This window comes from Equus quagga, chromosome 19, assembly GCF_021613505.1.
Source record: "Equus quagga isolate Etosha38 chromosome 19, UCLA_HA_Equagga_1.0, whole genome shotgun sequence".
Lineage (NCBI taxonomy): Eukaryota > Metazoa > Chordata > Mammalia > Perissodactyla > Equidae > Equus > Equus quagga.
Genome location: NC_060285.1, coordinates 42,677,930 through 42,965,961, shown reverse-complemented (window position 1 = coordinate 42,965,961; position 288,032 = coordinate 42,677,930). Strand labels below are relative to the sequence as shown.

The following is a 288,032-nucleotide window of genomic DNA, read 5'->3' as shown; positions in this document are numbered from 1 at the left end:
TCTTCTTCTTCTTCTTCTTCTTCTTCTTCTTCTTCTTCTTCTTCTTCCCCTTCTCTTTCGCCTTCTCCTTCTCCTCTCCCCAAAGCCCTCCAGTACATACTTGTTTATTTTAGTTGTAGGTCCTTCTGGTTGTGCTATGTGGGACACTGCTTCAGCATGGCTTGATGAGTGTTGCCATGTCTGGTCTCAGGATCCAAACTGGCAAAACCCTGGGTCACCAAGGAAGAGCGTGCGAACTTAACCACTCGGCCACAGGGCCAGCCCCAATCCTGAAACATTTTATGTCAAAACAATAGCATGAGCTTAGGTCTGATCTGCTTGAAAATAAAGAACCTTCCAAAGAGAAACACTTCCATAACACTTCACCTTTTTTCATCTAACCACATAAAGACACTAATATGGGAAAAAAAATTTAAATAAAACAAGGGTCTTGCAATTCTGGTCATGATGGGAGAACTGTGCTCTCACTATTAACAACTAGAAATTAGACAAAACATATGAAACAACTCTTTTCAGACACTGGACAGCATGCAATTCAGGACTCTAATTTTTGAGATAAAAGAAACAAGTGAGCTGACCATCATGATCTTCATGTCTTTCTGCCTAGAGCCACATTCCAAACCACAATGAAGCCAGACAGAAACCAAGCAGAGCATAGTTGTATCACTGAATTTAGGAGATAGAGAACAAGTTTAGGGAAGCTGAGTTAGCTTTTATGTGAGGCAAAGTAATGGAGAAGAGGGAAATGCACAAAGAGCTCCAGAAATTTGAATAGGGGCTGCCTAGAATGTTTGGGCAAACACTGAGCTGTGTGTGCCAAAGGTTAAATGCATCCAGGCCCAGCAAAGAAGTACCATGGAGCTGTAAACTGAACAATTCCTGAAGTTCTCACAGGATGGAGAAATACTCAAATTCCAACCAGAGTAGAAGATCTTTATTGAGTATCCAAGCATTCATTACAGACCCAAGAAGGCCATGCTTTAGTAAGAGGGCTAAAGTGTTTTAGGAGTTAACAACTATTCTATATGCATCCTAACAAAGATGAAAATTCTTGAAAAGGCAAGTTGATCCACAAATAATAGCTTATTGTAAAACAAAACAAAGTGCCCAAAATCTTTAAAGAAAGACAACCAAATCCAAACATTAGAGGACATGATGTTTACAATATCCAGCATCCAATAAAACCTTACAGACATGCCAAAAAGCAGAAAAATGTGGTCAATAACCAGGACAATAACCAATCAATAGAAATGGACTCAGAAGTGACAAAGATGGTAGAAGTAATAGAACAGGACTTTAAAAAAATATTATAAACATGCTTAAGGACTTAAAAAATATGAATATAATGAGAAGTGAAATATATTAAAAAGAACCAAATGGAACTTTGAGAGATGAAAAATGCAACATCTGAAAAAAACTCTACTGGATGGGTTTAATATCAGATTAGACACTGTAGAAAAAAATAAAAGAGTATTCAAACTTAAAACATAGAGAAAAAAGTCTTAAAAATGAACAGAACTTGTGCCATATCAAAAAATATCAAGTAGTCTAAAATACATATGGTTGAAATTACAGAAGGAGAAGAGAGAGAGAGAGGGTAAAAATATTTGAAGGAATAATGAAAATTTTACATTCAGAGAAAGAGGGATTAGAATACTATTGACTTCTTTTCAGAAACAATGCAAACCACAAGAAAATAGAATATACTTATAATGTTGAAAGAAAACAACCTGATAAATTAACGTTTAATATCCAGCAAAAATATTTCTAAAAAATGAAGGTGATATAAAGAAATTTTCAGAAAAACAAAGGGTGAGAGAATTCATTGCTAGCAGACTTGCACTACAACATATGCTAAAAGAAGTCTTCTGGCTGAAGGAAAATAATTCCATGTAGAAAATCAGATCTACACAAAAGAATTAAGAGTGTCAAAAATGGTAAGTATGTAGGTAAGTTAAAAATAAGGCTTTTGTTTCTTGTTTTGAAACTTATTTAAACAATAATAAAACATTGTTATTTTGCACATTCATCACAAAAGTTTACCATTAAGTGGAAATTTGAAATAGAGTATTTAGCTTGGAATATGCAAGTGTCAGTGTTAGAAGAGCCAAATGAAATCCGACTTCATGGACAAAGTTAAGGGCATTTTAATTAGAGGAAAAGTAAAAGAAAAATTAAGACATAGGAATTAATTTGCAAGTTTTTAAAAGTGAAATTCAAGACTTTCCACAACATGACCTCAAACTAACTTTCTAGAGTTATTCCTCACTATTTCCCCACAGGTTATAGAGGGTTCAGGGACAGTGGACGGCCTTCTGTATTATTTTTTACTGATTGTGTGTCTCAGAACTTGTTGATGCTGTCACTACCTAGAGTGAAAATTTCAGTAACTCATCATCCATTAACTGTCTCTGCTTAGCTCAAGCTAAGCTAACCATGATTTGAGGTCTATCACCTATCCTCCTCTATGGACCTGTTTTAGTTCTCCTTGACAAAAATTGTCCCTTTCTTTGAACCCCATGATACACTGCATGAACCTCTCTTTATACATATGATCTGTGTTTATATTAGTTATGTCCTTAGCCACCTTCAGTGGTTACCTATAAGCAAAGACTCCCCCTTGCTTCCTGTGGTGTCATCTATCTCATGCAAGATAAAGGCAGGGAGTAGCATTTACTGAGTACCTACTATGAATCCTTATGGAGGTAACCATTTGAAAAATATTAGTCTTAACCACAACCCAAAGAAACAGGTATTATTATTCCCGTTTTACACATGATGAAGTAAAACTTGTGTAACTTGTTCAAAATCACATAAATACTAACAGCAAAGCCAGAAGAATAACTCATGATTCTATGACAACGAAGCATACATTTGTTTCGCTAAATATTGTATATAATTGGCAAAAATAAACATAAACTAAATGGTTTACACCAGTAAGTTGTTAAAATATTAAGTAAAACAAATAAAGAAAGAAAGAGAAAGACAAAGGGAAGAGGGAAATAGGAAAGAAGGAAAGAACTGTGGTAGAAGTGGAAGAAGATGCTAACAAGTATTTGAGGCAGAAATTCCAAGCATTTTGGTGTAGAACATTTCATACAGAACACCCAAGGGAGTAAAAAAGAATAAAGTAAAGTAGCTTTCAGCTCAATACAAATACAGCTATCAGTTAGGGAAAAAAGAACAGCTACAACTAAAAATGATTGTCTTAAAGGGATGAAATTACTATTGACTTGGATTTCTTAGAGTTAGAGGAAGCAGCTTGAATGAACCAAAGCTGGAATTGCTGCCAGCAACTCCAAAAGCAGCCTTATGAATGCCTGAACAAGGAAATATATTTCTTTCAAGCAGATCAAGTTTCTTCAATATATGTTGTGTATGTAAATAATTAAAGAGATCTATATCCTGGAAATTAGGATGATGATGATGACACAGCTTTTATTTTCTATATCAAAGTCAAGAAACACATTAATTAATGACCTATTTACTCCAAAAGTGTCAGAAACACTTTTGTGCTATGAAGTCTCAAAGAATAGTGGGTAGTCTTGCTCAATGACAGCGATTTTTAATATAAAAAAAGACTATGACCTCCACCTGTTTCTTTAAATATATGGTTTGCAGCAAGTGTCTCATAAGTTGTTAAAATATACAGAAGTATCATCTGTTTGTATATATCTCTATATCTGTATATGTGTATACATGTATATATATATATACAGATACATATATATATATAAATGTAGGGTAAACCTAATTACAAATATGCTTGGATCTTGTGACAAAACAATATGAAAATATTGGAGATTGTACCTACATACATATTATTCTGATGGATATACGTCATGACCAAATAAAAATAGATACATAATTTATTAACATATTTCAAAAAGTATAATGGGCAGGTATTACTAACTTCAATTTTGTTTACCTTAAGCCACAAATGTGCAATGTGACCACCACCAATGCTTTGCCAATGCAATGTGATAAGTGTTGAAGCATATGAAGTTACTATCCAAACAATGTATATATCTTATGAAAATACACATTTAAATCTTTCCCTGAAAGACATTAACAGAGTTTTTCCAATACGCAATTTTAGGATATTGGACTATTTTTTTAATGTATTTACTAAGGCTTTCTGCTTAACATACATTTCAAAGTGGTTCATAATAACAATAATTAAAATTTAAAATAATGACGATCTTCAATAGTAGGAAGCAATTATTGTGGTAATAATCTGTGGAAGATAACTTCAAGCAGCTAATAGCAAAGGAAAAATTATAGGGACTGAATAATGGTGGTAATCAAATGAGCAATTTCCCTACTAAAAATGCCTATTTCACGGCAACCTGGTTAATTAATATTGTTGGTTGCAAATCAATTGTTTTTAAAGTATCTTTGCTAAAATGAGTAAACAGAACACCTTTCAAAATAATTGAGAAAAATATTCCTAAGCATCACAAAAGACCCAACCAATAAATATTTGCAGAAACATACCTCAGTCAAGTAGAGAAATAAAAGACATTGATGCAGTGTTGAATTATGAATCATAATGCTGATTGATATAGTTTGCATCATGTCACAAATATTACCTACTGTTTAAACTCCATTAGATCAGTGACTTTATCTGTGTACCACCACATCCACAGATCTAGCACGTACACTTTGCAGGTGTTAAATAATTATGTGTTGAATAAGCGAATTGGAAGATGAAGCATCTCCTCTGAGAACGTCCTTTGCAGTGGCAGGTTCCACAGTCACTCCTTCTCCAAGGATGAACGCACTCACGCTCTGCCTGTTCTCTGTGGTCTTCCTGAATCCATGGGTTACAAGGACATTTTCCAAGGTAATAGGACAAAAAGATTCCTAAATTGCTAATAAGTGTCTGGCAGATTACGGTTTTTTTGCTTCATTTCACTGAACAATATGTGACCCAGAGGGAACTGGAAAGTTTAATATGTGGGTTAAAGTATTCCTTGTGATGTTTCACTGTGGCACTGCATGGTAAAGTTTTGTGGGTTCCAGAAAAACAAATGAACACAGTAATTCAGACTTGGGTCTAGCTATCTCTATAGCCTTAATTTTTGTTCTCGCTTGTGCCATAGCCATCTTGGGAATTCTTATTACAAACTTTAAATTCCTGAATCAACAGAGCAATTCAAACAGCAAAGCTGCTCAACCCATCAAAGAGATTTGTGTTGCAGAAGGCGGCAGAAGGGCAGGACCATCTTCCAATTCATTCTCACAGTCTTAGGAACTAACACACTCTATCTGGTATCATAAATTCCTTGCCATTAGAGCCCATGAGTTCTTATAGTAAAATGAGTCTTATAAGTCCCTAGCTCCAGCCTGAGTCTGCATGCTCAAGATTTCATGAGAAATTAGTTGTCAATGCTACCAGCTCCTTGAACATGATAAATAGGCAAGAGACAAACACTGTCAATGATTATGGGATTAAAAGACGTCTCTAAAAATAGTATAAACAAGGTTTTAGAAAGGAGGATCTGGTCCTAAAAAAAAAAAAAAAGAGATAGACTCAAGATAAGTGGGTGAAGACACTTAGTTATTAAGGATGAGAAGGTAATTGGCGGATGCCATTAAGTGATGATTGCAGATGCAGGAGGAGAGGATGGAGTAGATCAACTACAAAGGTAAATTTTTGATTTAGTATCTTGTAACTAGCTAGTTCACATGTGTGAAAACAACATGGGAAAGCCCAGCATAAATGTGGTGAGTTTTATGGAGCTTGGTTCTGGAGCTTCAAAATTCTTCAGTATTTTTTAATAGTCAATAACATGTGAAGTGCTACAAGTGGTACAGTAGGAGTCAGGATTGAATGAATAAATTAACATTGAAAATATTATCCAGGACATACATAAAACTTCTTGAGATTCCTTTTTTTTTTCATCAATAATCCAGGTCGTGTGAAATAAAATTACTGGGATAGACTCCAGTTGGCAGTCTGGTTTTCTATTCCTGGATTGGAAATGTCGGAGATGAGCTGTGTGTTGAATCTTGTCTGCCTCTCCCTATGAATAAGAGAACAGTATAGAGAATACAGCTTTGAAGTTTAACAAGAAGGAGCATGATCAACGAAAGCAACCCAGGAGGGAACAGCCCAGGTTCCTCAGATCTAGCCAGGGAACCATAAACAACTAAGGTGTCACCATCTCCTTTACAGGAAACACGGCCTATTGCCAAAGGTTCCAAGGATGATTCAGATCCTCTGGGTGACTTAAGTCTTTGCATAAAGAAAATATAACCTTGCCATCAGTCAGATAGTTTCCTTCTCCATCCTTTGAGTTAGTATTTGATACATACAATCCTAGCTATTGAGACATAGTTAGACCAGCCACATAATCCTGGATTTTCTGAGTAAGAGCCAAATAAAATTTTCTGTCCTGCTGTTGATGCACGTCCCCTAGATTTGGACTCAGGAAATAATATCCCCTAAACTTGACATCACTGGGCATTAAACATCCCTACCTTAACTCAGTCAGGGCTGGAAAAGGAAGAGTGGGGTTTTTTAGAGTTTCTAAGTTCCATATCAATTTTCAGTTTCTTAAAAGAAAGGATTCAGGCTTTGAAATATCAAAGAGATCAGGATAGTGAAGAGGTTAGTAGAAAATGTGGATTATTTTAAGATAAATGATATCTGAAGACCATAGATTAAGCTTAGACACATCTGTTGAATTTCTGGAGTGAGAAGGGTGTAGCTACCCATCTAAATTACTAGAGAATGTTATTTATCATTATTGGAGTGGTTAGAAAAGCCCCTAAAATGACCATAGGAATTGAGGCTAGACATAATAAAGGTCCACCTGCTCTCACCTCTTCCATTCACTTGTTATATTGTGTGCGTGTGTGTGCGTGTGTGTGTTTTCTCAATGTCTCCCCCACTATATTGTGAGCTTCTTTAGGGTAGGGATATATTGTTTAATATCTTTGTGTTTTAGATCCTGACATAGAATAGGCACTTAAAATAAATGCATGTTTGCTGCATCAACGCATGCATACTTGAATGAATGAATGCTATGCCCAAGAGAGGAAAAGTAAATAAAACAACAGTAACATTAGTTTTTGCTAATGTGCTTAAATACTTTGATGAAGGAGATAAAATCTTGGCTTTTAAAGTGGAATATAATTCATTTCTCTAGCTTGTATGTAAGAAGCAGTAGGGGCAAAGATTTAGGATGGTTGCATAGCAACAGTCTATTACTAATAGGGAAAGGTCTTGGAGACAGACCTGAAGAAAGGATCCTAAACCACTGTAGCACAGAGTTTCTCTTCTAGCTTAGGTACAGTTAGTTATTGATTATTTAATTCACTTTCATGATATGGCTTATGACTAGTTATGGACTACTGGGCTTGCCTCCTAGGGTCATAGAGCAAACAGCATTCTCCATTTGCCTTTTTCAGTCGAGCCTTTTCATTCCTTTCTGCCACACTCAATGACGAAGAAATAAACCTGAGTCAGCTTTCTAAAGAAACAGGTGAACAGAAAGGCATATGGAAAACATGGAGGCAGAGAACCTGCTTGTCTGAAATCAGGTCAAGCCATGGGGAAAAGCCACGCGGAGCAAAAATGGCTCTTGATGATGCTGGGAGCTAGTTGTACCCAATATAACTAATTGTTTCATTCATTTCTCAACTTAAATCTGGAGAAGCTTTCATTGTATATGAACTCATGGCCTTCAGACTGGATATATCTTACAGACAGGTGTTCTTAGGTCTAGTTATTATTGGCCCCCATAGTGTTTTAAAAATTGATTTATCAACAATTAGTATTTGGGATACATCATAAACAAAACGTGTAATTCTACACTTCTTGAAAAATTGGAAGTTCTGGCAACACTAAGTGATTACAGTTGGGGCTTCGTAGTAGCCACTTCATTTAGACGAAGGAGATATCCTCCAATCTACCACAATTCCCACCACTTCTAAATGATCAAACAACTGGCATGTCATGACTCTTTCCAGGGACAAAAGATAGCAGTAGGATTGAGGCACTGGAGTGCTGGAGCCACCTGGCTCAAGAGAAACGGTGGGCGCATCTCTTCAGAATTTCAAGTTCTGTGGCATCATGCTGGTGGCTTGAATTTGGCCATGGTGGGAATATTTACACGACAGAAATATACAAATATTATAGTCAGATTCTCCACCAAACCTCAGAGACCAGTTGTTAAGCATTTATCAGTGTACCACTGGATTAAGGTGAAATGAGGAGCAGTTGCAATTCACAAAGACACTTCAGTTACATCTGTTACCTGCTTTATAGAATAAAATCACAATCCACAATAAAAATATACTGAATCTATCATGATTGACCCTTACATCTATTTTTTAAAAATAATAGCAAATAGTCCATTTCAGCCTTACTAAACTATTTGCCATTCTAAGATGGGTCACTTTTTCTCTTTGTTTCTTTGTAAATATTGTTCCCTTTTTCTGTAATAACCTTTCCATCTTGTCCATCTGACTGATGCCTGCCTGTCCTCTAAGGTTCAACTCAGGTACCTTCTGCTGAGTTATGTCTTTAACTGGCTTCAAGGTGTATTTCTGTGCCCCACCTCTGTGCTTATGAACATGCAGCACATTCCTCTAAGAGTTGCCCAATGTTTGGCAATTGCCTATTTGTCTATTTCCCCTACTGGACTTTGTGCTACTTGAGAATATAGCTTTTCTTTTCTTTTCTTTTTAATATCCTTCCAGAATGATACATTGCTTATTACCCAGTAGGCATTCAATAAAAGTTTCTTAATTTTAATAAATATTTAGCATCCAGGAACAGAAGTTCTTAATATTTTGAGGCATTTTATACCTGCTTCTTATAGTCATGAGTACTTTCTATCTCTTGATATAAAAGTGCATCCCAAGCCTCAAACATCAAAAGTATGGTGAGGGGGAAGAAGAAAGGAGAAGAGATACAGCATCACTCACCAAGACCGCAAGGCTCTCAGTAACTGACTGAATCAGGACTCTAGTCCAGGGTTCCTAACAACAAAGCCAAGCATCTCTCCACAGGGTTCCAGCTGATTCCCTTATTCTTTAATCCTTTTGTTCCAACTTTAACTCCCTACTGCTACAAATTCCAGCTCAGGTATTAAAGGCGCAGAGATTCAGTCAATATCTTAGATATCCAGTTTTGTTATTTAGCACCTTAAATCTCTACCTACAATATGAGTCCATTTCTGCCTTTCCTGGAGTTCATCAGAGGCATCCCCTATCATCTTATCGTTGAGATTTATTGGTATCATTTCATTTACCAACTGTCTTTTTTTTTTTTGAGGAAGATTAGCCCTGAGCTAACATCTGTCGCCAATCCTCCTCTTTTTGCTGAGAAAGATTGGCCCTGAGCTAACATTCATGCCCATCTTCCTCTATTTTATATGTGGGACGCCTGCCACAGCGTGGCTTGACAAGCAGTGCATAGGTCCGCACCCGGGATCTGAACGAGAGAACCCCAGGCCACCATAGCAGAATGTGCAAACTTAGTCGCTGTGCTACCGGGCGGCCCCTGCCAACTGCCCTTTTTGTTTTATATCAGCGGCAGATATTCAATGTGGCATCTTCCCCAGCTATAATCAATATACAGAATGCCACTGCTCCTTGATTGGTTTCAAAACATTTTCCTGCCTACAAACAGGAAGATAGGTTGAGGTTTCTGATGGCACGTTCCAAGTGATGCTGCTTTATTCATTGGCAGTTCTCAATGTTGTGGTTGTTTCATATTGGTCTTTGAAAACAGACTCCCTGGTGTTGCAAGCTGAGAAGTGGTCCTAAAGAAAAGGAGTTTAAAACCTTGATGGTGCAATATAGATACCAGACATCTTACTGCACTGTGAGTATTAATATGCATACGTTGAAAACTTAGATGTGTTGGCCATAAGACCAACCCCTGCAAGGTGGCAAAGTTATTTACTGTGATTGCTGTTGCCTTCCTAATCAGTGTTTTGTTAACTGCTCTTAACTAGAAAAAAAGTAATTTTCTTGGTAGTACTTTCATACAATTTTCATGATGTATAAGAAAAATTGTTGCTTAAAGAAGAATGTTTTCACAGTAATTGTCACTTGAATTCTCTTATACTAAATTAATACAAGTCGCTCCAAATAAATTTAATGGAATAAATATTATTTATGCAGAGTCTTTACCAACTTCTAAAATAGTGTTTTTATATGCTTATACTCATAAAAAAATATGTAATCTGTCTTCATTGGAAATACTTTCCTTAATTTTGTTTCTATAAGATTGCTTTTATTGTTGTCATTTTATTGTTTATTTAGTATCCGTCAATCAAGTACATACAAGAAAGCCAGGGCTTTTGCCATTCTCCACTGAATTTGGCTCTGCTCTGACTATTCTTGCCTCCCCAACTTATGAGACAATCAAACCAAGACCACCTGAAACTTTAGCTGGAGTTGATGAATTCTGAAACTAAGGTGACTTTTAAAGGACGTTTCTCACAAAAACCATAACTGAAAACACAAGTAATTTTTTAAAAATCTCTCTAGCTTCTAGAGTTGTGTTCATTTTTCTCCCTTGTTATAAATTATTTTTTAGGTATATTAAAACGACCTTGTATTTGAAAAATCTAGTACACTGGCCCTACATAGGTTTATACTATTCTATTTAAGGATACTTTAAAGAATTTTTAGCAGTGTCTGTACCACAGGGTGTCCAGGATATATCAGGAAGGTGGAATGAGGTGTTTCTCAAAGTGACAGTTATAAGTGAGTAAGACATAGGGAGATGAATCACTTGGTCACCATATTGTTCTGAATTCTTGGAGGACATAGATCATATATTTGAAGGAGAATGGCAATGCTTTTCCGCAAATGGGTAGTGCTTAAGCCCCTAAAATGTTCCTTAAAATAATTGGGACCCAAAAGAGGTTGCTTTACCCTAAAATAATCGCAGCTCCAGCCTTGGGAGATTTCCAAACTCTTGGGACTCCTTGGCTATCCTCTTAGGTCAGTGTATCTTTAAGGGGCTAAGCAATGGGGTAGTCACTGCATGTAGAATCAGAGGATTCAGGTTTGAAAACAAGCTTTGCCTCTTACCAACTTACTGACCTTAAGCAAGTCACTTAGCCTCACTAAGTATTAATTGTCTTCTCTGTGAAATAGACTTTGTTGAAGAAAAATGTACACAGATCTTAAAAATCATGTGGTGCACAACAATGCTATGCAGCTTCAAAGCAGAAGCCGTTCCATTTTCTCCACAGAGCTCTGTTTCAAGGGCTAGTGGAAAATATTCCAGTAAAACATCTAGTAATTCCTGAACCTTCTGGTCCTGTATATTACATTATGTTGTATAATAAAGCACTAAACGCCTAGGTTAGCTTTCACTAAAATTCACAACTGTTTATTGCCAAAAGAAATTGGCAAGCACATATATAAGTTTATAAATTTTCAATTTCATCTTCGCTATTTAAGATTTTCATGTTAGCTAAATAAACTTGGTCATCTCAGTTAACTCCCCTGAGTTTCATTTTTTTCTTCTATAAAATGGGAAGAATAATCCCAACTCTGATTATATCACAAGGTTATGAAAAAGTAAATTAAATAGTATAAAACATAGCTGTTATATTACCTAGGGATGACCTGTGTATATGAGTAGAAGCCAAGAGTCTCTTGTAAACTTTCACAAGAGAATTGATTTACTGCCATGTCCAGAAGAAGGGGTGATCATTAGGTGAGGTTCATTCATTCATTCAACACACACTGATATTGTACCAAGGTGGAAGATACTGAGGTGGAAGATACTGAGATACATAAAACACAACCCCTAATTTCAGGATGTGCATGGTCCAGAAAGGGTTGTAGTCTCAGCTCATGGTGGGCCAAAGATATATCTCATTTTCTAGCATAGTTTATTTAAAACTTGAATTGGAAGGTCTTTTAATATACTCTCCAGTTAACCACACGTTCAACCCCTCCCTCTCTTCTTACATTAACCCACTTTAGTCTAACATGATATGTATATGTGTCTCCCAAAGGCCATGTGATACAGGTTCCCCTTCCCTCAGCCAAATGACTACCCCGGTATATATGCCTTGTTGATGTTGGAGTTTGACTCTACGGCTACTTTTAAGACTGTGTGTTCCCATGCCAGCTGTTAGAATAACTTTCAGATGATCCCTTCTTATTTATATATTTGTCCCAAATACTTCAAAAATTTTTTTTTTTCTTCTGGACCGTGAATATCTCTACATATTTCTTGGATTTGCTGTATTTCATTACAAAATATAGCCCTGCCCTAGAGGATACACTTGTCTTTCATCCTTCTGAGGCCTGTACTTATCTCAAACCCAACAGAGTAACTGAGCTCTTTACGACTAAGTCTCTTCCACTCTTCACTAATTGCTGTCTTTCCTGAATTCCTGTTGCATTCCTAATGCTTATACCACTCATTTGGGAATGCAGTGACATATGGAAACACTTCTTTAGCTTGTTTAAATCTTTCTAAAATTGCATTATTTATTTTCTGAGATCAAGAATTGGGTCTTAAATTCTCTTATACATTCCAGACCTTCTCCCAGTGAAACCTTGGTGAAGTAAATTGACAAATAAGCAGTGAAGGACAACACAGCTCAATATGTGGCCTCCAATACATAGGTCTAAGTATATATATGGTATGGCTATACAAAACATAAAATTACATATTTTATATATAGTAAAAATTGCTCTTAATTCACAGAATCAAGGCTAAAAGTCACTTATCTGTCTACTTTCTTGATCCTTAAGCACAAACAACTCAAAAACAAAACAAACAAAAACAAACCCCAAACTCTCATTCTGTAGTGATCAATTCAGTGACTTGCAATAGCAATTAGAGTAATATTACCTGTGGTGCTACATTATACTTTAGTTTTCATAGAAGGTTATCCTTATCTTCTACTGAACATGATAGCCTCCTGATTTTATGTATGAACTTATTTTCCTGAGACTGAGTGTCTCTGCTTTAGAGGATTGCCTTTTAAATATCTCTGGAAGTGAAGACTATTGCGAGAAATTGTGTGCAAACCTAGAGAGTATTATCTTAATAGTTTCACCTAATACATAGCTATGTAGTCTGCCACTCCCTGAGTCCCCGTGAAATTCCTAGTAGACTACAGTCCATTACTTTGATGTGCATGATTTTAAGACCACATTTAACCATGCTTGGGCAGGTCACTTGTCCTTTGTGGCTTTATACTGTGTAAGACTGATTTTTTCATGTGCACATTCGTTTTCTTTTCATTTTCTTTGGTAGCTCACTGCATGCTGGTCATCCTCAAAATTGCTTCCAAGTAGAAAAACATAGATTTGGGGATTCTTTTTAATAAATGCCCCCCCACACACACAATGGAATGATCTTTTTATGTGTAAATTGCAAGGAGTTTGCAGAAAGCGAATATTATTATTGAAGGAGCATTGGGCTTCAAATCAGAAGATCAAAATTTGGCTTCACGTTTTATCATTTAATAATGATATGACATTGATTGAGTCTAGTAACTTTTCTGAGCTTGATTTTCCCATCCAAGTAGTATGATATTAATATTGCTACCACTCTCTAAAGGTAATTGGGAGGGTTAAATGAAATAATTTAAGTGAAGAGCTTTGTAAATTTTTAAAGATTATACAAATTTCCACAGTATAACTGCTAAGCATGGATAATGATGGCTAAAGCCTTATATTTGGTATCATTTATTCTTGTATATCCATTGGACAATGGATTGACCCGTAGGATTATTCAGAGTCCAAATACAGATTTGAATACACAAGGATGAGGCGAGAGTTAGATTTTGAATTATGAATATACAAAACCAAAGTAAGTTTAAAAATAAGTTCAAAACTAGGAAATTCCATGTGGAGAAAGCAACAAGGTAATTTGTGAACAAATACATAACACAATGGTAGTTATGATTCTAACCTAAATATGGAATCAGTGTCTCAAATTTGGGAAGTCTATCTAAATAGAAATGGAGCAAGTAATCAGCAAAGAAGTAAGAGCTATGTAGTTGGTAGCAGTCAAAGAGAGCAGATGGGGAGCCAGCATTCATGGGCCCTCACAGTAATATTCAATCTAGTCATGATAACATTAGGGTGGATTGAAAAAATTCCAATTATTAGAATGATTGGTTAATCAATGAGAAAGAAAATAGGAAAGAAGTATTTTTGTTTTATTTTGTTTTTTAAAATAAATATAATGCAGTGGTTAAAGAATATAAGCAAATGCTCTATTGGACAAACCACAAGGCAGATTTGATATTTGGTCATGCAGCAATGGCCAAAGAATCTTTTTACTCCTTATCATCCATGCTCTCCAAATTTAGGCTGGTATTTGCAGGTATTTCAGGATGAGACCAAAGATGGCATTAATGGGCTAGTATTAGAGGAGTTTCATTCAACTCCGTGGTATTTATTGTCTTTAATAAGCTTACCATGTATTAAGCGATTAACTAATCTAAGAAGCATACAAGGCTACAAAATTGAAACTATGAAAAGTGCTATGTGAAAGAGCTGGTGATACTATTAAACTTCTAAAATGAGCATTTACTTATTTGTATATGCCAGGGAAATTTCCCTGAGAAAGTAATAACTGAACTGGAATATGAGAAATAAAGAAATGATGTGGTAGGGAAGATAAACTAAAGAGGGAGCATTCAGGCAGACGAACAGTATTGCCCTCAAAGGAAAGAACAGCTGGGGAACTGAGGGCAAGGGGGAGAATGGAGAAAAATGGAACTGCGAGGCAAGTAAGGTCAGGTCTGGAGGCCTTGTTCGTGGGCCCTGCCAAACATTCTGGCCCTATAAGTAATGAGACTACATTTCATAGAACATTGTGGCTTCGGTGTGCTGAGTGGATTCACTGGTGCAACATTGGATATGGGGAAAATAGTTGAGACTATTGCAGTAGGAAGGAGTAAATACCGTATGGACTAGGGAAATGGCAGTGGAAATGGAGAGAAGATTCATCAGAGAAATATTTAAGATATAAAATCAATTCGCAGTACTAACTCCATGTTAGAAGAAAGGAGAGGGCAATGAATGTTAATGCTGGAAACAATGGAAGAGATCCAAATTAGGGGAACAATAATGAGTTCACAGATGTTCACTTGTAGGTGACTTTGAGACATCCAAACAGGGATATTAGAACCCTAGTTGGAAATATATTTCTGGAATCCAGAAATTTCATGACTGTAAATATAAATTTGTGAGTAATTTGTACATGTTAGGTATTAGAATTGTTGAAGAGCATTCAGACGTATTTTGATTTGGAAATCACTATGCTGTATCATGGGAATTTTCTCAATAGCATGTTTTTGGTCATTCGCATTCACTGAGAGAGCAAGTGGATGGATTTGTTCACAGGTGAGACTTTGCTGGAAGGATGTGAGAAAATAGCAAAAGACCCAAAGGAATTGAGAGTGTATGGAAATATGGATAGTAGACTCTAATGAAATTGGAGATGCTTGAAGGCAGGAAAGAAGGAAAGGTGGTCAACGGACTTGAGATGCTCATTGAAGTCAAAGATAAACGCAACTGGAATAGAAGAAGTTTGAGATTAGAATGTGATGTACTTTACTAATTGAAGATGGAATAGCTACAGGTGGAGCAAGATATTTTATCAGAATGAATGGGGCAGTGGAGTAGAAAAGAAACTCACTGGCAGTGAGGTCAAGGAGCTGAGGAGCCACATGTTGAGCAGTCCACACCCTAAAGCAATGATGAAGAGGAAGATTGAACGGCTACAAAAACACAGACTATTGGTGCTTCCTTACTTAAAAATATGAAAGAAATGAGAGCATATGCTGTTTCAGGGACCTTAAATAAATTATCTCAATGAACCCTTTGGGGTCTCTCAGTTTTGGATTTCCGTGTCAAATACTTGTACATGAGCTGTGTACAAATACTTGTACATGAACTAGTGCTTTTGATATTTCACTCCAGGTGATGTTACACCCATGTCTCCCATTATCACACACACACCAGAAAAACCCAAAACATATATAACACAGAAAAATATCTATTTTGACAGTTTTGATCATTAGGAAGCAGTGAAGACAGTCACAAGATATTTCCTCGTAGGCTCTGGACAGAGAAAGGAAATGTAATTAAGATGTTGAATAATTTAATGACGTACACTCTCCAGAGGATATCTACTTTTACTGCTGTTGCTATTTCCAGATCCTATTTTCCAGCCAGCGACTTTTTTATGAGTTTGATATTCACTTGAAACCTTAATCATTCTTAGTGATCCAGCTCTAAATGGAAACTAGGGCTTTTCCCTCCACCTGAAATTCGCTTGAAAGAACTAGAGCTGCTGTGTCAACTGCTTTCAAGAACTGTGGAGGGCAAGCAGAGGGAAATGCTTCAGAAGAATGTAAGAGAGATTTTTAAGGCACTGGTTACCCAGACTTTCCCTGTGGAAACTTCAGTGCTGAATTTTCAGGTCCCAGGTTAAAATGCTGGTTAGATGTGAAACATGATCCAGATAAGAATCTATACTAAAGACTATGTCATCATAAAATAAGCTATTGGCAGCATCTGAAATAATATACTTACAAAGTAAGTGAGAAGCAAATTTTTCATACACAAAATTCTAATTTGAAGAGTTCTATTTAACTTTTAATTTGCCTTGAATGTTATTTCAATGAATTTATTTGCCAAATTCTATCATTTTTACCTAAGACTATGTACTCACTTTTACCTTTGTCCCTGGCTTTAAAACATAATTCTCATTCCATCCCAGATTATTTGTGCCCCTAGCTTTGTCTCTATTGGTCTCCTGGCTCTATCAGTGTCCCTGTGCAGTCTTATCTCATGATATTCTCCAAAAAGCCTCCTCAATTTTGCAAGTGTTTGCCTTCCCCAAAGTGAAGTAAGATACAATGCATGATCTCATCCCATCATTGATTTCCAAGCTGTGGCAGGAATGGCAGGGTCACGACCCCTCAAAGATATCTATGTGATAATCCAGAAATCCATGGATATGTTATGTTACATGGCAAAGAGGAATTAAAGTTGCAAAATGAGTAACCTTCAATGTTTGCGTGCTTAGAGATTCTTCCAGGGTATGAGAAAACAGCTTGTTCTCCTAAAAAAACTTAAATATCCTAGAATGTCACTCAATTTCCTCATCATTTTTGTTTCTTTCCTAAAAAGTAGAAAATTAAGCCCAGAGACGATAATTTTTAAGTTAATGAGCAACCAATTGATTGGGTTATTATTTATGAAACTGATATACGTGGTACATATTTCACCTATTTGTCCACATGTATCGTTTTTTACGGGGCTGTGGCATCTACAAGCAGAACCCCAGCATTATGGAACATGGGTAAGGGTTTGATAGATGCATCCTTTTCAAATTAGCAATGATAATGATTTTAGTTATAAATTTTTTGAATTCACAAGCCCTAAATTCTCAGGCAGAAGGTTTTAGTTAAATAATAGAGATATAATAAATAGATTATCTTGAAGGGCTCAAAGAATAATTTCATAATCTATTTGAAAGAATTAGTAGATTGATGATTCAGTTAGGAAACAGATATTTTTGGAATATCCTTTCTATGAAAAATGCTATAATGTACAGGAAATATGAGGAATGGAGAAACTAATACCAAAATGACAATAATTAATTAATTAATTTGTGCCACCAAGGATGACATATATTTCTTAGATTGATGTTGAACCAAAAAAGATTTTAAACAAAAGGTCTTCCAGAGAAACACAGTATCACAATATTTTAAGGGATATTTTCTTCCAGGGCTGGTAGCCTTTGAAAGAATTGAACCTGCTGGCAAATCAGGATGAAATAAACTCAGATAAAGTCAGAAAACAACAAAACCTAACAAAAGTATTCCGAATCTTATTTTCTTAACCTTCTGGAAAGTTCAAGCAAAGAATCTCAGCTTTATTCTGTTTGTGGAAAACAGCTATCCACTTAGAATAGTTAGACATTTAAAAATCTTGAAAAATAAAATGACATGATTTTAATTATTTTAAGTAAATGTTGTACTGTTTTATTAATAGCCTTAGCACTATGGCCAAACATGAGAGAGAGAGGGAGAAACACATGTGGACACTGTGGCTGAATCAAAACGGGCTGTGGCAGTTTGACTATTTAAATAAAAATGCCCAAAAGTCAGGCTTTTTAACCTATATCCAGATATTCCCATGCTGCCTAAATAAACTTTTCAACAGGAATATTTGATGCCCAGTTACCTCATCTGAACTGCCACATAAAACAATATCCTTTATAATCTGTTCATAAAAATGGAGCTCATGTCAGGCTCACAATTTTGCCATCCTCAGCTGTTAAACAATCTATATCACTTGAGATAAAGAGTTTTTAGAAAACAAGCATATTATCTGTCTTTATGTCATATTATTTCAATGGTCAACTTTCTTTAATTTTTCTCATGAAGCTTCACGTGTGCCACACACGTACGCAATGTTCCATTATTATCCGAAGTTTCCTACTGCAATTGGATTGTAGAAATAAAACTATTCTTATCTACCTTAAAGACAAATGCAACTTCTTGCATTTTCATTTATAGAACTGAATGGCCCCCAAATCCTTTAAAGTTTAATCAACTTTAACAGCTAGAATATGAATTTAATTTTTGCAAACTCATGCCCTTGAAGAAAAAGGCTACTAGCGCCAAATGTGGTATATTGCTTCCAGGATTGTAAAACAACGCGCTTCTGCATTACATATTCAACCACCAGTTTGGGGAAACTGCCTTTTTGACTGCTACTACACATTTCCATACTCTCTAAATCAGAGAAGGATTTAGGGAAAAAGAGGAAAAACAAAAGTAATTTGGGTGTAAACATGTCATCACTAAATCATGGAATCAAAGAGATCTGACTTTTACTCAATTATGCCCCAACAGTATAAACCTACTTAAAGTGGAAAAGGCCTGGAGTATGACCTAGCATTCGCTCTATGTTATATTCTTTTCCTGAATGGGTTAGAACATTAGCTGTTATTTCAGTTGTTTTGTCAATTAATTGTGATACAAAAATCAGTATTTTGGGAGAAGATCTAGGTTGTTAGTGTCATCAGTGGATTCCAACTCCTAGTGCCCTGTGGACCGCAGAACAGAGCGCTGCCTGGTCTTTTTGCGCCATCTTCTCACCTTCCAGTGCCACCTCAGACAATGGCTGCTATTCAGAGGGCTTTCATGGCCAATTTTTTTGGAAGTGGATGTCAGGTCCTTCTTCCTAGTCTTTTTTAGTCTGGAAGCTCCACTGAAACCTGTCCGCCGTGGGTGACCCTGCTGGTATGTGAAATACTGGTGGCAGAGCTTTCAACATCGCGGCAACACAGAGCTGCCACAGTATGACAACTGACAGATGGGTGATGTGGCTCCCTGACCAGGAAACGAACCCGGGGTGTGGCAGTGAGAGCAAAGAATCTTAACCACTAGACCACCAGGGCTGGCTGAAGATCAAGGAGTTGTTGATTTTTTAAAAGCCAATTGGAGAATTTTTAAATTCATTTTAAAATTATATTAGTTTTATTTAAATTTTATTGAATTTTTTAAGCAGTTAAGTAATGTAGAGCATCAGCTTCAAGAAGGAAATAGTCTTTGTCTGCTTTAAATAGTCTTTTTCTGATATAACCAAAGCACTTAGAAGAGTTCCTGAAAAATAGTAAGTAATTAGTAAATAGTTCACCACACTCTGAACTAGAGCCGCTACATACTCACAAAATCCACAGAAAATAGTCACTCATCTCTTTGATCTTTGGACATCAGTGTACCAATGGCTATTCATTATATTCAAATTTTATAAATAAAATGTATTTTATTTAATAAAAATATAATAGACATTTTGGAATAATTATTTTTGAATTTTTTCTAACTTTTTTCTTTTTGATGTGATGTATCAGAGATCCAAAATAAAATGTTACATTATGCTTTCAATATTACATTCGAATTACTTCTCAATTCTATTTTGTTCAAATTCCAGATACGTGTCTTAAAGAGCAATAGATTTGCAATTATCTCAGCTGGTCACATCAAGAGAATTTCCTAAAGTTGAAATTTTGAAAGATAAAGGTCTTTAGATTTTACCTTTGAGAGTGCTTCCATTTAAAAAACTACATACTTGAACTTTTTATTTAGCGCACTGAATATAGGAGAGATTTTGCTTCTGGCTGAGGCTTACACTTGCCATTTTTCCCCTAACGTCAGGAAAATAAGAGCTCTGATCCTTTAGTGAATATTGCTTTCCCAAAGAAAATGACACTTCATCTAAGGCATCAGGTTCCTTCCTGTTTTGTTCTGTTTTAGAATAAAGTTTTTAATAGTTTAAGAGTTTTAATAGTTTAATAGTTTAAAAGTTTGGAATAGTTTTTTTAATAGTTTTTATATGTGAATACGTGGGAAAAAATGTATTTCATGAAGGTTTATTTAGTCATAAATGTAAACTTTCGCTTATCTAATATGTGGTTTCTCTGTAGGACTATGGTCACTGTGCACATCTGTTAAACTGGTAGTATTCAAAAATGAAAAGTCTATACCTCAGACAGCAATATGATATTTTTTAAGCCATATGATATTTTGTGCCAACTATTTTGACATGGGCTTTATATTTTTTATTCTGCTCTCTTGAAAAATTATTATTTACTGTCTTGACAAAGTTATTTAAACTGAGACAATTTCAAAGAAGCCATTTTGATGCAGGTTTTTGATTGGCTATACTTTGAAACTGTTGGAAAAGAATCTCTCCCTTCCCTTCTTTTGGCCTCATCCCTAGTTCTCACTCCATTCCTGCCAGTCTCTGGGCCTACTTCAAATGGTTAAACCACCAGTAAATTTCTAAGTAGTATACCCAGATAAGAAGTTATCAGACAATATTCTTGCACAACTGCAACTGATTTTAATTTGTATACCGGTTGATCTTTAAACAAATAAATGCAGTCCTGATAATTCTATCACCTCAAATTTTATCAGTTTATTTCTCCTGAAAAAGGCTAATTTGGGTAATTATTTTGAAAATAAGTATTATCTAAATTCATTTTTTCCCTTTGGTCCTCTGATGAAAAGAATTGTTAGTCACTCTCAGCAGTTCTCTTTGTATTTAATTTAATTTTATTTTGTCTATTTATCAGCATCTACACTCAGTCTCCCACATAAACAATCATTGTCAGATATTTAATTTGTGACCTGAAAAATATTACGTACATAGAAAGCACATGACATTGTCTTGTGTGCATTTGTTTTAAGTTGTGTTGTACACCTCGTTCTTTCTTCTGTTTTTCCCTTGACATTGTGTTTTTAAGATCTATTCGTGTTGCTATATGGTATCATGTACGCTGCTTCAGCTGCTTCATAGTGACCTATGTTTGACTTTTCCATTACACTAGAAATACACATCTAAGTGACTTCCAGTTTTCTACCACCAAAATTAGTTACAGTGAAAATCTTCATACTTGTCCTCTGAAGTACCTGTGTGAGATTTTCTTTGGGATCTATAACAGGGTGTGATTGCCAAGTACATGCACACTTACTGTCACTAAGTAGGGCAAAATTATTCTGCAGAACAGCTGTGTCCATTTGCACACCTGCTAGAAATTCAGGCTTTCCACACTTCCCCACCAGTCCTTGGAAATAATCCAGCTTGTTAAATTTACCAACCGATCAGAATAAAGTGGTATTGCATTGTGATTTTAATCTGTACTTTTCCGATAAGATTAGGAGCATCTCTTCATATGCTCATTAGTCATTTGCTTTTCTCTTTCTATGAATTACCTCTTTTGCCCGTTTTTCAATAGAAGTTCCTGGTGTGTGTATGTGAGTGTGTATTTGCATACTTCCTTGAAAACCAAATTTTAGAATTTAAAAGTGACACTTCGAGCAGTGATCCATTTGTTAGATTTGGATGAAGTGTCATTTCTTGAACTGAAATTTTTAATTTCAATGTAGTAAAATCCATCATATGTTTGCATGATGATTGTCAACTACATTTTTCTTTCATTAGCTCAGAATTATCCCTTTCAAACCATGTTTTAAGTTCAGTTGGAATTCAACAGTAGTCCAACTATTTTCGCCATCTAAGTGGTCAGTTTTTGCAATACTGTGTCCTACCAAACAGTCCATCTTTCCTGTACACACGGATCTGTTTCTGATTCCTTTATCCCATTCCTTTGGTCTGTATGTCTGTTTTTTGTAAGTACTGTGCTGTATCTTTGGACTATATTTTAATTTTTGCATAGTGAGTCCCCATCTTTGCTCGTCTTTTTCAAAATTGATATAGTTGTTCAAGGACTTTTTGTATAAATTTTATATAAATTTTTATATAAATTTTATATAAATTTTAACATATAGTCATTAAATTCTTCACAACTTCTGTTGGGATCAAATTTCAATTATAAACTAGTTTGTTGAGCATTCAGATGTTTTAATGAGTTATTTCATCCTTGATGAGACTTTGTAAGTGTGGAGAGATCTGTCATTAGATCTTGTAGGGAGGTATTGCGGGTATTGTTTTATGTCTTTTAATGGAGTTTAATTTTTTTCCATAAAGTTTTTCTACATTTTTTCTTGCATTATTCCCAAATCATTTTAACTTTTTGTTATTTGTGAATGATGCATTTTTTCTATCACAATATCTAGTTGGTTATTTGTGGTATAAGAGGACATTATTGATTTTTATGAGTTAATTATGCCAAATTAATTTTTATCCGGAAGCTTTACAAACCATTCTATTAGTTCCATAGTGTTTTCAGTGATTCTGTAGGGTTGATCAAGTAGTCTGCAAAAAATGACAGTATTTTTCTCCCTTCTAATTCTTATACTTTTTGTTGCTTTCTCCTTTCTTGTAAAATTGGTCAGGACACTTAGTAAGACATTATAGACTGACAGTGCTAAGGTTTATCTCTGGTCATGTTGATCTTGGAAAGCAAATGTTTCTCTGAATTTCCTGCAGGCGTTTGGTATGACAGCCTTCTGTAAGCCATGGAAGATTCTCTCTATCTGTAGCTTGCTGACAGATTTTTTTTTTTTTTTGAGGAAGATTAGCCCTGAGCTAACTACTGCCAGTCCTCCTCTTTTTGCTGAGGAAGCCTGGCTCTGAGCTAACATCCGTGCCCATCTTCCCCTAGTTTACACGTGGGACGCCTACCACAGCATGGCTGCCAAGCAGTGCCATGTCCGCACCCGGGATCCGAACCAGCGAACCCCGGGCCGCCGAGAAGCGGAACGTGCGAACTTAACCGCTGCGCCACCGGGCCGGCCCCTGACAGATTTTTTTTTAATCATAACTATTAATTTTATCAACTTCATGTTCTGATTCTATTGAGATAATTGTTTTCCTTCAATTAATGTGGTAAGTTAATAAATTTTCTCATGTGGAATAGCCCTTGCCTTCTTGGACAAAACTAATCAATCATTATGAAATTTTTTTTGACTTTTGCCTCTATCATAACTTAAATGAGTCTATCATTCTTTTTTTTCTTGTTCTTTCATTTTCTGGTTTAGAATCAAAGTTACATTAACTTCACAAAACCAAGTGGAAAACTTCCTTTCTATTTCCATATTCTGCAATAATATATGTAAGGATAACCTATTCCTTGAATGTTTAGAAGAACTCACCAATAAAACTCATTTGGTCTATGACTGCTTATTCAGGAGGTGGGATGGGCTGTAATCATCATTCGACTTTCTTTAGTAGGTAGCGATCTACTCAAGTTTTCTACTTTGTCCTGTAACCAATTTTCACATTTTATGTATTTTCCAAAAGTTTGAACATTTCTGTTCAACTTTCAAAATGTATCATATAATTGTTTATATTAGTCCTTCTCTATCTTGCAATCACTATTGTATCTGTAGTTGGACATTTCTTTTTCATTCTGGATTTTATCTCTATCTAAATTGCTTCCATTTTTCCTGATCAGTTACCTGATTGTCTACTTATCAATAGTTTCAAAGAACTAGGTTTTGTTTGATTAAACTTCCTTTATTTTGTTTGATTGTTTTCTGTTTCAATGATCTCTTCTTTACCTTTTTCTTTGTCTGGATTTGTTTCTCTATCGTGTCAGTCTTTTACTAACTTCTTAAAGTGAATACTTTTTCAATTTGTTCTTTTTATTCTTTCTTGCTCTGTGATAAATGTACTCAAAGCTATAAACCTTTCTCTACGGAGAATTTTGCTGTGTTACATAAGTTTTGGCAGAATTTTCATTGTCATGTGGCTCTAAGTATTTTCTAATTTGTCTTGAGATCCTCTTTCACACAAGAATATTTAGTAGCATACTTTTTGTTTTCAGATATATTGGATTTTAAGCTATTCTCTTGTTATCAATTTCATTTTGTTGTATTATGATCAAAGAAGATCATTTTTGAGATGTTGGTTCCTTGAATTAGCCATTGATTCTTTATTATTGATTCTTTGAAATTTCCTTTGACGCCTAAAACAGTTGATTTCTGTGAGTGGCTTGTGAGTGGGCTCGAAAACAGCATTTAAAGTTATATATTCATTCTAGCTCGCGTGTTCTACATCCATTGTTCCCTTTACAAGAACAGAACATTTCTATTTGTCTGGTATGAAGTTTTTTAAATCACCTTAAATCCTTTTGTCTGTTATTAAAATTGCTAATCCAGCTTCCTTTTGGTTAAGATTTGCTTAAAATATCTTTTTTTCTATATATGTATATTCAAACTTCTGTTATTCTTTTCTTTTGTTTCACGTGAGTCTTGGACTTTTGAGTGATGTATAAAGAATTTTGTTTTATGTTGATTATTGTTATATCAGGACTTATTTCTGTCATTTTATTTTATATTTTTTATCTATCACCCTTTTTAGTTCGTTTATCTTCCTTTATGCCTGCCATTAGACACATAATGTCCTTCTGATCTGAAAGTTAAACATGCTAATTTTATTTATCTAGTGTTTACTCTTAACTTTCTACTACTACTCAGGCTTGTATATATACTTTTTCCTATAAATTTCTTCAGCTTAGCAATATCCATATCTTCCTCCAGAACAAAGAGATGCTTTAGCACATTTTTAATTCCCTCTGGTCTCCCTTCAGCCCCCAGTACCCAACTCTCTCATCATATTGTCATCTATAAATCTAGTCCTGGATTGTTTTATATAGAAAATCAGGTATATATATAGGTAGATAAATAGATAGATATAGATAGATCAATATAGAGCTATATAGGTAATTGTATTTAATCATTATGTTTTTGGACAAAAATAATCTTTTTTAAATTTTTTTAAATTCAAATTTTTTATTGAGGTATAATTGACATATAACATTACATCGGTTTCAAATATACAACATAATGCTTTGATATTTGTACATGTTGTGAAATGATCACCACAATAAGTCTAGTTAATATCAGTCACAATATATAGCTACAAAGTTTTTTTCTTATGATGGGAATTTTTAAGGCCTACTCTCTTAGCAACTGTCCAATATACAGCACAGTATTGTTAACTATAGTCACCATGGTGTACAGTAGATCCCTATGGTTTATTTATTTTATAACTGGAAGTTTTCGTCTTTTGACACCTTTCACTTGCTTCACCTACCTCACACCCCCCACCACTCTGGTAACCACCAATTTCTTCTCTATATCTATGGTATCAATTTTTTTTTTTAGATCTCACCTATGAGTGAGATCTTACAGTATTTCTCTGTCTGACCTATTTTGTTAGCATGATGCCCTCAAGGTCCATCCATGTTGTCACAAAGGCAAATGGCAAGATTTCATTCTTTTTTATGGCTGAATAATATTCAATTGTGTATGTATACCATGTTTTCTTTATCCATTCATCCATCGTTAGACACTTCTCAGTTTACAGAGAATGAAACTGAGGCTCAATTATGTGAAATTAACTTGCCAAAAATTTATAGTAACTAAATGGTGGAGCCAGCCTTTAAGTTCAGATTTGTGTATGACTTCAAAGCCTGTACTATTTTTTTTCTTTCTTTTTTTGAGGAAGATTAGCCCTGAGCTAACTTCTGCCACCAATCCTCCTCTTTTTGCTGAAGAAGATTGGCCCTGAGCTAACATCTGTGCCCATCTTCCTCTACTTTATATGTAGGATGCCTGCCATGGTGTGGCTTGGTAAGTGGTGTCTAGGTCCATACTTGGGATCTGAACTGGCGAACCACCCCCAGGCCACCGAAGCCAAGCGTGAATTTAACTGCTGTACCACTGGGCCGTTCCCTGTACTTATTTTTTGTGTAATAACTGTACTATTAATGATCAAATTCTAAGCTTTTTACAATAGTCACACGTAATTCTGAGTTTGTTCACTCATCTATTCAAATGATTTGACACTTCCTAATATCTTTAATATTAAGTTCTCATATACCCAGAGTTAAAACACCTAGAAACCTTAATTTATGCTTTACCTACACACATACCTTCCTTATTTTTGAGAATGAGATAAATGGCAAATAGGATTGCTCAGGACGACTCTTCTGTTTGGAGCCTTCAGGGAAGGAGTAGTTTTGGATAGTTGAAAGTTTTTGGTCTTTTTTTAGTTGTAATTTTTATAGCAGTGACATTGGATTGTAACCTTATATAACTTTCAGATTAACATCATAATATATTTCAAATTTTGTGTAGATTACCCCATGTTCACCACCCAAAGACTAATTATAATCCATCACCACACACATGTACCTAATGACCCCTTTCTCCCTCCCTTCCCCCTTCCCCTCTAGTAACCACCAATCCAATCTCCAATGCTATGTGTTTGTTTGTCATTGCTTTTATCTTCTATTTATGAGTGAGATTATATGATATTTGACTTTCTCCCTCTGACTTATTTCACTCAGCATAGTACCCTCAAGGTCTATCCATGTTGTCACAAATGGCCGGATTTCATCATTTCTTAGGGCTGAGTAGTATTCCATTGTGTATATATACCACCTCTTCTTTATTTATTCCTCCCTTGATGGGCACCAAGGTTGCTTCCAAGTTTTGGCTATTGTGAATAATGCTGTGGTGAACACAGGGGTTGATGTATCTTTATGCATTCACGTTTTCATGTTCTTTGGATAAATATCCAGCAGAGGAATAGCTGGATCATATGGTAGATCTATTCTTAATTTTTATTCGTTTAGTCATTGACACTTTCAATGTCACATGCAACATCTCTGAATTCATTTTCTGGTGTTCGTTTGTTTGTTTGTGTACTTCCTCTGAGAATAATATAAAAGAGGGTCTTTGGACGACAAACTCTTGGAGGTCTTACACCTAAGACTATTTGTAATTTCACCCTCACATTTAAATGATAAGTTACCCAGGTAAGTAACATTGGTTCAAAATTCCTTTCCTTCAAAACATTAAAAATACGACTCGATTATTTTCTTGCATTGAAACGTGTTAATGAGAGATGCAATGTCATTCTAATTAGTCTTCATATGTAGATGATCTGCTCTTCCTCTCTGGAAGTTTTTGTGGGCTTTTCCCCTATCTTTTAGTTTGGAATTCTCTAGGCCACTCCAGTATGCTCTGTTTAATTTATCTTGATTTCTCAGACATCCTAGTCATTAGTTATACAAATATTTCCATCTCTCAATATTTTTCTCCCAGGGGGACTCCAACAAATCTCGCAAATTCTACTTTTATTCTTGAAATCTATTTTTCATTTATACATTCAATTTCCTTATCATTTTTGATACCATCTAGGAAAATTACCAAACTTTTTCTTCTAGCACATTACTTTTTGGTGTCTTCCATTTTGCTATATGAAAATATTTTGACTCTCCATTCTGCCTTTTACACTTTTCCTGTGTAGTTTCTCACAGAGAGGGGTGTGTTTGAGACACAACGGAGAGGCAGAACCACTAGCTTTGCAGTAGAGTTTGGGCACGTCCTTGGATTTGGGCTTGACTTGGAATCATTCTGTACTTACACTGCAGGTTCTGCTCTTTTCAGGAGCGTTCTCCCTTGGGTCACCATGGGAGAATCACCTAGATCTCAAGTGTACATGGAAAAGGTTGGAGGAAAGAGAACATTCAGGGGCTGGTGGGTATTCTTCCATTTTCTTTTATACTTTTGCCATCTGGCAAAGCTTGATCTCTACCTTGCAGTGGTCCCTGGCCACAGGCCAGTGATAACTGGCACTGCTGGTGTCTGCCTCTCAGTTGCAATGGGGCAGCAGGGATCATCCCAGGGGAGGAAAAAGACCACCCAGTAAAAGCTTTCTTTCCAACAGACCTTCCATCCATGGCCTACTTGGTTGTTAATTTCTCCTCACACCAAAACCCTAGTAGCTTCTGCCTCTACAGGAGTTTCAAATTGTCAATAACAAGAACAAGACCTAATCATTCTCCTTTTGCTTATGTGGTATCTCTGGGGTTGGATTTGGGAAAAGGAAGTAACAGACTGTTTTTCACCATCTCCTCAGAAGCCAGAGCTGGACTTAACTTCACTGAGTCTCTCTTTCTCTTAATTCACTTTTATCAGTTCTACTTAGAGGGAGTGAAAGAGGTTTACAGACTTCTAACTTTATTTTTAAATAGTTGCTTTTTCTCTAAACTTTTCAGAGAAATAGCATCACAGCATGAGCTGATGATCAGGCAAGTGTTTAACATCAGAAGAAATGTTGCATATATCACTTAGTAATTGTTTAGTATTTAAAAATGTTGATGAGTACCCTGAAGTGAGGATGGTAAAGATCAGGCCTAGGATGATGCCTGGAGAGAGTAATTTTCAGGGATAGTTTTTGCATACAAAACATAAAATTTTCTCTTTTTGTTTACATTACTGCTTTTATGAGTCAAATTTGCTGCATTAAAATGCCCTTATTCTAACTAAGCAAGTCCTATATATTGATGTGTCTCCTATTTACTTATTATCTACTACAAGTCAAGCACTGCAACATACTTCTGCTTATCGCTTAGGAAAGAAAGTGTTTTCATATACATTGTCCTGTATGATTCTTCAGCCTCACAAAAGGTGAATAACTTACCCAAGGACCCAGGCCTTCTGCTTCCAGAGTCTCAGTACTTTCCTCTAGACCATAGCAAAGTGAGCTGAGCTAACTAACTCTGAGCTTAATTAGTAATATTAGTTCATCACTTTCCCTTTTACTTCTGATGCTCTCATTTGACTCCCAGACACCCAGGGATCCCTTTTGATTACAGCCTCCATGGACATGCCAGGTTCACAAACTTTGACGCTCAGTTTCATGATATCTCACTTCTGTCCCATTCCCACAGTCTCCTACTAGGTGACTGCACAGATTATTGGATTTGAGGGGGTTTTTTAATAGATAATGGATTAATTTGACTCCCTCTTGAAGAGTATTTAGATAATTACCAACAGCCTCCAGTGCCTTCACTCAAGGGGATGAATAATGTGGTAATTTCCAGCCCTGTGGCAGGGCTAGTGGGAGAAATGTTTTTGAATCATGGGGTGTAGGAGTAGCAAGAATCGGACTTGACATGAGCTGAATCACCCTGTGTTGGGGGCTCTACCCACACAACCCACACAACAGGTTAGCACTCTCTCTGAGGAGTCAACCTAAAGTTACAGGTACATAGAGTCTCAAGACTCAGCTTCAAACAATGAAAAAGGTCAACACTGTTAGAAACATTGAAAATCATGTTACATTTACACAGGTATTGTTTATGTATATATGTTATTTACAGAGCATATTACTGTGGAATTTGGTTTTATCCAAGGAGATGGTAACAGTGTGTTTGTGTGGTTTGCTCTATACTGTGTACTCACATCACATGAAAAGAATTAGGTCAACTAATCAGATCAGCTAAAGTCATGATTTTGAGGAATTTTTTGGTTTTATTTTTTCAATGAAGTTCTTGCCATGGCCTAAAAGCCCCTATGTGATCTATACGGAGGCTCAGCTCCCACCTTGCTTCCTCATGCTTGCTCAGCTGCAGACACATGGGTTCCTTGCTGCTCCTCAGTCACACCCATCATGCTTCTGCAATTCTGTTCTCTCAGCCTGAAACATTCTTTCCCAGATTTCTTCCAGGGCCTGGCCTTTCCTGACTACTCCACATGCATGACACCCATTCCACCCACTCCCTATCTCCACATCCCTATTTACTTTATACCCCTCACCACCATCTGGCATACGGTAGACGGCATTTATTTCTGTAAATCCTGTGAGAGCAAAGACTTGGTCTGATTTGTTAAATCACTGTGCTTGGGAAAATGATAGGGGATTCAATGATTATTTTTTAATAATAAATAAACCAAAAGAGAATTTAAGTACCATGTGTGCTACAACAGAAATCATAATTCTGAAGTAATGCCATGATAATGGCATAATGTTTCTGCAAATGCCTTAAAGTGCATAATGTTTTATATAAATAAGAAACATTATTAAAAATGTTTCTGGCTTCTGACACTTTGTATAATTCCTAATTATTGCTTTTAACTGTCAAAACTTGTGGAGGACTGAATTTTTAGTTTAATTGAAAATATTGGAGATAAAAGCATGTCAATAAAATAAACAAAGATCTAAGTACCTAAAAAGGTTTTAGATTTTTCTTTACTTCTATACTATCGATTGAAAGATAGTAATTGATTATGTTTTGTGAGTGAGCTTTCAGGTTATCAGAGGCATTATTAGAACCACATCGTAAATCAGAGCATTAGATGTGGTTTTAATTCCACCACATAAATCAGGTGCAAGAAGCATCACAAGACTATATTTTGGCAATCAGATTAAACCTATTTCTTTGCCTTTCTTTGCCACTGCGGCAAGGAATTCAACTTGAGTCATTATTGAGGTATTCCTTCCTCTTTGTCTCTCAGATTCTGTGACGATCCCAGGATCCTATGCAGTCCAGAAAATGAAGGGTCCCTGGCCTTCTGTTCTCACCGATCACTAAAGACATGCCTATATTTCAAGTCAACATTTTCCCTTGGGAGGTGGGGAGGGTAACACGTCAAGTGCAGCAAAGGCACAGGCTGCCTGACTCATCCTACACTTCCAACCTATTCTCTTTTGCCTTCTTCAAGCATAAGAAACTATAACGGTAAAGACTCAATTTACCAGGCTGTACGGTAGCTTGGGTTAGCCGTGTGAACCGTCTGAGCAATGAGTTGAAAGCAGAAGCTCACTGATATTGCTTTTCACCACAGCTACTCCCTCAGTCTGCTTCCTGAACAGCAAAGTGAGTCTGGAAGTACAGATGCCATATGAAAAGCAGAGGATAAAAGCCAACATGCTGAGATTGGCAGAGTGGGGAGACAGCAAGAGCCTGTGTCCTTAAGGACGGTGCTCACGGCTGAGACAATGCCAAGAATTCACTCCCTGTGGACTGGATTTCATGTGTGAAAAATAAGCACCTGTTTGTTTAAGACATTTTAATTGGGAAACTTTTTTACAGATTTTATTTTTTCCTTTTTCTCCCCAAAGCCCCCAGTACATAGTTGTATATTCTTCGTTGTGGGTCCTTCTAGTTGTGGCATGTAGGACGCTGCCTGAACGTGGTTTGATGAGCAGTGCCATGTCCGCGCCCAGGATTTGAACCAACGAAACTCTGGGCTGCCTGCAGCAGAGCACGAGAACTTAACCACCTGGCCACGGGGCCAGCCCCCGTTTAAGACATTTTAAAACTCTCGGTGTCATAGTTAAACACATCTCTAACTGAAACACCCACCTTAGTGAGGGGATCTTTGTATAGCACAGTGCCTGCTGCCTGGCTCCCACCTCTACAGGGATAGCACATTGTCACTTTCCAGAGTCAGTGCTGTCTTGCCGGGTTATTGTGATAAAATGGGTACAGTTATCTGTTATTCCTAGTAACCCTCCAAAAGCCTGCCTTCTTCCCAGTCTTGGGGAATTTCACCCTTCTCAGAGGTGAGCAGTTCCAGCCTTTACCCTCCAAGCACTTTGTTTATTCTCTTCCCTTTTGAAAAGATCAAACATTCACTGCAAATAAGGCGTTAGACCCCTAAATTGGATCTCTCCTTAAGGGTGGAACAGAGGAAGGAATGGAGTAGGAAAGCAGATGCTGACACTAGATACTTTTTTCATATTAATTTGCCCAGTTACACTATTATAACCTATCCTCTCTGGCGTAAGTATTTAATTTAGCCATCCGAAAGATCAATTTTAAATTCCAGGGTCTGTCTTAGCTAGCAGTCAATCAAACAAATGATAGACCCACCCAATACATTGTTGGTTAAGATACCAAAGGACAAATTCCCGTATTTCAAGCCTTAAACTTTGTTATAAAGACAAACACAGATACAACTGAAGTTTAAGTTGAAAACAGATTTTATAACAAGGGATAAAAGGAAATAAAAGTGCCATTTCGGTTCTATGTTAGCCACTTGAAATCACCTTCATTCCAGAACCCATGTGTTATGTTCATGTTAAGTACATTTTTAAAACATTTCTCTTTGTCTAGAAATAAGAAGAATGTGTTTGTAAAATATTTAAAAATATTGCCTCACTTTTTGTGGCTAAAGAGAAATATGCTGTCATTTCTTCCATCTTAAAAAAAAAAAATCACTCAATTCCGCTATTCCCATCCGCAATTGCCCAGTTTCTCTGTTCCCCTTTGCCTCAAATCTCCTCAAAAGAGTTCCTATATGTGTTGTCTCCAGGTCTCCTCATTCGTTCATTCCCTTAAACCTATTCTAATCAGGCTTTCACCTCCACACCACCACGAAGCTGATCTTGTCAAGGTTGCCAACGGCCTCCTCATTGCTAAATCCAATGGCCAGTTCTCACAATTGACTATTCCTTCCTCCTTAATTTTACTAATGTTACTTCCAGCTTTTCAGGTCCTCTTAGTTTTCCTCCTACCTCGTTATTTGCTCATTCTCAATCTCACTTGTTGGTCTTGACAATCTCCCCTTACCTGTCGATGTGGAAGTGCCCCAGGAATCAGTCCTTAGATCTCTTCACTTTCCTATCTACACATACCCCCTTGGTGATCTCACCCATTATGATGGCTTTAAATGCCACCTTTGTGCCAACAACTCCCAAATATACAGCTTCAGCCCAGACCTCGTATCTAATCTTCCTCTTTCCTAATCACCAGGCTCATATATCCACTTGCCTACTTGAAATAGCTACTTGGGTATTCAAAGGAAATCTCATGTTTACTCTGTGTGTGTATATATATGCGTATGTGTACGAGTGTGTATATATATATATATATATATATAGCTAAAGGAATTAAAAATTCATTTTCCTAAGAATCAAAAATAAAGAATTCATCAATTTGTTTTCTAAGGAAGAAATCTACAAATACATAAATATAATATCTCCTCTTTTTTATATCTTCTTTTTGTGCTTAGCCAGTTTCTTCAATAATTGAATCTTTCACAGATTAATTGCAGATTTTAGAGACAATGCTATAGATTTTCTAAAACATAATTTTTAAATTAGTAAACAATATGTTTCAGAAGCATTAAAGTTTTTCTTCTCCCATTTCTACTCTATTCTCCTCAATTTAAAGAAAAATATGCCAAGTTACATTCTTAAAAGAAGACTTATCTTATCTTTTTTCATTTTTATCTCGGAAAAGAATAATCCCAAAGTTTTGTGTTAACATGGTTAGCAACATTGGCCCCTGCTTCCTCCCTTTCCATGCTAATTGAGGGCTTGTTTTCCATTTTTATGGGATTATGAGAAATAACTAAGCAAATAACCATGTGACCATAACCATTACCTTAACCAGTTCAGAATAGAAGCTCCCCTCATGTGGAAGAACCAGACAAAGCACTTTTGTGGATTTGGTAATATTCTAAAGAAACCTAATAGACTAGGGATGTACCAACACCACACCAAAGATTCTGTCTAATTTGGGGTGATCTCAGTGTGACCTTGGGGTAATCTTGGAATCTCTTCAGCCTCCTCTTCAAAACAGAATAGAAATTATGTAATTTTTATCTTCTTCAGGAAATGTGCTAAGACTTTCCAATCATATAGAACCTTTAAAATATGAAAGAGATTCTGTTAATTTCTATTTATTTTTATAAAATGTAAATAGCTTGATTTCTGGAGATTTAGTCTGTACACAATAAGAAAATCCTTTGAAATATGTTCATATTGATGCTAGAATGAATTTGAAAGGAAGATTTCATTACCTTTAAAGGCAATTGGAATTGGGTTTGAAACTGTTGCCAAAATTTTGTTCAATAGTATCTACCATAGAGAAAATCGATACTAGAGAAAAAATTACAAGTTGCTAAACTATAAAAATTCTTTGTAAAAAATCCATGATAACTGGGGCTGGCCCCATGGCCGAGTGGTTAAGTTTGCGCGCTCCGCTGCAGGCGGCCCAGTGTTTCGTTGGTTCGAATCCTGGGCGCGGACATGGCACTGCTCATCAAACCACGCTGAGGCAGCGTCCCACATGCCACAACTAGAAGGACCCACAACGAAGAACATACAACTATGTACCGGAGGGGCTTTGGGGAGAAAAAGGAAAAAATAAAATCTTTAAAAAAACAAAAAATCCATGATAACATAATAATAATTATAGTTATAATAGCAGTTCACATTTATTGAGCAGAATCTCGACACAGTATCATGCTAAGTATATTACACGCATCTTCTCATTCAAAACTCATGACAACATTATGATGTAGGTATTACTAATAATGTAGGTAAAACAGTTTACAAGTTTCTATAAAACTTAGAGTTTAAATTAGTTGCCAGAAGTCATATAGCTAGTAAAGGATGAGAACAAAATTCCAACTCAAATTTACTTTGACTTTAAAACCCTTTTTTTTTTTTACTATAGGTTAAGTAGGCTTATTTACAAAGCAAAATAGAATCTAATTACTTGTGCCAACTAGAGGAAGGGGACACCAAGGGAGACCTGTAAAGTGAATTTCTGGTCCTGGGAACTAACTCTGGCATTGCCGTTGAAAAAGATTAAAGAACTCTATAAGAGGTTTAAAATATAGTTACATAGAGTCTGTAGCAAATTGGAGTTGAGTCTAGACTGGCATTAGCGTCTGTGAAGGTCCAGTCCAATGGGGAGGCAGTGAGCAAGGGATCCAGGATGGGGATAAATACCATGTCTACTATACCCCAGACACTTTGTGAGGCCCTGGAGACACCAAACAAAGGAACAAAATAAAAGAATGAATAGTTGACCCTAGACAGGTAAGAAGGAGCCAAATGATAAAATGTCTTGAATGGTAAACTTAAAATTTTGTGTTTTAATCTGATGTTTATAGATGAACAACTGGGGAAGAACAAGTTATGATATGAATTTCAGAAAAATTAGTCTAAGTAAGAGTTCAATTAACAAATACATGTTAAGATTCTTCTGTGAGCCTGGTAGTGTGTCAGGCAGTGGAGATGGAGTGATGAATGCCTGCTGGCAGACAGTGCTCAGAACAAGAGCATGCCTATCTAAATCATTTATCAAGTTTCTAGGCAGTAATGAGAAGAGATGAATGACAGCAACTTATCAGTTTACTTACAGCTCCCTGTCACTTTAGTTACCTGAGAAAGAGGAAACTTAACTGTTTCAAAAAAGGAAAGCAAGCAATTGATATTACTGATTTTCAAATAATATATATGATATTAGTAAAATTTTCTAAAGATCTATTTCAAAATTAAATTAACCTATGGAGTTGTTGGGATTCTTCCCCACCCTACCCAACCCCTGTAAGTCCTCAAAGTTGTTTTTTTGTGATTTGCCACAATTTATAATGTCTATCGAGGAACACCTATCAAAAACAAACTGCATCAGACCAAACAGTCAAGGAAGACTTTACTCAAGATTATTACAACAGGAGCCAAAACTATTGCAATAGGGGAGAGACTGAGCTCGACTCTGCTGAAACAAAAGCAGGAGAGTTTTTAAGTGCTGGCTGGGCTAGTGGGAAAGTACCAGAGGACGTTAGAGGAGAGGTTGGTCAGTGTGATGAACCCATCTGTGTTTGCTAATTGGCACTTTTGGAAGTTAGGCTTCTACCCTTCCACAGACATGGGCGCTATCTTTCATGATTATTCCATTTCAAACAGATGGCTCCCAGGCCTTTAGAAAGACATTCTTGCTTTGCAAAACTGACAAGAGTCAAAAGAAGACTTATGTTTCCAAGGAGCAGAGAGAGAATTTACAATAGCAAGTTTTCTAAAGTAATTGCTCTAAGAAGAGAGGTCACGGATCTTTGGTTAGGAGGAAACACGTCTAAAGTTTAGTCAAGCTGAGTGGAATGTTAAGCCATCTTGGTCATAACTACCATTTGGCAATTCGATGTTTTTTAAGGTAATATTTAATCTCATATTTAACATGAGAAATAGTCCCATATTTAACCTGGTATGATTAGTTAAAGGATTATTTGATGGTGTGAGGCTGCACAGATTTCTGCCTGTGGCTCTCTAGTGGCCCACGTAGGTCAGACACTGTCTTCTAAGTATTAGTTCTGTGTGTCCTTTCTCCATGTGTCCAACAAGCAATGTGTCAATACATGGACATTTGGTGCCAAGAAAAGCTGTTAAAGGCAAATGGTCTTCCTCCACCTTAATCTTTTGACACTCAGTGTTATGGTTATTATGCATAGAATTAACAGTTCTAAAAACATAAGTAAATAGATCTAAACTGTAAAAAACTTAATTTTGGAAAATAAACCTTGTAATGATGTTTGTCCTAGGAATCTCATTTGTGACATGAAGGAGTTTCACGTTACAAGGCCCTGTGTTCTCAGCAGTAGCTTCTCATTACATTGTGCTCTTATAATAAATAAGAAACCAAAGATTTCTGCAAATACATTTTACACAGGTCAAAACAAAATAAAGCCAGCAACATTTCATATTTTGGCAGTCATTGGTTGATTCTGAAAGCATTTAACCTTAATATGAATGTAAATGTAATGAACGGATATTTCTTTGTCAAAAGTAAAAGAAGAAAGTAAAAACAGGGCCTCTAAGATAAAGTAGTCTAAATTCATTTTTTGTTAGGGAATGTAAAAATTGGTGGTCTCTTCTCTGGCCTCCCTATGATGCGATGCAAGCCTTTCAAGGTCTCCATCGAGAAGAGTATCTGGTCATTTTGTGTGGAATTTATCTAATGTGGTTTATGAAGCAGAATTACAGAATTCTTTCTTTACCCTTGACTTATCTTTTTGTTTATTTCACACTAAACAATCTTGCTTCAGGCAATATTCAGCATTTGCTGCTTCATCTTCTGTCTTTTCTTCTTTCTCTGTATCTCCAGCTGTGTGTATGTGTGTTTCTTAATCATTATTATCTTAGATTCTGGAGCCCTCTACCAACCATCCAACTAGAATTCCTGTAATTTTTATAAGCTTCCTGCCAGCAACCAGCAATAAGGAGCAGCTCCTGCAAAAGGAGAGAATGTCATGCAGAGCATATAAACCACTATCTTTTGTTCCCAGAGAGACGAAGTGACTGGTAAAATGTGAGCTCTCAAGGAAAAGAAAAGAAAAAGGAATATACCATCAGTCCTGAGGTACTGACTTCATGCTTAATCCTTTGCAATAAAGTTACGGCTTTGGTTTGTTTTGTTTTCTTTTGTTATGTTTTTGATCAGCAAATTAAGCATATCTTTAGGTAACATAGCATCTCTTGGCCATTAAGAAAGGCTTTGTTTTAAATAACATTTTAGATCATTGCTAAAGGATGTCAAAAGGAAATTTTAAAAAACCACTGAGACTATTGATTAAAGAAAGGTTTAACCAAATTTTTCAGGAACTACCACATTCAAATTATATTGAGTCCTTCTCATGCAGTAGCTGTTCTGTCACTATTCACTACTCCTAGATAAATGTGAAATGTTCTCTAACGCCAGAGTATTTTATTCATTTTGTTGTGATGCTAACTCTTCCTGGCTCATAGGAAAAATTCTAAGTGTTTACCAAATTTAACAAAGATTCAAAAAAAATTATTTTCCCTCAAAAATAAGTTATTTGAATTTGAGTTACATGGATGTCCTTATCTCATTTTTTTATTATAAGAAACATGCTGAAGGATGAAAATATAAAGTCTGTGGATTTATAATACCTACACAATATTTTACAAACAATGATGAGTCAAATTTGGAAGCACATTTGATGACTGAAAAGAAGAATTTCTTAAAAAATCTACTCACCTGATCTGCAAGTAAAAGACTACCTAACCTATACAGTAAGTAAAGGTATCATTTTCTAAAATCTATAATAGTTCAATTCATGCTAGTTTTTATATTTTGAACTTAATCAAAGAGTATTAATAATTAACCATTGCCAAAATACATGACATTGGTATCTTTAATCATATGCATAAAATTACTCCAAGCAAAAGAAACTTTTTTCAAATTATAATGCAGCTAAGAAAGTTGTTCTGATAAAATTAATTTCATTTATTACTGATGAAATGCAACATTATATGACTATTGAACAGTAGTTTTTAAAGTATAGCTATAAAATTGTTCATACTCTTTAAGCCAATAATTCCATTCTTAAAATAATTTTCAGCAAAAACCCTCCTTGAGAAAAAATAAAATAAAAATGGATATGCACAAAATGGCCAATGCTTTTGAATTTATAATAGCTTTCTATTATAACAGAAATCATGAATGGCTTAGGGGAATGGGTATGTTTGGAATATCAACCTAAAAGCAAATCATGCATCTTTTTTACACTTTAATTGCTAAGACAATGTGAAAAAAATGTTTAGGAAAGAATTTATAGGCCACGCTAGATGAGAGAAACACTTGTGGAGGACTGTTTGTTCCTTGTTTCGTTTGTTAATAATACATATACTAAGACTTTCCTTTTAAATAATATACGTCTAAGGCTTGTCTCAGAAATAACTTCAAAAAATTTACGAGTGGAACACAGGGATTTGTTACTTTAAAGGGCATCAGCAATTTTTCTGATGCAGAGCCAAGATTAGAGATCAACGCAGTAGATGGAGTTCTTCAATGGCAGAGATGGTGTCTTACTCATCAGTGCTGCCCTGGGGTGCCTCCATGAGCATGCACATAGTCAGAACAGTTCATGAGCAAGAATGAACTGAGGCTAGAAAGATAGTAGGCCAAATTGGAGCTTGACTTGAATGATAGGTTAAATACACACTCTCACACATATGCATACATGTTAATATTATAAAATGAGAATAACAAAGGGGAAAAAAGTAAATTGATGAAATAAAAAGAATTGGTTTGTAGAGTTGAAAATTATGGAATTATAGTTAACTTTTTTCTTTCTATTGATTTCTCTAAGAGCTTTTACTATCTTTTGTAAAAAAAAAAATAAATCAACTTTATTTTTAAAGAGAACGAATCTGCTGGTGGATAATCAACCAATATATTTGCAACTGGAAGTGCAGTGACAGGTTTATAAGCAACACATGTTTGGTGCACATGATTGGCATTGAGAAGATGAATTAGGAGAAGTGTAGTTTCACTAACTATGTCAGAGGACCAAATAAAAAATGTGTAAACTAAACGTACTCTTATCATAGGATCCAGCAATTGCACTCATTGTTATTTACCCAAACAAATTGAAATCTTTTGTTTACACAAAAACCTGCACAGGAATGTTTCTAATAGCTTTATTCATAATTACCAAAACTTAGAAGCAAATAAGATGTCCTTCAGGAGGTGACTGGGTAAACTATGGTACAATCCAAAAGTGAAATATTATCCAGCACTAACAAGAAATAAGCGATCAGGCCATGAAAAGACATGGAGAAACCTTAAATGCATATTACTAAGTGAAAGAAGCCAGTCTGGGAAGAATACACGCTCTATGATTCCAACTATATGAAATTCTGGAAAAGGCAAAATTAGGGAAACAGTGAAAAGATCAGTGGCTGCCAAGGGTTAAGGGGAAGGGAGGGATGAACAGGCAGAGCACAGAGGACTTTCAGGGCAGTGAAACTACTCTGTATGATACTACGATAATGGATACATGTCATCATACATTTGTCAAATTCCATGGAATGTGCAACACCAAGAATGGACTCTAACTTAAACTACGGACTTTGGATAAGGATGTGTCAGTGTAGGGTCATCGATTATAACAAATATACGACTGAGGTGAGATACAGATCGGGGGGAAGTTGTGCACTGCGGGGGCAGGGAGGGTCGATGGGAACTCTGTACTTTTCACTTAATTTTGCTGTGAACCTAAAACTGCTTTAAAATATAGTCTATTTAAAAAAAAAAATTGAGTGTTAATTGACCTGGATTGTCAATGGAGGTCGCCGCAATCTTTGAAGATCTTAGTGTTCAAAATGCATATTCAGTGGTCTGTCACTTTGACATGACAGTGTGATAATTGAAAAAAGAAATTGGATAATACTAATTCAATTAAATTATTTAATTTTTAGACAGTAATGAAAAATACCATATCCTCAAAACAGTTATTTTAGGGGAGAACAGAAAATTACAAAATTCAAGGCCAAAATTAATGATACTGAACCCATATTACAGAGAATTAATATAAATCTATAGTTTAATAATGTTCAAGCATTTAAGCAATTAAGTGAATTTTGGCAGAGGAAATTGGAAGGAAGGGAGACAGTGTTTTTCAGTAAGGAAAAATTTTAAGCCACGTATTTTAATCATCATACACTGCTAAGGATTTCAATATTTTAACAGATTCATTTAGCTCTAAATGTCTTCAAGCACGCTATAAATCCTCCAGAGTCCCTGCTCTGGAATACAGCCTTTTAACATATTCATTGTCTCTTTCCAAGATAATTTCACTATGGCTATTCCATTAGTCTGTCTTGTGATTTATTTCAAAGATAAAATGAGTATCGTCACTTTTCTTTCATGACTAGGCAATCTTGATTTTTTTAATCAAAGTTTGATGGCAATTATCTTCTATTAAAGTGCATTCTTTCCCCTTTACACATATTTTTCCTTTTTATAGTAAACCCTACATCCTGACACCATTGTTTAAAAAACATTTTAAAAGTAATCATGTTCAGACAGATTCCCTTTTCTGAACTCAGTTTCTTAATACTCTCTTAATAATCAACACTGAGCACTTTCAGACATAGAAAAGGTTCTGTTTCTACACGATGCAAAAGTGTTGGATTCACTACCCTTATTTCTCATTTTCATTTTACCTTTCCCCTAATCCTGAGAATTTCACAGAATTTTACAGGGTAAATTTATATATAACCCCACAGCGTAAATAGAATGCCAGCTACATGTGATGTGCTGCTGAAACAGAGGTGCGTCATCCAGAGCGAGCCGGAAGCCATCTTTAGAAGATAAGGCGTTTACAACAAGAGGCTTGGCAAATATTCAAGCCGTAAGGAACTACAGCAGGGAAGACTGTCGGTGGCAAAAGTATAAGAGAACAGTTCTGCCTCTGTAATCCTTAACTTCACCACCAAGAAAACAAAAACGTATTTACCTCCAGAAATGCTGTGATGATTAAGTTGGAAAGTGTAAGTGAACATTCAGTATTAGTCATAAAACACCATATGAATATCAGATACCATAATAATAATTTTGCCATCTCAGAATTATAACAGAAATTTAGGCAAGTAAAGCACTTAGAAGAGGAAAACACTGGGTATGTGCCTAAGACTTGAATGAAAATGTGAGCCATGAATGTTTAAATCCTTTTTCAACCTAAATTCTTTCTTATGTATGAGTGTCTAGTTTGGTACCATGAAGCATAAAAATAGTAAAGCCCGTTGAAAACTCCAAAACAAAGAGAAGAGCCAAGAAAGAATGTGAATAATTTAATCAGATAGGATTCAAGTTTATCCTTAGCTTATTTGCCTTTTATTCTTCATTTCAGTTAGTTACATTTCCATCAGTTGTCACCAAGGTTGTGCATGCACCTTGAAATGTTCACAAAAGATCCACGATACAGGGGCTCATAATCAGATTATATGTAACATTCAGAATCCCAGGGCAACTAAGAGATTCTGCAAACACTGATTAAGCAAGACGAAGAATTCTTATACAATTTTAACTACAACAGTTTTAAAGACAAGTACAGGCTTCATTTGCCATAAAACTCACAAAAAAGTAATCAATTGAAGAATATCTCTTTTATGCAAAATATACATTTTAGGATATAATTTGATTAATATTCTACTATATACTGACATTGCTCCTTGATCATTTAATAAAAAAATACTCTCATTGACAGAATTTATTTTTTTGTAATATTTATATTTGAGGTAACAATGACAAAAGACTTAAACTATGAATAATGGTGAGTTTTTTTTTGTCATAACAATTTTTAAGAACTAAACAAATATGTGACTAAGGATAGGTCAGTTTTGATAAATAGGCACTGAATATTTCACAACATAATATGACAAGCTGATAACATGAGTGGTTTATAAGAAAATGGTAGTCAATTTCATAGATTCAACCAACAAACAAGAAGTAAGGGAAATTAAGATCTACACTACACCAGTATCACTGCCTTGTATGAGTCACAGCACAATCTACTGCAGGCCCACGATGGGTGACTCACAGAGGTACGGGCCTTGCTTGACGCTTCGAGATGTTGATCATGAATTTGGCTTCCTTTGATGTGAAATGGCCAAAGCTGTTGACCCGTGCGCACATGTTGATATTTACAATTACTTCATGGACACCAGCCAGTCCACAAACGGATCACTCATATGGGGAGCACCCAATGAGTTCCAGCCACGGTTCTTTCATAAGCTTTAAGTGCCTCATGAAGACGCGGGGCCTCTTTCGAGTGCAACCTGGTCACATCAGGGCACATTCAGCAGTAGAAGTCTGTTTCCAGTACAGTCCTTGGTGTGGCTAAGTTCCACTGTCCCTTTTTCAGCAGTCAAAAATCCATGATAAATTCTGTACAACACTGCAGTCAATAACAGCAGCACCAGACAGTATATTAATTCCTTCACCATAAAGCTGTGGGTAGTTATAGCTATGTGTGGTTTTATCAAAAGGATCACTTAATCTCTAAATATCAGATGTATACGTCTGGGTAAATACATTGCTGTACAAGATCTCTGACATGCAGGTCATGCTCTAGGACTTGAGGATAGAGTAATACATGTTACATGGCCAATAAAAAAAGTGACAATTTTCTTTCTAACAAAAAATAAACATGAGAATTAGGAATTAACAATCTCAAAGCTCCTGAATGCCTTAGAAATATTGTTTAATTCTCAATTTATAAGTATGGCATTTTTCTTCCCTTACATGCCCAACACACCGGAAACACTATTGCTTGTGCATTCATAGGGCTGTGTAAACAGAATTTCTTCCAGTTGGACTGAATAAGACTCCCTAGGGGTTTCGCTGGAGTGTAGTGACGAGTGCTGGTTGCTAGGTAGTAGAAACGGACACGGCAGCAGGCAACCAAACGCAATGCTGCTGCTGCTGCTTAAATCCTGCTTATCCAACAGGGTCACAGTACTGCTTAACATAGGTAGTTTAAGGGCATCATTAATATACACACAAAGCAGAGAGGCTGTTCCAAGTAGCAAAGAAGACAGGGGGCGGGGGAGAAAACCCAGCACTAAAATCATGAACTTCTGATCAAGGCATTTCTGTGCTTCATGGAGACAGATGGCATATACAGTTAAGACAGACAGACAGAACAACATCCAGGACAAAGCACCTGATTAAACACTGCTTGAAAGTCTGATTAATTCTGTGTGTCAGAAATTTAAGGCTGGTCAAGAAAGCTTCCTGTGAACAACAATGCTCTTTGATATTTGGACAAAACTTTAAAATAAAAGAACGGGGTAAAAAAACCACATAAGAGCTTTGGGTGATATTTGGCACTCTGTCTCTGAAAATGATGACAAATCCTGATGAAAAAAAAGTGACTCTAGTACCAAGCAGCAGTTCCTGGCTAAACAATACAAGCCTGGCTGGCAGTTACCTTTCTCTCAGGTTTTGTGCCTTCCCCAAGCCATTAAGTAAAAGATCTGGCCTCAGCTTGCATGTAACCAGTAATGACAAGCTCTTGGCAGTTATCTGTGTGCAAACAACCAGAGACATTCAGAACTCCAATACAGCATTTTTGAAGACAACTAAATCAATCAAAAAGGTAAACTATTTAAAATAAATATTTCTTTCAAAAAATAAGGGGAAAAAATGTCACGGAGAAACACACCCCCCCATGCCCCATAATTCAACATGCAGACCAGTCACCAGTGCTTTCATATCAGCAGGATGGTTCGAGGCAAGTACACACATCCTGAGCCATCCACAGTTCCCGAACGCTGCGACATTGTTTCAGGTGATAGAGACAAGGTGGTCCATGCAAATGAGGTGACCAGAGTCATGTTGGGTATAACCAAGATAGGATCCCAGACATCTTCAGAGTGGTTTACAGAGTCACAAGACATGAAGGTCCAATGAAGTGGTCAGCATTTGGAAGCACACTGTTTTAAATGTATCTCCCTGAAGATATGTTTATGTATTAGTGAACCAGCCAATCTCTGATACTATCTGCCATTTTATTGCAAAAGGAGATCAGGACAATTTATACAGAGAAGTAGTAGCACTACTTTAGATAACCTTGAAAGCCAGGATAAGATGTGTTAGCTACCCAAAATGGCATTCTGACTTCAAATAGTAGTATCATGCAAGATTTATACTGTATTAAAGGAGGCTGGGGTAACTCTACATTTAATTATTTCCATCATGGGGTAAACAGTAGTTGAATTAACACAATTTAGCTGGCAGATACAGTTTGGTTTACAAGATGGATGGAATGGGAGATCGAGAGCGCCTCAGAGGACAAGGAGAGTTGTAGGGTGATGTTACTGGAGAGAGCCTCAGAGCATTGCCTGCCAAGCCCGCTATGTTGTTTAAGCTTCGGGATTTTTCATATCCTTTCATGAGAAAATGCACAGACATCAGTTGAATTCAACCAGAAAATAGACACAGACAAACAATACCATGCAGGGTAATCAAAAGTGTTATTTTTGAGCTCCAGGAAGAATTTGTTTACAAAGAATTCAGTATTGAGACAATTTATAACTCAAAAAATATGAAGCTCTCTGTAACTGTCATTCCCAAAAGATTAAACCAGTCATCACAAATTACAGTTGCAATACTTCAAAATCTATTCTTTGCTAGATTATAGTTTGTATTGATGCAATTTTCACATACACAATACCAGAAATCTTTTAAGAATTAGGCAAAGAAACTTAAGTAAGATACAAACTTGGCTAACATTTTTAAATTTCAGAATAGGTTCCTGAAAAAAAAAATGAGCTACTTTTTCTCTTCTCATTTTGTTTTTATTTACTAAACTAGTAAAGCATGCTTAACTTTAGGTGGACAAGTCTTTTTCCAGCATATTTAATCTTCCAGCTTTATAGGGTCAAAAGGATGATTCTTAAATAATGGCATTTCATGCCATTACCTAGATGATGTGGAATGAATGCCCATTTCTAATTCCTTGGATAAAAAAGTAAAAAAAAAAAAAAAGAAGATGAGTGAAATATAAATTGAATCATAATTTCAGTGAATTAAAGTCTGAACTTGATTACATGATTTTCAGTTTTCAGCTGACTCCCCCTCTGCCAGGAATTGAAAACAATTTGATCCTAATTCACCTTTTCTTTCTGTTATCTTGCATTCTAATCTTTTGTTCATGATAGTCATGACATTACAGAATAAAAGATCCTTCTCACAAACTTTAAACCAATGGCTTGTCTTAGCTACTCAAGCCATACCCCATCAAGGTCACCTTTGGAAAGATTCACATATTGTAGTGTTTTTTAAAGAAAATATCAGAGGCAGTTAAATGAAGTGGGGAGCACATAGTGTAAAGTTAGAAGTGAACAGCCTAAAAAAGCGGGGAACTATTGAGTGAAAAGCAGTCCTATTATACAGCTTAGGAAATAAATGTTCTGACGGCTCCATTGACAAAGTGTTGCAGAGCAGGAAAATGAAATTCTGTTGGGCAGCCAAAGCTGAGTAATTAGATGGAATTCCAGTGAACTTCTTGTCTCCCTTAGACTTATGGCACACTCCTTGGGCCCTGATTAGCCCTCGGTGTGCTTGACGACCGTCTAAGAAAGAAAATGGGCCTTTCGTGTTTCCTCGTGTTCCTCCCCAGCTACTTCTTTCCGTAACTTTATATTTTCATGGAACTTCTGGGGAGGAAGCCATTGCTATCTCTCTTTCTTTTACTGGAAGTGGAGAAGTGATTTAAGTGATTTAGTGATTATTTGATTTTTGAGTGCCCAGGACATATATGGGCATGGATTGCAATAATAGCTCTATGACGAGGTAAGGCTGGACTAATAGGAACCCCTCCCCATGTACACACATACAAACTGTCAGCAGACTAGATGTTTTCTTCGAGGTTTTGTAGATGGAAATTTATGCCATCTGTTAACTACGGCAAAGTTCTGTAGGACATAATTTCTGGTAATGTGAGATTTATCTGCCAAGGTGTTTTGTTAGTATTCTGAGCTATAAAACATGGAAAGTGGTATATATTTCATTCTATTTGGGTGGATGATGAAATAGTTAATGGGAAGATGTCTTAAATAATTTAAAAAGACTTGCAGATCATTTATCCTTACACTGGGACCTTCCCATGCCTGGAGGGCTAGTTATTACTGCTCTTCTGTAATGCAATTGGAAATCTAACTTTGAGAACTGTAGAAAGAATAATTTATCCAAGTTGACTGTGTAACCTAAAAACGTAAACTGGACTATTAAACATTGATTGGTTTTGATTAAAAGCAAACTGGTGAATATGCATGAGCCAAAGAGGTTGTTAATACCTATAACTCATCCTTACAAAAATTTACATCTTTTCCCCTACAATCTCCAAGCTTTCTACAGGACCTCCAAAAAGGTAAAAATATGTTTGACAGTCTTATATTAATCATGCTAGTTATATGTAAATCTTGGTTGCCATTCTAAATGTTCAGTTATTTATGTGAATTATACTTTTTAGCATAAATATTATCCATTCTTTATAGGTCCTCTATTTTTAATAACTATAATTTGTGTCCATTTGAAAAAGTTTCCCTTCTAATTTAGTAACAAGTACTTAATTAGCAAAATTATAAGTTATTCACAGAAATATAGTTTTGTTCATTCTGCAGGTTCATTTCTAATTAGAAAATTTGATAAATTTTGTCTAATCAAAATTTTACTGAATGGAATAGCTGAAAACATAATTCATGAGAATAAACAATATTGAACCTAGCTTCAATTAACATCAAAATACATGGTGTACGTTTTATACAGTTTTTAAGAGCATATACTTATTTCAGGCAATATTGAAACTGCCTTCCATATACTATCAATGGGAATGTTTTTGTTTATGTAATATGATTTCCTAAAAACTATTGCATAAATAAAAACACGAGTTGTAAGGATTGAGAGTTCACTCTTTCAGGAAATCTATAAGATTTCTTAACGTATGCCCATCTATATTTATATTTGTTGATTGAAAAAGAATTCAATTGGAATCCAGTCGTTTCTTTTCATCTATATAGAGGAGAATTTTCATAACTCCAAAATCAAATCAGTAGAGAGACCAACTTGAAAGGTAGAAGAAGGGATCACATGGGAAATAAACATCTGAGTAGAAGTAATAGGAGACATCTACAACCTACATAAAAGGAAGCAGAAGAAGAAATGAATGAACTTCTGATAGACAGGACAAGATAACACACTAAGAAGAGCAAGTGAAGCTAGCCAGAATTGTTGCCAGACCTAGGAGAAAAAACACAAAGCTGCAAAGGAATTAAGCAAGAATGACAAAGAAGTTGATTATGGTGAGAAATGATGAAAAATAAAAAGGTATTAATTAAGTCTCAAAGACATTCTCATTGATAAAGAGAATTTATATTTGTGAACTAAAATTGCATGTATAACTTTTCCACACAAACTAAATATCTTATTAATTGCTTTGCTCATGAAACTTTGCCATTTTACAGAAAAACTCTATATTAACACAGTATTTTAAACTTGCAGTGTCTTTTTCATATGTGTCTCATTTGACAGTTTAAAATTCAAAATATTGTCTAACATGGAAGAAGAAAATTCTAGCTAAGTTATTAAACACATAACCTTAGTTTAGATGTTGCATGTGATACTTTATTGAATGATACTCATAACATATGTAAATTGAACCGCATATTACATATAAATACATATATATACATATATACACATATATGCGTATATACATGTATAGTGAGTTAAGGTATGCAATGCACTTAAATATTATGTTCTATGTAAGGTATTATTATCATTATTTAATATATGAACACATATTTTGCTCAAGTATTGATACTTGATAGTATGATAGGATATAAACTATCTTCATAAAATATTTAAAATTGTTCTAATACATAATATTTAAATGTAAAAAAGGAAACAATGAAACAAACCTATTCAGATAATTGAAGCACATTTTGATGCAAGCAACAGATGCACAGAATGGAAATAAATGGAATGAAGTATTTAAAATATCACACACTGAATAAACAAAAGAAGAGTCCTTTGTCATCCCTTTTGATACTCAAAAGCAGGGAGACAGAAAGGACAATATAAAGTGTTCAGAAGGAATGAAAGAGAAGTACAACATGTGTAAAGAGATATTTCAAAGACAGACAGAAGCACAAAACGAATATTTGAGGCTCAACATGGTAAAGTATTCAATAGGGAGAAACTGCAGTGAATAGCAAATAAGCACAATATTTTTAAAATGCACTTGCACTAATGTGAAAGTTTTGGAGTGGCTTTTCATTCAAATTCATTCAAGTGCATAAGAAATTATTAGAGTTCTTTCTCTATTCTGTCAATAAACAGGGGGAAAACAGCCATAGCAATAAAGCAATTGGAATTATCAAAGCAGGAGGGAAGCAAAGAGCAGGCCAACATTGTGACAAAGGTAGGTTAGAAGTGTCTCCTATTTCTTAAGGAGGAGGAAAAAGAGCCAATTGTCCTGATCTGCAAAATTTACTCAAAGAAAAAATCAAAAGCAGAAACAATAAACAGCACCTGAGAAATAGTCATAGATGGTGGCACAACCTAGGAAGACGGGACCACGTGAAGGAGGGGAGCTTCAGTGTTCTGTTATTTTCCTTAACCAAGATGCCTACTCAGTAACATTTATTCATTCAACAAATATTTTTGATTATCTTCTATGTGCCAGGCACTGTTTAGTGTAGATTGAAAAATAGTGATCAACTTAAAATTATTATTATTGCCTGGAAGGGAAATTCCGTAAGTACGTTTTGTAAGCACATAAGTGGCCTTTCAGTGATTGGATATACCATTCTTTACAGTGGAGGATCTTGGACCCTTGTAAACCTTCTGACATTCAGATAAACCACTGGGGGAAATTGCCCAAATACTGGATAAGAGACTTAAATAGAGTATGTTCAATGCTTTACTTTGAAAAAGGCTTATTATTGTTTTATAATCATCAATTGCTTATCAAATATACACATAGAGTCAATAGTGAGTTTTACTCTTTGTAGGAAAAAAGATAACTTTTAAAGAAGGCTGAATACATTACATTAAAATAATTAGAAGAGTGACCTAATTTTTAAATACTCCATTACAGTCCTGCCCATAGACAAATGGGAAACCAAAAAACTAAAAAAAGAGAGAAGAGTGAAATGCCTTTCCGACAATCAAGTAGGCTGTTATGATATGTATTTTTAAATGTTTATAATGAGAGAAGATGTGATGAGGAGAGAGGAGCCCTACGTGCAGTCTTTCTTAGAAATTGATGGAAGAGTATTTTACATCACTCCATGTACTTGCAACACTTAATTTGAGCTAAGTCACCTGTTAGGATCTGATTAAATGCATGCCTACCTTGCCTGATCCCTCCATCAGAAGCACACGTGTAATCACCTGTCGCCAGTAGGAAACATGTTTCCCCTCTTCTGTTTTTGTCTCTGGTACTAGAGCGTCTCATGGGGAGCCTTTCTGGGGGTGATAACGGCGGCTCACTTCCTGTACTGTCGTCACCTGATAACACTGGTCACAGCACCATGCCCATTGACAGACAGTGATGGACGAGGAAATGAGACAGGACAGAGAGTTTACACCGAATGTCCATAGTACAGTCACTCCATATACAAAACACAATAATCACGTCATGAGAAGAAGAAGAATTTTCATCACTCATTACAGAAATTTACATGGAGCAAAATGGAAATGTATTAAAAAGGGGAGAAATGTTCTTTAGGAAATTTTAATTCCATTTTGGATTCTATCTAATAGGAAATTGACTTTCACAAAACCAATATGAATTCAAAATAAGCATGATAATGAAGTAGCACACAAATTAGTGTCTTACAATTTTTGACATGCTATTTAGTTGCTGTGAATAGGAATCTTTAAAAGTGGAGCCTATTTAAGGAGAAACTCCTAAGTAAATACTTGTCATTGTAGTTCTTTAAAAGACATGCTTTTATTGTTTTCTGAAAGTAATTATTCCCAAATTAATAAAACAAATTTTATTAAAATAAAATTTATAAATTAATAGGATAATTAATAAAATAATCCCAAAGCTCACAAACTTTGTGTCCTCCTTCTCCATTTTGAAGTGACAAAAATATTTTTGAGCATAACAATGGAAAAAGATCAACTTCTCCAAATGCCCTTGAAACAACTGGTTACTTTACACTTGCCACAGACGTCCACATCCTACCCGCCTCGATACTAGCTTATTTTCACAATCTTTGCCTAGGCTGAGAGTGTGTCCTCCTTTTCTGTGCCCTTCATATGGGCTCTGCACAGGTACTCTGAGAACGGCCTGAAGAGTCCAGCAACACCAGCTAAACACATTTCATAAAGACATTCTTGGCATAAAGGGTTTCAGACATACATTGACAGAATTTGCAGAACAACCTACTAACTGAACATAAGGATTGTGAATAAAATCTTTAAAAAGCAGTTCATGTCCAGCCACAAATTTTTTTCCACTCACTCTGTAAAATATTATGGAATTTAAGGAGGAAACCTATGAAAATATCTTTCGTGTTTGTTTGTTTGCTTGTTTTGTTTACTTGGTGTTATTTCTAAATTATGCAAAATTATTTACATGGGATTATCATAAATCACTTTTCTACAAGAAAAAGATCAAATATATCTAAATTACAGGGAATGCATATATCCTAAATTTTCATGGTGGGCTAGAAGCTAATTGTTTAATCTACAAAATATTTCATGTGTACCAGGCATAACAGACTAGAGATGACACTACTGACTATCACTTCAGCAAAGTGAATATCAATTTATAGTCAATCTACTCTAGGTTATCTACAGCAACGAACAGGAGCAGGGATTCAGCTAGTCTCAAGCAGTAAGTCACCCAAATTTCACTTCTGGGAGGGAAGAGAGCCCCACGCATAGTGCATAAAATGGAAATCTACAGAGAAATTCAACCTTGCTATTGATTAGCCAAAGCATATCATCTATCCCCAGAATGATGGTGAGTTGATTATATTACATAGCACCTTGCCCAATCCAAAAGAATTATATTGAATACCCTACCTAATTTAAGAATAATGAAAATTTAATCAATCCTCCAGAATATTACTAGGGAAGATTTTTGTTATCAAAAGGGCTATTTTCCACATCACCTCTTTGGTGTTTAGGCCTTTGAAACATAAACATCCATTCTTCTTAAATAACTGCTTCTTGAGACTTAGGTTGAGACACACTGCCCCATGTGGCAGAGATAAAACTGAGACAAACACACCAAGCCAAATGATATGAAGATCAACATTTTGAGGATGAAGAACGAAAAATGTCCAATATCATACCATCACATCATGCAGGGAAACAAAGAAACATTGGCACAAAAGCAACAAATAGGCAAAAGAAAATATTGGCACCATCAGCAAAGGGCATTCCCACTAAAGCAGGAAAACTCTATAGACCAGCTATGTAGACTTCTACTTGGAATTCATTTAGAAAAACTACAGTCTAGCTGTCTACAAGCCTGACACAAACATATTCTGTGAGGGGGGAGAACTGAAAACTCATGAACTTTTGAAGAAAATGAAAACGGTTGCCTTCTACCTAAGGGACATACTGGTCTATAAAGAATTTAACAGCATGCAATGAAGTTGTGCCTTACCTGATCTGTTATGTTCCAGAAGCTGATTGTCTTTGCCCAGACACATGTCACCCTGTGTGCTATTGCAGGCCATGTTTACTTCTGTCTTGCAAAAAGTAGGTGAGCTTGCCTGAGGGACAGGAGGAATGTGCTTCTTTCTTTTTCTTGGAAGTTTCTGCTTTGCCATTGCCAAGGAGTAGTACATTCCAAAATTGTTGACAATGACAGGCACCGGCATGGCTATTGTCAACACTCCAGCCAGAGCACACAGGGCTCCCACCAGCATCCCTGACCATGTCTGGGGGTACATGTCCCCATAGCCCAAGGTGGTCATGGTCACCACAGCCCACCAGAACCCAATAGGAATGTTTTTGAACTGCGTGTGCTCACTAGCTGAAGGGTCGTTGGGTTGAGCTCCTACCCTCTCGGCATAGTAGATCATAGTAGCAAATATCAAAACTCCCAGAGCCAGGAAGATTATCAGCAGCAAAAATTCATTAGTACTAGCTCGAAGAGTATGTCCAAGCACCCTCAGACCTACAAAATGGCGGGTGAGCTTGAAGATTCTCAGGATCCTCACAAACCTTACCACCCTGAGGAAGCCAAGTACGTCTTTAGCAGCTTTGGATGAGAGCCCACTGAGTCCCACCTCCAAGTAGAAAGGTAGGATGGCCACAAAGTCAATGATATTCAAGAGATTTTTGATGAATTCAAGTTTATTGGGGGAAAAAACAATACGGACTAAAAATTCAAAAGTAAACCATACCACACACACTCCTTCTACATATGTCAAGGCAGGATCCGTTTCGATTTCATACTGTAGAACAACACTTGTGCCGTTGATGACTGGTTCTGTCTTGTTTTTAACAATATTGAAAGCTTCATGTGTCTCCAGGCAAAAGGTTGTGATTGAAACCAGGATGAAGAATAAGGAAGCAAAAGCAATAAACTGTAGGAAAAAAATAAAAAAAGAAACAGAGAGAGTGATCTGAACCACAGTATACTTTGATCCAAATCTACAAGCATCAATCCCTGTGGATGAAAAAGAATAAAACCATATTTAAAGATTTCACTTAGGATATCACTCGAGTGAAAGACGAGATGTGTAGGTAGCATTAATTAGAGTTGCACATGTAATGTGTTTCAAGTTTAGTTTTCATCTTATATAGAAAACAAGTTTTGCTTTACATTGGAAAATAATTTCTTGACTCTTTGTAAGAAAATATACCTGTGAAGAGAGCAGAAAAATCACTCCAAAAGAATGTTAAAGGGCAAAAGACTGAAAAAAATAATAAAATTTAAACAATGGCTGCAGATACTGTTACAATCCTAGAAATCTTCATGTATTAGATCAAGTTTTACACCCATATATATAAGGCGCAGTCCACACTGGCTAGAAATTCAGAAGCCACTCAAATTTAACTGTAGGTTTCCATTTATAAATATAATGTTCAGGTTGTCATGAGGTATGAATACAAAAGAAAAAATCTTTGAGACATGTTTCCATTTAAATTGTATCAACTTAAGGGGGCGTCTTGTCCAAAAGAGCAAATCTAAAGAGGTAGAGAGGCAACAAGACTGAAGACAGAGAAACACGGAACAAATTAAAAGACAATTTCTTCCTCTCCTGAAAAAGAACTCCAAACACCAGAAATAACATGTTATAAAGTTGTAGGGGTTTTTTTTAATTCAACTCTTTTTCATTTCTTCAGTCAATAATATATGAATACATACACCTACTAATACTGAATAATAAAAACTCTCAATTACATATAGTTCTTACTAGCACCAAACACTCTTAAAGGCAATTAACATAATTAACTCAGAGTGATCGTCATAACCACACTACTACTACCCCACTTTACCGTTCCAGATTATTAGGCAGAGAGAGTGTAAGTCACTTTTCCAAAGTCATAGATTCAAAACGATGGACCAGAGACACTAACCAGACAAGTTTAGCCCCAGACTCTGTTCCCTTAACTACCAGACTCTCAAATGTAAAATGCAAATACGTTGAAAACATTTCTTTATGTTGAGTTCACATACTTCTTAATATTGAACGTCTGAAAACTTGAAACCCAACTGTTTGAGTGAATGGCACTGTCATAGCCAGTTCTAGAGGCATTCAAAGAAGTTGGCAGATTCCCACTGCCCTCTGATAATGCTGTCGGATTTAGCATGCTTATTGAGCACCAATAGACTGTTCTTTGAATGTCTAAACAAATGAATTATTCAGGAGTAGAATGTCATCAGTCAAGTGGAGTGAGGCCCTTATTCAGAAATAATAGGGTATGACAAAACTCAAAGCTGTCCTCCATTTTCTATTCCTCAGCCAAGCCATTGAGAAGATCTAGGTTTCAAGAAAAGATTGAGACCACCTCCTTTTTAAGTTAGTTGAGTTTCAACCCACCAATTTATAAGGGATATACAAGAGGACTAAAAAAATCTTAGAACTGTGACCATCTGCCTTAAAGAACCACCCCAAACTATGGAACTGTTTCTATGCAGTGGGCCAGTTAGTACATTATTCATATAGAATTAGAAGGCATCTCATTCTCAGGGCTTTGACTTACTTACTCATGCACATCTTGCAATTTCCCTTTGTTTTCGTATTGTAAGTAGACCATTAGTTTTCTCAGACATGTTGAAAGATATTAGGATGTTTTTTCACTCAGCTTTCCATTCATACAAATAAATATACAATTCTTTTTAAAGCAACTAGTTGTTGTAACAGTATCACTAAGACCATATAGACCCTTTAATAGGCAACATCTTTTGGAGGAAGAATCAGTTATTTTTAATTTATACATTACTTCTTAATCTAATCATAATTTTATCTGTAGACTTAAGAGTCACATTTGTTTCTGATTTCCCCTGAAATCTTCCTTTGTTGTTAAAGCCCTGCCAGTGTGTACTTATTAACTCCCCTCAACCACTCCCCACACTCTCTACCATCCCCACCTAGTCTCCAGAATTTGAGGCTGTCAAGAGTTTTAGCGCACAAATTCTATCTACCAGGCAGTTAGAGAACATAAGGCAGTTAAACTGCAGTTTCATCTTATGCTTCTAGTATTCCTTAGCCAACATATTTTCAGCTACCTTGTCAGTCTTGAAGTCTCCATCTACATTCATGTAGTGAATTGAGTGGAACTTCTCAACATGGCTCTTTCAAAACTAGCCCTAGCTTGCCTGACCACCTCCATGCAACAAAGACAGTTTTCTAGTGTACTTTGATGCTTGATAATAAAACACACTGGGACCTATTCCAATCAGACATTTTCCAACCCTTCCTTCCGTCATTCAACAAATGTGTATACTTGCCTTTCTATGCCAGGCCACAGAGCTGGGGTCTTAATTTAACAGCAGTTAACAAAACACAACTCCTGACTTTGAGAAAGGAACCCACATTCTACCAGGGATACAGACATTAAATAATTAACTGCAGGAAAATTATGTAATTATAACTGTGATAAATTCAATGAAGGAAAAAAAAGATGCTTTGAAAGGATCAAAAAAGGGATTTATTTAAACTCATGGGTCACAGAAACCTCTGATAAAATGTCAATAGACTATAGTTCAGGGTGTGAGGGAAGGTTACCCTGACGGAAAGGGGAGGCTGGTGCCTCACACAGCAGGACGCGGTGACCATGTCTGGGCTTTTCAGTCTCACTTCCTCGAGGATGCCTTGACTGTAGCACCACAGGAACAGTAGGTTTTCCAAATCTTTTTCACAAACTGTGATGAATAAATCCCAACCTAGCACAGAGACCCTGGCTTTTTAAAGGTTAACCTCTTTCTCTGAAGAACCATAAGTTAATCAAAAATATTACCTGGGTTTTAAAATGAGGCTGTAACGTGACGTCAGAGCAGTTTGATTGCTGGTGGCACTCCTTCGGACTTGTTGACCAGTTGGGAGACCTATAGAATTTACTCATCTTAAATTATTGTACCAGCCCCACTGTTTGAGGTGAAGTGAAAATAAAAGATACATATTAAAGTGGTTTTTGATTTAAAGCACTGTGCAAATATTAGAAATCATTATTATATTTATTTAAGTATACTTCTTAAAAATATAATTATTACCTCCATAGGAACTTTAGAACCTGATGTTTATGTTCATTAAACGAGCTGTTATGTTATCAGCAAAGGTCAACAGAGTCCTAAGATACCACACTTAGTGGTTGGAATTTAAGTAACGTGAATCTTCTTGTACTTGGAAACCATTTAAATTACCCACCTATATTCCTAGAAAAGGAGTGTGGTCTAAAGATCACATTTATTAGACTGTACTTGGGGAGCCTATACAAATGGGAATTGCTTTCCCCATATCAGACATCAGACACAGATTCTCTTGTGTAGGGAGAGGAATCTGCACTTCTTATCTTCCTGGGTGGTTGCTGTGCACGCTAAAGTTTGAAAAGCACTACTCCAGTGCAAGGTTGACAATTCAACAGTAAATGAATTGAAGCAGTTTTTAAATTACAAGCATTTGTAGATTCTTAAAAGAATCTTCTTCAACATTAATAAGAATATTTCACTACCTCCCAAGTAATGGAGTATTTGTGCTTTTGTCTGTGTCTGTTGTGACATAATTCTGGCATCTACACAAATGCCTGTGAGCAAACAAAGCAACTGAGCAGCCTCTAAATATGTACAATTCTAAGACACAAAGTTTAGAAACCAAAAGTTGTCTGCCTGTTTTTATAAGTCATTTGGAGCTTGTATTTATCAATATTTTTATCAACATTATTTAAAGAAACACATCACAATTTTGTATTTGTATTATTCTTCATCGTAATTTGTATAACTTAGTATATCTTTAGCTCTTAAGTACTTTGTAAATCTGCTGGAGTGTGATAATAACATAATATAAAAAATAAAAATAGTGTTAAAAAAGGAAACAAACTTTGGCATCCTGGAGACAACATTCATCTCAGAAGTAGGTGATTATTTGCTTAAAAAAAACCCCAGCTAAATAGGCAATTTTTTATTTGTAAAAGCTAAGGACACCAGGTAGGGCCTAGAATGAGAGGACTGTAAGAGAGAATCAAGGTCTCCTTCATAAAACATGGTAGGCACTTGGAAGTTGGCCTCTGTCAGCTTGAGAGTTAGTAAGCTGGAAGGAAGTTGAATTCTGAAGAGAAGGAAATGGGAAAGGTTTCTAAGGAGAAGGAGTAAAGGCCCATTATGTGAGGACAGACAAGCAAGAAATCCCTCCAGAGGTGCAGCAGCAGAACTTTGGGAAACCAGTGGAGAATATGAAGTTTTAAGACGATGCTTGCTCTGTTATGCTTTCAGCAAAAGGCTGTGTATAAAGCAGTTTGGTGTTGATGGTGCTTTGAGTAGTGAGGTACCAGGCCATGGAGGGACAAGGGAGGAGCAGTCAACCACGGGAGGCAAGACACACAGGGAGTTTCAAAAACATAGGAGAGTAATGCATAAAAGTAAAAGGTAATCAGGAGAAATTTAGCCCCGATGGAAGTCCTTGGAGATGTTGAGAGAGACAGCGCTTCCCATGGAATGAAGAATAGGAACTCAGTGTATTAGGAGCTTAGTTGGAGTATCTAATGAAAGAGTGACCCCAGAAGGCTCGAAGACCTGGAATTATCCAGAGGCAACAGCTGCACTACACTAGCAAGGAATTTGTGTACTTCTCTGAACTTAATTCTAAGAGCTTTGGATATAGAAAGTGTCTTCCTTTGTTTCTGACTCACTGAGTTGAGCTGAAATGGATAAATATAAGGATAGATGGAATAATATTTAAGAAAAAGAAATTTAAAAGGAAAGTAAGGAGGAAAAAGGAAGGTTTTACTTATTTGTCTTTCCCCTTCACTGAACTGGGAACTCTTTAAGGACTAGAATGATGTCATTTTCCTTTTTGTGTCTTCTGCTTCTGGCACAGTAGTTAGCATTTAGTATGCCTGGGTGGATAAACAGATGGAAAAATTTAAAAAAGAATGAATAAATGAACAAAATAATAAGGTAGACCACATTGAAGTGGGAATAAAGATGATGTGAAAAACAAGGAAACAATAGAAATGAAATAATAAATTATGAATATTGAAGCAAAAAAGCCCAATTTACAGCAGAAGCAAATTGAACCGGTCCATTGGTCCAAACGTTGCCAATAGTAGCTTCATTCATTCTGTTAATGGAGTTTGTGTCTTAGAAGGGAGCTGGGGAAGAGAATCACATAGCTAGCTCCCTCTTCCTTTTCCCCTGTGATAAGACCAAAATGTCCCACAGACATTAAATGAAAATAAAGTGTCATTTTAAATAATTAAAATGTTAGAACTCTTTCCAGACAAGGTGTGTCATGTTGGCTGAATCCAAAGAACTGATGTATCATTCCAGGCATTTTCAAATGGAAAAATCCTCCTAAAATATTGGCTTGTAGGTCCAATGAGTAGCCACCTCTTCTCCATGAGCCCAGTATCCATGCTTAGCTGTATAGAGTGGCAATATATTTTTTTTTCTTGAACTAGCAACCATGGGAAGGAAGTCCTCAGAGTCCAGGTTCTGCAATGGAAGGTATTATGTCAATCTACCTCAATATAAACATTCAAGTAGATATCCAGGTATGTATAATAGGCAGAGAGAAAGGGGAGGGAATGTGGTATATTTCTATGTTTCCTCATTTTGTCCTTCCTGTTAGCATTAAAATAAATATAACTGAACTCGATAACTAACGCAAAAGTGACAGAACTTTCAAAACACAATGAGGAACAGACTAAGTGACACTTCTCTGCGCTCCCCTAGCTCAGGATCACTGATACTGTAGCAGTTTTCACACAGTTTTGTTACTAATGCCACATGTCCACAAATTGTTCAAAGAGAGGGACTTTAACTAATCTATCTGGGGGTAGACTTATCTACCCCCAGATATTAAAGAACAGGGACTGACCGAAAGCAAGAAGTATGTGCGCAGTACTTGTGAAATTAGTAAAGGAACAAATTTTAAAAGTATGTTTATTTGCTATGTAAAAATTCTATTGGCCCCAAAATAGAATATTTTAAAGGATCTCGGCCTATATTGCAAACCTTAAAGGGGGAAGAACTTCAAGAAAAACTAAACTCACCTCTATTTTTTTAATTAAAGTTAATGAGATAATTTAATACTTAGAAATTAACATCAAGGGAGATTTTAAGACAAGCTACCTAAAATATATGCTAAGGAATTTCAGCTTTTACAATGCCACATGAAATACATCTATTTTTAGTTTGTATTCCAAGGACATTATATGTTTTCCAAATGGGAATGCTTCATTCCTATTATGCCTATTCTGCTTTTCTCTCTTAAACAATGAAATAAAGACATGAGAAGAGCAGGGACTCCCAATATTGAAATATCAGAGCTCATAGGGCCTCCTGGCCCAAAATTTCCAGTTTTAGAAATTTATTCTGGTAAAATATTTATACAAAAACCAAGGATAGATTCAGAAGAACATTCACCGCAGCATTCTTTATACAAAAAAAGAAAATAGAAAAATGTGAATGTTCATGAGTTGCTGGTATGTCCATAATATAGCATTACAGAGAATGAAGTGTCTCACTACGGACTGATATGGAACGATCTCCAATGAAACATTCAAGTTGGCTGTGGCACAATAATATGCAGAGTCTGTGCAGAACTGTGGACTCTAGAGAGAGAAAAAGTCTCTTTCAGTAGTAAGTCTGTCCTCAAGGGCCAGCCAAGCAGGGACAGCTAGAGCCCAGAGTCTGCTGGTTCCACGCAGAGTTAAGAATTACTTCAGTGCCTTCTGAGGCTGGGAAAATCAACTTTTCTTCATCCAAGTTTTACCATTCAAAAGCAGTTCCACAAACTTTACTGCATTTACAGTACTGAATTAGATTGACGAGAGCTGAACTTTCCTCAGTACCATATACGTACATGATTACTGAATTCAGAAGTCAGGGAAGAAAGTGAAGCAGATTAAACTACAGGTAACTGTCTATAATCATGTGTATGTTTATAACATATGCTATATGTTTTATATCTATAATCACATATGAAATGTGTTTATATGTATGGATAGATATGTATTACATATGTATAGATTATACATAGGCATGAGTATATTATAAAGATGGGTATAGGAATAGATATAAAGCAGTATAAGATTTAGATTCCTCAAATTAAGCAAATATACCCAAATGTTACTTTTGGCCACTAAGGCTTATGTGGCCCCTGATAAATATCTTTCACCAAATATTTTGATACTTTTATCCAATATAAATATACACTATTTTCTCTACATTTTTTGTCCTCTGTCACAGACTGATTTCACTGAAATTTTAGTTTGTTTCCAGTCACGGACTATTCACTCACACACAAGTGTAATTTTCCAGGATACAGGCAAGGGAGCCCTATAAGTAATATTAGCATTAACACAGTGAATTATGGTGTTCAAAGTTAGGCAACTAGAATTAAAAGTCATCAAGTATGAATACACAGTATCATTTTACTTCTCTAAGTCACTGGGTGAAATTTAAAGTGCTTGTGTAATTAACTTATTTCATGAAAATAATTTCTATAGTTGTTGCATTAGACTGAAGAAAAATTCTATACTTTTCAGTCATAAGAATGATAATAGGTTATAAATAGTCATTTCACAAAATAAACATGAATTGTAATATTTAAATTCCAATTATTGAAAACCTTCTTCCCAAAATTTCCATCTTTAACATATATTAACTTGTTTTAAATGTATTTTTTAAATGATTTAATTTGTTTTAGAATGATATAACCTACACCACCATGATCTAAGATTACCTAGGGGTCGCATTTTTAAGCCCATATACCATGAGTCCCAGGATATCTTTCTTGAGGCTAACAATCACTTTCCAAAATGAATTATCCAAGAATCCTTGGTTTTACTTAGTTGAAAGTGAGGGAGATGAAGAGAAGTGACTAGCTTACAAACACCTGCCAAAGATCCACTAACTCTGGTAAATCTGTTTCTTTCTTCAACACTATGGCACTGTGGTTAAAATACACTCTGCATAGGGCCGTGCCTGCCTCTCTACCCCGCAGGCCACCTCTGCTGCCCCAGATCCCTGTATACCACACGGTGTCCCAAGCTTCAATCTCAAATATTATTGTCTCTTTCCATATCTGCTTGCTCAGTAATCCTTCTAAAAACATGACCATATTCGTGGTAGCCAAGTCCTGAGAGTCTTCCAGGCCCGGGCATAACTCCAATGGAGCTGGCCCTTCCCCAGCACGTTTTAAATTAGGGCTTTGCATTTCCTCTTCCTCAAGATCATTTTGTTCAGTGGATATTACCCCAGAAGGTATGTGGATAAAGGATGTTAGAGTCTCAGTTCCTCTGTTGCTTGAAGGTCTTGGACTCTCTTGAAAATAGTTGCAAATTCTTCCCAGAGGGCAGAGGCAAATTTTCTACTATCCATAAAGCAAAAGGCCCTGTGTAACTTGTAGTTTCATTACAAGACAAAGAAAAGCCATATTTAAAATCAGGAGGGGTTGATTTGCTATGTAATTGGAAATCCAGTAGGGTCGACCTTAATGTTGCTTGGCTTAGCAATTTAACTAGATCCACAGCTATCAAAGCGTGACCTGGAGACTCATAGTAGTCCTGAGACCTTTTCTTGGGCCTATAAAATCAAAATTAGTTTTGTAACAATATTAAACTATTTTTTGCCTTTTTCATTCTTGTTGTCTCACCAGTTCACAGGGGAGTTTTCCAGAGGATACATAATATGTGGTATCACAACAAATTGATGCACAAGAAGATAGGAGAATCTAGCCATCTTCTATTAAGCCAAACATAAAAGAGATTTGCAAAAATGGAAAACAACGCCACTCTTCTCACTTTATTTTTTCTCTTTTAGAAATTTTATTCTTTTTAAAAAGTTATTTTTCAAGTTATATCCTAATCCAGGAAAATAGCTGTCTCCTAGCCCTTCTACGTATAACTAGTAGGTAGGACCCACCAGTGACTCTATAGAAGATTACAAGATCTCCAAGGCAATCTTCAGTACAACTAGTTGCTTTGCTAGATTACAATATAAATAAAAGTGTGCATTTATTATGTTAATAATTTCAAAACTATCATGATTAGAAGTGAGCTCTAACCTAGGGAATTCTCAGTATTCTTAGAAATCTGGAATAATCAGAAATATCTGCATCTACTGCTTAAATATTGGAACCTCTTAAAATCTTATCACTTCATCTGCTTCCATGATTCCAGCTGCTTTCAGTGTATCAACGATAACTCAAATGTTAATCTTCAGCTTATACCTTTTCTTTGTGAGTCATAATCATAATTCCCCAAATCCACAAAGTTCTTTAGTCTCAATTAAATAACAAATAACATGAAGACAATCAGAATAATGACTCTATTAGTCCAGGTTCTCCAGAGATACAGACCCAATAGGATATAAACAGGCATATAGAAAGACCCCCTCACACGATTATGGAGATTGAGAAGTACCATCATCTGCCCTCTGCCAGGTGGAGGCTTAGGAAAGCCAGAGGTGTTGTCCCAGTCCAAGCTTGAAGGCCTAAGAACCAGAGAAGCCAATGGTATAAATCTCAGTCTGAGTCTGATAGCCCATAGCCAGGAGCAACAATGTTCGAGGGCAGAAGATGGATGTCCCAGCTCAAGCAGAGAGAGTGAAATCACTCTTCCCAGACCGTTTTGTTCTATTTGGGCCCTCAACAGATTGGATGATGCCCACCCACACTTGTGATGGGATCTTCTTTATTCAGTCTACCAACTCAAATGCTAATCTCTTCCAGAAACACTCTCACAGATACATCCAGAAATAGTGTTTTACCAGCTATCTGGACATCCCTTAGCCCAGTTAAGCTGACACATAAAATTAACCTTCACAGTGACTATTGTACATTTTATTATTAAAGGTTTAAAAGGAACTTCCAATTCTCCTTACCCAATTTGTCATTCAAATCTGATCTTCCTATTCCATTATATATTTCTGTTATTTTGAACCATCACATACCAATTAATAGGCTTGGTACCTAGACTACTTTACTACTTTTTGTCATCCCCAAAATCTTCATCTGTTGTATCACTGAACCCTGTAGTATTTTTCTCCCCTCTCTCCATTCCCAGTGCCAGTGGCTTAGCTTTTTTTTTTTTTTAGGATTTTATTTTTTCCTTTTTCTCCCCAAAGCCCCCCAGTACATAGTTGTATATTCTTCGTTGTGGGTCCTTCTAGTTGTGGCATGTGGGACGCTGCCTCAGCGTGGTTTGATGAGCAGTGCCATGACTGTGCCCAAGATTCAAACCAATGAAATACTGGACCGCCTGCAGCGGAACGCGTGAACTTAACCACTCGGCCACGGGGCCAGCCCCAGTGGCTTAGCTTTTAATTTGCCTTTAATTAGCTTTTCTTGGATTACTAGGAATAAGTACCCCTTTAAGGGAACAAATGTAATTACATCATTCATCTGCTTAAAATAGTTTAATGGCTCCCAATTACAGGATAACATACAACGTTCTTAATATGTCATTCAAGAAATTTCTTTATGTGGACCTTGCATACCTTTCTACTGTGAGTATCACTAGCTGCAATGATGTCTCAGGCGCTCTAGTCTTCGTGGCTTTGTACATGCAGTTTTTCTGTCTGAAGTACACCTCTTTTCTTTGTATGACTGGCAACTACTTAGTATTCAAGACTCAACTCAGAAATCATTTGGTGTTTGAAAAAACTCTGAAATTGGAGGCAAAATTAATTAAGCACTTTCTTGTTAGTTTCCTATTCATATCTCTGATATAACACTTACCTCATTTCTGTAATATTTTATTTCCTGTTCCTTTGGTAGAACACAATCTTGTGACAGTGGGAATTTTTATTCATATTTTCTGTCAATGGTGCTGAGTTGGTGTTTAGTAAATATTAACAGGAAGTAATAACGGAGGCTAAGGCCACACCAAACATAAGGTTTAACTCAGTTTTGGTTTAAACATATATTTATACCCAACCACTTCCTCCAAATGGATTTTTAAGAAGGCTTATGCAGACAGCAAATATAATAGACCAGGAAGAAAAGTATAAACTAAGAGCAATAAGGGAACAGGTTGTCAGTCTGAGTGACAAGAGCAGAGCAATGTCAGAGATGAAAAGGAAAGAGAATGTTTAAAGGAGGAGAGATTAACAAGGTCGGGTTCTGCAGAGTTCAAAGAAAAGAAAAGTGGGGGGAGGCCTATTGGATGGGATAATTAGGTCATTGACTGATGAAGCAGTTTTAGTAAAGAAATGAGACAATCCACATTTCAAGGGATTAACAAACCAGTGGATGCTGAGAAGTAAGAACGACAAGTAAACACACACACAAATTACTGCATTCACAAGAGTTTAAGTTGGTTTTGTCCACAGAGATCATTGCAAATTTTAAATTGGGGGGGTGGGAAGGGAAGGGGCCTCCGCTATAAGGATAAACAAAATGGGCTAATTCTAGAAAACATAAAAAGCTATTCAGTTAATACAGCACCAGACCGTGTTTTTGAAAATGTGAAGATAAGAGCTTAGTGATGAAAGCTGATACCAAATATTCCTGATTACTATTACCAAAATTTTCTAATCATAGACTTTTTCTATTCATAACCAATCAGCAAGCAATGGCAGCTGTATGATTGTTTTGTATCTTTTTTAACTAATTCTTCCAAAATCTAACCTTGTATCTGGTGTCCTAAAGGGTATCATGAAAATAAGAGATTCAGAGCCAAGCACTGCTAGCAGTTCTGTAGGGTTAATAAGTGACAACAGAAAAACTAGCAATAGCTTTAAGATGCCAGGAGCCATGCTCCTTTTGCTGTTCAAAAGGTGGCAACCGTAACAAATAAAATATACATTTCTCTTCTCAAAATAATAACTATAGTAATAAAAATGGGTAAATTCAGTGAGCATATCTATCCTAAAAAATAATTTTCATCTCATTTAATCCTGCAAACATATTGCACAGTAGATTTTATTATCTCATTTTTACAGAGAAGCAAACTGACACTTAGAGACTAGGGTCAAAGCCCTCTGTAGCATATATTGTTTCTCTAAATGCATCTTTTTTGATTTTTACAAGAATCTTCAACTCTACCAAACACAAAAATTTTAAAATAAATAAAATACTCCTATAAATAGCATCTCGTACACAAATATGCTCGCAAACAAGCACACACTCTAAAGTTTGGTCATCAACAATGCAAAAGCATTAAAGTCAGAAATATGAAATTCCTAAGCTTTCTTCCTGATTTGTCTCATGGATTTTTATAAATAATACTTTTTAAGGCCCTTATAGAATAAATGGCATAATAACCAAATGCTGATTCTACATAAGCAAAGATAACTAAGCAAAAGGGTATCAGGCTAAGTAGCAATTTTGTTCATTATTTGGACAAAGTCAAATATACACTTTGGGCCTCAAGTATCTAAAAACTTCTGAAATTTGCACAAATGACCAAGAATGTGCTGGGTTCTTCCTCCTCCTCCTCTATATACTTCTTTTTAAGTCTCTCCTCTCCAGCTAGAGAAAGAAGTGGTAGTTGTTATAGATTATTTAGCTCATTTCAGAGCTTCAGAGCAAGGTTTCCAGGAGTTGACCTTGACATAGAGACAGCAGAAAGAAATCTTTTGAATATTTAACAGAGCTAGAAAATACTACATATAACATTCTCTTGAGCTGGCACAGTGCTGACTTAGAAGGAAACCTCCTGTGTCTCTTTTCCACACGCAGAACCTAAACAACGCAGTCTAAAGTCTCTAAAATGACACCAACAACGTGAATGGGTACATTCTTAAGGGTGAATATGTGCCGCAAGCTCTTGGTTAATGGGAAAAAGATAACTGAACTGTGTTTTAGGGATTTTGTTCATGGTCTATTTTTTGTCAACTTATTTCTTCTTTTTAAAACTTCAACAATTTAGCAACATTCAGAATTTTATCTAGGCTTTGTTTTATTTTGCTCTGCTTTGTCATTTTTGTTTCATTTTGTTTGTGTAAGGGATGAACTTTAGGGATACTGGGCAAATCAGCCACCTAGGGACTTTAATAGTCATTGCACATCCAACACGCTTTGTCAATTGATTTAAACAGGGTAAGCTTTCAAAAGAATGAGGACAAGTGAAGGAACCCTCATACTTAAAAGTTCTTCTCAAATGGTTATAATCCTTCACAGGACTTTTAAAAAATCCTCTACCGTTTTGTTTCTTCTCTTTTCTGCAACTTCTTTAGAGGTTGTGCAAGAGTCTGTAATTCAACTCAATAAATATTTCTTGTTAAACTATTATGTTGAAGGCTGTCCGCTGGGAGAGTCTGGAGAAAGCAAGACAAGTTCCCATGCACGGGGAGCTTGTAATCTATTTGAGGGGAACAATATAAAGAAATAAATGCCTCAAATAGAAGTAAAATATAGTACATTCAATGTGAAAGAGAGAAAGTGCTTAAAACTCAGCCATCATCCCCCTTCAGTCTGCCTTCCATTCATATTTCTCCAGTCAGAGCAGCTAGCTCTTGGAGAGGCCATCAGTCGCAAGCCGGTTGCCAATTCCAGTGGATATTTTTATGTTCACACTCTCAGAAGCAGGAAACTCTAAAGGTCCCCTCCTTTCAGACACTCTCACTGAACGACTTCCAGGAGACCACGTTCTTCTGATTTCCTTCCCACTTATCTGGTCAATACTTCTCAGTTTTCTTTGTTGGAGGTCCTCTCCTCCACCTGATCTCCAAACATTGGAGTGACACAGGAGTTGGCTCCAGATTCTTTTCTTTGTCTAGGTGAACTGATATAGTCCAATTATTAAAACCTACATCTATCTGCTTGTGATTCCAAATTTATACCTCCAGCCTGACTTCCCTGAGCTCTAGACTCTTTCTTACCCAAGTGCTTTCTTGTCATTGTCACAGGATTTAATGTCAAATGCATTTACTAGATTTTTTCTTTCCTCCCAAATCTGTTCTTCCCCACATCCTCTGTATCTCAGTAAATGGAACACTGTTACTCAAGTCAAAGCTGAGAGGTCATCTTGGTGCCTCCTCCCTTTTCCTCCTCACTTCAGTGTCTAATTCACTAACTCCCTGGAATCCAGGTGACAATCATCCTTTGAGCAATTGCCATAGTCTGCTAATTAATCTCCTTGCTCCCATTCTTTTAGACATTCATTTGGACATCTTATCTATTGCTGTGTAAATATTACCCCAAAATTTAGCAACTTAGAACAACAAATATAAATTATCCCAGTTTCACATTGGTCAGGGTGGGTCTGAGTGGATCTGGCTCAGGGCCCCTCATGAGGCTGCAGTCAAAATTGTAGTCAGCAGCTGTGGTCATCGGAAGATTCAACAGGGGCTGGCCCATCTGCCTCCAAGGTAACATGCTCACAGGCTGTTGGCAGAAGACCTCAATTCCTGTCTTTCGGGAGAAAGCCTCAGTTTCTTGCCATGTTGACCTCTTCATAGGGCTCCTTCAGCATCTCCACAACATCATAACATGTCAGCAGCCCTCTCCAGAGTGAGGAATCCAAGAGAGAGAGAATGAGGAAGAAAATGTGGTACCTTTTATGAACTAGTCTCAGAAATTACTTTATACACCATCACTTTCTCCATATTCTATTTATTAGAAACAAATCACTAAGTCCAGCCCACATTCAAAAGGGGGGAGTTAAACTCCACCTCTTTAAGGGAGGAATGTCAAGAATTAGAGAAATATTTTAAAGCCACCACAGTCTTCCTTTGCCAAGAGTTTTGGACAACTACAAGAACACTGTGACATGTGGTAGAGTGAAAGGAAAGGGTTAAGCAAATGGGTAAATTCAAGAATTGTGAGTTAGTGTGGATGTTGATGGAGAGAATAGCATCCAAAAGAAGTCCAGGTGAAAAAGTCTCATGTTAGCAAAAAAGATTGGGGGAGATCAGAAATTCTGCAGGTAATTTCAATGAGAAGGAGAGGTGTAAATGCATAAACTACAGACACAAACTTTACTTCAAAGGAGGAAAGCTTCAGAACACTGATATGAACTTGTCAGCAGGGAGGAAAGTAAAAGTACTTCTGCTCAAGGAATGCAAAAGGAGGTATTGCTAACTGAAAGTATTCTCAGAAGTGAGGTTTCACTTAGGCAAAGAGGTGGACGAATGACAGTGAAGTGAGCTGTAATCTGGATGGATGAGCCTGCTCTAGCCGCCATAACAGAATACCACAAGCCAGGTGACTTGAGGAAAACTGCATAAATTTATTTTCCCACAGCTCTGGAAGCTGGAAGTCCAAGACCAATGTGCTGGCAGGGTTGGTTCTGGTGGCACCTCTCTTCCTGGCTTGCAGATGCTATCTTATCCCTGTGTCCTCGCATGGCCTTTCTTCTGTGTGTGCTCATGCTTGGTGTCTCTTCCTCTTCTTATAAGGACACCAGTCCTGTTGGATTAGGGCCCCACCATTATGGCCTTGTTAACCTTCATTACCTCCTTAAAGGGTATATCTCCAAACACAGTCTCTTGGCAGTTAGGTTTTTAACATGTGAATTTGGGGGGCGGGGGAGACATGATTCAGTCCATAGCACTGAATTAGTTAATTTACAGTAAAAGTGGATTGTGGGTTTCATGAAGCAGGTGAAAGAAGAGAAGAGCATGATGGCCCAGGTTGTGGTAAGCACAGGAAGGAGTTAGAATAAATGTGAAGAGGGTGGGAATGTAGAGTGGGGAAGAAGATCTGAAAGGGAAGACACAGAGTCAATTTCAGGAATGGAGTAGCTGAGGAATAGTGGGCTGTTGGTAGACAATCAGGAAAAAATTGCAAGCTGTGCAATGAGAGGGAGAAACTCCATGTTGATAGACTATTATGAGAAGCCATTAAATTAGAAGTCATTAAATGTTCAATTCATGTATTAAAAAACTTGGTTTGGGGGCCAGCCCGGTGGTGTAGTGGTTAAGTTTGTGAGCTCTGCTTCAGCGGCCCGGGGTTCACCGGTTCTAATCCCAGCTGTGGACCTACACACCATTTATCAAGCCATGCTGTAGCAGGTGTCCCACATTTAAACTAGAGGAAGATGGACACAGATGTTAGCTCAGGGTCAATCTTCCTCAGCAAAAAAGAGAATTGACAGCAGATGTTAGCTCGGGGCTAATCTTCCTCAAAAAAAAAAAAAAAGAAAGAGAGAAACTTAGTTTGAATTGGTGCCAAATTATTAACCTTCCAAGAGTCTTCACGTGCCTTGTTTGGCCCCAGAAGGGCAATTACTCTGTGTACAATGATGACTTACAACACCAAGAATGAGAGAAGGACAGTGATAGGTGTGTGTTAACGACAGGCTGAGGAGGGAGTGGGAGCAGAGCTGAACAGGCAGTAGGTGTAATTTCATGAAGTAACCCCTGCAAATACTTCACTCTAAACAATCATTGACAATGTTGGTGGTAAATAAAATGTTTGAGATCCTCAAGTCTCTTATTATACATTTTGGAAGCAGACTATGCATATGGACTAGAGATGGGGTAAATCTTTTCACAATTTATGATGAACATGTTTAGGCAAGTGAGAAACAGATGAGAAAAATAAGATGCAAAGGCAAGACTGGTCAAGTATGCCTTAACTTCCATAGCATGCCAATGTGGTAATTTTCACAACCAATTATTATTTTTCCCAGCAAATGATTCATGACCATTTGGATGAATTTTGATACTTTACAACAAAAAATTAGGTAATTTTCACTTTCTTGGCATTACAAAAATGATTTCTTAACTATATGCACTTAAAATGGGAATACAATAAAAAAGTTCCCATCATGTTCTAAACTTTTATTGTTTCAAAAACTAGACTGATTCTCAGATAGATAAATACTGAGAAGTAGAAATTGATATGTATGTTGCTTAATCTCTATTAAATTTTATTTTGAAATACCTTTCATTAGCTCTTTTACTCTTTTACTCCATTACTACACTACTCTAAGGTGCCATACAATGCAGTCTCTCTTATTAGATTCTAAAAGATTGTAAAGCCAAAAAAAGCCGCCTTGTCTATTGTCTATTGGATAGACAATCTCACTTCCCCAGAACACCTTCTATCTTCCATGATGCAGCTCCATGTTATGGATGTGAGTGTTTTAATAAGGTGTCCCAATTTTTCTTGAAATAATTATAACTTTTCTCTTCCTGGGGAATAAATCTTTAGAACACTAAGCTCTGCTGATCAAGAAGTTTATTAACTGTTTTGTATAATTGTAGTAGGAAGACTGAATAAATATTTCTCTAAATTATATGGATTATAGAGACAAAACAGAAATGACATTTCTGGTTTTTTGTTATTGTTGTTATTAAAAGACAGGTTTAAATTTCTTCCCATAGAATTTCCTCTATGCTATTATCAGCAGTGGCAATTGTTTTCAACAAGATGGATGCTTTAAAAAGCGGACTTTGAAATGACAATAGAAATTATGCTCAAAAATGTCATTTCCAAGTTTATTTCTTGTGACAGGTATATCACCTTTTAACGTTGAATTTGACTGATGAGAAAATGTCCCCATTTTTTATGTTGAGTTTCAGGCTTGAATTTTGAGGACTTAACTTTCCATTAAAGTACACCATTTACAACTTTTACTCCATGCAGAATTTTTTAGTATGCATTATTTAGATTGTGAGTGTACACATTCCACTACTTATGCATGTGTGTGTGGTGCAGCACCAACAAATACTACATAAAGATGATATAAAGCTTGCGAAGCTGTGAGGATATTTCCCCAAACAACATAGGCAACTAGACAGGTGGAAAAGAGAAACTAATATCAGTGAATTTCTTTATTATTTGAGCATCTAATAATTTTTATTCACTAATTTGATTGTCTTATAAGCTAGCATTTACATTACACAAGCAGAAATACAAAATTAAATATAGTTATCAGTCCTTGAAAAATTATTTCAGTGTTAACAAAAGACTGAAGCACAAGGGTTCAGTGATTGCCTAGCAGGGATTCTAACAGTGACAGTCAACAATTTTTAGCTGAGTTCATTCAAAAGCCCCAACAGCAGCGAGAATGCAGTATTCAGTGCATTGAGGTGCTTCAGGAGACGTCCTAGTTTGATCTAATTTTAACAACACTTTCAAATTGATGAACATGTGATTTTTACTTAGAGTTAAATATTTATAGTTTTTATAAATATTGTAACTATAATATGATATATATTTATGATTTTACCAGTTGTAGTTTTCTCTAAAATTTTAGTTTTGTAAATGTTCAAAGACAGCATTTAATACGATCAGTCTTCCCTTGACTTTCTTAAGTAAAAAGTACATTCATGTTTTCAATTTGCTGCACATTTCATTTGTACCAATTTAAAAAATGTGAAATGTATTATCAAAACCCTGTCTTGAAACACTAAGTAGCAAGTACCTATCTATTAAAGTAAGACATTATTCTTCTTTTATGGAAAAATAAGAATAGTTTGAGAAGACCTAACTTTATGATAGTAATATTTTCTTTTCAGCCTTATTTATCATTTTCCGATTTCTTCACCACTTATTTGGCACTATTTTTTATGGTTAGCCAAGGTTTAAAGTATCACAATGAAATCTCTTTATCATTAAGTTCTGCTACAAATTTTGTTGTTATATCACTTCTAACATAGTCATACTTAATATTTCCCTACAAAGACAAAGATATATAAAGACTATACTGTGCTCTTCACATCACTGGAAGTAATAGTAAGTTTTTTTCAAGAGAGCAAGATCATTTATAAATTGGTATTACATGGATGTCACAACCTATGACTGAATTAACATCTCCTAGGTAATTTAAGCCTTTGGGCTATAATTGCTGCTCAGTTGAAATAATTTATTTGCATATAAAAATGAAAGACTTGGACAATAACCAAAGCAAATAACTCACTTAACGTCAATTAATTTTACTGAAATGAATAGCACTTTCTTACTCCTGGAATGATGTAGTTATGTTACCTCGACCTGACTTTAAACCATCTGTTCTTTCTCCTTGACCAATCATTCATCGTTTAAGAATGAAATTAAAATATTAAACAGATCCAATATATTTGGACCTCAGATTGATCTATGTATTCTTGTTCTTACTAGTTAATTGCAAATAAATAAACATTTTCAAATTTAAGTGGATGAAGTTTAAAAGTGATATTGTCACTTCAAATATATCAAATAAATATATTACAATTGTTTTTTATCTATTATAAGTTAATAGAAAAAAATTTTTAGACCTGTAAAGAACTTTAAAATCATCTAATCTAATCTCTTCAATTTATGGATGACAAAAAAAGCCTAAGTTAGATCTTATGTCTAGAATCAACTAGATAATTTGTGGCAAAGTCTCTAATCCACTGTAGTATTTACATGCAGTTCTACTTAAAATTTTACAAACAAGAAAGCAGATAAATTACAAAATGTCATAGTATATTAAGTCCTATACAACAAATTCATTATACGTGCATTCAGCCAACACTTATGGCACACCTACAATACATAAGACTCATGAAAGCCAGCAAACGTGATAGATATGAACAAAATCCTATGGGATGGGAGAGATAAAAAAGATGAATTCTTCCTGGGGGAGTGTGGAAAGGCTTCACTGTGGAGGAGATATTGGGGTCCACCTACACCTTTAAAAAGCCTCCTTTGACTCTTCTGCATGGCTAGTTGTGTTAGAAGAAGGATCATATCCCAAGTCTACAAGGCATCACTGAAAATAGTTTCCCACCTTTAATTACCTGCTCTAAGTATATAAATATCCAAAGAATCATCAATATGGAGAACATGTTTCAAGAGCAGTAGCTACTCTGTAACTTCCTATGTCAATGAATAGCCCCATAATATCCTTCCAATTTGTCAGTGGCTCTCACATCCTCCCTGCTCACACTCCCTACAGACTATGAACTCTTTGGGAGCAGAGAAATCATGTATTCTTTATGTTCTCAGTCTCATGCACATAGAAGGCCACCCATAAAACTTCCGTTGAACTAAGGTAAACTAGATCTAATGGAATGATCATGGAGTTTACCTCGTAAGCAAAGAAGCTGGGAAAATGACTTCCCAGGGAAGGAAAAAAAAATGTAAAAGGTACAGAGTTTTAAAAGACTCTAGTGAGTCTTGGGTAGAGTTTAGCGAAGTGCACTCCCCTGGAGGGGCAAACCACGGTGTGGAAAGCGGGGACGTGTTGCCTGTGAAGTGAATGATGGGTGATGATTTAGATCTAACCTGGGAATGGCCTTAGACGCCATAATAAACACAGCATGGTTTTCTGTTCACCGCAGGTATTCCATGGATGTTTTAAGCATGGTAGTGACATAATCAGCCTTTATCTTTTTATGAATTTTAATCAATGAGAAGGAAGGACTTTGAGGAGGAAAGGCTAAAGAGGGATATCCCCCAATCAACTAAGCAAGAGAAGATGAAGGCATAGGTCAAAGCCATGGCAGAGCCATTAGGATGGGGACAGGAAACCAGCTCAGGATACATTTCTGGGGTAAACCAGACAAAATTTGTGGATATATTTTATTAATAATTATTTAATGAGGTTAACAATTTGTAAAAAGCAAGAGTTAGAAATGACAAGAGGTAAAGCTGTGTATACAAATTAATATGCTTTATTCCCATGGGAATTGTCTACTGACAAAAAGATTATATTTGCAGTGAAAAATTTTATTTCCAAAAAGCCAAAGGAGGAAAGAGATTTGAGGACTAGAGTGTGATTGACAGTTACAAATATCAGGGAGAAATCAAAGAGAATTTAAAATGGGTCCTTGGAATCAGATAATGGGAAGTAATCAATGACCCCAAGGAGAATCCTTTCATGGAGTGTTGAGCCCAGAAGTAAACTGTAATAGGTTCAGGAAGGACTGGGCAGACGAAAGAAGGGCTAACCATTCTTCACAAAACTCACTGTAACATGAAGGAGAAATCCAAGGCCAATTCCTGAAGGGGAGGAGCAGTTGAAGGAAGGTCTCTCTGTCTTTGCTTGGTTTTTGCTCTTCTTTTAGGAGAAGATATTTTGATATGTTCATAGACAGAAGGAAAGAAATCAGTGGGAAGGAAGAACTTGAATAGAATGAAGTAAGCTCACTTTGTGAGAATATCTTAATAGAGAATGAAAATTAAAGAACCATTGAAACATATCAAAATATCTAATATCTAAAAATCAAAACAATTTTCCTCTCAGGCTTAGTGTATTCTTTCCACTGAACGATTCCAATGGGCTAAGATTTCACTATACAATATGGCTGTTGCACAGTGACTCCTGTGGACAAATTCCAGTGGTTTACAGAGACCTTATTTCAGTTCTTCCTATCTAAGGGTAATGGGGCTCAGTTAACCATTCTTCATTACCCAACACTTAAAAGGAGGAAAGGAAGTCCCTTTACTGGGTATATCAAGAAAAGGAAAGAATGCCCTCCCACACTGTCAGCCTCTGGGCAGAAGCTTCTTGCAGATCTAAGTGCACAAACCTTTGGGGTAAATGAAGCTTCAAGCTGATAAGGACTTAATATCTACTCTATGCCTCACTTACACTCTCTTGAATCTTTTCTACTCGAGAGAGACCCAGGGAAGTAAGGTTGGGTCTCAGAGGGTCAATTTTTTATTTTTTTTATTTTTTATTTTTTTTGCGAAGGAAGATTCTCCCTGAGCTAACATCTGTTGTCAATCTTCCTCTTTTTTTCCTTTTTCATGTGGGCTGCCGCCAGAGTATGGCAGCTAACAGACAGTGACGTAGGCCCATGCCTGGGAACTGAACCCAGGCCGCTGAAGCAGAGCACGTCGAACTTAACCATTAGGCCACCAGGGCTGATGCACAGAAGGAAAATTTTTGAGGCTGCAAAGTCAACTTCAGTAGCCCCATCTATACATCAAGGAAACAATAAACCTGATCTAATCCACCACTCTGTAACAAATTTCATGAAAGTAGAAGATTTCTCTCTCTGGCTCCTTTACTCTGCATAGACATGTGGCTGTTAACAATCATTAGCTAAGGTATATGAGCTAACTGAAGAAAATGCACTTAATCAATAAAAATATTAATAAATGGGAATATTCTTCTGGCTATTACAAAAATATTTTTATGATACATTTTTAGGCAAAACATAGTTACTCTTTTACTTGCATAATATTAAGAATTGCAAAGGCAAATTCTTTCAAGGAGAATTAAATATTTTCAGAGGAAAATTCCAACAGATTCTGATACCTACATTGCCATTTAATCTCCATCTTCAAGTTGAGATATTCATGAATGGGACTTTTAGAAAATTCTTTACATATTCTTAAATACAGTACTGTAAACAATATATAAATGTGTAAATGTGTTCATAATGCATTTAATTTATATGCACCTTTTATAAGATTTATATGTACTAATGTAGTTTAAAATAAAATTACTTTATAAATTATAAATGTTGATTAAAACAGCATTTGTGGGAAATAAATGCAGAGTACAAATATTTCGAAAAACTTATTTTTCAGACTAAGCTGTTAAAATATACCCATAGGACATATTCATGCAGAAGCAGAAAATTACATTTTAAAAATACATGCTTTAAAATTAATACTCCATTTTCTTAGGAAAAAACATATTTTTACATTAATTCTTGTATTTATTTTTTCCAGCTCTTTATTTTCATCCTTCTCATAGTTTTCCTGTACCTGATTACATTTTCATGATATAGTAGAAAGTAAATTTTATAGGATTGGAGTTGAATCATATCGTCACCATTATCTGTGTAACTCTGGGCAATTTACTTAGGCTATTTGTGTCTCACTTTAAGAATAGAGATAATAAAACTCTTCGTATAGTTAGCATTGATGCTCAAAACGATCTTGTCTATGCAAAGGCATTGCATAATGCCAGGGTCTCTTCTAGCATAAAAGATCTCTTGGAAGCAATTTAATAAACATTTGCTCTGGGTAGACTAATTTGCAAAGATGTTCCCATATCTCACAAGATCTCACAGTTTAAGAAGATGAGAGAGGATTTCAGATCCCCCCTTACAACCCATGATAGGAGCTGTTGCACAGGGCACAAACTGAAAATTCTACATCACAGCCCTGAACATTTATTGAGGAGGTACTCGATAAATATTATGTTTCATCTCCCTTTCTTCTTAGACATACTAGGCTTATGAATAAGAGTATCCTAAAAATTGGTACATATGTTTTTCATAAATTTATTTTTTTCATATAAACAATTCAGAAGGAAATCCAACACGCTCTTTGTTAACTTCAATGGTTCAGTTCATATTTTATTCTTATTGAGAATGATCTTATGTACTTTATGCACATTAGTTTTCAAAGAGTTAGAAAACAATGAACTATGCTTCCTGTAAAACTGTACCCCATCCAATAAACCTCTTCTGCGATTCAGCAGAGACTTCAGAATAATTCCTCAGGACTGTCATCATGAAGAACAATTGACCCTCCATCCCAGCGAAAGCCAGCTGAAGTGTTGGATAATAGAACCCCAGATACAGGGGTCCTGTTAATATAAAGCTCTTATGAAAGTTCCAATTGGGGTATTCTTCAATATGATGTTAATTTGATGCATGTAACTTTGCCGATATAGAATTAATATGTCATAGAGCTAGCTGTGAAGTTACATACAGCTCTCTGTTTCTGTTGATGCCTCTGTTGCCCAGCTGTTTGTAGGTGTTACTAAGCATCATGTAATCAAAAGAGAGAAGAATTAAAGTGACCTTGACATTTGTGAGCACTGTGGCAAGACAAATGTGATATCTAATTTGATTCAATTAAAAAGGTTTTAAATTACACTAATCACTGGTAAGTAGATCCAACATAGGTGATTCAAACTGATATTTAAGGAGATAAGATACAGCAGTAAAAGGAAAGAAATTTATTCTTCTGTAATTATAAAAAAATGATACCTCAAAAATATGTCTGAGATCCTTCAGGAAGTCCTGTTATGTAAGCATGTGCGTTACAGCTGCTTAATCTCTCTACATAGCTGAAATCTTAAAAATAGATAACATCCAGGAAACCCAAAGATACGAAATGTTAGAATATTTAAAAGAGAAAACCAATAGAAAAATCAAGACAGTCCTATATACAAAGGGTCATTTTATGATTAACTTTTCAGGAACTCTTCTATAGAACTCAAAAATTTCTCTGGAAACTGATGATTGGATAAAGAAGATGTGGTATATATACACAATGGAATACTACTCAGCCATAAAAAAAGACGAAATTGGCCCATTCACAACAATGTGGATGGACCTCGAGGGCATTATGTTAAGTGAAATAAGTCAGTCAGAGAAAGACGAACTCTATATGACTCCACTCATAGGTGGAAATTAGTATATTGAGAAGGAGATCCGATCGGGGGTTACCAGGGAAAAGGGGGGGGTGGGGGGAGGGTACGGAGGGGGAAGAGGTGTACCCACAACATGACTAACAAAAATGTACAACTGAAATTTCACAAGCTTGTAATCCATCATAACATTAATAAAAAAAAAAAAAAAAAAATTTCTCTGGAATTTGCTGAGTACCTGGGAATGACAACCTTAACTTGCCAATTTTTTTCTTTCGTCAGTTTAAATCAGAACTTTAATGCTATTTCAGTGAAAGTTTTTGAACTAAAGATCTTGAAATGGCTTTGATCTGACATGATTTTAAGACACAAATTTGTAAAAATTGCTAAATAAATATAACTTGGAGACTATTGTGGGCTTTAGATCTCTCTGCAAGACAGTTTCCACTGAAGTGGGCAGAACAGTGCCGTTCAAAGGGATAGAAACATGCCCCCATTACAAAATGTCTATTTATGTCAAAGAAGCGCAAGTGTTATCTAAACTGCAGCAACTGAACTGAGAACTGTCAGACTCATTCCCTGGCTTCATAACTCTGCACAGGTTGTTTATCTGTTGAGACCTGACATTCCATCACCATAAAAGAGCTACTGCCATTTCTTTAATTATTCAGTCTAAGTATATTATGTCTATACGACTCTCTAAGCTTCTCTGAAACAAATGTTACCATACAGTAATAATAATAATAATATTGTTATTTTTAAAATAAACATAATTCTAAAACAAGTTCTTGGCCGGCTAAATTCTGCTGAAAAGAACTTTTGATTGTAAGCAGGGAATATAAAAAAAGCTTTCAAAATCAAAGCAATATTTCTATACCAATTTCTGAAACCCGTTCTGTTTGTAATTTTGTATATCTTCTCATTTCTTTAGACTGCTAAAATTTTCATAAAATTAAACTCAAACTCTGTCTCTATAGTTGCAATATGACATTAATTTCAGATAGATAGAGATGATCTTATTCTGAATATTTTGTTTGTTTCTTTGTTTAAAATATTCTGCACAATTAGAAAGGCTGCACCTAAATTTAGGAGACTGTGAATTATTCATGTAAAACCACGTGCAGTGAAGATATTTGTTTAGAGGAGGAGGAATATAAAATTCCAAAAAATACAGAGACAGATACTTTTTGAATACCATTATTGAATAAACCATAGAAATTATTTAGAGTTCCAGAAAGCGTATAAATTTATGGGCTATCTAGATCTAGGTAGTAATTATCTTTAAGATATTGCTAAGTCTCTCAATTTATAACCTTTTATTCATTGAATTCAAACAAAACTAGATCTATTTAACCTAATTAAAATCGCTGCTGTGTATTGAGGTTCTTCCTAAATATTCTGGACAAGTGACATTTCCCTATGTCAATTTCACATATAATATCACCTGATCATCCATTCTGTTTCATGGATCTTCAAGTTGTCTGCCTACTGAAATTGTAAGCATTTTGAAAGGTAAGATGATGTCATAAAAAAGAATCATCAACAAAAAAATAGATTTAGAGTTTAAAATGGTGGTTTGGTTTTAGGATTGTCATAAAAATCCATTTAGAAGATCTGTTACAGTATTAGTCATAAGAGAAATTAAGTAGAAAATCAGCAAGCTGGGAAAGAGAGTCTAAGGCTGGCTCACAGAATTTTTTTGCCATTTGGGTAAAGTTGCTGTTGAAATTCTGCAGAACTCATCAGTGGCCTGTTTCTACGGTAGAAAGTATAGAGGAGTCAGCCAGATTTGAGGCCAAGACAGGGAGGAGGGAAGGCAGGGTCATAGTATGGAATCTCTCTCTAGGATGCTCACTCTGATACCCAAATCTTTACGAAGTTTCTGCTACTTGATTAGTTCTACTTTCCTTGCCCTCCTGAAAATTTAGCATAAAATTAACTTGCTTCAAGGAAATAACTGCATTAACTCCAATAGTTTCAGCTTTATTTAGAATTTTGTCTTGTTCTGTCACTGAAGTCCTGGCCTCTTGGGTCCTGTGAGTAATTCAGGATTTGAATATGATCTTGGAGACCACTTTCAAGTTTAAAAGTATCACCCTGGCCTAAAAACTGAGCTTTGCTCAGCTCTTACTCATTTCATAAACATTAATTATACATGGATCATGTTCCAAACATTAGACATGAGATAGTGACACCACAAAGATGTATATGCCATATTCCCTGCCTCAAAGACACTGAAGTGCTAAACAAGCGAGTCAGGTAAATTAATACTTAGGACAATGGTGTGGTAAGTGTTGTGTTAGAGAAACACAGAAAGCAGCATATCTAACTCAGGAGGACAGGCAAGGCTCACCTGAATCAAAGTCCAAATTACTGAAGGTGGGAAAGATGTTCCTGGATGAAGAAAGAGAAGGGATAGAAATGTTAAATACGAAGATGTGTTGTATTCTTGGATGAAAGTTTCATGTGGAAGAGTGAAAGAATGGGAATCTAGAAAGATTAGACAAAAAGAAATTATTTAGGAATCTGATTGTTAATCCACAGACTTTGAAATTTAATCCCTATGTAACATTGAAGGTCCATGCAAGAGAATGATAGAATCAGATATATACTTTAGAACTCTAGTAAAAAGTAAAGTAGTCATACACCATGTTTGTTTTTGGATTTGTTTTATCCATTTCTCCCAATCTCCACCCCACCAGGCCAATTTTGGTGCTTAAACTTTGCTCCAGTTAAAAGATGCTATGATTCCTCATCTCCTTATCCCTTCAGAAGAAAACACCCCTTCAGGATCTGAATAATCTCTTTAATTTTCTTAGGAGAAAGTTGAACATCTTCAAACATTAAATCCAGTTCTCAGGAGAGCAAAGTGCAAAGTGCCTCAGCAAGTAAACCTTCTCATCTAAAGACTGAAAGGGAATTAGCAGAAGCTTCTTTAGAAAGAAAACACATAGCCAGTCTTGAATCTGTTAGGGCTGGGTGGAGGCAAATGACAGCTGTGATTGTATTACTAATTTCTAAAATGTTAGGGTCTTTGGCCTAAATGTTGAAATTTCTGACTTTATAGCTTTAGGAAACACACTTATAGCTGTACTCGTGCTCCAAACAAAAGAAGCCATATACCGTTACTCACATTTGCTCCTCAATAAGTATACCTGAGAAGGAGCAAAGTATATGGTCTTTTTTCAGTACCCTTTTACAGCTTCCTTTAGAATGGAGCTGAATAAATTAATTCCTATCTAAGTCTGTCTTAGCAAAGATAACCTTTCTATTTAACATTTGCAAATGACATACTCTAACTATAAACACAATGGCAAAATTTTCTAGCCATCAAACTGCTGGTTCAAAGAGCTTTTAGATGGAGATGCTCTATGAAGGGCTAACATGCATTTAAACATTTTGGCTCTCACTTACCCAGAACAGACTTAAGAATATCCAAATGTATAGCCAATGCTGGACTTGGTACAGAAGTCTAGAACAGTGCCAGAGCCTCTTTATATGCGCAGAGTTTTCAATCAACTTATCTTTCTGTATAATAAATGGTAGCACTGTTATTAGGTTTTGTCACTAAGATTTTTTTATATTATGATTAACCTCCAGAATGTGAGACCCTTGATACCTACTCATTTCTATATCCCCAGTGCACAGGACTGTAGTTTCAGCAGGGAAGTTCTTGACTTACTATTTATCTTAATATCTTATTTTCCAGTTAAATGTATCTATTTCTCTCTATATATACAAAAATATTGTAAGCATCATTGAGTTTTAATAAAGCTTAAGAGTAAGATTCTCTCATGATTTGAAATATTTCCAAATTTAATCTAGTCAATGGAAGAAACAAGTCAATTTATAAAAATTTTGGTTTTACCAATTTTTAATAATAGATTTATTTCATCAGTAACACACTTTGTTATTGCTAGTACTAGTTTCTTTAGTCTTTGCTGAGAAAAGAAATCATTTTTGGCATCATTATTTAAATAAAAATGCAACCATATGGGGCTGGCCCCGTGGCCGAGTGGTTAAGTGGCCGAGTGGTTAAGTTCGCGCGCTCCGCTGCAGGAGGCCCAGTGTTTCGTTAGTTCGAATCCTGGGCGCGGACATGGCACTGCTCATCAGACCACGCTGAGGCAGCGTCCCACATGCCACAACTAGAAGAACCCACAACGAAGAATACACAACTATGTACCGGGGGGCTTTGGGGAGAAAAAGGAAAAAATGAAATCTTTAAAAAAAAAATAAAATAAAAAATAAAAATGCAACCATTTTGGGGGCCGGCCCAGTGGCGCAGCAGTTAAGTTTGCACGTTCCACTTCTCAGCGGCCCGGAGTTTACCAGTTCAGATCCCGGGTGCGGACATGGCACCGCTTGGCACGCCATGCTGTGGTAGGTGTCCCACATATAAAGTAGAGGAAGATGGGCACAATGTTAGCTCGGGGCCAGGCTTCCTCAGCAAAAAGAGGAGGACTGGCAGTAGTTAGCTCAGGGCTAATCTTCCTCAAAAAAAAAAAAAATGCAACCATTTCTACATGATAAACACCATTAAAATCAGTCTATTTTCTAAGACTTAATAAATTTCTGTTTTTATGAATCTGAATGACTCATACAATAATTACTTTCCACACACGGTCATTTTGGTAATATCTCATCACATGCTATCTGAGCAAATTTAAGTTTGTTTCCTAATGGGATATTCCATGGCTCTAGTAACTATAATTAAGAAAACAAGGTAAGGTCAACTTCTTGGCATCACTCATTGTTCTTTTATTGTTTAGTCCATGATAACTTTGAAGGACAAAAATTTCTTCTCCTCCAAAGGAGTCCAAGATACACCTTAATTTGTGACTATTGGACCTGTTGGCTATCTTAAAATAAACATGGTAACCATTAGAATCTTAGAAGGGAAGCTAGGTAATTTAGATAATGTCCTTTGTTAGACTATCTTAAGTAATGATAGGATAAGACCTCCAAAATATATTATACAAAGATACAAGTAAAGGGCCAATTGAGTTGAACTCTCGCTTCCTCTCGCAATTCTGACAGGAAAGGAGTTGGGAGAGTAGAAAATTTAGGAGTAGAAATACATGGTGTGCAGGCATCCCAATAGCAGACCAGTGCTGGAAAAAGACTACCCCATGGTCAGTTACTCTCTGAGTTGTAAGAGGAGATCCCTAATTGTTATTATTATTACATTCCTCTTTCTACTTCAGGACTCAAGCTCTAGCTGCATTGATTTTGTCACTTGTTTTCATGCTCTGTGTTGTCATTCTTATACTTCTATCTTTGTGTGAATATGTTTAATTAAAGATGGTATATTTAGTCCATCTTAGGTACCTTGTATATAATATTCATTAGGGAGATTGGTCAAGAGTAAGAAACAAGATACTATGATTAAGTGCTAGAAGGAAGTAATCTGAATGAAGACTGAAGAATGCTGTGTGTTCTTTCAAGGGGACCAGAGGCCAGACTCATACTGGGAGACCAACCCTGGCAGGAGGGCACTGTACTATAACTTAGGTTTTCAGGATGCATCAGTATAAAGTATTTTAATTCCCACCTTTGCTCAAACTTATGTATTTGAACATTCAGTTCAATATTTTCACATAAACTTATTTTCTATAACTGTAATGACTTTCAAGAAAATGTGATACTAGAGTTGAGAATATAGAAAGAGTTGTTGAAGGGTAACAGCAACTTCCTTCAGAATGGTCAGCCTTCACTGTCATAACAGTCAACACTTCTTGAGAACCCTTACTACGAAACCAGCACTGTTCGGGGTTCTGTAGACATCTCAATTCCTACCATCCTCAGGGAAACCCTATTGGGGCACATATACTTTTTTATTCACTTTATAAATGAAAAAAGTGACGCACACAGGCAGTAACTTGTACAAGTTCGCATAGATAGCAAGTGGTAGGGCTGGGATTCCAGTCTGGTTAGTAAGATTCTGTATTGAACAGGCGAGTAAACCTGGTAAGCAAAAGGAATGACTTGAAGGTATAGTGAGGACATTTTTAACATAATTTACATTCCTGCTATATTAAAGTTTCAATGTTCTTCACTTAAAACGATCTTTGAATGCCGTAAGTTAATTAACTTGGGTTTGGCTAGAGAATACGTGAGTAATGGTAGGATAAATTACTCTAGATTCTCTCTCTACCTGAGTTTAATGTAAGGGCATAGGGAATTTTATTAAACTGTTTCCCTCTTCACTGAGATAAACACAAAAACATCATACTTTACCATGAGAAGTTGAAATTAAGCTAGGAGATCAGAGAAAATAGAATTATTTGTTTTAACATAGATCCTATATGATAAGGCCAAATGGTGTTTGCAACTTAGAGAAAATTTTGTGGTGTTGTGAATCAGAGAACATGGGAATATATTAAACCATATTTATGGTCTGGGCCTCTTTCACCAAGGAGATCTGTTAAACATGAAGAAGGATAAAACTTCTGACCTTTCATATGAACACATTTCCAAACACCCTAGAGCTATAATTTCTCCAGCTTCTCCAGAAATTGTGCAGTGACCTACCTAGCAAATGAAATTCTCTCCACCCCTGAATGGAAAGACTGTATGTAAAATTTCTATTTCTAAAGAAAAAAAGTGCACCTGTGAAAAAAATCTAAGGTCTCAAAATTTTAAAAATATTATTTTTATTGTAATTAGCACATAGCACACATTAAGAAATACTTGGTTGACTGAATGATCGAATAAATAAATGTATATTGAACCCCTTTGCCAGTATATTTGTGAGTTTAAAATGTATATATGCTTATGTGTGTATATATGCTTATGTACTGTTTGATCACCATAACTACTTGCAGGTTAAATCTTATCATACGTCATAAAAGCAAGCAATCTCTACACAAGGCTAGGATTCTAACCAGAAATAAAACAACAGCTCTGTTACGGGATACCAAAACCTTGGAAATATCTGGGCATCCAAATGGCTACAGCTCTTAATCAGAGTTTCTCAGTATAAAATAACCAAATAAACAAAAGTTAAGATAATTCTCTAAGACATATTTCTCAGCATTTTAGAGATAGAGAGGGAAAAAAAATGTAGCAGCTCTCTTGGTATTAGGCATTTGCTTCAAGAATGCAACTCTTTTTAGGGAGGACATGTGTTTTCCTGTTCTTGTCATGAGGCTTTTCCCCATCTCATCAGCAGTAAGAAGAGAGAAGAGTAAATGAGATGCTACCTTTGGCAGTGACTGCAGGAGAAAGACCCTGGGTCTATGACTGCACAGGTCCTTCAGTGAAGACTTTCCTCCACCCAGTTTAATTTTACAGAAAATTTTTTCTTTTTCTTTTTTAACTTCAAAATGTATTCTCTTTGTTCTATTTTCTTGTTCAATCTCATGATCAATTCTGTCGACAATGAATAATTGTCAACTTAATAACTTGTCGACAAATAAGAATTTCCTTAAAAATAATTTTTAAAATCACAAATGTAGAAAAAGTAATCAAATAACATGTTAAGACAGAAGAAGACACACTGCACAAATAATCCTTCCTTTGGGTGAGGATTAGAAACTGTTTTATTTGGAATCTGTGAGAGAGAGAATGTGTGTATTCATGATCATGCATAAGCCCCTGCTGGAGTGGTAATATAAAAGAAACAAAATAAACTCTGGGAAACTTCTGAAGTTGTCTTTTGATATAAACCAACTAGCTACATATAAGGTTCAGTTTTACACTTGCGATTTAGCTTTACAACAATAACAAGGCTTTATTGAATATGTGTAATATCTCTAAAATGGGAATGTACTAAGCTAGAAGGTACCAAATGGTACATAATAGATCCATTTTCAAGATCTGATTATCCTTCAAGGATTAATTCAAGGACCAGGTCTACACCAAAGCCTTCCCTGGCCCCTCTAGCACTTTTGCAATCTCTCTCTCACTCTCTCTCACTCACTCTCTTTCTCTCTCTCTCTCTCTCTCACACACACACACACACAGAGCACTGTGATATGTCTATGCTAGCATTTCATTCTCAGATAGTTGCTGAGTTTGTATTTGATTACCCTATGACAGCATGACCGTCAGCATGTAGTGCAGGGATGACCACAGACCAGAAGTCACATATAGTAACTGACAGAGATTCATGGATCTAATTATGATTTCTTAATCTTCTCATGACAAATTCCTTCTAGAAATACTATATGCCAGCATAGGGAAAAACTGGTGATTTTTCAGAATGCCTTCCTATTTCTTGCAATTATATTCTACAGTCTCCTTGTAACTCTGCACACTAACTATATTCTCAGTATCCATCGTATTAGAAGTGAGAGTATCATTAACAAATTTTTCCCACTAATTTTCAAACTTTCTGGAACAGCATTCAAACTGAACCAAATCCCATCCTAGAGATTTTTTCTCACATCAGAGCTCTGGCATAGCAACATATTTTAATAATTAATGTATTTTGCCACATTCAATTCCTGGGCAATTTATATTTTGTTTATATCAATATGTTCCTATTGTAATAAAGTAGAAGCACAATCTAACACTGCCTATTCCTTTTTCTTTTGCCAGACTGTTACTTTTTCAACATTCGTTTAGACCTCAGAAGCCTCTTAGCTGAAGATTAGCTTAATGGAGACAATAACATATAATAACAAGATCTGAGACTGACTTGACCAACCTCAAAATACCTTTGTTCTACAGATTTACAGCTCTTTTTTAACACAATAACTTGGTTGCTGGGAATAATTTGCTAAATATTTTATCTACAGACTAATTCATTTCTTGCAATAAATTTTCTCAGCTACTCTGAAAAATACTAGCAATAAAAATTTCCATTGCAGATAATGGAGTCATGTCTGTATACCAGTTTGAAAATATAAGAATAATAGTATAAGAGCTATTTATACCTCAGAAACGAGAAACATAGATGCTTCAATGGAAACACACAGAAATGGAAAACAATGATGTACATCTGCTAAGTTTAAAAAACAAACATAACCCATATTAGTAGACATCTTCTGCCACAACTAATTGGTACCTAGGAGCCTGTGCGGGACCCTAAGCCAATCCTGAATGTACCTTTCTACTGGTTTCTGCTCATGCAAGTATCTTCAAAATGATTATGTTTATAAAACTAAAAGATGATTCCAGTTTTCTAGATGTATGCATTTTCATATAATCTCTTGAGAACCACTTAATTGCTATTTAAACTTGAACAAATTACCTTTCTACTAAGTATTTTCAGAAAGTGTAAAAGAGGCACAATAATACTTATTTTTTATTATTACCTCACAAGGATGGTGTGAAGACCAATTAAGCACTGTGTGTTGACGACTTTGAAAAGTGCTATATAAACACAAGGTATCGCAATTTTGAGGAATAAAAGTTATCTCAGGGAAGTTTTGAATCCTTGAAATTAAAGATGCATCATAAAGCACTGGACTCATCTATAAAATCTATTGGGTAAGAACAGTGATGATTAATCATAATAATACTAATTTTACTTGAAATTATGGAATGACAACGGAAGCGAGATTTCTACACCTGCCCCTGCGACCACCACCAACAACTTTTGTAGTAAAAAGCAAATCTTCCATAGATAACAACCACTAGAAACATACAACAATTAATAGTACTCTTGACATGAATATGAGGAAAGGACAGACAACATTATTTATTAAGCATTACATTACATGCCACATCCTTTGCCAGTTGGTTTAACACAATGATCTCATTTGAGTCTTACAACAATCCTTAAAATGGGTATAGTTTTAGTTATTTCAGAGATGATGAAATAGTCTCAGGTATGTTCAATAATGTGCTCAAATCAAACAGCTGTTAACTATTAGCACCAGAATTTCCATCCGGGCCTTCTATGCTTTGCACTTCAACATATCATGAGTATTTATTTTTAACAGTCATTGATCAAAATATAATCAAGATCTCTCTAATTTAATGTAAATTTATATTTCCTAAAATAAAAGTGATTGCTGTATATAAGAGTAGATACTTCCTCATGTGGAAGTGGATATCACCTGGTATGGAGGTAGATACAGCTCTATGTGTAGGTACATAATTAAAATTTGGTTGTGACTGTCACTGTGCAGAAGGACAATTCAGACTCTTAACATCACAAGTAAAATGAAAATATAAAAAACAGTCTTGGAATAAAATGACATTTGCAACATACGTGACCTGGATTAGTATCCTTAATATGTAAATTATAAACAGTATTTTTAACAAAAATTAATTATATGACTTTTTTAAAGGTGAGAGATGAGTCAAAGAACACAAGTAGTGAATTCACAGAGAAGAAATAGAAGTGTGCACTATGTGGTGTTTAATGTTTAGCTTCCCCAGTAACAAAAAAATGCAATTAAAAACAATAAGATATTTGCCATTAATCAAATGAATATTTGAACCACTGTTGCCAAAATTCAGGGATGTTTATTCTTCTGGTTTGAGTGTAAATTGGTACAACATTTCAGATTAATTTAGTAATATGAAACCAAAATCTTGAAAATTTAAATTCTATATGATCCAGAAATTCTTCCAGAAAATCACCTGAAAGAATTAAACATTGATGTGTCAATTAACTTAGCTATGAGAATGAATGCTCATTGCAGTGCTGCTTTTCATGAAAAAAATATGAAAATAACCTCAATACCCATGTAATAAAGAAAAATTGAGGTAAATTTCAATGCATTCATATATTGAACTACTTTGTAACCAATTAAAACGATCTTCTGAAAGATATTTAATGATATGGAAGATGTTCACAAATTAACTGAAAAAAGATTCAGGTTACAAAAGAATTCTGAGGATGATTCTATTTGTGTTTCAAGACAGCATACATTTCAGTTTTGCATCCAGAGCTAGAGAGACCTATACAGAGAGGTGATGTGGATCTGTACAGATGGAGATGGACGTAGAGATATACTTAGAGAGACAGAGCGAGACATGTCCACAGAGAAAGACTTGGAGACAAAGACAGAGATAGAGAGACCTATGCAGAGTAATAGAAATGTATCTATAGAGACAGAATGACAGACTCAGATACATACAGATATATTGTGCGTATATACTATACAGTGTATACAGATACATATATATGTGTATATATGTATATGCAGCACATAAAAAACAGCAAAAATTTAGAAGTGGTTACCTATAGATAGGATTAGAACTTTTTTCTTTTGTTTATCTGTCTTATTTTGTTTAGAAATTTTTAACAATTTAGACATTTTCTAAAATAAATACATAGTGCTTTGTAAAAAAAAAAAGTAATTTGTAAAGACAAAAGCTTATGAACAAAGGCCAGCATCATCTTATAAGAACAGTATCACTACTGTTTTCAGTTAGCTATTTAAACTCATAGCAAGAAGAAAGAATCAAGAGTCTTTTAGTCTTCTCCAATCACAATTTAAATTTCTGCTTATTAATTGTAATGTTAATTAATTGGCATCATATTTGGAATTTCCCAGGTTTAAAATAAAAGTCCTTAGAGACAACCAACATAGATGCATTCATCTGGTCAATGTATGGAGAATGTAGTTATTTAGTAGTTAATTTGATAAAAAATCAGTGAGGGTATATATTAAAGCTGAAAGAGAATAATAAATTAGAAATCATGAAAATAAATAATCATGAAAATAGCTCCAATCCTAGGTCTGCTATTTACTAGGTATGATGCCTTGAAATGCTTCCTAAAAATTTCCCTGCCTCATTTTCTTCATTTATAAAATTGAACTAAAAATAGCTGCCCTCCTACCTTAGCAGAGATACGTGAATACTGACTCTGATAATGTGCATAAAATCTATGAAGGTTTATATAACCATTACAATCAGTGATTGTTATTACTTAGAAATAAATCAGGGAATTAACAATTGAGTTATCATGTCTGTAAATCAGCATAAAATATATTTATTTATTTGTATTTTTATTGAGTTCATAATAGTTTACATCGTTGTGACATTTCAGTTGTACGTATTTCTTGTCTGTCACCACACAAGTGCTTATTTAAATCTAATATTCTCAGGTCTTTAGTAAGATATTTTACTATAATAAATACATGATTTTCTAATATTTTCTTACTCTTCTTTTTTATAGACTAGAAACACACTGTGCTATAATTAGTAAAAATTCAGAAATATCAAGATATATAAAATAAAATGACATTTAGTTAAATTCAAAATATAAATATATTCATTTTTATTCCCTCCATACTATAGTCTTGAACCAAGTGGTATATCTAAGCACTGATATCCTAAATTAGATGCATCCTTTTAATTAGAATCCTCTGTTTAATTTTTGACTTGAGAGCCCCATGCTTCTCTTGAATTATTCCGGAATTAAACCACTTCAAGTGTGATCACAAAGAAAGTTGAAACATGTGGATGTCAAAGAAAGGAATTCACTCAAAAGTGTCTAAGGAGCATCTCCTCGAACTATTACAATATAAAATGAGAACCTTGCTCTCCAGGGGCTTATAATCTAGTTGATTATATATATATATCATTATATATATGATTATATATATATATATCATACGCTTACCACATACACACAGATTAACATATTTATAACATAAAATACATAGATTTATATACACACACACACACATATATATACACCAGTTAGAAATGCAAAACAGTAAAGGATTAAAAAACACCAAAATGCCATAGGAATTCACAAAAGTAAGACATCGTCCTAGTCTATTTTTTTTCTCGATGTACATCGCAATATATTTTTTAAATGACTAAGTACCATTCTTTGGCTCTTACAATTAGGAAGTGGCAGAGCCAGGATTCAGATCTTTGTGATTTGAATTCAGTGCCTATGCTCTTAACCACTACAGAGGGGCTGACATATTTGAACACTCCATCAACTCTCTTAGGTCACATATATCTTAAAGTGCTCAAGTAGTCCTTTCTGAAACGGTATGTGTCTTCAGGGAGTTTATTGGCCTGATAAAAGGTCTTTATTACTAATCTCTTGCGATAGTATTCCCAAAGCTACTTATCTAGTAACTTTCTAAATAAAGACTCATATCTCAAAATATAAAGAATAAGAAAATTAGACAAAGATGACTTTAGAGTTGTGTCATTAATGCAATGATTCTGATGGAAAAATAGTACACTAAGGTTAAAAGAATCTGATTTCCCACCTTCTAAACATTTATTGGTGAAATTTCTTTTCTGCTGAACGTAGGAGCTTGACTTATGCCCACAACAATTCTAAAATTTATAATTTTAATATAATTCAGCTTTTATAGATCAATATATTTTGCCTCTTCCGTATGTCCTTTTATATTCCAGGAAAGATTTAGGATGGAGGAAACATCAATAGTGACTCTAAATTTTCTCTACCCCAAAATTCAAGAAGCCACAATTCGGCTCTAAAACCACTAGAAGGGCTTTCATTAGCCTTTGTTGGGCGGGCTTGGGGGAAGAGAGGAGGGGGCAGGGGTGAGAAATGGGGTCATTAGAAGAGAAGACCTTGTGCCATGTGTTCAGCCAAAATGGTTCACAGCTGCTGAGCCATCTGCAGTCCCTGTCATCTGTCAGTTGTGCAGTCCAGGTGAGTTGGAAAAACACACGTAACAAAAGAATAATGAAAAGAATTTAGCTGAGATGAGACATAAGATGCATTTTTCTACCTCAGTTTGGTATATTTTTACCTCCTTGGTACTCTCCTCTTGAAATACTAAAATGCCTATGAATAAGTCAGATCTCTCTACTCGGTTCTCAACCTGCATTGGGTCATGGAGTAGACAAGCTCACTGAGTCAGCACCAGACTTCAGGGCTAAGAGGTATTTTTAGTTCACCTCCAAACAAGTAGAATAAAGTCCCTAAAAAACCCTATTCCTTTAGCAAAAAAGTACAATTTAAGATAAATGATAAAGACAAAGTTCAATAAATGAAGGAAAAATGAACATTTGAAATTTCCCACATTAGGCAGGACATTAATATATAAATCTTTCACATTACATTCTAAGTGAAGTGAGTTTGTTTAGTAATTGGCTCAACTAGTTAATTGGAGTTGCATGGCTATAAAATATATCTTTACAATGCTTTTTAATGTTTAAAAGCACTTTTAGACTCATTTCATTTCATTCATGTAGTCATTCAAAGAAAAATTATCAAAATACTTTCTACGTACCAAGTTCTTTGCTACATACTGGGGATACAAAGATGAATAACGCTTTGCTAGCCCTGTGCTTACAGAACGTGGAGTTTGAGAAGGAAGACCTAAGTGTATGCAAGTAATTATAACTCTGTGTGAAAAATGCCATAATGAAAGAATGGTCAAAGTGTTGAACCACTTTATCTCCACACTGGTCCTCTGAGCTAAGTGGGGTTATTACTTACCATCCCCGTAGTAAAGGTAGCATTGGGGTTTGGAGATGTAGCATTATTTTTCTAAGGCCTGAGCTAACTGAAAGCAGAATTAGGATGAGGCTTCTTACCTCTAATCTTTTACCTTAGCATTAGTACATGCCACCTCTTCCAATTAGTCAAGACAATATTCTTGAGGTTTAGATTTATAAACCCTTTGGCTATTATTTTAGATGAGCAGAGTAATATCTGTTGGTGGTCTTAGCACCATCTTATAAGAAATTATTCCTATGATTGGTCATTTCAGTAATGTTTAAACCTCTAATGAGACACGATACTTTTTTTTTTTATTAATCTTCCCTACTGTTTTCATTATTTTGAGATTCATGTCTTTTAACACTCTAGGAAATTACCACTTGGTTTTTCTTTTCGATGCTCATGACCTTAGTTCCATTTGTCCACAGTAAACTTGTTCAAACTAAATCTTGGGGAAGCCCAGGCCAACACTGCTAGTTAATTTGCAGCTCCCTATAGGTGAGCACATGTTGCTGTGGTGTCTGAAAAGCAAAGTCTGAACACAGACTGGGAAAGGGCCAGCATGAGAAGACGAGTACAGACTGGAGGCAAGCTGCCTCCTCCCTCAATGATCTGGAGCCCAACTCAAAGTACCTTTCCAAAAAGCATGTTCAGGGAGAAAGATATCCCTGGGACATAGCCTAATGTACTTCAAATGAAATCCTTTGTCCCAATACCATCCCCTTTCTTTCCCCTTGATTACCCCAAGTGACAGAATCATAAATTTCCTGATAACAGAAATCAGTTCTGGAAATAAATATGCTGAATAATCGAGGGATAGAATTTTATCTGGGAGATCTGGGTTAGTATCCAGTCTATGACATTAATTGACATATAGCATTGGGCAACATATTTAGCCCTCATTTGTGAACTGGGGATTAAAAATACTATCCATCCAATATGGTAATTATAATGAGTAAATGAGGCAAAGAAGATAAGTATTTAGCACAGGGTCTGGCAGACAGTGAAATCAATGGGTTTACCAAATTGTACAAAGATGAAGTTCTAAGTTTCAGTTTCCACATCTGTGAAATGGAAATAAAAATCTATCCTACAAGCTTTGAGAACTTAATGAGGTAATGCATGTAAGTATTTAGAATGGTGTCAGGCGTATAATATGAGCTCAATAAATGTGACCTCTAGTGTGTTGAACAAGCATAAAGTTACAGTGGAAGCTCTCTTAATCACTAATTAATTGATTGCTTAGATTAACCAAAAATTCTATTCTTTGTGTAAAACACATGAACTGATGTCCAGAGTATCTGAACACCACAGTTAGCAACACATCCTCTAGCTGGGGCAACCAGAGGCCTCAGTTTGTCCGGGCCAATCACAGCTTATGTCCTCTTTTACCCTCAAAGCATGTAGGCTCGGCTGATGAATTATATGCTCACCCTATGAGGACACCCACAGCCTCCATCCCTGCCAGAAGATGTGTATGCTTACCAAGTACCCTCTCTATTAGTTCTCAGCGCTGTTTCTGAAAATTTTATTATTGTTTTTGCAAATTTTACTTATTATTGTAACTTCATAATTCAATTAAAATTCACACAAACATGAAAAATGGTATGGAATTAGATATAATCTAATTAAAAAATCTACATAAACTAATAAAAATTCTATAGCATTGGACATGAGAGAGCAAACTTTAAAAGATCAGGAGATGGGACTAGAGAGATTTTTAAAATGTATAAGGTTCTGCACTCATTACTTCCCAAGTTTCTTTAAATTCTTGCTCTAATTCATAGAAACTCAAAGTAAAAATTATAGAGAATGCAAAAAAGAAAATGTGAAATTTGTCAATGGATGCATGCTCACATACATACATTACGGATAAACCTCAAAATAACCTTGCAAGGAAATAATGCTTCCAAGTCCACTCACTTAATAAACAACATGCTGAATCACAAACCCCAACATGTCAGAAATGGAAGTCCTTGCTTTTAGTGGCTAAACAACACCGCCCGCCCTCTGCCCCCATCATGAAGAGACAGTAGGTAAAGGCCAGAGCAAGCAAGAAATATATAATATCACCTTTACAATTTAAGCCCTTTTGGGTTTGATTTGTTACTTCTGGAAGACTGACTACAAATTTTTATAACAAAAGAGCATCACTAATTAAGGATAAATCGTTCTCCTCTATGTCAGCATTCCATTGATTTATATAGTATAGATCTTAATTAATAAAGAAAAAGTGAATAGAGACCAGGTACGTCCTGTTGATTTATTTTCCACTAATATTCTACTGGAAATTAAGTGGCTACATAATTCTGTGGTAATACACTAAAGAAATATATTTAATCTACAGTCAATCAATGTATAACTTTTATGTTAAATAAGAAACTGTCATTCTATCCTCAGCATTCACTGAGTAATGCTCCTAAATTGATACCTTCTATTAGAACATTGTGTAATATGACTGGAAAATAGACTCCAGTTCCATCAGTAATTGAGTTGGGCTCTGCTTTGAAAGGTGATCTTAATTATAGTGAAAGCAGGAAAATAAAAATGCAACCTAGCTAGATTTAAAATATGATTTATGAATTTTTAAATATTGAACATTCTTTTACCTACGTGTTTCATTAACATCAATAGGAGATGCGCAGCTAAAAGAACATGCAACACTTAACAATTTTACACTTAATTGAACACTTTTTTCTATTTTCTTTGTCAGTGATGAATTTGGTAGAATTATTACAAATGGAGTAGTGATTTCCCAATTGCTAATAATGTGTTGTTTTTCAGGTTAAAATATATAGGCCTGTGCTATACATCTTGATAGCCACTAGCCATATCTATTTTATTTTAAAGCAATCAAAATTTAAATTTAAATTCAGTTCCTGAGTTTCACTAGCCACATTTCAATTGTTTAATAAACACATGTGGCTAGTGGCTGCCAAATTTGGCAGTGCAGATATGGAACAGCTCCACCATCCCAGAAAATGTTATCAGATAGTCCTGAACTAGGCTTTAGCAGCAACTATTTTCAGCTTTGATTTTTTCCATGTATAACTGTACAGTTTAAGACTTTTTAATAAGCAGGAATGGGACGTTTTTTAAACAATATATTGTTATTATTAATAAACCAGTTGAGTTTGGCATGCTACCTTGTAAGGAGTTCTAAATCCTCATTTCAACAGTCTAAGTGACATCTCTACCAGAAATTTGTATATACCCTCAAACTCATTACTTCCAGAAACTCTACTCATCTTCCATACACTGTTCTCAAAAGCTTCTGTTTCCCTGCTTCTCTTGTCCCACATAGCACAACCAGAGGCACTCACAAGAACATACAACTATGTACTGGGGGGCTTTGGGGAGAAGAAGAAGAAAAAAAGAAAAAGATTGGGAACAGATGTTAGCTCAGGTGCCAATCTTAAAAATGTATACATATACATATATATATATACATATTGCATATAGAAAACAGAATGCCACAAGACTGGAGACAAATATAAAAGTGTCCTTTGAGGTATATATGCAAATATCACCCATTTTTGTTGCAAGCAAGAACTTGGAAGATCTCAATTATTTTATCATTTATGGCAAATGTTTAACAACTCAGTTGTGGTTACTAGTTGATTGAAGGGAATAATATACATGTTGCACTTCAATATGATTTCCCTCAAACACCATCATCATTCCATTATATCCACGTGTCTCAAAATGTGCTCCCTGGATCAACAGTATCAGATCCACCTGAGATGCTTATTTGAAATGCAGATTCCTGAAAGAATCTGAGTTTTGGGGGTGGGACTTGATCTACACTTTAACAATGTCCCCCAGACAACTCCTACGTATTTAATACATTGCATTATATTATTTAAAATGAAAACAATTAAATGACAAAGCCAAAGGCAGATGGAAGGCTGTGCAGAACTTCTCCAGCTCTCTCCACCAAAATCACGCTGATTACAGCGTTTACTTTAGATACAGGGTGCAGTCAGCTTATATAAGTACCCTCTAGCATAAGAGATCTCGTTTTCAAATTTTCCTGTGAAAGTTTCGATAGTTTAAATAGTAAAATAGACTAATATTTATATAGCCAACATAAATTTACTTGTAAAAGTATCTTAATCAGTGTAACACTTCTCTGGGGAAATAAAGCTTATTTTTCATTGCCTTGAAAATATATTCAAATATATTTTATTCAAGTTTGCATTAAAATTCACTGATGACAACTCGTGTAAACATCTTTAAGGCAAATTGAACAAAGACATCTATTCCGAAAGAATGAGACTCTCCTTTGGGTAAGTGATGATTGTGATAATCAATTGCACAAAATGCCAAACAACAATGATTAAAAAATAATTAAAATTCTATGGTTAAGGAAAATAAATGAATAATTGTCCATCTTTCCTTCCCCAACCTCTTCATATTTCTGTTGCAATTTCTAAAGGAAACACATATCAAGTGTTAGATTTTAGTCCTGAAGACAACATTGTTTGAATAAAACAAGTTAATAGCTTTGCCCCAAATGGAATCTAATATGTGGATAAGCTTATCATATTCCAGTAGAAATCATTCTTGCATATACTGTTCCATCAGTTCATCATAAATCTTTATGACAAGAATGACTATGACTTTAAGAGGTCATGAATCCAGTATGTGATTGTAATTTGACCTTCAGATTTTTTTAATTGGTTAAATAGCTATCTGTTCCTTCCCCTATATTTAACACCTCTGAAAGAAATGAGAGTGGAGAGTAGAAAGAAACAAAGGCAGGAATTGAAATTGTTCCTTTGTATCATTTCATGAATTCATAGAACCAAAATATTCTGGCAACCATAAACATAAAAAAATGTGCATATTCAAATGGAATGGTAGCAGTTCATAGATTAAATGAAATTCAGGAAAGTCTTCTTTTAAAATCTGTCCTCTTTTTTCACAATACCAATGGTCTCAGTAGTGTCAACTCTCCTTATGTTACAAGATCAGTTTTTGACCATAAAAAGAAAAAATTATGTAACAACACATTCCTTCCCTCATGTGATTGTGGAAAATCAACGTCTGGTGCTAACGGCCCAGCAAGCCTGATGTCTTCAGATGCAACATCCTTGTTGAAGTCAGACCTATTCACCACTGGTGGGTCACCCATGGATCAGTAGTATGTTGAAAGATTCGGAGCCCTTTCTAGTTTACTCAGAGATAGAAGCACTAATTTCATCTAGAAGTATAAACAACAATGTACTGAAAACTAAACTACTCTAAACTGAAGGGTTAAAGACATTGACAAAGATGCTTACTTCCAGACATTTGTGACAACATAGATGGACCTTGAGGGTATTATGCTGAGTGAAATAAGTCAGAGGGAGAAAGTCAAATACCGTATGATCTCACTCATAAGTAGAAGATAAAAAAAAAAAACACACATAGCATTGGAGATTGGACTGGTGGTTACCATTGGGGAAGGGGGGAGGGGGGAGGGCAGAAGGGGTGATTAGGGTCACACGTGAGGGGATGCACTATAATTAGTGTTCGGGTGGTGAACATGATGTAATATATCCAGAATTTGAAATATGATGTGCATCTGAAAAAAATAAAAATTAAAAAAAAAAAGATGCTTACTTTATTGGGAGGGCCTGTACTTAGGGATGGAGATCCCAGCACAACTGGACGGACTAGAGTTTATGGCACTCATTTTGCTTCAATTTAAATGGCCAACGGCAACTAAGACCTATAGTCACCCACAAATAGTCCAGCATTTCAGAAAAATTAAGTTTAGAATTCTTATTATTTCCAATTAGTAAACACATATCTACTGACAACAAGAAAACGGAGGTAATATGAGAGCACTTTCCTAGCAGGTTCCACATAAAGAACTCAGGTTACTAGATCTGGAATTTCTTACAGTGCTCAGTGTGGTGCTTTACTAGGTCTTCCTTTTAAAACTTTGGTTATTTTCCAGCTAATGGAAAAGCTCTCTTGCCTCCCTTTGGGGTTGAGGTTCAGAACATCAGTGCTGCACATCTAGTTATTGGTTCAAGGTTTGGGTGGGTACAACCTTCTGCTTGTTAAAAGTAAAGTTAAATATGATTTCTTGTTTAAAGTTGTCTTTCAATTTTTCAATAAAATAAAATTTAGATGAACACAATTACGTATTAAAAATAACAAGTTATCTATTCCTCCTACACTAACATCAAATATTCCATCAACTAATATTTTATAAATGAACCACCATAAAGCATCGCTCTACTAAGATAATACATAGCTGAATGAGCTGCCATTCTCAAGTTGAGCAAATAGCTTGATTTGTTAAAGGTGATATAGCAAGATAGTAAAATTATTCTGCTCTTGTATGTTTGTAAATAAATACACCTATTATCATATCCTCCTAACTTATAAGCTGAACCTGAATAGCAAAATTCTCCTCCACACCCTCAAAATTGTATCCACAATATTTTGCCTTCTCATTTAAATCGATTGTTAAATAATAACCTCTCCCACACCCAGGGAATCTCTGACTGTTATAAAGTCCTTGTTTCTATTTAACAACCACTGTCACCTTTTTAACAGCAAGGCTTCCATAAAGACCATTCAAGCAGAAGTTTCCGGGAATTTTTTAATTGAGTCAAAACTAATAAGGATTAATTAGCTACATCTGTCCTTATGACAGTTCTGATGTGGGAACAATAATGAGATGAAAGCTCTGTCAACAGAAATTGGCAGTGATAAAGACTTACTGCATCTCTCTCTCTGAAACACAAATCTCCAATTGCAAAGATATTATAGAGGGGTTGGCCCAGTAGCACAGTGGTTAAGTGCCCACGTTCCGCTTCGGTGGCCCGGGGTTCGCCAGTTCAGATCCCAGGTGCGGACATGGCACCACTTGGCAAGCCATGCTGTGGTAGGCATACCACATATAAAGTAGAGGAAGATGAGCATGGATGTTAGCTCAGGGCCAGTCTTCCTCAGCAAAAACAGGAGGATTGGCAGTAGTTAGCTCAGGGCTAATCTTCCTCAAAAAAAAAAATGAAAGACATTGCAGAAAATGATGTTAGAATGAGACGGAGGATGCATGGCCCACATGCTTGGAAACAGATCAATCTACTCTAGGAAGATCCAGCTCTTTTTAAAGTAACAATGGGTAAAACTAGAAATTAATAACCCCTAATATCCATTTGATAGAAAAAAGGCTTAAAGGCATCATACTTCACATAGAGTGGACTATACATTGTCAGCACACTGAAACACGAAGAAAGATGACCTGTGTTTACTCATCTCTGTTTTGCAGATAACAGAAGAAGTTTAAGGATAGAGATGTATAAGGATGGAGAATGGTTTATAACTGATTATTAATAAAGAAAATCACACAGCCATATTGACTGCTCTCATTTCCAATTTATGATCTTCATTCTCAAGTGGTCCCTTGGTGCTGGCAGGCAATTCCACTGTATCCTCTTAGTCAGATTAAGATGCATGAGTGTAGTCACAACGGGCCCACACTTAGAAGGGCTTGGTTTAATGCTCAGCTATCACTGCAATGAATTTTTAATAATTTATCAACAAAACTCTCACATTTTGCATTTTTCCCCAGGATCTGCAAATTAGGTTGCCGATGCTATTCCTAGTCAAATCACTCTTACATCTTCCACTCTCTCAAATGACTATTTCACACATTGTTTTTTTATATTCCTCCAGCGTCTTCTCCCTCTTTCTTGCTCTCAGTTTGATGATTTGCGTATATTACTTTACTACAGAGAAAATGGAGACAATCAAAAGAGAATTTCGGGGCTGGCCCCGTGGCCGAGTGGTTAAGTTCGCGCGCTCCGCTGCAGGCGGCCCAGTGTTTCGTTAGTTCGAATCCTGGGCGCGGACATGGCACTGCTCATCAGACCACGCTGAGGCAGCGTCCCACATGCCACAACTAGAAGAACCCACAACGAAGAATACACAACTATGTACCGGGGGGCTTTGGGGAGAAAAAGGAAAAAATAAAAAAAAAAAATCTTTAAAAAAAAAAAAAAAAAAGAGAATTTCTACCTCCTCCTACAAGCATATTCAACAACCTACCTACACCTTTACCCATATAAAGGTGAGTCTCCTCCTGTTAACTGGGTGAATGTTTCTTCCTTTTATCTAAAGCCACCTAACCCACAGAGAACATGAATTCTACTCAATGCCTGGTCTACTCAATCCCATGACAGGCCAATAAATCTGCCAAATTCTGGAATACAGTATTAGAAAAACCATTTTGCCCTTGCAGCTGAGCCACATTCCCCATTTCTACTTTTACTAGTAATAGCGGAAATATTTTTAGGTCTCCATATGTTCATTCTTTGTCTTATTTTTCAGAAAAATACATGTTATTTATAGAAGTCCCTCAAAGGCCTCAACAGTAATCACTGAATAAATATTTATTGAAGAATTAATGAATGAGGCTAATCATGCTCTTAAATATTCGTTTACTTAATCTAGCAAGTAACCTTACATTTTTTAAATTTGACTTCCCTACCATAATTATGATATTTTATTATTATTCCCTTAATAATGGATGGGTACTTTGTGATTTCACCAACTATAGGAAGCTATTTTGAGTAAGATGGTGTTAGTCAAAGATTCAATTCACTTGAGAAAGTAATTTACAATGGCTTTGGGAAAATGGTGAAGCTAGGTATGACTATATAGAATTCAGATTTCCCCCTTTTCCCTACCACAGGCCATCAACAGCTTGGTTGAAGTCCTTAATTTTCTCTATATATCACAATGGACAAATCTGACAATTAGTACCTTCATTACACCACCTCCAACCAAGTCAACTGCAAACAGCTCAGCTCAGTCTCATGTCCTTTTCAAAATAAAGATATGCTTCAATTTCCCCATGCTTATAGGAGATTCAGTTTACACAAGAAAACTGAGAGGAATAAACTAGATGAATGCTTACTAAACATGTTAGTTTCGTGAAAATATTTTAGGAAAAGTTTTAGGAAAATGGAGAAAATAGGAAGGCATCTCAGTGGATTCCCTGCTTTTTACCAGAGCAAATCTGCATTTATTTTCCTTATTCATTGAGTTTTCTCACAACATTTGTTTAAAATATTCTTCTGCTAAAATTTGTGTATGTTCCCTTACAGTTCTAAATGCTTAAATAAAATATTTCTGTTAAGTAGAGGAAAAATCAGATGGTCAATTTGTGACTCAAAGGTTCTATATCAAAGAAAGAAATGGTATGTTTCCTCAGAAGAAAGACTGAGTGACAGTAAGGCAAGCGATTAATTAGGCAATTACAGAAGAAAAGGGATGAGTAATATATGACAGAAGAATAAGAAAAATTGCAAAAAGCACATTCTCGCCCCATATCGTTATCTTACTACCCTAAATCACTTAAAAAATAAGCTTCCCAAGATTTAAGAATTTGAAAAACTCCTACAAGTCATAGATTAAGAGAGGAGAATTTAAAATCAAATATAATTCATAATGCTTTTGCATAAATAATATCCTCAGTATTTTCAGGCCCTTTAAGGAATTTCCACTTTAAAATCATGAGGAATAATTTAATTTATATAAATATAATTTTTTAAAAAAGAATGAGATGTGTCCATGCAAAACCCACCTGTACCTGAATGTTTATATCAGCTTTCGTTCTATTGCCAAAACTTGGAAGCCACCAAGAAATTCTTCAGTAAGTGAATGGATAAACTGTGCTACATCCATACAATGGAATATTATTCCGCAATAAAAAACAATGAGCTATCAAACCATAAAAAGACAGGAAGAAGCTTAAATGTACATCGCTAAAAGGCAAAACCGTGGAGAGAGTGAAAAAGATCAGTGGTTAGCAGGAGCTTGGGAGACTGAGAAAAGGATGGACAGGTGGGGTATAGCGGATTTTTAGCACAGTGAAATCATTCTGTATGATACTATAATGGTGGACACACGGCGTCATACATTTGTTAAAATGAAGAATGCACAACATAAAGTGCAAACCCTAATGTGAACTAAGGACTTTAATTCATAATAATGGATCAATATTGGCCAATTAATTGGAACAAATGTACCACAGGGATGAAAAGTGTGGTGACAATAGAAAAAACGGAAGGAGGAGAGTGAGAGCATATTTGGGAACTCTGTACTTTCTGCTCAATTTTTTTGTAAACTCGGACTGCTCAGAAAAAAGAAAAAGTCTATTTTTTTAAAAGACCCGTTAAGAAAACGAGAAGAGAAAATGAAAGTATGCCAGTGAAGTAATTCTACCTTATAAAAAAGTCTTAGAAGACATATACCATGGCTTCTAACAGAAAGGACTTTGAAGACAAATACACAAGCATTTCAGTTTAAGTTTTGCTGTTTACCATCTATTTGACCTTGGAACCACTCAAAATCTAAGCTTCCTCATTTACCAAACAGAGATAATATTTATACTGACATCCCAGTGTTTGTTTTTCTCAATATGAAATATTCAAAAACTAATAGTGTCTTATTTGTTCTTGTGGAATAAGAATAGCGTCAAGTTATGAGATGGTTTAGTTTGAATCATTGGTATAAATTTACTACCTTCTACCTACTAGAGATCTGTAATAAGAAAGTTTATTATTTGTATTATTATCAATATGTGTAGTTAAGCAGTCTTGCTCATTTTCAAGTCTTAAATAGGGGGTAAATTTATAGCAATAAGGCTCCAATCTGAACTTCATTAGCAAATTCTGTTCTCTTCTAGACAAGGGCAACATAAGGACATGATTATCTTGTTGAAAATTTCATATTAAAACACATTATCAACATTTAATAGAACAGAACGTTGCTTCTCTTCTCTTTTTCTTAATAAGAAGTATGAGCAACACTTTAAGTACGTACATGTCTTACTGGGTACTTATATTACCGTGCCATCTGTTGCTTTTGGTAAAATACCTATTTTGCATTACTCTGGCAGGTTGATTCAGGTTCTACTTCCGTGGAGGACTGCAGAGAAGCTTTTCAAACAAGCTTTTCTAAACCTATCTTAAATCCCTTTTCTCCGTGGAATTCTTAAGTTGTGCTGGTCTGGTACAGGGAATTATTTCTCAGCAATCAAATTGGAGGAATTCTGAAGCTATACAAAATCAACAGCCAAGTGTAGCTCATGAGAAAGGCTTGAAAAGCTGCTGATACACAGAGTGGGGCTTCACCCTCAGAGAACTCGGAGAGATTCTGTTCTCAGTGTCCTGCTGACTTATCAGTTGACCTTGCTCAAGGACTCCTTCTCACTGCATGTGGTAAATGAGCAAAAGGTGTCAATATCTCCTACATTCTTTAATGACAGCTTAGGAATTGATACCCTTGTCTTAAGGTATAAATCTTAAAAAGAAGAACTGCTAAAAAATGCAAAGCATCACTATTATTTATGCAAAATGTGATGAAAAAATGGATGTATTAATTTGAAAAAAGTATGAGTAATGTCTAGAGGGCTGGCACAAAAGCAAAGTGCTATTTGTTCTAAGATAAATTTACTTTCTATGTATAAGATTCAAATGAGAGAAAGAAATTGAATATTGCACATACAAACAGGCAACTGTATAATGCATTCGAGGATTCTGGAGTTGAATTTAGTTCACATTCAAATAAAACTCAGTTTTCACACACTTTTGCTTTGTTTTGTCCATGAAAGCCCCAGCTGCTTGCCCAGCTGTCTATCAGTCATTCTGGATCAGAGCTTTATTAGGGATTCTGTACTCCTGCTATTTCCTTTGGAACTAAAAATGGCAGACGTATATTTTCTTTGTTTGAAGGTCGTACAGAAAAGCTTCTGACTCTATGAACATGAAGATTGCAAAGGAGACATTACTTAGAGATTCTTATACAAGCATATGGCATTTATCAAAATTCAACCCTGATGGAGTTATTTTGGCCTCATGAGACAGCTGTTGAATGATCAATCATCTCAAAATAAAGAACTCAGCTTTTGCTCAAATACTAGATTTCTGTGATTCCCATTTCAATCTCAAGTACCAATTGAATATGTTCAAATTAATAAACAAACAAAATATACCACAAGAACAAATGCCACGTTTCTAAGATCTGTAACATTCATCAGAATAAACAGAATAACTGTGAGCTGTGGGTGAGTGGAGCAACCACCCAGGGTCAGAAGAGGTTTCTCTGACACCAGAGGATGGTGTGACCTTGGGAAAATACCTCAGCCTCCATTTTCACATAAACATTCACGGGAATGGATTAGACGGATGATTTCCAAGTTGTGTTCTGGAACCTCCAGTTTCCATGATGGTGCTTTAGGTAAGGTTAAGATGGAAGGAAAGAGAAAGAAAAGCAGTTCAGATGGAGGGGACTTTCACTCTCCTTTCCATTAGAAGATTTTGCAGTTGTCTTTCTTATTCTTGGGGTTCATCATAAGATTCATTTTAATAAAAATGTTTCCTCTTATACACATACTTTAAACAATTAGGTGATTTCTATAGCCTTTGCATATCTAAGAACCAAAAAACTTGATGAATTTAAGATAAATTATGGTCAATCTGTTCCTCAAACAGATCTCCATCAGAGGCACACTCCTCTGTTTCGTTTGTTGTTATGATGGTATTTTGTACTTACTTTTCAAATTTCAACATGTCCACACAGCAAAACATACTCTGACGATGCAAACTGACTGACAAAGTAAGTAACAGTAAAAACTACATAAATAAGTACAGTTTCCTAAACATACTACAAATTGGACATATAATTTTGCATACTTAATATAAAACAGAATTTTATGTGTAAATAATATTCATATATGACATATGTACAGCACGCATGGTTTTGGATGTCATTAAATACTCTTATCTTCCTTTGTCCCATGAATCATATTGCTACTACCATTTCAGTGTTCTCCCTCTTTTGTTCACTAGTAAGACTATCCATTTAGAAAGCCTTCATGTATACTCACGATGATTATAACAAATCCAGAACTATAGCACAATACCTCGACTGCACAGATTTTTAGCACATTTTTGTCTTAGGAACAAATTTAACAAAAATTCAATATGAAATTAATATTCCTTATCTTCTTAGATCACAAATTACAAGCTCTGTATAGCTGTTAGTGGCAAAAGTGAAATCAGAAGTTTAAGTAGTCATATATGAAAGGAAATACAACACACAAAATAGTGGGGATTATGAAGCAGTGAAGATATTTAAATGAAGCCAACTCCTAAGCATCATATACAAACATCAATTCAATTTGGATGATAGACCAAAATATAAGAGCAAAACTATACAACTTCTAGAAGAAAATATGGGGAAAAATCTTTGTGAATTTAGGTTAGACACCATTTCCTTACATAGGACATAAAACTCAACAGTCATAAAAGCAAAAAAGAAAAGATAAATTGGACTTTATCAAAAATAAAATCTTCTGTTTTCATGTTAAAATCATGACAAGATAGGCAACAAATGATAAGAAAATATTTGCAAAATGCCTATTTGATAAAGAACTTGTATCCACAATATGTAAAGAACTCTTATAACTCAATAATATGAAAGCTAACAACCCAATTTAAAAAAGGACAAAAAAATTTGAACAGCCATTTCATCAAAGAAGAGATGCAGCTGACAGATCAGCATACAAAAAGATGCTCGATATTATTAGCCATCAGGAAAATACAAATTAAACCACAATGAACTACTACTATAAAACTACCAGAATAGTTAAAAATTTTTTTTAAAAAAAATACAAAATACTGGCAAGGATGCAGTGCAACTGGAACTCTCAATCATTTCCTGGTGAGAATGCAAAATGATACAACTACTTTGGAAACCGGTTTGACAGTTTTTTATGAAGTTACAAACAAACTCACGATAGGACCCAACAATATCATCCACAAGTAATTACCTAAGAGAAATGGAAACCCATGTAAAACAAAGGCCTATAAACAGATTCTGCATTCATAATTGCCAAAAACTGGAAAGAACTCGAATTTCCAACAACAGATGAATAGATAAACAAACTGTGATAGATCCATATGGTGGAACACTATACAGTAATAAAAAGCAACGACACTGATGAATCTCAAAAACATTGTGCTAACTGAAAGAAGCCAGACGCAAAAAGGTACACGTTGTAGGATTCCATTTATATGAGATCTGAAACAGGCAGATCAGTGATTTCCAGGGGCTGAGATGGCTGACAGACGCGAGGGAGGGAAGGGTGAAGCCAAAGGGGCATCCCACTTTGGAGTGATGGAAACCTTCTAGACCTTGATGGAGGTGTTGCTTCCAACTGTATACATTCATCAGAACTCAGCAAACTCTGACCTAAAAAGAGCACTTTTTTAAAAATGAAAATTGTACTTCACTAAACGTTTCTTTCTGAAAAATAGAGCTGTGCTACTAGAAGTTCAACAATGGAGGGTCAGTGTTTTTTAAGCCATTATAGAAAAATATGCATAGATATAAGATTCATGGAATAATTCAGTTTATTCAGAGCTTTTCAGTGTCACATTAGAGAATCAGGTGTGATTTGGACTTCCTTGAAAAAACCTATGGGGAACTAAAACAAGAAAAAAGAAGGATAAAAAAATATTTCCAAACAAATAAGAAAAGCTGATGAGGAAGAAACTTAGAAACCATAAAACAATAAATGTTGAAACATATAATGCATATTAAAAGAGCAAGGGGCCTTAGATAGCATAAATTCTCAGGACTCCTCTCTTGATTAACTCTGGAGTGCCTCTCTCTCATACCACACTTCTCTTCCTGGGCCCTTCCTGGCTGCTGAGAATGAAGGTCACCTTCCCATGGGATCTGCTAATCCCCTCGCCCCACAGTTCTTAAGGAATAGCACAGGTGGTCCTCCAAGTGAGCCCGGAGTTCAAGAGTAGGCAATCCAGATTGTCCTGATTGGGGGTCATAGATTGGGGGTGTGTTGTACTAATTTATTTGTTTGTTTCTTTATTGGTTGACTTTGGGGTGGGGCACAGATCATACAGTTTTCTCCATAAAATAACTGCTGATATGATGTTTTGAGAAGTCCTTGGAATGACAGGATTGGGTAAAACATAATGAAAATCTTACGAAGAAGCTTCTATTCCTACTCTCCAGTATGTAGCCCAAAATGCCTGGAGTAGCTAAACGGATGTCTCCTTTGAAATACAAGAGGAAAACGGTGCAGAGCTTCTCAGTTTCCCCTGGCATACATTCACATACAAGCAATGATACTACATTTCGGGGTGGGATCATATGGACAATTTGATATGGGTTATGAAAACATAATCTTTCCAAATGATTTGGGCAAAAAAAGAGGGTTTACTCCAGAAGATATGAATCAATATCATTATGAAACTATAAGTTAACCATACTAGTGTGAGATCACAAAAAGATGAATGCTTAAGAGGTAATTCCTAAAGCCTAGATTAGATTGGATTTAATTTGCATAGTCAACTATCTGTATTGAATTTTTTTTTCTGAAACTTTAGGTATCTCACACTTTGCAGCCAGTTCTCATGCTTCTCCTATTTACGATTTTGCCTACCGCGGGTCTGGTCACCACTGAAAATTATATGGAAATATTACAAAACGAGGGTCAGAAGACCAAGGTCCTATCACCTCTGCACATCTAGACCAAATCAACCAGCGCAAGGGGGCTGTTTCTTTTTAAGGGCTCTTTCAATGTTAAAGAATCTAATTCCCTTGGATGACAAATGGAAAGGAAGAAAATGTCGTTTTCCAAGCCACTTATGTCATGACATTGTATTTAAATTATATTATTAATGAAATTTTAAAATTATAAAAATCTTTAACTTTTCAAAGTGCCATCACATACATTACTTCATTTTTAGTTCACAAAGTTACTGTCATATATACTTTTTAAAATTGTCTTTGATTTCTGTATTTATCAATGTAGCTCATTAGTGAGAACTAATAAATATTTATATATATAATTATGCATAATATATATAAAACATATATAAATATTTCATGTAAGTACGTTTATATAAAAATATTTTTATTGTATATTTATCAGTGTAACTTACTTGTGAGAAGTGACTAGTTAATAGGTTAAAGAACAGTAAACATATCCTGTAGATTGTCAATATAGCATGGCTTATGACGATTCCTAATTTTCCTGGACAACCGTAGTTGTATCTCTGCTTTGGAAGAGTGGTCAGATTCACCTACATAGGACCTAAACAGTTTTCTATTTCTTGGACAAAGAAAGCAGGCTTGTCCTCCTAAGTGGAGCTGGTTGAGAGACATCTTCCATCATATTCTGGGATATTAGTAAATTATAACACTGAACCGTGTATGATAATTTGCTTTTAGGGAAAGAAACTATATTTAAAAGGGCAATGTTCCCTCTTGTCTCTTACAAAAGTAAGGATAATTTTAAATTAATATTTCCACTATGAATTGTAATTTTAATGGCAGATTTCCCACATACAGTTAGGCGCCTTGTCTTGGGATTGTAAACCTTACACATATACAAAATTAGACAAGCTTTCTAATTACGGAGATTTGAAAACCATGCTCCATATATCTACTCAAAAATTCAATCCAGCGCAGTATGAGGGCAGTTTTATCAAGTTTTAATTGATAAAAATATAATTATTACAATTAAATTTTTTCACATTGATGAGAATGGTTAAACTCCAGGTCACCCAGTGTTCAGAGACATGCTAATTCATTCTGGGGCAATTTCACAGGCTGGAACTACTCTGGGAACACCTAAAGGAAGTTTGGATGTGCTCTGCCAAGAAGCCACACCTTGTTTCAGAGTCAGCCATTTGGTCTGTTACACCCTTTGAGGGTGAGCTCTGAATTTAACATGGCAACAACAAAGAAAGAATTAGTTGATTGAGTGTGTGAGCATAAAGAAACCTTGATTGCCACAAAAAGAACATCTCTAAAAAAGAGAAAATGTGACTAGTCCCCAAGATAACCTTTTCTTCCTAAGAGCTAACTAATGTAAACATACTTATTCCTTAGGAAATTAAAAGAACCAAAAATAAGGGGTCCTTATTGTTCACTTTAATACAGATTTTCCATAGATTTAGGTGTAATGCTAGTAGTTCTGTGGGGTTCTTCCGTATTTTCAGCACAGGAGGAAAGAATGAGAGTAAGAACAAAAAAGGAAAATAAAAGTTGCACATATATTCCTCTATGGCAAAATTTAACAAGCCTTGAAATTTCTAGAAAATGAGATTTCATTTGTGAGCAAGAGATGGCATTTACAACACCCAATCATCAAGTTCAAACTGCTTATCCTAGCAATGCAAACTGACAGCACATGCACACACATAATCAAATGGGAAATAGGAATAGTGCATCTCGATGGGCTGCCCAGCACAAGAGTCAACGGCCCAAGGGACGTGTCAGGAAGAATCACTTCACACGCCTTGCTCTGCTGCTGCAGTCTGCCATGGGCGACCCCGGTGCGCAGTGTATGAGGCTCTCAGGCAGCAAGACTGGGTCTTTATTCTCACCTAGCTTCTTATGTGGGAAGAAGGATCAGCTTGCATTCCTGATACAAGCAGCTCTTTGCTCAGAGTTAGTGGTGTAAGCTTTTTCTTAAAAGCCATATTTCTGTGTGTGCATAGGAAGCAAGAGAGAAGGAAAATGAGCTATTTTCCAACAGTGAGTAAGGGACGAAAGACAGAATTATGCAGAGGGTCAGGTATGACTCTTTTCCTTTCCAGGGGAAAATTCCATCACTTGCAGTAGTTTTTCAAATATGATCATTAGATGCAAATTAGATGACTAAGGTGACATCTGCATTGGTTACATACTTCTAATTTTGGAGAGGCCCAGTAGCTAGCCCAGAAAGAAAACACACCAGTGGCCAAAATGGTCCTCAATAAAAGCTGTAGCAATGCAAATGCCCTCTGGACATTTCTTCAAGGTCCATACCTTTTAGAACTCCCTCCAAAATGTTTACAACAAATGGCAAAAAAAAGGGTAAGATTTCTAATTGTCTATGCATATGTATATGTGACACATATTTCTAACTATATATACATATATTTTAAATTATACACATATTTCTAATTATATATACATATATATCTATGTTGTATTTTTATTTTTAAGATCAGAGTGTTTTATCTTAATGCAGCTAATTAGGGGCAGTGCAGAAAAAATTAAGTTCTCACCAATACGGTAATCTTTGAAAAGTTTCTAGAAAGTGCCACTGTCTGTGGAATACATCCCCTCTCCTGTATATTTACTGATAAGAGATCTTTTAACAGAGAACAATGTTTTCAACTTCACAATTTGTTTAAAATAGCAGTACATGGAATGAAATGTTTCGATCTGAACCTCCCATATGATACAACAAATTGTAACTAATACTTTCCTCAGAGCAGGTCTTCACAGTTGGAGGACGAGCACTGGGGCATGGACACCTCAGATGAGTGCCAGCATAACAAACAGAGCCAGGATGCCAGGAATGGAGATGGAGGATGTAGAAGACACGTCCTAGCTTCCCAAAGAGGCTACTGAATTGCTTAAGAAATAATCTCCAAGGACAAACCATAGGCTCACTAGATGAAGATGATTAAAAGGATTAAATCAAACTCAATGGAAAACAAACAAGTCAATGAATGTAATTGGAAATTTCTAGCCATGAGTCAAACTAAATATATTGGTTCTATATCCACTTTATGGTTCCCAAATGTGTGAGGTTTTTCTTCCCTTAGTGTTGTTAAGTAGAATTTTTAAGGAAAACCTATGATTTGTCCCTATTCATTGTCTTGAAACCTGAAAATATAGCCATTCATAAAATTCCACCAGTAACTTTCTATAAGAAATTGAAGCAAGGGCAATCGTTGTATATTCTTGGATCGATCCTTATTCTTCACTGCCAGGGGTACTGAGTTATTAATTTACCTGGTATCAACCAATCTGCAGGAAGCTCTATATCTGTTACTCATTTGGTTATACCAGACCTTTATGGAGAATAAATACCCCATTTTAAAATGAGGTGTAGAGTTTAACATTAGTAACCTAAAGCCACACAGCTAATGGGAGAACTGGGACCACAAGTCTGATTCCAAAAACCCACACTCATTGTACAATGTGATACTCATATATAGGGGTTGGTACAGTGTGTTCTCTTCCAAAACAGGACCTGACAGAAACCATATTAATAGTTGAGAAGGATCATACTAGTCCTATAACCACCAATGCATCAATACTTTTTACTTCTGAGCATAGATTTCAATTATGTCTAGTTCAGATATGAATTTGATAATAACAATAATAAACTTTTACCTAGGATTTATATGTATCAAGTCCTGTTCTAAATGCTTTCCAAATATCAATTTATTTGCCTTTTTAATATCCTCATGCAGTACATATTTGTAAGGAAACGGACATAGAGTAGTTAAGTAACTTGCCCAAGGTCACGCAATGTGAATGATAGGGCCAGGATTTAAACCTGGGCAATACGGCTCCAGACTCAAGACTCTTACCCTAGGTTGTACTGCCCTTTAAGTAATAAAAGCATGTTCTCAAAATTAATGGCAATTGTTATAATCCACTTATTCAACAAATATTTTCTGAGTGCCAACATTACATCAGGCCCTGATCTAGGTGCTTGAGATGAAGCTAGAATCAAAACATCTCAAAGTCCTAGCCTCAGGGAGCTTATATTCTAGTTGGAAGTCAGAAAGTAGGCATTATCAACAAGTGAAATATATAGCATGCCAGTCCTTTGGAGAAAAATAAAGCAAATAAGTGGATTAAGAAAGTGTAGGTGTATAGGGAGGGAAGATTTACTATTTTAAATCTCCTTACCGCAGAGATGACGTTTAAGCAGAAAGCTGAAGCGAGTGGTGAAACATGTAGATATCTAAGGGAGAGCATTCTAGCAAAGGGAACAGCAAGCACAAGGGCACTGAGGCCAAAAAATGCTTAACCTCTATGAGTACCATCAAGAAGACCAGTGTGGCAGAGCAGTAGGAACAAAGGGATAGACTAATGGAAGTGAAATCAGAGATAAATGGAGACCAATCTTAGAACCACAGAGCCTTGGAAGGACTTTGGCTTTTACTGAGAGTAACGAGATGCCATTGTAGGACTTAGAGCTGAAGAGTGTTTTGAGCAAGAATGGACTAAGAGGAAAAACATCAAAGCCTGTTAGAAGGCTATTGAACAAATATCAGTGAGACACTATTGTCTTGGACTTGGATAGGGTGGTAGAGATGGAGAGAAGCATCAGATTCTAGACATGCTTTAGATCACTTCCAGGTCTTTTAACTAAGATATGCTTTGAGGTAATAGCAAATAGCATTTCCTAAGGAATAAGATATAGGGAGTTGCGGCCAGCCCCGTGGGTGAGCGGTTAAGTTTGTGTGCTTTGCTTCCGTGGCCCAGGGTTCACTGATTCAGATCCTCGGTGTGGACCTATGCACTGACCATCAAGCCGGGCTGTGGTGGCATACCATATATAAGAACTAGAATGAGCTGGCACTAGGATATACAACTATGTACTGGGGCTTTGGGGAGAGGAAAAAAAAGAGGAATATTGGCAAGAGATGTTAGTTTAGGGACAAAAAAAAAGATGTAGGGAGTAAAAAAAAGACAGAAGTTAAACTTGACTCCAGTGCTTGTGGTCCACACAAAACAGGATAAAGTTGCCATATCTTGAGATGGGGAAAGACTTTTAAAGAAGCTGGTTTAGGGATTACTAGGATTTCATCTGGGGCATGTTAAGTCTGCAATGGTGGCCATAAGGCAACTAAGAAAAGGTGCAAATTAAAGCAGTTGAATATAAGAGTCCAGAGTTTGGGGAAGAGGACTATATGCATCAGCATATAGATGGAATCTAAATTTCTTAGACTGGAAGAGATCACCTACAGAAGAAAATAGAAAGAATGAAATTCTGAGGACCCAACTCCTAGAGAACTTAATCATTAGGCCATTGGGCAGAAGAGAAAACAGCAAGAGAGTGAGAAGAGCAGACAGAAGGTAAAAGGGAAATCAGATCATCTGTAAAACAAATGTTTCAAGGAGGATGGATGAAATGCTGTCGATAAATGTTACTGTTGTCAATGATTAATGATTTCACCTTAATTTTATCAACCAGAGGTCACTGGTGACCTTGAAAAGCTCAGTCTGTGAAATTGAGGGCTAAAAGCGTGAGAGTAGTAGGTTCAAGCAGGACTGGTAAACAGGGAATGCAGAGAGGAAAAATATGTGCAACTCTTTTAAGAAGTTTTTCTGCTAAAAAGAGCAGAGAAATAAGGCAGCGCTGGAAGAAATTATAGTAAGTTTCTGTGCTGATGAGAATTATTCCAGTGGTAAGAGAGAAAGCAATGATATGCAGAGAGAAGGGAGATTGCTGGAGAGGTGTCATTGAGGAGATGAGACGAGTGGGATTCACTGAGCAAGAAGAGAGATTGTTATCAGACAGGAGGAGGGAAAGTCCATTCAGAGAAACAGGAGGGACAGCAAAGAATGAGGAAATGGGTGATAGATGCATCCGGGTGGGTAGAAGCACACGTAAGTTTCTTTCAGATTGGTACTATTTTCTCAATGAAATAGGAAGGTGAATAACAAAGACCACCAGCACCACTAATATTGATTGAGCATCAGCTGTGGAGCAGGCACAAGCTGGGTCCATTATTTATGTCATTTAATACCTCTTCTAATTTACATAGTATCCTTACACCTCTATGAGGAAAGCTGATATCAACAACAAAACGATTCCTATATTCAATTTCAAAAATGCATTTTTAATTCAACACATATTATTATTGAGGGAAAGCCAATATTAATCAAGGATCAATATATGTTTATGAATAACAAATTTTAGAATCAAGTTCATTTTCTGACACAGCAAATATAAAGTTAATGTTTTCCTTTTATATTAAGAAGATAAATCAAAAAATAATATAAGCCTGGATACAAAGAGCTTTGAAAGAATGGGGATAACTGCTCATTACAAAGAGCTTTTATTATGAAGTTTATTATAAAATCAAATACACATAGAAGTAAAATAATATTTTCCATATCTTATATATTGTCCGAAATGTTTATTTTATGAAATTCTGTCAGAAAAAGAAAGATTTCTCTAAGACTAATCTCTGATTAGTGACATGGCCAGTCAATCTTCTCAAATCTTTGCTAGATTTGTGGTTTCAATTGATGAGCAGAAGGAAACATGAAATGCATCCATCAATTTGAATATGTTTCTTGCAAATACATTTCACATAACACAGCTATAATTTTTAAGTTTAAAAATAAGAAGAGCAAAGGAATGTGATGATGGCAACCATAAAGAACATCAATTTTAGAGTAAGCTGCAAGAGCCAACAGAAGAAAGAGGCCTAAGGCATTGATTTGCACCTTTTCTAAAATATTCAGGAAAAGCTGCAAGAGCAGTACTTTTACCTGATGCATATCAAAGCTCAGAACTCTCCAGACACTCTGATTTTCTGAAAGTAGCAAGCAGAATCCTGCATATAAACCTAATTTACTTCTAAATTCTGTATTCACATCTCAAAAGATGAAAAAGGAAAAAAAAAATAGGGACAAGAAAGAAAACAATTGCAGAGTAGACAACAAAGTCACCAGCATCGTCCTTGGGCCTGTGACCTCAGGGAGCTGACACATTGCTTCAATCAATAGTAAGAAAGAATGTTTGCTGAATAAATCAATAAATAAATACCAAGGAGATATTTGGAACAATAGTTCGGGTTATTTTCCACTGGCTCTTTATAAAATGACCTCTCTGAAGCTAACTGGATACATCCAAAAACATTAATTAACAGCCTGAATTTTGACTCAGAATGACTAATATTTTAAAAAGCAGATATGCAATAGACTAATGTGACCTTGGACAAGCTATGTAACCTCTCTAATCTTTAGTTTCCGCATCCGTCAAATAGGAAAAAGAAAATAATTTAATGAGTTATTATAGGATAACTTAGGTAATACAAATAAACCTTTAGGAAGGGGTCTGGAACAATTCAAAATGAGACATCTGCTGTCATGGTTACACCCGATCTAGTGTCACCTTTCCTAACCCCACAGTGAGGATGTATTTCCCCCACCGCTTCACACTTTTTAATAAGTTCAGAAACATCTATGTCCATTCTTTAGCCATTCCACCTTCCCAGCTACTTAGTTCCTTTTTATATTATCTTACGGTAGCGATTTTTGAGAGCAAATTTTCATTAAAAATTGAAAGAGGAAAAAATAGAGTGACCAAAATTTGGTTTTGATTATAGTTATATAAAATACTTATATTTGTATATTTGTGTTTATCCTATTTTTCCTATATTTATTGAACTGAAGACTGTTTAGAGGCTGGAGAAGAAGACCCCGCTATTTCTTTTAACCCTCCGCGGCCTCTAGAACAATACCTCTAATATTGTTGTTTAACTATTCACCTTAGAAGCAATTATTTTAAAAATAAGGTCAGAATTGGGACTACTACTTACCATGACTAAGCTTTTAATTGCCCTTATCCATTCCCAAACAGCTGCTGAATTTCATAAACCCAGCAACTGCAACTTGCCCCCCAAGGCTTCATGCTTCTTGTAAAAGGCTTCTTTGCTTAAATCAAAACCAAAGAGGAAACTGTGTTTTCATGAATCCAATGTGGTAGTTCCAAGGCTGGGATAGTTCTGTTGGGGGTGGATATTTAAGTATTTTTTTTCCCCAAGCAGTTCATATGCTAGATATGTGCTGGAAGGAAAAGAGGGAATATTATAGCAACTGTTACAATTTCTCTTCATCAAGTTCAGGGTAACTTGGAAAGCAAGAGAGTTACCTACTGGAAAGAGTACAAAGTTTCAAGTCCAGACAATTGGAGTCAAAAATCTTAGTCACTTATTAAAGCAACTTTGGGCAAGTTATTTATTGATCTAAGCCCCCTTTTCCTCACTTAAAACGGGGGAATTATTATATATCTAGAGAGACTGATATGATGATTTAAAAGTAGATACTGCTTGACACATAGTAAACCCATAAACGGTGTTATCTTTTCTGTATAACTGATCAGTCTTATAGAAAGACCTGGGAGATTCTGGAGAGACAGTATAGTATCTCCTGGACTTAACCCTAAGTCCACCCACCACGCTCCCTCATGCTCTGTGGTTCAAGACAGCAGCCACTGAAGATAAACTGCCCACTCTCCTCTGCGTCTTGATGGGGGTCCAGAAATGAGTGACCTGATGTGATCATTTGGAACTTAGTGTACCCAGAGAGAACTTCCTCCTTGAAGATCTATGAGGTATCTTAGGGAGCTCATGCTTATGTGGGGTCTGAGAACTTATAGGGAAGCCATAATTAGGGCCATATTGTTAACTGTCTTTGAAGTTAAGTGAATATTAAGGCTTGCATGGCACCCCAGCAGGTCTGGGTGCATCCGAGAAGCTCCTTTGTGGTGCCTCGTCAGATTGCAAGCTCCCTGTCTCTTCATGGCAGGTCCAAAGGAAGAAAAATCTCTTGGGCTTTCCCCTTCCCTGGTTGGCCAGCACTTACAGGACCCTATAACCTGACCTGATGGCTGGAACAGGCAATGGAACCCAGAGACCTAGGGGAGGACTTTCAAGCAGATCTCAAACTAAAGGCTTTTATTTTAAATAGCGCGAAGAAGCTGACGATAACTTGAAACTAGTAAAAAGCAATCATACCATAAAAGGATATCCTTTAGGTCTTAAAAATATAATATGAAATTTAAAAAAGAAAATCTGTAGAGGAAATGAAAGAGAAGATGACAACGTTTAAGAATTGAGAAGGATGAATGAACAGGAATATCTCAAAAAACAGAGAAAAAAATATAAGAATGTAAAAAATCAGGGGAGAAAAGTTAAGAGTCTGAAGGAAAAATACAGGAGGTTTGATATGCAAATAATAAGAATTTCAGATAAAAGAAAAGGAACTGACGGAGGAGAGAGAATAATCAAGCCAACAATAGACAGAATGTTTTCTTAACTGGAGAAACATTTGAGCTGCAGATTAAAAGGATTGACTATGTCCCAGAAAGGACTAATGAAAAAAAAACATATATTTATATGCATTCTGGAAAATTATTCTAAATTCCTAAGAAGAGGTAAACACTTTTGAGCTTCCATACAAAGTATATAACTTTCACGATAAAAAGAATCAGACTAGCATTCGAACTTATGTGAAGTTCCAAAAGGTGGAGGAAGCTAATATTCACAGTCTACTGAAAGAAAAGGGCTGTAATCATGAACCCATACCAGACGAGACAACTGTCACCTGGGAAAATAAAAGGAGTATATCTCTGGATATGCAGAGATTCTGAGGATATGTCACCTATGTATTCCCATCTGAGGAAAATATGTGAGAAGTTACCAAATACCAACTGAGCAGGACTGGGGACCTTGCGATAGGAAAAGATGGAGGGAGGAATGAGCGGCGAGCCCTGAGCCTCACAGAGCACAGAGATAAATCTGTATGGATGATCTCCATGAATATGCTGACAATTGATGTGCGATGTTGTAAACATACATTCTTGGAAATTTTTGTCATGTAATATTTTTACTTATAAAATAGGCTACATGTATAAAAAGTCATAAAGCACAATGAGAAAATGAATGTCCATGAATCAACCACCTGTGTCACCTCGACTCCAGGCTACAATACCTCCATCTCACTGTACCAGCAGTGGCCACTGTCATTTTCTTACTTTTTCTGAATTTGTTTTTTAAGAATATATATTTATATCTCTATGTGATATATTACTTGCTTTTCTTGTTTTTAAGATTTGTAAAAACTGGTATTAGACTGCATGCAATTTTCTGCAACTTACTTTTTATGAAATAATATGGCCCTTTAATTTATACATGTTTTTCTATAGATCTGCTTTCACTTGAAGATAATAGCCATTGCATGAACCCATCGCATATTGTATCCATTTTCCTGCTGGAGAACTCTGGTGGTTAGTAGTTACAAAGAGTATTGCTATGAACGGTTTTATTCATATTTCCTGGAGCAATAGTTTCCTTAGAGAATATAACAAGGTAAATATATCAATTTACTGTATATTAATAAATATCCATTCTAAAAGGTAATGCCAGTTTTCATTGTCACCAGTAGTATATGATTTTTCATTGAAAGTTGTCAAATTTTGGCATTGTCACTAAGTAAGTAGTTTTAAAATCTAAAGTGATACATTAAAAAAGATGCTTAATAAGTCTGGAATTAAGAATATTTAGCTATCTCCTCAAAATCTAAAGACTAGAAGTGAGTTAGGGAAATGTGGGAAATACATGCATTCTAAAAAGTTAGCCTCCCTTGTGGACAGAGGAACATTATACTTATTTCTTTTTTTAAAAAAAATCACAAAATATGAATTTGAAAACTAACAATGTGAATAAGAAGGTAAGCACCAGCAGAATGGAAAGAGGAACTAAAAGCTAAATTTATCTGTTTAGATGGAAGAAATCCCTTATCAGTTTATTAGGGAAGAAATAAGAATGAAAATGACTAGAAAAATCCAGAAAGCTGAAGTAAAAATCATGCAATAAAGTTCTCATTAGTCACACCGACTGGGTTGATTTCTTCTTGGGTTGAAGAGAGGCCACTAAAAAACACACAAAACCACCAAAACAAAACCCTGCTCTATCTTTTTTCTTTAATAGCATACATAAAGCAAAGAGGTTAAAAATAAAATGACGGTCAGCTACTAGATGAATGCAAACAGAAGAAAAGGAGAAGTGGCGACACTGGTAGAATGGAATTTAAAGCCAAAGCAATAAACAGGACAAGGCACACGATGTAGTCATAAAAAGCACAGCTTACAAAGATCTTCTATAACCTTTGCCGTTAAATATAAAAGTTAAACTTACTAAAAGTACAAGGTGCCCTTGATAAACAAACAATTGTAGTATGAGATGCTAATTTGCATCTTTCTGAATAGGACAGAATACAGAGCAAAAGATTTTTTTAAGGAATGAGGGGTCTGAAAAATACAACTAAGCAGCTCACTCATGTTGATCTATATTTTCTATCCATCTTCGTACCTATCTAACTATGTTTTATACTATAAGTACTGAATTTCTATTCACATCTTATGACCAAGAAATATTGATAGAAATGCATCATGTATTAGCAATCGAAAATCTTCAATATAGTTTTAAAAGAAAAAATTTTACAGGCAATACACCAATAAATTTAGAAATGATGAAAAGAATGCTGAAAAGTTTACTACAATGGCATTTTCTAAATGTTTTTCTTAATCCCTGGGTCAAAGAAGTAATCAAAACTAAATTTACAAAATATACTTAAAATTGTAAAAAGTTTACTTTAAATGTAGCTAAAAGATCTACTCAGAAGAAATCTTATAGACTTGAGTATCATCATTATTAATAAATAACTTAAGAAAGTAACTTAGTACTCATCTTAAGACACTGGAAGATAAAAAAAAATGAATAAATGAACCAAGAAAGAAAAAGCTGTAATTAATACAGATAAATACTACGATAAAAGAAATACAAAATAAAAAGGAACTTCTACTTTCCAAAATATCTTTTAACAATTCATGTAGCTTTTGTCATCAAAGTGCCCCTTAATTGCATTTTATAATTAACTACCCTAACACATTCATAATAATAAAGGGTTTGGGGTTTTTAGAAAGAAAGATGGTCATGATTAATTCATCACTGTTACCTCAGATCATTAAAACATGTCCTGAGCTCAAATGCGTAAAGAGATCAGGTAAGTGACATAACTAGGAGCAGCAGGACTGTGTGGCACAGTGGGCAAAGACGTGAGCTCCTGTGGACTGGAACACATAGGCCAATCTCAGCGGGCTTCCACCAGCTTCTGGCAAACACCATCCCGTGGAAGTGTGGGCCTAGTGTAGCCACGTCTTTCGACCTTTCAAAAGATGCTTAGTCAGTCAGATTTGTTTTGTTTTTATATGAAATTACTTGGCAACTAATCAAAAATTTTTAAAACACAGTGAGGAGTTTATTTGAACTAAAACTAGTAGGCCAGATCTGCAGCTAGACGTCGTCCAGGGGCCACTTGTTTCTCACCCTCTGCTTTAAGCCCACAATCTAATGCCCCAAAGAGTATTACAGCAGACATATAAACAGCAAACACAGTGACTTCAGTCCAAGGTTCCCTCAACAAGCTACTTCATCAGTGTTGTGTGGAAAATTAGACAATGTTTATGTACTCTCGTTGTTTAAGAAATAGACATTCCATAGACAAGATAAAGAAAATTATGAAAGTATTGGATACTCCATCCAATTCACACTAGATTTTCTCTTTAAATAATTTTTAGAAATCTTTCCTATTAAAATATAAAATGTCTATTATAATTTCTTTTTGGTTAAGTTTTATTTTTTTATCACCTTATGTAATATGAAAAAAATTAACTGCCACAAAAGATTAGTAATATCTTAAAGAGTATCTAATTCTAGTCTATGCTTGTGAAACACTATTTATAACTCACAAATTATTCCATCAAATATTAAGACAAGAAAAATATTCCAATTGAAGTAAACTTCTCTGCAGTAAGTATAAAGATAATTCCTCTTTGTAGCAATGACTGCTCAAGTTTACATTTCCTTTAACAGGACTTTGAAGAACCAGAATATTTTTTAAATATTCAAATTTTTTTGTACTTTTCTTGTTAACCCTTCCTACAATTGTCCTGTCCCTGTGTTTTGTTACTGTCTCAAATCTGGCCATTCTGTGTTTATTCTCTCATTTAAAAATTCCTCTATGTTCTATTTCTTTCCCTATTTTTTTCCTTTTTTGCTTATTTATCTTTGATCCCATATTCCTTTCTTTATTCCTCAATTGCAAGTTACTGCCTATTTTCTCCATTTACTTGTATGATTGGAATTCATCTGAACTGATAAGTGCAAGCCTAAACTTTGTTAATAGGTAATATTGCCCAGAAGTAGGAATAAAACAAACATCACAAAATATAACAGATTTTTCAATAACAAACAAATCATCAAATACATTACAGCCATATAATTGAGCATAAAGAAAATCAACAATTTAACAAAAATCTTAAGCACATTACTTTTTTTTTTCCTGAGGAAGATTCGGCCTAAGCTAACATCTGTTGCCAATCTTCCTCTTTTTGCTGAGTAAGATTCACCCTGAGCTAAGATCTATGCCAGTCTTCCTCTCTTTCAAATGTGGGACACCACCACAGCATGGCCGCTGACAAGTGGTTTAGGCTTATGCTGGGGAACCAAACCCGGGCCACCAAACCACACCACAAAAAGTGTGAACTTAACCACTAGGCCACAGGGCCAGCCCCTTAAGTACATTACTTTTGAATTAATTGTAACCATGCAAAGGACGAATGTTGATAAAAGTCACTATGCCTAAACTAAAAATTTGAAAATGTGTGCGATACTGCTAACAAATGCCTAGTGTACACAATATTCTTCTCGACAATCAGTATTGCCTCAATATTCAAATGATAGGAAACTGAAACTCCGTAGAAAATTCTCAAATCTACACAAAGCAGAATCAATATAGTTTAACTAGGAAACCTGAATTCAATTTACTATTTATCTTAAAAAATAAGCAATAAGTAAGCAAGTGTAGTTCAGAAGACACCAAAAGTAAAAAGCACATTATATGATAGAAAATGATGCTTATAATTATATATTTACCAACACTTGAACATCTAGAGCATTCAAAGTGCATATATACACATGATGGTGCCTATCATTTGACAATTTTAAGTGCTTTAAAATTAATGTACTGACATTAATCATGATTTTCATAAAGGATTCAGAACAGTGAGAAGGATGTACTTAACTTTCATAAGAAAAGATCTCAGCATTACCTCTTGAACACTGAATTCCCAACCTTGATCCAAATTTATTAGTCATTTGAATATGCAGCCTCTGACCATTCCAACATTAAAACCACTACTTCCCCTGTAATTTTCCAGAGAAAGGAAAGATAAAGAATTTAGTTCAGTATAATCCTCCAAAGTATTCTCGCATCTAGGATTTGTACTTATAAAGCAATCACACCATCCTCTATCAGAAATCCTGGCCTGTTAACTTCCCCACACTGCAACCCAGCCTCCATCCCTTCAGCTCCAACTTTCACACCCATCCTCTCTTCCCTCGGAGTTTAGAGTGACTGAGAATACATGGGCTGCCCACTGTTTATGAGAAGCTGTCACCTAAATCTCAGAAACCCACTTTTGCAAATTCACAATATAAAAGACAGATGAGGGGACGGGGCTGGCCCCGTGGCCGAGTGGTTAAGTTCGCGCGCTACGCTGCAGGTGGCCCAGCGTTTCGTTAGTTCGAATCCTGGGCGCGGACATGGCACTGCTCATCAAACCATGCTGAGGCAACGTCCCACATGCCACAACTAGAAGAACCCACAACGAAGAATACACAACTGTGTACCGGGGGGCTTTGGGGAGAAAAAGGAAAAAATAAAAAAATCTTTTTTAAAAAAAAAAAGACAGATGAGGGGAAAGTATCACTTTGTTTTTTGATTCTGCAGTTTAATCTCGTCCATGCCCATCACAGAGCATTAGTCTGTTCTCTTACCCTGGATCATAAGAACATTGTGTTGATGCTAAGACATGGAGCACTCAGCCATGTAAAATCTCCTCTAGGAAAGAGATAATACTTTTTTTAATCAACAAGATCCAACTTAATTATGGCTATTTACTTGTAAATCTATTTTTCCTTACCCAAATTAACCGTCCTACACACACACACGCACACACACACACATACACACAAACACACACACACTGTTTATGAAAGTTTAATTCCATGGATCATGGCTTAAGATAAATCAAAAGAAAAATCAGAAAATTTAATTAATCTAATTTACATTTAAACTTCACTCAACTAAATTTTTAATTTGAAGCAGAATGAAAGACTCAGAATCTGATGGAATAATATGTAAAATATTCAACTAAAATGAGAGTTTTTTTGATATTTTGGCTTAGGGACTCAATACCAGGTATGGATAGGTATATTTTAATAAAAGCTATCACTAAATTTAAAAATCCAAATTAAAAGGTAAAATTGCAGATGGCTGCCAGCTTTGACCCTTCTTTCTTTTTGTACCATGTTGGCAAATATGGGGGGTTCTCGCTCCTAAATATCTTGCAGGCATCGTTTCTTTATTCAGTGAGTAACCAAGGAGTCTTTAATAAATACCAGGTGTTGTTCTGGCAGCAGGCATATTGTAGTGAGCAAAACAGACTAAGCCTTCCTGCTTGAGCCTGTGCTCCGAAACGTGCTGCAGCCATAAGTGTAAGTATATCAAGAAAAACAAATCGGGACAAGGAAATATTAGAGGATAACATTTCAGATGGAGGCTTACAACCCGAAGAAGTAACGCTTGATCAAAACCTGAGTGATGTGAGGACTTGAGACTTCTTCCAGGTGTGTACAAAGGATGCAGTTTCCTCGCTGTTCCCAGAGTTACTCGCATCATACCACTGCCTTTATCCAACCTTTGCTTGTGTTGTTCTCTTCCTAAAATGCCCTCCAACTTTTCTGCTGCCTTTTGGAATCCAATCAGTTCTTTGCATGCTTCCATGACCCTTTCTCTAAAAACTCCAGTCAACACTCAACTTCGATCTTTCATGACCACGTACTGTGATCTGTACCAAATGCGATTGCCCTTAGCATCGAAAAGAGAAGAGAGCTGATATTTGCAGAACCTCTAACAAGAACCAGGATCTCTGCCAGTAACCTTTCACATATTGCCTCATTTAAAACGCATGATACTTCTATGAGGTAGGTATTACTAATCAATTTTACAGATGAGGGAAATGACCTTCTGAGAAAGTCTGACCACACAGCTAGTAAACAGCAAAGCCAAAATCCATACACAGTTTCATATAACTTCATATATTTCTTTCTACTTCTTTATGTTCCCATATCAAAAACACAGTTTGTCCCTAGTCTTGTTTCCCAGTTAAGGAAGTAGATGATTTCCAATGCTTTTGCCTGGAATTCTGTGCAGCTTCTCCTCTGGATGTCCAATTCTTCAGGACCCAGCATGCCACAGCACTTTTCCAGATTAGTTCAGGCCACACTGACGCCTCTTCTCTGAGCTCCTGGTACCCTTGGAATCAGAATTGCACAGATGGGTATCTGTTTATTTCTCTACTTGTGTGAATCTTAATCCTTTTTTCTAAAGTAAATTATTTAAGAACCTAATTAGAGCTCTATATACCCTCTCCAGAAAAATAATGAATATAATGACAATATTGTAGATATCTGAAACTCATCCATGGACTGCCTGCTTTGAATGCATTTATTTAAACTACCCAAGGACACTGCATGCTCCTGGAGAACAGTAACGATAACGTATTTTCTCTGGAGCTCCCTCAGTGCCTGGCATCGTGCTGGACAAACACTGAGTGACCTGCCTATCAAAGAACCTCGTGCTTTAGGTTCTGCAAAGTGATAGCTTTCAGCATAAATTCATCTACTTCAGTTCTGCTAAGTAAAAAATATTGGATGCATTTTGCAGAATTCAAAAGTCAGGGGATTATAACTTTAAAAAGGGAGCACAATACAGTTCAACCCCACTGTCTCAAGATCATTGAGCTGTGAATCCTGAAGCTGGCTGCAGAATCTGGATGTACAGTCGTAAGAGGAGGTCGGAAGGGACCTGGAGGGACTGCTTGGCTCAGCTGGGATGTCACACTCCCTGCCTCAGAGAGAATGTCAGAAGAACATATGCTCCTAGTGGTATTGTTGGAATTGCTCATTTAAAAAGTAATAATAATAAAGCAAAGGGAAATACTACTAGATTTCAAAAAGAAGGCTATAAAAGCAGCTACTAAAAATCACCGTTACGAATTCCTCCAATTCACATAATATAATTTTCTTATTCAGATTCAAATAAAATGCATATTCCAAGAAACTGGCTGAATATATAAATGCCAACAGTGGGAAATACTGTAAAAGCAAACCAATATTATCAAATAGCCAAATAGGAACCATGGAAATAAAAGACAAATCATGATGTTTTATCCTGAAATTTGGAGCACTAGATAACAAAAGGATATTTAAAAGTGGAAGAAAACGGTGTGTAAAGACTAAGCGGCAAGCTGGCCCTTCCTCACGTCTTCTGTCTGGGCAGCCCCAGCCCGTGCCCCACCCCTCTCCTAGAGACCCCACAGGCTGAGCCCACACACATCTGCAGCCCACCCACCACCAAAGAAAACAGCCTCGCCTTCACCAGCTCACTTTGACCGGGGGCATCTCTCTTGCTCCAGCTGTAATTTCCAGCCTAGCGTAAGAAAGCCCCCTCTACGTTTGTTCTCCCTGATATCCCATTCACATGGCAACACAGTTTTCCTTCTGTTTTGGGCACAGTTACTCCCTGACTTTCATTATCCCTGGCTTTTTTGCATTGCAGTTTAAAAAAACAGAAAATGAAAGAAAGAAAGAACTTTCAGATTTAATTACACATTTGTCTTCATACATTGAGAAGTTTCTGAGTTTAAAGGCTTAACTTCTGATGTCGGAGAAGGTTTTGTTCTGAATTCATTCGCCTGCTCCTTTAATAATATGCAAAGGGGAAAACGTGGGGAAGCTACAAGCCACACTCGCCTTGTACACAAGCAGGCTGGCCTGCACTGCTTTTATGGTCTCAGCTACAGCCCCAGGAGCACAGGGGGAAATTTACATACATGACCCACAGCAACTGGCCCCAAAAAGACTGGAAGGCTGACTTGTTTTTGTGGCAACTGTTAAGACCCCGAGTAGTCTTGGAAAGTTCAATTGACTTTTATGGCCAAGCACTATTTTTCCACATTGCCAACCACTTCACTACAATTTTCATTATTATTCCCTCAAAAAGGTAATGTTGAAGAATGTTTGGGAATTAAAAAAAAAGGAGGAAATCAGCAATATATGAGAACAAACTAAAAATTAGACCTCCTAATTTTTGGAAGCATAAGGCAGAGAGGGCAATAATTGAAGCTTAAATTCATAAAATATATAAACAATAATAACAGCACATATGGTAATATATATGATAATATCTTTCATATTATAAGGAACTGTAAATATGGAAATAACAGTACCTTCATCATTTTGTTATGAGGATCATACGAGTTAACATTAGGGCAATGAAGTTTAGGCACGATGTACAACAAATTGAATGGCCCCCCTAGAGCGGTGAACTCAGTGACCCTGCAGAGTAATCAACATGGGTCAAGGTTATTGTGTACGTGCTTGCCTGCCTCACTACACTGTCCTCTCCTCACATCAGGACCTGTCCTTCATCTTTGTACCTCAGTCCTAATATGAGGCCTTAAAAGGTAAATGCTAACGTTTTCAGAGAGCTTCACAAAATCCCTGGGAATTAGATAGAGCAGATATATTATCCATTTTAGATGGACAAAGAAACGAAATCTCAGAGAGTACAGATGACTTAACCAAGAACTTCCAGTTAAATCACCATTGGTCATTTACTGAGCACGGTTACTAAATACCTATGATGCACCAGGCTCCAAGGGTACAGGCGAGGACAACACCTAACAGTTACTGTACAGTAGCTAACAATCCATGGGGGAGAAACAGATAATGAGCATGTAAGTAAATAAATAAAATAACTTCATATACTACTGATGAGCACAAAGAAAGCAGTGAGATAGGGTGGAAGGGTCCGGAGCGGCTGGAGTGGCAGGTTTATATAAGGTACTTGCAGAAGGCCCCGCCGAAGAGCTGACCTTTGAGTTTCAACCTCAATGCTGAGAAGGCTGTGCTGTTAGAATCAGGGGAAAGAGCATCCCTGACAGAAGAAAATCAAAGATCAAGATGTGAAACAAGTTGGCAAAGAGCAGAAAGAAGCCCAGAGTGGCTGGAAGGCTGTGAGTGAGCAGGAGATCTTAGGAAGAGGAAAGAAGGAAAGGCTGGGCGTTACAAGTCAAGGACAGATTTCATTCTGGTTACATTGAAAACCTGCTAGAAGAGATTAAGCAGGGAAGCAGTGGGATTTGATTTGACTTTAGAAAATGTATTCCAGCCAATACATAGCAACTGAGGTAAGGCATGAGTGGAAAGGTCAGTTCAGGGCCCAGTGTGGCAGTCCAGGAGAGAGACTCTGCTCTGCGTTACATCCCTCTACCACTGTCACAGAGGGAACTTTAACTGGACAGAGCGTGGTGCCGACTGAATATGTCTTGGAATTTTATGCTTTCATGATTTACAGGCCCAGGAAAGAGCACATGAAAAGCAAATTTGCTACAAGCCAAACGTGGTACCTGCAGCTTCCTTTGGATCAGTTTCACCGTAGTCACCAGGCCTGATGTGAGCAACTAAACCATAGCGAGACATTGAAAGTACACAGAAGAAAACAATGCACCAACTACACTGGACTGTCACGTGGAAGGGGTTTGCTGGATATCCCCGTCCACGGTGTCCTTCCAGGCACTTCTTTTCACTCATTGGCCGTGTTGAATAGATTAATATTAAATGCACAACTTGATAACTGCAAGGCTGGGATCTCAGGCTGCTCACAGTTGCTTTCAGGAATGCAACAAAAACCCACAGAGAGACTGCCAAATGAGCCATTTCACACATAACTTCAAAATTTAGATTTTCTTTAAAAAGTGGCTTTGACCAAACCCAATCATAGTTAGGAAGGTGGATATTCTCTCTCTCTAGTAGAGATAGTGGAAGGGTTTGGTTGAAAATAACTAATATTATATACCACTTTATATTTGTAAAATACTTTCTCACACAGTGCCTCATATGATCCTCAAACGAATACTGTGATGTGGGACAATAATAATAATTATCCCCAATACAGAGATGAACAAACAACTTCACAGAAATTAGTGACTTAACCAAGAAAACTCAGCTAGTTACCGGCCAAGTAGGCCAGAACTTGAAACCAGTTCTCTGACATTCAAGGTCATGTTAGTTCCATCGCTCCCCACTGCTTGCCTTTAGTGAAGGTTCTCTAGCCCAAGAAAGCTGCGTGGTGCTGGCGTTAGAGCTCAGGCTTCGAGGTCAGATATAGCTCCATCGATCTGGGCACCAACTCTGCTATTTGGTTGGCAATCTCTCCATATCTGAACGTTTTCAGTCTCCTCATATGTAAAATGGAGATAATAAACTCCACCTCAGTGGGGTTTTTTTGAGGATTAAGACAATGTATGGAAAGAATTTAGCACAATGTGTTAAGCAAGAACAACAGCTCAATAAACGATAGATTAAGAAGTGACTGACCTTCACAACTAAATGAAGAATATACTCTGATTGTCTCTAAGATACAACTGTAAAACTAAATCAGGGAGAAGGTAACGCAGACAGTGACTATGCTCTGCATCAAGCTTTCAAAGAGGATCTCAGCTCATCCTCTACCTCTCACTTATAATTAATATAAGGCCAGGTATTTAAATGTAATAAATGCACAATGAATAAAACAGAAAGTTGTCTCTTATGAGCTTCAGTTTAATATTTCTAGTCATCAGCATTTAAGAGGTGTTCAGAACAACTCACTTCCCAGTAACCCCAAATACTCCATCATTTTAATAGTTGCAGAGATTCCACGATATGGCAGCAGTGTCTCATTGATGGCCAGGATTGATTTATGTTGGAGCACAGACCACAGGTTCCTAGGCATCCTGGCAATGAGGTTTGGCAGACACAGCATCCCACCCTGGCCTTCCACCAGGAGCGACGGCCTCCCCTGGCTGGCCTCCTTTGACTCCATATTCTAAACCAAGCAGGACATACAGCTGGGATGGCGTGGGGTAGCACATCTTTATAATGTCATTCCTTGAGCTCAGCCAGTTCTTTTCACAGCTAGAGCAAATCTATAAGCTATCTTCTAAGTCCTAGGGAATGGCACCCTTTTGAGATTCTGAAGCTGCATGGACTGAGGCCACAGACAAGGCCAAAGCCATCAGGGGAATGTCGTAACCCTGACACGAAAGTACTAAATTTGACAAAAGACGCCGGCAACAAGGAAAGTCTCTTACAAAACATTCCTTGGCACATGGCTATTAGTTATCTTTGCCAGGAAAGGCAGTGGCTTGTCCTTAGAAAGCATCTCTTTAACAGGACATGTGGGAATCACTTAAGAGGGGCTCTCAGACGTCATTTCAGAAGGCTTTGAAATGATGCTCTCGTTTCTTAGCAGCATACATCTTTTCATTTCCTTTTAATCATTGCAACATTTTTTCCTTAAGTACTAGCTCTGAGTATGAAACCACAAAAGGCTTATGTGACACATTTTTTAAAAAAAATAAGTGATGCTGTATTTGATCCCCTTTTACTTGCCCCTGCAGCTAATATGAGCAACTCCCCAACAGCAGGCTTCTGTGCAGCATCTGCCTTCTGCCCACTCTAATCTTCTGTGCACACCTCTCTCTGGGTCACACGATCCAAGAGGCCAAGGATGGCCTTGACACCTTCTGTGTTTCCATTTCCAGCCCTTACAATGTTTCCAGTTCTTGATTCATCTCATCCCTGGTTCCTAATACTTCCGATCTCTAAGACCAGTGCTAGTGACCTCCCCATTTGGCTCTTAAATACATCTCTGATTTCAATGGATTTCCTATTTGTTACTCCAAAATTCTCATTTGAGGCCTCTTAGAGAAGCTAAGCATTCTCTCTACCGAGTCAGCTGAATTAGAGCAATTTGCTAACAAGTCTCCTTTTTCATTCTACCATTAGTTACTGAGCACAAGGCCAGGCATAGCGTGAGACACTGAGGACATGGCAGTGAAAAATAGTCATGATGCATGCCCTCAGGAAAGAGCAGATGCTAAGCAATAATCACCCATATAACTAGAAAGTGAAAGTTGTGATATGTGCTAGGAAGAATTACAGGGGGTGGGAGGGTGTCAGGGAAAGGCCCTGAGGAAGTGATTGGCTTTGTCACAGGACCATAATCACTCTCCTTTGTTCAATTGTGCTTTTTGATTAGCTATTAAAAGCAGAATATTGTTAGTTTGGTTAACATTCAGCTTGTGATTCAGATACTCTCTGCTGTGGTGCCCAGAGAGCTTGGGGCTGCTTCTTTTGGAATCTTCTATGGAACAGAAATATTCATTTCCCATGGCCATATTTGATGGATTAAAATAAGTGCTATTCATTTGTCAGATCAGTTGCAATGTCAAAGCAAAATTCGTCATCCCATTTCTGGTATTCACTGTGATCCAAGGCTACCTTCACCTCATAGAGTTTCGGGAAAAGTGAGGTTCTTTGTGCTTACCTGACCCTCCCCAAAGGCCTCTGCAAGTTCATGACAGAGAAAAGGTACGAAAACAAAGCTCTGGGTTATTAGCTTCTTGACCACTGTCTCAATGTCTACAGTGAATGACCAGAATCTTCACATGGAGGCTCCTGCTGGCACCATGTAGGGTACACCCTACAGTGACCCAGCCAAAGGACATAGAAGGATGGTGCAAGGACAGAGAAAGACCATTTGGAGAAATCAAAGACCATGTGCACCACCATCAAGGCAAGAACGTTCATCTTCTTGCCAGAAGAATGGAGCCATCTCTGTTCTCCTATAGACTCATGGACAATAGAGTTTATTTGTTAGTGTGAAGGGAGAAGAGAAATGAGAGCTGTTTTATGCAGTCATCACTAGGCGCACCCTACAAAATATGTCACCCAAATCTTAGAACAATCCTGTGCAGGGAACAGAGTATCCTGTTTTACAGTTGCAGAAACTGAGTCTTTGAGCCACTTACACGGTGGAAAGAAACAGAGCCCATTTTAGAACCCGCATAGGTGGAAATCCCAAGTCACTAAATTTCCCCTCACACCTACCAAGCTTGAAAAACACAGGGTATGAATTAAGAGTTAAGTTTCCTTGACGAATGCCCTTTTTTGTATATTGATTTATCAATGGAAAGTTTTATTTTTAAAGTCAGAAGGGCAAGGAACAGTAGTTCAAGGCCTAATGCTCTGAAGTCCAACATACTTGTGTTTTCATCCTGACTCTTCTGCTCACTAGCTTTACTATCTCCCTGACTTCGTTTCTTGCCTATAAAATCTAGTCAATAACAGTAACTCCATATTTAAAATTTTTCAAGAATTGAATTATGCAGGTTGATTGCTTAACTCAATGTCTGGCACAAACTTAGCAAATGGTAGCTATCTTTTTATAATCTACATTCACATGAATGAAATTGTTTCTTGAAGCTGTGTTAAGTGACTTTGAAAAAGCTAAGTTGAGCCAGCCCTGATGGCATGGTGGTTAAATTTCAGTGCTTTCACCACTTCGGCAGCCAGGGTTCGGTGCCTGGTCATGGAACCACAGCACCTGATGGTCAGTTGCTGTGGCGGTGGCTCACACAGAAGAAACAGAAGGACTTACAACTAGAACATACAACTATGTCCTGGAGATTTGGGGAGTGGGGGGGATGGGAAAGAGGAAGATTGGAAACAGACGTTAGCTCAGGGTGAATCTCTCCGACCAAAAAAAACACCTAAGCTGAATGAGCACACACCATGATGCATCTTCAAGAAAAGCTCAGATCCACAGTTCATATCCTAAGGGTCTTTAAACTTTATATTCCAGTACTTAAGTCTCAACCTTCTAGAAAATCTAGCTCACATCCACGAAGCAAAACATAAGAATGGCCATGATATAAAAAAAGACCACAGAATTCAAAGACTAAAGGATCCAAAGGTCAAGGTTCAAGTCCCAATTCTTCTGCATCTGTCATTGAGCAACTTTAGATATTCATTTAATCCTTATGAATTGATAAGTAATCCTACACTTAACATAAGGAAAATTGGATTCACCTCCCCCACGTGGCTTCAGTCAAAGTAAATCATGTCAAAGAGTATGAAAATCTATTAAGCATGTTTTTTAGTAAGTAAAACAGAAAAATTCAAGCATATATTTTTCTTACTTGCTCTGTTAGGGCAAATAAGGACTAATAAAATTAAAAGCCATCAAAGCAAACCAGCACAAGTACAAACATTTTTTTGTTCATCTATGGAATATTTATTATCTTCTAACATTTGTTAAGGTTGTATAAGGAAACATCAGATACTAGTTAAAAACAGACAACTGGAAAAATATCAGGTAGTGCTGTAGGTCATAGTTCTACTAAAACAAATTTATTCTTGGGAGCTCAGATCTATTTTAATCAGAGGATATTTTAACTCAGGCCTTAGGCCAATCTGCTTTGATAATTTTTAAGGATAGTTTATCAAGTATCATATTTTTTAAATTGAGTGTTTAGCAAATTCTAGATGAAATAAAATCTATCTAACCAGGCCAAATAATTACATTAAATTAAGTATATTCCTTCAAAAAGTAAAAATTTTGTAGAAAAAAGTTGAAGATTGGTTTATAGGCCTTGCTCATTATTATAGGATGAATGTTTCTCTAACATCATTATATGAATTTAAGGTTCCACTTCAGGACAAAAGTGAAAGTAGTTCCATAAAACTTCAGCTTCAAATTTGTGTATAGAAGAGATGTGCATGACAAAAGAGTTTTTCAAGGGACTTTCTACTGCATAGATTAAGCCTAACCACTAAGCTTATTTTAATTGGCTTAGAATCAATGATGTGTAAATCTTAGTAGAGTACTGCTTGAAACCAATTCTATTCTTAATAGTACAAAAATAGGTACAATGAAATAACTCTCTTCTAATTAAGTGTTTTAAAAATACACTTAGGGAGAAGAGCAAAACAAACAGCTTGGTATCCACCCACCACCCCAAGCAACTACCTTTCCCAAATGCCTCTTCAAGGGCTGAATAGACAGTGAGCTTGTAATCCTTAATTCTGTCTGAGGTTCCCTTCCCTAATCATTCATCTTGCAAATGAAACCAGTATAGCAACACCCCATCCTCCCTTTCATATTGGAACATCCTGATTGTATCTGAAGACAAGTTTTAACGTCTTGATTCTAGACCAATAGAGTCCAGGGTTAAAAGGTACCAGGCCCCCTGACCTGCATTTTAGCCCAACACAATCTGAATATAGTTCTCCACCGGGATATTCACCACTCTGATGCTCTCTCTCGTTCGATTCTTTCCTACCATGGAGGAGCCAGTAGGGATCTGATTTTCTTAGGGACCCCTGGAATCAATGAGCATCTCTAAGAATCACATAGAAAGCAGGAGAAACTTCAAAATCAGCCGGCACTTGACACATTGATTCTGGAGGAAGCTGACCTGAGGAGGTTCGAAAGGTTATTTATCAAAAACCAAAAGTGAATTCCACTTTTGCAACATAATGGAGCCAACCTTTAATAAACACTACACTTTCTAAACCCTTCTGTGTTCCCCATTCATTTAGCCAAGTGAATAAAATTTCATCGAAGATCGCTAAAGGAAGATAACATAAATTCCATAAAAGAACCCAAACCTTTCCATTCTTGCTACATGAAATTTGATTATCTTCTATATACAGAGTTCAGTTCTGTATGAACTTAAATCCTCCTCAGCCCCCATGTCAATTTTCACGTTGTATACAACTCCAGAGGAAAAAACAATCTGTCCTCTACTGATCAATTTTTATGCTGCAAAAAAAACCAAAGATATGATTATTCCCATTTCACAAAACAAATCTAGGAGACTTATACACCACATAATGCCTTTATAGCATATTTTTTTTAAGTTAAAAGACTGTAGGTTTACTTGATCATACTCTTCAGCTCTATGAAGATTTACTATATAGTGGTAACTAGCTGTTTTGTACCTTCCCTGAAGCCAGAACAAGAGTTTAGATTGCAATGACAGGGATTCTATCAGATGAAACGTGAATTGTTGGTAGAGGGGCTTTTGAGATGCTTTAACAGGTTATTAAGGATTAACGGTCTAAGATGGTATAAATATTTAATCATATACAGAGACAGAAAATGCACTCTGGAGATCCCTTGCAGATCAATGATTCTGTAGAAATGGGCCATGACATGGTGAGTATTTGAAGATGAAGACGTTTTGTGTGTATCGAAGGATTAAAGATGTAGAATTTGTATATGTTGTGATTAAATCCCTGTCTCCTATCAGGCTCAGAAAACTCTAAAGATATAAGCTGTTTTTCTTTCTCATTAGTGATTATAGCATTCTGCAAAAAAGCTTACAACCCTCTCACTGAAACGTATCGTCCTTGCTATCTTTATTACTATTCCTATTGAGTAGACCTTAATCAAAATACATCAAAGGTTGTAGGCAAAAATTATGACCAAGCTGGCAAAGAACATCAAACAGGTTCATGTGATGGGCTCCCATGCCGCCATGTTGGGAAATAACTACAACAACTGACAGACTCGTGAGGCTGCAATTCTCCTGCAGCAATTTGTTCACCACATGGGTGATAAATAGATTTACAAAGCACACAAGACCACACATCTAAATTCGGTGTTTTGGAAAATAATCTCTATGTCTTGAATTTGAGTCAAAAGCAGACCAACTTATCTTAGCCAACTGACCAAGAGTTCAGGACCTCATGAATATATTGTTATTCTTCTCAATAGACACTTTTCAATATACTTACAATAAAAAGCAACTAACTATGTTTCTCAGCAGAAGAGCCAAACCAAGTGGAGAAAGAGAGGAGCAGATGGGTTTCTTAACCACACGACTGGCACATTCTTATAGAAGGGTGGAACCTTTCACATTTGGATCTTTCTACTTCAGAAAGTGCTTGTTCAGAATGTGAGCCATAGCTGTATGACCCTGTTTTGTTTTGTTTTTAGGAAGATTAGCCTTGAGCTAACATCTGCTGCCAATCCTCCTCTTTTTGCTGAGGAAGACTGGCCCTGAGCTAACATCCGTGCCCATCTTCCTCTACTTTATATGTGGGACGCCTACCACAGCATGGCTTGCCAAGCAGTGCCATGTCGGCACCCGGGATCTGAACCAGCGAATCCCGGGCTGCCAAAGCAGAACGTGTGAACTTTGCTGCACCACCGGGCCGGCCCCTGACTCTGTTTTGATATTATCTTTGGTAAGGTATTTAGCCAAGACTGGTAGAATATGTGGGCTCAGTCCTGGGATGAACTGTGAAGTTGGTAAATTTTGTTATTGACATTTTGTGTGCCAAACACCCCTTTTGTATTCCTTTCACCCTTTTGTGAACACTACTTTCAAATCAGGACCTTCAACTGAATTCATATCTTTTTCTCATTCTTCATCAGAATTCTGGGCTCTCCCTTTCCTAGATTCATCCATTGGGAAATCAAGTGTTCAAATATAAATTTCTACTTGAATATTACCCTTTGGATTTATAAAGCACTTTATATATATATATTTTTAAATATACTTATATTTACTTAAATACATATATATAAATATATCTCATTTTGCTTCTTATAATAACCCTATAGCACAGATATTATGCTTTTACTTCTAAGAAACAAGGAAACTAAGGCCAAGCGATGGCTATCTAGTGAGCTGTGGAGCCAAGACTAAAAGCTAAGTCCCTCTTGTCACAATCTCATGGCTACTACACCAAGTAGTAAAGAAATTCATCTTTATATCCTAGCCCAGTACTACATGAACTAGTTTTAAATGGATATTTGTTGCACTGAAGGGGGTAAAACTAATAGTGAGTTAATGTGTTATCTCACTTATAATACCTGCATTTTAAAGGGAATAACATGGTAAATTAGGTTTTTAAAACAAGAAAATGAATTTCCAATGCTGAAATATCAAGCATTAATTAATTATCCACACATTCACTCAACAAACCCTTACTGAATACCTACAATGTGCCGAGCATTGCATAAGGTGCTAAGAATAAAACTCGAACTGGGCAGTTTTACATCTCTAGGGATTTTACGTCAGGAAAGATAGGCAATTAAACACCATTGACTACAGCAGAGTGATAAATAACACAAGAGAGGTTTACACAGGATATTAAGGACACAAAAGGAGTCTGGGGAAAACACTCTGTGGAGGCTTTAGTGTCATGTGCCAGTGAGCTGAGCTTTGTAGAATGGGGAGGTTGGTGACAGGAGACGGAGGACGTGTCAGACACTCAGGACTGTGTGAGGAAGGCACAGGCGTGAAAGAACCTGAAATGTGGAAGGAACCACAAGCCATTCAAAACGGCTCTGGACGATGTGCAAGGCACAAGCTGAGACCGCAGATGAAGGGGCACGGGCTGAGCTCAAGACGTGGGACTTTCTCATGAATCCGAAGGGGAGCCGTCAAAGGATTATAAGCAAAAAAGTTCAGGATAAGATTTTTGTTACATAATTTTGTAACAGAATGATTACTCTAGCAGTAAGGAGAATTAGAAACAAGCCTTTGGAGAAGCATCCGGGCTTGAAGCATTTGGAAGGACTTCCTAGTCTTCTTAAATCACACAGCAGAGAGCCAATTCTTCCAAGTGAGCCTAACGTATTAAAAGAAAAACACAATAATATGAGTTTGGGTACAATAACCAAACCTTTCAAAAAGTTTTCTGCCATGCCTACTAAAACAGAGTTGTGTTAAACATCTCTACTCTAGTTAATATACTGTATTTTGTTCAAGAATTTTGCTTTCTAGTTTGTCTCAGTTAATGTTTTGGGTTTGGCACTTGTCTCAAAGATTTATGAATGAGAGCTCACTGTGGAAATTATAGAAGACAAGTAGTAACAATCTCTGTGTTCTGGTGAAAGCCACAGTTAACAAAGTGAGAATTAGTAGCTACATGACAGCACTAGCTGAAAACGTAGCTCAAATTAAATTCAAGCAATGTTGAAAATTATAGGATCTCTCATTTGCTTTCAGAGAAAAAGGTCAGTTCTCCAACTGTTGACAAGAAGAGAAAAGGAGCTGGATATTTAAAGAAAATTGCCTACGGCTTTATGGAACCATGGAGAAAACTGGTAGTCTGTTTTATTTAATTTTAGTGATGGTTTGGAAGTAATAATTGGACATGTCAATTGAAAAATATTTTTAAAAAAGGATGGGAAAGAAACTAGACCTTTATCAGGTAATGAATACACATAGACTTTCATTCCCAAACTGGAAAGCTTCAAAGAGGATGAGGAGGCAAATAAACATATTGTCCTTAGGAATGAAGATAATAAAGACAAGAAATTATGAAGAGGTAAAAAAGGGGCAACAAGTAGCATTTCTCTGAAAAGAGAAGGCAGGTGAAAAAGACAGAATGTACCATTTCTTTAAAAGATGTAAATGGGAGCATGTTTGGAAGATAAATGTAATGAGAAGAGGGTTGAGCCAGCTAAAAGCCATCGCAGGGGATATTCCTATCTCACTAAAAGTACCTTTCAAATAAGTTATCAATTATGGCATTGCTAATGGGATTTCGCTCTCATCTTTAAGTAAAATATTAAAGATTTTTTGTTTTTTATCTACAGAAGAACAAAGACTGCAATCATCTAAAAGTATATGGATATGATTTTTCTCCAAACTAAGGAAGAAACATATCAAGGAAAAATCATTAATAAAGGTCATAAAAATGAACATCTTTTTAATATTAAAGAGTTTTAGCAATGAAAATATCTATTAATGTAATAGGATGCTCCAACTTCAAACACGTCATGAAATTCTTCCTATAGACTACCCTCTGCAATCTATTTTCATCACTTTTTCTGCTAATTAATCTTCTTTTCTTATTATAATATCTTTGATCTGAATTATATTTACGATATAGATTTTAAATGAGAATCAGAATGATAAAGGAAAATCTTTAGTATAATAATCACCAAATTAGCCAATGAAGAATAATAATGCAAATTATGTTTAACTCTCTGTGGCCCACACTGGAAATCTATTCTATATACTCATTCAAAAGTAGAAATATATTCAACATAAAAAAATATGCATGTAGGAACCGGCCCACTGGCGTAGTGGTTCAGTTTGTGCGCTCCACTTCAGCGGCCCCGGGTTCTTTGTTGCTAAAAAGAGTAGTTCATATTTGCACTTCAAGAATTTTAGACTTTTACATTTATGCATACTCAATATCAATCTCCTTTGTTTGTGAGAAGAAAAGAAAATCATACCTAAGATTTTTGTCGTTCAAATCCTACAAGAGAAAAAAATAGATATTCAAGCCTCAGGAGGGTTTTCAGTGCCTGCTCATGTTATTCAAAAAGAAGGTTAAGCTTTAAATTCATTGATTTCATACAGGAGGCATAAGGAAATGCAGACAGTCAGATAATCACCAGTGGGGAGTCCCATTATCTATTGATTCACACTTTATTTCTTTCCATGTTTTCTCTGGAAAAGATGCAATGAGCCCCTCACCTGCTAATCAGATGCACAGCTCTCTGCCTCGGCATTTCAATTGATATTGATTCATGAAACTGAGGTCAGATTGTCACCCAACAGGAAAATTTTCTTCACTCTGACTTTTACAAGCCAAGTTACTTTCAGGTAAGAGAAGCGGGCTGAATGGCTATTTAAAGTGTGGATCACACTAAGGTTGCCAAGGTGCTGAGGTGAAATCCTCCTAAGCTGGTTATGCTTGCTCTCTCCTGTGGTTTTATGCTTCACCCCTAACTCCTATCAAACTATTGCCCTATAAAGCCAGGCGATGAGTCCCATGGGGAAATGGGCAAATGGTGACAGATCAGCACATAGAAGCATGCACACCACTGGATGAACAAGTCTTCAAGCACAGGGCTCAGCCAGGGAGTCAGGGGACCCACATCCTGTGGAAGAGGTCCTGGTCCCCCAAAAGCTCTGCAGAACAATCACCCAGGGATTTGTTCATGGATTCAGTGGCTTATATTGAGCTTGCCCTTCCCTGCTGCTTAGTTTACCAAGTGCTAAGAATTAAGTAGCAGGGACCATGTGCTTTCCTCAGCATTTGTAAGTTTTCTCTTACTTACGTTCTAATTTCCACAAAGGCAAGACTACATCCGTACCCTTATGGTTCCCTTTCCAGTGCATACCACAGTGCTTGACACACAGAAGTGTCCCATGTATACACCTTGAAATAGAGGAAATTCAGAAGAGAAAACAGAAAAAAGGACTGAGGAAGAAATAACATGATTCTCTGGCATCTGTACACTGATGTGGAAATCATGCAGAAAGATGGGAATGGGAAGTGTTTGCTAGAGACAGAACAATCTGAACGGTTATGATAATCAGTATACTAACAGGACATTTGTAGAATGGAATGCTGCCTAAGAGCTTACTGTACTCTAATACATTTTAGAAGGCTGAAAAATTTATGGCAGAACAGTAATTTGTTTATGCATTGGCTTGGCAGGGTAAATAACTAATCCAAAGACATATGTAGAAATAAATCTCATAGCTTCCTAAAATCAGTCTATATGACACTATTTAAATTCTGTGTAGAATCCATGATATGCCAATAGTCGTAATTTTTAAAAGTACAGGAACTGTCCTAATCAGTTCTGAGGTGCTATGCCAAAAGAGGTCTTGCACACCACTCTAAAGTATGTTTCATATATATATATATATATATATATATATATATATTTCCAAGGTCAGTAGAAATCTAATTGCTTATAATACATTTTCAGTCTTAGTTCATATAATTGTATGAAGGTGCAAACACGCAAGAATATCTATATCTTTCAAGTCTTTAGCTTCAATTAGGTCTGTCTCCTCTATGTTGCTTTAATACTCTTGATTATAGCACTCAACCGTATGATGATAATTTATTTACATGTTGTTCTTTTCCATTAGTCCATAAAATTTTTGAGAACCGATTTTCTATTTAAGTCCTCATCCCAGGACTTAACCATGACTAACATAACATAGGCCCACAATAGCCCTGTGCAAAATAAATGAATGAATGATGGGACTAATTAAATAACAAATGGAGTGCTTGCTCTGTGTTAGAATCAGTATTAGGAAAAGATAGGGCTATAAAGATGAATCACATGTATGTCATGACCTGAATGAGGTTAAGGAAATTATTATAACAGAGAAAGTGATAAAACCATCAACAAGAAATTACTATAAGGGTGTGGTTAAGAGCTAATTCATCTGCATGAGTGTGGATGTTGAAAGCATATGCTATCTATGTTTGTGAAAGCAAGGATTTTTAATTTGACTTGGTTACTTCTACTTTTAAAACCATATCTTTCTTCATGTCTTGTGAAAGATCTCCTAGTCAGCGCATAAGGTGGACTTGGTAAAGTGAGGCAGGAAAGCCAGAAAGGGAAGCTCAGATGTAGTGCACCCTAGAATTCATATCGCCTCCCTGGCAGTTCTGGATGAATGACCAGCATCTATCATTTACAGATAGAATCAGTCCCGTCTGCTGTGCCTTCCGAAAGATTGCTATTTGGAGACACCAGCGCAGTGATGTGCAGGATGCCCTTCAGGACATAACTAGAATAAACAAACGTTCAGAAAAGATCTAAGCTTGAGAGCAGCTGTGGTGCTTCCTACATTCTCCCCTGAAATCAGCAACACTAGATGATTATAAATTCTCAGACACACGATGGAACAAGTCAGAGAGAATGCCTTAAATAAATACAAAGTGACTCAGAGCACAAAGAAGGGACTATTTCACAAAAAAGATGACCACAATTTTTATTGATATCTTGGTACATTTGGCTTTCAGAATCTACTCAGAAATTAGAAGGTAAATATAAACTTTATAATAATTTCTTAGATAATTTATCCTCAAATATTAATTACATTCTTTATACTATACTCTTAGTAAAAAGTATGCTTTCGAAAACAATGGATGACCAGGAACCCTTTTTTAAAATACAGGTGAAGATGGCGGCGTAAGCAGACTCTGAACTCATCTCTTCCCACGAACACAACTAGGTTACAACTATTTTTAGAAGATTACCCCAGATAGAAAACTGAAAACTGGATAAAAAGAACCGCCACAACAAGGGACAGTCCTGACTAAGGTGGAACAGGCAGAAATTCCTACTGGAGAGGAAAAAAGCCACCTTTGGGAGCAGCAGAGCTTCTCAGCTAGCCAGGCAGGAGCCACCCTAAGGGACAGACCTCCCTGGAGGAGTGAGGTCCGCAGCAGGGGCGATACTGCTATAAGCATCCTTCAGACTCAGCCCAACTGAGACGGGGGTCTTACTGTCTGGCTTCACTGGCTATAAACTGCAGTGAGGACACCCCAGAAAAGCTATCAGCTGAAAGCCTAAAAGACCCAGGTCTTAAAGGGCCTGGGCACAAACTCACTCATTGCAGCAACCTAAAATCTCCTTTGGTGAAAAAGGACTCACCCAGTGGGCTCTGGGGGCATCTTGGTGAGAGGAGGGACCTCTCCGGAGTCTGAGACATTGGTGGGGACCATTGCTCTGAACTGCTCCAGGCGTGCTGACACAGACCCTGATGTCTGCCATTGAGGTTCATCCCTTGGCCCAGACCCAGGGGTCTGGCACGCCCACTAGAGCACAGATTTAATCCAGTTCAGCCAGGGCAGGCAACCCACCCTAGGGACTGGCCCCACCTAACAGCAAGCCCTCAGGCTACTTTTCAGCCTGCACTGACTGAGTGCCTTGATCCTCTACAGGCAGGCAAGGGTGTCTGCCTCTGTGGGGCAGGGCCTTCGTGAGGACCAGGTGAACTGTGGGGGGCATTGGTGGAGAGGTTGGGGCCTCTGCAGTGCAGTGTCAGGGTACACTCCAGGGGGCTGAGAAGTGTGCACGGACCAGGACTGTGCTGACAGTGTGTGTGGTCTTATGGGGGGTGAGGCTTATCAGGGGCAGAAGACCTGTGCTTCACAAATAGTCATAAAAAGGATCAGCCTCACCTTCCAAAGCCCAAAACAATTGAGTGCTCCCGTGCCTAGGGCCAGCCTCACTCAGCTGCACTCCTAAGTGAACTGACAACAGCCTTGTAGGCCTGAGGCCTATCACAACTGTAAGCCCCTGAGCCTAGCAACCAGCTACACTGGGTACCAACCCAATTAAAAGGAAAACTGCAATAGGAGTGTGCTGATAGACTTTGTAGCCAAGGTGTTGAGGCTCCCCAAACTGGATTTACAAAGAGCTGGCCAGGGAAGGAAAGACCAGACTCTCTGGGTACCTGCAGTGGGAGCAACCCTGACACCACAGAAGGACACAAGTAGCCCACAAAGGGGTCACTCCTGGATCTTCTGGACTGGTGAGGAGAGGGAAGCATACTGCTGGGCCTCTTAAGGCATCTCATACATAAGGCCACTTCTCCAAAATCAGGAGACATAGCCAACTCATCTAATAGATAGAAAGAAGGACAGAGAAGGAGGCATAATGAGGAGACAAAGGAATACTTTCCAAGCAAGGGAACAAGACAAAACCCCAGAAAAAGAACTAAATGAAACAGAAACAAGTGACCTACTCAACAAAGAGTTCAAACAAAATATCATGAGGATGCTCTCAGATATTGGGAGAAGACCGGATGAACACAGTGAGATCATCAGCAAAGAAATGGAAGATATAAAATAAAACAATCAGAAATGAAGACTACAATACTGGAAATGAAAAATTCAATAGAGAGACTCAACAGCAGAGTAGAGGATAAAGAAGAACAGATCAGCAAGTTAGACAAAAGACTAGAGGAAATCACCAAAGCTGAACCGAAAAAAGAAAAAAGAATTAGACAGAATGAGAATAGTCTAAGGGAACTCTGGGACAATATCAAGTGTGCTAACATTCAGATTATAGGTTTCCCAGAAGGAGAAGAGAGAGACAAAGGGGCAGAAAATTTATTTGAAGAAATAATAGATTAAAATTTTCCTAACCTGAGGAAGGAAACAGACATCCAAGTACAGGAAGCACAGAGAGCTCCAAACAAGATAAGCCCAAAGAGGCCCCCACCAAGACATATTATAATTAAAATGTCCAAAATTAAGGATAAAGAGAGAATCCTAAAAGCAGCAAGAAAAAGTCCACAAGTGACATACAAAGGGAAGCCCATCAGGCTATCAGCACACTTATCAGCCAAGACCCTACAGGCAAGAAGAGAATGGCACCACATACTTAAAGTGCTAAAAGCAAAAAACCTACAGCCAAGAATACTCTGTTCATCAAGGTTGTCATTCAGAATGGAAGGAGAGATAAAGAGTTCTCAGACAACCAAAAATTAAGGGAGTTTATCACCAAGAAACCAGCTCTGCAAGAAATGCTGAAGGGACTTATTTAAGTGGGAAAGCAATGACCACAAATAGAGATTAAAAAAATTATCAAAACAACAAAACAACAACCAGAAAAAAACAGGCAATAAAATTACTTGTAAAGGTAAAAATATAGTAAAGGTAGCAGATCAACTACCTGTGAAGATAATATGAAGGTTAAAAGACAAATGTATAAAATCACCTATTTCAGTGATAAGAGGGTAATGGATAGACACACACTAAACAAGAGACTATATATGATTTGAAAAACATAAAATGTAGGAGGAGGGGAGTGAAAGAGTAGAGCTTTTAGAAAGAGATCAAGCTAAGGAGTCTTTCAACTTGGTATAGACTGATATACGCATAGTATATTAAATAGGATCCTCATGGTAATCACATATCAGAAACCTATAATAAGCAAGCAAAAAAGTAAGACAAAAGAAATCAAACGTATTACTAAAGATAGCCATCGAACCACAAGGGAAGAGAGCAAGAGAAAAAGACAGGAACAGAAAAGAACTACTAAAAGACTCAGAAAAGAAAAAAGTAACAGAATTGCAAAAAATACATATTTATCATTAGCTACTTTAAATGTCAATGGACTAAATGCTACAATGAAATGCCATAGGGTGGCCAATTGGATAAAAAAAGAAGACCCATGTATATGCTGCATACAAGGGACATGCTTCAGACCTAAAGACACTCACAAACTGAAAGTGAAAGGATGGAAAAAGATATTCCATGCAAATGGCTAAGAAAAGAAAGCGGGGGTAGCAATACTTATATCAGACAAAGTAGACTTTAAAAACAAAAACTGTAACAAGAGACAAAGACGGCCACTACATAATGATAAAGGGAACAATCCAACAAGAAGATATAACACTTGTAAAAATCTATGCACCCAACATAGGAGCACCTAAATATATAAAGCAATTATTAACAGACATAGGAGGAGAAATAGACAGTAACACAATAATAGTAGGGGACTTTAACACTCTACTTACACCAAGGGATAGATCATCCAAACAGAAGATCAATAAGGAAACACTGGTCTTAAAGGACACATTAGACCAGATGGACTTAGCAGGTATATACAGAACGTTCAATCCAAAAACCACAGAATACACATTCTTTTCAAATATACATGTAACGTTGTCCAGAATTGATCACATATTAGGCCACCAAACAAGTCTCAATAAATTTAAAAAGATCGAAATAATACCATGCATCTTTTCTGACCAGAAAGGTATGAAACCAGAAATCAACTACAGGAAGAAAACCAGAAAAGCCACAAACGTGGAGATTAAACAAAAGGCTACTGAACAATGATTGGGTCAATGAAGAATTCAAAGGAGAAATCAAAAAATTCCTGAAGACAAATGAAAATGAACAGATGACATGCCAAAATCTGTGGGATACAGCAAAAGCAGTTCTAAGAGGGAAGTTTATAGCAATTCAGGACTACCTCAACAAACAAGAAAAATCCCAAATAGACAATCTAAAAGGGCATCTAAAGGTAGTGGAAAAAGAACAACAAACAAAGCCCAAAATCAGCAGAAGGAAGGAAATAATAAAAATCAGAGCAGAAATAAACAATATAGAGACTAAAAAAAATAGAAAAAATTAATGAAACCAAGAGCTTGTTCTTTGAAAAGATAAACCAAATTGACAAACCCTTAGCTAGACTCACCAAGAAAAAAAGAGAGAAGGCTCAAATAAGTAAAATCAGAAATGAAAGAGGAGACATTACAATAGACATCTCAGAAATACAAAAGATAATAGGAAAATACTATGAAAAGCCATACACCAACAAATTGGATAATCTAGAAGAAATGGGTAAATTCTTAGAAACATACAACCTTCCAAAACTGGACCAAAAAGAAGGAGAAAATGTGAATAGACCAATCACCAGTAAGGAGATCAAAACAGCAATCAAAAACCTCCCAAAAATAAAAGTCCAGGACCAGATGGCTTCCCTGGTGAATTCTACCAAACATTCAAAGACTTAAAACCTATCCTTCTCAAACTCTTCCAAAAAATTGAAGAGGAGAGGAGGCTTCCTAACTCATTCTATGAAGCCAACATTATCCTGATACCAAAACCAGACAGGGACAACTCAAAAAAAGAAAATTACAGGCCAATATCACTGATGAACATCGATGCAAAAATCCTCAACAAAATACTAGCAAATTGAATACAATACATTAAAAAGGTCATACATCATGATCAAGTGCGTTTCATTCCAGGGATGCAGGGATGGTTCCACATTCACAAATCTATCAATGTGATACACCACATTAACAAAATGAAGAATAAAAATCACATGATCATCTCAATAGATGCAGAGAAAGCGTTTGACAAGATACAGCATCCATTTATGCTAAAAACTCTAAATAAAATGGGTATAGAAGGAAAATACCTCAACATAATAAAGACCATATATGACAAACCCACAGCAAATATCATTCTCAATGGAGAAAAACTGAAAGCTATCCCTCTAAGAACAGGAACCAGACAAGGATGCCCACTGTCACCACTCTGATTTAACATAGTATTGGAAGTCCTAGCCAAAGCAATCAGGCAAGAAAAAGAAATAAAAGGGGTCCACACTGGAAAAGAAGAAGTGAAACTGTCACTCTTTGCAGATGATATGATTTTATATACAGAAAACCTTAAATATTCCACTAAAAAACTTTTAGAAACAATAAAGGAATACAGTCAAGTCACGGGATACAAAATCGACATACAAAAATCGGTTGTGTTTCTATACACTAACAACGAAGTAGCAGAAAGAGAAATTAAGAATACAATCCCATTTAAAAGTGAAACAAAAAGAATAAAATACCTAGGAATAAAGTTAACCAAAGAGGTGAAAGATCTGTACACCGAAAACTATAAAACATTGTTGAAAGAAATGAAAGCAGACATAAAGAAAAGGACAGATATTCCATGCTCTTGGATTGGAAGAATTAACATCGTTAGAATGTCCATACTTCCTAAAGCAATCTATAGATTCAACGCAATCCCTATCAAAGTTCCAATGTTTTTCACAGAAATAGAACAAAGAATCCTAAAATTTATATGGAACAACAAAAGACCCCAAATAGCCAAAGGATTCCTGGGAAAAAAGAACAAAGCTGGAGGTATCACTCTCCCTGATTTCAAAATATACTACAAAGCCATAGTAACGAAAACAGCATGGTACTGGCACAAAAACAGACACACAGATCAATGGAAGATAATTGAGAGCCCAGAAATAAACCCACACATCTATGTTCAGCTAATATTCTATAAGGGAGCCAAGAGCATACGATGGAGAAAGGAGAGTCTCTTCAATAAATGCTGTTGGGAAAACTGGACAGCCACATGCAAAAGAATGAAAGTAGACCATTACCTTACACCATGCACAAAAATCAACTCAAAATGGATTAAAGACTTGATTATGAGACCCCAAACCATGAAACTTATAGAAGAAAACATAGGCAGTACGCTCTTTAACATTGGTCTTAGCAGCATATTTTCAAGTCCCATGTCTGACTGGGCAAGGGAAACAAAAGAAAAAAATGAACAAATTGGACTACATCAAACTAAAAAGCTTCTGCACAGCAAAGGAAATCATCAACAAAACTAAAAGACAACCTAACAATTGGGAGAAGATATTTGCAAACCATATATCAGATAAGGGGTTAATATCCAAAATATACAAACAACTCATGCAGCTCAACAACAAAAAAATCAACAACCCAATTAAAAAATGAACAAAGGATCTGGACAGAGATGTCTCCAAAGGAGATATACAGATGGTCAACAGGCATATGAAAAGGTGCTCAACATCACTAGCTATCAGGGAAATGCAAATCAAAACTACAATGAGGTATCACCTTACTCCAGTCAGAATGGCTATAATTAAGAAGACAGGAAACAACAAATGTTGGAGAGGATGTGGAGAGAAGGGAACCCTGTTCACTGCTGGTGGGAGTGCAAACTGGTGCAGCCACTATGGAAAGCAGTATGGAGTATCCTCAGAAAATTAAGAATAGATCTACCATATGATCCCACTATGCCACTGCTGGGTATTTATCCAAAGAACTTGAAAACGCAAAGGCATAAAGATACTTGCACCCCTATGTTCATTGCAGCATTATACACAATAGCCAAGACTTGGAAGCAACCTAGGTGTCCATCAAGGGACAAAGGGAAGAAGATGTGGTATTTATACACAATGGAATACTACTCAGCCAAAAAAAATGATGAAATCCGGCCATTTGTGACAACATGGATGGACCTTGAGTGTATTACACTGAGTGAAATAAGTCAGAGGGAGAAAGTCAAATACCGTATGATCTCACTCATAAGTAGAAGATGAAAACAACAACAAACAAACACATAGCAATGAAGATTGGATTAGTGATTATCATAGGGGAATGGTGGGAGGGCAAAAGGGGTGATTAGGCTCACATGTGAGGGGATGGACTATAATTAGTTTTTGGGTGGTGAACATGATGTAATCTACACACAATTTGAAATATATTATGAGGTACATCCAAAAGCTATATAATGTTATAACCCAATGTTATTGCAATTAAATAAATAAATAAAATGCAAAAAAACAAATAAATAAAATAGAGGACTACTGGACCAGCCCCTTGGCCTACTGGTTAAGTTTGGCACACTCTGCTTCAGCAGCCCGGTCTCAGTTCCCTGGCACAGATCTACACCATTTGTCTATGGCCATGCTGTGGCAACGACCAGAATACAAAACAGAGGAAGATTGGCACAGATGTTAGCTCAGAGTGAATCTTCCTCAGCAAAAAAAAAGCCTACTGAAAGCAGTGGCATATAATTATGATTGCAATACGCAGAAATGATAACCCCCCCAACACAAGTCTTCAGACTTGTAAATATGTTACATTACATGGCAACAGGAACTTTGCAAATGTAAATCCTGGATTATCTGAATGGGTCAATCAAATCACACGAGCATTTAAAAGCAGAGAGCTTTGTCTGACTGGAGGTAGAGAGATGAAGAAGAAGGAAAAGTTAGAGAGATTCAAAGTATGAAAGGAACTCAATCCCTCATTGATTGAGAGGGGCTACATGGGAAGCAGAGAAAGCAATCAGGCAGCCTCTGGAAGCAAGGCCGTTGACTGACGGCCAGCAAAGCAAGGGGGACCTCTGCTCTACAACCGAATGGAACTGAAATTGGCCACCACCTGAATGAGGCAGAATCTTCCCCAGAGCTTCCAGCCCAGGTAACCCTGAGATAATAAATGGCTGTCGTTTTAAGCCAGCAAGATTGTGATCATGTGTTCCAGCAGCAATAGAAAAGTATTACAGAAGCCCTGGTTCTGGAATCAGACTTTCTAAGGTCAAATCCCAGCCCAACCACAAAGACACCGTCTCAGAAAATGTCTTAAGCAGCTTGTGCAAGTTTACTAATCCACCTTGCAAGCTGGTCAACCTCTACAGCTCAGATAACCTTGAGGAGGTCAGGCATCCATTCTAAGGCTCTGCATTTTCACTTGGAAAGTTGATTTAATAAAAGCAATACCTACCTCATAGCTTTATAGGAGGTATCATTGAGATACTGCAAGTAACATACTTAGCCTAATGCTTGGTATAGCACGTGCTTGATAAATGTCAACTATTTCTATTTAAAATCAAATACATTTGTTGTCATATCTGCTGGATGTATATTTGTCTGTAATTTATCTTGAAATATATCAAAAATAACTGGACTGATGGATAGACAGAGGGTTATTTAAAAGGACAGATATATGACAGAGCAAGCATAATAGAGTGTTAATGGTATAATGGAGGTGATGGGTACATGGACGCTCAATGTGAAATTCTTTCAATGCTTCATATACTTAACAATTTTTATCATAAAAATATTGGGACAAAACAAAATTCATGCCAGAGGTCTTTAAGCAAGAAAACACCTAATGTTAGAGTGAAACACATGGTTATTAGCAAAATTACAAGTTTTGAGACAAAATCTTGGTTTTAGTCCTTGCTTTTTCTCTCTGTCCTGTCTGTCTCTGAGATGTTAAGGAAATCAAATTATATAAGGGATGCAAATTTTCAGTGCAAAATAAAAGTGTTATATGGTATATTTTTATTATAAAATTAATAATTCTTCATAAAGTGATACATTTGTATGTTTTTAAGTAAGCTCATTAAATCAGATTAAATAACTGCACAGTGCTGCTGAAGAAACGTAACATTAATGACAGCTCCCCTGCTAACCCACGCTCCCTACCCATCACCACACTATCACGGCTGCTCAGCATTGCTTCCATTCATTCCTCACTGACGCCCTCTCTGCTGATAGCCATATCCCCTAGTTAGTTAATTAGCATGTAAGGTTGCTTTGATCTTGGACCACTGTAAATTCTGCATTATTAAGGAAAGATTAATAAAGTTACTACAAAGATTGACTATAGACTTTATCAAATGTATTATATACCTCATTTTTATCCAGACAACAAAAAGTTTAATAATTGTTCTTTTGATAATTAGCTACTTGTAACCAAGGATTTAGTTTATGTTTATTCTAGATGGTTGAGTTAAGGATTCCAAAAAGAAGTAAATATCTTATCATGACCCTTACCCCTCAAGTCTAGACTGTATACAAAATTGCTACCATTTAGCAGTTGCATTTCATAGTGTTCTCACTTACATAAAATAGCAAAATTTTGCTCTCAGATTTTACTAAATCTGATAGAATTTCGAAATTTAGTACCTAAAAATATAGTATCTAGGCCTTATATGCAGGTGTGATGTATTTTAAAAATGGAAAGTTAGGAAAACATATGTAGGCTTTAATAATCAAGCGATAATTAGAAAGTTCGGTCTATGTGATGCATGCTCTGGATGCTGTAAGAGCTGATAAATAGAGCCAGCCCTGATGGCCTAGCGGTTAAAGTTCAGCATGCTCCACTTCGGCGGCCCAGGCTCGGTTCCCAGGTATGGAACCACACCACTCGTCTGTCAGTAGCCATGCTTTGGTGGCAGCTCACATAAAAGAACTAGAAGAATTTACAACTATACACAACTATGTACTGGGACCTGGGGGTGGTGGTGAAGAAACAGGAGGAAGATTGGCAATAGGTGATAGCTTAAGGCGAATCTTCCCCTGCAAAAAAAAGAATTGATAAATAAATGAGTAGAACTCCAAGACTGCAAAGGCAAGTCAAAGTGAGAGGTGTAAACACTGGATCACGTGTGCACCTGATTTCCACCAATAACTCTCAGAATGATACTCGGCAGACCTAGTTCCAGGGTAACTTGGCAAAAAAAATTATGTGTCCTCCTTTCAAGATAAATGTGGAGAAAACTAATTTATATTGACATTTTCTAAGTCATCTATAATAAATTATTTGCTCTCCCAGATGACTGGGGGAAATGATAATTCTAGTGTTTATATTACAGTGATTATGATTGATTATTCACTAGATTTTCTTTAAAATATGCATTTCCACAATAAGCGAAAATGTAAGGAAAATGTTTAACCCCAGGGACTATATATGTCATCATTATTAAAGAAGTGTTGAGGAAACCCACTGATTCTATAAAGTTCAACTTGATCATAATGAGCATAAATAGCCTAGCCACTAAAAACTGAATGCAGATGCTATAAAATATTTCAAATTTATTCCTAATCACAAGTATATTTCACTTGTATAGGGCCAATTAAGACCAAGTCAGCAACCATTCTGTAAGTAGGAAGATAATACATATAAGCCAAGTGAATCAGCCATATTCCTGGCTCAAGAGCACTAATTATGGGAACAGTCAATAGGTAGAAAGGGCAGAGGGCAAAGCAGAGCCCTCAGAAGGTACTGAGCCCATAAACGCCTTTGGCCAGTGAGCTGGGAAAAGGCTCATGGAATAAACATGACAGTGTTATCTGGATATCTTCAATCACATTTTCATGTGAACAATAGCAAAATCAACATCAAGGCCAGATGTGTTTGAATTTTAATTCGTCCCTTTACATATGAACTAGATGATATCCTAGTATCTTTCTGTATCAGTTAGATGGCCCATTGTAAACTGCATAATTGAGGATCACTTATTGAAGGAATGAGGGGCTATTTATATAGGTGTGAGAAAAGTCAAGGAAATCCAGGAGGGATGGGGAATCACCCTGGTGTCAGCAAGAGCAAGAGCTCGTTATGATTCCAAGCCCTGAAGAGATTAAAGAAGGGACAGTTCCAGGGAGAGCTGCAGCTTCAGGGAAGAAGCACTTGGTCAAGGAATGCAGCTATGACCAATGTAAGGTGCAGCAGGGAGGGAGATGGAGAAATAAATACAGAGACTTCCAGTCTTCTCCCCTGGTTCTCTTGCCAGTTCCTCCAATTGGCTGAGCCCTGTAGGGATCCAGAGGGCAAGTAGGGCCTGTGGAGACATCTCTAGAGCACAAAGGAGGAGAAGGAGGGGAGAGGATCTGAGAGCCAAACGAACAACATCCCGCATGTTTCCAACACGCAACACAACTCATTCTTTTAAACAGTAAAAAAGAGAGGGATGAGCAAAAACATTGAGAGGAATGAAAACGCAGCAGTAGTTTTCCTGCTCTCCACCAGAGGCTGAGTCAAGTGGCTCAGTAATTCTACTCACGTGAACTGAGCCACGTCAGCCATCTCCCAACGTGGTAAAACACTGAACTGAGTGGTAAAGAGAACTGTTCCCCAGCTGAGTGGAAAACAGTCAGATTTTTACCACTAAGTGTGATATTGTCTGTAGGATTATCTTATATGCACTTTAACTAATTGAGGATATTCCCTTTTATTCCTAATTTCTGGAAAATTTTTACCAAGCATAGTTATTGCTTTTTCTTTTTCTTTTTTTTATCTATTGAGAAAATTATATCATTTTCCTTTGACGGTTTGTTAAGGTGGTGAATTAAGTTGTTTTGTTTTCAAGTGATAAACCTGTCTTGCATTCCTGGGATAAACTCCAGTTGATCAGACTTATTATCTTTTTTATATATTGTTAAATTCAATTTGCCAATATTTTATAATGATTTTTGAGTCTATATTCATGAGAGATATTGATCTGTAGTTTTTATCTTATAATGTCTTTTGTTTTAAATCTGGATAAAACTGGCCTCAAAAAATGAATTGAGAAACGTTCTCTCCTCTTTTATTTTCCAGAAGTGTTTTTGTAGAATTGATATTATTTCTTCCTAAAATGTTTTACAGACTATCAGGGAAGATATCTGAGTCTGGAATTTTCTTGATAGGAAGAGCTTTAAGTATAAATTAAATTTCTTTAATAAATTTTGTTATTCATATTATCAATGTTTTAATAAAAATTTTATTGAGATAATTCATATCATACAATTCACCGTTTTAAAGTGTGCAATTCAATAGTTTTTAGTATATTTACAGGGTGCACAATCATAACCACTATCTAATTTTAGGACATTTTTATCACTCCACAAAGAAATTCCATATCTATTAGCAGTTATTTCCCATTCCTCTCTCCCCTTAGTCCATAGCAACTACTAATTTACTTTTGTATCTATGGATTTACCTATTCTGGACATTTTGTATAAATGGAATCATACAATATATGCCTTTTGTGTTTGGCTTCTTTCACTTAGCATAATGTGTTCACAGTCCATCCATGCTGTAGCATGTATCAGTACTCCATTTTTGTGAATAAATCCTATACTGTTGTATGGATATATCACATTTTATTTATCCATTCCTCAGTTGATGGGCATTTGGATTGTTTGCACTTTTTGTTTATTATAAATAATGCTGCTACAAACATTCATGTACAAGTTTTCATACGGACATATATTTTCCATTCTCTTGGACATATAGCTAGGAGTGAAATTAATAGGTTAATGATAACTCTGTGTTTAACCAGTTGAGGAAGCACCAAAGTCTCTTCCAAAGTAGCTACATTTTACATTCTCACCAACAATGTGTAAGGGTTCCAATTTTTCTACATCATCACCAATATTTATTATTATCCATCTATTTTTATTATAGCCATCCTATTAGATGTAGAGTGGTATCTCATTGTGATTTTAATTTGTGTTACCCTACTGACTGATGATATTGAGCATCTTTAAATGTGCTTATTGACCATTTGTACATCTTCTTTGGAGAACTGTCTATTCACGGCCTTTGCCCATTTTTAAATTGAGTTATTTGCCTTTTTTATTATTGAGTTGTAAAAATTCTTTATGTATCACGGATATCAGTCCCTTAACAAATGTACAATTTGCAAATATTTTGTTCCAGTATGTGGGTTGTTCTTTCACTTTCTTATTAGGGTTATGACTTGGTTTTCACTATATTTATTTTGTTTGTGTTACATTGATTTTCTTCTCCTAATTATGGGGTTGCATTTTTTTGCTTCTTTGTATGACTTTTGATGATTTTACTGAATTCCTCATGTATTAGGTCTTTCCACTCTTCCATGTTGGAGCATGAGCTATTCCCAGTCCTATGCGACCTTTGGAATTGTTCCACCTTCCACTTCCCAGTAGTTCTTTCCCTGCATATGCAAGTGAGTGCTCCACCAAAAATTGAAAGCGACTCCTTTGCATGTATCTGAAACAATCTGTGCAGTTCCACCCTGTTTCATATTTTGCTATGCAGATTACAGCAGCCCTGACCTCCCCATACACCGAACTCTGTCTCCTGTTCTGAAGGAGACGGTGGGACTCCTTTTAGACCTTCTCTCCCTGCCCTGCGGCCCAGACAACTATCTCTAGGGCGTCATCTGGGGCAGTGATGGAACTCTCCTCATTTGTTTTCGTCTCTCAGAGATGACTACCCTGTGTCCTGGATACAGTTAAGATAGGAAAAATATTAAGAGTTTGGGAAATGAGTTTAGAAAGTCAGAAATCATAAATTCCATGCTAAGAAATTTATCTTTACTATTTTTTATTGTTTTTATGTTGTTTTTTCCAAAAAGGGACATAATCAGTTAGCTATGTGGTTTAGAAAAATCAACAAGTAACAGTGTGAAAGATGGATTACAGGGCAAAAGTTATGATGGGGGCCTGAAATGGGGTGGAAATTGTTGAACTGGTGAAGGATTGCATTTAAAAGTCACTCCAGAAAGAAATTCATTCTGATGAGCATACCGTTGAATCTGGAGAATGACATAAAGGAAGGAGTCCATGATGGTGGTAGGTTTCAGAGCTTAAGAAAACTGGTGATAATGATTCTGGGGAAAATATTAAGGAATGTAAAAAAGGAAGTAATTTTTTGGGGGGGGGAGAAAGCTAAATAGTTAAAATTGGGATATGTGCTAAGTTAATCATTCTGTGTGATACACAGCTAAATGCATTAAGAGACAAAAATATTTCTCTTTGACAATTGTAGGCACTATATTTTATCTGGTTATCCTATATTTATATAGTAGAAAAAATTGGAATTTGGTAAACCCATGAGCTTTCATCCTTTATAAACATTATCTAAATCCTCATTCATTAGTAATTCCCTTGTCATAAGAATTGCCCAATTGTTGGTCATCCTGATTTAATTGGAGGATAATTCAATTTCAGATACATGAAAAGTCTGTCTTGAAAGCTATGCAAATCAACTTCTTTCATCTCCCTTGTGTCCATTTGTGAGCTTTTGGCAGAAGAGTCAAGATGCCTAAAAAGAGTCCTGAAATCTTTGAACAAACTAAATTAAAAGAGGATTTTTCCTTAAGCAGATACTCAGAGCAAAGTTGAGACAGAATTTTAAAATAAAATCTTCTTTTCTGTATTGCCAACAAGAAACAATTTTTCAAAGATATTCTAGACAAAAATAAAAAAGAAAGAGTATCTGCTATGGAATAGATAATTCCCCAAACTGCAATATTTTTCTTTTCCAAATGCCACAGACACTGCAAGTTAGCTCCTCTTTCAGATGAGGACTATAATTCATAAAATTGCCCTAATCTATCTGTTGATGGGCACTTGTGTTGCTTCCACATCTTGACCATTGCAAATAATTCTGCAGTGAACATAGGGATGCATATATCTTCTTGAATTATTGATTTCTTGTTCTTTGGATAAATACCCAGTAGCGGGATAGCTGGATCGTATAGTATTTCTATTTTTAATTTTGTGAGAAATCTCCATACTGTTTTCCATGGATGGACCTTAAGGGTACTATGCTGAGCAAAATAAGTCAGACAGAGAAAGAAAAATACCAGATGATTTCACTCATATGTGGAAAATAAACAAACAAACACATAGATAAGGAGAAGAGATTAATGGTTACCAAAGGAGAAGGGGTGGGGAGTGTTGAGCGAAAGGGGTGAAAGGGCACATATGTGTGGTAACAGATAAAAACAGGACTGTTGGTCGTGAAAACGATGCAATCTACACAGAAACTGAAATATAGTGATGTACTCCTGAAGTTTACACAGTGTTGTAAGCCAATATGAGCTCAATAGAATAATTTTGAAAAAAAGAATTCTCAATAAAGTGAGGACAGAGATAAAAAAACAAACAGGGCTGGCCCCGTGGCCAAATGGTTAAGTTCGCGCGCTCTGCTGCAGGCGGCCCAGTGTTTCATTGGTTCGAATCCTGGGCGCGGACATGGCACTGCTCATCAAACCACGCTGAGGCAGCGTCCCACATACCACAACTAGAAGGACCCACAACGAAGAATATACAACTATGTACCGGGGGGGGGGGGGTTTGGAGAGAAAAAGGAAAAAAAAAAAAATTAAAAAAAAAAAAAAAATGCCTGATCTAAATTTTTGTTCCATATCAAAGGAAGACAAGTTCAATTTACACTTAGACTAGATGCGAAAACTTTTTCCTGATTAGTCAACTGCTCATTACTGGCTGCAAGGTTCCTTTATAGATTGTCAACGTGCCTAAGGTCCACGAACACATCCATCTACAGCTCACAACCTTTTAAAGAAATGATGAGAATTTCAACAACACTGTGTTACAGACTTTCAACAGTGAATTTTTCGTTTTTCTATTTGACTGGCTTTTATTTCCCCAAGAACTCCTACTACCTGGAGAAGTATGAATATTTGTTCAAAGTTATAAATAGTTTCCTGATTTAATCCATCACTGAGGAAATGTCTGTTTGGATTTGCCTTCAGTAATAAAAATTATTAAATTAATATTTTCAGGTTTAAAGGATGTGCAAGACTCAGTAATTTCAAATCTAATAATCTACACAAGTTTAAAGAGGAGGAAAGGATTTTTGTCCAGTAATTATCTCTCATGTTTAAAAAGTCTTCAAGATTTGGCTACCAGATATGCTACAAATTAAGACAAGTGTAACAGGGTCCAGCCCTGTGGCGCAGCAGTTAAGTGCGCACGTTCCACTTTGGCAGCCTAGGGTTTGCCGGTTCGGATCCCGGGCGCGGACATGGCACCACTTGGCAAGCCATGCTGTGGCAGGTGTCCCACGTATAAAGTAGAGGAAGATGGGCACGGATGTTAGCTCAGGGCCAGGCTTCCTCAGCAAAAAGAGGAGGATTGGCAGCAGATGTTAGCTCAGGGCTAATCGTCCTTAAAAAAAAAAAAAAACAGGTGTAACAGAATGATTTGTGAACCAAGTACTTGATATTGATCAAGGGTTGTTCACATCAGAGGTTCTGTAGCTAAGCTCAGAGGCTCAAAGGTATTACTTCCCCATCATTTAGGATAGAGGAGCATCCACTGAAATGGTAATGATTTTCATAAAATAAAGTTTTTGAGAATTCATTATTTGATAAAATGGGAATTCATTCATTTGACAAGCATTACAGAGCATATATCCTGTGCAAGAAACTGGGCCAGACAGTAGTGACAGAGTGATGAGCCAGGTAGATATGTTCTCACCTTAAATAGAATAGTACAGGCGAAAAAATAATAATAAAAAACAAACCAAACGAAAAACAGAAAGAAAACAAAGACAAGTGGCAGAGGTGAAAGAAATTAAGAGTATTACAAGAATATATAACAGTGGGAGTTGATTAATCTTTATCTTAATTTCCTCAGAAGTGTGTTGTGATATGCAATATGTATGAAAACTTGAAACAAACAAAACGTTGTACAAATGAAAAGCAGTCTATTATTATCTCAAACGGTGATTAAAATGTGCCTGGGCAGTTGTCAGTCATCTGACAAGTTAGTTATTATCCACTTAAATTGGTATAGTTAAAATTAAAGCATAATGAATGGCCTATAATAGACATTAAGTGATTACTTATTGAATAAAGTATTGTGATACTCTAAGTATATAATTATCTTGTGTTTCTACTCATACCATGAAAGCACATGATTAATACAGACACACATACTTCTTTATAACACAGAAGGTGTGGTATATGTTCTCTGAAACGAATAATACAGTTCTATTGAGCATAAATTATTTTTTAAACATGATGTTGGAATTGCAAAAAATAGGCATGGTTATCTTTGTGGTTACTTAAAAGTGATTAAATGTCTAAGTTCAGTGTTGGAAGGTGTTTTGATGTACCACTGCATACATTTATGATAACATTGCCATTCCATCCATAGATGTACCAAGAATGGAGGACATTAGCTTCTGCAAGGCAAAGGAAACCATCAACAAAATGAAATGACAACCCACCAACTGGGAGAAAATATTTGCAAATCATATATCTGACAAGGGATTAATTTCCAAAATATATAAAGAATTCATGCAACTCAACACAAAGAAATGAACAAGCAAATCAAAAAAAAGGGGAAAGGGTATGAACTGAGATTTTTCTAAACAGGATATACAGATGGCCAACAGGCATATGAAAAGATGTTCAACATCACTAATTATTAGGGAAATGCAAATCAAAATTACAGTGAGATATCACCTCACACAAGACAAGAAATAGCAAGTGTTGGAGAGGATGTGGAGAAAAGGGAACCCTCATACATGGCTGGTGGGAATGCAAACTGGCGCAGCCACTAAGGAAAACAGTATGGAGATTTCTCAAAAAATTAAAAATAGAAATACTTTATGATCCAGCTATCCCACTACTGGTTATTTATCCAAAGAGCATGAAATCAACAATTCAGCAAGATATATGCACCCCTATGTTCATCACAGCATTACTCACAATAGACCAGACGTGGAAGCAACCCAAGTGCCCATCAACAGAGGAATGGATAAAGAAGATGTGGTATATATATATACAATGGACTACTACTCAGCCATAAAAAAGACAAAATTGTGCCATTTGTGACAACATGGATGGACCTTGAGGGCATTATGCTGAGCAAAGCAATTCAGACGGAGAAAGACAAATACCGTATGATTTCATGCATATGTGGAAGATAAACAAACAAACACATAGATAAGGAGAATAGATTAACGGTCACCAGAGGAGAAGGAGATGGGGGGAGGGTAAAAAGGATAAAAGGGCACATACATACAGTGACAGATAAAAACAGGACTGCTGGTGGTGAACACAATGCAGTTTATACGGACACTGAAATATAATGACATACACTTGAAATTTATACAATGTTGTAAGTCAATATGACCCCAATAAAATTTAAAAAAAAAGAATGGAGGACATTATTATTCTCCTCTCATACACCAGTCCAATGTTTTCAATTAGATTCAGAATGGATTCTGCAAGGCACTAAGATTATAAACTCTTTTAAAGCAGTACCAGTCTTTCTAGAACATCTATTCACAGATATTTAATTGATATAATTATAAACATAACAGAGTTTCTTAAAGACTACTCTTAGGAAGTACTTTCAGTCTAATATTAAAAGTGGTGTGCGTTTGCTAGTAATAAAATCACATTTGCTTTAAATATTCTAAAATTCATATTCAAACTGGAATTCTCCCTAGTTAGTCTGATTAATCAGGTTTCATATGATTGTAATTACACTTACAAAAGAGAATGGCTAGTAAGCTCATATATAACCAATATCAGACCACTTTTCCCTAAATAAATACAAAATATTTTCCTATTTTCTCTTTCAAACGCTACATAGCTCAAGTCACTAAGCCAAGATTATACTGATTCTTATAACCCAGGGTTACAAATACTGTTCTCCTTGGACTCCCTACCACTGTTACATAGCAAATGGGAATAAGTCCAGGACAAAACAGATGGAGAAAAGCTAGGTTCATTAGGCAGTGTTCCAGGTGTTTGTTTCTGGCAACAATGTAAGAAAAAAATGCCATGGAGTCCCTGACCATTATGCATTTAGAGCTCTGCATGAACGCATTGATGATAGTAGTTAAATTAACATGTCCCTCTTTGCTATAGGGAAGGTCTGTGTTATTTCAAACATACATTCAAACATTTACTGCATGCAAACTCAATGTCCAACTTTCCTAATACTAATGTCACACTCTGCACACACCTCCTGGAAAATCTCACATAGCCTGCTGATTTTATGTACCACCTATCTAATAAAGACTTTTACAGTTGCATCTGTGTTCCTGGCTCCTTCCTCCAGTCCCAGGATCCTATGTACAGCTGCACATAGTCTCTGTCTATATATTTTTTTGTTTATCTGTTATAACTAAATTCTTCATCAGACCAGAAAAACATGGACTAATCATATTTCTGAAAAAATAGATGGCTAAAAGAAGTGATGACACAATCATATCCATTAAAATAGCAAGATTATAATTAATATTTTGTCCCCATGCACTATTTGCACGTGTCTTCATGCTGAAACACTTCTGTACACATCATTCCCATTTCTGAAAGAAGAAAGCTTTACAGTCAATATGACCTTTAAAAAAAAGGATATAAAGAAGACATAAAGTCAGCTTAAGTTCTCTTCCTCTGTTCACATTTCCATTAACGAATATTCATCACCATCAAATGTCCCCCATTCTTCAGCCCAGGAAGGAACAGAGCACCAATACCTCCGATTGCCAAAAAGTGTGCCTATTGGAAGTTCACATTTATTTTAATAGCTACCAAAATGAAAATACAATGTTGAGTTCATTTCCTAAAGAGAAAAATCTAATTCATCAAGATTATGAGCCTTACTCAAAACCCACTATGGGAATGTAGTGGCTGCTGAGCATGGGTTGTCATTAACCAACAGCCAGTCATGCTACGCTGGGCTGACTTGGTGATATGGACATAAACAGAATCCTGCTAATTCCATTTCCAAAATCAATGTTTATTTTAGGAGGATTCACATCTGGAATATTTCTTGACACGAGAGCACAGCAACCATGTGAATTTTCTGTTGTTGCCTTTCGCTTTAGCCAAGGGAAAAAAATCCAAGCTTTAGCCATTTGCTTGTCTTGAACCCACTACAAAAATCTTTACCACTGATTGTCTTCACTTTCTTTATGGCAGGTCTTAAAACATCTTTGCATATGTTTGTACAAATTACCAATACCATTGGAAGAAGAGAATAACAATGTAAGTATACTTGAGGTTATGAAACTATGTTTTTAGGCCACCTGTTTCAGAATCACCTGGATGCTTCTTTAAAAGTAAAACCAAACAACAAATTCCTTGACCCCCAGAAAATCCACTGGCTCCGAATGTTTTTGGTGAAGCAAGAGTCTACGTTTTAATAGAGCTCCCTTTAATAGACACTAAAGTTTGACAAGACACATTTTCGTTGCTTTTGCTGAGTTAACTTGAACAGGATCAGAAAGCAGAACTGAAAGCAAAGGAGATTGTCAAAGATGCTTTACTTTAAAAAAACCGGGTCCCATCTGGAAACTCCTCAGTGAGACGCATTCCAGGGCTACTCGCCTGAGCGAATGCCTGCGCCCTGGAGACTTCGAGGAACCTAACAAACCACATCGTTCACTGTCCACATCTGTAAGCTCAGCTTGACCGCCTCTGCTCTCCTAGAGTTAAAATAAGCACTTCACTCCACTCCATTCTGCTGTAAAAAGCCATCACTGCAAGCATCCAAGCGGCCCAGATATAACAACAAGGCCAGGCCTTGGAAAGTAAGTGAAAAAAAATAAAAATGTGAATCAAAATTTCACCTCTTCCTCAAAGGAAGCTGTGAATTATGGTTAAAAATGAGCCAATAAAACTGTAAGGGATGGTCTGCTTTAAAAACAGCAACAAGTGAAATACAATTTGGTAAGCAGGAGGAAAACACAAACCACAAACTTCTCTTTCAAAAGAGACCATGACGGAGGGTGAAATTTTCTTATGTGAAAAAGAACTTTTGTGTGAATTCAGTTCAACTTGAACTGCTCTTCCACATGCATAAATACTACCCTCACTCAGGCTTTCTCTCTTTTTGTTTGAATGCATTTTCTGGTGGTGGCTGATATAACTCTTCTCCAGCACTGAGGAGGAGGTGCCTAGCAGAAATATGTTAGATCTATCTGTTTGGGTGTCTTTTTTTGTTTTTGTTTTTGTAAGGAAGATTGGCCCTGAGCTAACATCTGTGCCAATCTTCCTCTATTTTATGTGGGACGCCACCATGGCATGACTTGACGAGTGGCGCTAGGTCCACGCCGGGGATCTGAAACTGTGAACTCCGAGCCACTGAAGCGGAGTGTTCTAACTTAACCACTACACCACCGAGCTGGCCCCTAGAGCAATCTTTTAAACTATAAAATAAAGCAATTTTTGACTTTGTAAATACGAATATTTTGTCTTAGATTTTTTAATTTCTGAAGAACATTATGACACATAATTGTTAGACTTTGTTTTTCATCTAATCCTGCTGAAGGAATTAATAAAGTATCATAGTAGAAGAAAAACTCATAGCACCCCATATTTGGGCCATGGGTTCCTCACAGGTAACTGAGACAGCAGTACCCTCCCTAAGTGTTTCACAGGGTGACATCCCATATCTGTCTAACGGCAACGTGTGTATCAGTTATCTATTGCTGTATAACAAATTACCCTAAAATTTAGGGGTCCGAAAAAAACCCACATATTAACTTAGTATTCTGCTTTGGACTGGGTTTACTGAGGAGCCTTCTGATGGTCTCCCCTGTGGTCACTCATGAGAGGGACATACCAGGCTTGGACGGTCCACAATGATTTCACTCACAGGTCGGGTGGTTTGCTGAGACTTCTGTTCTGGGCACTTCTGTTCTTCTCCACATGACTTCTCCAGCATGTTCCAAGAGAGCAAGTCACAATGTGCAAGCATCTATCAAGCCTCTGCTTGCATCATATTTACTAATATCCAACTGACCAAAGCAAGTCACTCGGCCAAGCCTAGAGTCACTGTGGGAGGGGAGATGTGGATGCCAGAGGCGTGCTTCGTCAGGAACCATTACTATACAAGCTACCAAGAAATTACTATAACTATTTTATAAACTGTAAAGAACCATACAAATATTAGAATTATAATAATAAAAGTAATAAAAATAGTAGAATATTATAAAAGTAAATTTGGACTAAGTCTTTCAATACCTTTCCGCCTTGACCATTGACCTTGTTTGTTACCATGTAGTAAATGTGACTGATTTAAATTTCATCACTTTTTCAAACTGTCCTTTAAAGTACATATCGATGGAGACACATTTGAGATACGTGTCTGCTCAACAGTAAATGGAAGGACCAAAAGGCAGGCAAACAGAAAAGGATATCTGACACTTAGTAGCCCAAAAAAGAAAAAAGTTAAACAAATGAATAATCACAGAGTGAAACAAAGGTTAGAAGAAGAGATATATAATTTACCATGTTTTAAAAACGGAATGATTAATGTTATAGACTCAGAAAGATTTAAACAATTGAGAGATTATCTCCTTCAGAACACCATTTAATGTCATTCCAAAAAATAAAAAATAAACCTATGCTTTAAAAATAGTGAAGAGGAAACCATTCATTCATCTCTTCCATTAGCTCCACTCAGTAGTCAATGACTCTCACTGAGGGAAAGACCTTTTTTTGTGTGTCTAACCTATGCTATTCCTGCTGAAATTTGAGCTTATTCTCTTTGCCTCTGTCCTGGGGCACCCTGTGTGAAGCTGGTTGCCTCCTTCACACAATCACACCACCCTCCACAGGTGTGAAGGCCATTGATGACATCTCTTATTTTTCTCTTCCTTGGACTAAATGCAGTTGTCTAAACTGTTCCTCAAAAGGTTTTATTTTCAAACCTTTGAATCACTTTCACTACACTCTGCTAAATCCTCTCAAAAATTTCAACACTCATCTCTAGGGAGTGGGGCTGCTTCACCGTGGGCTCTGACTAACCAGAGACCATCATGATGCAGTTAACCTCTCCAATATTAGACTGTCTTGAGGATTAAAGAAACTGATAAATTCTCTTAGAATGAGCTTAAAATAGGAACTAGTATAAAATACGGTTAGCAAGTAGTAGTTATGACAGTAGCCATAGTAGTTGTTTGGCACATTAATTTTAAACATTTTCATATACTGGAATTTTTACTAATAGTACTATATATCCTTGACTAATATGCAGTTTCTCAGCCCCTATGGCTACTAGCTCTTTTTCTTTCTTCTTCTTTTTTTTTTTTTTTAAGCGAGGAAGATGGTCCCTGAGCTAACATCTGTTCCAATCTTCCTCCATTTTGTATGTGGGATGCTGCCACAGCATGGCTTGATGAGCAGCGTGCAGGCCCGTGCCCAGGATCCAAACCCACGAATCCTGGGCTGCCAAAGCAGAGCAGACAAACTTCACCACTGCGCCACCATGCCAGGCCCTCTTCTTCACTTTTATTCAGGCAGAATCAATGATGTCCCATTTGAGCATTCCATTTTTTAAAATTTATTCCGCTATTAAAGTTATTCAAAATTTGAAACTATCTTCTCACTTTCAAAGCAATTTTTCCATGTTTGAGTAAGGTTGTAACTAAGGTAAATTTATTATAGTGAATTGAGCAAGCCACAGGGTCCTAAGAAGGACTTAGGAGAAAGATAACCCTCTTCAGTGGGCATTTCTATGTACCAGAGTAGGAAAGAGTTGTATGCTTTGAAAGGTCATCTGATTTAATTCCAATAATAATAAACAGTAACTAACGTGTGAGCATTTACTATGCACCATACTGCACTGTGCAATTTGCATGAACTATTTCTTCCATCCTCACACAGTTACAATGCTCATACTGTGCTCGTACTGTTCTCATTTTACCAGTGAGGAAGTTCTGCCCTGGAGAGGTGGAGTGCCTTGCTCAATACTACACACCTTGTGAGTGTCAGTGTCTGAATTCCAATCCAGGTCAGACTCTAGAAGCTGAGTGCCTAATTCTGAAATAAACTTCCTGTACAACTGCCACAAAAAACCTTGTAAGAGAGTTATTAGCTCTAATTCGTAAGTGAAGAAATTGAGGCAGGGAGAGGTTAAATCATTTGTCCAAGATTGCACCATGAATGGCAGATCTAAGATTTGAACCCAGGACAGTCTGGCTTCGGGATAAAACAAAACAGTAGTAAGATGACTATAGTCCCAAAAAAGCTCAAGTCTGCAAATGTGAATTTCTTGTTAAGTTATTTAGATAGACTTTTCGTTCACAAATCCAAAATTAAATTTTGAAAATAATAGAAACAATGAAACCTGTATACCAGACAGTTTTCAAAGCCCTCTTGAATGTATGGTTGGACCGATTCTGTCTCTCAAGTAAGCAAGCACAGTGCCTCCAACATGGCACACCACCCCCAAAACTGAGTGGCCTACAACAGCAGTCAATCATTCTGCTCATGGATCTGCAGTTTTGAGATGAACAGGCCACTTCTGCCCCATGTGGCATCAGCTGTTGGGGGTTTGAATGGGGACTAGAGAGTCTATTTTCTTTCTTTTTTTTTTTTTTTTTTTGAGGAAGATTAGCCCAGAGGTAACATCTGCCACCAATCCTCCTCTTTTTGCTGAGGAAGACTGTCCCTGAGATAACATCCGTGCCCATCTTCCTCTGTTTTATATGTGAGATGCCTGCCACAGCATGGCTTGATAAGTGGTGCATAGTTCTGCTCTCGGGATCCAAACTAGGAAATCCCAAGCCAGCGAAGCCAGCGAACTTAACCACTATGCCACCACGCTGGCCCCAAGAGAGTCTATTTCAAGATGCTCTATGGGTTGAAGATAGGTGCAGACCGTCAGCTAGGACCTCAGACAGGGATACTGAGCCCCTTCACAGATTGTTTGGGCTTTCTCACAGCATGGTAGCTGGATTCCAAAAGTGAGCATCCCAAGAGAACTACTCAGAAGATGTACTCTCTTTTATGATCCCTAGCCTGGGAAGTCACATAGTGACACTGCTGTAGTCACAAGTCAGACTGCCCATATTCAAAGGAAGGGAACACACACCCACTTCTTGATGGGAGGATAGTCAAAGTAATAAAGAAATTATCCCCTTGCACCCCTTTTACATTAAAAGCTGCAGGTCATTAACCCCAATTAATAACCTTAGTCCCACTCCCAGGTCTCGAATCAACGCTGTCTCTAGCCAAGAGGATGTGCAAAGCCCTGTTCAACAGTTCAGCAGCTTCGTGGTGAGTCACCCTTGTGGCCTATAGACATATTGATGCTGTTCAAAGAACACGCATCCTGGAAGTTGGGAGACCCAAGATCTCATTCCAGGAGGTTCCACTAACTTGTTCTATGCTAAAGGCCTCTACAGACCTCAGTTTACCTATAAAATGAGATTGTTGTCTAGGTGACATCTAAGGCCTCCAAGATTCATGGTCAAAGTACCTTTACCCACCTCTTCTGCCATACTTAGTGTCATAGCTCATATTCGAGTGCCCATCCAGATGCAGCATGTGTCTGCCTCTGCAAATCCACCTCCGTGGCTAGGCACCTAGTGTCTGCTCTGCAGTCCTTTCAGAGGACAACCTGCCCCCCAGGATGTCTATCGCATGTGCTCTGTCACTCAGCTGCCCCGCCTGACTAGGAAGGCAGATGCTAGGTTTGGTAACTGATGGGATGAGGTTCTGTAGATCGACTCGTTTGAGACTCATCTTCAGACTCACACCCTGCGTACCTTCCCCTAGAACAGCAGACTCTGTCCTTGGTCCCCTGCTCTCCTTGACGTTCGCCTGACCAAGAAGGTTCCAGCAGAAATCTCTGATTTTCTGGCTTAGAATTCCCCACTGCCATCTGATCCTGGGTTCTCATGTTTATTTTGAATGCCTTTCTCTTTTCATAACTGTCTTTAATGAAAAAACTCAGCGAGTCCTTGTATTTTTCACCTTTATTTTTGCTTCTTTCTACAAAAACAGTAGCAAAATCACCTGTAAGTCAGCTTGAAAACCCCTATTATGTGTGATATGTTTTGATAGGAGTCTTAATTAGACATATAAAACTAATTTAAGTGTCAGCAGTATTTTTTAATATGCATGTAGATAGACTCTTCATTTCATAATAAAAATGACACAAAAGGTAAGGAAATAGTGTGTGGGAGTAAAGATTGCCTAGGAAAATATTGAAATTCATGGTGAATACCCATTTTTACATGACTGGCATTATATTAATAATTATAATAGTTTTACTTGTCACTGAAAGGGAAAAAAGCAGAATACTAACTTTATTGTACAAAGGTAGATTCATCAAACATATTGTCTGATGTGTATAAACATCATCTATTTTTTAAATTATCATGTTTTTTAAATTAGTGAGTCATAAGTTTCCACAGGGCACTAAATATTCTGAAATATCAGTTATTGAAGGACATGGATATTATCCCTAAATATCCTTAAAATGCAGCATGATAAGCTCATCATGCATTCACATGTGCTGGAGCAGATACAATCAGAGAATTGCTGGTGTTTTCCTACTAGATCTCAATGTTTCATTTATCAAGATATTAAACAGTTGGCTACTGTACTAAGGTGGGGACACTAGAAGTGCAAAATATGCTCATACAACACTGAGAGGACATTCCCAAGTTTCCTCACCATTCTAGTTCGTCCTATTTACAGCCCAACCTTGTAAAGACTTTATAGGCATCACTGGCCCCTCAAAATTCTAGTTGCTGTGGAAATTGTGCAGCATCACTCCTGAGTGGTGTCTTCCTTTTGACATGGCCATTGCCTTACCAAGACTCAGGAAGCAGAGAATCTCTGTGTAATCAAAATAGAGTTCCTCACCAACTCCAGGTCCCATGCAGCTTACACTAAAGCGGATGGGAAAGTCAAGGAAAAGGGCATTGTCTACAAAGTCATGATTCTCAGAAATCCAGAGAAGAATTTTTAGACCTCCTCTGATCTTCTGTGGTGTTTTTACTAGAAAAAAAATACTAAATTAAGCAGCTAAAGTTTTACAATAGCTGTGTGCCAGTTATAAATCCATAACCAATATTTACCTGCCAAGCTCAATGTTCTCATGCCCAAGTTGCAGAAGTTGGTCTATGGTTAACTTAGTAGAAATTCTGGATCCTCTCCACAGAAAAATATGCCTAAAACCATTTATGGATGAAATTTCAGAATATGCAAGTGGTTCTTAGAACTTCCACATATTCTCTTTAGGATATCCACAATCCCCAGTTTAAAATGTCTGGCCAGTGCTTTCTAACAGGCTGTCCATAGGTTCTATAAATTTTATGTTGGCTGCTGCTCATTCACCCAGTGGATCTAAGCCAGTTTCATTAAGTTCATATCCTATTTTCCCTCCTCTTGCAGCAAAACAAAATGACAAGTACATCATTATGAGTTGTATAAGATAACGATCACATCCTGTCTTTTCTAAATCATTAATCTTATTCATATGACCAAATTAATATACAGTTTCAATACTTCCTTGATGATTATCTTTTTTTATTTGTGAAATATGAGACCAAACCGAATGCAATCATTTAAAGAATTTAATCAGCGTCAAGGATAGTAGAAAGACAATTTCCAGAGTCCTGCTTGCCATATATTCTGGTAAATAGTGAAATATCTATGTGCTAAGCTGGGGTTTTTTTTTGGTTTATAACTATGAACTATTTAAAAAATATAGAAAATACTGAATATAGTATAATGAACACTTATGTGCCCATCTAGAATTAATGTCTATTAATATTGTGTAGTATTTCTTTCAGATCTTTTATTGTTATTTCATTTAAGAAATAAAATGTCATAGCTACAGCTAAAGTTCCACAACCTCATTCTTTTTTCCTTCTTCACTAGAATAATCACTTTCCTGTAGTTTATATACTTCATCCTCATGCAGGAATTTTTAACACACAGATATGCTCAGAAAAAAAAGACACAATATAGTTTATAGTTTTGTGTGATTTTAAGAATTTATATAAATGACATCTCTATTTGAATTTTGCATTTTATATAACATTTTATTTTTGAGATTTATATGTTGTTAAAAGTAGATTTTATTTATTAATTCCGCCATGTCCATTAGACAGATAAACCACAGTTTATTTATCTAGCCCGCCACTGAAGTAGACTTATTTCACATTTTCACTATTAAAAATAGTGGAACAATCACCATACGTGCTCACGTGTGTGAGTTTCTCCAGGATGAATACCTAGAAATAGAACTTTAAGTCACGGCGTATGTCCCTCTTCAACCTCAATAAATATTGATAAATTAATCTGTATAGCAATTGTAACAAGTTGCACTTCCACCATCACTGTCTAAGAGCTTCCATTTCCTCACATCTTGCCAACTATCAGTGTCATTAAATATAATCATCATTTTTCATGAGTATGCAATATATCTACTCATTGGTTCAATTTGCATTTCCCTGGGAAACATTTTTCATTGAGTCTATTTAACATAGTGCTGAGGCCTGAGTGAGAGAAATGAGAAAATAAGTATAAACAAAATGAAAGTTACCAAAGATTGAAAAGAAAAAGAAAAATATTATTTGCAGATTATAAGACTCTATACTTACAAAATCCAAGAGAACTAACACAATTTTAGATCTAATGAGAGAGTTTAGCAAGTTTGCTGACAATATGATCAGTCTACAAAAATTCTTAGCATCTCTACAAAAATTAGGGATTTTAATTTTTAATATTTTTAAATAAATACTTTAATTTTGTTGACAATAGCAACAAAAGCAAAACCACCTAGGGATAAATTAAAAATGTGCAAGATATTTATGGAAAGAAACATAAAACTTGACCTAAATAAATGGACAGATAAATCTTTTTTCAAGGGAAAGAAGACAATCCTTGTCACATCAATCTATCATTTCAATGCTGCTTCGAGCCCTATCCAAACAGGGTATTCATAAAATTTTACTATCTTACCACCATACTCATATAGAAGATTAAGGCCTTACACTAAACCAACTGATGATTCTAATTTATTTAAAGTCATTTGCACACAGAAATAAAATTATAACAATTTAAGAAGTGATTGGTTTTAAAAGACTAGTACATAAAATGAAAACTATAGTCCTCCTAGGAAGGAATTTGCATCTAAGGTAGTCAGAAAACATGTTTATATAAATTACAATTGGGTCTGGAATTTAGGATAAAATTCAAGTAGATGGGAAAGGGAAAAAAATTCATTCCTGAAAGGTGACATGGCCTGAGTGCAGCACAGCCGTGATGTGTGTCTTGGCCGAGACGGCAGACCTAGCACTTACGGAAATGGGCAGGGATGGAGCCCTGGGCCTATTTCACCACATTTACACATTCCAGTTCCCAAGCCCCATCCTTGAAAGGACCAAAATAACCTTGCTTTCAGAGTACCAAGGGGTACAGCAATTTGTGGTGTAGAAGGTATTTCTGGGGCAAACATCCAAAGTTTAGGGTTTGAGAAATAGAAAGTAAATATGAAAACTATTTCATCCAAACCATAACTTCCCTTAAATATCAGGCTTAGGAGTTTGGACTTAAAGCAAAACTTAGTAAAATTTTATCCATTGCATAAAAATTCAGTAAGGATCATACTGTACTGATTAAGAATCTACAGCATCCTAACTGTAAGTGAAAGACAGCACAATATCCTCCAAAGGATAGAAATTTGCGGTTCACTGTCATGTACACTTCACAAAGTCCCAACTCCATCCTTTACATGGCTAGTAAATGGGACAGCCTCTCTCAGACCCACACAGCCTTACAGCTCCTCCATGGCGGACAGCCAGTCTGTGACAACTATTCATTTAAAATCAGCTCTCGGGAGACACTCTTCCCTCTTGCCTTTCTTTTAAACCAGGCACACTTAGGTCAGGAGGGCTGTTTGGCCCTAATTGGATAGATAACACAGAACAAGTGTTTCATTTTGTCTGTTTTTTTTCTTCTGGATATGTCTTCCTATTGTTAAAAATAACTAGTCATTTGAATCAAAAAACTAACTTGGTGACTATAACTTCAATATTTCCATTTGGTATATGAAAAGAAAAAGACATCTTATGTGTATTTTATACTATATTTTATATGTAAAATAAAATTGCATTATTTAATTGTTTTTACCAAAAATATAATCAAGCATCACTGTGGTTTTATAGTTTCTCATCAAACTTGGGACCAATTTCTCCAAAGAACACGGAAATCCTTGTTTGGCTTAATTCTCCTTGAAATCTATCTAGGGAAGAAAGAATGAGTCAGCATTCCCAATTCAGTTTTTTTTGCCTCAATTCCAACTCAACAGTGGGGTCTCCCCTGTCTGCCCATGCAAACATTTTCAAATGGCATGACTTCGTATACTGCTTATGTCACATTGCATTTCATGATGTAAACGAACATGAAAATCTGTTTGATGACCAATGTACTAAAAATTAAAAAAAAGAACCTTGGTGGAAATTGAAAACTGATATCCTCTTCTCACTGTCTACCAGAATATTAGAATGTGAAGTGCAAGTGATGAATGGCCAATTCTCAGTAACTCAATGAATCAACAACGCAATTTAAGGAAACCTTTATCAGTCATTAAAAAAGGTAATGGTGCGAAAAACTGGAGGAACTCTGTGTGTGCGTGTGTGTGTGTGTGCGGCAAGTATGCCTTTTATGTTATAGTTTTCCCACTTACCGTACTCCTTGTATTAGTAATATTAATGTGCAAAAATAAGTGAATTCTGTGTCCACAAATTTCCTTTCACAAATCAAAACTGTATCTTATCTATTTCTCATTGTCTCTTAGTCTTCTAAAGACCACAATTTGCCCGTCCTCCAAAAAATGTTCAGTAACAGTGAAAGCCAAGAAAATATATGCCACGATAAATGTGAATAGTTTCAAGTTTAGCTGGAACCTCCATCTGTGGAAGACAGTTTTCTTTGCCAGTCTTCTAAGAAGCCACACTAACGAAAAAATAATCACTTGATGTGCCATGTATTTCTGTAGATAATCTAGTTCAAATCTCACATTAGGCATTTTTAATCTTCGTTAGGGCTTCACATACAAAATAAACTACCGATGTTTGTTTTTGTTACCAGCTCTCAGTTACTATCAGCCCTGACGTCAGCTCCCCTACAGTGAACCCAGCACATATGGGTTAAAACTAAAGGCACACATTCCCAGTTCCCTGGGTCTTTAGTTACACTCATATGTAAATGTCTGTTTCTTTAACTTCTGACTCCTTGAGCTTTACAACCAAATAGAAGTTACAAATTGTTTAAATCCAGATGCCCTCACGCTGGGCTCCCACTAAAGCTGTGGCTAATCCCAGGACCTTGAAGTTCTTTTACAGAGAAACTAAAGTGCAGAAAATATCAAGAAACCAAAGCTTCCCAGGCCCAACTTCTCGCTTCCTGACAGTCAGAGTCTACCTTCCACCATGGAGATAAACAGCCAAGGACAATCGTATGAGAAATCCTTTGTCTCCTCTGCTGGAAGCAGCCCCAGACACTGGCCAATGGGAAAATGCTGACCAAGAAGGCCATGGCCCCCTCCCCTATCTAAACTCCCAAATAAAAACCCCTATCTGTCTCTTACAAGGGAGCTAGCAGTTTGGGGGGCACTAGCCCTTGCTTTGCTCCCTCTACCTGGCAAAGTAAAGCCTTTCCTTTTTCACTCAAGACTCTGTTCTCATTGTTTGGATTGGCATCAGGATCAGACAGCGAACTTTCAGTAACATTTTCATTTACGTTTTGACCTGTGTCTCAGAATTTAAAGTATTCATTGGAAGGCACTTTAATTATCTGCTAAGAAACAAAAAAGTCTAGTATAATTACCTAATAATATAAAAAGGAGGATAATAAATTAAAATACATATATATGGTTATTAAATTTTGACAGAAAAGAACTCAATACCTCCTTACTCAAATCTTGTGCATCTTAACTAAGATCTGCAACTGAGGACTCGAGACAAATTCAGTAAGAATTCATGTTTTATTCAATCAGCAGATTCACTGCTTTCAGAACACTGAGTGTGAACATCTTTAGGTTGGGCCTGGACTTTTTAATTTGTCACAGTGCCCAACACTCCCTGGTATCTTACTATGAGCTCTGCCTGTTACCTGCCTGACCCCTGAAGGCATTTGATTGCACAACTTCAAATCTAAGCTGACATTCTGCACTTCTATCCAGAGTCTGCTAGAGATCGCTTCTGCCACATACATATTGCTATACGGGCTTTATGCTATTTCCTACATTACTTTAAAATTTCAGAAAACCACTCAGTCTCAATAATTTGGATAATTCAGAGAAATAAAATAACTTCCATTACTTCTTCTTAACAGTTTACTTCAATTTTCACTACATCCTCATTGTCCCACACTAAAACACTTTACCCTCTCTATTAATTGTAAACTTATAGTTCTATGAAATATATCACATTGCTATGCCTGTATAATGTCTAGTCTCCAGACTAGAACCATCATCACCGCCATCTCCAATTTAGTCATTGGCAGATGCCTATTAATACACAAATGTCAAGGCCACTCTTAAGAGTTCTTTGAGTCCCGCAGGCAGACTGAGTAGATCCTTCCTCCAGGCACCATTAATACGTATGTACCTTTTCATGGTTATATTGTAATTATTTGATCACATGCCTATCCATTTATTAAGCTGTGAGCTCCATCAAAGTAGGAACATCCCAAGTGCTTTGGGCAATGCTTGGGACATAGTAAGTATTCAATAAATATTTTTCAAAAGAAGAAATAAACTGTTGCATAAATAACATCCTCAACTTTACAAGTCACTTAGAGAATCAGTTTAACAACACATTTAATAAAATTGGATTCTAAAACCAAACTGCCTGGGTGCTAATTCTAACTGGGCTACAACTAGCTGTGTAAACATGGGTGAGTTACTCAGACTCTCTGACTTCAGTTTTCTCATCTGTAAAATGAGCACAACAACTTACCTTCCTCAATGGGTCATGACGAGGACTAACTGAGTAAATACATTTTAAAAACAGAAGATTCCCTAGCACATAGAAGTGCTCCACAAATGTTAGCTATTTTTATTACTGAATCTAGGCATGACATAATGCCTTTTTATGGGCACCATAAGGAAACAAATGATACTGTGTAATCCTCACATTTCTTCAATTTTTAACAGAAGTTTACAAACTCTTGGAAATGCTTATTGTCCAAGCGTATCTTTTTTTTTTTTCAGTGAGGAAGATTCACCCTGAGCTAACATCTGTGCCAATATTTCTCTATTTCGTATGTGGGTCACAAACAAGTGGTGTAGGTCCGCTCCCAGGAACTGAACCCAGGCCACCAATGCAGAGTGTGCCAAACTTAACCACTAGGCCACAGGGCTGGCCCCAAGCGTATCTTTGCATATGCATTTTCAAAAAAAAATATTACATGACCATATTATTCTAATCAAGATTTTATAGTTGTGTTTAATATAATAATACATCACAATTTTATACATTCACTTTTAATAAATAATGCCCTTCTAAATATCAATAATGCTTCATTCACAAATTTGTCTTTATATAGTTAGAAGAATAAATACATACTATAATAAAAATTCATCTATGTAAAAGGTAACCTTCAAAACTGTACAGTAAAATTTAGAGGTACAGTCAGTCCTCTACGCACTTGGAGTTCTTAAATTAACACTCAAGATATCTATTTCCATCAATACAATGGATTATATACCCTGCAGGATCCTCTTCACTTAAGAATTAAAATTATCATATATATATATATTTAGTGTACATATTATTTTGAACACATCACCAAGTTCAGGTGAAAAACGAAACGAGAACTCAGGGAGGTGAGCAAATACCAAAGATGATTTTATCTTGACAGCTTTTGCCTGAAGCCAAAAGACTTTGAGTTTCCATTTTGATAACTGGACAGAGAAACAAGATTGGTAAAGCCCGAGGTGCTTACAATATGGGAAAACTAATAGGAAAATCATACATGGAAGATTAAGTATAGAAGAAATAAATGTTTCTATTTGGAAAGGCACATCAAACAAACACAACTGTCTAGACTCTGGATGTGAATGAAGAGAAATAAAATTTCCCCAGAGAATCAGTAACCAGAGACCAGCTTCCACACAGGTTTGCAGTTGGAATTCACACTACCTGTTCAGTCCCAAAGTCCTCAGGTGGAGAATTTAAAGGTGTCCTAGACTGGCGCAATGCCAGAGGACCAGCAGAAACCAACGTAAATCCACTCTGGAAGAACTCAACTTCAAACTAGACCTCAAAGAATTCCCAGAGATAAAACTCCAAGAGAAATGAAGAGCTCACAGTCAAAACTCACAACCTGCACAAAAACCAAGTCACAATTATTAAGAACCAGCAGAATATAATATATAAATAAACAGATGAGGGAAGGAGAGACACAGAGAGAGAGAGAGAGGATGAGAGAATAGAGATAGATGATTAGACAAATGATAGGTAGATAAGACAAAAATTAAAACAGACAACTGATTCTGGAATTACCATATACTTATTTAACACATTTAAAGCAATTAAATCCCTAAGTAGGCAATGTTTGATAAGATAACTAGGAATCAAGTAGATCTGAACAAGAACCAAATAGGACTTATAGAAATGAGGATTATGTATTTCAAGTCCACAAAGGGTCAACACCAAACAATAGGCTGTTTAGGGATGCATTGAAAGGAATTATTATTATTTGGAATAATAGAAATTTGGAGGGAGAGATGATGGCATGTGATGGCAGAGGAGGACATGGAAGGTTCGTAACGTACAAGTAATGTTCCAGTTCTAAGTCTTAGTGATGTAGCAATGATGTACACTTTCTCATTTTTCTTAAATTATACATAGAACTTTATACACATTAGTATGGTATATCTCACAACAAAAACATTTTACTATCAGGACTCTTTACAAAGGAAACTGACTTTAACTCTGTGACAGAACTGACTAGAGAATGTTGAAGTAAACGACTCCTTGGGGTCCCTCCTGTCCCTGATATTTAATTATTTAGCTAACCGAACAGCCACTACATCTGTTGTATCAGCAGAAATAATTGTGAAAGATTTAGATGGGAGCATCTGAAAGACTGGCGTCTCAAACAAACCATGTTCTTTAGACAAAACTGGCTGCTCCAGGCTGAGGAGCTGAGATTTGGGAAGCCTCAAATGAGATCTCCTTTCCAGGGACCATCGCACCTGTCCTCGCAGTTGTCTATTTCCAGACTCCCAGGCTGATGCTCTCATGGAGGATCAGTGGCTCTTATTTATGCAGCCTTTACACCTTGGCAAACATCAGGCATGTAGGACTCTCCATCTCTGGCATTTATGGTGTGGAGAAGATAGGCTACAACAAACCAGACTGACTAAATTCGCCAACCCCACCTGGTGCTGGTGCTGCAGAGATAAATGACATCACGTTTTAAAACAGAAATCTCACTAGTAGTCATGTGTCCAGTTTTTTTTTTTTTTGAGGAAGATTAGCCCTAACATCTGCCACCAATCCTCCTCTTTTTGCTGAGGAAGACTGGCCCTGAGCTAACATCTGTGCCCATCTTCCTCTATTTTATATGTAGGACGCCTGCCACAGCATGGCTTGTCAAGCAGTGCATAGGTCCACACCAGGCATCCAAACTTGTGAACCCTGAGCCACCGAAGCGGAATGTGAGAACTTCACCACTGTGCCACAGGCCGGCCCCGCAATTGTGTGTCTTGAGTCAGGAAATGTGTGAGCTGGTCACTCAAATACATAGGAGAGGAAAGCTCACTTAAAGCTTTTCATAATTTTGAGCTATTTTCTTTTGATGTCATTTCATAAATCACATGGTATGGTGCTGTAAAACTAAATACAGAGCATATAAATAGATAATAGAAAAGCCTGTAGCTTTCTACTATAGTTACAACACAGCAACTCCTATGTGAGATTTCTTTCACATTTTAAGCATTTCAAAACATTCAAATTTGTTGCTGTCAATTTTCCCGTCTTTATTGACTCTATCAAGAAGTACCTTTCAAGTTTCAACACATTTTTTCACTGATATGCTGTGCTGTGTGCTAAGTGTGAAGAGAGTTTCAAAACTACCACTAAACTGTTTGGAGCTCACACAGGTTTAGGGAAATTGAAAGATGCTAGATTAATCCTGTCTTCCAACCGCCCCCCCTCAAGAAAATTTCCCCTCTTTATGATGTCTGCACAAATTTCTGGCTCAAATATTGCAGTAGCAACTATCAATGCACAAATTGAACCAAGGGCTGATTACAGAAACTAAGGAAATTATATTCTAAGGTACCCGTAACGAAGTCATGTTCTCTCACGCATTCCACTATTTAATGGCTGATTTGAAGGCAGTAGAACTAAATGGAAACAAAGAACTAAGAATAGCAATAATTGGTTTTTTCCCCAAAAGCTAGTCTCAAATCCAGTTTTAAACAAATGTCAAACAGCTACTACAAGTAACTAAGGACAAGTAAGACCAAAAAATAAGTAAACTCACAATCATTCAAGAGAATGACGTCAGTGTCAGTGACTACACAAAGATGGGCGTCCCAATCAATTAATGTAGATTTCCTTCAAAGTTAGAGCTCATGGCTGAGAAATTAGACCAAAATCAAGATAATTTGTCTTTACGTTGGCAAGGCTTTATATCTAAATCTGATATGTGAGTTCATGTGCTATATTTACCCACCAATGACGGAAAATGAAAAGGCTTGTTAAGTCTACAGGTGACCCTAACTTGAGAGGGTGCTTTGCTACGGAGAGGACGGGAGAAGAATTAACAAGTTAGCTATTGCCCAAGCAGGTGAAGAGAAGCAGAGCACAGTTCTGTAATGACAAGGTTAGTGAGGTTCAAGTGACCAGGCTAAGTGCTTTAGATATAGTTTATCATTTTCTCTCACAAGAAGGCTTCGAGGTAGGTATCATTTACAGATCAGGACAATATGAAATTCCAAAGACTTGGGACCACCCATATCCGAAAAAGGAGAAAATGTTGTCATCAGGGAGCGTAAACAAAAAAGAGGCACCCACAAAGCAGCACTATTTATTTAAAGGAAGTGGATTCAATTTTCAATGTTTAGAAAATCATTCTAATGGTCTTATTTCGGATCACCAAGGAAGATGATTGTATATTTCATCCTCGAAGTGTTTGAGGGTAGAGATGTCACAGAGAGTGCAGACATCCAGGAAACGCCAGCTGTATGTCTATGTGCAGTAGCTAGGTATAGCACCAAGGTCAAACGCACAGGATTGAGAGCACTGGTCAGCAAATATAGCCCACGGGCCAAATCCAACACTCTGCCCATTTTTTGTATAGTTCACAAGCTAAGAATAGTTTATACGTTTTTAAGTTGTTGAAAAACATGAAAAGAAAAATAATATTTCATCACATGTGAGAGTCATGGCTATTGAAAACTAAAATATTTACTATTTGGCTCTTTACAGAAAAAGTTTTCCAACCCTGCTCTGAGTCGTTGGGTCTTGAATTCAAATCCTGATTTTTGTATAGCTACGTGATCTTAAGAAAGTCACTTAATTTCTTTAAACCTCAATGTCCTCATCTATAAATGATACCTACCTTGAAGGTTATTGTGAGATAAAATGATAAACTATCTAAAGCACTTACCCTTGTGTCTTGCATGATAAAAACTCAAGACATTATAGCTACAGATACTCAGCTCAGATAACCCTAATTGCCCATTTAACTTCACAGCCTACCATTTTTACAACATGTCATGGGTTCCATAAGCCCATTTAGAATTTTTTAATATCATGATCATACCATGTTATCATTTTCTAGTAAAGTGGCTAGTGTGTTTATGAGCCAGGGGATAGCTTGGCTGAAACTAAAGCTCTGTAAGGTACCAACTATGCCACACAAATCAACACAATTCAAGAAATATTTACTGAGAGTGCACCATGGTCCCAGGACACTCCCAGGGGCTGCCCTGGTTCCTTCCTGTACAGAGCCTGATGTTGGCACTCTCCCTTCTTCCTCAATGACAGAACTTCGGTTTTGTTTGGGGTAGCAATGACCCAGCTAAAACAAAACACTGCATTTTCCTACTTACCTTGAAAGTAGAGATGACTGTGGTAAGGAGAAGTAAGTGGGAGTCGCTGAGTGAGGGGCTTCCATTTTTGGCTGGATTGCCCCTTCTGCTTTTTGTCCTTAGTCCTTGCCTTTCCCCCTCCCTGAACTATGTACACTATGGCTGGAGCTCTAGCAGTGATTTTGTGGTTATCAGAGAAAGGCTTAAAAAACTGCAGAAACCTAGGCATTGACATCTTTGAGCTGCTAATCCAGCAGCTATCTACCTCAAGACTTCTTGATAAATCAGAAAAATAAAGGCTTTAATTTGTCTTTTGCTTTCTCTGTTTCTTGTAGCCAAGTCCAACCTTAACTAATACATCCATCCTCAAGGAGTTCTTTGATCCATTTCCTTCTTTGGGCCCAGGCACCCAAACATCAAGGCTGTAGTTTAGCAATTAATCAGCTTCTTATCATTTGCATCCCGGTAGCATTATGTAACCAACTAGCACCAATCATCAAAAGTGATGGAAAAGATAAAAATACGGCATTCATTCCTTGAAGAAAAGGAATTTAGGATGCTGAACTTTGAATAAGACTTCTTGCCAGCTGACTACTGACAGTGGCGATCTTAATTGACAGCATCTCTGATTTGGGAGCTTGAACTGTGTGGCAAATCAGCACCACAATTACATTATCACTTAAAGACGTTTTCGATGGAAACTTCATATTCATAAACCTTTGCTTCACCCACTCCTCTGGACACGTTCTCTCTTACAAAGATTACATTACATGGCAGGGAAACTTTATTGACATCAAGTCCATTTAAGTCATAACTCACTCAGGCATGTCACTGACTCAAGTTACATTTTGTATTGGGCCAATCTTTGTCATTAATCTAATCCTATGAACCTTAGTTACATAATTTACTTTTGAAGTGAAGAGAAGTCAATGGGAGACTTACTTACATTTTCTCATAGTGTTCAGTAACGGATACGTAAATTTTACCAATCTTTTAGTTTATTAATTTATTATCTAAATAAGCCTGTCATCCCCCAAAACTCAAGCTGTGAAATAGAACAGTCCTAAAATAAATAGTGCTGCTTTGTAAACCAAAAAATGTAATTCTAATATTCTGGACTAATGGGATCGAACTTCTAACCTTAATTGAAAGTGGGAAAAAAGTTACTGGCACAACTTTGTTGACCACCTTTAGTAAGAATGAAGTCATACATATATTTGGAAATCACTCCTTAAGTCACTGAAGACTATATTTTTAGACATGCTTCACAGAGAAGGAAGGAAACAGCCACACATTTCTAGTTAATAGCAAAAACAAAGTAACAGCCTGTACCCTCTTATCTTTACATTGGGTGTAACCTTGATTTTTCCCTACCAAGCGGGCCTGGTGCTTTGAAACCCAAAACAAGGTTTTTTCATGGTTGTGACATTTCCCATGACATTTACTCAAAAAATCAATCTTTTCAAGCACTGAAAATAGGGTCTCGTGAAATGAGGAAACCATAACAAGGTTTCAGCCAACAAAGTTGCTGTGATTTTTTTTGCCCGAAAACCTTGTGAGAAGCTTTATCTGAAAGTGGATCTAGTAATGCTTCAAAGGCAAAGGCCATCTGAGAGGCTTTTTATTAACAGTGGGGTTATCTTCTTCTACAGATTTAATTTTGGTCCTCTGAGACTTTGAATATAATCAAGTTAGAGAGTCAATACCGAGGAAAATTTAATTTGGTCTTGTTCTAATCAGACCCAAGAGATGCAACAGGAATGACAAAAATTCCTGTTTAAAAGGCTTGGAGGTATGGGGTGAAAATGTGACCTTGAGAGGGAACAGCCAAAGATTTGTGCAACACGGTTAAGAAATATCTGAACTCTAAGTTGCAAAGCAATATGGGTCTTGTTTTGCTTTTTGTTTTTCTTCCAATAAACTTCAGAAATGTTCCACGGATGGCTTTTGGAATACTAGTGTGACTGGCAGTTGCATACAGAACCCTAATAGACCCGAGTCAAGGAGTTTAAGAATGTCTCATTAAAGAATCAAAGATTTACACATGTTGAGGACACGTAGTAAGAAGGCTCAGTCCAACCCCTTACTCAAGCCAGATGTGTGACCTTGGACGAAGCACTTGAGACTCTCTTAGGCTCAATTTCTAGCCTCACTGGACTATTATTAGGACCAGAAGGCATAATAATGATCACAAAAGGGATTGACCATCTACAAAGCAGCTTATACACACAGTTACTATTTTCCATTTGATATGGAGGTAGCCAAACCGGCATATCTCCCAGAGAGTTTTTATAACTACATATTCAAAGCCCACTCCGGGAGACCCTCACACACTCAGAAGTCTGTATATTTTAAAGTCCTTCAGGTCCTTCTCTCATGAAGCCAAGTTTGCAAACCATTGTAACTACACTATGAGTTAATCGAGGGCAGGGACAGTGTTTGATCATCTTTGAATCCCCTGCACCTAGCACAGGTGTCTGCCCCAGAGCAGATTCTTTATAAGCAAGTCCTAAATAAAAATACATAAATGAATAAACAGATGATAAAAACACTCAGTTACTATTATGGACTGCATTGTGTCCCCCCAAAATTCATATGTTGAACCCTCACACCTAGTACCTCAGAATGTGACTGTATTTGGAGACAGAGCCTTTATAGGGGTAATGAAGTTAAAATGGAATCATTAGAGTGGGCTCTAGTCCAATATGACTCGTGTCCTTATCAGAAAAGGAAATTTGGACACCAGAGAGATACCAGGGATGTGCCAGCACACAGCAAAGATATGTGAGAACATAGCAAGAAGGCAGCCTTCTGCAAGCCAAGGAGAGAGACTTCAGAAGAAACTAGACCTGCAGACACCTTGATCTTGGACTTCTAGCCTCCAGAATTGAGAAAATAAGTTTCCGTTGTTAAGTAACCCAGTCTGTGGTCCTTAGTCATGGTAACCCCAGCAAACTAGTACGGCTGCTCCCAAAACACCCAAACAGTATTAGAATTTGCTATAAATTGACAAAGGATGTTTTACATTTATTAACAACACTAATAATTTCAACATGAGCCAAAGAATTCAGTGCCTTGCCCAAGATCACACTGCCAGGGATCGAAATAAGTTCCAAGGCCGGGGTTTGAACACAGGTTTAGCAGGTTATGTAATTATAACTCAAACGCTTTACCCGCTATACCCCAGCACTGGAATGTGCTCCTTCTTTTTAATACATCCAGAGTTACAACTGCCTTCTAAAACAGGATCCAATCTGCAAGAAGATAAAGATGATTAGAAACAGCACGCTCTTCTGACAACATTGTTGTCAAACGCACATTGATATCTTCTGTATTCTGATCCTCATTTGCTAAATCATAAAATAAACATACCCAGGGCTTCATTAAGATCTAAAAGAAATATATGCATTTAACATCTCAGTTAAATGTACTATCACAGTTTCACAAGTGACATATAAGGTGGGTGATAATAACCCCAGGAAACGGTTTTAAAACATGTAACATAATTTTCAAGCATATAATTGATTTGAAAATTTTGCGTCTCCCATGAAAAGCAAATGAGACAAAAACAAATTTAACAGAATATGTGTTTTGCGTCTATTCTTAAACAAGAACTACAATAAAAATAAAATAAAACAGAATAAGTTTCCTTCCTATTTATTGCTAGGCTACGTGAGGTGGCAAGCCTACATATTTGGGTATTAATGAGCCCACATCATTCAAGGTTGTAGGTACATCCATAAATTAGGTCTCGGTGCAGATTAATGGATACTAGATATCCTAAAGTATGGCAAAATAATAAATATTATGTAGAACTTTGTGTTTTTAGAATTAAACCAAAGTATTAAATCTAGAATATTTTTGTAAACATCTATAGATTTATTCCTACAAACACACTTTAAAATGTAAATGATATCTACTCAAGTCAAAATTAATTTTACCCAAAGCTGCATGGGAAAATAGTTTCAATAGTAGTCTAAAAACAAAGAGTTCAAAGATATGAAAATAGTCTGTCAGATGGAGCACTCTGATATCTCATGAATGAAAAATTCACTGTATCTAACATTAGGGTCTTCTACAGAATAAAGTTCTGCAAAGTTTTAACAAGATGAAGTTAAGTCATCCAAATTTCTGCTCAGTAGAGATCTTTATTGCAATCTTCTCCTCCAGCAATATAAAGAAAGAAAAATGATTACTCTAAACACCTTGGTAAAATTTACAGTTCTGGCAAGTTTTATAATCTGGAGCTGCCACATGAGAGTCACGCAGGCTGGCCACTGCCCAATTCTAGAGAGTGTCATTCACATGAACGTGAATTGCACCCCCCTGGAGTAAAGCTGTTTCTAACTAAGAAATACATTTTTAATTCTAAATTCTTTTACTAAGAAAAAACAGTCTTATTCCCTTATCTATGGTATATTACTATTATTACTCAACGTGGCGAGGAGGTGGCGAGAAGGAAGCACTGGCAATTAAGAAGCAATATGCAGGCAAAAACATGAAAATATGAAGAAGAGAGGTGATACCATTATTAAAACCGAAATCTTACAGTAACTTACATTTCTTAAAGTTATGAATTCTGTGTTTACAATATTCCCAAACATGCACTCAGTAACCAACAATGATTGGACTCACCATGAGCAGAGTGCTATGTGATTCTATTTGGGATTATAAACAACAAACAAAGACATTACAGTCGTGTTCTCATTCTCTATTATAGACTGAGTGCCTGCGTACCCCCAGAATTCATATGTTGAAACCTAATCCCCAATGTGATGGTATTTGGAGGTGGGGCCTTTGAGAAGTGGTTAGGTCATGACGGTGGAGCCCTCATGAAAGAGATTAGTGCCCTTATAAAAGAGACCCCAGAGAGCTCCCTTACCCCTTCCACCACGTGAGGACACAACGAGAAGACAGCTGTGTATGGGAAGCAGACTCTCATCAGACACCTCTATCTGCCAGCACCTTGATCTTGGACCTCCTAGCCTCCAGAACTGTGAGAAATAAACTTCTGTCTTTTATAAGCCACCCAGTCTATAGTATTTTTGTTATAGCAGCCCAAACAGACTAAGACACACTCTCTTGGTGTTCCTCTCTCTCTCTCTCTCTCTCTCTCTCCATGCTAGTGAGTCTTTTCTGTGTGGTGAAGTTTCCCACTGAGCCAATTTACCCTGTCTCAAAAGTAAGCTTTTAAAAAAAAAACACTTCATGTTGTATAAACATCTTTCTAAAAGTTATTAAATGCCCATCTCAGCTTCTTTGACAAAACACTTTTATCTCAGTTTCTTCATTTATGAAAGATTTGGGTTATATGGACTCCAAGATTTGCTTTTTGAGTCTTTCTAAATGATCAAGGTTGTTACTTTCAACCTAAATGACAGCTTTTTTCCATGACATCCTGAGGCCATTAGCTTTGGGTCAGCTGAGGTTTCTGGGAGCACACATAAACCTTTGCCAGCACACAACATGGACCTGGCGGCAATGCCTTTGGAATTATTAGATTACTTCTATCCTCTGTTCTTTCTTCTCTCGTTGTCACATTTTCAGAAGCTGTCTTGTGATGTTGAACATTGTTACATCCCTTTGCCCTGATTCCCCACCTTAAATCACCGCAGACTTAAAATCAAACAACCCAATCCCCTTAAACTCAATAAAAAAGAGGCTTGCCCTGTGAAATGTTAGATTTTTGGGGGAGAGAAAACAGATGTCATAACATCACTGTTGCCTACTCACCATCAGAAAACCTCTCTTTCTCCTTTGTTTTAGCTTCATTTTTCAGAAGAGGTAACTTCACACCCCCTACCTACTTGCAGATTAGTGGAAGGGAACATGTCCAGATCCTCTGAGCAGGCTCCATCTGGGACATTCACATGGGAGGCATATTTTACTAGAGATTTAAAAGGCTAAGGCCATGATGTATTTCCTCTTTCTTTCCTGTTCTTAAGGGGAGGAGACTCTCTTCTCTTGTAATCTGTCCTCACAAAGAAGACCTGTTTGACTGGTTCTAAAAGTGGATCTGCAGACCCAGACCTGTCTCCCTCCCCTCCGGCAAGTAATCCTGAGCGTGTGTCAGTATTCAGTTCAGGGAAGATGGCCTGCTCCATTTGCCTCAGAATCTAAGGCCTGTATTATAGCTTCCCAGAAAAGCCCAGCAAGGGGAGCAAGGGGGATGAGAAGGGGAGGAGATGCAAGAAGAAAAATGGGTTTGCTGTCATCGTGTGCTTTTCCATTAAATGATAAAGCTGATGTTCATTTCTTTTTTGTCCATCGTTCCTTGTATATGCAGCTCCCTTGACCAAGAACTTCAAAGGGGTAAAGATTGAGAGGTCATTTCCAGATAAAAGAGATATTACTGTAAAATCATTATGGGGAGTAAACAAACAGTTGTTGAGTGAAACAATTTTTTCAAATGAGATTCTTAAGCTGAAAGTCAACAGATGGTGAAAAAGAACACTTCTCACTTGGAACAAATGCATTTAAGTTTCTGCACATTAAAAATTTGTTTTAATACCAGCCACTTACAGTTGAAGAATTCTGAGCAGTAAATATAGCATTAAGCACACACATATTTCTATGGGTTTTTAAATTTCAAAAATATGAGATGGATATCCAGGCTACGTAAAAATATCTGTTGCTACTTACTCATTCCAGCCATTTTCACTCCATTTGTTTTTAAAGAAGCTGGTGACACAATCTTGAACGCAATTTAGAAAATTTCACCACCACACTTGGAGACAATAACTTCAATGATTTGAAAAATATAGATTAAATTACATAAAAGGAAATATGAGTTATTTTGCCACAACTTAAAAATTTTAAATGCTAAGTGTTTATGTTAAAACACACAGTTTTGCTAGACTTTCTGTTAAGTGGATTTCTCCTAACTGTGACCTCATTTCAAAACTGGCATGAGACTTGCTGAAAGATTGTTGCCGCTACTGTGAAGCAAACCCCAGGTTCTCTATAACCACCTTGGGGAAAATCCCACACTCCCCTGTAGTGCAATTTGCAGAACAGTATCAAAGAAGGGCAACAGAATGGTACCTGGACTCAGGAATTCTCAAAACTCCTTTTATAGAGTTATCTTTTATATGTGACTTAAGCTCCCTGTTATATGATGAGTTTCTCTTTGGTCATTTGAGAATACAGGCCCAGCATCTGAACATCATTAGCTCATATTTATCTTTTTGTTGTATTTTTTCCTGTATATTTTCAGTGGGGGATATGGTTTGGACTTCATGTACTTCTCAAGTGTATATGTTGGCCCTGCCAATGTTTGCTCAACCCAGCCCAACACACCACCATCTAAAACCGAACTGATTCACCTCATTTTGTTTACAACAAATTGGCATCCATTTGGGAGACTACTCTGGTTATATTATCATATCAATATCCTGAGGGGCCAGCCCTGGTGGTCTAGTGGTTAAGATTTAGCACTTTCACTGCTGTGGTGCGGGTTCATTGCCCCATCAGGGAACCAGACCATCCGTCTGTCAGTTGTCATACTGCGGCAGTGGCCGCATGTTGCTGTGATGCTGAAAGCTCTGCCACTGGGATTTCAAATACCAGCAGGGTCACCCATGGTGGACAAGGTTCAGTTGAGCTTCCAGACTAAGACAGACTAGGAAGAAAGATCTGGCCACCCACTTCTGAAAGAATTGGCCATGAAAACCCTGTGAATAGCAGCAGAATACTGTCTGATATAGTGCCAGATGGTGAGAGGATGGCAGAAAAAAGACCCAGCAGGGTTCCACTCTGCTGTACACAGAGTTTCTAGGAGTCGGAATCTACTCCATAGCACCAACAAAAGAAAATGCTGAGGTATCACAGGTTAAATTACATCCTCAGCCCCACACATGTTCTAACACATTTCATAGTGTGCAGTAACTAGAAAATTCCAGTTCCTAGAAACCATTCAAAGATTTCTGATCCTTTGCCAGTAGCCATATTCCTGCAGGCTTTCACTTAATGCATTTGAGCATAACTATTGATCCTTAACTGGAATGCATTCGTTTGGCCTAAACTGCTGCCAAGTAGAATTTTGGTTAACAGGTCTACCAAGTACCTGCAAGAAGGACATGAATGTTCTCTGGGTAAGTAAATTACAGTCCCTTAAACACTGGCCCGGTAACACTGCTGTTTTATTTCCCCTCTCAAATCTTTTTTTTATCTCTGAGAATAGCCAATGGTATGGTACCTAGAATTTTCATGTATTATTCATAGGTCAAAAATGGTTGAAATAAAATTATCTTCATTTGCATGAATTATTAAAAATAGAATTAACATTTGTTGGATATTTATCAATACTTCAAAAATACATTTAACAAAATCTGTCAGTTTTTCAATTATATGCTTCCTATCTTTACCACCAAAGCATCCCAACAGACTGCAGTGATAACCATTGTTCTTAGGCTAGGCCGTGGCTGCTGCAAATACTTCCTTTCCTATTTCACTTCTTAGAGATACTAACTCATTGAGGTCAACACAGTGATCTTGCACAGTTCCCTAGTAATGTCTCACAGATCCATGGGGCCCATTCGTGAAACTAGGGAAACTGATAGAAGGGGGTCTGTATTGTTATCTTTGAGTATGATTAGATGTGTTTATAATATTAACCCTTTAATGATTCTTTTTTCATATTTTATCAGTGGCTTAAATAGAAAATCTCAATAGACCTATAACAAGTAAAGAATCGAAGTACTAATTTTAAAAACTAGCCCCACTCAAAAAACCCTACCTACACGGTTTCACTAGTGAATTCTACCAAACATTTAAAGAATTAATATCAATCCTTCACAAATTATTCCAAAAAATAGAAGAAGGAACACTTTCCAATTTATTGTGAGACTATTATTACCCTAATACCAAAACCAGAAAAAGACATCCCAAAAAAAATACAAAACAATATCTCTTATGAATATAGACCAAAAAAAAAAATCCTCAAGAAAATACTAGTAAACTGAATTGAGCAAAATATAACAAGGATTATACACCATGACCAAGCAGATTTATACCAGCAATATGAGACTAGATTAAATCTGAAGATTAATCAATGTAATACATTATATTAATAGACTATGGACAAAAACCACATGATCTTAACTAATGCAGAAAAGGCATTTGACAAAATCTAATACTCTTTCATAATAAAAACATTCAAAAGAACTAAGAACAGAAGGAAACTTCCTTATCCTGATAAAGGGCATGTACCAAAAACCCCACAGCTAGCATCATATTTGATGGCAGCAGCCTAAGATCAGGAACAAAGTCTAATACCAGGAACAAGACATGGACATCCACTCTCCTCACTTCTATTCAACATGATACTGGAAGTCTTAACCAGGCAAATTACGCAAGAAAAAGAAATACAAGGCATCTAAATTCGAAAGGAAGAAGTAAAATTCTCTATTTGCAGATGTCATGATCATGATGATAAGGAATCCATTAAAAAAAGTTATAACTCATAAACAGTTTCAGCAAGTTTACAGGATACAAGATAAATATGCAAAAATCAACTGTATTTCTATACACTAGCAATGAACAGTCCAAAAATAGAATTAAGGAAAAATTCCATTTAAAATAGCATTGAAAAAATGAATAAATTTAATAAAAGAAGTGCAAGATTTGTAGAATGATAATTACAAATATTTTTAAAAGAAATTTAAAAATCTCCAAATAGATGGAAAGACAACCCATGTTCACTGATTAGAAGATCTAATATTGTTAAGATGACAATACTTCCCAACTGATCCACAGACTTGACAAAATCCCTATCAAAATGCCAGCTGCCTTTTTTGCAGACATTGACAAGCTGATGCTAGAATTCATTTGGAAATTCAAGGGACCTAGGACAGCCAAATAGTTTTGAAAAAGAACAAAGTTGGAGGACTCACACTTCTTGATTATAAAACTTACAACAAACCTATAGTAATCAAAAGAGTGCACTAATATTAAAGGTAAGAACTCATTAGATTGGATTAACAACAGACTAGGGACATCAAAACACAGGTTGAGTGAAACCAAAAGACAGATCAACAACAACAACAACAAAAACTCAAATTGAAACACAAAGGGGGAAAAAAGAATTAAAAAAACAGAAAAAAATTCAGAGAGATTTGGGGCATAGTCTCTCTGACAGCTTGAAAGTCCACATGAAATTCTCCAACTGTTTCATTTATTGCATTCATATTTTCTTTATTTTCTTTAATGTATCAGTTGTAGTTAAAGTTCTTGTCTGCTAACCCTACCATCTGGATTATCTGCATGTCTGCTTCTATTGTCTATTTTTCCATTGATTTTAAATTTTTATTTACATATCAGACATTGGGTATTAAAAAATACCATACAGGCTGACATTGAAAATCTTTTCCCCAAAGCAGATTCTCCCTTTCCATCATTAGGCAGACAGTTTCAGGGGCTAAGTACTTAATCCAGTGAGGCACTAAGTTGTGTGAAGGACACTCTGCATCCTCTGTATAATTCAATACATCTCTGGATTCAAATGTTTAAGGGCAAGAGTTGCAGAATGTTCGTTTCAGGCCTTCCCCCAGCAGGACTTTGTTATGTCAGCAATGAGACAACATATGAAATTTCACTCTGCTTTTCCAGTCCAAGATTAATCTGAATTTTACAAATGTTACAATTTTTATCATTAATCCATTAAATCCTCACAACAACCCTGAGATAACTGCTATTATAATTTCTGTCTTACCTGTGAGGAAACTGAGCAAGGGAGTAATTGAGAAACCTTCTCAAGATCACTCATCCATTAGTAGCAGAGTCAACATTTGAACCGCAGAAATCTAGATCTAAGATCACACTCTTAACCATTACACATCCATTCCTGCCTTTCATAAACATTCTAAACATTCAACATGATAATGGTTTTAAATGAATGATGGAGCTTTCTATGGAATATTATGTAACCATTAAAATTAGCATGTACATCTATATTTAGCCATAGGAAATGACAGTAAGTGTATATTGTTAAGTAAAAGCAAGAACAAACTGTATTATAATATGATTTAATTTTTGTAAAACAAAAACAGTGTGGTATGTGCATTCATGTATATGTGTGGTAAAGAGATGTGAACATATGAAAAATGTAAAATAATATACATCCAAATAATAACGGCAGCTACCAGCAGGCATAGGATTCTAGGTGAATTTTTACTCTATTATCTGTATTTTTATTTTCTCCTTTTGTTTCTATTTAACCACAAGCATGGAATACTTATTTTTTTTCATTTGGAAAATAAAATTTATTTAGTAAACGCTCCAAAGAGTAAATTGATGGACTGAAAATAATCTAGCACTTTGCTCAAAAATATAAAATAAAAGCTCCTTATGGGTCACACTTTTCTCTTTAGAAACAATGATAATTACAAGCTAGGAACCATTCATAAATATGACACATGAAAAGAAAATCATTGGTAAATGCAGAAATAACATAGTGAGGAAACTGCACAAAGAAAATAACCTTGAGGTTAACATATGTAGAAATGCATGAAATTAAAACTAACTAAATCAAGGTTGATAACTCAATTTGTCCTAGCAGAGACTTCTTTCTTCCACCAATCTGAGCTGTAATTGATAGCTTGTGTTTACAGCTCTATGCTTTTGGCTCTTCTGTTTTCTCAAAAGTACCACTGAGAAACATGGAGTTATTAAGTCATGCATTCTACCAGATAAATTTTTTATTATTTTCATTTTTAAGATCCTCTGTCTTTTCACATAATTCCTAGTTTATAATACAATTTAATCATGGTTGTATATACGACAGTATCTCAAGATTTTCTGAAACCCTGATGGCCTTTAATCTATAATGCATAAAAAACTTATCTTAAATCCTCTATCACCATTTCCGATTTTGCTTTAAACTCTGCATTTTATCTTCTATATTTGAATGACAACTCTTTGTTAAAAATGTATAAAATGAGATTGCCAAAGACCAAAATGAGTTCCATATCCAAGTAATTTGAAATTCCCCTCTCCAAAAATCTAATCTCTTCTTGCTATTCATCATTCACCCTCCTGCAACTGACAAAATGAACACTGCTTTTTTTTGATGAATGATTTGAGAAAAACTGAAAGGCATGGCTATTTTGCATAAATCAATCAAGCACTGGAGAAAAAAAGTTCTATAATGACTTTTAAATCTCTTGTTTAGTATTTACTGTGTCAGTCTAGTAGGTGCACATAGTAGACAGACTCTATAAGAATATAACAAAATGGACTATTTATTAAGCACTTGTCTAGTTGCCAGGTACTGTGCTTAGTCCTTTACCAAAGCAAAATACAAGTAGACATGTATCACCAGCCCTGTTCTGCAGATGGAGAACTGAGTCAGAGATGCCGCTTGCCCAACGTCATACAGAAGCTGGGAAGTGGGGTGTCAGGCTGCAGACCATATAGCTGGTCTAATTGCTATGCCACGTAATTATCAATTGCAGGGTTTCCACACACCAATAAGTTTCATATAAACTTACTAGGAAAAATATAATTAAGTAAAAATCAAATAAAACACAATTGTTTTTAGAATCACAAATTAAATAAAATCTTTTGATTTTCTTTTATTTTGACAACTGCATTTTCTGTCTCTGAACAAAATCATATTGGCAGAAGGAGGAGAATTGCTCATCTATGTTTTAAAAAATATTCCCTCATCAAAATTATCTCCAAATAATTTTGTAATCAGTAGGGGTTGTAAATAATGTATCAGCCTGTGATTGGCTAGAAGCTAGAATCTATCCAAATGTATTTAATTCAGCTCAAATAAATATTAAAAATCTGTTTCAATATTTTTGGAAGCAACATTTACATAATCTTCATTTAAAGATATTCTTACATGGTTTAGACCATTGCTATGACTATTTTTAAAGATTTGCTCACACATGTAATGCAAATAATAAGATGAACAAAATGACTTCCCTCTGCAAAAGGCAGGTGGACGATGTCTTCAGTCATCATCTTCGGCTGAGATAGGTGCCAAAAAGGAAAGAGCAAAAATTTTTTGTGAGTTATCCTTCCACCAGGAAATTAATCTACTACATGTAGCCTCTCTCTCTGAAGCCCAGAAACCAATGCAATCATAAATGAATCACAGTAATAAATAATCCCTTTCAAGCATAAAGCTGATTGGGAGGGCCTTTGTCTAAGGCCCTGGTGGTCTTTCCCTGGTAAAGCTCTATCCTAGCACCCAGCACAGTGCCCAGCACAGAATGAACACCAAACACAAATATTTCTGAATAAATGGATGAATCATTGACTATCACAAAATAGATATAAAATTGCAACAACTCTGAAAGACTAGCTGAATTAATAATAATCAATGAAAAAGCGTAAGTTATTCTAAATTTATAACAAGACCTTCAATGATGTTCCATTACAAGTGATAAGAAATGTCATTTAGGGGGCAAAATAAAAATCGTCTGTTTTAAAATTTATAAAATCAAGAGAGAGAGATAATTTTCTTTTTCTTTTTTTTTCTTTTGGTGAGGAAGATTGTCCCTGAGCTAACATCTGTGCCCATCTTCCTCTGTTTTGTATGTGGGACGCCACCACAGCATGGCTTGATGAGCAGTGTGTAGGTCTACATCCGGGACCTGAACCCCGGAACCCCAGGCCACCCAAGCAGAGCACGCAAACTTAACCATTCTGTCACCCTGATGGCCCCAAGAAATAATTTTTTTAACCAGCCAAACTTCATTTGTACTTTCTCTTCACTGAGCATAAAGATAAAATAACACTTTGGAAAAATTTTAACCAATACAATCAGTTCCAGGGTACTTTCATTTCATCATCTTCTAAGTTTCATTTTTTCTATCTTTAGTAAATACTTAATCTTCCCCAAAAACAACAAAAAAGTCATTTTAAGACAGTAATTTCTTTAATATAGATTTCGATTGAGTTTGGATTAAAGAGTATTCTTCCTCATAGTTCTAACATTTTTCCAACCTGGTTCCTTAACTTAATCAGGTTATCTAAACAACAGCAAACTTGAATATACTAGAACATCAATTAAACTTGATCAGAATTCTTGAATATTATTAAATACATGGCTAAATTCTCATAAAATGGGTGCTGATAAATAAAACTAGTTTTTCAGATGTTCCGGAATATAATAACGGATGACCATCTTACCTACTCTTGATGCTCTCTATGACACATGGATTCCCCTAGTGAATATAGAAGAGAGTAGCAAAAACCCGTCTTATCTTGCCTCATTCCCACCACAAGAGAGATGGAAACTTTGCAGCAGTGGTACAGTCTCAAAACGCCTCCTGAGATACAAATGAATTTTCCTTGACAGAGTACAGATGTTGGCTCTGATCCACTCCTTTTTAGACATAAAAGCAGCTATTTAGGAGCCAGCCCTGTGGCCTGATGGTTAAGTTTGTGTGTTCCACTTCAGTGGCCCAGGTTTGCGGGTTTGGATCCCAGGCGTGGACCTACACCACTCGGCAGCCAAGCTGTTGCAGCAACCCACAAATAGAGGAAGATTGACACAGATGTTAGCTCAGGGCAAATCTCTCTCAAGCAAAAAAAGAGAAAGATTGGCAACAGGTATTAGCTCAGGGAAACTTCTTCAGCAAAAAAAAAAAAAAAAAGTGGCAATTTAAATCCTGCCTTCACTTGAAGTTTGAATCCTTTGAATTCCTTCCATTCTCCAGTTCTTAGTATTTATTGGAATGTGTCTTCTCAGTTGTTCGAAAATGAAGTCTATTCCTAGCAGAATCCCACCAAAACTTGGTTATTCATCAAAATGGATTCAAAAGCAAGTCTTTCATTTGATTAGTCAACTTATTTCCTCACATGTTCTATTGAGTTAATTGTGGTTTTGTTCACATAAGCTTTTCTGTGTTAGCATCTATTTATCTGATCTGGTTGAAAGCATAACAGAGAAGAAACAGTTTAAGAAAAATAAATTAACACCACATCAATATCAGGTGCAAAGAGCAGAGAAGCTGTAGTGTCCAGGAGCAGAAGAATCGGCCTCCCACCTGCCATAAGAACCTCCAGGAAAATAACAGAAAGGGACAGCCAGGCACATGGGAAGCAGAGGAGAGCCTGTGTACCTCAAGGACCAACAAGGACCACAACAGTGAACATCCCACAGCAACCCTAGAGGAAGTCACCCCTTCACACTGGCTGGCCCACAGCAAGGAGAATGAGACCCTTGCCTTGAGCACGTAACGTCAGGTCAAATCAGCACCTGTGTACTGAAGTTCTGCTCTCTGTTAGCACAATTCTAGGATGTGCCTCTCACATAATTTCTCATCCCAAAAGGATTAAATAAGTATTAAATGGTCAAACTGGAAGTTGAAATAAGATAAATACCACTAGGGAATTACAAATAAATTCCTATGGTGCTCAAGAAAGGGGAGGTTATACCTATAGGAAATTGTATCCAGAGATTCCATTAGTGGTGCTCTTCTCTGCACAGTTGCAGTAGCAAACAAAGTCAGAGAGTTTGCAGAGCACAAGATCTTATAGGGCCTGTAGGCCACTGTAAGGACTTCAACTTTGACTTGGAGTCAGATAGAAGCCGTTGAAATGTTTTGAGCTGAAGAGTGACATGACATTACCTCTTATCACCATGCGCCAGCTAAGTGGCCTTCTTGATGTCCCTCAAATACACCAGGCACACTCCCAGCATGGAATCTTTGCACCAGCCCTTGTCTCTACCTGAAAACAATTTTCCCCTATTCTTTGCACAGCTTGCTACCTTACCTCCTTCAGCTCTCTGCTCAAATTTTGCCTTTCTGATGAAGGCTTTCCTGATGATTAGGACATTGCAACCCTCATTTCTTATCAAATACTTTCTCCATATTTTTATCACCATACAATATACAATATATTTATTCATTCATTTATTTGCTGTTAACTCCCTCAATAAAATGTGTACTCCACAAGTGTAAAGTCTTTGTTTTTGTTTGTTGCTGCATCTCCAGAGCCCAAAACAGCAACAGAAGGTACTCAATGAATATTTTTAAATGAACAAATGCATAAATATTGTGAAAAGCAAGAACAGCATTTGATGGTTTGAAGTCAGTAACCATATCATCTGAGTTGTGCCTGAGCAAGATTACTTAGCAAGGAATTGGGGTACCTCCCATAAGTAATTTAAAAACTAAGCCATAAAATAAGTGTAAGGAAGTCCAATAAAGTTATTTTTTTCTAAAATGTGTCTTTCAATGTATTTTTAAAATATATAAGAGCAAACTTTTTAAGAAAAGTACGTGTTCCTACTTTCCCAATGCACTACCTTCCCATAAATAACCCATGCCGGGGAAATGGGAAATTCATTGTGAACGTTATTTCTATAGTAATAAAAGGCAGCAGTTGTGGGAGTGAGAAGAATATGTATGTGAGAGATAACAGTAAGATAAAAATTTTAGAATTTAGCAATCAGTTAGATAAGGGAGAAAGTGTAGAAAAATTTTCAAGATAACTCTAGGGTTTGAGACCTATATGATTGTGATGTAAATGGCAACAAAACATTTTACTGAGAGTTGGAAATTTTAGTCCTTATAGGCTACTCCTATATTACTTTAATCACCTTTTAAATTCCTTTATCTACCGTTAGCAGACCATTTCTCAATCAGCTTTGCTCATCTCTGCCTCATATCAATGTTTAGCAAACTGTTTGCATGATTTCAAGAATATAAGAGCAGTTTATTGTATCCTAATTTTCAATAACTAGGAAAATTCTTTCATGAGATATGCTATTTCCATGTTTTAATAGTTTAATTTTAGATATCTAGGCATTATGGCTTCATTTTAGGTGCTATATTTTCTTATTCATACTATTAAATTAATCCATGTGATGATTTATCATTAGAACAGATAAAATACTATAAAAGTCTTAGAAGAAAATATAGGAGAAAAGCTTCATGATGTTGGATATGGAAGTGATTTCTTGGATATGACACTAAAAGCATAAGAAACAAAAGAAAAAATAAATAAGTTCGACTTCACCAAAATTGAAAACTTTTGTGCCTTAAAGTACACTATCAACAGAGGGAAAAGGCAATCCACAGAACAAAAGGGAATATTTTTGAATTACATCTGATACAGAATGATATCCAGAATATAAAGAACTCATACAACTCAACGACAGAAAACCAAAGAGCCTGATCAAAAATTCAGCAAAGAACTTGAATAGACATTTCTCCAAAGAAGATAAACAAACGGTCAACAAGCACATGAAAAGATGTTCAACATCACTAGTCATTCGAGAAATGCAAATGTGGGAACCAAATGAGACACCACTTCACACTCATTTAAAATGGCTGTTATCAAAAAAATAGAAAATAACAAGCTTTGGCAAGAATGTGGAGAAGCTGGAAACCTTGTGCACTGCTGGTGGCAATGTAAAATGCTGCAGCCACTGTGCAAAATGGCATGCTGATTCCTCAAAAAATTAAACACAGAAATACGACATGATGCAGAAATTCCACTTCTGGGTATAGATCCAAAAGAAGTGAAAGCAGGGACTTGAACAGATATTTGTATACCCACGTCCATAGCAGCACTACTTACAGTAGCCAAATGTGAGAGCAATCCAATGTCCATCGACAAGTGAATGGATTAAAAAATGTGATATATACATACAATGGAATTCAGCCTAAAAAGCGACAGAAATTTTGACATATGCTATAACATGAATGAAACTTCAGGATATCATACTAAGTGAAATAAGCCAGTCACAAAAGGACAAATATTGTACTATTCCTCTTATATGAGATTCCTAGAGCAGCCAAATTCACAGAGACAGAAAGTAGACTGTTTGTTGCCAGAGGCTGGGGGAGGAGGCTCATGAGGGGCTAGTGTTTATCAGGTACAGAGTTTCAGTTGGGGAAGATGAAAATATTCTAGAGATGGATGGTGGTGATGTGTAAGTGTAAGACTGGACACTTAAAAATTATCAAAATAGTAAATTTCACATTATGTATATTTTACCACAATAAAAAAACAGATAAACTGATTCACACTCTTTTCAGCTTCCAATTAAAAGCCCCTCATAAAAAAAACAAGACTTGATAACAATTCTACACACTGAAGAAAAAGAATACAACATACCATATTCCATGGCAGTGCCCCCACTGGCTGTCATTTTGGTGAGAAAGAGGAGAGTCAAGAGGTTTGTCCCACTCTCCCTCTCTACCCCATCCACACTCAGTTCTCTTCATTGAGAAACTCCCCAAGCTAGGACAGTATTATAATAATTGCGTAGCAATATTTCCTCCTGATAAATTCTCCTTTTCCCTGTAATTTAACATATATAAGATACAAGCCTTTAATATCCTCTCAAATGTCCTATTCCACTTGTCACCTACTACTTCATCATAAGAATCAAAGTCTCAGACATGAACTGGCTCATCTCCTGGCTCATTTAGAATTTTATCTACGTTTAAACCTAATACTATCCAATTATTTTTATTCTCAGAGGATCTGTGATTCTTGAGTTATTCATTAATCCTTTCATCTAGATCCACTCAATCATCCATTGAGGAAATGTTAATTGAGAGTCTACTGTGAATCATTTCATTTTATGCCTCTTCCTTGACTCATTTTAAAGACTATTTATTTTCCTTTTTTTCAATTCGTTGCTGTCTCCTAGCTCTCTCTGAAAATGCGCAAGTCATATCCAGACTCAAACGATATCCCCTCTTGAATCCAAAGCCACAGTGCTCTGAACCCGCAGCTCCTTCTAACTGAAATCCTATCTTCCCCTTCCCCTTCTTAGGCGATTTTCCTCAAAGAATATTTTATACCGTACTTGTCTATTTCTTCTTGTCCCACTGACACTTCAGCTCGCTGGGACATGCAATCTTCCCACACAGAAACTGCTCTTCCAAAAGTCAATAATCACCTGTTGATAAACTGGATAGGTACTTTCCAGGCCTTATATTTTTGGATGTCTAAACTGTCCATGGCATGTTGGCCTTTGTTTGGATCCTTTATAAATGTTTTACTCCAGTAGTTTGATGATTGACCATAACTTACCTCCAGGGCCATTATTTCTCAAGCTACTTCGTGACTCCTCCCGTTCCCACTCTTCACATTTTGCTACCTCCTAGAGTTCTGTACTTGGAGTGCTATTCTCACTGCTCTGCATGCTTGCTGTAGGCCTCCTAAGCCACTCCAGCCCTCCTCTCAACTGAGCTTCAGGCAGATAATTCAAATGCTCGACGGATGCATGCATCTGCGTATCCCAGACACCTCAAATTCAACTCGCCTAAATTGTGTTTATCATCTTTCTCTTATAATCCCAATCTCAGTTAATGACATCTGTCACTCAGAACAAAACCTGGGAGTCATCTGACCCTCTCTCTTTCACCCTCTACACATAATCACTTCGACATCACGATGAGATTACATCCTAAACACATTTCAAATCCAAGTCCTTTTTCCACATTTACTAGCATTGCCTTAACAAAAATAATCACCATAGTCCCATAAATCACTGGTGGAGCCCCCTAATTCCCTATGGTCATTCTTGCCTTAATTTCTATAAACCTATCCAGTGTACTACAGTGAGGTTATCTATTGATCTGGTTGAACTGTGTCTTTCCTCTGCTTCAGTTAACAATGAATCCCTACATCTCGACTTTAGAAACAGAATGATTCATTTTAAAGGATGTGGCAAATTTATATAATCTCTTTAAAGATGAATTAACATTAAAATATCTGTGACCTCTGAAACAGCAATCCAAGACCTGAGAGTTTGCCAAGAAAAAAATTCAAAGGAAAAGGATATGTGTATTCTCAAATACATTCGTATCACTAATGCCTCAGTAATGTCCTAAATAATTTAATCTATAATAGCGAAAAAAATATTGATGGAATATTGTGTCTCATTAAAAAATGTAAAGAGGGGGGCTGGCCCCGTGGCCGAGTGGTTAAGTTCGTGCACTCTGCTGCAGGCGGCCCAGTGTTTCGTTGGTTCGAATCCTGGGCGCGGACATGGCACTGCTCATCAAACCACGCTGAGGCAGCGTCCCATATGCCACAACTAGAAGGACCCACAATGAAGAAGATACAACTATGTACCGGGGGGCTTTGGGGAGAAAAAGGAAAAAAATAAAAAATTAAAAAAAAAATGTAAAGAGGAAGACTGTTTAAACACAAAACTATTAAGAAAGTCAAGTAAAACAATGCTCTGAATTACTGCACACTGTGCTTCAACTTTGTGCCTTGGAAAGTAGGGAGAAACGAAAGCAATTGTTTTAGAGTGTATTAGTTTGCTAGGGCTGCCATAACAAAATATCACAGACTGGGTGACTTAGACAACAGAAGTCTACCTTCTCACAGTTCTGGAGGCTAGAAATCCAAGATTAAGGTGTCACAGGTTTGGTTTCTCCCTCAGCTTCTCTCCCTGGCTTGTAGATGGTTGCCTTCTCCCTGTGTGTTCACGTGGTCGTCCCTGAGTCTGTGTGTCTGTGTCCTCACCTCCTCTTCTTAGAAGGACACCAGTAAGATTGGATTAGGGCCCACTCTGATGATTCAATTTTATCTTAATTACATCTTTAGAGGCCCCTTCACCAAAATAGCCACATTCTGAGGTACTGGGGGTTAGGGCTTCAACGTATGAATTTGGGGAAAATAAAATTCAGCCCATAACATAGAGTAATAGAATTATAGATGAAATGTTTTTTATCATTTTAAGTCTTGTTAATATTACAATAGAGTTTTAACATGAAAAACAAAAAACAAGAACTACTCTCCGAGAAAAACTGCTATGGGATGAAGTGAGAATTAAAGGGAAGATTTAATAAACTTACATAGGGAATTTAATAAAATCTGATCTGTTCCCCTACTTTCTGGCAAAAAGAACAGTGAAGATACCCTAGGAAGAGCTAATGCTATTCCATGCACAGACACAGCATTCAGGAAATGAGCCTATGATCCTATAAGCTGATGGTGAAATCTCAATAATTATTATATATATTACATAATATAATTATTATATATAAAATATAATTGTTATATATAAAATTCCTATTTTTTAAAAATTGTTGAATAGGAAGGAAATTTGGAAATTGTATAAACTAAGATACTTTCCGCTTCAATCATCAAGGAATCAAACTGGCTTAAAATATACGGAAATTCATCTTAAATTTTTATGAAACCAGAGGAAGGAGAGCCTTCAAGGTTGGCTGTCTCATCAGCTCAGTGAGGTCATCAAGTGGCCAGGTTCGTTCAAATATTCTGCTCTAATATCCTTTGTGTTCATTTCATCCTTTGTCAAACAACAGCTCCAGTCATCACATCCAGATACAATGTCATATAAAGAAGGAAAATGAAGTTCTTGCCTTGAAGTGCACTGTTTGGAAGGAGGATGTTTTCTCTAAGAGTTTCCTTGGAGACTTGATATAAAATTTCATTGAACAATTCACTGACAAGAGGAATGGGATTGTTCTTGGATCGGTCAGACCCACCACTGTATCTAGGTTGGGGTCAGCATCATCTGAGGCATATAGCTGTATACAGAGAATGGTGGCCACCTGAACAAAATCAGGATTCTCTTACGAAGTAGTAAAGTAAGAAACAGAGGTAAACAGCAATGATCCTTGTCCTGCATATTAATACACGAAAGGTGATATCCAGACAGACTAAATACCTTGTCCAAGAATCAAGTGACGAAGCCTACCATTAATGCTCATGTCTTTTTGAATGTGGCGTAACCAAGGAGAATACTGGCTCATTCTCTCAACTTTCATAATGTAACTCATCCCCAGGAACACACCAGCAGCATGGCCCAGACACGAAATACTAATGGAGAACTCAATGGACTCTTCCACTCTCATCACAACCAACTCCTATGCTTAGTGATGCGGTTCTACTGTACCACACAAATGAGCACAGCTGCACAGGCCTATAGCTCTCACTAGAAACTAGGCCTTTTCAAAAAGAAATCAAGTGGTGGGTGAGAATTAAACTGGAAAATTGATCTACAGGGATGGCAAAATAATTCTTGAAGCTCTTAATGTAACTGACATCAAATGTTTTAGCAGAGTCCCTGTTGGCGAAGGCAGTGTGGAAACTTTATTTCGTGAAATTGTGTTTTGTTGATTGTTAAAATCTTTTCAAAGACCTCATTGTAGAATAAAAAGTATCCTGGATTTGGAGTAAAAAATCCCAAGTTTGGAAATTGGCTTTGCAGCTTACTGACTTTTCAAACATGGAACTATTCAGAGCCCTGTAATACCCAAATAGGAATTTAATTAAAGAAAACAATAACAAAAACATACTATCTTCAAAAAAAAAGTCACAGAACTGCAGTGAAGAAAAATGAGATAATACACATGAAAGCATTTCGAATATAGCTTAGCACAAAAAGACATTTCTACCTTTGACATAGAAGGACTCAAACTGCCCGTGTGAAGCAAGTAATTCAGAGTGAAGACTGCCTTTCCATCATGGTGCAAGCATTTCAGCCCTCCTTACTCGAAAGGGGAAAACATCATGCACAGAAAGTTCGGATAGACGAGTCAATAGCTACCTGGACATTCCCATCCTCTCTCTGGCCTTGAATGTTCATCCCTTTGAAAACAAACAACCAGAAGGAATCTCACGCCAAGATTTATGAAAAACAGAAATATACTAAAGTAAAGAAGATAATGAGGGGATAAGAATCAAATCCCATCATTCTAAAAAGTTTCAGTCACGGGTTCCAACAATATACGATGCATATCCTACTACCTAATTAAATAGTTCAATTCTAAGGTTGAATCAGAGACTAGTAAAAATTATGTTTCTGCAGGAAATGACACAGTATTTTACTTGTGTGTAAACATTCAGAAGGGAAATAATTTTTAAAAGTGAAAAAAATCGCACCTTGAAAAAGACCATTTATTATTTTTATCAATCTCTTTTTTTCATTTTGGTTAAAATACATAAGGAGTGAGTCTGACACATATTTAAAGAAATGTTCTTTACATCAAAGAACAAAAAAAAATTAACAAAACAGACCAAAAAAATCAAATTGATTAGATATCAATTCCAATTATGAGAGAAAAAAGATTTAAAGTCAACATGTTTTTCCCCTAGACTTCTGATGTATTTTGGCTAATTTATGCATGCAACGATTTCATGGAAAGAAATTTATAGAATAAAAGTGTCTATATGTATTTTATAAATGAGTTTTTATTATTATTTTCATTAAAAACTATATAAACTATTGATTTTTCAGATGATATTTCTGCTACTATTTCACTAACACACACGGTCTAATTTAGTATTCCATACAAACTCTAAAGCTACAAATTGCAGTATCTTAATCATCATCAACAAAAGCATTTATTGTGTTATCTATTTCCAGACTTTGTGCTAACCACCAAGAATAGAAAATGGTATTAAGGCATTAGATTAAAAATTCTAAAATTTTACTATTTTTCATTCTCATTTTTTCTTTATCGTCAGAAGAATACATGCTCACTATAGTAATTTTAAAATATAGACATAAAAAATGTTAAATACTCAAAAGTTTGCATCTTAATATTTTGGCAAACATCTATTCTTTTTGGGGGAGGAAGGGGTGAGGAAGATTGGCCTTGAGCCAACATCTGTGCCAATCTTCCTCCATCTTGTATGTATCTGCCACACCATGACTCAATGAGCAGTATGTAGGTCTGTGCCCAGGATCCGAACCCGTGAATCCCGGGCCACTGAAGCAGAGTGCACAAACTTAACCACTACACCACCAGGCCAGCCCCAATCCTATCTATGTTGTAATAATAATTATATGATAGAGTTAGTATCACACTCGTCTTCTGCTTCTAATATTATAAGTTTCAAGAGAAGACCATATCTTTTTTGTTAATTACTGTAAAAATCAAATTCTTATCACATACTGGATTTCAAAAATGTTTATTGAATAGATGATATTAATTTCTAACAACATGAAGCCTCCCTTATCATCTATTAGGTTTGTGCGTAAACTAGTTCTGTTTCATCACAAATTATTCCTGGTATAAGGAAAACTAAGGAACTTGGTATGGGCAACATTCTTAGTTCCGATTGAGTTTTATCATTTTTTCCCTTTGATTTTGAAGCATGCAAACTGTTTATTATTTCTTATTTTATGTAGTTTTGTGATTTTTTTTTTGTTTTGAAAGATTGGCCCTGAGTTAACATCTGTTGCCAATCTTTTTCCTTTTTTCCTTCTCCTCAAAGCCCCAGTACATAGTTGTAGGTCTTTCTAGTTCTGCTAGATGGGATGCCGCCTCAGCATGGCTTGATGAGCAGTGCTAGATCCGTGCCCAGGATCCGAACTGGTGAAACCCTGGGCTGCTGAAGCAGAGTGCGCAAACTTAACCTCTCAGCCACGGGGCCAGCCCCTTGTGATTTGTCTCAATAATAAATTTCCCAATATTAAATCACCCCTCTAATGCCTAGAATAAGTCTTAATTGATTGTGATAGATCAACATTTTAATATATTTGAATTCAATTTGTAAGTATTCCATCTAGAAATTTTGCATTCTTTGTGAGTTTGCTATACAATTTTTACTTTGTCACATTCAACACAAGTAGAGTTTCATAAAATTTACTTGATAGTTTTAAACAAATATTTTCCTATGCTCTGAAATAAATGATATATTGTGAAAGTTATCATTCTTTGAAAGTTTAAAAAACTCGCTATGAAACTAGAAAAGCCTTCTTTTGGTAATTTTCAATGTTCTCCATAGTTAATATTTTTGATAATTCATGCCTTTCCAAAAATATCAATTTCCTGATTTACTCACACATAGTTATAAGTAGAATTGCTGTTCTTCTAACATGTTGAGTACAGTGCTTCTAAACAAATACTTGAAAAGAACCTGAGTGGACAGTCTTCAATACTGAAGATGCCTCAGGAAAGTAAGGGACTTGAAAAATCATTTCTAGGATTCTCGTGGGGATGGAAGGCAAAACTCAAAGGTCAATTTATTTAAAATGTAATTGAGTTATGATCCGAGGTACAAGGATTGAGGACTTCATTGAAATTTTAAAAATATATACCAACAATTCCTCATCCTTATTTTAAGAATAATTAACCCTGATCACAAAGCAAACTGCTTCTCTACTTCTAACAATATGATTTTTCCACTCTTTCCAATGCTGAAATCATCCTTTTTCCACCTTCTGTCTATACAGGACATAGCTGCATATCTACAGCAATGCAGATACGACCAATCCTCAGCACTATTGTGAAGTATTGTAGAGCAGCAAAAGTCATATTTAATACTGTTATCTCTGCCTTTGATTTCTGCTTCCTCCCACTAAGTCCAGACGTCCTCCCTTACATGGCCGCTGAGGGCTCCCCACTGGAGTGGACCCAGCTGACCTTCCCCAAGCAGCCTCTCACTCTCTCAACCTTTTCATTCCAATCAGGTCATTAAAGTTCCTTTTGCAGAGAAACAATACAATACAATTGGAAAAGAGATTCAAACTCTTCTCAATGACTTTCCAGCTGTGTGACCACAGGCACGTTATTTAACCTCATCAGATCTCAATTTCTTCATCTATAAAATGGGGATGAGTGTACCAATATCACAGTTTTATCTAAATGCTTAATAACAATAATTCTGTGAAGGCATAGTTCTAAGTGCTTCACATCTCTTAAATCGTTTCAGTCTACGAGTCTACTGTAGACTAGTCTACAAGTCTATTAGGGAAATGTCATCTCTATTTTCAGATGGGAAAGAGGAGGTAAAGCAAGGAAAAGGACCGTACCCAAAGGCATACAGATTGTTAAATGATAGAGCTGAAATTCCAACCCAGGTAGTCCAACTTTCAACTCCCCACTCTTTCTGCTCTGCACAGCTGCCTCTCATGTGTGCCTTAGCACGGTGATGTGTGTAAACGCACAGTGCCTGCCTGACTCACGGGAAGCACTGAGTAGCTGGTACGTTCTAAGATCTCCAGTCTCTTATTCAAAACCCAAGGGTCAGATGTATTTCAGAATTCTGAAAAATTCTTTTCAGGTTTTAGAAAGGCAATACAGTGCCTTTAACACACGCCATCTAACACCTCCAGAAGGGTCGGGACAGCACCCCAGAATCAAGCACATTAATATTTCTGAGGCAATCAAAACATTGACACGAAGTGGGATAAAGAAAGAAGACTATAAATAGCCTCACCTCACTTCAGGACAAGCTTTATGGCAAATCAGTTCCTAAAAAATGTTCTGTTTCTAGAGCCTTTTGGGTTTGAGAATTGAGGATGAGAGATTGTCGGCTGTTTCGTGCCGGGCACTCTCCTGGGCGCCAGGGACTTGTGATATCGAACAGCAGAGCAGCAGATATGGAGTGAATACACTATCGTGCCAGCCTTCCATCCCAAACAGACTGTTCTCTGCTTCTTACTTCCTCCAGACCCTTACTGATGGTGTGGTTAGCAATCTGATCATTAACTCACGGTAGCGTCTGTGGCTGAGAAGAGTCCAATGGGTTACCCCTCTCAGGAAACATATTCACATGTTAACAGAGACATTCAAAAATCACTGTGCATTCATTGAAAGGAGTGACTCCACTGCTAGAAGTTTTTTGACATTGTAGCAAAGTAACATGGTGCAGAGATTTTGGTGCTTCTCAGCTCAAATATCCTCCACAAACAGACTGGGCATCCGCAGCCCGCAAACCTGAATCTGACAAATCTTCTGTGCTAGGTAAACAGGATCTTTGATAACCATGGTGATTTCTAAAACAAAGTGCGGTCTACTATAGAAGATATCTAACATGATAAAAAATATTAAGCTTTCTTTTCAGTGTCCAATCCAGAAAATAAAAAATATAAAACCACTGTGCCCAATGACCAAAATTATCAGTCATATTCAGGAATGAAATAATCAGTTACTGGAAAGACCTGGAAATAACAAGACCCTAGAGATAAAAGCAAACTACATTTGAAATTTCCGTAAGTCTTTGAAGTGTCTTTGAAATATTATCTACATACGTCAGGAATTTTAGCATAATCATTATGCTTTTTCTCAAATCCAACTGAATGATATCTCCACCTTCTCACCATAACAAGGATGTAAGAATATGAAATGTCAGCTCCCTGAGATGGCCCCACAACTTAATAACAAGCATCTCTTTTACCCTGGAACTTGAAAGTAAAATTGGATGATGTTCTCGTCTTAAAATATTTTCTTGATCAAAGAAAGTGAAGCTGCTACTATTTTTCCCAGTAGAAAAAAGGTAAACTCCAGATCATCTAGTAAAAAGTTTTGCTTTTAAGAAACTTGTAGCTGTTCAAGTTTGCTATTCACTGTGCACACTTCTGTAGAGGCAAAAACCTTATGACAACCAGGCACGAAGCGGAAGCAGACGAAGACGTTCACACGGGAACATCTCGCCTAGAGTAGCACAGTGCCTCTTCAACGGGCTACTCTTCTTCCTCTCTGGCTCTTTCCCTATCCATTCTCCAAACAGTAGCAATGATATTTCTAAAACTTAAACATGGATTTCTCACTCACTTCCTGCAAATCCTTCACTAAACCGCTCTGAGGATATGCCCAAACTCCCGTACGTGCTTCACCAGGCTCTCCAGAGTCTCCACCTGCCTTCACAACCTCACCATCTCTCTGTTCACCCTCTGCCAGATGCTCAGAGCTCCAGCCTTACTCAACTTCATTCATTCCTCAAGAGTATCCCACTCACCACTGGTCCAGCTTATACCCTTCACCTCGCAGCTCAAATCCTCCCTGTTCATACCCACTTCTCCTAATCCACACTCTTCCTTCAAGAATCTATATAAACTTCAATTCCTGTAAGTTTTCTCTCATCATTTTGGCTTGGTTAGATCAACTTTCTGTATGTCCCCTGCACACCCCCTATTATAACACATCATATTTGATTGTAATATTGGTTCAGCTTTTCTAGATGCAAATTCTATAAGGATTTGTGTAGTATCTTGTCTTAACTAACACAGAGTGTTCCATTGTATAGAAACACAAAGAATGAAAATTTAACAATTACATGTGCCTTTGTAGGATCTGGATTTTTTTTTTTTGTACTATTCAAGAGTGGATATTTATTAGTGCCAACTTATTCAACTAGTTGAGCGTCTCCATAGACATCAATTAGCTAGCCTAAGGAAACCTAGATTTAATCACTAATAATATCAATCATTAGGTGAGTACCTTCTATGTGAGCACAATTTGTATATTTTTCTCATTTAACCCTTACTACATCTCCTTTTTCAGCTAAGAGAGGGACTTTCCTGGAAGTCAATAACTTAATTGGCAGAGCTGGTATATGAACCCAGGTATAATCCCATCAGGCACTTCTTTTCACTTCCTTACATTGCCTGATAGAATATGCTGCCACACCATGTTTCTTTCCTGAATGAAGGGTCACCTAGCACAGTGATCTCTTCTAATTATCTCATAGCACCTGGGAGAGGTTATATTCAAAATATTCATCCAGTCCTGTAAGATACATTGATTGAAGAGCCATTCATGTACCTAAATGTCTGCTTGTGAAATGGTCTTTGAATCCACAGAGACAGAAGAGTTTAAATGCTTGTGGTAGTTACGTGCCCAATCCTCACTATTCAAAACTAGCGCTGAGCATGGCTGTGACAGGTGATACTCTCATGGGAAATTTTTAGTATGTAAATATTCATGAATGCAGGCTCTATCTGAAGGGAGCAGGGGTGTAGAGCTGAAAGGACACAGAGAAAAATCTGGAATAGTAAGAGAGATTCTACCTCTGAAATGATTTAAGATCTGTGGAATTTTCTCATAGAAGAAATAGAATAATCAAAAGTCACAACAACCAGAGGCACTCACAATCAGAATATACAACTGTGTACTGGGGGGCTTCGGGGAGAAGAAGAAGGAAAAAAAGAAAAAGAAAAAGAAGATTGGCAACAGATGTTAGCTCAGGTGCCAATCTTTAACAAAAAAAAAGTTACAAAAAAGACTTGATATGTAACCCTGTAGAGGAATGGTAACAGATGCCATATTTCATCAGATCATAGAAGATCAATTAGGAAAGACATCTTTGAATTGGTACAATGGTAAGACATGCTACCAAGTTTATGTGATTTATTGGTTTGCATACCTATTCAACTTCTATATATTTCTGGAGACAGAATGCTATAAAATCTGCAGTCTATTAAATGTACTATTATAGTCTCCTATAAATGTTAGTTTAGTTATTAATTTCTATTTCAATGTAATGCCACTAGAAAATAGAGGTATACCTTCAGTGGAGTCACATAGTACAAAAGTCTACAGATCCAAGACTTTGGGAAATTTTCTTTAGTCTCCTTTGAGAATGCTTCTTGGAGTTCTAGAAACACCAAGCGCATTTTGGAGAAAAATGCCGGGCTTGCCCTCACCACTCCTTCTGTGCTTCTGCACACTACTCCAGCTAAAATGGTTGGCTTGTAGGGCACTCTCAACTTCGAGGCATTCCCAGTGTTGCTCCCTGTCGGGAATTCCTTGCTTCTCCAGCCTTCCTGCCCACATTGAACCTGTCATGTAAGACAGCGCAGGCGTCACCTCCTCAAGGAAATTTCTCCTGGCTCCTAGGCCTGGTTAGATGATCACCCCATGGGTTCTTAAGACCTTCTGTGTCTCTCATGAATTTACAAACTGTGTAACTATCTGTTCACCTGTCTGCTACATCACCAGCCCCACTGAGACTGTCTGAGGCTTCAGGCTACAGATAATCTCTAGCACCAACAGCGCTTAGTAGGCATGAAGCTCAATAAATATCTGATCAATGAATAAATGAAAATTGATTTGGGTACTTAATTTTCTCACTGATAATTTCTCTCTACAGTGTGCATTAGAGTTTAGACATTAGAGATGAAATTTTTGATAATTTCACTAACTCCTTTAAAACAGGAAGACAGAATTCCAGACCTGCAACATCTTTGGTGCTTGGAGCTTCATTTGCATACACTGCTGTACTCTGGAAACATGTGTTTTGTTTTGTTTTGTTTTGTTTGCTGAGGAAGATTGGCCCTGAACTAACATCCATTGTCAATCCTCCTTTTTTGCTTGAGGAAGATTAGCCCTGAGCTAACATCTGTGCCAATCTGCCTCTACTTTTTGTATGAGGGATGCCTCCACTGCGTGGTTGATGAGTGGAGCAGGTCCACACTCGGGATCCAAACAGGTCACTGCTGAAGCAGAGCACACGGAACTTTAACCACTCAGCCACTGGGCTGGCCCTGGAAACATGTTTTTTAAAGCAGTTACATTCATAGTTTTTATAAAGTTAATAACTGACCACTGGACAAAATTTAGATGTATATAAATTTTTTAGGATGAAAAAGTAAATGTTCTCAAATCTCTATTATTCAGTTATATAAATTAGAACTTTTTACTGGTTCTCAGCATCATATACCACATATTTAAATTATTAATAATATGTGAAATAAGTAAAGTTTAAAACTGTTATGATAATATTTTAGGATAGGTATTTTTCCATGCTACTAAGATTTTTTTCATAAATATTACTTTTCACGGTAGAATAATATTCCATCATGTGGACTGTCATAATTTACATATATCTCATATCTGCTTTTGTTGGAAATTCAAGTTATTTCAAAATTTTAACTACTATAAAACAATTATTCAAGGAATACTTTTGTGCAAAAGTTAGTTTCCATACCTTACACCTTCCATACACCTTCTTATAATTAATTTCTAAAAGTAAGATTACTAGATTTAGAAACAATTTTGCCTATTTACAAAGCTAACAACATTTTACCAGTCTTTTCCACGATTTAAAGAAAGTTCACTGTTAACATGCATGAAGACTCTTCTTTCCATTTTCCTTTTTTTTTTTTTTCCAGTTCTTGATTCCTTACTCTACCATGGAACCAAGTGATTAAAATCCTCAAATGTTGTCTCGAATGGTGGCCAAACTCAAAGGCACAGAGAGTTGAGTTAAATCCTCATTTCTGGAAATCTTCCCATCCCAGTCCTGCAATTTTACTTAGATACATGAATCCCGGATGCCATTCTCCTTCCATTCACCATTTTAACACCTTTACTGCAATATGTAACTCTACAGCAGTGGCTTTAAAAACACACTGATCAGTGGCCAGCCAGGTGGTGTAGTGGTTAAGTAAGTGTGCTCTGCTTTGGTGGCCCCAGGTTCAGGGGTTTGGATCCTAGGCATGGACCTACCCACTGCTCATCAAGCTGTGCTGTGGCGGCATTCCACATACAAAATAGAGTAAGATTGGGGGCCAGTCTTGTGGCACATTGGTTAAGTTTGCACACTTCACTTCAGTGACCCAGGGTTCACTGGTTCGGATCCTGGGCGTGGACCCACGCACGGCTTATCAAGCCATGCTACGGCAGGTGTCCCACATATAAAATGGAGGAGGATGGGCACAGATGTTAGCTCAGGGCCTATTTTCCTCAGCAAAAAGAGGAGGATTGGCAGCAGATGTCAGCTCAGGGCTAATCTTCCTCAAAAACAAACAAAAAAAAATAGAGGAAAATTGGCACAGATGTTAGCTCAGGGACAATCTTCCTCACCAAAAGAAATAATAAGAAGAATACACAAATCAGGGGCCGGGCCCGGTGGTGCAGAAGTTAAGTGTGTACGCTCCACATCAGTGGCCCAGAGTTCGCCGGTTCGGATTCCAGGTGTGGACATGGCACCGCATGGGAAGCCATGCTGCGGCAGGCATCCCACATATAATAAAGTAGAGAAAGATGGGCATGGATGTTAGCTCAGGGCCAGCCTTCCTCAGCAAAAAAAGGAGGATTGGCAGCAGTTAGCTCAGCACTAATCTTCCTCAAAAAAACACGAATACACAAATAAAAACTCAGATAAACAATGATATGATTTTCTCCTTTTAAAAAGTTCCCTAAGGACAAGATATTCCATGAAACTAGCTGGTTTCTTGGCGGGGGGGGGGGGGGGGCGGGGGGAGTTTAGAAGATAAGCAATTTTCCTTTTTGTTTTAAATGGGGTTTCTCAGAGGCTTAAAACACAATGTGCCCTGTGAATCAACAAGTGGAGATAGCGTGTGACTCATTTCTCAAACAGAATTTGTTTTTATGATGCAGCATCTCAAAGGACTTATATATGGAAGAACACACTTCTACCTGGGGAGATTATGCCCTTAGGAATGACAATGCCATTGTTTAAAACATTTTTAGAAGTCTTCTGTGGGAACTGACTTTAAGAGACAATTTACTAAACACTAGAAAATCAGTCTTACTGAATTATAGTTATAGGATGTGCTCTTTTGTTCCAACCTCTTTCTTTGTCCTTATTTTCTTGGCTGCATCCCTTCACTGGCTTGTTCCTCACTTACTGAGTCCTGGGAGCTCATAGAAGGGCATGCTGGTGCTGCTTGTGAGGAGAGTTATTTGCAGAAGAGACACAGTGAGAGCCAAAGGGAATGACTGTGGAACCAAACTGAAGGCAGAGGCAAGGAGCCACCTTGCCCAGAGTACATCATGGAGCAGACTGCTTAATTTAAACACTCCCTGACTCTTGCGTGTCTAAAATACTAAAAGTAAGAACATAATATAATTACTAAATTATGTTATATTACTAGTATAATATATAATATACTAGTATTATATTACATATACTATATATTACTAAACTATAATTACTAAATCTAATTACTAAAAGTAATAACATAAATATAATAACCTGAAGACTAGAAATGAAAATTATGAGAAATCAAATTCCAGAAGACTGCATAGATCCATATATTTAAAAATATATCTGTAATAAAAAGATGGATTTCTGTATAGTTCATTAGCAGTTATTGAGTTGTTCTCAAATAATGCAGTCTTTGTGTGCAATTATTTAGTAATAACTAAAAGCCCTCTTTTTTTGCAATAGTCATACCTCTTTTGAGGAAAATATACTAGGAAGAGGCTATCAACATGCCAACAGAAGTTGTATAAAAGCCAACAGAAGAGAAAAAAAATACAGGGTCATTTAAAGTATGTTGGGCCAATAACTTTTGGATGAAGACGATATTAAATTTTACCCTTTCTACAGCTCTGGGACCAGGGCAATCACCTCTGGCAGAGTCCCAGCCGTCTTTGCTGTTGTTCCGGCAGTGGCCACACCAGACAGCTGGAGGAGTTATCTGTCTCTATCTGAGCACTAACTGCTTCAGAAATTAGTGCTAGAGCGACTGCAGACACTGTCCGGCACAATGAATGTGTTTGTCAGAAGATTTGGATTGGGACTAATGCTAAAACAGCAAGAAAAACTGCAAAACGAGAGCACCAAAATTTTTTTTCTGAATTCTCTTTAAAACAAAATGTATGGTTGCCAGATTTAGCAAATAAAAATACAGAATACCTAAACTTTGTCAAACAAGAAATAAAATTTTTAGTGTAAATATGACCTTTAATTTAGTACACACACTTAAACTAGAAACACTTATTTGTTGTTTATATGTAATTAAAAGTTAACTAGATGTAGTACTTTATCTGGCAACCCTACAGCCATAAAAACATAAAATAATGATAACACATTACAATAGCCCAGGAAATTCAGGACAAAAATTAACAACATGCCAGAATCCAGGAAGAGTTTATAACAATTAAAATACCTATTGATGAGAATAGTTAAGAATCGATGTTCGTAGCAACTTGTGCTGGAACTCTTGAAATGGGGGTGAGGGGTGTGGATACTGACGAGGATTAGAGAAATCTGAAAGCTCTCTTGAGCTTAAAAGTTATTGTTGGTGCAGGCCTTACCTCTGACTAGGAAAAACACTTTAGCCAAGAATCAGTCTACCAATAATCTTTCAAGGAATGGAAACTACTTAGTAAGAGGGAGAACTCTACTTCTGCAACAATATTTTTCCCTAGTCATTGTTACTCTTTTGATATTTCAGGAAATGGAGAGTTGCCAGCCCGGTTACCAGCAGGGTAACAATGGTTGGGGCTACTCCTGTGCCTTGTTCCTTATTGTCTGACCACCCTTCAGGGAGCGATAGTTCCCTGTAAGAAAGAGGCTTACAGTTGCTTCCCTCAGACATGCATTTGCAGGTTGAAGCAGCAGATGCCTTCGGAGTATTGCATACCGTAAGTACTCCCCTCCACTAGGAAATAGGCAGTCAGCCAGGCTGTCAGAAAACACTTCTTTGAGTACATCTGTGTACCAGTCTGTTCTAGGCATCAGCAATTCATTAAACAAAAGTGATCTCAGTCTCCCCTATGGGTCTCGATCATTCACTACCTTCACCTCAGAGAAGCAGGCATTGGGAGCAGGAATGTTATCTTACTTCATTTCAACACAGGATCCAAACTTAGTGAAATATGGTCAAGGCAATGACAGAAAGTTGTCAGCCGTGCTCCATAGATAAATTGACAAAAATACAAATAATCTTCAAAACTCTCTCCCACAGTCTCCTGGATTTTCTACCTACAATCCAATGACAAGAGGCCCTCCTGTCCCCAGACCTAGACAAACAACACACATTTGATAGATGTCACCAATTATTTCACCAAAGATTCTGCACATCAGCCTGCCCTTAAGCTTCACATAATAGTAGCTACCATCTATAGAAGGCTTATTTTATGTTAGGCATTCTGCTGTACACATTAAATGCATTATCTCATTTAGTTCTCATATTATTTAATCCTCACAATACCTATCTCATGAGGATATTCTTCTACAAACAATGAAACAGAAACTTAAAGAAATTAACTACATCATCCAAGGCCATGCAAATAATGTGTTGCAGGGTCACATCCAAATCCAGGTCTATCTGTTGCCAAGGTCTACACTCTTAGCCATCACAATATGCTGCCTCTTAAAGGGAGATTATGCTAGAATAAAACTGGATCATGAGGAAATTCAGGACAATTTTGAGTCTTGGCTACACTCCATCACTAGGTATAGATCCACCTCTGTAGGCAGGATAGGGAAACTGTGGGGGAAGGGACCCAGAGAACTGTAGAATCAGGGTGGATGTGGAAGTGGAAGCTGCAGCAAGAGGTGCGTGGAACGGTGTCCTGATGACTGAGAGTCAAGTTCTCCCTGCAGAGCCTCCCACCTCGAGTTTGCCCAAGACCAAAGTGAGGAAGAGACAGAAAAGCAAACACTCAGAAAAAGTGAGCACTGACTTAAATGGGAAAAGAACCAAGCAATCTAGTAAAAGAATGTATGAAAACCAGAAACACAGTAGAAAATTAAAATATCTGTTGAATATAGAAAAGAACAAATTTGACACTGCAATAAAAAAAAGAGATCATCAGATATACAAAGACTACTTAGGAATTTTTGCAAGAATGCAAAATAAGACGGGAAAACACAAAAAATGATGAAAGATGACAAAATAGATAAAAAGAGAGTGAAGCTATACCAATAGGTAGATTTATTTAAAAAAAAAAAACAGAAAAACGATGTGAAAATGATAAAGTTTCATATGACCCACAAGGCCCTCCAGGCTGTCCAGCCCTCTTCCCACAGCTCCCCGTCCACTCTCTACCACCTCGCCACACGTAGCTTCCTTCAGTCCTTCCAATCCACTTTGCAACCTCATCTCTAGGCCTTCCTTCCCTCTAGTTCCCATTTTTAAATGCTTTCTCTCCTTTGGTGAAATCCTACTCTTCCTTTATCTTTTAGCTCATGTCCTTCTTGGAGCCACCATTTGTTTAGGGCTCCTGCCTGTGCTTACAACACATAGGAATTGCCCTATCCTCTTTTTTCCTACATTTTATTATTTCTAAATATCAGATGGAAACTGCAGATTTTAAGAAATAAATCACGTATCCAAAAGTTCTATACTAAGCCAAGAAAACTTTTATATGTGAATGTAACAGAAAGATATCCTCAGACATAAGAAGATCCACAAAAATACATCATACTCAAGTTATTCCTGAAAAATAAATATAAAATTAATTATCATTTACATATGTGGTATATTCACAACACCTAAAATAACAAACCGAAATGCTAATTTAATCAATAAGAATTCAGTAAAATAACTATACATATGATTAACATACCAAAAGTAGTAGCTTACTCATATGCCATCAATAACTAGTTAAAGTACAATGGAGAGCAAGATTCCATTCACAATACCAACTAAACATAAAATATATAGTAATAACGTTTGAAATAAACATGTAGAACAAATATGAAGTAAGCTATGAAATTCTTTTTTGAGATCTAAAACCAGATTTGAATAAAATGGAAAGGCACTGTGTTCCTGATTGCAAAGATTAAATATGGGATTAAAAAGTCTCCATAGTCCTATCATTAGAATTATCTTAGAGAAAATAAAAACACTAAATTTATAATAATTTTGGGGGGATAAAAGGGCTATTTTACTCATCAGTATATTCTATACTTCCCCAATTGTCCATAAGAAGAACATTTAACTTTCATGATTTAAAAATACTTTTTCTTTTAAAAATAAATAAACCACAATGATCCCTCATCTTGAAACCATAAACTCGTTCTAATATTATTCTGCTTTGACTATTACAATGTATTTTATAATTTTCATTTTATCTACTATCTCACGATGGTTTTTCCTAAAAAGCATACAGATTTGCCTAATCTATACAATATATACCATATGTTTGTATAAAGGAAGGTTTTCCTCATTCCTTCCATTTGCATGACTACTATAATACATATTTTCTTTAAGTGCCTTTCTCAGTCTTTATATTTGCCAAAGCTCAGAGAGAATATCTAGACATAATTAGGTTTTAGATATAATGGTCTTCATTACTGCATTGGTTGGATAAAGTGTATTCTAGACAGCATGGGGAAAAATTCACCTTTGGATATTTCTATTTTACTAAATGAAATGAGATAACAATACTGTGATAAATAGGAATCTTTTTTTTTCCTGATCTCCTTGTCTAATTTCCTTGCTGCTGCAACATCCATTCTTCAGTATCTTTTCTTAGGACAGAGCATCCTTTAGTGAAGGCCCAGTCTCCACGTAATTAGCAGGACAATCAGTGCCATCTATCATGTATCATCAGGCAGATGCTTGACTACACAATAGGGACTAAGCATTTGGTCCCACTGGCAAAGTCTCTGTGTAAAAAATTACAGCAGACTTATATGTAAACATTGTTTCAACATAATGCTGTTACTTTATTTGAGGACTTTAAGTACCACAAACATCTGTTAAACCATCAAAGTTCGTGTACTTACAATGTATTCTCAGTGGGCAGATGACAAATTAAAGTGTCACTGTTCTCCAAGTGATAATTTTCTGAGATTTTGTATTAATGTTAATCTAACAAGCTTCTTACAGCAAAACGATAAAATTATACACTACACATAGGCTTTAAATTTCTTCACCAGAATTTGAGATTTGGGGACCAGAATGGGTAAAAAGTGAATAAAGAAGGTGGGTTCAAAGAAGGTAAGAAGAAACATTGACTTTGTAGGGAAGAATCATAGAGGAATACATCCTTGCAGACAAGGAAACTCACGGAATTATTTAGATGGTGATTAAAAAAAAAACCCACTGAGAAAACTACCAGACACTGTTCACAACTCTGGAGAACAACAACAATAAGGATGAGCTGGTGTCCCACATACAAGTTCATAAGTAGGATGGACAAGAAGCCTATACACATATCATCAAATGCTAATGGAAGATAGTAAACCTCATCTCCTTGGCCAAGTCTCATTAAAAATAATGAAAACAAATCACAGGGATGGAAAACAGGGAAGGATGCTATCACTGAACCAGGAATACTCGGCTATAAAGCAGACGGGTTTGGAATAATGGAGATACGAGTTGAGGAGTGGGGGAGAATGGATTCAATATGGGTGCAGGAGAGAGCATTTCTGGGGGCTGGTCCAATTCTTCCCAAGGAGATCCAGAATCTAGAGGACCCTCAAACTTAGAGGCAACAGGCACTACAACAAGGAGCTGGCTGTGGACATCTACTTGGAGGTCTCTTATTTCCTTGAGTGACTGGCTACAGAATTTCCCTCAGGATAAAGCCAGCAAGAACATCTCTCTAAATTAGGCAGAGAATCAACAGAAGAGAAGATCGTTCCTAATTACGTGTGCTGGTGTGACAGAGAAAAGTGAAGCGAACTTCTTAGCATCTCAGATTTCCTCAAAGCGCATGGAGAAAAAGAAGAGGGAAAGGTCACTCCGCATTAACTAAAATACACAGAAGTCCTATCTCCCAAGAAAGCTTTCTTCCTTAGACCTTGAGAGGGTCCCTAGTTTGCCCACCTGCTCCTACTCACCCACCCTGAAGGGAACCCTAGGTTTCTGCATGATTCTGCCTACCTACCCACAGAATACTATGATCACCCCCACCCTCTCTCAAAGGAAAAGATATTTGAAGAAAATCAAGAATATAGAAAAGAACAAAGATGAAAGAATAGAAAAAATATCCATAGAGAAATCAGAGTTCAAAACAGAACTTTAAAAATTGTCTAAGTAGTATCTTTGGAAAGATTCATGACAACATTGTATCCGTTAAATGAGAACATATTGACAAGGAAAAGAAGAAATCAGAAAATAAAAGATGTATTGGATATTATAAATGTGTTGCCACAATGTAAAAGTCAGTGTACTGGGTTGAATAGTATCTCCCCAGAATTCACGTCCACCCCAAACCTCATGCATGCACATTCATGCTTTGGAAGGAATTACTCCGCCTTGGATCTGAAGTCACCGTCTTCTTCCCAACTGAACTCCTTTGGTGTCTGTTTTCATTTTTATTTTCCTTCCTCACTACGGTTGCCCCTTCCCGGGCTTTTATATAAAGAAAAAATTATTTTAAAGCAATTTTCCAAGGAGTATTTGGAGCCACAGAATCTTAATAGTATTTTTTTTAATCCCTAGTTCAATTTAAGCTTCTAGCTTTGGAGTCCACGTGAGCTACAACATTGGATAGTCAGCCCCATTTCAGAGAAATTATGCAAAAATTAATATTATTTTCTTGGGCTTTAAACCAAAATAATAGCAATGCAAAGTTGACATTTCTTGCACAGAGGACTTTTTACTCCTCACCACCTTTTAATGGTGGTGAATTACTATAACCAAAAATGTTAAGGGCCATATTTTGCACGCAATTTCACAACTATAAAATCTATGAAATAGCTACCTATAATTGGGTAATTGGTACTGAAATATAAAGAAAAATCACAAAACATAATACAAAATATTATAATCTTAAATCCCAAGAAAGAATAACTACTGAGAAGCCAGATTCTAAAATCACATAAATACTGAATCTTGAATTAGAAAAAAGTCATAAAGATTTCTTGTCCTATTGTGCAAACAGAAAATAGAGAGACATTCTTGCCTTCTTCCTCTGCCTCATTCACTGCACCTAATCAATCAACAATTCCACTTTAACTAGGTCCATTTTACTTCCTTCCTCTGTCCTCCATCTTAGTTCCAGTCACCAGTATCTCTTACCTGGATTATTGCAATAACCTGCTAACCGGCAGCCCTCCTAACAAACTTGGACTCACCTTCCCACCCAATCTCCTCTTCAGGTACAAAGGTTTCAGAAGGATATTCCCAATTACAAATCTGCATGCCATCGCTCTGCTGAAAATCCCTCAAAAGCTCCCCATTACCACAAGAGGAAGACCAGACCTTCTCAACAGAGCTTACCAAGACTTTCTATCCAATCTCAGCTTCTGTCTCCTGCCAATCTCCCCATTCCTTATACAACACTGCAGCTGCACTGAATTACTTACAGTATCTTGCACAGGCCTTGCCTTCTTTCTCTTTTAGGACTTTGATTAGGTTTTTCTATCTATCTAGAAAGTCTGACTATCTCCTCTTCAGCCTCTGGTGCCAACAGAGACATATTTCCTCCAGGAAGTTTTTTCCTACCTTCGCAAGACTATGTTAACCTCCAAGCAACCTGCGCTTACTTCTGCTGCAGATCCCATGACACGGCACTATCATTTCCCTGTGTTGTGGTCTTCTAAGAGACCACAGACTTCTTAAAGGCAGGAAATAGGCTTTCACCTTGCCACTCACAAAATGCTTGGTATATAATACATACAAGTTAGATATCATTCTAATTAATTACTATTTATTCATGAGGGGTAGAATTACTTCTACAATTTCCCAGACAGTTATCCAGTATCCACATGAAAAATACCAGGGACAGACAACTTATTTCTTCCCAAACATTCTAAATGCCAGAAAGCTTCCTTAAGTTGGGCTATTGCAACCACTTCATCCCCCAAAATAATAAATACTTGCCCTAAAAAATGATGATGATGATACAACTGACATTTATAGAACCAGTACTATTCTGGATCCTTAACATCAATATGCTCTGTCCGCCCTCATAACAATGCTTTGAGCCAGATACTAGTGTTACCTCCCAGGCCAAAGGAAAAGAAGGAGGCTTAGAGAAGCAACTTGTTGAAAGTTATTCAGCAAGCAAGTGGTAGAGGCAGGATTCAAACTCAGCCAACTAAGTCCAGCCCTTAGCAATAATTCCCACCTCAAAACCAACAGCAAGTCTTTCAACTCTTTGACCCTAAAAAGATCTAAAAAATAATAATAATAAATAAAATTTAAAAATAAAAACCCAGTTAACTTTGCTTTAGACTAGTTTCCAAATTCATCCATCCATGGAACTCTTTTGAGGGGTAACACCCATTAGCCTCTGAGCACCATAGGTCTACAAAGCACACAGCAGGAAACCCTGGTCTAAGCACGATCATTCTCTGAATTCATCATTAAAATGCATTTGCTTCTGCAGCAGGCACAGCACAGGACTGGGACGTGCTGGGCCAGTAGCCAACTGCAACCCCAAAGACGTTCACCTGTTCTGAATTCTATCCAAATCCTCCTCAATTAGAATCTCTGGAGTGAGACCTGGGAATTAAAATTTTCAGTCATCATCTTACATTATTCCTAAGCACATGTAACTTTCAGAACCACTACTTTGGAATAAACTGAAATAATGCTGTTTTGTCCTGCTCTGGACTGAGCATCTTACATCTCATTAGGAAATCTCATTTATAAGCCCAGAGGTCCCTTCATTCCAAGTTTCAACGCTGCCTACCTTTCAAGCCTGTTCTCCCGCCTTCTGGTCCCTCTATCACCCCACGTACACACAACATGGCGTTCTCTCTCAAGCCTCCAAGCTTGCACACTGCGTTGTTGACCTTCCCCGTGATTGATGGCAAACACCTATCTTTTCGAAGTTAACTAAAATGTCACCTCCTTGGTATAGGAGAGTGGGTCCCTCCCTAGTCTGCGTGTCCACACTATGTCAATATATATCTCTATTAGAGTATTCAATGCATTATATTGTAACCATGGACGTATAGTCCTTTTCCAACAAGTGTCTTGAAGGTAAATGCCAAATTTTAATCCTTCTTTTTTTTATTCAAATTTTTTTAAACTAAAAGACACCAAAAACTCTTGTTGGATTCTCAGTACCACCCTACTTCCAGTCATAGGTGAAGCTCAGTAATTGTTAGCTGAGGGATTCAAAAGCATTTAAAAGCTTTCATCTTTGATGCTTGATTCTCTTCCAGTTGGTTCAGCTAAGAGATAAATGTACTAATGCCTGGAGATAACACACTATTCCACTAACTGGTCAATGCAAACCAAGGCAGAGGAAACGCAAAGGTCATGGCAAAGAAACCCAGTGCTGAAGCACAGTCAAGTGCTCTGACAACTCCACTTCCTTCTAGAAGACAAACGTTACCAAGAAACCACCTAAGATAGCCGAATCAGAGATGAATTAAATCGATAGATACACAAATAGAAAAATGAAAACAGATTTTGAAGATAATCACGAAACTAAAAAAAAAAATAAAGAACCAAGGAGTTGGCCCAGTGGTACAGTGGTTAAGTTCATATGCTTGATTTGGTGATCCGGGGTTCATGGGTTGGGATCCCATGCACGGATCTACACACCACTTGATAGCAACGCTGTGGGGGCATCCCACATATAAAACAGAGGAAGATTGGCACAGATGTTAGCTCAGCAGCAATCCTCCTTAGCAAAAAGAGGAAGATTGGCAACGGATGTTAGTTCACGGCTAATCTTCCCTCACACAAAAACAATAAAGAAAGAACCAACAGCACTTACATGTTATGACTAAAAATTTAGCAGCAGAGTCACAGAAGAAATTGAGGCACTTAATTAAAGAACTCTGTTTTTGCATTAAGACAAATCAACTTTGAATGTTATTGAAGCCTATTAGTGCATTAAAATATGTTTGATTTCATTCATTTGCTTGAATTCTATATCTCTAACATTGTACTCTAAATTTGGAAGCACAATACCAATATGAACCTGGGAATTAAGCATACGCTCACAAATGTTTATCCATCATGATACAACTACAATTTTTCAACTTTGATGCACCCCTAATCATTTTACATGACTGTGATAGGCCTGATAATAAAGTTCCAATGGCTTAAAAAAAATAAAATGCTACTGCCACTTTACATTCAATTTAGATTCTACAGAAAAGGGTCAGTCAGCTAAGGCTCTAGTCTGTCCATTTCCTACTCAATTTACATGAAAGTTTTTATTAAGGATATTTTAATAATTTTTTAATTTAATAAATATAATTAATAATTTCCCTCTCATTGCTCACCCCAAGAGAGAAGCAGGAAAATTTAAACAATAAATAAAATCATAATAACTGTATTGTTCTGTTTTCCTAAATAGTGTTATTAATTTTATCCAAATTTATATGTCAAAATAGTAAGGAAGCTTACTCTTGCTATGATTACTTTGCCATTGTTTCCAATACAATTATTAAAAAACAGTCACTTTTAGCAAACAGCATTTTATGCTAAATCAATAAGCATAAAAATACCAAAATAAGCAATCAAATATCTGAATTTTTGTTATATAACTTGAAAGTACAAACACAAATTTTACATAAGCTCTGAATGATGTCTGGCCCTTTCATTGAACCCAATCTGACAAATCATTCAACAAAAAAGTTCATATTGGTCCAAACAGTTTTTGCTTAAATATAATTCATAATCATGCTGTGTTAAATTTAGGATTAACAATATAGTTTAAATACATTGACAATACTATTTAAAATCACTTTATTTTATAAAAAATGTATTTGCATTTTATCATTTAGTGAACAACTTAAAAATTCTGGGCAAAGTAATGGTATAAAGTAAGGGAATGTCTGTGGCCAAAAAGCAGCATATCCCCATTTCTGTAATTCTCCATAGGGACAACTCAAGGGAAAACACCTTCCATCGCTGGGACTAAATCACAGAACACCTGCCAAGAAAGACTATCAAGACCTTTGCTCCAATTTTTAAAGATGTCAACAATGTTATCAGATACATAAAGAAAAGCAAAGCTATAAGATCCAATAGCAAACAGAAAATGAGGAAGACACTACTGAGGTGTCCACACAGGATCTTCTTAATACACGGAACAGCAAGGAAATGTCAGTTGACAAAGATGTCCTCATCATTACCAACTTTCAGAAGGTAAGATCAGTCTAGTGACTGTAGAAATGGTGGAGTAGTTTTTTTCCCAATATCACCAGCAACATTGTGGCCCAAGTTCTTCTGTTTGACTTCTGTGAAATGCATTCTCTCAGACACTCCCAAAATTATGATGCTGCTTTACCTCCCATCACAGTGCTCACCACCTTTGGGTAATGATTCATTAAAGAAAGGTTCAATGAAAAGCTTTGCCTCCCAGTGTTTACTGACCTCACAACAACAGCATCCAGTCTCATTTGCAGATCTTTTTTTGTGTGTGTGTAGTGAGGAAGATTGGCCCTGAGCTAACATCCCAAAGCCCCAATACATAGTTGTGCATCTAATTGTAAGATCTTCTAGTGCTTCTAAGCAGGACGCCACCACAGCATAGCCTGATGAGCAGTGCGTAGGTCAGTGCCCAGGATCCAAATAGGCAAACTCCCAGCCAGTGAAGTGGCGCCCTGGAACTTAACCACTATGCCACTCGGCCACCCCTCATTTGCAGATCTTAACAACAACTCTAAACATCTCCCCTCCTCTAATTCACCAGTTATCTCTGTGTAAACCCACCCTGATTTGGTTAATTACAAGTGAGAAGACAACGCTCTACAAAGTACATTAGCCATCACCAATAGACGTAACCAGAGTTGCATTAAAACATTCCAAAGACAATAAATCAAACAAGAGAAGAAAATCATATTACAAAAGACACACACACATAAAGGGATAGAGGGGAATATCATATTATTTCTTAATTATCTACATCTATCCTGAAGCCTATTATACACGACTTCTGTAGCTCCCCTCATAGAGATCATGAGCTGAAGGAAAAAAAAAAAAACAGGAGGTAAGTGCGCGGACGGGTTAGTTTTGAAGCTTTAAAGGTAGCAGAACAGACAGATGTAGAACTGGTAGAGAAAGCAGCAATGGAATCTGAAGGGGGATCTGGAAACAAGGTGAATACCTAAAACAGAGCTGATTTCTCTGCTAGTGTTGAACAATAGGACATGGGAGAGGGCAGAGCTCACCCTAACCACTCCTAAATGCTTGCTTCCTCCCAAGAGCTAAAATCTGTGCGTCCAATGTTAAACCCGCAGACTCAGCAATCAACTCTGCATGGGAAGAGCACCAGAAATGAGATCTAAATTCTAGTCCTGCCGCCGTCAGCAACCAGCCATAGCTGTGAACAAGGCGGCCCTCTTCCATGGTGAACGGAGGCAGCTGTGCCAGATGACCACCGGTCTCCTTCCAATGCAAGATCTCATGAACACCAGAAGTCTGTCGCACATCCGGTCACCAGTCCTCTTCAAAGAGTATATGTTTTGGATACATATGATACACACACAAACACAAATGATGCCAATCGAAACTTGAAGCCAAATTTTTACAAGTCTCTTTCACTGCTGATTCATATAAAAATTTTATAAACATATTCTATGTATCTATGTTATGATAATAAACACATATCTTCTTTTTATGCAAGTAAGTACATCCTGAAATAGAAAAACTATTTTCTCAAAAGAGAAATATGGATCATTATATAATATACTTATCTTGAAATATTCTTCACTGAGTACATTAAAATATAAATTTATGAGATTTGCTAGAAAGCATACTATTCTCCATGCTTATTCTGATAGAATGGGTTATGAAAGAGATTAGAACTGAATAACTTGACACTATTTTGTAAACACTTAAATGTGTTAGGCGTATCTGTAAATCCTCAAATGAGTAAGACTTTCTCTTCTGTATAAGATACAGGAGGGGGAAAGGGTAGTGTCTTTGACAAGGCACTTTCCAGATGGAAATAAAACTGAGATGATCTAATCAGTTATCGTTGTGGGTGCAGGTGGACACCTGCACTAGCTTAGATTTAGGAAATGGCAGAGCCAATCGTCTTTATGGGTTTCATGACAGAGCCACAGCAAAATGATTTCCTGAGATCAATACGTGGTTGAGAGAAGGCTGTTTTCAATGGAAACAGGAAGCTAGGAGCTAACCTGTTTCTATGGCAACCAGAGCAGCAGCCACCCAACAGCTGTAGGGAAAAAAGTGTAGACAGTTATAAATGCAAAAAACAAAACAAAACAAAATTTATAATGGTTTACCTTATTAGTGTGATGGTCCTTAGAGTACCGTCAAAACCAGTACAGACACATTGTCCTGCCCCACCTGCCCCCAGGGATCTTAAGCACCAAGTATCCTGGTTTTCCTTCCAAACCTCAAAATGTTAGAGCTGAAAAGAAGTTTGGATACCATCTAGTTCAATGTGTCAGCCCCATTTTTTTTTCTTTCAGAATAAGGCAAGGGAAACCAAGGCTTAGGAAGATGAAGTTCTCTTAAGGAAGTTCTCATTATTCATCTCAGGAAGATGAATTCTCCAAGGTCACACAGCTAGGGCTGAAATCAGGTTAGGGCACAGGTCCCACAGATCCCAATCCAGGCATTTACCCAATGTTTCCATATATTCTCTACGCCTGCTCTCTTCTCCTTCAACGCCCACATTTTAGTCACTTTCTGTGAAAATATTGACTACAGAGTATTAAAATTAGTCATCACCCTTCAACCTGTAAGAAAAAGCAAAAAGCAGTGCTATTTTGTCATTAAAAAAAAAAAAATTTGACTGCTCTTCCAAAAGAAAAGCTCTTCATACTTCAAACAGAATTGAATTAAGTTTATATAATATATTGATGGTTACTGTTTAGACTACGTTGCCGGTATATATTTCCTTCTGGAGATCTGTGTTTATCTTTTATCAGTCCATTAATGTCCCTTACTATTTCACTTAGACATATTTTTAAAGGTTGCCATGATAAAAAGGAGATATGACTCACAAGTTCAAAAAATATGAGACCTGAAAACCACATTTACTTTATTTGTAGTGATAAAAATAAGTGGTAATGATATATATTTTCAAATAGGAAAGGGTGACCTATATTTTTATATAAACCTACACATTTCCTTGTTTTCAGTTACTTTGAAAATATGCTTCTTGACAGAGAGGAAAAATTTCCTTGACTCTCATGTAGTTTTGTCAACTTAAGTCTACAACTGAGCTCTTAGCAAAATATTTCAGGAGAAAATCATACCTAATCTGTCCAACTATGTTGACCTTTGGGATAGCTGATGCCCAGCAATGGATCAGATCACCTAACTTGTGATCAAATATCCTACTGAATACGCAATTGCCTATTGAAGTTACTGTACTCAGTTATTTTAATCATGTATTGAGTTAGGTACTCTCTCTGATCTTATACAATGCTCAGAATATAAGCATAAAATTAAATTTACTTGTGCACTGTAAAGTTAGTGGCCTGGAAAAGGTCAAAAGACACTTAGATGCTTCCATGGCAATGCAGACACACCAGCCTATTAGAGTAGACTCTTCAAGGGTCAGAAGTTTGGATTTACATTATTACAAGGTTGGCCATGACTTTTAATTAATATAAAAGGGATGAACACATTTGACTAAACCCCCCAAAATTCAGTAGTTCGATATAAATAAAGCCTGCATCATATTCTCAAATAATATTGCAAAGAGAGAGCTTATAAATCACTTTGGAAACTCAACAATCAAGAGGAAAAGAGCCTAACACTCTCATAATAAAATAAAGACAAACAATAGTTTAATACCATCATTTCTAAATGGAATCTATTCCTGCATGTATCAGGCAGTATTTCCATGTGAGATTCTTTTTGAGGAAAACTAATCTTTAACATCTCTAGAGTTTTGTTTGTTGTCATTTTGCTACAGTTTTTAATTTAATAGATAATATCTTTAGGAAATGTTTTGTCATAAATAGAGTTGCGACATTACGGAGGGCAAAGGAATACATCTCCTCCATGCGTTCCCAGGATCTTGCATAATTTCTGGCCTAGAGTGACTGCATAATCAATATTCATTGCATAAATAAATGTCCTACAATTTTTAATAATTGACAACAATATTTTATGAACAAGATATATTTGGCCATTAATTCTTTCAACTGAAGCAATGCTTACAAAACAAGAATTCATGCATTTTCTTTCTTTAATCTTACTATAATATTACTCAAAATCTGCTTACCTTATTACAGTTTTCTAAAATAAATGTTACACTTAAAGCTAGCAAACAGTTATTTAGATAATTTGTTTCCTGTTTTGTTTGGTGGTTTGAAGAAGAGGAAAAAATGGCCCATTAAAACTAAATTAAACATGTGCAATTCTGAATCCAATTCTAGACATCAAAATTTAAATTTTAATAGTTTTAAGGAGTATATTTTAGTAATGCTGTGGAAATAAAACAGTTTAAAATGCTAATAAAGTAAATATTTTCAAGATTAAAAATAATGATGGATTCACTCTCACAATCTTTGTATACTTCAGGATGACCCACACATAATGGTATTCTAGATAAAGGTCCAGAGAACATATATGAAATGGACTCAACCCACACCCAAAAGCCAACACCTGAAATATGTTTCCATGGCAGTTATTCTTTTATTTTTCTTTTCTAAGATGCTCTTTGAAAGTAACAAGAGGTCTAGCAGGTAATCAAAGATACACATGTCACCAACAAATAGCCACACTCTAAAACACAACCTAATTTAATCACCTTCCCTCTTCCCCCAAAAAAAAGTAAATGAAAAGAAGAAGGAGAAGGAAAAACTTATAACTGTTCTCAGCTCTTTAATATGGGTGATAAATTATTTAAAATATTTTGAATCCAGGATTTTGCCCTTATAATATTTTTTTTGACTTCTAAAAAATCTAGAAGGTCTATCAAAGAATTTCTGCCTGGCATCTGTCCACTTACTTATAACATGTGTTCAGAGGAAAGCACATACAAGCTTCATTTCCTTGAGAAACTTACATATTGAATTGGAAATATACAATGCACAACATTTTCACAAATACATCTATGCATCCTTGCTTCTTACTATTTGTAAATATTACTCAATGGCATCAACAGAATAAATAATTTCTCCTTTTCTTTCCTCCTCATTTTCGCCACAACAGGTTTCCATGACAACCTATATTTGAATTTTTATAAATTTCTATTTTTGAATACTATTCTTAAGAATTTATAAGTATAAAATATAAACTTATTTGCCAAGTTAATTGAGCAATTTAGACCTCTCAAGTAGTATGTATTTACATCATAAATTAAAAGTGTTAGGGAGCCGAGTGCTTAAGTTCGCGCTCCTCTTTGGAGGCCCAGGGTTTCGCCGGTTCAGATCCTGGGCGTGGACATGGCACCGCTCATCAAGCCGTGCTGAGGTGGCATCCCACATGCCAAAACTAGAAGGACCCACAACTAAAAATACACAACTATGTATCGGGGGGCTTTGGGGAGAAAAAGGAAAAATAAAATCTTTTAAAAAAAAGCGTTAGAGGAGGGGGAAATGCCAACCCAAACAAAAGGCAAAAATACAATGTTGTAAAATTCAATTAATTATTCAATTCCTATCACTGTTGTTTCAGTCTGCCAGTTTAGATCATAAAAGTTAGAAATAAAACACATTTACTATATAATTGAGCCTAAGTCCTCAACATTGGGGAAGGACAAAGAAAATTATGAAAAAGGTATAACAAATTGACAAAGGAATTCAGACAGTTAAAATTGTTCATCTCAAATATATCAATAAAAAATGAACTAAGGTTGAAAAAACAGTAAGCTGATTTATAAAAGTTAAATACTTCTATTAAGAATGAGACGTGGCAGTAGGATCACAGCTGAAGCAAACCCTTTGGTAACTAATTTATGACTCCTTAGAATCATGTCCATGCAAAATATAATGCCATGCTGCGACCTCCCGATGTAATTCTATTTGTCAACCTAACCAGATAACACTGTCAGGCCATCATCTGAACTAAAAATTTTCACATAAAAATATTAAATCACATTTAAATAGAATAATGGCTTCTGATTGCTCCTTTTTAGGCGGTCCCTAATAATTTGAAAAGGGATTTCCCTAAAGACAAGTTCCACAAATGTTAGCCAATCTGAAAGAAAGCAAAACATCACATATTAACCGGTCAATAAAAATGGAAAGGTCAAACAGGGCTCATTTTAAGAAGTTCATTTGAATCCCATATTTTCACCTAATGTTGGGTGGTGCAGGGTAAAAATTCTATCAGCCAAAGTCCTGGAATATATATATTAAAAAAAGTCATCAATGACCTTTCAAAGTTAGAATGCTAGTGAATAGCTAATGCTGCATTAGAGCTTAAGAGCAGCACGATCTGCAGAGATTTCACAGGCGAGACAGTCAGTTATCAGCGGTTGTGGTGGAAAGGGCCTGGGGAGGACATCATGAGACCTCCAGCATAATTTTGGCTCTGCTGTTAACTTGCTGTATGACCTTGGCCTTCACTTAGTATCTGCAATCTTCATTTTCCTCATCTATAAAATAAAGGGTTTCATGAGGTGACCTCAACGAAATTTTCCAGGTCTATGATCCTCAGCTGATTCTGCTTCTAATGGCTCTCTGACCTTGTGTCAATCTCTAACTTATCTGCTGTCTTTCCTCCCTAAATTGATGCGGGTCAAATCCTTAACATTATTAAATGAAATATTACTAAGATTTTTAAAAACTATTTCCAAGTTAATGGTCTACCTTTTGACCAATAATCAGTAGAACCAATTTCCATGGCAATAAAAAAAAATTGAACACCTTTTGAAAGTTTTTGCTATGCAATCTGGTCTACAATAAAATTTATGTTATCATGAGGAAAGATACTAAGACATTCTGTCTTTTTTATAGCACACGATCTGGAAAAAAAAAATCACATGGTGAGCCTGAAAACAAATTCAGATTACCTTGTTATCCACCAAGTGGAAAAAGCACTGTGGCACTCAGCTGGAATCCAAAAAACACAGATGCAGTGGTCATGAGTCTGTGATTTAATTTAAATAAATATGCACTTGTTTGTCTGGTTTTCTGAATACCAATTCTTGTTGAACTTATAGAATGGTCTTAAAAGGACGATTTCAGAGTTGGAGTTACTAATTCTACATTCAAATATGAGAATGTGGACATACTGGAATTTATGTATGCATTTAAATACCAGATCCAAAAGAGTAGCAATGCTTTAAATTGTCTCTTTCATTTTCTGTTTCACACCAAAAACAAAACATATCCTCAGACTTCTAAAGTGGCATCAGAAGCACATCTTCTGACAAGTTAGTGGCTAGACAGCTGCACAGTATCCCAGACGCAGAGACTTCTGACATACAGAAGACAATAATGAGGACAGAGCCAAAGAGAGGCTGGGAGAATCCCCTTTCTGCCCGGGGGGTATCTTTTCTGGGTGTCAGAAACAAACCAGACACATGCAGTTGCAAAGATTTAACTAAATACAGTACTCCATTCTCACATATAATTAAAACCCATTCACATACTGTATAATTTTTGGTTATTTATATTTCTTTTATTTCCTTTAAACTGAAGAAACCATTATTAGTTACTTTTATAGTCCCTTCATGGAATTTTTGAGAGTTAATTTGGAGTGTCGAGGACTAAATTTAAGCTGTTATTCAAGCCAGACACTGAAAAGAAAAACTGAGGATGGGATCGCAATCTAAAGAGTACAACAAAGTTTGCTACAATCTAAATTATTCAGATTTAGAGAACTGAACTAAACTAGGATCACAAAAGCGTCTAATTCACGTTCAATCTGTAATAAACATAGATGCAGCCCTGGGGAAAAGGCGCCAGACCCTAAAACTCAGTGTGCAGGTGGGGTCGCTGGTCAGCACACGGGGCCATCAGTCCCAGCCCTCCTCCCTAGGAAGGAGACAGGCCCAGACAGCACTGGGAGGATTTTCTTCACAAAGCGAACCTCCTGACACGCTCCCCCCTCCATCCCCAGCCACGTCTATACATTGCATTTCCCCTTCCTCTGTTGGCAGAGACATCCCTAACTGGAGCCACTGCTTTGGGTGACTGGGACGTGAAGCAGTGTCGGGCCTCTCTGAAAATGTCAAAATGGGATGACCAGAAGGCCCAAAGAGACATCCGAGCTAAAGGAAACGTTGGGACAAGAGTCAGGAAAAACCCAAAGCGCGACATGGGCTTCAGGAGAAGGTTGCAGTCAGACTTGCACAGAGAAGTCGACTTCTCCCTTTAGTCCCCATCTGCTACAGGAAATCTCAATTTGAGTTGAGGAGGGGAGGAGGGGGATGAAGGTGGGCGAGGAGGATGGGGGCCAGGGTCCCTGAGTTTACCTGGCGCCACATGGGCCTCTAATCTCATCGTGAGGGAGCCGTGCTCCCTTGTCCACTACCCCATCCCAGAGCCCTTGGTGGAAAAGAACAGAAAGTTGGGGAAGGAGCTGGGAGAAGCTGGGGCAGCCGGGAAGGGGGCGGTTCGGCCTTACCCTGGCGGCTCTGGAAGAGTAGGGGTCCTCGAAGAGGGCCCACACGCGGGGCTGCAGCCTCCTCCAGCGGCCGGACTTGCCGTCGGGACCCCCCAGGCCCGCAGCGTCCTCGATGCCCAACCTCTTGGCCGCCAGGTCCTCGTCGTCGCCAGGGTCCCCGCCGATGAGGTCGGGGGCCTCGAAGATGTCGAGCGCCTCCTCGGCGTCGCGGTGCTGCCGGTAGGTCATCCAGCAGCAGGGCTCCACGTCCGTCTCGTCGATGCCCCAGAAGGCCAGCTCCTCCTCGAAGAGCGGCCCGCACACGTCGGCCGGGCAGTGCAGCTTGCCGGTGCGGTAGTAGTTGAGCACGTAGGCGAAGACGCCCGGGTGCCGGTCGAAGAAGAACTCGCGGCCGCCCCCGGGGTGGTCGCCGCCGCCGCGGGGACCGCAGTGGCCCGCGCCGCCCTCGAAGCAGCCGCCCGGCCCGGGGGACAGCGAGGGCGGCCGCGGCGGCGGCGACAGCGGAGGGGGCGACGGCTGCAGCTTGTCCGCCGCCGTCAGGCAGTCGCCCGGGGGCTCGGAGGCGGCGAGCAGGGCCAGGCGCGTCCCGGGCAGGGTCTTGAGGGTGCTGCGGTAGGTTTCGTGCCGGGTGCCTCCGACATTGAGGATCACCCTCTCGTTGTTCTCGATCTTGCCCATCTCTGTGGCTCAGACATGACTGGAGGAGGCGAACACAGCGCCAAGTTAAACACCTCGGCCGTCAGAGCCGCACCGTGACCCCCACCCCGCTGCCAGCCCAACAGCCCCGAGGTGCGCGCTTGGCAGACGGGCCAGGGGCGACCGAGCCTCCCAGGAGATCTGCGCCCAGCCGGTCCCCGCCTCCCACATCACACCTCTCCCAGGCTGCCCGAGAAGTCAGGAGACGACAGTCCAAGCCCTCCTTGACCTTCCGCCACACCCTCTGCCTGACTCACACCTTTCCCCTTTCTCCCCCATTTATCTTTTGACCCTTCACCTTCCCTCCCCTCTGTCCTCTCTCAAGTGGCACCCGCTCCCAGCCCCTAACCACCCCCCTCCGAAAACCCCCCATCTCTCCCTCCTAACCCTCTTTCTCCCGCCCTTGCCTCTCTCTCTCCTGCGCCCTGGTCTCTCTCTCCCCGTCCCCTGGCCTGGAGGCAGCTCTCCTAGGCTGGGAGCTTTGGCGGGGGCAACTTGGCAGTGTTGGGGGAGAGCCCCATGCACGCGCACCCTCGGTGCACTCTGGACAGCTCGCTGTCCCTGCCACTCGGAGCGCCCTTTGCGCGACCTGTTCTGGTTCACCCCGACTCTCCCTCCCGGACCAGGCAAAAAGACGGAACGCAGAAGTCACAGCCAAAAATCTGCCTGCCGTTGCCTTTCACCAAGGAGACTTCTAACTGATCCAATTTCCTTCTCACATTATTGTTGTTATTATTACTTGGGCAAGGGAACGACTAACTAGGATCCATTTTTGAGCACAGAAGTGATCAGTGCATCCCACCCCATCCCCCTTCCCAAGAAAAACAAACGCCTTGGGGGCGGAGGGCGGGGGTTGCTTTCTAGGAGGGCAAGGCCCAGGAAGAAGCCGCTGGAGGCACACCCCCTGGGGCCGCGGGCTGGAAGTCCTGGCAGCCGCGGCCGCGCTCCCAGTCGCCCAGCCGCCTCTCCCAGGGCTTCGCCTCTCCGTTCGTGCAGCGGACCGGAGCGAGGGGATCCCGCCCGCAGGGTCAGCGCGCCCTTCCCGGCTCGCCGCCCCCTTCCCTCCCGCCCCAGATACCTTAACGAGACCGAGAGAAAAGTGGGTCTGCTGTGCTTTCCGAGTGGACGAGGGTCTCCGAGCAGGTGGGCCGAGCCCTGACGCCCAGCCCAGCCGCCCTTCTCCAGCGGGAAACTACTTGTTGGCGTTTTCCGGGTGCAGAGGGTTGGGCCGCTCCTCTGGGCGCTGGGGTGGCGGCGACATCCCCCGCCGGCCGCCCGCCCGCCGCGCTGCCCGCCTTCATCCCGCGAGCGGCGGGCTCGGCCCGCGCCCCCCTCGGCGCCTGGGGTCCCCATCGCGCGGGGCTGGGCGAACCATGGAGCTCGGGCGGGTCCAGCGGCGCGCCGCGAGCCTCCGGCGCCGCGGATGGGCCGGCGCGGCTCGAGCCGAGGGCCCGAGGTCAGGGGCGCTCACCCACCGCAAGGCGAAGTCACCCTGCTCCGATTTCGACCTGCAGGTTTTGTTTCTCCCCCTCAAAGCAGCCACTGCTGGAGCTGTCCCTTCCGTGCCACTCGCCGTCACCCGCCGTAGCCGAGCACAGAGCTCGGGAAAGGCTGGGTGGGTGAGTGGGTGGGTCCCTGGAAGCGATGTTGTACCAACCAGGTTCTTATATTTTCCTTCCGTGCAGCTCTGTGCCCACCTCCCCTGGAGCTTCTGCCTGCCTTATTTACTCCCCACATCTTTTCTCTTCCCGCTGCCCCACCCCCACCCCCAACAAGTGAGAGAATCTGAGACCAATTGCATTTTTTCCTTAATGACAGCTGATGGGAGAGAGAAGTCGGCTTACAGGTGACAAGTGAGTCTTGTTTCTCGTGTCTTAGACATGGCTCTGGCTTGCTCTTTTCAGTCAAATGTGGGTCTCCAGTCACATCATGGTTATATAAAATAGAACGAATTTTGAAAGTTTATTCCAGGAGCATAAGCCTCTAGCAAATAAAAATTCAGGTTTACCAGCCGCTGCGAAGATGAGACGCAGAGATCCGAAGACCAAAGCAGGCGTCTAATTAGCCAGTTTCTCCGTTTTTCAGATTTTTATTGGGCCTTGTATTTGTTTTCTAGCGCTGCCATAACAAAGCACCACAAAGTGGACTGTTTAAAGAGCAGAAATTTACTATCTCACAGTTCTGGAGACTATGAATTTGACATTAAGATGTCGTTGGGTTGCTTCCTCCGAGGGCTGTGGGGACGGGACCTATTCCAGGCCTCCTGCTCGGCTTGTAGAGGCCCTCTTCTCCCCGGGTCTCTTCACCTGGTTGTCCCTTCGTGCGTGCCTGTCTCTGTGTCCAAATTTCCCCTTTAAGTAAGAACACTAGTCATACTGGATTGGGGCCGCCGCAATGACTTCATTTTAACTCCACCACCTCTTCAAGGAACCTCGCTCCAAAGAAGGTCACATTCTGGGCTTTGGAAGTTAGGATTCCAACATCTCTCCTGTTTTGGGCGGGGGGGGCAGGCGAGGCCAGTAGACAAAATTCAACCCATATCAGACCTTACCACCAAATAGAGCATATGTTTCTGTGTCTGTGTGTATATTCCTAGAAAGAAAGAAGGAGAGAGCAGGGGAGAGGCCCTACTCCACAGGTATAGTTTGATAGGGTTGAAGTCCACGAACCAGGTGAAACAGCAGGTGGTATGTAGGAGCAAGTCTCTTTCAAAAACAGATAGTGATATTGACACTGTGACTGGCAAAGAGGAAGAGTTGTGAGTTACTGATAGGAAAGTTGCAGCGATACGAGGGACTGCAAGGTGGGCAGTTAAATATAAATAACTCACGAAAGAAAACTCCTATCTGTTGTGACAGTAAATACTTAAAGTGAAGAACTGAAAAGTTTTTGGAAGATCACTGATATTTAGGAAACTAATGCAAGAAAATACGGTATGTATACATTTATAAGAAATTTACTACCAATATGACAGTCAATGTGTAATAACAACCCAAAGAACGCTATATACATCCAGCCTTGTGAAAATATAAATTTGCTTTACTAGCACACACAACAAAGTATAAAGCTTAAACACTGAGGGAGTGGTTCTAGTTTTGCACTGGTATCAATTACTGAGGCATTTCTAAAAATGACAGTGATAGTACGTTTCAATTGCCAGAAAATTTACAAAGAAAAATTATATTCAAATTCTAACAGGCATTCCCCCAATGTCTAGATGGTTCCTTACATGGTTTAGTATAAATTCAATAGGGAGGAAAGGGGACATGGTTTGCTTTAAAATGAGTTAGCAATAGTAAGTGTAGTAGCAGAAGAATTTGTAATAATAGGTAACATTCACTGAGCTCTCACTCTATGCAAAGTGCTTTACATCAATTACTCCTTTTAATTTAAACGGAGGAAATATGCACATTAAATTACAAGACTTCTAGAAAGATAACTCATACAGACAGCAGGAATCCATAATGAAAACCTTTAGTCTGATAATATTAAATTTGTATTATGAGGAAGCTATGGGAGAAACCAAAAGGAAGGGAAAAAATGATATAAAGGACTCCTGGGTGAAAATGAGAAAATAAAGACCTAGTGAATCAATTTCAGTCTAAGGTTGCATAAGCTATCTAATAGTAATAGAAATAATCACATTGACAAGAGGATCACCTTTTAGAAGAATTCAGACTTTTCTTGTGATTCATAAAGGATTAAATGTGAAATTAGAGGATATGTCAGATAAATTTGAAAATAAGAATGTGGGAAGGTGAAAGGGTGAGATGTGCATGTCAATGGAGAATTGATAGAGCAATGAATGAAATACAGTCTTTAATTTTCTTCTGGTCAGTATGAGAGGGTAAGATCCTAAGACAAATATCCAGCTTCATTATTTAAGACAGGAGAGAACAGAAAATCCCTCCAGCTAACTAACTCTACTGATCCTGCTGTAAAAGACAGATAAAAGTGAAAAGAAAGCAAATCTTTGAAAGAAGCCAATAGAAAACTGAGGAGGAAAAAACAGTTGTGGTTTCCTTTCTTGGTCTGTGCGGGAGCAAGGATTTAAAAGACTGTGTGGACATTACCCCTTGCAGAGAAGCAGCTGAAATGCTGCTTCCTTTATATCCTTGAGTCAGCATCACAGAAGGCTACAGAAACTGACCACATCACCACCATAAACGTGAATTGATCTCATGAAGCCACGCTGTGACTGTCAGAATGACATACTTGTAAAAGTTTAACATTTGAACAGATTAATTCTTTTAAAGTCCAGCATAAGGATTTTAAAACTATTACTCACCTTCAATAAACAATTTATTCACAAGCAAAATTCCTCTGCAGTAGATTGAAAAATGACCACAATTTCCCATCCCTCGCTATAGATATGCCCCTTTAAAATGTGACATTGCATCTTCCCCCATCAAGTCTGTTTCTCCAGCCCGTGACTCCACATTGGCTGTGTAACTTGCTTTGGCTAATAGAATGAAGTGCAAGTGATGGTGTACAGTTCAAAGCCTTGGCTTCCAGAAGTCCTACATGATTCTGCTCTCTCTCTCTTTCTTGGTGCTATGAGAACAGGGCTTAACTGGCCTGCTTGATGATGAGAAACTTACATACCAGTCTCTCCCTCTCTTTTTCTCAATCTCTCTCACTCTCTCTCTCTCTGTCTCTCTCTCTTTCTCCCTCTGTCTCTTTCACACACACACACAGCCCTTTGTTACAAAGAGAAATGGTATTGCGAAACAAGTCAGAGGCATAATAAAGAATTTTAAAGAAATAAAGAAATACTTAAAGGAAATAAAGTGCCCCCAACAGCTAAAACTTCTCGTCTCTGCCCCCAGAGGGTAGCCATCCAATCCCCAGAAGCAGAACACCTTGCTCTTACGACACGTCCAGAAGAACCATCCAGCCAAGCCCAGCCCAAGAGCACTGACCCACAGAGTCATAAGCTACATAAAAGACTGTATTTAGGCTAAGTTTTGGAGTTGTTTGTTATACAAGCTTATTTATCCTCTAAGTTCTCTTCAGCTGAAGAGTAAAAGCTACGAACCTTCTTACCTGCCCTCTTACTACATAATATCGTGTATTATGAATTCTAAAAGAAAACCAATATATGAAATATATTTCCATCATTTCATAAACTTTGGGGAGGTAGTATTTTACTGTGGTTAATTCCATAGGCCTTGGAGGCAGGTAAAATGGAGTTCATCTTCTGAGTGTTGTCACTAGACATCTGACCCGGAGAAAATTGTACAACTCCCGGAGCCTCAGTTTCCTCTTCTATAGAATGGGGATGATGATGCTATGGTTACTATGCAAGTTAAATGACGTAAGATTAACAATACACATAAGAGAGTTTCTGGAACATTTTAGGCATCTACTAATAGTGACTTCTATTGTCAAATGGAGAAAAAGTCTCAGCCCAAAATCACATAGTTAATAATTGGCAGAAGCAGGATCATAACTACTGTCCTCTGATGGCAATTCCAAGTCCTATCTGTTATACCACACTGCCTTCTACAGAGGTCAAAACAAGGTCAAATATTGGATATTCCCTAGAGACGTAATGACACCAAACTCTAGAATCCTTGCAATAAGTCTGCATTCTTCTCAAATTATTTTAACTTAAAAGTATATATATTAACCATATTTTAATGGCCTATTTTATGTAATACACTTGTTTTACTGCTCAACAAAGTTACTTTGGACAATTATGACAAGATAGATCTACAGATGCAGAATTCATGGATTACTAATTTTACAAGTTGGTCGTTTGATTTGTAAGAAATACATATTTGCATTGGTTGTCAAGAGCCAGAGGCCCTGCATAAATACCCAGCATAACAATATAGACATTTAGGCAATTTGAGCTTACTGAAGATTAATGTGCAAGAGTGCTGAGAGAAGGCATTTTAGATTGAAGGAAGAGAAAAATGTTCCATGAATATAGGATGATGTTGACTGATGAGCATTAAAAGCAAGAGTTGAAAATAGCCTCCTCATTATGAAAAATTCTGGGTCATTGTCCTCTGCACCAGGCATTCATTTAAATAGGTGATGATGATAGACAGATAGAGAGAGGGAGAGAGAGAGAAAGAGATGAGATGAGAGAGAGAGAACTTTAGTAAATGGAGCCGCCCGTTATTCACGCCACACTACTTGAATGAGGTCACTATAACTTACAAAGAGGGCAACATGCAGTAGTTTTTCCAGGGGGACTGCCCTACCACTAAGGCTTAAATTATTGGCAGATATCAATAAAGTGCACTTTACTTTTTATTGTTCTTGTTCCTCAACTGGTCATGTATGCTAGATAAGACATTTCGTTAAAATTTTATAAACTGTATTTTTAGTACTTTCCTGCCTTCTACTGCTAATTATTTCATATGTGTATGACTTACTCTGCCTCATTATATACGTTTATAGATTCCCTCTCTTCACATTTTCCTTATAATCTCTCAGCCATAGTAGAGTTCTATGCTTTGAAGTGCATCAGACTCCCCTGAGAAACTTTTTAAAAACGTAAAAAGCTCAACCCTGAGATTCTGATTCAGTTGGTTTGGTCCATACCATCTTCTGCAATTGGAAATGTGTGTTTTTAAAAAGCATCCTATGCTTAATGAAACATCCACAGGAAGCTGTACTGAAGTGAATGTTTATAGAACTACGACAAGAAATTAGCTGAACATTGCTTCTGCAGACTATATTAGGGAGGAGCAGAGCAGGAAGAGAACTAACATTTATTAGGGACAAACTATAGACATCATACTTTTATATATATATATATAATTGTATGATTCATTACAATAAGTCTAACAAGCAAGTATTGAAATATTCCTTTTCTTCATAGTAGGCAAGGGATTGTCAGAGTGATTAAGGAAAAAGAATTATTAGTAATTGCAGTAATCAAAATTTTTTTAAGTACTTAAGTGCAAAATAAAATGCCAAGAGCTTTAGATTTAACTCATTGGACCCTCAACCTATGATTTTACCAGCATTTTATCAATGAGGAGACTGAGACTGTGAAATTTTAAAATAGCTTGCCCAATATCATACAGCTAATAAGAGACGGCTTGGTAACATCCAACCCCACAGGTATGGGAGAGCCACAGTTTGAATACATGTAGAACCATGATCTGAATAGGAAATAGAAGACAATAGACACGACAGAAAACAAATACTAAACTTGAAGTATAACAATTGTTTAGGGAGTTGAAAACCCATTATCAAAATATCGCAGAGCTTTATCTTCTCCTTTTGCTTAATAAACAGCATATGGTCAAAGTAGTAACCAAAATAGGTAAGTAAGACAGGTCTTTGAAAAGGACTCTGTTTGGATTTATTTAACAAAAGGAGAAGAATGGAAACTATAAGTCACAAATATTGTTCTGCAAAAGGTTGGAAATAGTCAGGCTGGTTTCCCCTGGAAATAAAGTACCAGCTCAAGGAATGAGGAAGCTGAAAGAGACTTGCAATGAGACGAAAGCAGACATAAGCACACCAATTTAGCTTCATTATATAGAAAGACTTCTAGACAGGTGGAAAAGCTAGCTTCTGAAAAAGGACTGTATGCAGGTTTCAAACAGTATCAAGGGAAGTAAAAATAACTTCAGGGCAAAGGAGCAGTTCTAAAGAGGAGCCAGAGGGAGGCAAACATTATTGAAATTCTTTTCCTTTAACTGGACCATGGAAACCTACTTTTCAATTTTATTTTTATTTATTTTTTAAAGAAATCAAACTATGAGGTATCATGACTAAACAACCTCTCAAAGAAAATGTTAAACCACACACTGAAACACATAGTGAACATCTCCAAGAGATATAAAACACTTCTCAAATTTCTGTCAGGGAAAAAAAACCATCAATTTTTAATTCCATATTTAGATACATAATCTTAAAAAATCCAGTATTCTCTGAATATCCTGAATTTTTTTCCATAATTAAATTTGCACATTTAGTTAAATAGATTTTATTTCATTCTATTACTATGATGGATGACAATTTATTAATGAAATATAAACTAAGAGAATACTCAGAGTACACACTCATCCCTAATCCCAAAGACAATGCTTCCTGCTTTTACTACTAATCATTTCAATTATTTTGCCCCCTTTCAGGCAATGACTCCCCAGAAAATGTTAGGCAGTAGAACCAAGTTAGAAACCATAATCAAGGACTATAACTAAAAGAAATAAATTGCCCCAAAGGCATAGGAAACAGAATACCTAGAACTAATCTCATCATCCACTATCTTCAATTTCCAATTCAGCCTTTCCAACAACCTCCTGAAATCTCTGAGTGACATCAATATGCTCAAGCTAAAAACTTGGAAAACATTCATGACTCAATCCTTCTTCTATCTCATATTCAAGATTAACTTTGTTACCAAGTTCAGAAAATTCTTTCTTCTAAGTATCTTTCACTTCTTTCCATTCTTAACTGTCCAGGCAGTCAACATCTCTTATCTACACGATACCACAACTACCTAACAGAGCTCTCTGCTTTCAATATTGATACCCAAAAATCTATTCTGTATGCCAAGATCAATATGGTCTTTGAGAGAATAAAGCTATTCAAGGTGCCCCTGCCCTTTTTTATTACCTATCAGTGGCTGTCTCTTGCACCCAGAGTAAATCCAAGCTCCTTCATATGCTCCTGTCCATTTTACCTGGGTCATTTCTTTCTGACGCTTTCTCTTTCTTTGAACTACCTCAGGACATTCCCACAAGCTGTTCTTTTCTGGAACCAGCCCCCCCCATCCCTCCTCACATGTCTAACTGCTACTCAACCCTCAAATCTCAGTTTAAACGTCATTACCTCCTTGAGGCTTCCTCAATGCTCTGACATATTCTGTGGACTCAGCACTGTGCATATACACACAGCACCCTTTATTTCCTCTATCAGGACACTTAGAAGCCAGAACTGCAATTATTTATTTAATTGCTTATCTCCCACACTAGACTAAGGGCTGAAATCAAATCTGTCTTGGTCGCAATTCTATCTTCAAAGCCCAGTTTAGTGTCTGGTTTACAATGATCAATGCTGATGATAATGAAGATGATGATGAAATAACTGCAATGGGAATTATGTTGCAAGTGGTGAGGATAGGAATCATTATTGCGAAACTACTATCTTCCATATTCTAGTGCTAAATGTTTTACCTGTATCCTTCCATTTATCTCTCACAGTGCTTTAGTTTATGTACTATGATTATTCTCATTTTACAGATAAGAGCATGTAGGTATAGAAAGATTACTAAAATTGCCTGAAGTCAACCCATAGTAATTGGAGGAAATAAGACCTGAATCCAGGTGTTTTCCCAGCAAAAATAAATTGTGGAGGAAATTACACTTTAGGAGTTTAAGTTTCCAAAACTGAGAATTTTAGATATTGGATTCTTATTCTATTGGATTTCTGATGTTTCAGCCTTATTCATTCACAATGTAATCTTAATGCTCTGCTTCCTTTTCTTAAGAATTCCAAATGTAGTATTTCCTTGGATAATTACAGAACCCATAATATACCATAAGTTTACAAAGCTAGAAGGTTTTTAATGGATATTCAGAAGTTTATAGATCAATGTCCTCCTAATTTTTAAATTAATATAGTGACACTATTTTTTAGTTGATCTTGTTCCAATATTAGTCATTTATATTTTTAAAAAGAACAAACAATCTTCCTAAATATAAGGAAGCTTCTCAGTCTACTTCTTGTCTGAAGTAGGTTGGAGTCCATAAGCCTCTTTTTATTTTGTACTTTCCCTGTTCCTTTCAGTCCAAGCTAATATAATTTCTTTAAAATCTTTGTGTATCAAATTATTATCGACTCCATTTTTAAAAAATACATTCATAAATCTTTTTTCAAAGCCCATTCATCTAAACCTTGGGTCCCCTGTGAGGCTGCTCTGATACAAAACCATTAATAGTCTCAGCTCTATTGTGTTAGCAGAGGAGGTCTATGATGCCCGCCCTTAAATTCTTTAGGAGGCTTTTGTGTAATTGAAAGTGTCTATGAGACACACCAACTTATACCTTTTGGGTATTTTAACAAAGGATCGTATAGCCCCATCTCGATTTGATTCTTACTTTGATATTCTTTTGCTGGGAGAGATTGAGAAAAGAAACAGTTTTATTTTCAAATCCAGAAGTTCTGGCTCATATAATTGTTTTAAATTCTGCTCAAAAACTTGGAGATTTCTTCTTTGGTGCATCTCTTCTTCTCATATTTTGTCACAGGAAGCAAACAGAAGCCAGCTGTCACTTTGTACATTCTGCCTGAAAGTCTCCCCACCAGGCCCATGAGCCCCTCAGGCCCCATTCTGTTTCTCCTGGGACTTGTAGCAAGAGTATTGTCAAATTTCCTGCCACTGCATAACAAGAATCCCTTTTTTTCCAATTTCCAATAAATGTTTTCCTCACTTTCTTTCAAGCCCTCAAGGTATTCCCAGCTTCTACTAACAGTCTCCTCGAGACTCTTTCAGCTTTGCTCTCCCACTGGGTCCCAAATCCGATGGCCAGTGCTGTGGGTTTGTATTACCGCAGTGCTGCACTGCCAGACCAGGTTCTCTGCTGATTATAGCTGCTTCACTAACCACTCCAAAATTCTGTGGCTTAAAACCAGAGCCATATTATTATTATCTCTAAAGATTCTGTGTGTCAGTTACTTAAGCAGAGTGTGGAAAAGATGGCCCATCCTTGCTCCATGCTATCTGGCCTCAGATGGGAAGACTGAAATGGCTGTGGGCTGGATCTGCTGAGACTGACTGAGAATTTGCCATCTATTTGCCAGACTATTCTCAGGATCTTTCTGTAGGATGTCTCCATGCAGTTTCTCTAGTAGGGCAACCCGGGGGAGTCAGACTTTACAATGAAGCTCAGGGCTTCAGAAGCAATAGATCCAATAGATCGTGATGGAATTCCCTACAGTAGATCTACAAGAATTCCCACGATGTTGCAAATCTAACCTTACCCTCCAGTCGCTGTGGTATTATTTCTATTCCCTAATATACTCGACTAGCTCCTACCTTGGGACCATTTCGGTTACTGTTTCCTTTGCCTGAATTGCTTTCTCATCGATCTTTTCCTGGACTGCCCTTTATGTCATTCAAGTCTCTGCTCAGACTCGTCACTATATAATGACTGTCTTAACATAGTTACCTCCTGCACCAGTCACCCAGAATCCAGGGAGGCATGTCACTTTTCTTAATGAGATGGAGGGTGTGCAGTGGAGAGCTCAAGGGAAAAAAGAGAACGCTCTTTTGCAGATGGTGAGATACTCCAAATATTTATGACTTTTTCTCCTGACATTTTTTTCCCTCCTTGAATCTTTGTGGTTTTATGAAAAGCAAAGTTATTCACAATCTAATCATATACCTCTCTTTTTCTTCTCCTTCACCATAGGTTTGGGGAAAGTGTAATTATAAATAGAAGAAATAAGTTAGAATCCAGGCTTTAAAAAGTGGGGATCATAGAGCAGAATCTCCAGCCCTAAATCTCCTCAACCCTGCTCCTGTCAACTGTGTCAATCACTACCTTCCCGTTATGTTTTACTCCCATACCCTGCAACAGTAACAATATACGGAGGACAGAGAAAATGTCCAAAACAAAACAAAGGCTTATGCATTTTTATTCATTCAAAAACTCTCTCTTAAACTCTCATTATCTCGCATCTGAGCAATAGCACCCCAAATGAAATTGCAAGCTCAAGAATTTGTTAGACATGGGGAGAAAGTTTTGACTTCAATGGTTATAAGAGAGTAAAATCTGTTGTGTTGTCATAGCAGATGCAAAAGAAATTATTAGAAAGCAATGTCTGGATTGGCTTGGATGAACTCTCCCTCTAAGCTAGAAATTTAACCGTTATCTTGTCCTGATCTTAGAAATGTGCACTTGCAATCACAAGGGAATATCATTTAACATCAAGTTTCATCACTTCCACTAGGATTTAGAAGCAAGTTAATTTCACATGCATTCTTTCTTAGTAAGGAAAATATTTCCACAGAAGCTAACTCACGGGAATCATACTAGAATCTATTACACAGTGAAAAAAAGCAATACAGAAATATCTTCGTGCCAGTGCTGGACTAAAAAAGCATAGGCGAAGCTGGTAATTCACACAACCCATTAAGAGTACTCGGAAGCCTTATTCTTAGGCTAGCAAAACAAATGTCTTGAATCTCTTCCTATGAAGATAAAATTACTTTATTGGAGCAAAAATACCTGCAGTGAAAATGGAATGAAGAAACTGGCTATAAAGGACAGCTGGAAATATGATTTGCTCAATGACTATAACATGTCCACCATACATGCTACCCTGGAAAAGATGAGAGCCTGCACAGGGTCAGACACTTGACTTCCAGAAAAAAGTAGCAGCTCTCACTTAACATATAATGACATTAAAATTTTGTTTCTAATACCTAAATAGCTGGTAAATATTATGATTGCTCACGTTTTCAATATATGTAGCAGTTATTCTTTTAGATTTCAAATATTTACTTTTCAATATTTTAAGAAAAGCTATCTAGAATGTATTTCACATTTTCTGCCTTAGTAGTGTGTAAGAAACATAATTTATCCTCTCTTTTAAGATAGGAAGAAAATACATTATTATTGTCTTATTACTTTATATGCATTTGCTTACTAGTGAACTCATTCATTAAATATATATATTTAATTACATTTTTGTGTATACACATTCACATTATACACATATTTTTATACATGTACACACAAGAATGTATATTGTATATTGCTGAATCAATTGAAAATAAGCTATAGATGACTTAGGACTTTGTCTCTGAATATTGCAGTATGCATTCCTTATGAAGGAAGACATTCTCCTATATATCCATAATACCTAAGAAAATTAACAGTAATTCAATAATGTCTGGTAAACACTCTATATTGAATTTTTCCCAATCCAGAATCTAATCAACATTCACACATTTGCATGTGTTCGTTATATTTCCTTAATCTCTTTTCATCTAGAACTTGTAGCCCTTCTTTTGTTTTTCATGATGTTTTCAAAGAGGCCAGGCCATTTTTCTTGCAGAGCATCCCATATCCTGAATTTGTCTGACTGTCCCTTCATTATGAGATTCAACTAAGCAATCTTGGAAAGAATACTACATAGATGATATACTGTACTTTTTTATTGCGTCACATCTGAAGACATGCAATAGCCAGTTGTACCCTATTTCTGAAGCTAAACCAGTCATTTGGTAATCAAGTGACCACCAAATCTCTTTATGTAAAGGCACATTTGATTATTGTAATTATTAAGTAATCTGTGGGATGATTCTTTAAGATCACATGAAAATTCTTTTCCCCAACATGTCACTTGTTTTAGTATTCAGTGATAATCTTTGTCTGAGTTAATTATTATATTAGTTGTTACAACATGAGAAATTCTAGAAATAAAGTGTATAATTACTGAAATTAAGAAATTATTACAAGAGGGTGACAGGACATTAGACACAGCTGATGAAACAATTCATGAAGTAAAAGATCAGCCAATTAGTAGAAAATATCAAGACTGAAACATATACAGGAAAAAGAAATGAAAGATGAATATAAGAGATAAATGGTACACTGTAAAAGGTCTAAGATGAATGTTAAAATCCCTGAAGGAAAAGAGAGAAATAATTGGGCAGAAATAATATTTAATATTCCAAACTAAAAAGACACTAAGCCACAGATGCAAGAAGTACTCCTATATCCCAAACAGGATTAATAAAAGGATGCGCACACCTCAGCACATCAGGGAACACTGCTAAAGAGCAGAGGCAGAGAGAATATCTACACACAGCCAGAAAAAGACACAGTTCTTTCAAGTGAGTCATAATAAGACCACAAGCTGAATTATAAACAGAAACAATGGATGCCATAAAAATAAAATACAACTTCAAAGTGTTCAAAGAAAATAACTGCCAACCTAGAATTCTATATACCATAAAAATATCATCCAAAAATGAAGATGAAACAAATGTTTTCACACACATATGCACACACATCTGAGAGAATTTGTCAATAGCAGATCCACCTAAAGAAATAATCAAAGATGTTATTTGGGCAGAAGTAAATTGATCCCAGAGGGAAATATGGGGAGAGGGAAACAAATTTAGAGTAACGAGAAAGGTAAATATGTAGCTAAATCAGATGAATCGTTGACTATAAACAAATAATAATGATATGTGCTATCTAAGATGCAAAATGGAATTAAAAAACAAAATGAAAATACCATAAAACATGAGGGATATATAGAATTTACATGTTCTAATATCTTTTGGTTGTTTGATATATGGTAAAAAGTACTAATTTATATTACACTTAAATAAGTCAATGATGCATTTTGTAATCTCCTAGGTAACCAGCAAATAGTAGTAAAGTGATTTTTAACTAAAAGTTAATAAAAGGAAAAATGAAAAAAAATACTTGATTAATGAAGCCAGCGGTGAAAGGAAAGAAACAAATAGGTGGAAAAATAAAAACAGTTTTAAAAGTATTAAAGAAAATGTAGCTTAATAATTAAAATATGTTCTTGATTCATTTATACCTGCTTCCAACCCATTTCTGGCGTTCTTTAATTGTATAGCCTTGGGAAAATCACTTGATCGCTCTAATTAGTAACCTCTCTATCTGTAAAGTGAGGATACTGTTACTACTTGCTTGTGGTGTTTTGTGAGCAGTAAATGAAATAACTGAAATAAAATATGGGCACAAGGATTGTTACCATGTTGGAGGAATCATGGAGAAGACGTGACCGCCAGTTGACCCTCAAGCTGGACTCAGACAATCAGAGGCTCCACTCCTGACTCTCCACCGCTCCTTCACTCCCTCCCCACCCCTCGCCCCCATCCTTGAAGAGCAAGGTGTTGAGAGACCATCTGGACTGGACACGTCACTGAACCCAGTTAGGGCCTCTCTATAAACTTTCAAGATTCTGGCTGGTGGAGATCTACTCAAGTTGCAGCGCCCAAGACAAGCCTCCTTTGTAAGTTCCTTCGCTTATTACACCTGTCACCTGCCAACCTGGAGTGGTCTGCCTCTTTCTTCATCTCTCCTTGCCTTCCATGTATGGGGACCAGTTACATATTTCACCTGGGAAATTCCCTAGGTTTTGAACCAACATATCAATAAATATTCACTGCTAATATATAATAAAACTAACATCTATAGTTTTAAATTTTGTCTTTTACCTGAATCCTGTGATCCAGAAATTGTGAAAATTATAAAATTATGAGATTGAAAGTCCCATGGCACATCCACATACCAGGTTGGTTTGTTATATAAATTTTTTGATAAAAATATATCTTGCCTGATAACATCATAGTGTATAAAATTAGGTGTTGATAATTGGTGAGCAGTAAGATAGTATGACATCCTAACAAACAACTATGGTCTTTCAAGCTGTGTGCAATAGTTCCCTAAAATTAAATGACTTTGTTGTCTTGAAAGAATACTGGACTAGAAGTTTAAAGAATGAGTTCTAGCTCTGGCCTTTTTAGTGCCTACTCATGGCAAGAATGTCTTTGTTCATTGGACAATGTCATTTAGCTTTGATGGTCCTCAGTAGCCTCAGTTTTTTAAATGGTGACTTTAAAAAATCCACATTGCCTACCTTACAGGATTTCTTTTTTTTTTAATTTTAATTTTTTTTTTTAGATTTCTTTTTAAATAAATCAAATGAATCGCAAACATAGAGAACACTGAAAAGTAGGGTATTCAAATGTAAAATGTTGTTGTTGACATCCCTCATAGGCATGGAAATCACTTGTCATTATTGGTTCCGAAAAGAAGGGAAACATCAGGAAAAAAATACTTTGTTATTTTACAATTATTATTCTTCACAGGGAAGAAGTGTTAAGGCTTTAGATAGTTTAATGTGCTAAAATAAAGCCCTTTGTGGGACACAGACTTCAACATATGTAGAAGTTATTCAGTCTGTCCTTGAAGAACCATGCCTTGATTCACTCACATTTGTCAAGGCATTATTTGGAAAACATCGGAAAACAAATCAACTTTATCGGAACTACAAGACTATTTAGAAAATAGTTCATATACAAGTTCATTCTCTAAAAAATAAAATTGTTGCATGTACGCTTGCATTTGGGTATTGTGTCTAACTTCGAAGTGTCAAAGTCATGCATGATTCAAAAACTACATATACCAATTTTGTATGTCAATAGTTTTTTATTTTAATTGTTAGGGATGAGGAATACTTTCAATCATTTTTAAGGAAACATTTTAGGCTTGTAACACTCATATAAAGTTAAGGAAGAGAAATTTCCAACATATCAAAAACATTCCTCCTCTGCCTTACTGATCAGCACCTTGACTCCCAACACCTAACATTATCCTTGTTATTTTGAACTTTATAGAAAGAGAATCATTCAATATGCATTTTTTCATATCTGGCTTCTTTTCCTGGACATTATGCTTGTGAGATTTACCCATTTTGCTTAGTGCAGCTGTAATTCTTTTATTTTCAATGCTGGTATTTTTTTTGAGAGATCTTATTTTTTAGAGGAGTTTTAGGTTTACCACAAAACAGAGAGGAAGGTACATATACCTCCTGCCCCTAAACATCCTTAGCCTCTCCCATTGTCAACATCATTTACCAGAACGGTACATTTTTTACCGAGGATCAACCTATATTGACATATCATGAACACCCAAAATCCATACTATATCTTATGATTCACTCTTGGTGTTGTACATCCTATGTGTTTGGAAAAAAGTATAATGATATATGTCCATCATTAAATAATATCATATAGAGTGTTTTACTGCCCTAAAAATCCTCTGTGCAGTGCTTCTTCATCTCCCCTCCACCTGAGTTGAAAACCACTGATTGTGTTATTGTCTCCATAGTTCTGCCTTTTCTAAAAATGTCACATAGTTAGAACCATATGGTATGTAGCTGTCACTCATTTCACATATATAAGCATATATAAGTGTGTATGGGTACATATATAATTCATACTAAGTATATGTAATTGAATACATCATTGCTATTATTTTGAAATATTATCTGTTAGATCAATTAAGAAAAATGAAAGTTGCATTTTATCTTTACTTGTGTCTTTTTCGATAGTTTCTGACCTTTATTATTTTCCTCCTCTCTAAAGAAAACTCTCTCATTATTTCTCCTTCACTTTTGAAGGATAATTTCACAGGGTACAGAATTCTAGATTGGTGGGATTTTTCTCTCAACACTTCAAATATTTTACTCTACTCTCTTCTTGCCTGCATGATTTCTGAGAAGAAGTCAGATGTAATTCTTATCCTGGTTTCTCCTAGGTAAGGTGTTGTTTTCCTCCTGGTTCTTTCAGGATTTTTTCTTTATCTTTGATTTTCTATAATTTGAAAATGATATGACAAGGTATAGTTTTTTGGGGCATTTATCCTGCTTCATGTTATCTGAGTTTGCTGGATGTCTGGTTTGGTGTCTCACATTAATTTGGGGGACTTTTTAGTCATCGTTGTTTCAAATATTTCTTCTGTTCCTTTCTCTCTTTCTTTTCCTTCTGGTATTCCCATTATGTATATGTTACACCTTTTGTGGTTATCTTACAGTCCATGGATATTCTCTTCTGTTTCTTTCAGTCTTGTTCTCTTTGCTTTTCAGTTTCTGAGGATTCTATTGATACATCCTCTAGCTCAGAAATTCTTCCCTCAGCCATGTCCAGTCTAGCAGTAAACTCATCAAACACATTTTTCATCTGTTACAGTGTTTTTGATCCCTACATTTGTTTTTGGTTCTTTATTAGGATTTTCATCTCTGCTTATATTGCCCATCTGTTCTTGCGTGCTGTCTGCTTTATCCATTAGAGCACTTAGCATAGCTAATACTAATTGTTTTAAATTCCCAGTCTGATAATTCCAAGATTCCTGCCATGTCTGGTTCTGATGCTTGCCCTCTCTCTTCCAATTGTGTTTTTTGCCTTTTAGTATGCCTTGTAATATTTTTCTTCATAGGCAGACATGCTGTACCAGGTAAAAGACACTGCTGTAAATAGGCCTTTAGTACTCTGGTGGGGAGGTGCTGAGGGAGGGGAAGTGTTCCACAGTCCCATGATTAGGTCTCAGTATTTTAGTGAGCCTGTGCCTCTGGACTGTGAGCTTCACAAGTTTCTCAGTTTCTTTTTCCCCCTTAGGTAGGACAGAATGGATAGATTGGAGTCGAGCTGGGTATTTCCCTTCTCATTTGCAGAAGGCTAGAGCCCTGGAGTGGGGCATTTCCTTCTCCAGGTCAGTTAGACTCTGACAATGCCCCAGCAGGTTAGGCTCTGGTTAACTAGTTGTACCTGATGGTAAGCCTTGTTGAGAAGAACAGGCCCGGCTATTTTAAAATGGTTCCTTTTCCCCTCCCTCTGCCAGAAGCACAAAGGGATTTTTCTCTGATATTTACTGTGGGCATCTGGTCATCCCCAGAGGTAAATCTCACAACATTGTGGGAATCCCCATATGACTTTGTCCCCCTGGAGTTTTTAACTCAAAATTGTCTGCCCTGAGCCTCCAGGAACCTGCCAATTAGAGTTCAGTTTTTCCTGCTCCCAGCACTGGTTCCTGTGGTGGTTTCTGCTTGTGAGTCCTGCTCTGGTGAGCCGCTGCTCCCTATCCTCACCAGCTGTCCAATCTTGGGGCAGCAGTGTACCCTGTATCCTACCCCCTCTTATGGGTCCAAGAAGAGTTGTTGATTTTTCAATCTGTTCAGCTTTTCACTTACTAAATTGGGATCAACAACTTCCAACCTCTGGTTCTTCATGCAGAACCAGAAACTGGAAGTCTTTTCATGGCTTTTTAGTAGGTATTACATGGAATTACTATAATTTAGGTATTAATTTGTGAATAATGATAGTTTTATGCTTTTCTCAAACTTTTATACATTTTGTTTAACTTTTTTTTTTTATTGCACTGACAAGAATGTCCTAAACAATGTTCAACAGAAGTTGTGATAGATGCCCTCCTTATCTTGTTCTGCTTCTCAGGGGTTAAGGTTTCAGTATTTGACCAGTGAGGATGATATGTTCTGTAGTTGTTTCAAAGATACCCTTTAGCATATTAAGAAAGTTTTTGTCTTTTCCTGGTTAGCTAAGAGGGTTTTTAAGTCATAAATTGATGCTAAATATTATAAATACTTTCTTTGCACCTACTGAGATAATCCAAATGATTTTGGCAGAAATCCCATAAATTGGTGTTGTGTCTTCCCACTGCATCATGTAGAAGGCACACGAGCCAGTTTTCTTATCATTGGCGATGTGAACTTTGATCACTTGTTAGGTGGTGTTTGCCACTGGAAATTGTCTGGTTTTCTCTTTGTTATTAATATGTACCTTGCAGGAACACATTTTGAAACAATGTAAATGCCTGTTTATAGTTTACCCACTAATTTCTAACAATCTTTTGATTGAAACATTTGTTCCTTTTACTTTTAATGCATTTACTATATCTTTTTATTTATATCTGTTTACTTTATATTGATCCAACTTGTTCTATGTTAATTTTTCTCCTTTTATTTCCTTTTTATGAATTGGGGAAATTTTAATATTTCATATTTTCCTTCTGTCAGCTGAGAAGGTGCTTACCATAGAAATTACAACAGGTATCCTTGACTTATGAAAGCCTAAGATAATAAACATTTTCAACCTCTTGGAAAATGCAAGGATTTTAGAATATTTTAAATCTATTAGTCTAGATTTAAATGATATTATTGTCATGTATTACATATATAGAGATATAGACCTATAACATATATACATATATAATATATTGAATTTGTAATATATAATTTTGTGTATAACGAATATTAAACTCTACAAAATATCATTATTATTATTCTGTACAGTCACCATTCATTTATATTGGCCCACATCCTTTCCCGTCCATTGCTCTTAATTCATTCCCACATCTCAGAGCTGCCGTAGGTTTCTTTTCCTTCTTCCTGAATAACAATCTTTTGTATTTCTTTCAGACCATCAACTGATGATAGATTTTCTCAGTTTTGATTTGTCTATGAATATCTTTATTTTGGTATCATTTCTGGAGGATTTTTTTTTTTAAAGATTTTATTTTTTCCTTTTTCTCCCCAAAGCCCCCCGGTACATAGTTGTGTATTCTTCGCTGTGGGTTCTTCCAGCTGTGGCATGTGGGACGCTGCCTCAGCGTGGTCCGATGAGCAGTGCCATGTCCATGCCCAGGATTCGAACCAACGAAACACTGGGCTGCCTGCAGCGGAGTGCGTGAACCCAACCACTCGGCCACGGGGCCAGCCCCTCTGGAGGATATTTTTTATTGGACATAGAATTCTAGTTTGGCACTTATATATTTCATTACTTTGAAGATATCATCTCATTATATCCCGGCTTCTAATTGCTCTTGAGAAACCAAGTGTCATTCTTCTATTTTTCTGTTGTTTAGAAAACTTTCTATTAACATATTTTAGCAGTTTTACCGTGAGGGGTCTAAGTAAGTCTTTTTATTTATTATTCATCCCTCTTTGTGTTGGAAGGGCTTCTCAAACTTGTGTATTGATGGCTTTCATTAATTTTAGAACTTTGTAGCTAATAGGTCTTGAAATATTGCTTCTGCTCTGTTTTCTTATTTCTCTTCTACCATTAATACAATTACAATTACAGTAGATCTGTTCTCTCTGTATTTCCTATATCTTTCATATTACTTTCTGTATTTTTTCATCATGTCGTTTCTCCATGGTTCATTATGAACGTTTTCTTTTGACGTATCATCATAATAATTTTCTAAAAATATGCTTGTTTGAATTCTACATTAAGTACTTAATTTTGATTATTATAATATTTTCTTTAAATATGCATTTTGTTAGTTTTTATAGTTTCAAGTCTGTCAAAGTTTCCAATCTTTTTAATTCTTTGAACAAGCTCATCATAGTTATTTTAAAGTCTGTGTTAATTCCATTTTCTTTATTTCTTATTGACTTATTTCTATATTACATTGTTTCTCTTCTTTTTAAATCATGTTGATTGCCTCCTTGAGTTACTCTATTTTTTATTGAAATCATATGTGCAAATATCATATATGAAATGTTATGAAGTAACCTGGGGCCTATGATGACATTAACTTCCTCTAGAGAGGAATTATTTTTGCTAGCTTCTCTGTTACTGCTCTGTGATTTTTTTGCTAAGAGTTACTTAGCAAAAATATGGATTGGCAATTCTAGTTTAGCAATTATACAAAGAAGTGCTCAACTATTTTATTTAGTTCATTTTGAAAAAAATCTGATACTTTAGGATAACTTTTATCCATTTAACAACTTTTATTGTTAAATAAATTATTATTAGATCCATGCAGCTAGGAAAGTTAATAATCATAGATCAGATACCTTTACAGGGATTAAAATGACTTCACACTTGGCGCAGGTTTCTTGAAGGGCTATTCTTTTCTGGTTCAACCTTATTCTAGGGTGTAGTCTTTCAAATTCTAAACTAAAGGTGGGAGACTTGCCAATGCTACTCCTTCTTGATAAATTCTGGATACCAGTTTCTCCCTGTTGTGCTATAAGACTATTCAAAGATCTGCTGGGCTCTCATCCTCTGAGACACCCTTCTCAGAACTGGCAGATATCCCCCAGTGAAGGGCTGCCCCAAGTGTCAGGGTCCTTTCTCTGTATTCTTGAATCTTTGCTTCATAATTCTTCAGTGACTTGTTAATTTTCTATGCCTTCAAGCAATTTTGGTTTTATATTTTGTCCGTTTTTCTAGATGCTCTAGAATGGCTGAATTTCTTTGCCTTCTATTACCAGAATCACTTCTCTATGAACTTGTCCTAAAGATTACTTTAAACAGTATGAATGGGTTGTGCGGATTTAATAATTACGTGTGACAAAGAACTGCTCAACAATTTTATTTAATTTATTTTCACAAAGAACTTAACATTTCAGGATCCCTTTTATTCACCTATTTAACAATTATCTATTGAAGATTTGCTATGAATGAGCACGCAATAATAAAAACACAGAAGTTTCCTACCTCTCAGCATTTACTTTCTCATTGGTGTAATATAATAAACACAGAGATACGTATAATGACTTTACATTATAATAAGTGGTATAAACAGAATAAACAGCAGGTTGTTGTAGAAAACAACTGAAACTTGAAGATTACGTAGGAACTCCCTGTGCAGAATATTGAAAAGACAGTGTCCAGGTGAAGAGAAGTAAACAAATACTTAGGGAAGATCAGTTTGCTGAGTTAGCAGATCACGGCTAAAGTCAGGTGTGTGAGGAGGAGATTAGTATGAGTTGAAGTTGGAGAGGAACACAGAGTCTGGATCATGTAGAACCCTCAAGGCTGCAATAAGAACAACTCTTTTTTGTTCTATAACTTTTTTAGTGGAATACAATATGAGTTAGGGTGCTGTCCTAGAGCTACATTAATTGCCATATTGCTACCCAACTGGTTACAAAAGATGATCCCAGGCCACTAAGCTGGTAAGAGTGCCCTGGACTGTCAAAATGTTAGTAACTAGATTGTTTCTACTGACAGGTTTGTCTCTTAGAGGGCAGTGGAAGCAACCTGGGAAACTGCTACTCTGAATTTAATAATGACCAAGAAGAAAAAATTGGTTGGTAAAGTAGAAGTGACAAGAACTCTGGGGACAGGAAGCAATGCTACCTTAGAGTTTTAAGATAACAACAAAAAAAATCCTGGGCTCATTCAGACAACATTCTTTAAGTTTTTGAAAGAAATATTTTTTATTAGTTTGTTTAAGGACAAAGTGAAAATGGCCTCAGGCCATCGGAACCTAAGAGGGAAGACGTCAAGAGTTTTCAAAAGGCTCCACAAAATGTAATTCTGCTTATATCATTATAGAAGAGATTTTGATGAGGAAGAATATGGAGGCAGAAACAATGAGGCTGATATTTCCACAAAGGAACCTTTCTGATATACTCAATTTAAAATGACAAACTAGTGGGGCTGGCCCCGTGGCCGAGTGGTTAAGTTCACGTGCTCTGCTGCAGGCGGCCCAGTGTTTCGTTGGTTCGAATCCTGGGCGCGGACATAGCACTGTTCATCAAACCACACTGAGGCAGCGTCCCACATGCCACAACTAGAAGGACCCACAAAGAAGAATATACAACTATGTACTGGGGGGCTTTGGGGAGAAAAGGGAAAAAAATAAAATCTTTAAAAAAAAAAGACTAACTAGTAACAGTGACAAAATAGTGGCCCTTAAGAATGTTTTCAGGAAGTCTTGTTCACAATACATTTAAAATTACAGAAACGTTAAAGACAACTAAAACAACTCTTTGCTCATTTTTGGAGCAAAAAGGACAACCAAAGACAACGAAGCTTGAGGAAATGTTGATTTACCATATGAATAAAAAGAAACTTAATTATTTTGCATTTGTATTCTCCTGCAAGGTGAATGAATATATTTAAGGAACAGAAATAAACTACCGAAAAGAGGGAGTTGAAAGCCAGGACATAAGAGATTTAAAGAGGCACAGTAACACCTCAAAATGAGGCCAGTTGTCTTACACCTGGTGAATTATCCCAAGAATGATAAAACAACTTGCAAATGAATTTGCTGAAGGATACATATTAGGCATTAATTCTCAAGAAATTCCAGTGAATTCATGGGCTACTAGAAGCCTGGAGAGAATCTAATGTCTCTCTAATAAAAGGCAGAGAACAAAGTAAAAAATCCTGAAGACTGTCCCATCTGAAGAACACTTCTAGAACAGGTTATAAAGGTATAATTTACAGGCATTAAGAAATGAAGCTGTAATTACTATAAAATAGTAAGTTTACTAACGACAAAAATACTAACGTATTTTTCCTTCTCTCCCTTTCTGTGCTCCAGCACAAAGGGCTCCTTTTCATCCAAAACCCTGACACGTAATAGAAACTCAATAATTTTCTTGAATGGATAACTCAATTCTCAATTCTCAGTTTCTCTAAGATGATATCCTCCAAAGGCCAGCTCAGTGGTGCAGCAGTTAAGTTCACCCGTTCTGCTTCTTCGGCCGGGGTTTGCCGGTTCGGATCCAGACATGGCACCGCTTGGCAAGCCATGCTGTGGCAGGTGTCCCACATATAAAGTAGAGGAAGATGGGCACGGATGTTAGCTCAGGGCCAGTCTTCTTCAGAAAAAAGAGGAGGATTGGTGGATATTAGCTCAGGGCTAATCTTCCTCAGGAAAAAAAAAGATGCTATCCTCCAATGGGTTTTCCCACACAGGGCTCCTGCTGTGCCCTCTACCTGTAAACCCCTCACTCTCTTGACTGACACTCCCTTAAACCCCACAGCTCTCATCTAGCTAACTCAATTCATCCTTCATGTCTCAGGTTCAGCATTATTTCATTAGGGTATCCTTCCCTGACACCGCCTCCACACAGAAATGCAAACATTAGGCAGATTCCCCATTACATCCTTAGTCCTTCTTTTGTAGCACTTACCACCTTTATAATTGATTAGGTGTCTGGGTAATTATTTGTTTAATATTTGCCTTTCTCACCTTTTCTCAATCTCTATCAGGATGAGGAAGATGTCTGTCTTGTTCATCTCTATACTCCAAGCATCCAGGTGAGGGAAATTTGCTAGTCATAAATTCTTTGCAGGGCATTTTGTGGGTTTAAGCAAGGTCTCTTAGAGAAACCTCTAAGAAAAGATGGAGAAATATGAGCTGGTCATGGTTGACTTAGATTGAATAGCAACCTTGGATTAAATGACTATATCTGAGGGATAGAGATTAAAGAGAGTCTGGAGTCAGTATATATTACGTGTCCAGTGTCACATCACACAATTAAGCAGTGATTCATTATCTTTAATGTGAATAAGGATCACCTTTGTACTTGCTAAAAAAGATAAACTTCAGGGCCCCACTCCCAGCTCTTCAGGTTCATGAGGTTCTCCATACTCTCCCTTTAGGGAAACTTTCTAAGAATTTTGTGGTTTTCTGCAGGGTCTCTCGCTGTAATGTTACAAGGACATTCTTTCTCCCATTGATCTTTTTTCTCTCAGGCATATTCAGTTACAAACTACATTAGTAAGAATTCATCTTGGTGGCTTTTCTATTTTAGGCTACTATATAAATGACACGCAGGATAGAATTACAGATCAAAGGAAACATTTTACTGTGGGGTAAAATTTTACTCAAAGAACAGATTTTTTTATATGTAAATGTTTTAGTTTATAATAGTTTTAGATATACAGAAAAATTAAAAAGGTAGTAAGCAAAATTTCCTTACACCTATACCCAGTTTCCACTGTTAATAATAATATCATATGTTATTATGGTACATTTGTCACAATTAATGAACCAATATTGATCATTATCATTAGAAAGTCCATATTTTATTCATAGTTCCTTAGTTTTTAACCTGATGTCTTTTTTTCCTGTTGCAGCATCCCATCCAGGATATCACGTTATATTTGGTTGTCATGTCCACTGTTTCCTCTTGATTGTGACTTTTTCCCAGGCTTTATTTTTGATGACCTTGACAGTTTTGAGGAGTACTGGTCAGATATTTTGTAAAAAGTCCCAATTGGGATTTATCTGATGTTTTTCTCATGATTAGACTGGGGTTATAGGTTTTGGGGAGAAAAACCACAGAGGTAAACTCCCATTCTCATTCCATCATATTAATGGTAAACATGATCAATATGTCTTATTGCTATTGATATTGATCAATTGACTGAGACAGTATGTGTCAAATTTTTCCACTGTGAAGCCACTCTTTTCCCCCCATTTCCACACTATATTCTTTGGAAGTCACAATGCGCAGCTCACACTTAAGAAATGGGAAATTATGTCCCAACTCCTAAGGACAGAGTATCTACATAAATTATATGGAATTCTTCTGCTTGGAAGACTTGTCTATTCTCCCCATTTATTTATTTATTCAATCATTTATTTATATCTGTATAGACTTGTGGATATTTCTTTCATACTCTGGGTTATAATCTAATATTTATTTATTTTGTTGCTCATATGTTTCAAGCTTTGCTCATTAGGAGCTATCCCATCATTGTGAGGTTTTGGTTTTATTTTGTTTTGTTTTTGAGCACTACTTACTTCCTTACTTTCTGTAGTACTTTCTAATACTACAGGATGTCCCAGGCTCATCTTGAATATATCCTGCTCTAGTCCTGGAATCAGTCATCTCTCCCAAGGAGGCCTGGTTTCTTTTATTGGAGAGTGATACTCAAAACGAAGATTTGAGTGTGCTCATTGTTACTTGGGTGTCATTGCTTCTAGGCTCTCTCAGCTGACAGAATAAGGAAATATGTGTATACGGACTAACCCATGTATGTACACACATCTATAAACATTTCTATATATAGCCATCTGTATAAGTTAAGCTAAATATGAGTTCATACCAAGGTCTTCAATACTAATTCCTTACCACATGAATTATTCTTGCCTCCTCTCCTTATTATCTGTAACCTCTCAATCCATCAGTGAGAAACCTGGCTCCCACTATGTACCATTTATTTACTTAATCGTTCAATCCAGTGTACATGTATAGTGGTTTTAGAATTGTTACCTCATACATGTGGGAAACATCTCTGAAGCAAAGCATGATGCTTATGTAAAGTTTGCTTTGCCTTTCATCCTATAGACTCTATTCATTTTCAAAGCTACTCAGGTCAACAGGTTCTTCCCCACCCTCTTCAGTGAAATTGTTTCATACATTAGAAACACAGATAGATTCTTTTGTCACTTTTACATTCCATTCTTGGATCCCTTGATCTCCTGGCCTGCAACTTTCTGCAGAGGAATCACTGATAGATTTCTTGGGCTTCCTTTGTACGTGATGAGCTGTTTTCTCTTGCTATTTTCAAAATTCTCTCCTTGTTTTTGACTTTTAATATTTTTATTTTATTGTAACTCAGACTGATCATCTTTGAGTTGATCTTGCTTGGGGTCATTTGAGCTTCCTGCACCTGGAACTATATCTCTACTTAGATTGAGGGAATATTCAGTTATTATTTCTTTAAATAATCTTTCTGCCCCTTACTCTCTCTTTTCTCCCTTTGGGACTCCCATGATGCAAATGTTTCTTTGCCTGATGGTTTCTCATAATTCATGTAGGCTTTCTTCACTCTTTTTCATTTTTGGTTCCTCTAACTAGCTAATTTCAAATGATCTGTCTTCGTGTTCACTGATTCTTTCTTCTGCATCATTAAGGCTGTTGTTGAAGTTCTCTACTGAAGTTTTCAGTTCTATCATTGTGTTCTTCAGCTCTAAGATTTCTGTTTGGTTCTTTTTTATGGTTTCTATTTTATTACTAAATCTCTCATTTTGTTAATGCAATGTTTTCCCCATTTTTAAATTGTTTATCAGTTTTCTTTTGCGTTTCTTTAAGCTAATTATTTAGAAATCTTTGTCAGGCAAATCATAGACCTCCTGGGAATTTCTCCTGTCTGGTCCCTTTGCCAGCATTTCTGCTCATAGACTGTGGCTGGGAGGGGCCTATAGTCAAATACAGAGCCCTTTCAGGATATCTGGGGGTGCAGATGACAGTATCTCCTGCTGAAATCCTAGACTCTCAAGCCTGCAGGCAGACTGTGGCTGTGAGAAAGCTACAGCCCATTGCAGTCATGTGTCACTTAACAATAGGGATACCTTCTGAGAAATGCATCACTGGTGATTTTACCATTGTGCAAACATCATACAGTGTACTGACACAAACCTAGATGGTACAGCCTACTACACACCTGGTTATATGATACTAATCTTATGGGAACACCATTGTATGTGCGGTTCATCGTTGACTGAAACATTGTGATGCAGTGCATGACTGTATAGGGCCCTTTCAGGATACCTAGGGGTATAGATATATCTCCTGCTGGATCACTGTGCCAGCAGGACTGTGCATGGGCTATGCCTGGGACAGGCTGGAGCCCAAGACAAGGCCCATTCAGAATCTACAGTCTGAAAAAGTTTGGAAGGATTACTTCTAGGGTTCCTGGACTACAGCTGAGCAGAGCTGGAGCTGGTTACAGGCCATTTCAGAGTCTACAGCCAGGACTGAGCTCTGTATGCCTGTTACCTAACACACAGGTCAGCATGACTCCTTCCAGGTCCCTTAGTGTATGGTGCTAGTGACAGAACCAAAGTCAAACAGGGCTGTAGCCAAGTTCTCAGTGTACATGGAGGTATTTCTTGGTCTGTAGCTGGGACCATGGTTGGCAAAGCAGCTGCCTGGTTGTGAGCATGTGTCTCAAAACAGCTCTCCTTGGTCTTGGACTGCACTAAGTTTTCAGTCTCCTACCTGGATCCCAAAGCTCCCACAAAGGCACCTTTTTCTGTGGATGGATACTAAATTATTCTTGTTGGGGGGTGGAATTCGAATGAGGGACGTCTTATTCAGCCATCTTGCTGACATCACTCGTGCCTGCATGGTTTCTGACAAGAAGTCAGATGTAATTCTTATACTTATTGCTCTATAATAAGAGTCCCCCTCTGGGTGTTTTCAATATTTATTCCTTGTCTTTGTTTTCTCCAGTTTGAATATGATATGCCTAGGTGTGGATTTTTGGTATTTATGTTCTATGAACTTCCTGGATCTGTGGCGTTTGTTATTTACTTTAAAAAGTTCTCAGAGATTATTACTTCAAATATTTCTTCTGCTTTGTTTTCTTTCTTCTTCTTCTGCTATCCCAATTACATGTATGTTATATCTTTTGAAGTTGCCCCACAGTCTTGAACGTTCTTGTCTTTTTTGTTTTCATTCTTATTCTCTATACAATTGAGTTTGGGAAGTTTCTATGTACCTATCATCACTAACATAATGAAACACTAAGACATTGTCTTAAGTCATCTAGCTGAAGCAGACACATATAAAAATATTGGCAGTATATACTTAGTCTTTTGTGTTCTCAGGTAATCTCTGTTCATTTATGATTACATTCTTTCTGTTTAATTTGGGAGTATAAAAATACTAATCCATTTGTCAGTATTCTGTACAATCCAATATTCAGTTTTTTTCCTTTATTGCATTTTCAAACTCCAGCAGTCATATTTTTATCTCAAATATCTTTCTTGGATCTTTAATGACTCCTTACTCTGGCTTTCTTGAACTTTAATACATTTACAGATCATGGATTTTTTAAAGTTTCTCTAGTTTCTTATAATGAGTTTGTTTTGCTGGTGGGCATTTGTTTTACCTCCTGAGATTAGTCTAATTTAAAAGCGTACAGTTTTCAATACATTGGTCAACATTTTGGTTTACTTAACCTTAGAGAGAGAAGCTCATATTTGAACAATATTGGAACTGAGATGAATTGTAAGAAACTGAACGAGCCCCTATGCAAAACATAAGAGCAAGAAGAGAAAAATGTAGTTTTATGATAATTTTGCTTTGGAAGATTAGCGGTCAAGGACATTATCCTTGGATGCAATCAGAGCATGGATTTTCTCATTGCTGGAGTTTCTCCTCTGTAATTATTGGGTAGTCTCAACTCTCTCTATAAAATTATTCTCACTGGCTTGACAGCTCTCACTGGGAACTAGCCTCAGCTGTCGTCCTGATTTTGTGGAAAGTGTAATATGAGAATAATCTGTACAGCAGGCTCCCTCCCCTGCATAAACTCTGGCATCCAGGAAATTTCTGATGCTAGGCTTAATTAGGATCAAGTTATGCTTCTTACCAACTGCTCTGCAACCCACTTTCATCGAGATCTTGCCATTTAAAATTAGGTGGTGGTAATAGGTCCGTCAGTTCTTTCTGAGATAGGCTATAGTTTATATGCAGTGAGTTATAGGATAACACAGGTTCTCAATACATTCTACCCCTTCCATAGCCTGTAGACCCTTCAAATATTTGAAATAAGAACCACACTCTTTCCCAATTTTCATTGTTAATACGTATTTTTTACTATTATTATATTTGCTTCATAATTTAATATGATTTTATGAAAGATGAATGGAATGGGGCTTAAAACGTGACAATTAATACTTTACACTTTTATTATAATCTATGTTTAAAATGCTAAGGCAATTAAATACTACTAATTCAAATATTATATTCTCCTAAATTTTACCACAGTGAAGTCCTCTGTCTTTATTTCCTCTGGATGCTTTTCAGATTTTCTCTTTACAACTGGTTTTCAACAATTTCATTAAGATATAATTTAGTGTAGTTTCCATGTTTACTCTGCTTGAAGTTTATTAGGTTTCTTGGGTCTGTAGGTTTATAGTTTTCCACACTCTTGGAAAATTGTCAGCTATTATTTCCTCAAATGTTTTTTCTCTCATCCTCTCTCTCTCTTCTTTCATTTTGAGACCACAATTGCATGTATGTTAGGCTACCTGATATTATCCCATAGGTCACTGATGCACGGTCCATTTTTGCCTTTTTTTGTGTGCCTGTGCATAATTTTGTATAATTTCTATGGCTATGTGTTTAAGTTCATTGATCTTTTTTTCCACTGTACCTAATTTAATGTGAATGTGATCTATCTTAGTCTATTCAGGCTATTATAAAAAAAATACCATAGACTGATTAGCTTAAACAACAGATATATTTCTTAGTTCTGGAGGCTGACAAATCCAAGATTAAGGCACTGGCAGATTTGATGTCTGCTGAGGGCCCACTTCCTGGTTCATAGATGGCCATTTCACTGAGTTCTCACATGGTGGAAGGAGTGAGGGAGCTCTCTGGGGTCTCTTTTATAAAGGTACTAATTCCATTCATGAGGGCTCCACCCTCATGACCTAATTACCTTCCAAAGACCCCACCTCCAAATACCGTTATATAGGAGATCAGGTTTCAACATATGAACTTGGTGGGGTGGGCACAATCTATAGTATGATCTATTTTATTTTTAATCTCAGGTATTATATTTTTAATCTCAAAAAGTTTGCATTTTTATATTTGCCAATGCTCTCCTTTTCATGACCATGTCTTTCTCTACCTTCTTGTCCATATGGATTATAATTAAAATAGCTGTTGTAATGACTTCGTCTGCTAATTCCTTTGTCTCTACAATTTCTGAGTTGGTTCTATTGATTAATTAAAATTCTCTTTATATTAAAAAAAATTCAATTCTAATATGTCCCCTAAAAATCTTTAACAAAACATTATCAGAGCCAATTTTTCATAGTAGTCAAAAACTGGAAAAGAATCCAAATGGATAATCAATTTTTGGTATATTTATTCAATAAAATGCTATTCAGCAATAAAAGGGAACAAACTACTGATACATACAAAAACATGGAAGAATTTCACAGAAACCATGTTGAGTGAATGGAGTCAGACACCATTCAGAGTAGATACAGTCAGAATAGATGTAGTCACAGTAGATAGTATGACTTTATTTATATGCATTTCTAGAACACAGAAAATGAACCAATGGTGATAGCAATCGGAACAATGGTGGTTGGCACGACGCAGTGGATAGGTGATCAACTGGAAGGGAGTAGAAAGGGACTTCCTCTGGTGACAGAATTGAACAGTACAATGGCTTGTATGTTGGTCACATGGATTTATATATTTGCCAATTCTTTGAATAGTACTCTTAAGATCTGTGCATTTTACTGTAGGTAAATTACAGCTCAATTTAAAGTGTTATGGAGAGATCTCGTCAAGATGGCAGCGTAAGCAGACTCTGAACTCATCTCCTCTCATGAACACAACCAGGTTACAACTATTTTTGGAAAAATTACCCCAGATTGGAAACTGAAAACTGGATAAAAACAACCCCCACAACTGTCCTGACTAAGGCAGAAGAGGCAGAAATTCCTGCTGGAGAGACAAAAAGCCACCTTTGGGAGCAGCAGAGCTTCTCAGCTGGGAGAAACCATAAGGTACGAGCCCTCCCTGGAGGAGTGAGGTCTGGAGCGGGGCCCATACTGCTAAAAGCATCCTTCAGAGTCAGCCCAACTGAGATGGGGGTCTTACTGTCTGGCATTGCTGGCTATTAACGGCAGTGAGGATACCCCCAGAAAAGCTATCGGCCAAAAGCCGAAAAGATTCGGGTCTCAAAGGGCCCACGCACAAACTCACTCATTGCAGCAACCTAAAATCATCAGACAGAAGGCTGACAGTCCTTTGGTGAAAAGGGACTCATCTGGTGGGCTCCGGGGGGCATCTTTGTGAGAGGAGCGACCTCTCCAGAGACTGAGACATTGGTGGGGGCCATTGTTCTGAACTGCTCCAGGCGGGCTGACACAGACCCTAGTAGATGCCATTGAGGTTCATCCCTTGGCCTGTTAGCCCAGGGGTCTGCCATGCCCACTAGAGCACAGATTTAATCCAGTTCAGCAAGGGCAGTCAATGGGCCCTAGGGACTGGCGCCACCTAACAGCAAGCCCTCAGGCTACCTTTCAGCCTGCATTGACTGGGTGCCTTGATCCTCTACAGGCAGGCAAGGGTGTCTGCCTCTGTGGGGCAGGGCCTGTGTGAGGACCAGGTGATCTGTGGGGGGCATTGGTAGAGAGGTGGGAGCCTCTGCAGTGTTGCATCAGGGTATGCTCCAGAGGGTTGAGAAGTGTGCATGGACCAGGACTGTGTTGATGGTGTATGTGGTCCTGTGAAGGGTGAGGCTTATCAGTGGCATAAGACCAGTGCTTCACAAATAGCCATAAAAAGGATCAGCCCCACCTTCCAAAGCCTGAAACAATTGAGTGCTCCCTGCCTCGGGCCAGCCCCACTCAACTGCACTCCTAAGGGAACTGACAACAGCCTTGTAGGCCTGAGGCCTATCAGAACTGTAAGCCCCTGAGCCTAGCAACCAGCTACACTGGGTACCATCCCAATTAACAGGAAAACTACAATAGAAGCATGCTGATAGACTTTGTAGCCAATGGTGCTGAGGCTCCCCAAACCAGATTCAAAAACAGCTGGCCAGGGAAGGAAAGACTAGACTCCCTGGGTCCTGCAGTGAGAACAACCCTGCCACAGCAGGACACAAGTAGCCCACAAAGGGGTCACTCCTGGATCTTCTGGACTGGTGACAAGAGGGAAGCACACTGCTGGGCCTCATAAGGCATCTCTTACATAAGGCCACTTCTCCAAGATCAGGAGACATAGCTGACTCACCTAATACACAGAAATAAGGACAGAGAAAGAGGCATAATGAGGAGACAAAGGAATACTTTCCAAACAAGGGAACAGGAGAAAACCCCAGAAAAAGAACTAAATGAAACAGAAACAAGTGACCTACTCAACAAAGAGTTCAAACAAAATATCATGAGGATCTTCACAGATATTGGGAGAAGACTGGATGAACACAGTGAGATCATCAGCAAAGAACTGGAAGATGTAAAAAAAAACCAATCAGAAATGAAGAATACAATACTAGAAATGAAAAATTCACTAGAGGAACTCAATAGCAGAATAGAGTATGCGGAAGAACGGATCAGTGAGCTAGACGAAAGACCAGAGGAAATCACCCAAGCTGAATAGAAAAATGAAAAATGAATTAGACAGAAGGAGAACAGTCTAAGGGAACTCTGGGACAATATCAAGTGTGCTAACATTCAGATTATAGGTGTCCCAGAAGGAGAAGAGGGAGACAAAGGGACCGAAAATTTATTTGAAGAAATAATAGATGAAAATTTTGCTCACCTGAGGAAGGAAACAGACATCCAAGTACAGGAAGCACAGAGACCTCCAAATAAGATAAGTCCAAAGAGGCCCACACCAAGACATATTATACCTAAAATGTCCAAAATTAAATATAAATAGAGAATCCTAAAAGGAGCAAGAGAAAGGCAACAAGTGACATATAAAGGGAAACCCATCAGGCTATCAGCAGACTTCTCAGCCGAGACCCCACAGGCGAGAAGAGAATGGCACCACATATTTAAAGTGCTAAAAGGAAAAAACCTACAGCCAAGAATACTCTATCCATCAAGGTTGTCATTCAGATTGAAAGGAGAGATAAAGAGCTTCCCAGACAAGCAAAAATTAAAGATGTTTATCACCAAGAAACCAGTTCTTCAAGAAATGCTGAAGGGACTTATTTAAGTGGGAAAGTGATGACCACAAATAGGGATTAGAAAATTATCAAAAAAAAAAAAAAAACCCAAACAAACCAGGCAATAAAATTACTTGTAAAGGTAAAAATATAGTAAAGGTAGCAGATCAACCACCTGTGAAGATAATATGAAGGTTAAAAAACAAATGTACTAAAATCACCTATTTCAATGATAAGAGGGTAATGGATAGACACACACTAAACAAGAGACTATATATGATTTGAAAAACATAAAATGTGGGAGGAGGGGAGTGAAAAAGCAGAGCTTTTAGAAAGAGGTCAAGCTAAAGAGTCTATCAAGTCGGTATAGACTGTTATATACGAAGAATAGTAAATAGGATCATCATGGTAATCACAAATCAGTAACCTATAATAAGCAAGCAAAAAAGTAAGACAAAAAAAATCAAACAGATTACTAAAGATAGCCATCAAACCACAAGGGAAGAGAGGGAGAGAAAAAGAAAGGAACAGAGAAGAACTACTAAAATACCTGGAAAAAGAAAAGTAACACAATGGCAATAAATACATACTTATCAATAGCTACTTTAAATGTCAATGGACTAAATGCTCCAATCAAATGCCATAGGGTAGCCAAGTGGATAAAAAAATAAGACCCATGTATATGCTGCATACAAGAGACACACTTCAGACCTAAAGACACTTCCAAACTGAAAGTGAAAGGATGTAAAAAGATATTCCATGCAAATGGCTAAGAAAAGAAAGCGGGGGTAGCAATACTTATATCAGACAAAGTAGACTTTAAAAACAAAAACTGTAACAAGAGACAAAGACGAGCACTACATAATGACAAAGGGAACAATCCAACAAGAAAATATAACACTTGTAAATATCTATGCACCCAACATAGGAGCACCTAAGTATATAAAGCAACTATTAACAGACATAAAAGGAGAGATAGACAGTAACACAATAATGGTAGGGGACTTTAACACTCCACTTACACCAATGGATAGATATCCAAACAGAAGATCAATAAGGAAACACTGGCCTTAAAGGACACCTTTAAACCAGGTGAACTTAATATATATATATACAGAACATTCCATCCAAAAACCACAAAATACACATTCTTTTCAAATACACATGGAACATTCTCTAGGATTGATCACACATTAGGCCACAAAACAAGCCTCAATAAATTTAAGAAGATCGAAGTAATACCATGCATGTTTTCTGACCACAAGGCTATGAAACTAGAAATCAACTACAGGAAGAAAACTGGAAAAGCCACAAAAATGTGGAGATTAAACAAAATGCTACTGAATGATTGGGTCAACGAAGAAATCAAAGGAGAAATCAAAAAATTCCTGGAGACAAATGAAAATACAACATGCCAAAATCTGTGGGATACAGCAAAAGTGATTCTAAGAGGGAAGTTTATAGCAATTCAGGCCTACCTCAACAAAGAATAAAAATCCCAAATTGACAATCTAAAAGTGCATCTAAAGGTACTGGAAAAAGTATAAGACCCAAAGCCCAAAATCAGCAAAAGGAAGGAAATAATAAAAATCAGACCAGAAATCAACTATATAGAGACTAAAAAAAAAAAAATAGAAAAAATTAATGACACCAAGTGCTAGTTCTTTGAAAAGATAAACAAAATTGACAAACCCTTAGCTAGACTCATCAAGAAAAAAAGAAAGAAGGCTTATAGGCTTATAAATAAAATCAGAAATGAAAAGGAGAGATTACCATGGATACCTCAGAAATACAAAAGATAATAAGAGAATACTATGAAAAGCTATATGCCAAGAAATTGGATACTCTAGAGGAAATGGGTAAATTCTTAGAAACATACAACCTTCCAAAACTGGACCAAGAAGAAGTAGAAAATTTGAATAGACCAATCACCAGTAAGGAGATTGAAACAGCAATCAAAAACCTCCCAAAAAATAAAAGTCCAGGACCAGATGGCTTCCCTGGTGAATTCTACTAAACATTCAAAGAAGACTTAAAACCTATCCTTCTCAAATTCTTCCAAAAATTTGAAGATAAGGGGAGGCTTCCTAACTCCTTCTACGAAGCCCACAGTACCCTGATACCAAAACCAGACAAGGACAACACAAAAAAAGAAAATTACAGGCCAATATCACTGATGAACATCGATGCAAAAATCCTCAACAAAATACTAGCAGATCGAATACAACAATACATTAAAAAGATCATACAGCATGATCAAGTGGGTTTCCTTCCAGGGATGCAGGGATGCAGGGATGGTTCAACATTGTCAAATCTATCAACATGATACACCACATTAACAAAAGGAAGAATAAAAATCACATGATCATCTCAATAGATACAGAGAAAGCATTTCACAAGATACAGCATTCATTTATGATAAAAACTCTAAATAAAATGAGTATAGAAGGAAAATACCTCAACATAATAAAGGCCATATATGAGCAACCCACAGAAAATATCATTCTCAATGGAGAAAAACTGAAAGGTATCCCTCTAAGAACAGGAACCAGACAAGGATGCCCACTGTCACCACTCTTATTTAACACAGTATTGGAAGTCCTAGCCAGAGCAATCAGGCAAGGAAAAGAAATAAAAGGGATCCACATTGGAAAAGAAGAAGTGAAACTGTCACTCTTTACAGACAACATGATTTTATATCTAGAAAACCCTAAAGAATCCACTAAAAAACTTTTACAAACAATAAAGGAATACAGCCAAGTCACGGGATACAAAATCAGCATCCAAAAATCGGTTGCATTTCTACACACTTACAAAGAAGTAGCAGAAAGAGAAATTAAGAATATAATCCCATTTACAATTGCAACACAAAGAACAAAATACTTAGGAATAAAATTAACCAAAGAGGTGAAACATCTGTACACCGAAAACTATAAAACATTGTTGAAAGAGATAGAAGAAAAGACAAAAAAATGGAAAGATATTTCATGCTCTTGGATTGGAAGAATTAACATCGTTAAAATGTCCATACTTCCTAAAGCAATCTGTAGATTCAGTGCAATCCCTATCAAAGTTCCAACAACATTTTTCTCGGAAATAGAACAAAGAATCCTAAAATTTATATGGAACAACAAAAAACCCTGAGTAGCCAAAGGATTCCTGAGAAAAAAGAACAAAGCTGGAGGTATCACACTCCCTGATTTCAAAATATACTACAGAGCCATAGTAACCAAAACAGCATGGTATGGGCACAAAAACAGACTTACAGATCAATGGAACAGTATTGAGAGCCCAGAAATAAACCCACACATTTATGGACATCTAATATTCGACAAGGGAACCAAGAGCGTATGACGGAGAAAGGAAAGTCTCTTCAATAAATGGTGTTGGGAAAACTGGACAGCCACATGGGAAAGAATGAAAGTAGACCATTCTCTTACATCATCCACAAAAATCAACTCAAAATGGATTAAAGACTTGATTGTGAGACCCAAAACCATGAAACTTCTAGAAGAAATCATAGGCAGTACACTATTTCAAATCAGTCTTAGCAGCATATTTTCAAGTACCATGTTTGACCGGGCAAGGGAAACAAAAGAAAAAAGGAACAAATGGGACTACATCAAACTAAAAAGCTTCTGCACAGCAAAGGAAACCATCAACAAAACGAAAAGACAGCCTAACAATTGGGAGAAGATATTTGCAAACCATATATCAGATAAGGGTTAATATCCAAAATATACAAAGAACTCATACAGCTCAACAACAAAAAAACCCAACAACCAATTAAAAAATGAGAAAAGGATCTGAACAGAGATTTCTCCAAAGAAGATATACGGATGGCCAACAGGCATATGAAAAGGTGCTCAACATCAGTAGCTATCAGGGAAATGCAAATCAAAACTACAATGAGGTATCACCTCACTCCAGTCAGAATAGCTATAATTAAGAAGACAGGAAACAACAAATGTTGGAGAGGATGTGGAGAGAAGGGAACCCTTGTACACTGCTGGTGGGAGTGCAAACTGGTGCAGCCACTATGGAAAGCAGTATGGAGTATCCTCAGAAAATTAAGAATAGATCTACCATATGATCCAGCTATCCCACTGCTGGGCATTTATCCAAAGAACTTGAAAACACAAATGAATAAAGATACATGCACCCCTATGTTCATTGCAGCATTATACACAATAGCCAAGACTTGCAAGCAACTTAGGTGCCCATCAAGGGACGAATGGATAAAGAAGATGTGGTATTTGTACATGATGGACTACTACTCAGTCGTAAGAAATTATGAAATCCGGCCATTTATGACAACATGGATGGACCTTGATGGTATTATGCTGAGTGAAATAAGTCAGAGGGAGAAAGTCAAATACCATATGATCTCACTCATAATTAGAAGATAAAAACAACAACAAACAAACACATAGCAAAGGAGATTGGATTGGTGGTTACCACAGGGGAAGGGGGGAAGGAGGGGGGCAAAAGGGGTGATTAGTCTCACATGTGAGGGGATGGACTATAATCAGTTTTTGGGTGGGGAACATGATGTAATCTACACAGAACTCAAAATATATTATGATGTACAGCCAAAAGCTATGTAATATTATAATCCAATGTTACTGAAATTAAAAAAATAAATTAGGGGCCAGCCCCGTGGCCAAGTGGTTAAGTTCTTGCATTCCGCTGCAGCGGCCCAGGGTTTCGCCAGTTCGGATCCTGGGCGAGGACATGGCACTGCTCTTTGGGCCACGTTGAGACGGCATCTCACATGCCACAACTAGAAGGACCTGCAACTAAGATACACAACTATGTAACAGGGGTGGGATTTGGGGAGATAAAGCAGAAAAGAAAAGAACATTGGCAACAGTTGTTAGCTCAGGTGCCAATCTTAGAAAAATAAATAAATAAATAAATAAATGAAATTAATTAATTAAACAAATAGTTAAAAAAGTAAAATAAAATTGCGAGGTTACAGAGCATGTGAATGTTCAAGGGATCGAACTACTTGGCAATCCACCCAGTCTATAATCGAAGGTATGATTGCTTTACTTCACCCCTCACCGACATTTGTGTAGCACACGTTTCCCCCTACCCCAAGTTGGCGGGTATAAAATCGTATTGCATTTTGGTTTTAATTTGCAGCTATCTGATTACTTATGAGATTAAACATTTCTCATATGTAAAAATAAATGTTATGGAAACTATCTTCACTAAAAAGCAATAGTTCAAAAACAAAAAACAAAACAAATTGAAAAAAATTGCAGTCTATGAAACAAAGTCAAAATCTTAACTAATGAAATTTTGAGAATCAATATGGAAAAGATGCTATCCAAGTAGAAAATTAAGGAAAAACAATAAAAACATGTATTTTTTCAAATAGTAAAATGGCAATAAAATACATGAAAAATGGTAAACTCCTTTAGTAATTAGAGAAATGCAACTTTAAGTCATAGTAATAGACATGTAATTTTTCACCTTCTATTTTCGTTTATTATAAATGTCATATAAATTTATATTTCAATATGTTTCATATACTAGACCCTCAAATAATCAGTAAATGAATAAACTAATGCTTGTTTAATTTAATTTATCCACATTTAAATTTTATAAATATTTAAATACCAGTTTTACATTTATAATCTAAAGAAGAGGAATACATCTTAAGGATATTAACAATAAAATGTATATCAAATTATATAGAAGGCAATCAAAGCTGTAATGGCAGCATATATTCCATAGCTTTCATTACTTTAAAATACATAATAAAAATAAGTTAAAAATATATTTATCTGCTGTTCAAAATCACTATAAATAAACCTTAACAAAGAATAATAAAAAGTAAAAACAAAAATTACAAATGAGTTGATTAACCTAAAACAAAAAAAAATAGAACCAATTAATATCAAGAGCTGACTTTTGTGTTTTTTTGGCAAAGATTAGCCCTGAGCTAACATCTGCTGCCAATCCTCCTCTTTTTGCTGAGGAAGACTGGCCCTGAGCTAACATCTGTGCCCATCTTCCTCTACTTTATATGTGGGACACCTACCACAGCATGGCATGCCAAGCGATGCCATGTCCGCACCCAAGATCGGAACCTTCGAACCCCAGGCTGCTGAAGCGGAATGTGCAAACCTAACCGCCGTGCCACCAGGCAGGCCCCAAGAGCTGACTTTTTGAGGCAATAACAGTAAAATAAAATGCAATAATAAATTCTATTAAAAAAAGAGAAACAAATATAAATAAAATAAGTAAGAAAATAATACACTGAGGAGATGATAAATTATAAGAAATACACTAATACACTACACATTTCATGCTAATGAATATGAAAAGAAAAGGATTTTATTTTAATTATCAAATGTTTCTGAAGAAGAATCAGAAAATTTGAAAATACAAATAACCAACGATGATAACAAAAACTGAAAAAAAAACAAGTGAGGAACCAAAATAAACTATGAAAGTTTACTGACAGATCTAAAAGAAAAGCTGGAAAAGGGAGAGATGTATCATGAGCAATAAAGGAACAATTAATAAATCTATGTTGACCATCACCTCCACTAATGACAAAAGACATTAACAAAAAACTAATTATAAGGTTCATTAAAACAGTAAACTAAAGATGCTATGGAAAATATAACTATAAATTTTTTTTGATAATAGTAACGAAGAAGGACATGAATGACAGAAGTTAACATAGATTACAAACAGCATCTATAAACAGATTCATGTATGTATTTTAATTTAGTTTGTGGCAAGACAGCATTGTAAACAAAAATGAAAATATGAGCTATTCAATTATTGTATTTGAATAATTGGATTTACACACTGAAGAAAAATAGAATAGACCTGTATGCATGTGTAAATTTCATGGTAATTCATATTACAAAAATGGTAGAAGAAAATATAAGTTAATATTGGCAGGGATATTTTGTAAGTTAAGCACAAAAGCTAGAGGAAAAGACCCGACAGATTTTATTTTATACAAATTAAAGACTCCATAAAACTAAATAAAGTTAAAATTTCAACAAAGTTCTGGGAAAATTTTTGCACCATATATTACTGACAAGGATTACTATCCAGAATATATTTACAGTGCGTAAAGTGAATTTTAAAAAAACAATAGCAATAATGGGCAGGACAGGGGCCACCCTGTGGAGAGTGGTTAAGTTCCCGCGCTCCGCTTCACCGGCCCAGGGTTTTGCTGGTTCGGATCCTGGGCGCGGACGTGGCACCACTCATCAGGCCTTGCTGAGGCAGCGTCCCACATGCCACAACCAGAGGCACTCGCGACTAGGATATACAACTATGTACTGGGGGGCTTTGGGAAGAAGAAGAAGAAAAAAAAAGAAAAGAAGATTGGCAAGAGATGTTGACTTAGGTGCCAATCTTTAAAAAAAAACAAAAAATTAAAAAATAATGGGCAGGACATAAGCAGGCAAGTCATAAAGGATAATCACAAATGTCTATATAAGTACATATAAAAAGATGTTCAACCTGACTAGTTATAACAAAAATGCAAATTAAAAGTGATTATTTTTCATAAGTTTGACAAGAATTACAGTGATAATATCCAGCCTTGGCCAGTATACAAGAAATAGTTCTGTACAGTCTTAGTGGGAGTATAAATTGGAGAAACCATTCTGGAAAACAAGTTGACAGCCTATCAAAATAAAATTGTGTATGCCCGTTGACTCAGCAGTTCTACTTCTAAGAAACAATTCAAAAGAAATATTCACAGATGGGCAACAAAACGTACATAGTAGAATGATTTCTTTGTTGTGGAAAATTGGAAACCTAAATGTCCATCAATGAATTATTTTTTAATAATATTGTAATATATTACATGGTTATTTAAATAAATGAGACAGACTTTTATGTACTTGTACAAACCCTAACTCCATAAAAATGCAAGTTATGAGATAGAGAGACTAAAGGTTGAAGTATCAATTTTCAATTGATAGAAATCCCAGAAAAAGAAAAATAAATTTAAAAATGAAGAGGAAAGAACTGAAGATAGAACAGTCATGAATTTTTGTAACTAAAGAGAGATATGCCCTTAGTCGAGAAGCCTCACAGACTACAGAGTAGGGCAGAAAAGATAAAACAATACAAATGTATACATGGTACAGAAATAGTCAAAAACATTGAACACAAAGAGAAATCCTCAATGTTTCTAGAGTGAAAACAGTAAGCCTAAATTTGAATCATTGACCTGAGGTTTCCAAATTGCAATATTTGATGTAAAAAGATAAAAGACTAACATAGCATATAATGGATACAGTATGAATTCTTTTGTGAACGACGTTGAAATAATGGGTTCACTATGTGGAAAACACAATGAAATTACGACACTGTGTCACAGGAATAAGCTCCATGGATTGAAGGCATATTATGAAAAGAAAAATAACAGTATTAGTAGAAAGTGTATTCTAATATCTTTTCTCTATATATAGAAGATGATTTTTAAAGAACACCAAAAGGCATTAATGATATAAAGGAAAATCATGTATAGCACTACATTAAAAGCAAAGATTTCCTCAAACAAGTTCCCCTTAGATGAAATTAGCAGTAAGAAGGTATTTACAACATCCAAAACAGACAAAAAATTAAGATCTGGAATATATAAGAAGTGTTATAAATTATCAAGAAATAAGGAGACCAAAAAGAATTGGGAAAGGATACAAATAGGCAATTTATAGATGCAAACATCATAAATATATGAAGAAAAAACCAACCACGTGTTAATCACACAAGTAAAAATAACAATGACATACACCGCATGTTCATCATATTGGCAAAAATTCAAACAATATCAAGTATTGGTGCAGATGCACTGAAATATAAACCCTGATGCACTACTCTTGGAGGTAATCAGTGGCATTCATTTTGGAAATAAAATCCATTGGTTAATTAAATAAGGGTATATCCGTATCCTACAGCAACAACAAGAAAACCCCGGAGAAAGCCTTGCTCAGGTACATGAATAGGCATGGATTAAAATGCTCATTGGAGTAGAATTGCAGTAAAAAGTTGGAAACATTCTAGATATCAGTCAATAAGAAGACTAGATAACTCAGGTGGAAACTAAAAAAGGATAATTCCAATATATCTGTCAAAAAATATCCAGTTCTATATGGTTGAGTGAAAAACATAAGAAATATAATGCAGCACATGTAGCTACATATGAATCTGATATTTATATAAGACATACAATTCACATATACGTATATATGCATTACATGAAACAATATTGTATATTTTACATTGGCACATATAAGTAAAGAAAGTATGGAAGGTACGGATCAGCAGGACATAAGCACAAAAGAGAGGGAAAGCACAAGGGAATGGGATCATGCTGGGAGATGAAGGGCATGGAAATATAAAATAGAAATTTGTCATACATTGACTGACAATGTACTGAAGAGTGCACCTCAGTGTGGTGGGGTGCACTTGAGATCCTCCTTCTCAAATTGCAACACTGAGCACGGACAAGGCCATAGCGAGACAAGCACTCACACGTGCCGTGCTGTTAGGTGATACTTTTCAGGACAAGAACTCCAATCTGTGTTCTCTGGAATGTATAATAAGTTGGTCAATTCCCAAGACTATAATAATGTATGGGAGCAGGTTTGACCACTCTTGACTAGCAAGGCCACTTTTAACCACCTCAGTCTTAGCTTCTATCTACTTTCTAAGATATTTCTCTTTCATTCACTCAAGTGATGTTTACCAAACTCCAGTTACATGCCACACTCTCTTAGAATTGACCCCTGTTCTTTACTGATTCCCCTTCCACTTCTCTGATTGTTCCATTATTTTATTTTTCAAAATTTTAACCTACATCTAAATCTGAAAATCTCCAAAACACAACCGTTATATTTTTGCCTAAAATATTCTTTAGATTAATCCTCTGTTCTCATAGCTTCTCTATATTGTCAATTTCCAAATCTGTTTTTCCATCTGGATATTTATGCTTTCATATCATTTTACTACCTCACACTCAGCATAAATCACTTGACTCTCATTATCTTCTTCCCAAAAACATCTCCCATTGCTGATTACAGTTGTCTTCTGTGGATGTATTGTTATCCCAACTGACCACTTCAGCTAAAAAAAAAATTATTCGTATATTTGTTTTGCTCTTCTCTCTCCTTTATCAATCACATCAATTCCCATAAAATCACATCCATGTTAGTTTCCTATTGCTGTTGTTACTACATACTTAGTGCTTAATAATAAGGTAAATTTATTAAGTTCTGGAGGACAGAAGTCTGGAATGGATCTCACTGGACTAAAATCAAGGTGTCAACAAGGCTGCATTTCTTACTGAAGGTTTTAGGGAAGAATTTATTTTTTTGCCTTTTTCGTCTTCTAGAGACTGCCCACATTCCTTGACTCACGGTCCCCTTCCATCTTCAAAGCCTCCAATGACTGGTTGAGTCTTTTTTACGCTGCCATTTCTCCGGTTCTCTTTTTTCTGTCTCCTTCTTCCTCGATGACCCTTGTGATTACACTGAGCCCACCCGGATAATCCAGAATAATTTCCTAGATTAGCTGATTGCAACCTTAATTCCTTCCTCAACCTTAATTCCCCCTTGCCAGGTAACATTCACAGGTTTTGGGGGTGAGGACTTGGACATCTTTTTGGAGCCATTATTCTACCTGCCACAATATCCAATCCATATCAATTCAAGTAGCACCCTTTTTGGGTATTCTTGCTTTTTTCCTTATTTCATAATTTAGGACCAATCCTCTGCAAAATCCTTTTCCTCCCAAGTACTTCTGGGGCCCTCACCAGGTATCTTGCATGTACTCAAACAAAGTCATGTTTCTTAACATGCCACCTGTATCATTATCCCTCATTTTTCCTCAGCCTTTTTCACTAAATACAAGACTGTCCTCTGGTTAGTGACGTAACCTCTGAGGATCACTGTTCTCAGCCTTGCTCACCATTTCTGCTGATGCTGCAGCAATGGCACTCAAATTCAGAAGGATAAAATCTCTGAATTGGAGGAAAATGCTTCTTTCCACTTTTTGTTTTTTTCTACTAAAGGATCACAAAGCAGAGTTGTTTGTTCCCATCTTAGAGCCTTTTAAATAAAACTTGACTTTTACTTGAAAACATAGGTCCATAGAGGAGACAATTCAAACTGGTAAAAATGATATGACTCAGCATCACTATTCCCCAAGAATGACAAATGCCAAGTTTTGGTTCTTATACCTACAGGTTGAGTCTATTGACTACCCCTTCCCTTAGGTTGCGTTTTCATCCAGAAGTCTCCTCAGCTGGACTGGTATACTCTGCTAGACCTAATCACCGTCACACACACCAGAGCTATCGGAATCCAATGGTGGATACAGCTGGGCTTAAACACACTTAACTGCAGTCACAGCCTCTCATACTTGTTCCTTCTTTACTTTTCCGTAAGCACAAAACTCGCCCTGCAGGGGAGGTCACTTAATATTTGGATAATTGCAATAGCCACCACCACCACCCCATTGTCCAACTAATCCTTGGCAATCCAACATGACCTCATTGATTAAGATTCCTACGTCAGTGCTACTTTTCTATTTGAGAAGGTACAGTATTTTTCTGTGATCTTTCAGATAAAGTCCTAACAATCAATCTGTCATTCAAATACCTTCCTCATGTTTGTAAAATGACTTCCACTGTTCTTTGTTTTTAGCCATTGCCTTTCTTCATCCTGGTCCTTCTGTCACAAATACTCTTCATTTTCAAACTATCTAAGTCACATCATATTTAAGGGTCTGCCACAAATTCCCACCTCCTCTCAAAACAGTTGTGACGTTTTCTGGGACAATTTTAGGTTGTCTTTCTTAAAATTCAGTAAATCATTTGATGCTTAACTGATTGAATAAGTTCACATTTTGTTTAATAGATGTCAGCTGATGCTTTATTGTACCTGGGTGAGAATAGTAGCTCTTAAAAGTAAAATTAAGCCATTCATCCCAAGGTTATTATTACCCCCTCAGGCCAGCAGACCACTGATAATGGCCCCAGGTTTTACTCTGTCCTTTATTGTTAGACTTAAACTCAACAGTTCCAGGCTAAGCCTCATCCTGACACCCTCAAGAACCCGATGTGGCAATTCTATTATTTCCTGCCTATACCTTTAGCAATTCTCCTTTCCTGAGGCCACTGCCTCCCTTTTTAGAAAAATTCCTCTTTGTCAATTGCTCCAAACTTCCAATTTTTTTCATCTGGCTTACCCTCAGTTCCTTCTGGAAAAGACTGGAGCTCCTTCAGGCTAGATCAAAAATACAATTCTTTAAATTCCAGAATTTCTCATAAAAACTTTCTTTTATTTCACCATTCAAAGCCATACCAGGTCAGATCACTGCCATATGATCATTAATAAATCATTCAATTAGTTCATCTGAAGGTAATGTGATCACTTTCGTGGACAGGAAAGACAGGGACTATAATTCACTATCCAACAAAATTTGAAGAAGAAAGTATTTCTTCACAAAGCTTTCTAGACTAAAAGTGCTATATAATTTCAAAATAACAGACTCATTTTGGCACCATAGGAAAAGAGCTTCAAGGGTTCTGAATTATGTCTTTGATGCGTTTTTAGAGATCTCTCATGAGGAAGAAGCAGCCCCTATAGTTAGGGGAAAAACAGTCTTGCTGTAATAGTCGATAAAAGTAAATAGTTCCAACAACAACAAAAAACCCCAGGATTTAAGACACTGTAAGTGGAAGATGAAAAGTTTTGATATTTGGGGCCTTAAAAGTTACGTTTGCTGAGGAACTCAATGCTGTTTAGCAGTTTGCATGTATTTACTGTCATAAAGAGGTCGAAGAGACAAGCATCATAGAAACCAAACAGAGAAAAAGTAAACTCCTGTTTTTGGGTCTTCATTGGTTGTCTCTGATCTTGTCTCCTTGAATTCATTATAAGATACTTGGAGGGTTATGATGAAGAGACTTGAACCAATGACTCCTCCCTGCTCTGTCACCACGAAAAAGCCCTGGATTTATCAGAACTCTTGATACTTGGTGGAAATCTCCTCACACATAGTCCTTACCACCTCCCTTAGACAGGAAGGGTACAACGCTTTCTAGACAAATATGATGTGTGCAAAATTTAGACTAGAAAATATCCGGGGGCAATCACCTGCGAACAATCTTCATTCCTGTTTTTCTTAGTCCCTGAAAAATGTCAACAGCACACACTTTCTCCTCTTTTCTTTTCCAGGACACCACTACTGTTTTCAGACTTCTCTTCCTCATCTTTCTATTGAATGACCTAACCCCCTACCTTCTCCTTCGCCACACAAGACTCTTCTGTGGAAAATGAACTGCCCTGTGTCCTTAACCTTCCTTTCAAGACCTCTTCACCTCCCTTACCTCCTAGATAATTTTAAAGTTTTCCACACATCTGACAGCAGAAAAACAGTCTTCCCAAGGAGCCAGAGGACTAGCCCTAAGCAGCCTCAAAGTGTAAATTTTCTTTGACATTTGCTGTATTATCATTAACATGTACGTGGATTTTCTATCCTACTTCAAAATGTTCATCTGAGATGTATGAAATTCTTTACCAAGCGTGGAAATCGATGCTCTAGGAAGACAGGCCTTGATGAATTACGGCTTTCAGCCCTCCCATAAGCCTCCCTATGAAACCTATTCCTTTTCCCATTTCCACAGGAAAGTGGGGACATTCCCCTGATCCCTAATTCGGCTTCCTGACCTTTACTCTTCCTTCTGCCTATAAAAGTCCATCCTCATTTAAGGCTATTATCTTTTATCATCCTTCTTAAGCTCATCTCATTTAACGTAGACTTTCAGACCTGGCTCACAGTCATTTTCTGCTGTATTTCTGCCACAATTCTAGAAGATTTCAGCGTTCATGTAGACAGATGATCACACCCTAATTTCAAATTCTCTGGACGTCTTTCACCTTACCTCTTCCTCCTCTGCGCCACACTCCTCCTCCAAGGGGCACACCTTTAAAAGGTCACTTCCATTCTTCGAAAACAAATTCCTGTTTTTTCACCTCTCTCGTACTATCCTTCCCACCAGATCTGCACAACGATTTTGACAAACACTCCAGTTCCTGGATTCTCCATTTTCCCTGAGTTTATCAGTTCCATCCTAGGCTACCTTCCTTCCTTACTGAGCTTGGACTTCAAGGTTGTTCATCTGAAGTTCAACATCGCCAGCAACCTGCCAAACCCGAATCCTTGAGCAGTAACAGTTAACCCTTTTTGTTTCTACATTTGGGAAGTTCAGAATACTGTATAAAAAGCCCCTAATTCTTTGATTTTGCACTACTATAAATTCATGGTTTCCAGCTTTGGCTGGGACCTCAGCATCAACCTCAGTCCTCTTCCTTGTCCTTGATTAGTTCCCTCCAACATTCGCATGGGAACCTATTCAGAACCTGCACCGTTCTCCTCCAACCTCCTCTCCGCTCAGACCTGACTCTTTTATTCTTGGCAGATTTCAAAGTTTCCTATTTCATACTTCATCAAGAAAACAAAGGCTCTCTCCTTCGACTCCCTACATCCTCATCCACAAAATCTATTATCCACATGAATAAGTAGTTAAATATTATTTTTATTCAAAGAAAAAAACCAAGTGTCTATTTTTTAAATTATTTTCAATCATTTGAGAGGACCTAACCCATTTGGTAGCTCAGAATATGAAAATAGACCAGATCTGGTCTGAATACGTATAGACAACAGGTGTGCCACTCTATGTGTTCCTGCCTAGATGCGGGCTGGACAAAAAACTACCTACGCCCCGTTTATTGCTTCCAAACTATACACATACTTTAAATTTTGACATAGTACAATGAGATTTATAAAGTGCCAAGCACGGAGACTGTGCCACTTTTAAGCTGAAAGAGGCAGTGAATTTTTGATCACTCTGGTGGAGAGAGAGCTGCTGAGACTTCATTCTCTGCAATTCACACCTTCAGAGTCCTCACTTTCATCAAGACAGAGATCTGCTGACATTATTGCCAACTCAGGGACACCACAGTTACTGTCCTGGAGGGTCTGGGCTCTGCACCTAGAAACAAGCCAAACCAACTTCTTGCAACATTCAAGAGAAAATATTCAGTTAGTCATTTAGAAACTACGTCCCTCCAGCAAAAGAGCTCAGTGTCATTAATCTTGGAATGCTTTATAACAAGCACAAGAATTTGCAATAATTTAATGAATAATTTAATGAATGTTTATACTTCCAGATCGAGAAGGCACAAAGCTAATATGGATGGCTTTGCTTTTGAAAAGACTAGTAGAAAACTGCAAGCTTTCAGCTGAGCCTCCAGTTTATCGAGGCTTAATATTTCTTTCCTTCCAAAATATGACAATGTATAATAGTCTTATATGAGTGGAAAAAAAGTTTAAGACAGCAGTATGTTCCATTTCCTGTTTCTGAATTTTTTCCAAGACTGGTTTTTTCCCTCTGTTTTCTGTCAGAAGCAGCGCATTTGCATTGACTAATCTGGACTTCTTCATGAGTGGATGAAACATTGCATTCTGCTTCAACTATTCTGGCAGCCAGCAAAAACCGCAGACTCCAATGCAAGATAAATGTTAGGTTTCACCTTCATAAAGGCCAAGGATCTGTCCAAAATATTGGCAGCCAGGATAAAAATTTACGTGCAAGATCCAAAAAAAGTTGGTTAAATCCATTAGATCTTGACATTTCTCTGACTTGCACATAAAATGTTACTGTTCTCAGGGGTAGTCTTCATCAAGCTCAGTCCTTTTTTCTTGTGGCTGGAATTTCTGTTCCTATTCAAGGTAGAGTTTCAACAGCTTAGATGGCTGGATTCATTCCAGACTGCCAGGACCTTTGCCCCCAGATCCTTCACTGGCTAGGAGTTGTAGCATCTGGCCTAGTGGGGGCCGAGCACAGAGGAACATGAGGGACTCTTTCCTGGGTCAGCAGTACCCTCCAAAAGGCCACTGCCACTGCCATCTCCTGCTCAGCCTCACAGCCCCAGCTTTACGCCACTTCCCAGGCCCAGCACCCTGCTGGCAACACCTCTGCCTCCAGACTGCTGGTCTGCCCCTCAGCCCGGGGTCCTGCCATGCACCAGCAGAGGCTGAAGCAGACCTCTTCTTGTTCTTCATATTTTAATTTCCAAAGTTAAAAACTGCTCTCTGATTTTTCTTTTTTCATAGGACACTGTTTTTGTTTCATAGGCAGATTTTCTTTTCTTATATCCTTGGTGATATTAACCATGACCTTTTTTTGTTTCTTCTGTTCTATTGATTGTCTTAGTTTTTGTTCAATTTTTTTTTTCTGTTTGTTTTTGTCTCTGTCTCCTAAGTTGAAGAGTTAGTGGTCTTAACCAGGCTGAACTGGGCAAAGAGTTGACTCTCAGTTCCTGAAAAACTCAAGCACCTGTTACCATGGTGACCCAAGTGTCAGAGATGTCATCTATAGGGTGGGCTTTAGTAATGCGTTATCTAGCTGCTTTTGCAAACAGACTGAGTATAGTTAAGGCAAGTTGGCCCCCAATTTGACTCCCCCAGTTAAACTTGGCAGATTGACCACCCTTGTCCATCAACTCTCTCTCCAAAAACTTCATGAAAATATCATTCAAGAATAAAAAAAATTATTAACCACAAGGACAAAGAGAACATAAGAGACAACAGTGGAAACCTGCCACATAGGTGACTTCAGCCCCACACTGTGCCTGCTAATATTTGGAGAGCTCCCGTTTCACGCTTATAGTGTCCACTGAGTAAATGCCTAGGAGTCATTTTAAGTAAGAGGCTATCAGTTTCCCCCAGATTTAAATCCAACCTAACATTCATTTGCTACCTTCATGTGTGCTCACCAGCCTCTTAACTTCCTTCCATGGCTGCCTTCTATAGAGGGGGTCTAGACCCCCAACAACCCTTACATGGCAAGAAGAAGAGAATATAGAATGAAGGAGAGGAAAGCCCCATGAACTTCCACTGGCAGGAACCATCTTGGATGACGTTTTGTAGTTTTTTCAAAATAAATGAAGTAACCGTTCATTGAGTAATCAACCTCCTCTCACTCATTGTGTAGTGGCAGTTCCTATTTTTGCTTTCAGCAAGCCCATAAAGAAAAATGTGAACCACCCAGTCTGAGAGTAGGTAGCTGATCCAGTACTCAGAGTGGGACCTTATTCCCGAACAGGTGACCACAAGCACAGTCAATGCAAGCTTGTAGAATGGGCTCTGCGAACATATGAAATAAGTTTCAAGGCTCACAGAATAACTTGGGAAAGCTTCAAAGTAAGATCAGTGCTTTTTGAATAGATGCATGCTAATAGCCCCTGGACATAACTGTGTCCCCCCATTTTTCTAACCACAAATGGGAGAGGCCTGCCCACAATTAAGTTACATCCATTCTGAACCATCTCCACTCTTTTTCCAAAAAGTCTTCAAGTTCATCTGTGTGCACCCTTGACTGCATCTTGTCCTCAGCTTCCTATTACTCCATCAGTACCTCCTATTTTTTAATCACCTTCCCTTTTGCCTTCTTATTTTTATTATTCTTAAGTAGTACCCTTGCTTTATCCTCATAGATGCTTTTTTCCTTAAATTCCATTTTGTCTGATATTAATTTAGCTTTATCAACTTTCTTATGGTCATTTTTTAAATGGTGTGTATTTCATCAACATTTCTGTATGGTTTTAATTTAGGTAATTAATTATTTAATTTGGGTATCCCTTACAAGTAACATGTGGCTAAAATATTTATTCTTTTTATCCAGTATGATAAAATCTTCCAGGTGAAATTAGCCCACTTGTGTTTATCATGGTTGCTGATTTATTAGAATTTTACCACAGTCCTATTTTGTGATTTCTGTTTAACCAAGGTTTTTCTTAGATTCCTTTCCTCTCTTCTGTTTAACATCTTTATGCTTCCTTTTTTCTCTGATAATTTCAAAACTTTACATTTCATCTTTATTCTTTTTGGTAGTTTCTGCTAAAATTTCGACATGAATACTTAACTATAATTTTTAACAAAATTTAACAGTATTTCTACCTCTACCCCCAGCCAATGACACCATCTGTCACAATCCCTTCCCACAGAATGTTGTTGTTGTTTAGAGTTTTCATTTTATCCATTATTTTAAACACACACAAAAAATAATTTTTATGGCTAATAGTTAATTTAGTTTAGTTTTTTGTCATTTGCTCAAGATGGGGGCAAAGGATACGAGCTATTTTGAGTAGAAGCCCTTCAATCTATGAATATTCTCAAGTCTCTCCCCATTGATCTGGACTGCTCCCCTTCAGAACAGAATGCAAGTCTCTTTATTTAGCATACAAGGCCCTCCAGGAGCTGGTTCTACCAGTCCCTCTAGGACTCTACCACTCCATATGGGACTAGTCAAATTCCAGCAAAAACTGAACTGTACCAAGCATGCACTCGTGTATACACACGTAAGCACAAAGACACAGCACATACTATGCTTTCCCTCACTTCTGTGCATTTGCTCTTGCTGGGCCAGTCTAGAATGCCTTTCTCCTCTTCACCTCTCCCATCTCGATTCCTGATATTCGCTAGCTAACACCTCCTTGTCCTTTAAGAAGCATCTCTGGCTTAAACTCCTATAAGCAGTTTTCTCTGATCAGTCACCACCAGCACATTGCTGGAGCTTCTTTAGTTCCTTATATTTTATAGTTTAGCTTATACTTTTATAACATGACTATTCCCCATATTAGACAAGTAGTCACGTGAGTGTAGTGACTATGTGGTTCATGTTTGCATACTCTCAGTGCCTGGCAGAGTGCCTGACATCTAGGAAGTACCCAGTATATATTTGTGGAAGGAAAGAACAAATGAGAAGAATGATGGGTTTGCTTAAGGGTAAAAAGCCATTAGTCTAAATACTTTCCATTAAGATTAGTGTTTATCTAATCTAACAGCTTCAGAATTATATATATAAGGAAGACCAGTGAGACTCTTAATGAAGAAACTAGAATTCAATATTTTAATTGGAAAATAACACTGAAACAGAGAGTGTACAAAATCAATGTTTCTGTTGTGTGTGTGTGTGTATACACATATACATATTCTTTTGTTCCATTTTTCTAAAAGATAACTTCTTACTGAGTTCTGAGGGAAAGCTGGCTCAGAAGATGCAATTGGTGGGTCCTCAACTGAGGATGGCAGAGGGCAGCTTGCCAGGTAACAGAGGAAAACAGCGAAATGTTAACCTGACTCCACTAAGAAAAAAGGTCTTTAGTATGAGAAAAGGATAGAATGTTACATAAACATGCCCTTTATGAAACTGAAGATAGAAATTCACAAAAAATACAGAGAACAACAAAAATTGAATATAAGAGAATATAGATATGGATATTACAGCATTGAAATCTACCCTTAAATAAAAATATTATTTTTTCCTTGTGTATTAAAATATACAAAGAAGGAGTGATGTCAGCATCATGGCAGAGTGAGCTTGCCTGGGACTCTCTCCCATCCAATACACAACAAAAAGGAGCAACCACATTCCAAAAGAAAATATCCTAACAGCACAGGAATCCTTGGAGAGTCACAGCAGCCAAATGACAGAGGGCAGAGAGGCTGGCGCCCCGCTCGGAGGAGCTGGAATGGGGTAAGAGAGAACTTCGCTCCCTCCCGCAAAGACTGGGATCACTGCCGCAGGAGGATCCATGAGGGAATGAGCGGGGGAGGGTCTGCCTGTCCGCAGGATCACCCAGGACTCCCTAGTGCCCTTGCAGCCTAAAGGGAAGCCCTCTAACTGGGCGAAAGTTTTCACATGGGGTGACCTCATCAAGCCAAGACCCCAGGAGACCAGAGAGCCAGAGTTGATGGGAAACCCGGGGCTGCAGGCAACAGAAAATGTCCCCCCCCAACCCTCACTGTGCCACGCCATCTCCGCGGAAGGCAGTGGGCTCAGAATACGTGGCTCTTGACCCCCATCTAGTGGCGAAGGCTGTAACTGCAACTGAATAATACCACAATAGGGAAAAATCATACTTTCAGTATCAGGCAATTCATCAAATCTCCAGACCAGAGGGAAGACAATAAACACCCAGAATTATGTCCTGAGGACTCAGAAATAAGTAAACTAAAGAACAATGAATTCAGAATAGCTATCATCAAAAAACTCAATGAGGTAAAAGAAAATATATAGAAACAATTCAATGAGTTCAGGAGCTACTTCACAAAAGAGATCGAAACTATAAAGAAGAATGACTCAGAAATACTAGAGATGAAAGACACAATGGAAGAGATAAAACAAAATATGGATTCTCTGAATGCTCATGTGGACACCATAGAGGAGGGAATCAGCATAATCGAAGATAGACATATTGAATGGCTCCAGACAGGAGGAGAGAGAACTAAGACTAAAAAGAAATGAAGAAAGTCTCCAAGAAATATCTGACTCAATGAGGAAATGCAACATAAGAATTATAGGTATCCAAGAAGGTGAACAGAAGGAGAATGGAGGAGAAAGCATGCTCAAAGAAATAATAGCAGAGAACTTCCCAAATCTAGGGACTGAGAGAGAAATGTGTGTAGAGGAACCTTCCAGATCTCCTAGATATGTCAATGTTAAAATACCTACTGCAAGGCATATAGTAGTAAAACTGGCAAAAATGAATGACAAAGAAAGAATACTCAGGGCAGTAAGGGAGAAGAAAATAACCTACAAAGGAACCCCTATCAGACTTCCAGCAGGTTTCTCTGCAGAAATCTTCCAAGCTAGGAGAGAACTGCATGACATATTCAAAACTTTAAAAGATAATCTTCAGCCAAAAATACTCTATGCAGCAAAAATATCCTTCAGATATGAGGGAGAAATTAAATCTTTCCCAGACAAACAAAAGCTAAGGGACTTCATAGCCAAAATACCCCCCTACACACACACAAGAAATCCTCAAGAAGGCCCTCATACATGAAAAAAGGAGAGAAAGGGGTCATCAAACACAGAGTAAGGAGACAAATAAATAGAATCATAATAGGATAGCAAATATTCAACTATAGCAATAGGATAAAGGGGAGGAAAACACGAAAAACGAAGACAATTTTGTCACTTTAACCATAACTCACAACACAAGTTGGAATAAGATAGGAAAATAATAACTTAGGAGGGGAGGATGACAGGGACTGAATCAGTTTAGACTAAGGAAATAGGTGGCCATCAGAAAATGGACTATTTTATGCATGAGATTCTGAATACCAACTTCAGGTAGCCACTAAACTAAAAAGCAGAACAAAGACACAAAAAATAAATAAGGAAAAAACTAAGAAACACAGCATAAGAAACTGCAGAAGTCAATGGGTAGACCAAAACACACGGGCAAGAAACAAAGGAAATGCAGGAAAACCAGAAAACGAGTGACAGAATGACAGCATTAAGACCTCATACATCAATAATCACCCTCAATATAAATGGATTGAACTCCCCAATAAAAAGACACAGAGTGGCAAGAAGGATTAAAGAACAAGATCCAATAATTTGTTGCCTCCAGGAAACACATCTCAGCTCCAATGACAAATACAGGATCAGAGTGAAGGGGTGGAAGACGATAATCCAAGCTAATGGCAAACAAAAGAAGCAGGTGTCACAATACTTATATCAGAAAAAGTAGATTTCAAGATAAGGCAGATAAAGAGAGACAAAGAGGGGCAGTATATAATGATCAAAGGGACACTCTACAAGAAGAAATAACGTTTATAAATATCTATGCACCCAACACAGGAGCACCAAAGTTCATAAAGCACCCATTAACAAACCCAAAAGAAGATATCAAAAATAACACAATAATAGTAGGGGACCTCAACGCCCCACTCACATCAATGGACAGATCATCCAGACAAAAAGTCAACAAGGAAATGGTGGAATTAAACGAAAAGCTAAAACAGTTGGAGTTAATAGAAATATGTAGAACTCTCCATCCCAAAACAGCAGAATACACATTCTTCTCAAGCACACATGGAACATTCTCAAGGATAGACCACATATTGGGAAACAAGGCAAGCCTCTATAAATTTTAAAAAATTGAAATGATAATAAGCATCTTCTCCAATCATAATGCTATAAAGCTAGAAATTAATTACAAGAAAAAAGCTGAGAAAGGGACAAATGTGGAGACTAAACAATATGCTATTGAACAAGCAATGGATCATTGAAAAATTAAAGAAGAAATCAAAAACTACCTGGAGACAAATGAAAATGATAACATGCCATCTCATATGGGATGCAGCAAAACTGTATTAAGAGGGAAATTCATCGCAATGCAGGCACACCTTAACAAACAAGAAAAATCCCAAATAAGCAATTTCAAATTACACCTAACTGAATTAGAGAAAGAAGAACAAACAAAGCCCAAAGTCAGCAGAAGGAGAGAAATGATAAAAATCAGAGCAGAAATAAATGCTATTGAAACAAAAAAGGCAGTAGAAAGGATCAATGAAACAAAGAGCTGGTTCTTTGAGAAGATAAATAAAATTGACAAACCCCTAGCCAGACTTACAAAGAAAAGAAGAGAGAAAGCTCAAATAAACAAAATCAGAAATGAAAGAGAAGAAATAACAAGAGATTCCACAGAAATATAACAGATTATAAGAGAATACTATGAAAAACTATATGCCAACAAAATGGATAACCTAGAGGAAATGGATAAATTCTTAGACTCTTACAACCTCCCAAAGCTCACTCAAGAAAAAGCAGACAATCTGAACAGACCAATCACAAGGAAAGAGATTGAAACAGCAATCAAAAACATCCCAAAGAATAAAACCCCAGGACCAGACAGCTTTCCCAGGGAATTCTACCAAACTTTCAGAGAGGATTTAATACCTATCCTTTCCAAGCTATTCCAAAAAATTAGGGAGGATGGAACACTTCCTAAAACATTTTACGAGGCCAACATCACTCTGACATCAAAGCCTGACAAGGACAACACGAAAAAGGAGAACTACAGGCCAGTATCACTGATGAACACAGATGCAAAAATTCTCAACAAAATTTTGGCAACCCGAATTCAGCAATCCATCAAAAGGATCATACATCTTGATCAAGTGGGATCCATACCAGGGACACAGGGATGGTTCAACATCCACAAATCAACCAATGTGATACACCACTTCAACAAACTGAGGAATAAAAACCACATGATCATCTCAATAGATGCAGAGAAAGCATTTGACAAGATCCAACAGCCATTTATGATAAAACCTTTGAACAAAATGGGCATAGAAGGAAATTACCTCAACATAATAAAGGCCATATATGACAAACCCACAGCCAACATCATACTCAATGGGCAAAACCTGAGCGCCATTCCCCTGAAAACAGGAACGAGACAAGGATGCCCTCTATCACCACTCTTATTCAACATAGTACTGGAGGTTTTGGCCAGAGCAGTTAGGCAAGAGAAAGGACTAAAAGGAATCCAAATAGGGAGGGAAGAAGTGAAACTCTCGCTGTTTGCAGATGACATGATCTTATATATAGAAAACCCCAAAGAATCCATTGGAAAACTTTTAGAAATAATCAACGACTATAACAAAGTTGCAGAGTATAAAATCAACTTTCATAAATCAGTAGCATTTCTATAATGTAATAACGAACTAACAGAAAAAGAACTCAAGAACACAACACCATTCATATAGCAACAAAAAGAATAAAATACTTTGGGGTGAAGAATTTAACTCAGGAAGCAAAAGATCTATACAATGAAAACTACAAGACTTTCCTGAAAGAAATGGATGACGACTTAAAGAGATGGAAAAGATATTCCAAGCACATGGATTGGAAAAACAAACATAGTTAAAGTGTCCATACTACCTAAAGCAGTCTACAGATTCAATGCAATTCAAATCAGAATCCCAATGACATTCTTTACAGAAATAGAACAAAGAATCCTAAAATTCATATGGGGCAACAAAAGACCCCGAATTGCTAAAGCAATCCTGAGAAAAAAGAACAAAGCTGGAGGCATCACAATCCCTGACTTCAAAACATACTACAAAGCTACAGTAATCAAAACAGCATGGTACTGGTACAAAAACAGGTGAACAGATCAATGGAACAGAATTGAAGGCCCAGAAATAAAACCGCACATCTATAGACAGC

At 37.0% G+C, this 288,032-nt stretch overlaps 1 protein-coding gene and 1 pseudogene across 1 annotated transcript; both read right to left on the bottom strand.

Annotated features, from left to right (window-relative positions):
* Positions 1-44,590: 44,590 nt before the first annotated feature.
* Positions 44,591-230,189, bottom strand: KCNC2 (potassium voltage-gated channel subfamily C member 2). Its single transcript, XM_046646734.1, has 4 exons — positions 229,354-230,189; positions 51,975-52,902; positions 49,700-49,864; positions 44,591-44,727 (listed from the first exon to the last, which is right to left on the bottom strand). The coding sequence occupies exons 1-4, from the start codon at positions 230,029-230,031 to the stop codon at positions 44,591-44,593; spliced, it is 1,908 nt and encodes a 635-aa protein (XP_046502690.1). The 5' UTR covers positions 230,032-230,189.
* Positions 230,190-278,872: 48,683 nt separating this feature from the next.
* LOC124230275 (cyclin-G2-like) lies at positions 278,873-280,022 on the bottom strand (annotated as a pseudogene).
* Positions 280,023-288,032: the final 8,010 nt, after the last annotated feature.

Coding starts and splice junctions, on each gene's coding strand:
- KCNC2 (XM_046646734.1), bottom strand. CDS start 230,031: ATGGGCAAGATCGAGAACAACGAGAGGGTGATCCTCAATGTCGGAGGC. Junction 49,865..51,974: donor TCTGGAACATAACAGATCAG/GTAAGGCACAAC, acceptor TGCTGTGACCAG/TGTTATCAGGTGACGACAGT. Junction 44,728..49,699: donor TGATGGAGGGATCAGGCAAG/GTAGGCATGCAT, acceptor TTCTCATGAAAG/GATATGAAAAATCCCGAAGC.